The sequence below is a fragment of the Dromaius novaehollandiae genome, chromosome 1 (assembly GCF_036370855.1).
Source record: "Dromaius novaehollandiae isolate bDroNov1 chromosome 1, bDroNov1.hap1, whole genome shotgun sequence".
NCBI lineage: Eukaryota > Metazoa > Chordata > Aves > Casuariiformes > Dromaiidae > Dromaius > Dromaius novaehollandiae.
This window is the reverse complement of record NC_088098.1, coordinates 155,206,721-155,459,663: the sequence shown is the minus strand read 5'-3', so window position 1 is coordinate 155,459,663 and position 252,943 is coordinate 155,206,721. Positions and strand designations below refer to the sequence as shown.

The window sequence follows — 252,943 nt, the reverse complement described above, 5'->3', positions numbered from 1 at the left end:
GGAAGGATGTGGGCCTAGGGTTTTAACACGCCAGGCTTATTCAAAAGCTAGCAGATAGGACGTTAAGTCTCAAAAGCACACACGCGATTTTCAGGCTAGTAGCCGTGCGCTGCGGCGTGGCTCAGATGCGGTGAAAGCCTGGCAGCGAGCAAGCGCTGCGCTGAAGTCCCTGTCATCTTGAAATCAAAGTACGCGTCCTCACCCAAGGCGTAATCCAGCAGCGGGAGCGAGCCGCAGATAAAGCAGGATGTTTGCGTTTAACACCTCTCCGAGAGCACACAGTAGCAAATTTTCTTGAAACAAAACTGTACCTTGTCCAGACACCTATGTGCCAGGGAACTTGCTCACCTGAGCAGACCCACTCAGCTGGAGGGGACCACCCGTGTGTGCAGTGCCTTCCCATGCTTGGCACCGTGACCGAGGTCTAATGCTCTGTTGCCTTGTCTTCAATACACGGTCCTCGGTGCTAACCGCTTTCAGGCTAGCTGCGCTATTCCTGCGCGCTTGAGCTCTCCATGGATTTGTGCTGCAGGACAGATAGCAAATCAAAGGAAAATTTTGTTGACGTCCAGCAAAACGATGATGCCAAATTTCTCACTGTGTGGGGAAATCAGCTCTTGAGTAATGACTTCACAGAAACTTCTGGAAACTTTTGATTGTTGTCCCTAACCTTAACACGATATGGCTACCCATTTATTTAATGGCAGAAGCGAAACTTAGGGTGAAAATGGATGTTGTTTTAAATTTTTGACTGAGGGATGCTTACAGTTTTAATTATATGTCTATAAAAGGTAAATACAACAAATTATTTTCTGTTGAAAATGTTTACTGCTTTTCTGACAGTAGTAAGCTCAAGTAGTAAACATAAATTGATGGTATTCTGTAATGTGCTTGTATAAATCTAAGTATTTAATGAGTCCCAACAGTTCAGGGGATGTTGCTTTTTCAGTGTACACTATTAAGCAATGCAAGCCAGGAATTATGTTCTGGGGCACCGAAGTATAAAGCCATTTCTGTCAAAAGTACCAAGAGATCCAGGCAATTTAAAGGCTTTCCTTTAACATCAAGTGGAACTAGTCATTAAGGTATTGTGAAATACACTTTGGTTCATATAGGAATTCTGATTTCTCAGGCAATACATTGTTTTTATCTCTCATGGAAACAAAAACCAGGAGTTAGGAAAAATAAAGCATTCTTAACTGTTTTTGGATTAGACTTTGTGCATGAGAAATGTATGCTTTGTATTGTGGGGGGAAGAAACTATAAAGAGTGTCTTAGTTTTCCAACATCTTACTTTTTAAAGACAAAATCCAACTAAAAAGGCATGAGGACTTCCTGGTTATTCTTTCTTCTGCCAGTCAGATGCCTCAGCACTGATACATGAACGCTCCTGCTGTAGCTAAGATGAGCGCGTTCTTCAAACAAGAAATGGCAATGTTATTACATTGCTACCTAATTTTTATACCATACAAAGATGTGATCTCTACTCTCCTTTCAAGTAATTATCTACAAGTGAAAACACTACCTGTAAAGCTTTTGAACAGAAAGGAATAAATAGCAGTGTAGTCATCTTTGTTAGGTTCCTTTATTTTCTGGTGACCAATTACTGTTCATGTCATCCAAAAAAAATCAAAAACTGGTACAGAAATTATTTAGTTGGAGTCGGTAATAGCATATGTATTTGTTAATGTTTCTTGTCTACAAGCCACCTTTAGTTGGCTTTCTTGGATTTATAGCTAGAACTGGGTAGGTACAATATCAAATCCTCAGAGATTAGATTCCAACACAAAGACCTAATTGCAGGCAGAAAGAACTGCACCCTGAAATACAGGCTACCATAAAACATTGTCTTGACACTTCTACATATGTTTCCCATGGCAGATAGTCTTTTTGTATGCATGTAATCTTAGAAACAGAAATGTTGCCTATGGGGGGAACTTTTTAGTCTTCAGTGAGGTGATAAGGGAGTTCATTCACTGTAGAAAGGTGCTGAAGTTGAATGGGTTCTTTGCTGGATTGTAGCATTCTCATGCAGAGAAGGTGCTTTCCAGGATGCCGCTGCAACAACAAACTGTAGATTTAGCTTAATATGTTCCTTAAAATATCACAGTGGTGGCTCAAGCAAGAAACAATGAATTTAGATTGCAAATAAAATTATGGGAAAACAAAACACTCTTCTGTTCACAAAGTTTTGTTTTGATTTTGACAGTCAAGTAATAAAAAGTGGCTGTTTCTACTTCAGACAAGCAGCATAAGTCTTAAACCAAGAAATATCATATTTTAACTATAAATCCATACAAATCATTGACTTTATACGTGGTTATATTTTTATAGCAGTATTAAGTTAGTGACTAGAAGGATGGAAGGAAAGCTTGCTGTCTGAAACTTGTATTTTGACCTTAGCACTCTTCTTCATTATGGTCTTATTTGAACTATAGAAGTACTTCATTAGTTTTTTCATCTGTAAAATGAGAATAATAAATTCATGCCCTGAGTGGTGGTGGGAAGCTCAGTTAATCAAGTTTTGCAAAGTGCTTTGAGATGAAAATATAACATTATGATATAAATACACAGATGAGGAATTTCAGCAAGAGTTACTTCAACTAATATTTGTATCCACTGGCTATTATTTTATTTTTATCAAAATAAAATAATGCTTAGCTTTCTACAAGGCTGCCAAGCTATGGATTTCAAAATAATGAAGTATAGAGAAGCCCTCTTATGGCTGGTGACACTGAAGAAGAGAGAAGTTAAATGCTTTGGCCAGGGGACTGAGTATCTTCAGATACAGCAACTACCATTAAGTATCTTATTCATTGGTGGTCTTTGCCTTATAAAAACAATGAACTTCTGTTGGATCTGGCCCTTGTATTCACAGGCCCTAAGAATTTATCATTCAATATGCACATCTGCTTCTGGGTTGTGTGGATTTTTTTTCCGCATTTCAAACTTCTCTAGGCAGATGCTAACACTTTAAATCAGTATGCTTGGGTCTGGTATTAAATAATGAAGATCCCGTATGACAGAACAGTTGAAAGGAAAAGAAAGTTACTGTGTGTTATAAAAATGGTCGTTACCAGAATGTCTGCTATTAAAGAATGCAGTTTCTTAGGTTGAAAACAGGCAAACTGTTTCTTAATGTCTTGTATATACGCACTAACATACATAGTCATTGCATGTTAGTGTTTGTATTGTTTGTAACTATCATAAAAAATAATGATATTAAAAATGTGGGTTATAGTGAAGGTGAACATCAGTTAAATATTCTTGAACTTGAGAAGATTCATGTTCAAAATTTGCATGTGTGTTCCCTCCCTGACTGGGATATACAAACTGCCATACCAGATAAAGGCAGTGGACTATCTCATTTCCTTGTAGACACCCGTCTTTAATTTATTTGCCTTCTAACACTCCCTGCAAGGCAGATAAGTGCTATTCTATTCCTTTTGCAAATAGGGAAGCAGAATACAGAGAAGGGAAGTGGCTTGAAGTGTCATGCAGGAACTTTGCATATGGAACTGAGCCTAGCTATCTTAAGTTTCATGACTAAATTCCTAGGTAGGAGGTCAAGGGTTTTTTTTTATTTCTGTTATAGTAACCTACAATAAATACTCCAAAATTGACAATAACAGTATTCTCCCTTTGATACAGATTCCTTAATCAGTTTGCAGTTGGCATGTAATTTAGAGAGTCACATACCCCTTTCTGTTTTTTTTTAACTGTGAACGATATCGTTATCCAGTTAAATACAAAAAATATATATTTTTAATATTCTGCTTTCCCGTTGGCACATTTGATATGTTTTGGCAATGGGTTTTACAGGTTAATTAATTGAAATTAAACGTAATTTTTTATTAAAAATGTGTTCTCTATCAGTTGTTATATGTTGTGAATTTGGGGCACAGGAATTCTGGGTTTATCCTTTCTTTATAATTCATTACCATTACATTGTAGCTCCTTCTATCGTTATCCTAGTTAGCTTCTGTACTGAACAATACAAGTCTTAAAGATATTTTCCACATTCTTTCTCTCCTAAAGATCAGATACATAGAATATATGTCTGTGTTAGATGGTTCTAGCTTCTTTCTAGATGATATATTTGGTTTCCTAGACAAATATAGTTGCTGTTGTGGTCTATGTGCATATGGTATAAGTCAGGAAACTAAAAGTGATCGGTTAAACTGTAATTTACACCGTTTTATTAAAAAAAGGGAAGCAGTAATATATAATTTAATAACATGTCAGATTCTTTGCATTTTGTGGTTTGTATGAGTTTTTGCAAATTAGCTAAAGACAGATTTTAGCATTTAATATGCTATGCAATGGAATGCAATAGATAGTATGTGTGTACAGTATTATTTACATGAAAAATACATTCCTGATTTCTCACGACTCAGAAGAGTTCACCTAGTAAATGTAGTAGTCCTTATTTTTGTGATTTTGTAAGAAATAGTTACCTGCAGGCTTATTTGCATTAGTTTCATCCTCCATTCTATTCTTGGTCTTTTAAAGGAAGTGAGAGGCTTTGTTTCTGTTTGATTCAGATCAAGGAGATGGACTTTTTGTTTTATTGAGGAGTTTAAAAGAACTAAATTTCCTTTAAGAAAGAAACAGAAAAAGATGCAGAAGAGTTTATAGGCAATGTGGAGACAGAAGAGATAGATTGGTCTTATTTTAGCTAAGTTGGCTTTCATGTTATCTTTTGGCTAAAGGTTGAGAAAGAAAATGGTCTGTAAATGAGGACTTCTTGGATATTCAACAGAGTTGAATAAGCATAAATTTAGGAAGTAAATACATTATTTTAAAATATAAAAGTATTTTGTGAAAAAGGATTTGCTTAATTACATAACTCTATAATGTACTCAGCGTCTTTTCTGTGTGATGCTGATACACATAAATTATATTTTCCCATTTTTCTTTTCAGACTGACTGAACATGCAGTATTTTTGAATAACTGGTACAGAATAATGTCAGATATTTTCATAAAAAAACTTAGAATCGCATCACATACATAATTAATTCAAATGCTTTCTTCTTTGCTAGCTTGGTTAACATCTAGGGCTTTATTTAGTTACACACACGTATATGTCTAGTGCCATTTGAAATGCTCAAGAGTATTCTTCCCTGTCACTGCTGCTGCAGAAAGACATGAGTTTCTGCAGGTCTTCTGTCATACCTGCACCAAGCTAACAGGTATCTTGGATGTCCAAGGGCTTCTTGAACTGCATTATGCATCTATATTTTGACAGAGGAAACCTCCATAAATGTCATTTGCATTGGTATACCCAGTCATCTAAGGAATTTCTCACTTTTTATCTGATCCTGAATTCCATAAAGCATCCTGTCTTCAGAGGAGCATCCTGTTTGAGGAGGATTTCACAAAAGGCTAGTGATAATCTGGACAAACTAATTCAGCTGATATTCATCATTCATTTTGTTTTGAAACTTCCAGTGAACTGTGACAAAAAGGTAACATTACTTTAGGCACCATGAATTTTAGCAATGGTGGGAAACTTTCCATCATTTTGCTAGTGTAAATGGTGTCTGACTCATCATCATCAGGGACTAGGTCACAGATTAGATTGACTTCCTATTTTTGGTTTCACTTGAAACCACAACTGAGTGCTGTGCCACTTAAAATATGTTGTTCTTATGTATGTTTTTTGCTGTCTTCACCTTTCTGCAGGGATGACCAACTGCTCTTTTGTGATTGCTCCTAAAACAGAATAGGAAATAAAGATTATTCTTTCAGGTAGAAGTTATTGGTAGAAACAGTTGAAACATGTTTTAAAAGTTAATTTAATTAACATCAAAGCATTAATGCTCACCTGCTAAAGCTACATTTCTGTAGTGTCTGAGGCTTCTGAAGGCACAAAACCTGGAGAATGAATAGCAACAGTAGTTGCTAACATGGGAATAAAAAAAAGAGTGGAAAAACAGTAAACTGAAAGTCCTTTATCCTCCTTTCCAGTCCTCAATTCTCAGAGTTTTGTCTGGCAAGGAAAGCAAGGAATCTGTCTGACTTTCAAATAATTACTGATGTATTACTCCACTGCAGGCTAGTAGCAAAGAGCAGCTGCTTGTTGTAGCCAGAGCCAACTTTTCCCTCTGCCATCCCCCGTTTCTGACTGCCTTCCCTGGGGAAAAGCTATCACACTATTAAATAAACGAGGATTGGGTTGCAAGACAAACCAAGATTTCATTAGAAAAATATTTACTCATGCATAAAGAAGCCTTTTAAAAAACTCCACTACTTACCAAACAATGTGATTTTGTGGGTAATAAATAAAAATTGATGTGTTACACTACAGTTGTAAAACTGCCATCTTTTACGAGGCTGGGAAGAGTGACTGTATTCATTATGAGGCTTTGTCAATTCTGCCTCCATGCAACTAACCTCTTCTGATATGTGTGATTCATCTGGGCCGTGCTTAACTGAGGAGTCCAGTGCCTAAAAAGTAAAGGAGTTAATTTTACTTGTTTGCTTTTTGACAAACTACCCTTCTTTTTTCTACATGCCTTACCAGTTTTTAGCTGAAAATTAGCTTTTCCTGAGATAAAATACCAACATTCTGGTTAGAAAACATGGTTCTGTGAGAAATCAGTATCAAACCATTTCCATTTATATTGAGCATAGACCACTGCAATAAAAAGGTCCTTCTATGTCCTCCTTTTCAAATTGTGCTGTTTAAAAAAAAAAAATAGGAGTTCTCTGTATAGTTACAGGGATGCCAGAAGCTCACAATGTCTCCATTTATCTTTACATTTAAGATGAATAGAAAACAGAAATCCTGACTACTTGCTGTCAGTAAAAGACTTTTATCTGAAAAAGTGCATGTATGTGTGGAGTCCCGCTCAATTTCCTGTTTAAATAATTCACATTACAACTGCCTGGATTCTTCCTGATAAGTCATTAGAGATCCTGTCGTCTTTAATTGTTATGCAGTGTTAAGTAGTTGTCCTGTTCTACCCCACTGTTCAGTGTTGGGGGAAGTGACTTATGTATGTGTTGTGCAGTGCTCTGAAGTCTTCGGGGATTTAAGGAATAAAAGACTATGTTAAATACCATAAAAATTTTAGCTGTCACATTCAGAGGAAGGGTAACATGGGGCATTGCACATTGTGACTCCTGGAATTTATGGCTGCCTTTATAGAATCTATGTAGCTGAGGAAAATAAACTTTTAACACACCAAACAGACTTTTCATACATTAAATATCACATTACCCATGACTACTGTTTGCACTATTTTGTTTTGCACTTAGATGGAAGTTTGAAATGGAACATTTGTGTCACATTTATTCAGATGTTAAATGAAACAACAATCAAATCTGTAATGATTCCATTTACACAGATACAGAGTTAATATACCATCTAATAATTTTACAGTTCAATAACCCAGAAATCTTTCTATGGAAAAAATGTTTAATAAAGGGAAATTGCCATTTCCTCTTACGAAGACAACAAACAGAAATCTCGAGAAGGGTGTACAGTGTGAAATGTCTTATGCTTGAGTCTGAGTGTTTGCAGAACATTCACCCTGTTAAGCGAGATTAGATGCTTGTATTTGAGGGTTTTTGTTCTTACGCCTTTAAGAGAGCATGCTCCTCTCCAAACAGTAGTTTAATAAAGGAATGGTAGCACCATCTTTTTGTCAGAGGGTGGTGCCTAGGTATTTAAATTGTCCATGAAAGGGAGTGAAAAGACTAAGCAGCCTACATAATCAGGATACGTTTCTATTTTAGCCAAAATAATATGAAAGGAGCCATCTTGTGGTTGTCTCTTTTGTCAATAAAATGTTGCTATACTATAGCCTTGGAAAGCTGGAGTTGAAGCTGCTTTTGCACTTCCATGATAATTTATCTTCTACTTGTTTATAAAAGTTACATTTTGAGTAAAATTTGACATTTTTTATGTTTTTACTCAGAGTAATTTTTCATTTTATCACATCTCTGATTCTACCAAATCTTCAGGATTAGAATGACTCATCCATCTATTCATACCAAATTAGTATATAATGTACGTATAATGTACTCCTCTACTAGTAAATCTGCACCAATATTTGCCTGTCTTCAGATCTCTTGCATTTATCTAATCTGCGTTTAAAGTTCTGATTTTTTTCTTTTGTAATCAACAGAATATTCTCTGAAATGTGACTGTCTTAGACAAACTTTTTTTAATGAATGCTAAGTCTTCTTTTTTAATAATCTTCATTAAGATAGAATCCTTGGGAACTGTGTGCTTTCCAGGCACAAAACTGAAGCCTCCCCATATGTTGCTCCTGGACTTCAATCTTGACTTGGAGAGACAACCTTTGGATGATAGATCAGTCTGACTTTTGGGCGTCTTTGCTGATACACAATCTCACTTACAGTTTTAGAGTTGTGATTAACATGAACCTGAGCAGATAACAGCAAATTTATTTCACATGGACTTAGCTAATGGATGTTTGTATCAGTTTAATAAACACATTAAAAAAAAAAAACAGTTAAACCAAAAGGTATGTGTAAACACAATCCTCAGTCATAATTTTTGGAGTTACATATCCTTAATAATACTGAATAAGGTTACATATGATTCATCTTGGACAGTTGTCTTTCTAGTGCAGTTGTTTACAACTAGATGTGTAACAGCAAGGATTTCAATCATTTGTTGAAAGTATAGAAGAATTTTACAAATTTTGTTTGATCGCTGTCTGGAATATTACACAGAGGATCACAGAATCATTGAGGGTGGAAGGGACTTCTGGAGATCATCTGTTCTAGTCCCCCTGCTGTAGTAGGTCCATGTCTTGTACTGGGGAGCCCAGAGCTGGACACAGCATTCCAGATGTGGCCTCACCAGGGCTGAAGATACGTTCCCTTGACCTGCTGGCAATGGTCCTTCTAATGCTTCTAATGCAGCCCAGGATACCATTGGCCTTCTTGGCCATAAGGGTGCACTGCTCACCCAAGTTCAACTTGTCCACCAGGACCCCCAGATACTTCTCTGCAAAGCTGCTTTCCAGTGAGTTGACCCCCAGTCCCCAGGTGCAGGGCATTTCCCTTTGTTGAACTTCATGAGGTTCATCTCTGCCCATTTCTGTAGCCTGTGGAGGTCCCTCTGAATGGCAGCACAATCATCTGGTGTGTCAGTCACTCCTCCCAGTTTTGTATAATCTGCAAACTTGCTGAAGGTCCATTCAGTCCCATCATGCAGGTTATTAATGAAGATGCGTTGGCCCCAGTATTGACCTATAGGGAACACCACTAGTGACTGGCCTCCAGCTGGACTTTGTACTGCTAATCTCAACCCTCTGTGTCTGGCAGTTCAGCCAGGCTTTGATCCACTTCACTGTCCACTTACCTAACCTGTGCTTCATCAGTTTGTATATGACAATGCTGTGGGAGACTGTCAAAAGCCTTTCTAAGGTTGAGATAATATCCACTGCACTCCCTGCATCCACCAAGCCAGTCATCTCATTGTAGAAGGCTCTCAGGTTGGTTAAGCACGATTTCTCCTTTGTAAGTCCATGCTGACTACTCCCAATAACCACCTTGTTCTTCAGGTATCTGGAAATAGTACCCAGGATACCATTTTCCGGGCTCCATCAATCAAGGTGTAGTTTCCCGGATCTCCTTCTTGCCTTTCTTGAAGATAGGAGTGACTTTTGCTTTCTTCCAGTCTTTAGGAACCTCTCCCAGTCACCATGGCCTTCCCTTTCAAAGATAATGAAGAGTGTCCTCACAATGATATTGGCCAGCTCCATGGGTGCTTCTCATCAGGTCCCATGGACTTGTTTATACTGAAAGTTCCCTAATGTGATCCTCCTCCACCAAGGGTAAGTTTTCATTGCTCCAGACTTTTCCTCTGGTCTCAGGGCCTGAGATTCTTGAAGGCCAATCTTGCCAGTGAAAACTGAGGTGAAGGCATTCAGTGCCTCAGCCTTGTTTGTGTCCTTTGTCACCAAGGCCCCTGCCCCATTTAGCAGTGGGCCCACATTTTTCCTGACCTTCCTTTTTGCTGATGGTGTACTTGTGAAAGCCTTTTTTATTGCTTTTCACATCCCTTGCCAGATTCAACTCCAGGTGGTCTTTAGCTCTCCTAACCCCTTCCCTGCATGCTCGGACAGTGTCTCTATATTCTTCCTGGGTCACCTGTCCCTCCTTCCACCTCTTGTACGCTTCCTTTTTATGTTTGAGTGTAGTCAGGATTTGTTCAGGCCTCCTACTGCCTTTGTTTGATTTCCTCCTTAATTGGGATGAGCTTGGAGGAAGTGGTCCTTCAATATCAGCCAGGTCTTTTGGACCTCTCTTCCCTCCAGGGCCATATCCCATGGGATTCTTCTAGTGAGTGAAGGTAAAATTTATAATAAATCTGTACTTTCTGGTAAACTATTTTACATATTAGGACAAACAGATAACCAAAGTCTTCCTTCAAAATATGCCATTTGAGGTTTATTCTATTCCTTGGAGTTGAAGAAAAGACTGTTCTAAGAAAATGCAATCTTGGAAAAGGGATTCTGAGATGAGACTAACTGCTTATTCCTGCTGGAATGGGAGGTAAAGTTTGAGAAAAGGAGAGACAGGGTTAGTAATAGTTTCTATGTAGCCAATTTGAGAAGAGAATGCAAAAAAATTGAGGGGGGAAAACATTCGCGCCATTGGGTCAAAATTAGATCTTATAGATTTTTCAGCTGGAAAATACCAATTAGCTAGGGGAAAAACCCATCTTTTTGCCTGGAAATGTGATTGAAATATTTTTTAAAAATTCAGAATATGCTTTCTTTGTTTCAGAACTGAAAGTGTAGCATTTTTAGATTAAAATCTGATTTCTTTAAGATGTTTTATTTCACAATCAATAAAATAATTCAAAAGTCAAATTCAAAATGATTTTTAATTATTAAACAAAATACTTAAGTTGATTTTCATTTTTCTACTTTTTAAAAAGTTTTTTTTTTTTTACTGAGATCTTGAATTTTTCTCCCCAGTTAAAGAGAAGACTAAAAAAATACATTTTTATTGAAATGGAAAAATTATTTCCAATGTAAAATCAAAAAAGTCAGGTGGCTTTTCACTAGTTGAAGAAATTGCTTGGCTGAAGGAAACAATATTTTTGTAGAGAACATAAGCAGAGAAATCAAAGGTATCATAATGCTAAGATTTTGACATAAACTTTTTGTAAGATTGTATTTGAACTAGTGTTAGCAATAAGAGTTTTCAGTTGTTTGAGGTATAATCGTAGATCTTTACTTTCTGTTTTAATTATTCTTCTCTGTCTTGCATCTAGTGCACAATCTCTGTAATGAAAGAAATAGGAGAGGGTTCTTGCCTAGGAAACTGGTTAAAAGCAGTATCTTCCCTCCAAAAGTGATAGTGGTATGACAGTGATGATTTTTCTGAGCACTGGAATAACATGGAGACAAAATACTCCAGACATGGGATCATTTTTGGCACAGATGACCTGCTGCTTATATAGGAAAGAAAGTCTTTAAATGTGCAGGGTTCTGAAAGCTAAAGGATTAAATATAATTATTGAAATAACAATTGTTCCATAGTTAGCCTGTCTCATTTCCCTATCTATTATAATGCAAAGTCTCCTTTAATAAATTGAACCTCTGTGCATCTGTGAAGACAACTGCACTAGTTGTCAAGAATCACGGACTGACCTCTGTCTCATATATTTGAGTGGGACTTGAAGTAAAAAGGGTTTTTTTTAATGTATATTTCCACAAAAATGTTGATTCACTTTGGTAAAACCCGAAATCAGACTTAGGTCCCAGGCTGTTTTAATTGTACAATTTCTTTGATATTAAGACGTGTAAAAGTCAAGGATATTGGCAATGGTGGTATATTCTGGGGAAAATAAATATGTGTTGTAAGAAATGTGGAATGTAATGAAGTTTAAAGAAGGTGAAATGTGAGAACGAGCTGCATGGAAGAGAGTACATTTTTAAAGTGTTCCATTCTTTCTAACTAACTTCCTTAAACTATTTGAAAACTGTTGAAAGTTATCAGTATGTAATTACTTAAAAACAGAACTGAATTAAGTCATTTTCTTCCTCATCTAGTTTATTGGAATAACCTGGATTCAGCTCCTAGAGACTTAATGTTGCTAGGTGAATTTACAAACATAGATACATTTGTTACGTAAGTCAGCACTTCTGTATTAATAAAGAAGGAGTAGGGTAAGATTTTCCCTGGGTGTAAATCACTACTCTCCACTGTCAATCAGTTTATGGAAGTTTATAGCAGATCAGACTTCAAGGTACCTTTGTACTTTATACAGACTTTTTTGCTCTTGTTAACTGGGATTACATTAACTCTACAGTCAGAAATTGTTTTATTCAAAACAGTAAGGAAAATATTTAAAATGAATTATGAAACAGTTAAATGGCAGAATCTGGAGGAGAATGTTGTAATACCATCATTTGGAAATTCATCCAAACAAGAGACTTTTTGTCTCCCGGCATCTTTTTCCACTCTGGCGTATTAAATGAATGTCTAATTTGCTTGATTAAGACCTTTTGCTTCAATAGTAAACTACTGGCTTGCTAAAAATAAAATCTTTTTGCTACAGAGAGACATTTCATACATCTGTGCAGAAATACAAGCTCTATTCATACCCTGAAAAGCTTTTAGGTCTCATCTGCATGGTACTGAATATAGAGTGGGAGAGTCTGATGGATGTTAATCAGAGGTCACATGAATTCACATCCTGGTGAGTCTTGTCTTCTTCTGTCATTTATTTGGGTATTCACTTGTTCCTTCCTTTTATAAAACTGTACATTTAATCTTGAGAAGCATAGTATATTTTTGAAGTGTCCAGGAGATGCTAAACCCTTTAAATGGGCTAACCGCTGTTAAAAAATTCTTGAACAGCTATAGTTCTTGTAGACATCATCTTGTTCTTCACCAGTGTCATCTCCTCTGCAATATCTAAATTCCAATTTAATTAGCGTGAATTTTCACTGACCTCCCCAAAATAAACAGCTTTACACTAAAACGCTAGCTTTATTAATTAGATTGGTAATTTTTACTAGATAAATCTGTATCAACTGGTTGGCTGGACTGAAGGAATGGCTACTGCACAAATTCAGCTGTATAATTTGTTACCATGGAGACCTTGCCTTATGTGCAGCTTAAGTACATTTTCCTATATCTGCTAGGTGTATCAGAATACTTTCTTCAATAATACAATTTTGAGCAGAAAGTACCAAGAATAAAAGTTGGCCTGGAAGCAAAAGCTGTAAGCTATGTGAAACTTTAGGTTAAACTGTAAGCATCTCCATGTAATAGTATTTATTCTAGCAGATGCTATCATTCCAGCTGTAGTAGTGACGTGCTGATATCAAAGTATAGGATTCTAACATACAGATATTCTTTTTATTAACTGGACTTCTTATGACAAACACGTTGACATTTGGGGGGCAAAAAGATGTGTTTTATTTTGTTCTGGTGCTGCCATTCTGAAGATGTTTATGAAATTAGACCTAGCAAGCTTTATGGAGCATCTTACAGGGAAGTTTAAACCACAGCCATTATTTATATCAGCATAAAGTAATTGTGTAATCCCAAAGGAATGGCAGTGTGATATTTTAAGCAATCAGACAGGACATAAGAGACTGTCTGACATCACATGTTGGCCTGAAGGTTAATGCTGACATCTTTAGCCATGCCAGGGTTTAAAATGACGGTAGTACCATTCAGTGTCTAAAATGTGTTACCTTTTTGAAATGCACGTAATTTTTTTCCTGTGTGGGGATTAATTGTCTGCCTATCGTGTTATGCAGATGGATTGCCAAGCTTACAAAGCAGGCTTAGCTTTCAAGCAATTGAGAAACTGGTGAATGTTCAAGTAATTAGGATACCAGCCTGGGTTATCAGAGATTACGTTTAGCTCTTCCACTGTCACAGATTTCGTATGTTATCCTCGACAAGACATAGGGACAGATCCACAAAAGCTTCTTGCTCCTGTTGACAGCAACTGAAATCCACTTCAAATAGAAGTTAGTTGCTTAAAAACTTTTGTGGGTCTGGCCTTAGTTCCATATCTACCGGGAAAACAAAGCATAGGAGAACTATTGGGATTCCGTGATTCCCACAAAAAAATATAAGGAGTCCTTTGTATGTTTGAGAAATACCTTGGCTTTCCTCAAGGAAATGCTAGGAAAATAAAGCCCTATCTATGGAGGAGAGACATTTGGCTCAGATAACCCCCAAATTTGGTACTATAAGCAAACTGATATTGAAAGAATTCCAGGGAGTTGTGACAGATATAGTTATACAAAAGGAAGGGGAACAAAAAGAAAGGAAACAATAGTTCATTGCTTTCCATAAGTGTAAAATTATGTAAAATTTTGGCAATATAACATATCATTTATTAACCTGTTTCCAGTTAGTTTTCTTAGCTTGATGCAGTTTATGATTTATATTGAACTTTCAGAGGGCATAACCTAAATGATTTCTTTTTGACCCATATGTCAGATGGAATATTTTTCACTTTTTAAATTCATATTTATAATTTTTTTTGATGAGTGGTATGACCTTGAATTCTTGCTCTCTCACCAGGTGACTATTGTAACTATTCTCCAGAAGAATAGCAGCACTCTCACTCTTTCTCATCCTTTTAGAAAGAGTTTCTGCTGTCTTTTGAAGGGAACAATATAGGTAACTAATTACTAGCATTCACCTCATGGAAGCTCAGAATAAGGCCGATAAATTTCAGAAGTAAGTATGGTGTAAGATGCACTCCTTTCCCCAGGGTCACTATTGGGTATGTTAGGCAGTCTCAATTCAGCATACTGGCTGTTTTGAATTCACATCTAAGCAGCCTTAGACTGCAGATGCTCTTCTTTTCTAGACCTAGTTTGCTTTTATGCAGCTGCCATGACCATGGGCCAAGTGGATCCGTATCTGTAATTGGTGGGGAGGTGGTATGGGGAAGAGTCTGCTATTTAAAACTGCTCATGCTGACTTGGAATTCCCGCCCAAGCTGTGCTATATAGGAGCCAAGACAGTTATTTGGGGTTTAAAACATCTAAAAGTTAGATTTTACAGTGCTCCACATCACAGTTGTTTTCTAGAGCTAGCATATGAAGTTTGTGATGGTACCAGACTGAAGAATCAAATTCATCCTTTATATCACAAAAGAAATGGCAAAGACAGCAGCAGAAATACTGTGTTCATAATCACTGACCTTCCAGTCTGTCTCAGTCTTGACTAAAGACTAAAATCTTTGCAGTTCATTTTCCATGTCTGTTCAACCTTCAGTTTCAGAGTCACAGAACCACAGAATCACAGAATGGTTGAGGTTGGAAGGGGCCTGTGGAGACCATCTAGTCCAACCCCCCCTGCTGAAGCAGGATCACCTAGAGCACGTTGCACAGGATCATGTCCAAGCGGGTTTTGAATATCTGCAGGGAAGGAGACTCCACAGCCTCTCTGGCAACCTATTTCAGTGCTCTGTCACCTTCACAGTAAAGTTGTTTTTCCTCATGTTCTGATGGAACTTCCCGTGTTTCAGTTTGTGCCCGTTGCCTCTTGTCCTGTCGCTGGGCACCACTGAAAAGAGTCTGGCCCCATCCTCTTGACACCCTCCCTGAAGATATTTGTATACATTGGTAAGATCCCCTTTCAGCCTTCTCTTCTCCAGGCTACAGAGGCCCAGCTCTCGCAGCTTTTCTTCATAGGAGAGATGCTTCAGTCCCCTAATTATCTTCGTAGTCCTATGCTGGACTCTCTCCAGTAGTGTCATGTCTCTCTTGTACTGGGGAGCCCAGAGCTGGATACAGTACTCCAGATGTGGCCGCACCAGGGCTGAGTAGAGGGGCAGGATCACCTCCCTCGACCTGCTGGCAACGCTCTTCGTAATGCACCCCAAGATTCCATTGGCCTTCTTGGCCACAAGGGCACCTTGCTGGCTCATGGTTAACTTGTTGCCCACCAGGACTCCCAGGTCCTTCTCCGCAGAGCTGCTTTCCAGCAGGTCAGCCCCCAGTCTGTACTGGTGCATGGGCTTATTCCTCCCTAGGTGCAGGACCCTGCACTTGCCTTTGTTGAACTTCATGAGGTTCCTCTCTGCCCAGCTCTCCAGCCTGTCCATGTGTCTCTGAATGGCAGCACAGCCCTCTGGTGCATCAGCCACTGCTCCCAGTTTTGTATCATCAGCACACTTGCTGAGGAGGCACTCTGTCCCTTCATCCAGGTCACTGATGAATAAGTTGCACAAGACTGGACCCAGTAGTGACACCTGGGGACACTGCTAGCTACAGGCCTCCAACTAGACTGTGCCGCTGACCACAATCCTCTGAGCTCTGCCATTCAGCAAGTTCTCAATCCACCTCACTGTCCACTCATCTAACCCACCTTCCCTGAGCTTACCTGTGAGGACGTTGTGGGAGACAGTGCCAAAAGCCCTGCTGAAGTCAAGGTAGACAACATCCACTGCTCTCCCCTCATCTCCCCAGCCAGTCATTTCATCATTTCCATTAAAAATGCTAGAAAGAAAATGGATGCATGCCACTGTTGATATTTTTAAACATCTTTAGACTAATTGTGTTGAGGTGTATGAACTCAGAAGTTAAAAATATGCATGTACCATGTGTGTTTGGAGCCTTATCTTGGAATTTGCATGTTTTCCCAAAAGGTATAGGGCTTGGGTTAAAGAGAGAGTATATTTAAGCTTTTCAGTTTTGGGGAAAAGCTTTAATAAAATAAGAATTTTAATTCAGAAATTCACTGGGGAATTTTAAAGAGAATCAGGGAATCATGTCCATAGTGAATATAACAACAGAGCTGCTGAAAGTAGATTTGGCTAGAGAGTTTGGGCATGAGACAGTACAAGTCTGGAATGCATGGGATGTACCCTGGAAATGAGCATTGAGATGGAAAATCCTATTGCTTATTTGAGCCTGTCTTTATGTTTCTCACCTCTAGCCACCTTTCTGCAACATTTCATTTACCAAACAGTAAAGAGCTCTGCCAAGGCAGGTGTTTCATAGTAAGTTCCACTATTCAAGTTTAATTCAGCAGTCTCAAGTCTAGATTTCGGACATCCTTAGCCATTTCCTAGAGGTGCTAGCTCAGTTTTATTCAGGATTTCCATGGCTTTACTGCCAGACAGTTTAACTGAGATTAATTCAGTTTTCCCCTGTATCTTATGTGGGAAAGAACCCATGACTATCAGGAGTTTGTATTTTACACTAGTTTTTCTTCAATACTGGTGTAATTCTTGCAAAACATATGTATTATAGTGTTACCTAAACTTTACAATTACTATTAAACATATGCTGCAGGAAATGTAAATGGAAAGCCCTATTGCTCAGAATTATGTATTTATAATGGCAGTATCTTAAGAGTAGGAACAGTGAGGGCTCTGACTCAAGTGGTGATGCTCACCTTGTGATGGCTGTGACACTTCCTGCTCCCAGCTGTCCATTCCCCTCCATGACATGCAGTTTTCCACCCCGACTGCAGAGATTGCTCAGCTGTTCATGTAGCAGCTGCTGAATTTCTGCAATTTGCAGCCAAGCATATTAAGGTAACCCCAAATCATTTTTGGCTTACCTTAAAACGTGGGGCTGCCACCTGTAGTAGTTCAGCAACTGTTCTCCAAGCAACAGAGACATAGTTGCAACAGAATCAAAAATCTCTGAGGGAAGGGAGGCAGGACATTTATCAGTGGTCCCAACAAAGTCAAGATACTAGATGGGAAACAAGTTGTATACTGTGCTGCAAAACTGAGGAGCATTTTCAGGCTCTTGGGTATGGGTGCACTGCCCTAGCCTCAACCCAGCTCCAGGTTGAGATGAAACACCCCTCCATGATAAGTCCTCTCTGATCATGAATCAGAACTTTCAGAGTGGGAATCAGCTCCTGATTCAGAAATCTAGATTTAGATGTCTACAGTGTGGATTCCTAAATGTGAAGTATGTGTTTAGTGTGCAGAAGATTCAGCCAATACAGTCAATGGGGCCTTGAGACTAAATTTATATATTTTTAGAATGTATCTTCTTTCATTGACCATGCCAGGAATAACACTCAGTGAATTGTATTCATCTCTTTATTTCTACAGACACTAATGGCTCTTTGCATGATCCCTGCCTCTTTTCTTCTTTCATCGTGGTTTCATTGCCACTTCTTGGTAGTACTTTTGAAGTCTGTTTGGGAGATATCTGTTAGAAACTTCATGTTGTCTTGTAGGAATCTCATGAATGTTAGTGAATTGAATAGTTTTTGCTCTGTGTTATGGATTCAACTTCTAGATGTACCAGTTTGGCCTAGCACTCTGAGGCTACGGGCAGAAGACAGGCCATCTACATCATTTGGTGTCCCTTCTCCCCCCCTCCCCCCCCGCAGTCCTGTGCCTCATAGAATGATTTTTGAAGAGTACAGAACAGCTTGCTCTTTCTCCTGTCTTTCTTCCATGTGAAAAGGCATTATATACTATCTTGTTAATCATTCAATTTTGTCTTTTACTCCAGTACTCTCTTTGAGAGCACAGCTGTTGTCTTGGGTTCTGTTATAGTGAGTGCTTTGTAGTTCACTTTATCCCTCAGTGTCTTCATCTGCCATAGCTATGTAGCCAGAGTGCATACAATTTTCTTTCAATATTCCCAACATTTTAACACTAAAAGAGTTCTCTGCGGGTCTGTGAAATGTACCCTTAAGCTCACCGTCATCATGTTTTCTTTTCCTTCCAATATTTTCCAGGGTTTTTCATTAGTTTGTCTTTTAAACACTATTCTTAACAAGTGTGCCTGAGATTAAACAGAAACATTGTTTAGAGAGAAAAGGGCTTCTGGTAGAACAGATGTCACTTGCAGGACTATATATCCCCTTCCCTTGGCAACTGACAGAAATTCTGGCTAACATATAAGTGGGCATCATGCCCTCCCAACAGATGGTCAGAAGTGCAGAGAGCCAAGAGCCCATCTATGGACATGAAATATGTTTAAGAGTGTATGTCTAGACGCAAATGTTGAACTAGCTTTTTAGGCTGAACTTCTGTGTCTACAGTCAATCGAGATGAAAGGACATCTTTTTGAAAAGGGAACATACTGCGTCAACATATGGCTGCTTTGGTGTTTAGAGCTGCTGAGAGTTGTGGGAGGGTTGGAGAAAAGGAGATCATGAAGTATTCAGCATGTTAGAAGAGTCACTTCATTTTTGGTTTCTTTCTATTGGGCATATATATTAAAAGACCAAAACAAAGTTCTTCTGGTTTGGCTGACTTTCACAAAAATAATTCAGGAAATCGGAGAAATCTGCAGTACAGTTGCTCAGATAAACATAAGTTGCCTTAGAACAGAATTTCACATGTGTTTTAGTAGACAATTGAAGTTGTTTTTTTATGATTTTGTCATATTCACCATCAACTTTAAGAAGCAGAGCAGTTTTTATTGTCCCAAATGCATTTCACAAAATACAGAAGTTATCACATGGATGAAAGAGAAAAAATTTGGTGTGGCTTTTTGTTACACTTATAATCATGTTTAGGAAACTGGCTTATTGTTAGTTAGTTTTTAGGAGACAGTCAGTGACCTATGCTGCTATGGTTGGGCAAGGAACTGTATATTGCAACAAGAATATGTAACTAGGTCAGGACTTTTGCCCTAAATTTTCTGGAAATGTTCAGTAATACACCGTTTGTACTTTACTCCTGACCTACCTTTGCTTTTACCTTTTGAACTTAAAAATCAAGCAGGCTTAAATCAGTTGTCCAGTGTGTTAGATAAAAGCATAGCAAGCCATGACAAAAACTTGTAAGAATTTTTCTGGGTAATATTAAGACGTTGAGGAGATTTATATGGGTCCAGGCAGAATGCTGCAGAATGCTTTTGTGTGTGTATAAGGGGGGAGCTGACTTCAGCTTTGAAGGAAAAAAGAGCTGGGGATTCACGAACTGAGGAAGGACAGAATATTTTAGTGTGACATGAGAAACTAAAGAAATCGGCTTGTTCATTGCAGTGCCCTGTGAAGAATGTTGCAGGCGCTTGCATGCTCTGGGAAATGAAGCAAAACAGAGGCAACAGTTAAGTCTTCACTCTGCATCATCAATGCATTTAAACAAGTTCTGAAGATAGTGGGTTTTGTGGTGAAAGGGAAAGGTAATCTTTAGGTAGTTCATGCTCTGACTTCCACTGCAATTGGCAGAAGCACTGCCAAATGCAACAGTAATTTGATAGTGTATACGCTTTCCCATAGGAACTTGGCTGAACATTGTTAGGATGTTTCACTTACGAGTAGCAATTAACAGCTATCAGGTAATAATTATTTTCATTCACTATCAAGACCAATGGCTGAAAAATCATGTCATGTCATTCACTTATACTTTTCAGACCCAATTCCATTCTGCTCTATATTGATTCCTCCACTATATTTTTCACTGTAATTCCTGAGTGTTTTGAATTCTGACATCTTTTAGAGTGACCAAAATCATGCACCTTTTTTTTAAACTTCATTCTCTATGGACATGTTATTTACCTGCATGCATGTAAATAGCTGCTGATGATTAAAAGGTCAATCGCTGAGTGAGCTATTAGCAGTTTGCGTTCAGTAGCACTCCTCATTAGCTGGCTCATAAAAGCATCATTTTTTCAGTTCTTTGTACATTGTACCGATATGAAGTGCATTGTGAAGTCAATACCAGCTTTCTAAATGCCTATTTTCTATTCTCATTTAGCCCAGCTAAAAATTGCTTTGACTAAGCACTAGCTAATGCAAAGTCTCATGAGCAACTTGAGATTTGCTTATTAATAGTATTTTATTTAAATAAAGAAATTCGCAACTGTCTTGAATTATAGTGCTCGCTTCTGAAGTGTGCTTAAGCTCATTATCTTTCTAACATTTAAAGTGCTCTCTGCAGAGGGTGTAAGGAAGGGAGGACATAGCCTGATTTGCTGGGTGGAAAAGTACATCTTTGTGTTAGCGCTCTGAAAAAGGCCTTAATCAGGGAATTAATCAAGAGACTACAGAAGCCAAAGACTCTCTAAGATAGACAGGCCTGGTGTGGGGCTATTGTGTACTATATTTGAGCTAAGGCATTGTGTTTGCTATTCTGATTAAGTCCTGCACCGGGTGTGAATGGGAAAATAGCAGCCAATGTCAGTTCCTACTAATTTGCTCCTCTTGGACTCTATGTGATTTGTCCTGCCTATTTCTCCGCCCTTACACTTTCGCCATCCCTTACTCAGCAGTCTCTCCTGGCCGCTCTGCCCCCACCTGCATGCCTGGAACTGCTTTCTGCATCAGGAACAGAGTCTGTCAGATAAGGCAAGTTTTTCTCCTTCGGGAAATCTGTGTTTCCTTACTATATGAAGAAACCTAACTACAGTACCTGCATTCGAGCCTATTTTGAAGTGTGCCTTTACACAGTAAAGTATGTACACACGAATGCTGAAGTAAGCACTAAAGTAAATCTCCAGAATAAATCTATGGGAATTTTACCCGGGTGAGGACTGTGTGACTTATGATCAGGGAATCATATTTCATAGTTCAACAATTACCTAAGTTGGATACAGTGATACCAGTACTGAATCTATCTATTTTTTGGAATGTTTTTGAATTTTATTTCTTTCATGTTATGCAAGAAAGGAGGGGTTTTCATCCTCATTTACTGATATAAATTAAATATTACTGTCACTAATAGACATATTCATGGGGTTAATTTACAGAAAAGTTAATCTGATAGTTATTCCTACTACTCTAAAGTCATTAGAAGGAATTTCACTGCAGTAGTTTGGTAGTTACATCACACACCTAGCAAGCCACAGATCCAGGTTTAATGCACACTTCTGCACAGGAGCATTCAGACAAATGTCTAACACCTATCGGAGCATTTTAGCCATTGGGCTATAGGCCAAGGGGAGGGCAAAAGCTTTCATCATTCTTGTTGAGGGCACTGTGTGGCATGGCAAGCTTGAGGAGAATCTGAAGTGCTATACCATCAAGTTGCAGATAATAGGAAAAATGACAGTATTAACACGTATGTGCAGATTTACACAGGCTTGGCCTAAAAAGTAAAAGCACCATCTTCGAGGTTGAATTCATAATAACAGCATGCACAGGATCCTGCCTGTTTTTGCCCACTTAGAAACTTCTAGTTTATCAAATTATCCTATAGTCATTCCATTGGTAAATTTGTCATGTTAATGAACAAATATTAATTGAATATACTTATGCATATTACCACGCTTAATTCTATGTATTTATTGCAGAACTGCTGGATAAATTAGGAGGCTATTGGCTGTTGGTTAATCTGTATACCACATCTAATGCGTAATACGGAGTTTTGCTTCCTTATTTGTATACGGAACAGTTGAGACTCAGTGTGGGTTTGCGGAAGCCAGCAGGCACTGCCATCTCATGGCAGTCTGGCCTTGAGTTAATGTTCAAATTAGACAGATACAGGGCTGATAACCTGCATGACTCTATTGCAATATTTGGCATTTTCTGTAAAACTTCAGCTCTTATTTGAAAATCTATTTTCTTTTAAATAAAAGTAAGTCTTCAGCTGTAGATATTTGAGGGGGATGCCTGAAAATGTTAACAAGAGTGTAGGAAGAACCTTGGAGGGCAAATACAAAGAGCTGAGAATGAATTATTAGAAAGCTGATCAGCCCTCTTTATATTTGAGGGCTCAATTCAGATTTTGTAAAGGCATTGAGTGTTCAAAATTGCAAAGATATACATAACAAAAAACTCTCTTTTTGCTGCAGTTGGTTGTTACTAATGCCTACTGAGAGGATAAGTCACTGAACTTGTATACCAAATGGCTCACTAAGTAGCGCCCTAAATTTTGGAGTTTATGCTGCTTGGCAACACAGGAAAATTGCCTTAATCTTTGCAAAAATGCTTATGCATTTGCAGACCTTCTGCTGTCAGTTTGGTAATTTTTCCCTCTCTTACATTTCTAATATTACGCAGAATTGCTAATCATATAATTTTAGAAATTTTCTGTAAAACGATGTTTATCTGAAGGCCACGACTTCTGAATTTTTAGGACTATAATTGCATCTCAGCTTTGCTTAGAGATAAAGTTTCTACCCGTTGCAGTTTGTAAAGAAAACCTTGAAAATATGACTGGAGCACACTCTAGAGGCTCAAAAACTCAACGGCAGGTAAATTACTCCAAATTTATTCATATTTCAAATCTCACGATTTTTAAGCCAATCTCATGGTTTCTTTTTATCTTCATGCATTGCTGATGAAGATTTGAAGCAAGATTTGTGAATAATATGCATTTTCTTATTTCTTCCTCTGGAGAACTATCTTTTATTCCTCTTTGTCTGCTGACAGGGAACTAAACATTGAATGGGTTCTGTTCCTGACTGCTAAGTCTTATAATCTAGGTCAGAGGTGGATGAAACTCTGCCAGAAAGGCTGATGTTATTTCTGGAGGGCTTTGGAAAGTTGCAAATTTCATCTTTAGGATGTTTTATAAAAGGACCGTGTCCTGAAAAGGGTGAAGGCTGCAATTCATAAATTTATTTGGAAGACCAAGACATAAGTCTATGTAAATTTAAAAAGTCTGAGCAGATCTGCGGATGTCATAAGACTGTGTAAAGTTTAGTATACCATTTAGAAAGGGTCTATAACCTACACTGGCACTATATGTTCTACGCTATTTTACATCTTGTCACATGACTGAGGAACTTGAATGAAAAAGAGGAAGTGCAAACTTGATAAAAACTCTGGTTTATACGTTGCTTCAAATATTCTGACTTTGGCCATGTGTCTGTCCATTGCCACTTTACAAATAAACTTTATCCGTATTATTTGTATTTCCATTAAAATGTGAAGCTCTTCAAGAGTAGCAAAAGGAGTGGTTAATTTTTGGATTGCTGACACTTTAGGATAATGTTTAGTAATGGGTTCATGTTACTCTCCCGAAGGATCATGGAGATGGGACTAAATGTCTAACTGAGTGACCTAGACAGCTGGATGTTGTCCCTGCATTTGAACAGCAATTTGTAAAACGATTCATGTTTTTTCTAAACTGATCTATCAACAATAGATCAATGACAAATGTCAAATTTTTGTCATTATTTTCAAGTGTGTATTAAACATGCATGTTGCCTGCTTTCACTCTGTTGATCACATTTTATGCTGGCACTCTAGAGCCTAAAGATGAATCAACCTAAGGCATTTGTGTCTGGGTGTGGAGCACACGTCCAGTAGTCACAAGACCTTTCTTTTTTTAAACTGCAGTTGTTGTCTCTATTCCCAGTTCTTTGGCTGGTCATCGCTTCGTTATATGGGATCCTCCAGTCTTAGCTCCTACACTACCGTGCTGACTATTTGAATGTTTCAGGGCAGAATAATGGCTAACCTGTAGCAACCTTTCTGGGTGCAGAGTCCAGGGACCGCGCAGCGTTATCTCCCTGCTGGCACGACCTGGGGCGTCCGCTACCCTCTTGCTGTTGGGACCCTGCACACGCTCAGGGGCTGCAGGCAGCTGAGGGATGTCCTGATTCAGTATGTCTGTGCTGGAGCAGGGATTTCCAAACTCTAATCTCTGCACTTGATATGCTGACCATTTATATTCACAACCGCCTTTCCCCCCCCCCCCCGCCCCTTTTAAGGTGGTAGGAGAGCCTTTAGATTTTGGAAACCATTTGAACTGCTGTTTAGGCTGGTGAACTGCTGTGATTGTAAAGTTACCTGTCTGTTGCAGAAGCTGCCACAGCTGGAAGTCAACGAATAAAACAGTATCACAAGCATAAGAAATACTAATCTGGAGCAAAACCAGAAGCATTTAGTTCCCTTACGTGAAGTATAGCTGAGCACATTCTTGAGCTACTACATCAAAATAAGATTCCCAATAACTATTAAGGTCAGAAAAGGCATGGAAACAAAAGGCATTAGGAACAAAAAGCCTGAGTTTATTTTGAAAAAGAAAGAAACATGCCTCATCTCTATATGAGGCTGGACAATACATCCATTCAGATGTTGTTTTCCCTAAAAGGCGTGGACTTATAAATGGATTAAAAAGTATGGACTTATATTTATAAATCTTTTTATATAAAAATAAAAACTTTTGATTGAAAAATGCCCCTAAATTAGGGACATTCTGGTTTAAAAGTTGGGAAACAGAAGTATTTTCATTTAAAAAATCAAGGAAATTAAAAAAATCTGTTTTAGCGCTTTTTGTAAAAAAAGCAGATTTCAAAGGAAGTTTATAGTTGTTCAATGTCACAGTTTCCTCCCAGAAGATATTTTTGCTAGTCTTATTGTTTAGTTTTCAAGGCAAGACCAAATACCAACAGCTTTTTTCTCCAAGAAAAACATCCCATTCCTTCTAAACATCTTTTGTAAAAGAGGCCAAGGTGTTCATTAGAATTTAATATTTGCCAGAAGAAGTGAAAAGGAGATAAAAAAGGGAAAAAAAAGACATAGGATAAATAAAATAAATATGGAGGAAGGAGAGAGAGAGAGCATCAAGAAAGAAAGAAGGATGAAAAGCCAAATAGCCATTTGGCTGAAATTAAGGAGGGAAAGAACATATTCTGGACTTGATTCTGAGGTTTCTCTTAATTTACTGATTTTGGTGCCTAGCTACTACATTTGCTCATGCTGTGTAAAATGCCTAATATAGAAATAATTTATAGATACCTTTTCACCTTCAAACAAAGTAAGCGTAATTAATAGCTATACATAGATGGGATATTCTTAAGGCAGACATGGTTCATATTTATTTCTTTCAGTGAGTTTGCTACAACTTACTGAAAGGCTTTTATTTTTTCAAAAATTGTCTCTGTGCACATGCAAATAAAGACACGGAGTGAATTCTACTTGTGCTATAGCTTTTTTGTATACAAACAGTATAGCTGTAAGCATAGCTAGAGGCTAGGGAAAAGTCAATGTGAAGTGTTGCTGAAAAGCTTGTTTCTTAACTGATATTTTAAACATAATATTTTTTTAAATACCACGGATTGTAAGTTTTGGCAAAGTTGAGTCTTTTAATTTCACTTATTTTAATGATTAAAAAAATAGCAGTTTTGTTTTAATGTTAGTTACGTTTGGATATTTTGTAAGGCCTTTATATAAACATTTTTCAACTTACTACTTTTTATTTAATCCTAACTGGCCTTCAAATACACTTATTTTTATCTGTTTGTGTAGATACCTCTGTTCTTCACCAAATTTTAGAAATGAAAGTATACTAATGAGGAATGAAAGGAATCCTATAGTGGCTATATTGTTTTTAGCTACTATTACACAGATATGGATTGATGAAAATCACTCTGCCTGAATATAATTCATATGTATGCTATGGTCTGAGTCCTGCAGTTAAAAGTTAGACAGAACCTTTCACTGCTGGGAATGTGACAGGAAGCAGAATCCATTTCTGGCTGAGATATATAATGAACTCCAACTCATGTAGCTCATCTTACTGGTAAGGAGAGACACTGTAAAAGTGATTACAGGGGGACAGAGCTAAGAACATCACTGAGCTCAGCATACTAAGCTTTTGAGCTTTTGTGATTTTATTAGCTACATGGGTGAGGTCACTTCTTCAAATAGCTGACAGGAAGAGAAAGGAAGGTTGCCTGAAAATCGTATTGCTAAAGAAATAATGGAGCCTCTTGCTAAGACCTGGAGATTCAGATTGGGCTGCTAGTTTCTGTGTCTTGAAAGATATGCTAACAAACTGGGATGCTTCTGTTTCATTCTGTTTACCTGAAAATTCTTGAAGAACTGATGGCAATAAGCGGTAAATGCTTGTCTTCAGAACCATTTTTGAAAAGAAACCTTTAATCCTGGAAAAAATATAAATAATCACTGTAGTTGTTTTGGTCTTTCTGGTCGTGGATGGCCAAAGAGAAATTCTGCTTGTTTTCTGCATTTTAAGACCAGAAGTGGGAGTGATGATTATTTAGTTTGACATTCTCCATAACACAGGTCACATCTTAAGTCATAGTCATGGAGGCTCCATTTGATAACTGGCTGCTGTCTCATCTGCTTATTCAGTACTGCGTAATAAAATGCCTTGAGCTTATTCCTATACATTTGTTAATGTCAAGGTGATTACAATGAATTTTTTTAGCAAATAACATCACATTAAATAGTAAAAACGATTAGCTCTTTTTCTCTAAAACTTACTGATCTCTGATCTTGCATTTATGGCTGTAACTCTATTTCAGATTGTATTTTAGACTGTAATTTAGACTCAGTGATATTTTTTTATTCCTATGCTTGAAATGTGAAAGTTTCTTTATGAAATCATTAAGCTTGAAGGGGCACCAAAGTTTGTCTAGTGCATCTTCTTGCTCCCAGCAGGAACATGTGTAGATATATTACTCCTGACAGATATTTGTCTTGCATTTTCTTAAAGATTGCTAATAAGGCTAAGATTACACCTACCTCCCCAGGAAAGCTGTAAAGACATTTTCCCACTGGCTAATCTGAATTTTCCTTGCTACAGTTTAAACCTGTTATTTCTCATTGCATGCTCCATAGACATGGAAAACACATTATTTCCATGATTTTAAAAGTTTTGCAATAGCCTTTTTATGTAGTTGATGATTTGATCCATCTTTTTTCATAGGTCATATGCTTTGTTTACTGTGCTCTTGTTCCTTCCTTGTGTTCTCACTTTTCCCTTACTATTATCAGTAGCTTCATTAGCACATATATCTGTTGTTATTCTTAATGTTCTTTCAGTAATGACTCAAATAATTAAATTTAGAATCTTCACAATGCATAAGTTATTGATAGTGAATCATCAGGACTTATTTTTATATTTTAGGTGGATTATTTTAATTCATACTGGTAAAGGTGCAAGACTTCTAACTCAGTACCTCAAGATTTTTTGCCATATCCTTGGCATTTAAATGCGTTATTTAAATACTGATTTCAGTTTTCAGCTCTGAGATGCAAATAAGCTCTCCAACTGGAAAGAAGTTAGGTATCACTCGCATTTGCATCTGGTTTCAAGATGGCAGATTGGACATTTTTATGCAGGTGTCATTCCTTCCAGTGAAACAGCTTTTGGTAGCATGGCTATATGTCTTGTTTCTCAAGATGATTTAGCTTTGAATTAGCTGGAAGACCAGTGCTACAGGCTGGTGGAGAGTTTGATTAGCCGTCTCCTAGAGTGCAGCAGATGTGCGGTGATACTCTCTTTCCATGCTCCGCTTCCAACAGGGAAACATTGGGGCTCTCTGCAAAGCAAATCTAGATGGTCTCAGCTCACATAATTGTGGAGCAGAATCAGGAATCAATTAGGTCAGAAAGGACTTTGGGAAGTCGCTAGTCCAACCTCCTTCTCAAAGCAGGGCTGACTTCAGAGTTAGATCTGCATGTGCAAGGCTTTCTCTAGTCAAGTTTTGGATTCTACAGGGATGGAGCTTCCACATTCTGGAAACTGCTATTTCTGGGCAACCTGTTGCAGCCCTTAACCACTCTCACTGTGACTTTTTTTTTCTTACATCCATTCAGAATTTCCTTGGAGCAACATTTGCGTGTTGCCTCTTGTCTTTTCACTGTGCACCTCTGAGAAGAGTCTTGTCTTGCCTGTTCTATAACCCCTCATTAGAGAAGGGGAGGCAGCAACTAGATCCCTCCCTTACCTGCTCTTTTCCAGGCTGAACAAACCCAGCTTTCTCATGTCTATCATGTGCTTCAGTTCCTCAACCATCTTTATAGCCTGGTCCTGGTCTTGCTACAGATTGTCAGTAAGTCTTTTGCAGACTTATTCTGGGAGGCCAAAGCAGGGTGCGGTACTCTAGATGTGGCCTCCCTAATGGGAATAATGGCCTTGCAAGAGAGAGGGGAATAACCACTTCCCCTGGCCTGCTGGCTGCACTCTAATACCAAGTACTTTAGGCGGCTAAGAATTAATGTTTCTGTACTAATTTTAAAAGCTTTATTCTTTTTCTCTTTTGCTTCAGACTGTTTCTGTAAGTCTTCTTCAGAACTAATAATATTTTTGTTCACCCACCACGTGTGTAACTTTATTTACAGTTCAGCAGCCCTTTGAACACCTCTCTCAAATAGTCCTTTTCACTCCTTTGTGCTACCAGTGTTATTCACATCCTGTGTTTTTAAACAATTCATGGTAACTAGTGACTATGTTGGAAGTTGATCCATTTGCTGGACTGCATAGTTTAAAGCCTTTAAAGTAATAACTGTCTGCAGATCTCATTTTATTCTGTGATATGTATCAACATTTTTAACTGAATATCCAGATTGTTTGGTTAGGTGAAGGAGTGCAGCACTCCTCCTGTCAGTGCATTAATACATCCCTGCCTGAGTAAAAGGCTGAGGCTTAATGGCATTGTGGTTGGCAAACTCATCTATACTTTATTTTGGGAGCTCAACTGGCTGTTTTAGAGGGGCAGTTTCCGTTTCATCTGAGCACATCCTGTGCTAGTTAAATACCTCAATCAGGAACATATGTTACAGGAAATACAGTTGTAGCACATAGTTTTTTTATTTTTAGACTTATGACTAAAGGGCACTGTCATAGTTCATGGTCTAAAAATGAACATTTCTTGACAGTCGTCTTATTTTTAGGTCCCTAACTTAAAACAATTTTTTTCTGGGCTTTAAACGGTACCCAAACTATATACAACTGTAATTTACAATAAACAATCAAATATCTTTGTTGAAGCTAAATCTGCTTATGAGAGATAGAATCCAGTGTTTACAAACTTCATAAATGAACACTATTTGACTACAAAAAGTTGAATTTTTTCAAGTTTGTTTGTTCTTTTTTGGTTTTTTGTTTTTCTTTTGAGGGAGGAAGCTAAATTACACGCAGCTTTGTACTCCTACAGGCATGATGTGCCATCATTTCTCTTTCTGTTTTTATGAGGTTATTTTGCTGTAAATTATATATATGCATATTTCAGATAAAACTATATTGTTTAATAAATATAGCCCTAAAATGTACTTTATATTAAAGCAAATAATGTCTTGTACTTTGTAAATTACAAGGTACAAAGTGCTAAATAAAAATGCCCTGGGCTCAGATTTTGACATTCTTATTACATGGAATAGTAGCTGTTCCTTGAGGAGTCCTGCTGTGCCTTTTTGAGAAATACTATTCCATGTGAACAAGATTTTCCAACTTTGCCACAGAATATTTAATTATATTAAACTGCTACTGTAGAACTTCTGCTCTTTCAGTTGTTTAGGCAAAGATCCCAATGAATATATAGGCATTGAATAAAAAATGTGGGGTCAGTTTGTAGCTGCTTGGTGTTTAAGTCAAACGCACTGCAGGCTGATCTGTGGAATGCTTAAATAAGCATATATGGTGACAGACTACTGGATTGATACTTCTCACCAGCTGGAGTCCTGCTTAAGCCTTTGAAGAAACTTGGATACTAGCTGAAAGAGCATAAATAGTGACCTCAACTAATTGCAAAATTCATTACTTTGTTACTTATTTTTTATGTATGCAAAATTCTTAGCTCTGGTCCAAACACCATGTTGCATTTGTTAAATTAATAAGTCATTGCAACTTCTGCCTGAAGACCGACCTTTATTTACATCAACTTTCAAAATCCTGAGAGATTCAGAACAACTTTCCCTGGATGTGAATTATTTCTTCATTTATTAAAATCAGTAGGAGAGAACCTGGAAGGAAAATCCCTATCAGGTTTCCCCTCGAGTTCTTGCTGTATATTTTTCATTTGGGAGAACTGAAATTGGTATTCAACAGAATGAGGTCTGGATCCTGGAAGAGAGAAAGTCCTTTTGTGTCAGTATTTCCTGAGCTGCTTTGCCTCTTCCTCTATGCCCAGCTGACTCTCTGGGTCTGCTCTCTGCACGGATCTGACACAAATAGGCAGGACAGTGCAGTGGTGTATGGTGGTATATAGATCGAAAGAGAAACATCTTTCCTGGAAAGAGGCTATGTGCATGTTCTGAGAGATGATCCCTTACAAGAGCTGGTAAATGGTCCAGCTCCACTTTTAAGGAGGTAGCTACAGCTGATGGTTTCTCTGAGTTGTTGTCTGATGTTGCTGTTTCCTATCATTCATAACTTTCTGAAATGTTTGCCTTTTCTCTTGAAATATTCTATGTATGTATGGAAGAGACCCAAGACTTATTTCTACGTTGGTCTGAGCACAAGGAGTGCAGCTTTACAGCATGACAGTGGCTGATTGTATTTTTTCCTTAAATGATATAGAAAATAATGCCAATTTTAAGTTAAACTTTCAAATAGCTTTAATGTCAAGAACAAAAAGTTGAAATTGGAAGGGGGGAGGGAGATCTGCTTTCTGATGGCTGACCTAATCTGTTTCATATTGGTTAAGTTGTCTGAGCTTGAAATCTCAGCTAGAGTAGTCCTGGTGAAAGTCTGTGTCCTGCATGTATACTCATTTTATACTTGTTTCTATGATCAACTCCAGAACCTAAGTTATTGCACCAAAGGAAACAGGGGACTTTTTTTATTTTATATTATTTGGCTACAAGACTGATAAATACGATTATTTCTCTTGTCAATAGAAGTTGCAGCCAGAAGTTCCCACAGGTGAAATTGGTCTGGTATGATGATGTCTTCTGAATAAAAGATAACATGAAATTTCATACTTTGTATTTAAAACAGTCCTTTTTCTCTGTTTTGTACTGAAATTTAGGTGGAAAAAGACTTCAGTGTTTGAGTTCTATATCAACTAATTAAATAATCCTATTTTCAAGAAGTTCCTGAGCAGCAGACACAAATGTATATGCTGGAATGTAATGATGTTAAAATAATTATTACTAGTCTGGACAGTGCTATGAGTTTGGATGGGAGAAAATGATAAAGAAAACTGTGGTTTAGATTTGCAGGGACTGTTCTCAATTTCAGCTTTTTTTTTTAACCCTTCCTTCCCTCCCCCCCCTTTTGCTAGTCTTTGTCACAGTCCTTAGTATATATTTGCAAGGTTAAATAACTAGATCAAGTTATTTCAGTGGTGCTATTTCTTCACAGTGGCATTAAGCAGTGACATTCAATCCATAGCAGTAGAGCCAAAGAGCATTTAAGGATCTTTGTGCACATTAGTTAAGTCAGGCAGCAAATTGGGAAGCCTGCATTTTGGTCTGACCCCACCCATGTGGTTAAATTTAAAGATGATGTCAGTACTGTTGTGAGTTACACATCAAACATAAATTGGCTACAAAACATATCTGAATGTTAAACTACCTCAGATTATCTAAATCGGTGTGATTAGAAGGTAAATGTAATTTACATGTTGAACAGTGGAAAAATTCTTACTTCCCGTGTACTAACAAGGATGCGTTAAACATTATCGCTACGCAGTTTCCTTCCCTTGATGTCCTTTGGTTATTGTTTTATGCACTTCCTAATGAAAAATTGATGCAGAGAGTACTGATTTAGTACCGATCTAGTAATTGCACATTTTTTCTGATGAACATACATGCTAAGAAACTTTTTGCTTCAGAACTGAACAATTATAGACTTGTTTTGCTGTTGAACTGAATATGCAAGTAATTATGAGAAAAATAGGCAATGCTCCTGGGAAAGCTTCTGGTTTCCAAGTCTAGTCCAATTAGTGAAGAAGGAAGCTTTCCTACACAGCTTTCCTCATGGTCTGTTTCACTGGACAGATAGTGATTATTAGTAGAGATGAGCTGAACACTCTCCAGGTTGAAAAGTATCTAGATACAGAACCAATTCATTATATCAGTTACTGAATAATATAAGATAGGCAGATAAATATCACCATACTAAGTCATCACACCTCACACAGTGAAAATACATACAGATCTGCAGCGCTTTGAAGGCAACCTAAAAAATCCGAGACGAACCTTGAAAAATCTACTTTGCTTAATTAAAGAGATTTTATCTTACCTATGCAATGTCTTTCTATTTTGTAGCTATATCTGTTACTGAGCTGATGTATGACTTCTGAAAACCAGCTAAAAGATGTGGAAGCCACGACTGCAGAGTTGTCTTTTAAAATATGCTTTACATAAATACAGAAACTCTCCGCTGGGAGCCTAAGAAACAATCTTCAATCGGCAAAGAAAAAGGAGACAAAAACTTCAGACAGTCTTCAGCCCAGGATTCTTACAATGTTTTGTAATACAGTTCCTGTGTCTAAAGGCAGGAATATCCCATTACTTTGTTGGAAACATGAGGTTTAACACAAGGTTACTGAGTAATGAAGGCCTGAGTATCTCCTCACATGGGTCATTCTTAAATGGGTTAATGACTTCAGTGGGGTTACATCTGAAATATGCCTGCAGAAATGAAATGAGGGCAGGCCTTACGGATGGTTTCTTTGCTGAATGATGATGTTACCTGAGCTTGGGAATTCTAGGAAACCGAGCATGTTAGTGACTCCCCTGTTTCTCCTTCCTAATCAGCTGTGGTGTGATCCTGTGAACATACCTTGGCTTTTATAAACTTGTGTATCTTCAAGGTTCAAGGTCTCTTGAAGATGTTGTTTATTATGTTTCTTAGCATGTGACTATTAATTTATCAGTGCATACTTTGTAGTTTTATTTGGCTGAAATTAAAAGCAATGAAAATGATAATTGCTATAAACAGAACTATAAAAGCAGAGGAAGAATACAAAAGAGTGGGGTTTTTAACACCAGGAGCTTGAAGAGAAAAAGGCAGAGGTCTGAGCTGAATAACCATTGCCATAAAACCTTCAGGTGGTTATAGTTTTAACCAGCAACAAGGACGTGAGGGTTTTTCTCGCAACTGTTCTTTAAAGAGCAGAAAAAAACAAGCCAGAGGTGCACAGATATTCTGAGGAGAGGTGAAAACTTCAGCTACTGTTTTCTCTGCATGTCCTGCTTGATCTCTCAAAATAGAAGGGCAGAGATGAGCTTCCTCAGTTTGCCCTCCATCCTCCTCTTGGTACCTGGGTAGCAACACCAGTGCAAAAGCCCTTTAATCTAGGTAGGCAAAGCTTCAGTAAGCTGCGTAGCTCCTCAGCGGGACTTGCACTGGAGCAATTTGTTCTGTATTCAGTTCCTTTCAAGAAGCGCACTTGGAGAGCACATTACTGCTGACCGTGTCAGAAGTAAGTCTGAAGTGAAGCAGCGATGATCCAAAGATCTATAATCTAAGTGGATATAATGTAATGTGTGGGATCATGAGGGCTGAAAGGGTGCAGACGCTAACTGTAAGGCAAGTGGTGACATTTATTGACTGTAACATTTATTGACTGATCATTAAATGGCTTCTGTCACCTTGGCACTTCAATACCTACTGCATGTGAAATACACATAGTCAATAAATCGTACTGTAGGGCTAAAAATAAAAACTCCATAAACTCATGTGGCCGGCTGCAAAAAATAGTCCTGAGAGCACTTAAAAGCTTGATCAAACAGATAGATGTTACACTGAGCCTTGCTGCATGCCAGACTTGGGCTCTGGCCAGGTGCCAAAGGGAGCAAGTTCCTGATATGCTCCCCTGGGGGCCCTTCTGTCAGCGCTGGGGAATGCAACCCTGGCACCCAGCAAACAGCAGGAGTGACCCAGCAGACCATAACACTTGCGGTGCCACGTGGGCATGGTGATTTCCCAGATAAATGGGGACCATACCAGTACTGGAGTTTTATCAAACAGTCCTAGTGTGTTGACCACTGATACAACTGTAAATGAGATCCCCTTGGAAATCTCACTGACTACCAGCCTCTGCAAATTACCTGTTTAACCCTCTTCCTCTTCACCTGCAATTTGCACTGGGAGCAAAGTGTGGAAATGTCATCATGAAAATAGTGTTTAGAGAGCTGTATGTTTTATTGCTTCTGATCAATGCATAGACCAAGAACTTTTATCACCTCTGTGATCTCTCCCCACCCTCCCCTACATCCTATATGCTGCCCTTTCATCCTCCTGTATTTCAGAAACTCCTGCCTGTCTACAGCCAGGGACTTGGAGCAAGGTGAAGAGGACAGGCTATTCACACCAGTAGCAGGACCCTACTTCACTCGGGTAGTGAGTGCATTTTTAAAAATCAAAAACTGGCATAGATCTGTAGGAAACTTTTATAGGATTGAAAAATATTAATAGAAAAAGACTTTACAAAATACCTGCCGGAGTCACCATGTGTAGCTTCCAGCTCAACGGGTCTGTATCTCAAAGAAGAGGGCTTTCTTCCCTTAACCTAACTCACTAAGTGAATTTACCATGCAGCAGTGAACGAGTGTCCTTAGCGTTCACTTTGAGTGAAAGAACAGCTTTGACTGTGGTTCTGCTTATTTGACTTTTCACACTAAACATCATCTATTATGATGAATGCTTGGCCCACTTTGCTTCTGGTTGGCATAATGGAAATTCTGCTGAGTATATTCTGCTGAGGAACTGGGACTGGTCCAGTCCCTACTACTACTGTTGGTCATATAATCGCTTTAACCCATTCATTATACTCCCTTTAACAAACTGTTGGGTTTCTCACCCCACTATTCCTTTGAAACAGCATTGAAGAATCTTATGGCTAGAAGAATCAAATTTCTTTTAGAAATTTCCAATATAAATTTATTCAGGACCTGTTTATATCTATTTGTTCTTGTATTAGCATTGTCCTTAAGCTTAAATAGCTCTTGTCTATCTGCAATATTTACTCACTCATGTATTTATAGACAGCAATCATATCCCTTTTCTCAGGCTTTGTTTTGCTAGGCTAAACAAGCCAAGCTCTCATACGATCACCTTCAATCTTTGTAATGACTCTGTTTCAATGTGATTTAATTTTTCTTGAACATGGGTGTCCAAGTCTCTCTGCTATATTCAAAATGAGATTTTACTAATGATGCTGTAAAAATGTTTCCCTTACTCTGTCCCAAATTCTTCATCAGATATATACTGGAATCCAATTTGCTCTTTTTATGGATGGTCATATTGATGGTCCAAAATCAGAGTTCATAGCTAAAGTTTTAGAGCACGCTGTTTAAAAAATGTCACAGGTTCCTCAACTTCAAGGGAGCTGTGACAGCTTCTGCCAGCTGGTGATCTGCCTCTGACATTTCAGCTTACAGGACACAGCTTTTTCTGCGACTGGCCTGAAACTATGGGACTCGCTGCCAATTTCCCCTCCCCCCAGACCTTCCCCAGGGGAACCACAGATTTGCTTCCTCCCAGTCTGCAATGTGAAAAAAACATGTCTTCCCTCTCATGCTCTCAAAACACAGTGCAAATTTTAGCAATTACCATCCCTTGAGTATGCACACATTAAAAAAAACTGAAAAGCTTACCACCTCCTTTTGGTTTAAATTCAAAACATTTTCAACCATTTCTAGCCATTCAATTCTTGTCCTTCATTTGTTTCTCAGTCCTCATTAGGCATGAATAAAATCCTACAAAATTGCAATTAAAATCAACCTCTTTCTGTAATAAATCTATATGTGTTGAAAGATAAGATCTGTATAGGTATAAAGGGAGCCAATGTGTGACTGCACTGCTGCAACTACTGTCCTTCTTCATTTTTTCCTTTCTCCAGTCTCTCCTTCACTTTCTATGACATATGATTTAGACTAAGCCTTTCGTTGGCAAGGACCATCTTTTTGTACTCATCTCCACCTAAAGCAGAGATGCTTATTATTGGATTCTGAAAGAATAAAGAATATAACCGATCAATGTCATTATCCTGACTTGCCCGTAGAAGACAAAGGCAATGCAAGCTGTTGAATTGATGCTCTCAGGAGCACAAATGCAGAGCTACATTTTGGACTATCACAGGCTTGCCAGAGGACTCTGCAGATATTTCCATCTTAAGACCATAGGCAGGATAAAAGCTACAAAAGCATGTATGAGTGTGATAAAGCTTACAACACAGAGAATTGTCTTAGTTGCCCTACAAAGTGAAGGAGACATTAACAAGACTTGTGACTGCTAAGACGAAGATTTCTAAGGATCTGGTAGCACCCCAGACTCTGAGTTCAGTCACAACATGATGCTAATGGGCTGCATGATTTAAAATAAAGACCTGTTGAAAGTGTTTCTGCTTTTGCATATACCGTAAGAGCACATGCCCAGGAAGTAGAACAAGCGAGCCAGATGCCCTAGAGGTTTGAAATCATAGTCCAGGGAAAGGTTTGGGTATTCTGGGGGAGATGCTTCATTTTGCCTGTTGAAACTGGCCACGTGGTCAGCCAGGCGTGGGTGCTTCATGGCACCAGAAGTGAGATTTCACCTCTAGTGACTGCCCTACTTTAAAGGGGAGAGCTGGCAAATGCGTATTGGAAATAAAGCAGGAGGTTGGGCTCTGGGGCTTCCCTCTCACAGTGAAAAGCCCTAACCACACTCATACATCCCTGTTTTCCCTCCATCCCTGAGCCAGGTGCCTGTAGCCCCCATAAAAGAGAGATGTGCAGAGGCACTTTTTCCTTTGTATTTTCTTATCTGGGCTGGCTTAGGCATCTCTGCACTCAGCAATGTGTGAACTCCATCGCAGCTGCCTAAGCCTCTCTGTGCTGCTTGGCCACCCATAGCACTGCGCTGGAGCTGAGCACCCAGTTTCCAGGCACCTGAGCCTCATCCTGCCTATGTCCCGTTGTCAAATACCTACTCAGAAAGTCCCGTGTTCATGTTGCTGCATCAGCACTTTAGCTGCACTCTGTAAGGTGCCATTTATTTTTATGTTTATTTATGCTTGGTTGACAAGCTTCTCAGGACCAGAGCTTTTTGCATCTGCCTATTAAAACACTTTGGCACTTTGCAGATAATTAAATAGTTGGCTCACTTGTTCTCTTTTTCCACTCATCTCTCCTATCTGTTTTTCCTTTCATGTTTATTTTATTTGATTGATCCACTTCTTGTATTACTTCCTTCGCCTCTCCCTCTTCCACGCACTCTCTAGAAAACAAGGCACAGCTTGGGCTAGAGGAAAGCGTAATCTTAGCCCCTTGGCTAAATTGGATGTTTTGGGAGAAGAGATGCTCCGGTTGGCTGATTGCATCTGTGCCTGCTGCAGGTTTCTGCGCTCCTTCAGTTACTCAGGGGTCACTTTGGGAGGAGATGCAGAGACAGGCAAAGTGAGGCCTCCCCTCACTTTGTCAGAGGCAGCAGCCTCCTGTTTGCAGTGGGAACCCAGGGAATGTGACCATGTAGCTTTATCCACGTACAACAATGCTCTGCTCCGTATTTCTGCCTCTTAACCTCTGCTGGTAGCATGCTGCTCAGGAGCTGCTTCCTGAGTTCACAAACACCATCTTTAGGCATGGAAATGTATCTCTGAGCTTAACACAAAAGCTTTGTTGGGGTGAGGTTTTTCTCAGAGGGATATAAACGTCCCCAGGCTAAAGCTACGAAGATAACTACATACCGCTTGGGAATCCCGGAACTGTGATTGATCCAGTATGACCCCTGTATGGCTAATTACTGACTGTAAAGGCAATTTCTTTTTAAGCTGGACTGATAGTTAATTAGTCTCCTGCCCATCGAAGTCCTGACCTTGCTTTGGCATGAGGAAAGCAGAGGGTTGCATGTCTGGCCAAAGCATCTCATTGCTGCTCCAAAAGCAGACAGAAGAGGTATTAATAACTGAAAATGAAAAATGGGAAGGGAGAATCCAAAATGAGGCAGAAGCTTTCTTCACCTGCTATTTCCTTTCTCTCTTTCTTTTCTCCCTCCTCTAAAAAAACATTGCTCATGGGCTAAAAGACCAAATAAAAATGCAGAAGTACAATTTCCACTTGATCACTTTCAATTAGTGGCGAATATTGCTGCCAACTCAGTTTATACTGCAAAATACAGGAAATACTGCCAGTATTAATTTTTTGTCAAATTGAGAACTGACAGTTTATTTCTGCTGTACGTCTTGCCTTTCAACCACTTTCTAATCCACAGCAGAATTTACCTTCTACCTCATGACTACCTAGTTTCCTTAGTAACTTCTTGCAAGAATATGACAAAAGCTTTTGAAAGTCCAAAGAGATTGTCACATATTTATTTACTGAAAATGATGTGTTCTAAAATCTACTAGATCTCTGCCAGATCTGGTTCATGTATTTCTTTCTCTCTTGTTCAAAAAGGGACCCAGGTATGATTAACTTCCCCCCCCCCCAATCAAAATACGATGTTCTTGCTTGTGCAAAGCGATTTAAGACCTGCAAGCTTCTTCAACCTACATGTGGTCCATTTCTATCCTGTATGTATGAATTCAATACCAAAATGATTTTTTTCAGTTTTGCACATATTTAAAAGATGGTTTATAGAAAAAGGGTGTTAGAATCATGTGTTTCAATGCCTTCACAAAGTTTTTAGATTGCCTAAATATTATCTTAATGAGTGCTTAAATAAAATTTACTATCAGCTTACAAATTATTTTGAAGCAAAAGTGGGACCAAATTCAGGACATAAAATAATCAGAACAGCTTTAGTGGTGAAACAAAAAGGAAAGGAGCAAAAAAACCTAATAATCAGATGTTTCATCATTTGCATTACCTAAAACCTCCCACTATGATATAGGTTTCCCCTTGCTAGATGATGCAGATGCAAAAGAGCGGTCAGTCCTAGGAGCCTGCAGTGTAAGCAGGCAAGACTGAGGCACGCAGGAGAAAAGAGTAAAACAAGCAAGCGGTGCAAAGAGTATGGAGGATTTGCATTAGATATGTTAGATATGGGGAAAGTTTATATTTTTTTATTAGGTACAGAGAAAGTTTGAGAGGAAAGGAATCCAGGAAGGTATTGGCATGCTCCTAAATCTTTTGGGCACTTTTTTTCCTCTGAAGATTTGAGAACTATTCCTCTGCTGTTGCCAAGTTTGTTTCGAAGTGCTCCACTTAGGCCATCCATATCGCTTATGGACTTCAACGGAGAGCTGTGTTGTTGCCGTCCTTTTACTGGTAGCCAAACAAATAGCCGCCAGGAAGCTTTCGCTCAAAACAGATACTGAAGGGGTGAACAGGAAAGCAAAAATTTCAAATGATTAGTATTAACAAATTTTGGAAGGGCTTTTAGGCATTATGCATCAGAGTTTAGTGAAAGCTGCTAATATTACAGATGAGGAGATTTAATGGTGGAGTCAGATTATCACATCTGAAATCCAAAGGCACCTATGTCTTTTGGAGAAGCAGCTGGAGCTGGCCCGTCGTCAGAGACAGGACGGTGAACCAGGAGAGCTGCCCTGTAAGCCAGTACAGCTATTTCCCGGTGCACATGAAAGCCAAGTTGGAAGCAACCTGCAGCACTATACGACAGGCAGTAAGTAATACGTTGCATACGACTGCAAAACCAGAGAAAATAGTTCTGGGCTGAAAACATACTATCTAGCATTGTTTTAAGCGCAGTTTTGCACCTGGGGCAGGCGGGATGTGGATTGCCCCGAACGGGGGCAGGCGGCAGCGTCCACATCACGTCTCGCAGTGCACGTGCCCCAGCGGCGATGCTCGTGGCGGCAGGGAGGCTCTGCCTCCCCTGGGCAATGCACGGCTGATTTCAACACAGAAAAACACCCCTTTCGAATAGGATCGTGTCTGAGCAAAGTCTTAAGCGATGGGTTGCTCTGGAATAAAACCAGAGAGGATGCTGATGCTTTAACCAGTTCTTTCGGATTAACCTTCCCAATATTCCCAAGTATTTACACTGGCTTCCCAAGTGGTGCCGTAAACCCGGATTGTGGAAGCTCGCAGAAAGTGAGTGCGTGACACACACGGCACGCTGCAGGCACGATGGCTGGAAAGGAGGGCGACGAGGCGGCCAGTTGGCTTTGCCGCTGGTGCCAAGTGCAGGCGGGCAAGGAGGACGCGACAAGGGCTCGGCGGGCCAAGGACACGCTGCCAGCGCTCCTGGAAGGAGGTTTTACCAAAACCCTCGGCCTATGATGGAAACCGCTTTTTTCCTGTGTTTTGTTTTGTTTCTGCCCGGCGAGGGGGGGCCGCTCACTTCTCCCTGATCCTAAAGGGCTGCCGACGTCGACCCCCCCCCCCGGCCCGTTCGGGCGCTGCGGCGGCGCTGGGCGCCCCCGCTAGGGGGCAGCGCCGGCCGCCCCCGGGGGCCACGGGCAGCGGCGGGGGGGGGCTCGGCGCGCGCCCCCCGCCTCCCGCCGCCGCCGGTGATGTCATGGGGCGGCGGCGGGGGGCGGCACTGCGGCTTCGCGGGCGTCTAGCGGCGGCGGCGGCGGGGCGGGCCGCCCGGGCGCGGGGCGTCGTCATCTGCATTCACATGGGGGAGGCGGGGGCAGCGCCGGCCGCCGCGGCATCCGCGTGAAGCCCCGGCCCGGGAAAAAGAGAGCTTTCCTTTTTTTTGGGGGGGGGGGGGGGGACATCCAAAAAATTAACGATCCGAGGGTCTCCTGCGCGGTGCGCTGCCGCCGCTCGCCGGAGCCCGGCTCCTCCTGGCCGCGGCCATGAATTCAGCGGAGCAGACCGTTACGTGGCTGATCACTCTGGGCGTGCTGGAGTCGCCCAAAAAGACCATCTCGGACCCGGAGGGATTTTTGCAGTCGTCTCTGAAAGACGGCGTGGTGCTGTGCAGGCTGCTGGACCGCCTGCTCCCCGGCACCATCGAGAAAGTAAGTGCCGCTGCCGGCCCCGCGGCGCCCTTTGTGCGGCCGCGCCCGGCCCGGCCTCGTCCCCCGCCCGCGGCCGCGCAGCGCCGGTGCCCGAAGCCCCCGCGGGCACGGGGCGCGCCTGGCCCCGCCGCGGCGGCCCCCGCCGGGAGCCCTGCCCGGGGCAGCGAGCGCGGAGCGCCGGCGGGCGGGAGGAGGAGGAGGAGGGCGAGGAAGGCTCAGCCGCGGGCGGCCGCGCAGCGCCGGTGCCCCCCGCGCAGCGCCGGCGCCGAGGGAGGGGACAGCTGGGGGTGCGAGCTGCCTCCCCGAAAGGGGCTTCGCTGCCTTTGGGTTTGCCTTTGGGTTTTTTCACACGGAGGGGAGACAGAGGAGGGGGGAAAAAAGAGAAAAGAAAACAGAAAACAGGCTCTTTCCTACAAAGCCCTCGTTCTTGGATTTGAATGTGCGTTTTTGAGATTGGACCTCTTCTGCCGGTGCCGTAAAGCTGACTGGAAACTTGTCTCTGCGACTGCTGGAGTAAGCCAGCGTCTCACCTCGCCTGGGGTGCAATTCCGCTCGTCCCTCTCAACGTCTGAAGGGGACATGTTTGGTGACACTACGCTTAGTTTTCATGCAGGCTGTTTCAGAATTATTTAGGTCTTTTAGGTCTTAGTAGGGGAAAAATCCCATCTCTTTCGGATTTGGGGAAAAAACCCCAACCCACAGTTCTATTCTGTGTTGTGTTTGAAAAAATGTAGTGCGTCAGCTAACTTTCGTGTATTATATATGCCTACATAATTCTTTTTTTGTAGTTCCGATATAGAGAATTTTGGTTTTTGATACTGTATCTCAAGATTTGGAATGATACAATTGTCCCACCTGGGCTCAGCGTCCCAGCCTGCAGTCTGCCTGCTGGAGGAAGTGTTCAACAGTGTAACATACATACCCGTTATTCTTTTTTTCCGTAATATATACACTTCAACTGTGTATATTGGCAAAACTTTCCTCTTGAACCATACAAGGTAGTGAAGATGAGATGAATGAAGGTCGTCTGCTATGTTGACGGGAAGATTCCTTGCATGAAAATAATACCACATTTTGCAAGTTTTCAGCTTGCAGACCTTGCCACCCCAGTTTAAGCCTGCTGACAGTAGGTTTTCGTTACCTTTGGTGGCTCTTTTTAAAATAGCCCACTGACCCACAAAGTTGAAAACCCGGTACATTGAGCTAAATAGGGCATTGGATGCAGCACTGGCTTTGGCTATCTCGGTTCGGTTCTCGAATTTGCTACGCACTGAAGTGGTTGTTGTTTTGTGTTGTACTGTAGCCCAGAGATCCTGGTCCGGGATGGGAGTCCCGCTGTCCTGGACTGAGTAGGGCATTCCTGCCCCCCAAAATTTGCAAGCTAACTCGGAGACAATGTGGGGCTGGAGAAACCGCTGGGGAGCCCAGGATTTGTCGATGGATCTAGGCGATAGGAGTGGACATGGCGTATTGGCTGCGGTGGGAGCGTGGGTGACTTGGGCTCCGGCACAGTGACAGGTGGAGCCAGCTGGGACGCCCAATGACTTGGGCTCCGGCACAGTGGCAGGTGGAGCCAGCTGGGACGCCCAAAGCCACTGCCGCTCCCTGCTCTGCCCAGGAGTTGCTGTTTCTTAATAGAGCTGGAAGAGGCAGGTACCTGCTCCTGGGGCACTCGCAGCTCAGGTAGGGTAGGTGCAAACCGCTATCCATTTCATTCAGTACCCTGTGAACCACAGCTCCGGAGCGGGTAAATGTCCTTTTCCGCTGCCTGGGATGACGCGTCTGGCAGCAGGGAGGACATGGGGTTGTGGGCAGGGGCCACCTGAGTTGTCTCAGCTACCTACGTGAGCAGGGGTCCCCAGCTGCAAAGGCAAGGTCCCTCGGTGCTTCCTTTCCCCAGGCTCGCTCTTGTCTGGTTAGCACCAAGTCTTAACAGAATTAAGTCTCAGCACAACATCTTATCAGTCGTCTCTGTGTGCAGCTTCTCAAAAGTGCTTTGGACTGCAAACTTTGGGGCAGAAAAAGTCTTTCCCTGCATGTGGATGTCAAGCCTAGTAAAATGGGACCCTGAACCCAACTTGGGAGACAGGCTGTACTGTGCGACAAAATAATTAAGAGAGCCTGATGGAAATAAGTCAATAGAATAGTGCTTTCCAGCTCAATATATGTTCCTGACTGGGGTATAACTAGGAATGGCTTTGTTAATGTAGATGAGTTTGTTAATGGAAATATTGCTTTTTTTTTTTTTTTAATATCAGGGTAGCTGATGTCTTTGATGTTCAGGTAGGGATCCCTTCGTGACACGAACCCGGAAGAGGGTTTGTGCACGAACACAGCTGCCCCCGCCTACCCTACTCCCAGTGTGGTGTGCAAGGAGCTTCAGTGGGTCTGCGCTGGGGGCTTATTGGGGTCTGTCTGTCCGTGCCTTCATGGACCTTGTGGTGCAGAGAGAGGGGATTTGCATATGGGCTGGGGTGGCAGCCAGGGCGGGAAGGCAGCTTGCTTCAGCGATGGGAGGGAGGAAAGCTGGAGCTTCGTGGCCTTTGAGCTCCCTGAATTAGTGCTACCTGGGGACTGCCCATGGGCTGGGCCAGCCTATGTTAGTCCATAGTCCTGTTCCCCTCAGGCTCTGGTTTAGTTAAATTCAGGGGGGAAATCACACTTTTTGTAGGCTGTTTGCTTATTTCTGTGAGGAGAACCGCATTTGTTTTAGTGTGCCTTTCACGCTGCCCTTTCTAATTCTCAGACACATCGAAGGGGACTCGTGAACTCATTTTCCCCTCAAACTTTGTAAAGATTCTCCTTCTGTAGATACAGAACATGTGCCACATAATGATAGGTGAGAGACTGAAAGAAAGATAAGACTGAGCTATTCTCTATACTACTTTCTTTTTTTTTTGTTTTACTAATAAAAACACATAACATTTACATCCCTCCTTGTTTTTCTGTTATTTTTCAGTGCCTTTTTTGTTACTACTTTTCATTTATGCAGTATTTTTTTTATACTGGGTGCATTTTAAATATAAGCCCTTTATTCCTTATTCATCCTGAAAGCCTACAGTTCACACTGGACATTTTTGAAGTCTAAAGGATGCAAAGTTTGGTCCACAGACCGAGGCTGCTTCAGTTCTCAAAATCTCAAAAAAACTTTCTATAAATATCTGACATGAGCAGACTAACTCTTTGAAGACTCACAGAGCTCATTTTCCTGTAAGTGCACTGCAGCAACTAAAACCAAATACGGCATAAATGATACAAATTATAAATAAGAAAGAAAGTTTATTAAGGTTTTTCAAAGATGCTTTCTAGAAAATGCTATAAATTTCTTTCTTTTTAAAACTGTTTAGAAAAAGGATTCTATATGTACAGTAATAAAATAATACATTTTTTGGCATTTTGTCCTTCTAAAGCCTCTGGGCATCCTGAGAGTAATTAGTAGAAGAATTTTAATAAATAAAGGTTGTGTGACCATAAAAGGAATAAAGCACTTGAAGGTCAAAGAACAGATTTACCTTAAGTAGATAAATCAGTGGATTTCAAGGCTGGTTAGTATGTTATTCCTTTAGTTTGCTGTGTATTTGTACGCCATCTTTGCGCAGAATAACACCCAACTTGTCAGGAAGTTTTGACTAAATTTGTTTACATTAAATTCTGTCTTGAAGAACAACAAAAGACAGGTGTTAAATTCACCAGATTCCAAGAACTGTGAATGAAAATAATTTGGAAAGTAATGTTAGTACAGATTTTCTCTCATTTTTTGGCTCCCCTTTGGTATCATTATGATTCCTTTGCGTTTCAAGAGAGAATATGATACGGTAAAACAAAATAGTTGTGTTAGGCAGTGTGATGGCACTACTGGATAACTTTATCCTGAACATGGGAAGGAAAGAAAGAACAATTAGTAAAAAAAGAAAAAAAACAACCCCCTTGCTCCCAAATAAAGCCATGAACCAAAACCAGCTGTGTGTCAGTTTTTTAAAGCACAGAGATTTATACTGAAATGCACTGGTCAGTTGGCCTATGCTATAGGGTAGGGAACTGCACTAAAAGTTGTGTGAATGAAAGGCTCTGATTTCAAGTTACAGCATTTCAGCCCTCTGCTCTGAAATTGATTTACTTTGATGGTAAGGGAGAGGATCACTGCGCAAGCATTGCAGTGTAGTTGTTCACTTCTTAGATGCTTTTCATTGCACAGATCATTTTCCAAGTAAATTCCTCCATCACAGACCAGTTTGACCCACTTTTGACATTGTAAATAGAGATTAAAACTAGAGCGGGAATTTTCCTTGTCATGTTAGACTTCGCGCTCCATTAAGTTCTGTTGTACTTTCATTTTTGGTCAGTCATTCAACAAAAAGCGCTATTTTGAGGACATCTTTATTCATTTAAGAGTCCTGCTAAGGAGAAGGCGCTGGGGGAAGGGGAGGAATCTGGCCTCTGCCCGGCGATTCGGCATGGCGTGGTCCCCGTCCCTCTGGGTGAAGGGGTGCCACAGGGCGTGAGAGCAGCTGGTTTTGCTCTTTGAAGCCCTCTGATGAGGAAGCGCGCCGGGTGTGCAGCTGGAGCCCGGCACGCCGCGGCTGTGCTCTGCGGAACAGACCATCGTCAACTGTTGTGCCGAGTGTAAGATTAAACAATCCAGAAGCTGCTCTACTACATGTGGGAGGCTGATCCAAAACACAGCCGTTTCCTTTGACTGTTCCTGCATCACGAATGCGTGAGAGGAGCGGAGCGAGTCTGGCCTAAGGAAAATAAATAAAACTCTCTTCCTGGCTCAGACTCAAGGGGGAATATGCAGTTGTGACAAAACTGTTCTCTGACTGGAGGTTGGGCAGCAAAGCTGACGTTAATTTGGCTGGTTAAAAATATAGCATCAGGATTGATGGGAGAAAAGATTAGTATATTTAAAAAAAACCCCCACTATATTAATATCATCCTCCTCTTTTAAATGACTGAAGTCTTTGGCCAAAAGACAATTTCTGAATTTTAATTTAGGGAGAAATTAACTGTTCATGGCTCACAAGGCAAATGAGTTGCTGTATATGAGCATAAACACTTAAAAAGACTCATATTCCCCATAAGGAGGGTTCAAGCTGTTAGGTATGGCAGCTATAGGTATGAACACTCGTCGTGTTGACAAAGTAGGAATTATGTTCGCTTGTCCCTGATTTCACATTGACATATTGGGGCTGAATGCTTCTGTCCTGTTGAGGGTGTGACCTGAATGTGGTGTTTCCAGCTTTGCAGAGAAAGAAGGAAGGGAAGGTATCTGGGAGTTAGAAATAATGACAGGCAGTGATTTTTATCACCTCTTGCCTTTGCAGAGAGTGCAGCATTAGCTGTGAGCTGACCGTGGAGCGCAGGCAGAATTCAGAAACAGTGGTGAGCATCTCACTAGCGGTACAGCAGTCTCTCGTAAGGTAGTGTTGCTGAGGCGGGTCGCACCTGAGCAGTCTGAATTTGGGAAGTGCCTCTGGCAGGATGGCTTTGCCCCTGTGATCCTGGCGAGGCTGTTGGGGTATGCCTGGCTGAATCAAAAGACTATCCTGCCTTTGCTCATAGAAATCCATAGGGAAGGTATTGCAGAAACCAGTATTACGGCAGTAGCCGAAGGTCATCACAGGACTAGACCTGCGAGACAGGAAGCAAAATCTGCATTTTAATGCCCATATACTCTCTCCTCCTGGCAACAGTCCTTGCATACAGGCTCCTGAGGAGATTATTTGTGCTTCTGGGAAGAATAATCCGCGCTGGGCAGCTGTGCCTGCCGTGGCTGCTCGGGGAGCCCTGGTGTGCACGCATCCTGTCATTCCTGGGTGGAAGTACTCGGAGGGCTAGTGGAGCACTCTTGGAAAGTTAGCCAGAGCAAAGTTATTTGGCATGTGTTTTCCCAGATTAGATTTTATCCTCATCAGTATTACTGTTGGCTACTTCAAGGGATCATTGGGCCTGTTACGGAGTTACTTGGCACATTAATCCTTTCACCTTATGAGTACAGGAGTGCAGCAAATACACAGAAGGAAAATAGTGTTGCCTTTTTCATTTACTCAGCAGCTTTGTAATTCTGGTGACTGATTTACCCAGAGAAATACAGTATGCCAAGGAAGCAGAGGACTTGTATCTGGGTTTGGTTTCTCTCCTTCCTTGAAAATCAGACCCCGTTAATGCAGAAGGGTCTACACTGAGTTAAATAAGGATATGCCAGAGCCAGAAAGGAGGGGGAAATCAGTACTATTATTGATGATGAAACTGTTTTTGTGAGAAAAATACAGAAAAAAATGTAGTTTTGCTGGTCTCACACTCTAATGCCCTTTCCATAGTTGTTAGATATGTTCTTTTTGCATCAGTGTGTAATAGGGACAGCAGAAAAGGCAATTCCTTAAGTCTCCAGCAGCCCTACTTTTAACCTAGACCATCCTCAGCACGCTGCATCTGTGTATGGAAAGGCAAGAGCTTCGGCGTTGGCATCAGCGGTCTCCCTCTGGTTACCAAAACATGCTAGCGGTGGAGCACACCACATTATTCAATTGGAAATGCTTAAGATTGTAATTCAAGCCTTAGAAAAACTGTAAGTCTGGCTTTAAAATTGAAGTTTACAAATTATATATCTATATAAATGCATGCATTTATACATATATATACATACATGTATTTAAAATCTGGCTTTGAAATGCTGAAGTGAATTCAATACATATATTTCTTAAGTTACATTTTTAATTTATTGTTACCCAATGCCTGTGATTTGAAGAGAAGCAGCCTTAAAAAAGAGCAAACACCACAGAGCTTGTGAAAATATTATAGTTGGCAACATGGAAACCGCGTCAGTCTTGCACGCTGGCTGGACTTTAGCTTGGCTGGCTGAGCTTTACTCCCTGATCCTTAGCCAGTGTGACACTCCTGGACTCTTCATGCTTTTACTCGGTGGAGCAATGCAAGACTCTCTCCGTATCTATTAGTATAAAGTGTTCGCAGTGATTGCCCCTGAATGGCACAGCAAAGTCAAGGTGAGGTGTTTGGCTGCTTCTGAGAGAAGTTCTCGTAGCTCCCTTCCTCACTGCAGACCTTGGATATTCGGTGGGCAGAGTCCCCTCTTGTCCTGTGAAGCTCAGTTCAGGTCTAACGTACGAAGTCTCCGTTTTCCTTCTCTGCAAGGAGTTCCATAGGAAAATCTTGGCATTTTGCCCATAATATGGTCTCCACTGTAGTGCTGTGGTAGTCCAATGGGATATGTTCACACACTTAAAGGGAAAAAGTAGTAAAATCACCCGCCTCAGTTCCCCTCCTCACTGATGCAGCTGTGCTGACAGAAAAGTGCTTTTTGTTGGCTTTGTTAATGTCATTCGGGGAAGTGGTACAGTTAGACTGGCAGAGGAATTCCCTCTCTGGCATATGTTACATCCACACTGAGGAGCTGTGCCAGCATAGCTGTAGCAGCAGAGCTCTTCCAGCGTAAACAAACCCTGAATGATTGGACTCCTGGAGCCCAGGCTCACACTACATCAACACAGTGACATGATGTGTTGCACAGGAAACGCCACAGGATTACATGGGAAGGGGTGCAAAATCCCTGCGTGCCAACCTCCCTTCACAGAGGAATGCCAGGGAATGGGGCTCCCCAAATACCTGTTTAGATAGGTCCTCTCCAACCACTGCCTGAATCTCACACCTGGAGTAGCAATTCATCAGTCTCAGCAGTGTGATTCTGATAATATTGCATGGAGTTTGTGATAGTGGCACATTACCTGATTTCATCTTTTTCTTTAAAATAGCAAGCAAGTAAGCAAAAACATGGGATTTAGAAATACTAGCTCTCAGAATTTAGGAAATGTTAGAAAAAAGATTGCTCATGCAACTGTAACTTGACCCTCCTATGCGTATATGTAAAATACTCTAAATATGCATACTCACATGGTAGTATTTCAATAGGACTCCTGCCTTGTTTGGTTCACAGAGTGGGCCTACAAGAAGATAATGATTACAGTTGCAAAGGCAACTTTCCATCTTGCATTTGCTGAATTTTAAGTGCTTGGCCTTCTCTTAATACAGTTTCTTAACATTGTCTTAATGCAGTTTTTGTATGAAATACAAAAATATAATGGAAACTAATGAAAACAAAAATATCATTATCTAGAATGTCATGACACCCTTAAATTACTGTGTTTGTATCTTTGGCTTGATGAAATACACAACTCTTATGAGTCAGTTTACAGACTTTGATGGGAATTTGATCAGGGTCTGAGGGAAGTAGCAAAAGTACAGCACTTTCAGTGCAAAGTACATAGTGTTTTCCTAAACATTGTTTAATATATGTGCAGATCTGAAATGATGAGTTCAAACTGCTGTATTAGTCTTACAGTTTCATTTTTACAGGGGAGAATAAAGAAAAAATGGCTTGAGTTTTTATATGAGACTGAAAGAACTAGTTTATCAATGCTGTTACAGAGCTGATTGAGATATTAAGTGTAAATTTCCTTCCCAAACTTAGCAGTGTTAGCTTAACTTAGTTTTTGAGGGCTATTTCTAAGAAAGGACTGAAGTGGCTAAAGCAGAGCATCAGTGTATTTGAATGCAGGTTGCTAGTAATGATCCTAAATCAGTGAGGTGGGCTTTTCTGGGAATGTGCAGAAGAAAAGCATTAGAGAAATCTTTAGTGAGTCAAAGTGCTTCTGGTTCCAGATGCTGTAACAGGGTGGAAGTCAAAGGAGCAGGGAGATGTGGCTGATGATGTGGCCCGTTAGCAAATAAAGGAAGGGTGCTAGGTTCCTGATGGGTGAGATAAGGTTATCTGATTTAGCAGGGCTAAATGACAGATTGGAATTTGGGGCTGGAGTTGCTGGCTGCAAGGTGGTGTTGTGTGGTCTGTGGTTGGGCGGATGGAAGGATGGGGCACAGTGACTGGTGGGGTGATGCGGGATGTACAACAGAAGAGATTCAGATGTGTGGCCTTAACCCACTTAAGGCTATGGAATGAGGCAGTGGGATCTATAGATCCATACAGAGCTGCTGCCGTCACTGATAGCGGTGTCTGAGGGCAGGAGACTTGGGAACCCCTATGTTGAGCTATTTTGTAAAAACTGGTCATCTGCCACTTCTTAGAGAGGATAGCTTGTTGGGTTCTTTGAGAGGGCAGCCAAGGGCACTCCTAAGTCTAGGACATAACTGGGGTTTGGGACAATAAGCATATGGAGACTCTCTGTTAAAAGTCCAGGATAGTGTCAAGAACACAGAAGCACCCCTGCTCGTGTCTTTTTCTCTTGTCTTTTTCTGTGTTAACTCTTGGTTAGCTCCGAGCAAGGGGTACCCTTCTTGGCATATGAGAATTTTATGTCTTGTTTAAAGGCACTTACCTTCTCCTTTGTGTTCTACAGGGAGCCAGGGCACCTAGACGAATTCTTTTATGAACATTGGAAGCGTAAAATTTGGGCAGTCTAGTGTCTGACTTCTAAGAGCTGAAGCCTCTTCCTGGATCTAGCTCTTATCTTCTACACTGACTGCCTGATGCTGGGTTTTCGCAGCTTCCTCATGCCAAAATACAGGTGTGTAGCACAGAATAATTTTTGCGTGTGTTACTATTGAAAAGTTTTGGGTAGCAGTTTTTATAGGCTGGGAAAAGTCAATACTAATGAGTGACAGTACTGCAGAGATAGTATCATTGTAAGATCTGGTGCTCTCTATATATGCATAATTTTAAAACAAAATTGCATCTTACTAAGAATCCTGATGTGTGTTTTTAGTTAAATTATAGAATCCTGCTAATGTCATCAGCAAGATGTACAATGCACGAAGTGTTTGGGTTCAAGTGCAGAATGCTCCTCCTTTATAGACATGAAAGATACAACCCTTCAAAAGGCAGCTGCAGCTTCTGTTTTTATTGCTGTGCTGTCCTTGATAAGAGCTTAGGACTCCATATACCATCATTTAAGCCTGTCTCTGTTCATCGATCATGTAGGGAGCTCTGCACCTAAGATAGATGCCTAGCGGTAGACATGATGAATGTCCCTCTACATGTCTCATTCTTTTGTGAATTTCACAGAGAAACACATTTTTTGTCCTCTGTGGCTGTAGAGAATACCAGTTTCATGCCACTCTTTCTTTTACATCCCTGCCTGATAAAATTTATGAGGGCAGGTGCTATAGGAATGAAGATGGAACAGGAGATGAGCGTTGGTGTATTTGTCCCAAGGGACAGGCACTGCTAAACACAGGTAACGGAGCTGGCAGAAGGCTAATACAAACAGGAGAAGGGGTAGTGAGAGAGGCTGCAGTTGTTACTGGATGGTGAACCACATGCTTCTTTACAGCCTGAGTTAGCGAGAGATTTCCTGATTTCCTCCTCCCAGTGAAAGTGTTTATCTCATCCGTAGTCTGAACAAGAACCCTGGTGATAAACCCTGGTCTGTAGCATTTGTGGTGGAGGTGTTCTCCCCAGTGATGCTCCGTACCGCTGTGTTCCAGCAAGAAAATCTGCTGCCATTGCTGCCATTCTGCCTTGGCCCTTCAGAGAGACAGGATGCTGTGTAATTGAAACGTGGCTGCTCTACTGTGGAATATGATAAACAGGACTGTCTCCATAGCTTGCCGTATCATTCATTTATAGTATTTTTGCTGATTAGATTACAATAATACTCTGCGTGGACAAGATGTTTTAAAACGTGGAGAAAAAAAAGTTTCCTGTTGTAAGACAGATCTGGTGTAAAAGACTATAGGCAGAATCAGCAGTATACAAGAGAAATGATCAGGAACATTGTGACAGATGGACAGCACGCTAGTCCACTCTGTCCCTATAACATTCCTTTATGGTGTCATTTTTCTGTAAGGCTCTTTAAAGTGCAGGGTTGCCTCTTTACAGGATTTCCCCCCCAGCATGCCTGCTTGAAGGCTGAGTCTTTGAACTGGTCAGAATCAGGCAGCTGTACTCTTGACCAAAACAGGTTTAAGTGTCTGCTGCACATATCTACTGGTCTGCAGTTACCTGTTGTATTAGTCACTGCCTTCTTGTAATTGAAATGGTCTTCGTACACAATAAAGCATGTTGTACAGATTATATGTCATTCTAGATGACTATATGACTGATTTTTTTTGACTTATGTAGTAACCCTGCTATTATTCAATCTCTTCCTATTGCCTTCATGGTAGATCCCATTTTATATTTCAAAAATGTCATATGCCTCTCAGTTTTCACCCATCTTGTCAACCTGTTCATCAGATAAATATGAGTAAACACCTAGTTTTTCATAGTTATAGCTGAAAAAGCGAGTCTTCTACTTTTTATTCATTTCTGGTGTTTATTCATTACAATCAAAGGACTGTCTTTTTCTCCTTTAAATGTATGTATTGTTTTATATGTTCCTCTCTTATTTTTTTTGTACACTTTCCCTGTCCAGTGAAATAATGGTAGCCTTTTTCATTTTTTCTAAGAAAGCCAGTGTCATACCTTTGTTGATACTGTCTGTCTCTGCAGTGCCCTTTTTATGTATGTGGTGTTGTTGATTAAATCATAGATTTAAACAGATCAAAACAGATGCAATATTTAGCTGGGTTCCATCTATTTGTATCCTGTATCACCTTCCATCTCTTTTTGGTGGCAAAAAATACACCCTGCTTCTTATTAGTTGTGGTGCATCACATAAATGTCCTCATGAACTATCCATAATTTCTAGAGCTACTCCCTGAGAGATTAAATCTTAATCAGAACCGGTCCTCTTAGTGGTTTAAACTGTTGCTGCTCTGTGCATTACCTTCCACTTGTCTCTCTGAATTCCACTGTGGAGCCCCAGTCCCTAATTAAGAATCTGTCAGGTCCCTCTGGAATTCCTGTCTTTTCTAATTACTATTATTCTTTTTTATTTGTATTGCTGTAGCACATAGAGGTTCCAGTTGGATACTGAGGCCTCTTTGTACTACAAGTCATATAGACATGTAATAAGAGGACAGCCTCTATTAATGAACTAACAGTGCTGGCCTTCGCTAGCAGGAGGATGAAACAAACACTGGGGAGGAAAAAATGTAACCTCTTTTTTTCATTAGCTTTATGTGCATACAGTCTACTTTTTATTAAGTTATCTTGGAGCATGGCCCTACTTTATTACTTTTGTTTGTCCTCTCTTTTAAGAAATCAGCGGAATGAAAAATGTACTTGCCATTATTCAGGCAGACTGATACCTGCTTGTGGTCTGCTTGCGTTTATATTCTATTACATTTTAAACAGTCTGTGAGGCTAAAAATGTCACCTATGAGAGTTTCGTGTAACTTAATGTAAAGGATGTCTATTACTATAGGTGTGACTTTAACAGTGGCTTCCTCTACTTAAATAAGTTTGAGATCCTATCTCAGGTTCTGTTTATTACCCAGATCACTATGTTTCTAAGTAGATGGTTGTCAGAGTCATATTAAGATTTCCCAGGTAAATAATTTGGTGGATTTGCTTCTTTTATGGGTCCATTATGCTTTTCTTTAAATTTCTAGCAGGATACACAGATATTTTTAGATTCTTTACCCATATGCCTCTATCTCCTGTTGAATAAAAATGCCACTGTACCCACAAGAGTTGAAAATGTAGCCTGTTCATGTCATCACTCTGATAGAGCCCTATGTTACTGCTGAAATCTGTTTCCTTATTTTGTGAGAGAAAAAAATTACATTTTAAAAGATTTACTGAACCTTATTTTATTTTGTTGAGGGAAGATGATTTTTAACTGGAAAGATGCATTAGAGTTTTGGTAGGGCTGAATTTTCCCTGACATGTATTTTGTGTGTGTTTTAAACTTCCAGATCTGAAAAGGGACTTTTTGTAAGGTTAGGTTTTTTGGTTGTTGTTTCTTTAATCTTTAACTGGAAGTTCTTTTCCTCCTCTAATCAGGTGTCCCTACTTAGCTTTTTTTGTTTTGGCCTATTTCCAGGTACTGTGCAGTCTTTTATGAGATAACATTTCATATATCTGGGTCTCTACAATTACAGAATTCTGTGCTTAACTTGGGAATAAGGACTTTGGGAATAAGAAGTAAATTAATCAATCAGAGCAATCAAAAGGGATAACAAACAATCAGTGCAAAACCAGTGCCAGAGGGATGATGTTCATGTTTCCAGGAGGGTTCTGTTATCACTTATATCCTTTCTAAATTTACTGATACTCCCATTCAGGCTGATCTACTCATGCAGGACTTCCTTGATACTCTTTTTTTTTATATGGTAAAATGGTTATTTTTAACCCACAGCAGTCTATCATCGTACCAAAAAAATTGAGTTTATGGCGTGTGTGCACTTGCTTAAGGGAAGGAAACGCCTTCAGGTGATATTGCTACCAATTCCTTCTATTATGAAACAGTGGCCTTCATTTAAAACTCATTTGCTTGTTTGGCATGGTTGGATCCTGAGCTAAAGATACTGGAGTCTGCTGTTTTCTATGGTACTTTCCAGTTGTGAGACCAGCTTTGATACCTTCTGAATTCTATTTTTAGAAGGTTATGGTGATTTGTGTTCTAAGTTTCATTGCACTGGGTTCACTCAGTCATGCTGTTGTATTTACTAGTTTTTGTGGTATCATGAAGTCAGAAATATCTTTGATATTGTATAAACATTTGGAAAAGCACTCTCTTGGTCTCAGCTTGATGCACTGTTTAAAAGGAGTCAACCTTGTGTTAAGTTAAAAGTGCTATGGAGGTGTATTATGGTTGTGAACACATGTAGTCCTGACATATGTGTGTATTTAACAAAAGATCCTTCCTGCTGTAATGTGTAATCAAAGGACACAATGTCGTGCATTGCCACCTTAACTTCCAGTGACTTCCAGTGCACTTTTGCGCTAGGCTTTCACATTCAAACAGAACTATGTGTTCAGGGCTGCTGGTCTATTTACTCTTGGTTTGAGCAATATTTTGTTTGGTAAACTGCTTCATAGAAGTAAGTGAATTTATTGTGAAATAATGCTTATGCATGCACAGAACTTAAGTTATGGTAAATTAAGCTATTGGCACCCAAGGCAACTTTTTCTGCATAAAGTTCTACATTTTAAGTTTAAGGGTCAAGATAGAACTAAAGTCAGTATGAGTAAGGCTACAGCGACTGCATGGCTGTATTGTCAAATGCTTTTTTCTGTAAGTTCAATCAAGGTTTTCCTCTTTGTGAACTTCCTTGTTCTCAGGGCTAGGGAGAGACTGCAGCAGTCTGTTAAACAACAGATAAGTGAAAATAATTAATACTAGATGTTAGAACTGATAATCATTAACTCTTGAGTACTCATGTTTTTCCACTGAGCTCTTTGGGGAATTTCTGATGTATTTTTTTCCTTTATAAAAGCGATATTAAAGGGCGAAGTGAGGTCAATGAGTGCACGGACAGCACCACAAAAGGCAAGAACCACCTACACCGCTTCTGCTTTTTCCTTTATATGACAAAAGGGCTATATATATAGAGAGAGAGAGTGCATGTGTATATATATATATATAGTATATATATAGTGTATATATATATTTTTCCCCAGTCCAGCTCGGGGCAGGATGCGATCCGGGGGGGAGGCGCCCCCTCCCCCTCAGCACAGAGCTGGCGAGGGCAGCTTCCCTGGCGGGGGCGGCGGCACCAGGCGGGGCTGTGCCCCCGCCTCAGCCCGGGCTCCCCCACCCAAATGGCTGATGCCACGGGCCTCGGTGGCTCTTTAAAATCTCTGTAGGATTTTCCATGAAGACCTGATCCCCCCCCCACCCCCGAGCCGGGGTGCCGCGGCCTCTCCCGGCCGGCCGGCCGCCGTGAGCGGGGCCGCGGAGGGGAGCGGAGCGGGGCGCCGCAGCCCTCCGTGCCCCTGCCCTCGCACGCCATTTCCTGTGCTCCGTGTTTACTTCCCGGTTCAGCCGCCTTCCCAGGGAGCGCTCGGCGCCGCCGCCTGCGGAGGGAGCGGGAGGTGAGGGCAGCGCCGGCGGGCGGCGCGGGGAGGAGCGGCGCGGCGAGGCGAGGCGAGGCCGGGGGCACGGCACGGCACGGCGCTGAGCCCGCCGCCTCTTGTCTTGCAGGTATACCCGGAGCCGCGCACGGAGGGCGAGTGCCTGAGCAACATCCGCGAGTTCCTGCGGGGCTGCGACGCCTCCCTCCGCCTGGAGGTGAGTCGGGGCGGCGGCGGCACGGGGGCAGGGGCACGGGGATGCCGGGGCGGGCGGGCGGCCGCGCCGGGCTTGGACCCCCCGCGCAGGGCGGCGGCGGCGCTGCGCTGCCTTTGTTGCCGGGGCCGTCGGCGGGGCGCGTCGGGCAGCGGCGGCCGGTGGACGGCGGTTAACAAGATGGTGGCAGCCGCCCCTCCCCTGGGTGCGGGCTGGGGGGGTGTCGTTCCCCCGCGTGGGGCTGCGCCGCTCGCCCGTGGGCCGCCGGCGCGGGCGGCCGCGGCTGTGCCGGACCGGGCTGGGCTGGCGGGGGGAGCCCCGTGCGGAGCCGGGCTCGGGGTGGGGGTCTGCGTGGCTGGCAGCGTGAACATAAAATTACTGAGGGCGAGGGCCCCGTTATGCCGTGCCCGATGGCCGGCAGTGTTCAGAGGGGCCTTTCTCGTGCGGAGGAAAAATCTGCCTGGTGTGTTTCTAAAACTGGTCTGTACGGGGTGGAAGGGGCGTTAAGCTCTTGTGTTGCATTTTCTTGCCGAGTATTGGGGGATGCTGCATTCAGCGTCTTCATCGGTAAAGAGCCAGGCGTCGTTGCCAAAAAACGCTGCCAGAACTCGGTTCAGTGGCGTGATTTGTACGCGGCTTTGTTGCCGTGCAATTAAAAACTTCTCTTTTCTGCTGAAATGGGTTCTTAGTAATAAACGTACAATTGTATTCATTTCACTTGTACAACTGCTTCTGAAGCGCTGGAGTTGTCTTACAGAAATCAAGCTGATAGCAGCCAAATGAAGTACTGTTTAAGGAAAATACTAGATGCTGGATCTATTCTTTATGTAATAAAAAGGCCTAGCAAACTGCCATATTTCTCGAATATCCTTTCTCAGTGTTGCGATTACCTAATCATCTACTCTGAGTATATTTAGCTATAGCAAATATACACTGATGTCTAACTTACTGGCAGGAGGGAAGAGCTGGTGTAATTAAAAAAAATTCCAATTTCTCTGCACTGGAAAGTGAGTGGTACTGTAATTTCAGCTAGAGGCTTTTTTTGGGTGGAAGAAATAGTTTCTAGTGCTTCTGTAAGTAAATTAGCCTAGTGTTGCCTTAATTAGTTGTCAGGTCCTTACAGTATCTCTGGTCCTGCTTGTAATTTTGCCAGGTAAGAACAGAATATCATTAAGAAGATTGATGGCTTTCCTTAGGCCCCTAAACAGTGAAATACTATTAATGAAATTAATGATACTTACAGGGCTTGCATTTAGTCTTGGGTTCCATCATGGGGAAAGATAGGAATAAAGGTATCTCCTAGTACTGTTCTTCATGAAATAAGACCTTACACCCATGTCTGCCTTTCTTTTTTCCCCCTACAATGCAATTAAAGAGCACACCAGGATCTTCTGGGATTTGTTGGGGGGGGGGAAGTTTTAAAAGATTCAGAAACCAAATTCTGGGGTGAGCTTTGCATTGTCTCAAGCATTTTGCCTTACAGCAGCTGGCTTTTGTGGCTGCCTAATGTGTTTTCCATTTATCTTTTGTAGGGCTCTGTTAAATTTTTTTTCATGTTCTGAAATCCATGTCTGAAAACTGATGTAAAATCCAAGTAAGAGAGACATATATGAGCTGGGAGGACCCTGAAATCTCAATTCAGAAATAAGTTCAATAGTGCAAATGAGAAAGCAGAAGGAAAAAAAAATACCATGGTATTTCTCCTTTACTCCTTCCCTACAATAGGTCTCTCACTGAGATTGAAGTTTTTTTCAATTATTACAGTCTGGGAATAGTCACACTGTTGCAAAAGCTTCTATTTTGGCCTCTCTTTGGAAGTAGCAGAAAGCTTTTGTGAGCCCTTTTGCTTAGAGTGACAAGAAAGTAAAGAAAAAACAGTGAAAAAGGTATTTTGTGTCTTGCTCTCAGAGCCTGAATATTTTTGGGCATAACCAAATTGTTTACCTGGCCTCAGGAGCTTCTCAGCAAGATTGCCGGAAACTCCTTTCTGATGTGGAGGTAACTGGCTGCAGTAGCTTCCAGCTCAGCATGTTAGAACAGGAATTACTCCCAAGCTACCAGAAGAATTGAGAAGCTGGCAGGAAGGGGGATACAAATGCTTGGGCTTATGGAGCCTGCTGTGTGCGTGTTACGAGCTTTGCTTATGCTTGTATGTTGGCTGTTCCCTGTTGTTTTCTCATTATTTTTCCAACCTCCTAGCTGCGTCCAAAGATGGGAGGAATGGCAACCCAGATTCAACGAGTGAGGATCTGGCAGGGGCCTCTTGGCCTTCCACTTGTTCTGGGCTCTTTCTCCTGTCTCCTTTAGCAAGGTGTGAGTCAGCCCTGGTGGAACTCTGCCTTGCTCACTGTGGGAACTGGGGAGATGCCATAGCTGCTCTGTGCAGCGTCTGTGTAATGCTTCCTTACTTGCGGTCAGGTTTAGAAAGAGCAGATGCTCATTTTGAAGACTACTCACTGTTTTTTTGTCATTGAGCAAGGAGCATCTCGAAAAACAGTGAAGGGATTATCTTCAGAGAAAACAGGTTGGATAATGAAGAGGTAATGGTGAGCATCAATATTGGACAAAGTGGTGGATGTACGTGCGATACCCTAAATAGCAGATGCATTGGAATACTACAGCTATCAGTGGAAGCTATAGAGTGAGGCAGGGGAGACGTGACCTTGTTGTGTGTGTGAATGTGGTGCTTTTCCTAAGCTGAGTAACGGTTCCACAAAGTGGAGGTTTGCATGGCTCTACAAGGAGAGCACTCGAGCCTGGCACTGAGTCTAAGTTATATGTAGTGAGGTCGGGTGGTTCCTCTGTGTGTAATTCTGGGAGTACGGTAAAAACACAATACTGGTTTGGTTAGCCTAGGTTCAGCATTGCACAAATGCTTTTTGCTTCCAGATCTGAGCTGGTCATGAAAATAGTAGAACCATATTTTTACAGTACTGTGTCGGAGCTCCTTGCCTTGCTGGATTCTTTTTGTTCTGTGTGGTTCCAGCTTGGGAGCCCTTGTTACGGCATGTTTGAAAAGCTGATAAACTGCTATGGTTTAATGGAAAGTTGCACAGCAGTCAGTGTTTTCTTTATGGCATCCATTGAAGACTGCTGTCCTCCTACCCTAAAAATAAGGGACAGAGGTGAAGGACTTTGTTGTTTCAGAAGTGTTAGATGTCTGAAAGTTGTTCTTATTTTCCTCCTCTCACTTCCCAATAAATCTGAAGAGTTAGATAACAGATACTCAGAAGGGATATGTCAAATTCTAACTAGAAGGATTACTCTTCCTTAAAGGAAACAGATGGGTCCTTTTTTTTTTTTTTCTTTTCTCCCCACCAGTGCTTTTTTTGACGTGTAACTGTTCCAGAGCAAAAAGAGTGCTTAATTTGGAGCTCACAACAACTCTGTGTAAGCTGAAGTTTGGGATGGTAATGCAAAGGAAGCGTCAAGAATTAACACTTTTTGGAACAATCTTCCGTTCATTTTTATAAAGACTTCCCACAGACAGGTACAAATATTTGAGATCCATCCATAGGAAAATGTTCTGAAGACCTCAACAAGGGACTTAATTTGCCACTCCAAAACAGTTCCCCCCTGTGGACACTGTCAGTGTCTGTTCATAATGATTGTAGTGTAAAATAGATTACTCTACTTTGAAGCTTCAGTGCATGTTTAGAATGTCTATGTGGATAGAAGAGATGGTAAAATAGTGGCCTGCATTGTAAATTCACATCTTACTGCTTTTTTTTTTTTTTTTTTTTAAGGCAGGACATATTTGCTATATGCTACTCTCACCTTTTTTTGCTTTAAAGGCTGTTTTCCCACACAGTGCTAATTAATACAGTTTTATCATTGGGTAGAAAAGCATTTAAATATACTCTCTCGTAGGAAGAATGACCTATTTATCAGAACAGTTCGCTGGAGAAGACCTACAATATAATCATTGCACATGGTGAATTCTGTTCCAGAAGAACATGGATAAACATGTATAGTTGATATGAGACTCACTGCTGGAGTGCAGCATCCTCCACAGAAGTCTAGCAGGAGAGGCAAGAGTCAGAAGATGATGGTCACATAACATTTATTCCTATATGAGCCCTAATAAATTTGTCTGGAAGGATTCTCTTGTACCTATGTCATGTTACTCCAGGTGCAGGCTCTTTAAAAGGCCTCTAAGAGTGTATGCGGTCTTTTCTTATCATTTCACCAGGGCTGCTTGATAGCTTGCAGGACCAAAAAGAAGCATTGAAGAAATCTGTCTTGGTCAACAGCAGAGAATTCTTTTGGGGAGCAGTTAAAAGCGGGGTTAATGAAAGAAGAAAACTCCAGAATAGTGTCAGTTGTCTAAAGGACAGAACACTTACATATGTCCTGCGAACAGTAACTTCAGTCCAACTGGATCAAATTCCATGAGTAATGTCTTGCAGCAGTGCTGTCTTTTATCAAAGACTGGATTATTGCCTGCTCAGCTCAACTGCAAATATCTAATGCTATTGGGTTATATTTTGTATTTTTGACTGTTATACTGGTGGGCGAGGGGCAGCAGTTGGCTAATGGAAAAAGATAGGCAAGCCATAGATTTCAGAGCCTTTTCTGTGCCTGTCAAAGACCTACTTGCCGATGGGATTCAACATGGTCTTACTATTGCAGAGAAAGCAAAACCCAAACCAGGATTTTATTTTTACGGTAAATTAGTGGAAGAAGAAATAAGGTAAACCTAACAGTCTTGTGCTGTCCAAGAAGGTCCTGTGTTTGGTTATCAGTTTCCACTGGTAAATTTCTACTGCAAGAAGGATTTCCCCTTAAGGTTCAGAACACTATGTGCAAATTTGGGGAATGACTTCTGGAGAGCTATGGATTATATCAAGATATTCAAATGTGTCTATAATACAGCTCTAGCCTGGGGGAGGAAGTTCATAAGGGGAAACAGTGTCATTCTGTTAGACCAGCTAATCTTCTGGGAGCTAGCTTGCCTGTCGCTGTCTCCTTCCCTCACCCACTCCAGCCATATCAGTTGATCTGATAGTGCTACTGCTTTTCCTTACAAACGTTGTCTTGCGTATTTCCTTAGTAGGATTGTAGCCATAGTGATCTACCACTGTGGCCTTGAAAAGGTATTCTCCGCAAGTTGGATTTTGAAGATCCTGCTTGTATAAGGAAGGTGTAGAGCTAAGCTGTTAGCATGGATGGACTTAGCTGACATCTGCTAGTTAGGAATTAGGAATGGCTAGGATTCTAGTATTGAAGAGCTTTAGGCCAATATTTTGATGACATGATAGAAATTTAATCACACATCCACACTTTTACGCCTCGTTCAGACCATTGGTTGTTGTTTTTTTTTTTTTTTTTTTTTAGGTTTGCTCCTTGGTGTTATTCCAGTGGAATGTTCCTTTCACACAGAATGTGTGCTGCCAGTTGGCTTGGCTGAGCACCTTTCTGATGCTTTGTCATAAATATCTTTCAGAATTTCCACTTTTTAAAGTTACCACCTACTACTTACAAACCACACATTAGAAAGCTTGCTTTGGAGCCTGAGATCTTATTGGTAAATATTTGAAAGAGAATATTGTACAAAGGATTTATGCATCTTTAATAAAGGTTAATTTTGGGAGGGAGAATACAAAGGTTGCTTGCTGACTTGCACTGTTCTCTTGACCTGTCGGAGGAGTTCTTGCTTTCTAGTTTCTTAAGCCCGCTGCTGCCTTGCAGCTCTTTGGTGTGAAGTTCAATGGGCAAGGGTTTTTTTTAATCTTTTATTAAAGATGCATGCATTCTTTGTACAATTTTTATTTCTTTATTAGTAGAGAAAAATTTAAAGATGGGAAAAATTAAAATTTAATTTTTTTCTGTTTTACCAAAGATAGAAGTCTCACTACTATATTCCCCCCTTCCATTTCTGTCCCCTTCCTGATGGGTTAATCTAAGAGTTCTGAAAGTAAATGTTGCATGCAGTTCTCTGTGGTCTTCTCTTTCTAGCCTCTTTTGCCCATGATAGTGAAGCACAGCCTGGCTTGAGCGATTGGAAAGCTTATGTTAGCACATTTTGGAATAAGGAAGATAGGAAAATCCTATTACTTGAATATTTTACAGAATGGCCTCTTTTTACATGTCATGAAAGAGTCTTACACCCAAATAAGAAATCTAGGTCTGTGATCGTGTTTCATGCTTTTACCAATTCTTTAAATTCTTGTTGAGGAGAAGGCCTTGTATGTTATCTCATCATGGGTGTCTCACAAATAGCACAGTGGAAATTTATTTATTTTTGAAGGTCAGCTTTATTCCTCGTCCAGTATACCATGCATGCCTGGTGTCCTGGTGGCTGAGGAGATGACATGCGGATAGGCAGGAACATATCATGTTGGACAGGGAGGAGTGGTAGTATCATAAGCTGTTACTGCTTTATCTTGTAAAACCACAATCTAAAACAAGGAAATGCATGACAACATTTCAGATCCTAACACTGTTCCCTGCTCACTTAAATTCTCACTGGAAGAGAAGGAAGGTTTACTTTTTGTGGTTCTGCCAAACTCATCGCATCACCAGTAGTGTTTTGTTGTGCTATCACTTCTAAAGTGAGTCTACTAGCTTTCATTGAAGAGGAGGAATGATTCTCCTCATTGGTGTACATGATCAAAAGCACCTGATACTCCATAATGTTAAAAAGACTGAAAAAATTAAACTGTTCCAAAAAAAAAAAAAAAAACAAAACACTCAGCCAAACAAAAAACCCAAATATTTTTGCAATATGTGCTTTCATAAGGAGGACTGTAATAAGAATGGTTGGGGAATGTGCTAGGATTTTTGGCTATTGAAGGGCTCAATTCAGTATTTCCTGAGTAAAAAAAAATTCAGAAGTTTTGAATTGGACCATAAATATTTTTGTGCCTGCCCATTCTTTTGTACTGCACAGTGACATAACACTTCAAACACAAAAATGCTTTTTGTGTGTGTGTGTGTGTGTGTGTGTGTGTGTGTGTGTGTATGTATGTATGTACGTACAGACCCTGTATGGCATGGTGAATCCGCCAAGGGTGTGGAGTCATTAGTTTTCACTGCGTGGACTAGATCTGACTGCCTGTGTGGGGCGAGTCTGGGTTGTCAAAATATATCCAGAATGTTTCAGTTGTGCGTTGGTGAACAGTACATACAAGGAAAGCTATGGTGATACATTAGACTTTTTCACTATAAATATTACTTGGTACAGATCTGTTCAGAGTAGCTTTGCAACTGCTGAAGTAGTTGCTCTGTGGTTTGGGAGAGGTCTCTGTGCAACTGCTTTGTTTATGGCATTTGTTTTATTCTTAAGATCGAAATAAAACTTTGTCTAGCAATTAAATAGTGTATTGTACTGTTAATCTAGAATTCATGGAAGATTTTAGCATTGTATAATCTTGTGCTCAAATATAGCAAATTGTTTTCACAAAAAGGGCTCAGTGCTTCCTTTGACAGAAGAGGAGCTAATCATGTGAGGGAGAAGTATAGAGGCTAACAACAGCAGGAGAAAAGGGTGGGTACTGAGAGCTGGAGGGGAGGTTTTCAGGCAGAGCTTCACAGTCCCCCGGGGAGAGGATACAAAGGTTGCTTGCTGACTTGCGCTGTTCTCCTGACCTGTCAGAGGAGTTCGTGCTTCTAGTTTCTTCAGCCTTCTGCTGCCTTGCAGCTCTCTGGTGTGAAGTTCAGCGGGGCAGGGCTTGCCTGTTGGTTTTCTGAAGTGTGAGAGCAGTAGCCTGCGGGCAGGACCAGAGGGCACTGTGGGCGGAGGGACCTCCTCCTCTTCCGATTCGCCCCGGGCAGCGAGGAGGCTCTGCCAGAGTGCTGGGAACTGCAGGTGTGAGGGAAGCGCTCGGGAGAGAGGTGAGCTGCTCTGTCCTTCTCGGCAAGAGACCTGCAGCAGGTACGGTACCTCGGGTGCTGGGAAAGGAGTACGCAGGTGGCAGCAGGCAGCATTGCACCTGCTGTGAGATGAGCATGGAGCAGTGAAGTGTGTTTTGCTAGGCAGTTCTGCATGCAGGTCAGAGCCTGCCTGCCTTTCTTCCTTCACAGAGAGTGGTTATGACCATGTTCGTTGCTGCTGTGGTTTTTGAAAATGACTTCTGAAGTTTACTTGGACTTCTTTTTTCCCCTTCTGCTAAATACTTGTTATTAGGTGTCAGCTAAATTTCCCAAGCCTGTGTATGTATGACAAAGCAAGGACAAAAAATCTGCTTCCATGTAGAGTGTTAGAAATGGTAGTATTCTGCGCAAAGAAAATGTGTGTACTTGCAGGTCTAATGAGGACATAGCATTGTATGTCTTTAAGGTATGCTTTTGGACTGTGGAATGATCAATAAGGTCTTGATTGCTGTAGTTCATTCTGCAGTATAGCAAGTGGCAGTGCTTGGACTGCATGGGAACTTGAGAAGTTTTTTCCTCTTGTGACAGGAACAACTGACTATGTTATATCTTTTTTGCAAGGGAAGAACTCTAGCAGAACAGTTGCCGTGAAGTTTACGTAAGATCTATGCAGAAGCTAGTTCAGCTCCACAAAGCAGGCTGCTGCTTTTGCTCATTTACTGTGATCTCAGCAGATTCTCCTCATGTTCTTTTGGGACTTAAGTCAACACAAACCACTTTAGTACTGTGAAAATGATGTAATATTAAGCCTAGTTCTTGTATGACCTACTCTGATTTCTTAAATGCTTCTAGCTTTGCAACTGTTCCTGGCTTCTGCTTGCATGCAGATAGCTTGGTATGTGTGGGAAAGGTGCTGTGCACACTATTGTGGAGAGATGGTTTCACAGGCTTGATTTTTATAAGATGGTTTTGATGAGAAGAAAGAAGCACCCTGCTCACTTGTTCTAATTGAAAGGAAAAGGCATATTTAGTGTATGGTGGTGACTTTCTCTTTTTTTCTGTAAGGGGAGTTAGTCTCACCGTACTGTGTTCAGCTGAATGTCCAGATACCTCTAGTTCTTACATGTTTCAGCCTGAGACCTCTTTTTTGTTGTAGTTAACTGCATTTAGACATTTTGCCAGATGCTGGGCTGGTCATGTCAGTGTTATTAAAAGCTGGAACAGTGAGTCTGCATTTGTAAGAAGCATAATAAAGTTTTTTTTTGACATTGCTAGCTTTTTCCAGGTCTTTACAGCTTTAAGGAAACACTGAAGGATCCTAGGTAATAGGAAAAACTGTAGCACTGAAAACCTCAGACTAGTTACTGAAAATAAGCCATCTTCAGCCATATTGCTTCAATCCATCTCCTTGCCTGTATCAAAATGTAAGCAGGATTTATTTGGCTGGGTAACTTGAAGGTGGCTGGGGAAGGGAAACTCAGCTGTGTAGGAAGATCATGTGATACTTCAGTAGGTGGCAGCCTCCTCTCTGGATCTGTGCGGAGCCAGCTGTGGTAGCCTGGTGTTGGAGGGTGGGAGGGAGGAAAAAGGAGACAGCAGTGTCCTTCTGTCTGTGCCGTCTCATGGGCCAAGCGTACAGAGAGGATTGTGAGCACTGCCACGTAAAAGGAAAGGTGTGGGGGGGGAATCTCTCCTTGGGCAGGGAGGATATTTCTAGACTGGATGCTAAGGTAATTGTGTTTTGCTGGCTGCCTTTGCTTCAGGGAAGTGGGGAGGGTCTGTTTGGGCAGCCCAGCAGCCGTTCTATGTTTCATCTGCATGGCTGAGCTCCTGAGGTGCTGCAGCCCTGGGAGGGTAGGAGTGGGTGGGGGGTGCATGGCTGCTGGGGAGGGGAGTGAGGGGTTCGTGGCATGTGCTGTGTTTGGTGGAGAGGCTGCGCTGAAGACTGGTATTTAGCAGATGAAAATATGATCACTGAACCATTCTTCTATGCTGAACTTCAGCTGAAGTCTAAAAATCTCTTTTGGGTTTTTGACTGTTGTATGTTTTGCGCAGCACAGTGTTGCTGTATTTCATCATTGAGTTGGCTGTGCTTCTTTGAATGGAGTATTTAGAAACAATTGGCTAGCAGTTGCTTTTGGGTCTGATTTAGAAAGAAAACACTGAAATCTGAGCCAAGACTCTGCTTCAATACAAATCCTTAGTGTTACTTGCTTCACCAACCCTGTGCAAGGTAGAATGTAATAGTGGAACTGAAATAATAAAGGAAAAAAATAGTGCTGTCAAATATATCTATTACTAGCTGATGCTTTCTGTTTGTGAAGGGACCCTTCACAAATCTTACTGTGGTAGGGTTGAGTCTTTCTTTTTCCTCCTCACTGTCTCATTTCCTGCCCACTTCCTCTCACTAATTTTCCTAAAGGAGAGAGGCATTAGTGTGGTTATCAGAGAGGGGACTGGGGTGGTGGGTGGGAATGTGTGTTTCTTTAAGGGGTATTTGTAGTTTGCAGTGTTGGAGAAATTAGGTTTAATGGTTGTCAATTTTTAGGGTGACCTAAGCATGCTCAGATTTTTCCAGTCAGGAATCTAGTTTCTGTACTGAAGGCACTACCACTGCTTTTTTCTTATTTTTATATATAAATTATAAAAGTTCCTTTCTGAAAATTTTTAGGGACAGGCTCCAGGTGTCCCAAGGCAGAGCTTGAATGTTGGTCAAAGTGCTCTTCCTTCACCTACCTATCTAGCAGCGCTGGCATAAGGGAGCAGAGCTTAGAGTGGCTCTGTGTGTAGCTGCATGCTAGGCAGCTTCCTCTGAAGACAGAAGAACAAAGTTGAATTGAAATAGTGCAAAAATACTTAGTAGTGAGATTATCGGTGGTTCAGTGTAACATTAACTGGTGGTGATTTTACATAAAAGAAAGTGAGCCAATCTAGCAGGTCACTGTTGCCAGAAGAGGAGGTCTGCCCCCGCCTTCTCCTCTGTCCTCTGACCGTTTTATCTTGTGCTAGTTTGGATGTGTGTTGGATAGCTTTTGGAGCCAGTCGACTCAGTAAATCCACAGAAATCCAACCTATTTAAAAATAAAACAGAAAAATCTAAACAAACCTACTACTTCTGGGATAGTGAGCCAGATTACCTCAGTCCAGTGTCTGAGTGCCAGGTTTAGTGCAAGGGAGGAATTAGGGACACCTGTTAGGAGCAGGACTGCCTATCTCAGCAGTTGTCTGGATACAGTTTGAAATCCTGCTCTAATTTTATGGACAACAAAAATTTTTTTTTCATAATCCTGTTGATGGGCAGATTGCTCAAGCATCAGTCTGCGTAAGCAGGAGGTTGGGATGGTCTGGAAGAGGGAGGGAGTGCGCTATGCTGTGACAGCACCCTGGTTTAGATTAGTGTCAGCTGCCATGGAAACACCCCTAGGCAGGCACCAACCGGCTCAGTGTCTGTGTCTGACTTTCCTTACAGCTCTGGCAGCCAACGTGTACTGCCTGAATATTATTTTTACTTCATCTAGATGAATTTCGCCTCTGTATTTCATGCTTATTTCTGATGAAGAATGAGCAGAAACACCCCTTCCTTTATGTGTAGATGAATCGCCAGGCTTGCAGTTCGCTGCTTGCCCCCACCTCCGGTGGGTTAGGTTTTTCGGCCAGTGTGTCCCCCTGAACGGAATCCCAGTGGGTCAGCTGAGTGACTGTGGCACAAAGGATGCAGCAGAGGAGGGAGTGGAGCAGCACCTCCTCTTTTGGCAGCACTTAGCTTTCTGCATTGCTTAGCTGTGTGGTAGATAGCACGCAAAGTGTTTGATGATGCTAGTTCAAGGTATTGCTGCTGCTAGTTCCTCCTTAAATATGCTCCTCTTTACTTGTGCCAGCACAAATTTTTGTGGGCCCCGTTTGTGAAACTGGGAAACCACCCCAACCTAAAATAAATAAAACTTGACTGACTTACTTTTCAGCTGTTCTGCTTACTTACTTTTCAGTCTCTTCTACAAATGTTTTCAGGTCAGTCAGTCAGCACAAAGCAAAGAGACTGGGAATTGGGAGGGGGGGAGAGAATTCATTCCCCCTCTCCACCCCCCCCCAACTTGTTCACTCAATTACTGAATAAAAATGAGATTGGAGGAAAGGACAGCTCCTATTTCTAAAAACTTTTCACAAACAGTGCCTACAAGCAGTTTGGTTCGAATCAGCAGACACAAATATTTTTTCCTTTATTTATTTAATAACTAGTTTTACATGCAAAATGTGTTGGGACTTATGCTTTTTCTTGCATATTCTACGTAGCAAAAACATACAGAATGCCTTTAAAAATGTGCACTTAGCTGATTTCCATGTTCCATCTAAAAGCAGCCTCAGCACAAAAACCTTAAGGTGGTCAAAGGTTTCTATCACTTGCTTAGATTTTTTGTTCTTATGTATGTTAGACTACTTGAGTGTATGGGGATGCTGTAAACTGCTGCTTAGCTATTTGACTATGAGCTTTTGACAAAGATTGACACTCAATGTTTAGGAAAGTGCTTGAATATATATATGAAACAGGATATTAATCTGTTCTAATCTAACCATTATTAGAATAGGCCATTTAAATCCATTTACCCTGCAGGCTTGTTAGCAGAGTAAAGTAAATTACAAGAAAATGCATTTTCACACCCTTTGCCTCAGGCCGGTTCTTCACCCCCCCCCCCCCCCCCCCGGGTCATGTGAACGTTTTACAAAAGATAACGTTCCTGTATAAATAGAGCTCAGGCATTTTAGGTACTTGGCAGTGAAACTGAAAGAGCGCTTCTTTATTGTTAAGATACAAAGTTGTTGTAATTAGCTGACTTTGATACTGTAAACTGCTAATAGTTAAATTGACCACCTCTAGGTATTATTTATGGCTGCAGTTAATTAGTTGGCATAGAGGACTCTGCCATATTGAAGGTGCCTGTCAGCTTGCTGATTTCTTTCTTGCCTGTACTTGCTTATTAAGATGGTTTATCTTCTAATTTTTTGTTAATCTTCTTGCTAGAAGTGAGCATCTCATTTTCAACTGTCAGTAGGATTCAACTGTCATTCAGGATTAAATGAATGATTACAATTTTATTTATAGCTGTCAGTGAGTGAAAAAAATACTGATGTGCCTTTAGAGCAGTCCGAAACTGTTGGATTTCAGGAAAGGATTCTTTGAGACGGAAATGAGAGGCAGTAGTGTAACAAGTTGTTTAAAAACGCAAATGCTGCAGTCTAGTTTTTCTAACCAGGACACTCGAGAGCATGTAGGTTAGGCTTGTCTTGCACAGATGTATATAAATCACTTTTTTCTATTAGTTAGCTTAAAAATAGATAAGTGGGGTGCTTATCCTTGTTAGTATTATACAAGTGTTTTAGAATCAGAACTTTTTGTCACTAATGCTACTGAGGCTTTGACCAAACGGCAAGTGTTATGCTAAAACCAGAAAGGCTATTTGGGCTCCCTGTATATGTGCATTGTGATAATATGTAACTACTCAGAGATTTCTGCAGGAACCTTGCCTGGTATCAGTTGGAAAGCAGTTCGGTACTCTTTCCATTGTTCATTATATGGTCTCATAATTTTATTGGATATAACTTCAATTTTTACCTGATGACATTATGATTAATTCTTGCATGGGTATTCTGTGGTTCTTTCCATAACAGTATCAAATATTCACAAGCATTAACTATTTATTTCTTAAGACTGTTTATGAAGGGCTGGCATTATCCTTATTTTACAGTGCACTGAGCTGCAGGCCAAAGTATTTGTTAGTTTGATACAGCTCCTGTAGACCTCAGTGGCAGCTGTGAGTGCTAACTATACTGCAAAACAGACTGAAGTCCAGCTGTGGTCCCAGGATAGCTTAAACCAATTGCTGCGGTGTAGCAGCAGCCACTTGTGCTGTTGGTTGCATATTTCTTGCCCATTCCTGTTCTAGCACAGGTGCTTGGCAGGCTTGTGAGGTGGTGTTGGGCTGATAGAGCTAGCCCTACTAATTATGTTTTCCACTGAACTATGTCATTGTGGGGTCAGAAGAGAGCCAGGGCTGGCACAGAGAAGGGAAGGGATAGTTGCAGTGTTGCCCTGAATTGATTTTAAACTCTTGCAGAACTGCAGTCTTGATTTCTGAACAGCTAAGGGTACAAGCAATTGATAAAGGCAGAGGAAATGACATGGATTTTTGCTGTGGTGTAGCAGTGTTGTGATGGAGAGGTAGAGGGAATCCAGTTCTCCACTGTAGCAGTTAGCTAGCTTCACTTTGAGACATACAGTTTGCTGGCTCCTTACCATGCCTTCCATATTCTGCAGGAAACACGGGCATATGAAGGAGCAAGTTTTGTGAGCTTTTGGCTCAGTGGCACTGCTAGTTCAGAGTACCTGCCTGTCACTGCAGCAGCCCCCTGCTTTTGCAAATGCAGTTATTTTTGGAGCGAAATGGCAAACTTGAACCCTTTTTTGAAATTGTTTTTAATCCAGGTAAGTGAAATGACTTGCTTCTCAGAGTGACCCTCAGAGAACTCCGAGGGTAGGAGGACATGCTGACTGGGAGAGGCTTGGGGCCTGGGAGCTCCATGAGCAATTACTGATGCTAAAGCCAGCACTTCGGGAAAGTGGCCTTATAGACAAATCCCGATTGATCCCTTCAGAGTCTTGTCCTAGGCACTGAATGGGACAGAGATCTTGAGGGAAACGCTGGTAAGTCATTATTGTATAGTGTATATGCAGACCACCTTTAGGAGATTTCGTAGATTTTAAAAATGTTCCCTGTGACAGCACATTAATGTGATGCATGGGGGTGAGACTGCCAGCTCTCCTACTCTGCCTCTCTACCTGACTTGATAGCGTATCTGCTAGTGGTGTTAAGTTTACCGTTCCTTGTTTGTACTGGGCTGAGAAGAGACACACGTGCTCAACTACTGTGTCTTGTAAGTATTTGTTGATAGTAGGGGAATGGTGTGACTTGGCTTGTACGCCAAGCTCTTGACCATTGCTTCGATTTCTCTCCTCTCATTCTTCCTTCTTGTTGGGTCTGTTTTCCCTCTTCTTCAGGGATTTCAGTCCTGATTTTCAGTTCTACATCTTCTCCCAAACTGTTTGTCATGCTGTTTGATCTATTCTGTTATTTCTAGAAAGGCGTTTCTCCTGCCTAACTTCATCTGCCTAACAGTGATTTCCTAGGTCCTGAGAAAAGTGAGTTAATGTAACTAACTCCTCATGGCTGCTCAAAGGGGAAGGTTCTTCTCCATCTGCTCCTGCTGCTTACTGTAGACTAGATCTGGTGCTGGTCAGGTCCCTAAATCAGCAGAGAACTAGCCCAGCAAAAAGCTGGATTGCTTCGTAGTTTTGATCTGATTAAGTTGCTTAGAGTGAAGGGGGTGATGGGCTCAAACTTGCAAAGGAGAGGAGGGTACAACTTTCTAGCTGAGAGGGTGTTTGAGGAGCAGTGGGATTTCCCTAAGGCTGTAGTTCTCCATAACATCTACATCTTCCTCTCTTCCCTTGCTTTCAGCTCTCTCTCATGGACTGCAGCTTAGGTTAGTCATGGAGGCTGTCTTTTATAGTCAATGAAAGAGGCCTCACCAGAGGGTGACCTATGGTGTATGGGATGCATGTCCCTCTGGGGTACAAAGGGAGCCAACATAGAGCCAGACATCTGAAAATCAGTTTCCTAAAATTAGATGAATCTTAGTCTTGGCTATATCATTCTTCTTCTGACCCCTGACTAATCTGTTGTAGATCTAGCTTTGGTTTCCCAGCATTTGAATTGGACAGTTGCTTTCTCTTAAAGGCTTCCTCTTTCGGTGTTAGTGTCTGAACTGCATCAATACTGCAGTTCCAGGGGGAGTTCTGCTTAGTCCTGTGTAGGTGGAGTCCTCTGGGAGTCTATGACAAGATTAGTCTTTCTTAAGCGTGTCTGTAGACCAGTTTAAAACACAGCAAAATCAAGAATCTGGTTAAAATTGGGTGATTTCTTTTAGGAGACAATTTCTAGTGTGTTTTGGAAAGAAATTTTGACAGAGGGAAAAGAGCCTTTTAAAAATCCTGCTTCGATGCAAGGAGAGCTGAAGTGTTTCGAAGAATGGAGTTTCCAAAGTTAAATTCTAGCAAACATACTATTTCCTTGTTTTCATTTTTGGTAATGGCACAATAGGAAAGTTCCATTCAAAATATTATGAATGTGATAAAGTAAAGCATGAGGCAGATGCACTGCATGAAAAATACTAGCTTAAATATCTGAAGTTTAGGAAAGTTTAAGGTAAGAGAAAATAAAAGGTTAAATAATGGGAAGTGTCAGTATTGACAGGGGCTGTTTGCCACACAAGCAGAAATGGCAGGTTTTTGCTCCCTATGTGGTGCATGTTTTGAAGATTAAACCTTTCTCTTGCCCAGTAAACATGCAAGTTGATCTCAAGTCAGACTTGCACTGAATGAAGCTTTGCTATGATTGTTCAGTCATTGGTACCAGATCCATGCTTCCAGCAGTACAAAATTGACCCAGATAGCCATATGCATTTGTTAAAGTAACCGAAAGAGGTACTGCGATGTATATGCGGACTGCAGAAGGACTGCTAGTCTGTCGTAAATCGTGGCAGTCACCTACTAGTGGTGTGGTGTGGTGGTTTGTTTGTTTGTTTCTTTTAAGGGACCTGAACTCTTGGAGTGACGTTTTGCAAGAGCACTCAGCGTTTCACGCAGGGTTGTGGTGTTTTTGCTTCACTGCTGAGAGTCCTGAAGCTGGACTGAATTTGATCTAATTGCTGCCTGAAATTGCTCTGAAGTTTGTGTTTGTTCTTGGTAGAAGTTAACGCAGGTCTCAATAAGGACTGTCCTCACTGCTTTCTGAGTTTAATAGTTTTCACTAGATAAAACTATTTCACCCAGGTGAAATAACTTTATTTTCATGGCAGTGTCTACCCTCAGGTAACTGTGGCAGTGCTTGAAGTGAGGTATGTTGAGGTTTGTTTGAAATTCTCCTGTTTTTAATATTAAAATTACTTTTTCATCTTTATATGTTTCTTTAACTTCTGTAGAATCTGGAGGCTTTGTAGTCCAAAAGAGGAGTCTTCAGGTGCCCTTCCTATAATTTAATGAAGGACATTAATTTCCCCTCGTAACATGAAACTCTCTCCTTTGTTTTCCTGGCTTTTTAAAACAGTTTTTTTCCAAGGACATTTATGCAAGCAGATGCAGCATGCCTTTTGAGTCAATGAGCTGGCTGCTTTGACAGGTGAAGAACTGCTTGCTCAATCAACTTGCAGAGAATGCAGCTGCTAAACTACTCATCTGACTTGAGATGAGAGGGATTTAGCCAGAAAGCCTTGGCCAGCAGTTAGTGCAACAGGGTGGCACTGGGGAAGAGACGCTCCTGTGTTGGGAGGCCCCGCAGCTACTGGGACTTTATAGGCTAAACTGTTTGGAAAGCACTAACTAGCTGATTGAGGAGTTTAGGGGGATGAATTGTCATGAAGCAGAATTTGTGTTCCTTTGATACAATACAGAAGTTAACGCACAGCTTTGTGTGAAGCATGTTGTAGTAACTCAGTTTCAAAAGATGGTGAAGGTGTAGATGATGTGGAGATCTGTGTCTGGAAGAAACTGCTGTTGTAGCTTTTCTAGTTGGTAAAAGCTTTTGTGGGAGCTACTACTTCATGATCTAAGAGCAACTTTCATAACTGGATTTATTGTCTTGGCAACCTAAAACTAACCATATTGCAAGGCAGTAAATACAAATACTGTATTACTTTATCAGGTGTGTAGTATTGGATAACATGGCAGTCTTTGTATAGAATAAGATAGGCTATTTGAGAAGACTTGCAAAGGTTTGTGTAAAACAGATGTGGCTAGACTGTCTCACTGTGCAAAATGAGTATTTTCAGTCTGTTCACAAAAAGAAATGAGAAGTGCTTTTTAATCAGCAGGATCAGTTTTTTGTAAGCTCTGCATGTTTGCTTTCAGATCCCATGTCACTTTCAGGAGGTTAAAAAGAGTGTGTTCACCTGGAGTTGTTCGCTGGTAGCTGTGAGATGTATTGAAAGAAAACCGAATACTGTCCTAGTTTGTATTTCTTTGGCTTTTTTGATAGCTTTGCGTTCTGTTTCTTGCAATGTATATAAAAGATTTCCTCAGCTGTGAAAGAGCTTAATTAAAAAAAATTTTTTTTTCTGAAGTTGAGTCAACTTCTTGATGTCTCTTCTTGTGGCACTGGCTTTTTTGAAAGAACATTGCTAGAGATATTCAAGCAATTTCATTTTGTTGGAATCACATCTTTATTTACTAAATGTTTCTGGAACATCCTATTGGAATGGCTTGCTTAGCTTTTCAACCTACTTTTAGAACTGCATGTTTTATTCCATTATATTTTCTTGTCATTTCATTTCTTTCTATTTGCAGCATCTGGTGTCATTTCTCTTTCATAAGAGGAAACTGTGGGACTTCCAAAAGCTGTCAGCGTTTTCAAACATTTGTTGCTAATGACCGGGAAAGAAGAAACACAGTGACCTTTCAGGAGAAAAAAAATTGGATTTAGAGATGTATAAGATATGCTACAGAAAATTAGCAATATCATCACTGTCCCAGGTACATGGAACAAACCTGGTATTGCATACAGAAGTTTTGATGCTTCTGAATAATAGGAATTGATAGCTTTTTAGCTACTGTATTTGCTAAGCACAAATTCTTGCTGTAATTGCTTTCTTTGTTGGATTGCAGCAGTGCAGAGCAACATTAGTCTGGATTAAACACTGCCGTTTGAACCCTGCCCAATGGGCAATCCCCTGGTGCACACCAGCTCTCTTCAGTCGCGCCTTTGAGGCTTCAGAGTACTTCCGCTGTTTGCCCGGTCATTTGCAAGGGAGATGCCTTTGCTTGTATTTGATCAGTTTAATTAGAGTTTAAGACACTACGGACACTGAGCCTTTAAAGGTATGACAACGTAATACCTGGTAAACTCTTATCTTTAAGTTGTAGGCTGTACTTCTGGGTGTGTTTAGACATACAGGGAAGTTTCTGCCTCTTTTGTGGTCAAGTTGGATGCTAACAGCCATTACATGCTGTTGCTTTAAGAAGCAAGGGAAGTGAGAGGACATCACCTTGGGCATGGCTGGATGCCATGCCAGTTCTTGCCATGTGCAGAACACCTTGGCTTTTTGTGCTGAACTTCTCTGAGACTGGATCTTTAAAGTCACTGACCTGGTTACTGTTTTTAATGCACAACCTCTTGTTTTTCTATTTATTTTATTCAGTTAGGACCTTTACTCTGGATTGATATTTTCTATGTTAATACAATGATGTATTTTGCAGACTTCATCTCTTGTAGCAGTTCTGTTTCTGGTGCAGTGCGACTCTGATGAGAACGGGTATCTACTCTGACCTCTCAGCTAAAAGGATGAGGTCTCAAGACTCGTTGGTACCAGTCACGTTAGTGACCTCTGCTGGAGTTTCACCTGGGGTTTTTTTTTTTTTGGGTGTTGTAATGGAGATTACGATCTAAAAAGGGTTTATACATGCTCTTACTTCGGCTTGTTCTGAGAGTCACACTGAATGACTGAACTTTTTAGCCACTTATGCTTTCACAGTGGTTTCCATGATGAATTTTGTTTCTGAGGATGCTGTAGTCTCATGTGATTCTGTTAGCATCCTTTCTTTAGTGTTATGTAAATGACAGTTTTCAGTTCTAAGTGCTTCCCCCAGGGGTTTCAGTTGCTCTTGAAGTCTCACCCTTAACTCACTGTATTTAACTTTGATGTGTCTGTGTCTGAGAAAATTTTGAGCCTCCTGCAGAAGTCCCTGTAGTATCAGCTGTCTGTAAAGACAGGGCAGTGTAAAAATGCATGACTTGTTCCTTGAGACTGAGGCTGATTTTACATACATTTAAATAACAAAGATTATTAAATGAAAAAATAACCCCTGTTAATGTACCATATGAAATTTTCACAACAAAACATTATCATTGGTATTCTATACAATAACATATTGGTATAGTGATGTGGAACTGTTTCTCTTTGATTGTTGCCTGGTCATTATTTAAAACTAAAAATAATTACTAGCTAATTTTGAAGTAGTCCAAATTTTAGTCCATGTCAATATTTCTTAAGTGGCTCATATGTATTCAGTAATGTTAGGGTTACTGTACTTGCATCTTTTAATGGTGGATGCAGTTTGTTGCACCGTTTCTGTCGTAACTGTGGGCTGCCTCTGAAAGGGGAAGTGCGTATAGCCTTAACATCTTGGACACAGTCCTGCCGTTTCCCCTGGGTCAAGATATACAGACTGTGCAATTGCACTGAATTGTTTCCATGAGCCTGTCTTACAGAAAATAAACTGAGTAGCTTTCTGTAGCTGAACTAACTCTCATTCTTTGATTACATTGTGGCCAGATCGGACCCAAGGGAAGTGTAGGGGGTTCATGTGTGGAAGGCATTGAGTTAGGATCGTCTCTTGGGGCAGCAGGGTGCAGTTATACTGGACTAGGTAGAATACATTCTCAGACTTGTTGGCAGGTAATTTCAGTACAGTATTCTGTTATTTGTTTTGATACTATTTCTGTACCTTCCAGTATGACTGTATTCAATCATTTAACTCTGCTTTTAAATTCTGTGGTAGTTGCAAAACGACATCTGGTATATAGTTTAAAGAATTTGGGGAATGAAGGCTAATTACTGTGGCTCAAGTAGTACCTTGCTGTGTGTGCGCTTTTTTTTTTTGGTAATGACTAAGTTAGCATGACAAACTTGTTTTGCCTAACTTGGCTTTAGAGAAAAAGAAAGTAGGAATAATTTTGTTGTTTGTAAAGACTGAAGGATGACTGTGCAGGTTCAGATGAAAAGTCTGTTTAGTGTGTTATCCTGTGAGATAATGGTCTGTAATGGATGCTTTGGAGAAAAGCATAAGAAACAGTGTAAAGGCACCTTGATGCTTTTTCTGTTGAATCTTCCCAGCTGCTTACAGAGACCATGGCTGAGGAGCTTCTTGTGGAGTCAGGAATAGCATCTGTATCATTGTATTTTTAATAGCTCTTAGGGGACTTCTATGATTTTTTTTTAAAAAACTTTCTGAAGCTATTTGGGACCTGCACAACATCCTGTGGCAATGAGATCCATAGCTTCTATGAAAACTTACCTCCTTTTGTTTGTTCAGCTGCTGCAGCTGCTGGCAATGGGTGACTGTTCTTTTGTTGTGGGTCTTCTCTGTAGTATACATGACTTCGTGTGCTTCTGTAGTATACTTCCCTTCATCCCATATTCTCTTTCCAAGATGAACACTTTTAGTTCATTTACTCTGTCCTTGTGTGAAAGCCATTGCATTAGTCTAGTCAGTTTAACCAGTGTACATCTTTGTACCCTTTCTTGTTCTATTGTATATTCTTGAGAAAAGTGGACCAGAGCTGTGGAGGTATTATGGGAATAATAAAAGGTTTTTGCTTGCTGTCTCTATCTTCTCTAACTGTTTCTAATATTCTTTTGGATTTCTTGTCTTGGCTGATCTTTGGTCTGAAGTTGTTAGTTGACTATCCTCCTTTATTTGTCAGTAGGAATAACTAATTTAGAGCTCAGTCTTCTGCATGTATAATTAAGAGCCCCCCCCCTCCCCCCTTTTGCCTGAGGGTGGTTTTTGCATCCACTGGCACTGGATTTCACCTGTCATTTTAATGTGCGGTCATTCATAAGCTCTGACTGTAGCTGCTTGCTGTGAGCTCAGTTTTTGACTACCTTGAGCTTTGAGGATACAAAGTTACTCACTTCCCACACCCTCTCTGAAATCACATGTGCATTGTGTTGTATAGTGCCAGTCTTAAGACAGATGAGATATTTCTATTAATCCCTTCATAGTGAAAACCAACTGTTTGTCTCTAAGTGTTGTTTCTTAATTCTTGACCAGTTCTGAATCTTCCAGAGGACTCCTTCATTGCATGATACCTTTGTTTAAAGTAACAACAGCCCTTGGTGACATGCCTTCTCAAAGTATTTTCAGATATGGACTGTCCTATGTTTACTGACAATTGCTTCAAAGAGCATTGATGAATTTTTGAAACATTAGTTCTTTCTATGAAAGCAATGTTAATTCTTTTCCATTTTCATATTTATGCAAAACCTGCCAATTCTTTATTGCATCTTTTATCAATTTACTTGGCTGAGGCATTTGCTTTACTGATCTGTAATTCTCCAGATCCCTTCCGTTCTCTCCTTCCTGGATCTTTAAAAGCTTGATTCATGTTTGCTGCCTACCACTGCTCTGCTACTCAGGCTTTGTCAAGTATTGTGTTGCATACTACAGTTAAAATTTCAGTTTAGTATCTGAATTTTCTTTGAACTGATGCATGTCATGTAGTCCTGATAAGTCGCAAAGTTACTGTGTTTGATTACTCTCTTTGATTTTTTTTGTGTGTTCTAGCATCAAGATGAACCATATTTATGGCAATGGCCAGGAGAAATATTGTATTTAAAGGAAACAGTGTTGTCTGCCATTTAAACACTTGGGCAAACTGGATTGTTGGAACTTAGAATCCTTATGCTTGCTATATTTAAAATAAGAAAGCAAGTTGATTTTATTTTAAATTAGGAAAAGATAATGTCTGTCACAAGAAAGTGAACCATTATGCTTGGTGAACTAGATGATAGGGGTTATAATGGCACTATGAAAATGCTGTTGGCTTCAGTGCTTAGTGACATTGGTTTGTCAGAAATGGAAATCAAATTACTAGGAATGGAATATGGAACAGAAAACATTGTTATGCTACTGTATAATTCTGTTGTGTACATGGTGAACTCTTGGTGTCTCTTTTCCCCTCTTTCCACAGCTCCCCTGGTCTGAAAAAGAATAAAGTAGTTCAGAGAAGGTACAGCAGATGACAAGGATGGTCAAGAAAATGTAAGGAAAGGCGTCCATGGGAGTAACACAATTGTATTGATTCTTTTGTCCAGAAAAGAGTATCTGAGGTCCGTGGGGTCTCAATCATGAGTGACATGGAGAAGGTGGAAAGGTTTGTTTGTTTGTTTGTTTTGTTTCTTCTTGCACAGGATCTAGGGGCTACTCAAAGAAGTGAGGAAGGAAGGAAGTGGTTCACATGTAACTGAGCTGTGGAAATCATTTGTGGAGGCCTTTGTAGCATCTGAAGTTGCATGGACTCCAAAAGCAACTGGAGAAGTTTGGAAAATCCGTCTCAGGCTTATAAGTGCAGGTAGTTCCTGAGCCACAAACTGCTGGGCGAAAAACTTGGAGAAGTATTATTATGTAATAATTGCCCTTTTATAGTCTTCATAATTAGCAACTGTTAGATTCAGGTTAGGTTGCTGATTTCCTTAAATGCTTGTCCTGAATTCCATGGATACATCCCTAGATACTCCTTGGAAGAGTGTTTGGGCCTGTATTAGAAATTCTTGTTGTCATGAGAAGCAGCTTTGAAGCAGTACTGAGTTGTACTACATGAGAAGCAGTTACATCAGCAAAAAACCTCATGCTGAAACAACCTCTGCCAGTCACAGAACTGTTATAAGAGCACATGGTAGCGTGCTTGAGTCTTCATCAGAAGGTCCCAAGTTCTAGTGCCACTGTCCTATGTCAGAGCAGCATGTGGTAGCTGGTGATTCTGCCTGTGGACAGACGCTTTCCTCAGCTGCTAGGGCAGCGCCTCCACACAAGCATTCACTGTTCAGTGTTGACCGGCTATGTGGAGATGATTAGTGTGTTGTGAATCAGATGCTTCCTTACAGTTACCACTGATCAGATGATGGCTGTAGCTTGCTGTGTTCAGTGCCCACTATGGGAACTTGGCACCTGCACCCTGGATCAGGATGCCGGATCAGGGTGCCGGATCAGGGCAGTGTTGGTGAGATGAGATATGTTGTAAGTAAGAAGATGGATTTAGGATTCTGTTTTGTGAAGGCTGGAGCATGAGTGGTTGTGGTTTGGAGAGGGCATTGAGATTAGGGTGTCTGCAAAGAGGGGGAGGATGGCGTGTGGTTAGAAGAACTGGGGAGATAAGAATACATGAATAAGAGGACAGGAGGAATTGAGATGTGCTGCTGGGACTGGCCGCTGATAGTAAAAGCTTTAGCGATCCTTGCCAGTTAGGGTACCTGAGCCCTATTCTGTACTGGGGAGGAATGTATTTGTGCTGAAGGGAACCATCTGCTTGATCCAGTCTGCACAAGGTCATTTTCCATTATTAATCTGTCTTGTGTTATAGAGAGTGGCTATGATTTCTACCTTGATTTTTTTCAAGGCAAGAAAGCTTTCATCAATGGGAGTTTTTTGCTTTGTAAGATAGACTGTCCTCATAGAAAATATTTTGCAATTGCTGAAAATGATGCTATGTCATAAATTATTTGCTCCATTTTACTTCTCAGGAGGAATTGGATGCTGCTTCTACTTTGACACTTCAAAAATAAAAAAAATTGATACCAGTATCACATTTTGTGCTAATTCTTCATTATATGACCTCTTAGGTGATAAATAAGAACTATAAAATTCTTGAAATAGTTGGTTTCTTGGGCAAGGTACCCTTACTTCTCTCAGCCTGTGTCCCCGGCAGTACTGTGAACAAGACACTGTGAACACAGAACTGGTGCGGATTTTATTTTTTGGAGGTGTTTGTAATCTACCAGAAACCGTCATCTATTAATACTTGGATTTTTTCTGTTATTCCAGTAAACCAAGAGTGTGAATTTCGTAGAAAAATTTATTACCAAACATCAGCATGATGTTGGATTACTGTTTTTGAGGGTGTGTATGTGTGGAATTTAGTTGAATTTTTTGCTATTGGGAAATATCTGAACTGCTGTGACATTTCCCTGCACCCAAAATGAAACTTCTTGCTTTGACAGACGAGATGTCTCACTCCCACACATTGGCTCTGGTGACAGTCTGATCCTATATTGAGCTGGTTTAGCTCACTAAACTTGCAGCAAATGTTCTACTTCTTGGTGGATGCGTTTTCTGCCAGTTTAGCTGTTATAACTGGATTGCTGTGTGGGTTAAATGAGCCCCTGAGTTACATGAGCGTAAGGAGGTGTGGGAGTACTTGGCTAGGAGAAGCAGATAAGGGAGGTTCCCCACCTGGATTGTTATGTTAGTTTAGATTTATCCTGAAACCTCGTCCTGGTTTGTGGGCTTGGGAGCCCTGAGCAGGAATGGTTTACCTGAACATGCGTTGTGTTTCTCGCCCCTAGGTGCTTGCCTCACCCTTTTTAGGGGTGACTCTGCTGCTTACCTAGCAGCTGCTGGATGGCCTCAAGTTACAGGTTCTTGTAGTAAATCTGCTTCCGTTTTCAGGGTTCCTTGCCTTAAGGTGCGGGGCTCTGTAGCTGTTCATCTGCTGCTCAGGTGGCTAAACCAGCCCTGCAACAGGAGCGGTTTCCTTGCGGGGCGGAGCAGATGGTGGTGGGACTCGTCACAGCTGTCCCTGCTCCTGAATCCAGCCCTGTGCCTGTGCTTTCAAAAACTCTTTCAAATGTATTTTTATAAACGGTGGATGATCCTGGTGCAGGTGCCTGGAGGACAGGGAGAGATCTAGCTCCTCAGCTCCTTTTTAACAGTATTTGTACTTGCTAAAATCAAAATTGCAAGCTATGAGTAGAAAGGGTCTGCTTTGGAGGAGCTGTAGGTCAGAGACTGTGCATGCAGTTTTCAGCTCTTCAGTGGTTTTAAAAGGAAAGTATTAGGAACAAATTCACTCTGATTTAATTGAAACTTGAATTGTCAGTTTTGGGTGCTTGTTCACTTCTGCTAATTATTCTGGGGTTACTTGTTTCCAGCTGGTGGCTCTAAAATGAAAGCTTCAGCAGGCTGCATAGAAATTCACTAAGCCATTATTCTTGGTTAGTTTTTGGCACTTTTAACAGTATGTTCAGGAAGCAATTAAGATCTCTGATAAACACCCTTTTAGCAGAAGGGTGTAACACTCATTCTTGTTTTGTATTGTGCTTTTGCGTTTCTAAGCTATCTTTATTTCCCCCCCACTCCGAGTTTTTTCCAGGCTTGTGGGTTCTAATCATGCCGAGTCAAATTCTGACCCATAGCAGAAGTCTGAAAATGCTGGTTCCCCTTCACTGTTTTCCTGCTTATGCTTAATTGTACAAGCGTTTTCCTGTTTCCACAGTTCATATAGCTACTAAAGAAAAAAAGCACGCATACGTGCACCAAAATGTGAGTCTCTTCAACATGCTGGTAAACAGTGGCCAAATCCAGTGTGTGTCTGAGGCACTGTCAGTGAGACTGTATGTGGCTCCTGCTTCATCTGTTATTTCCTCTCCACTGATACTGGAGGTATGCATCATCTGATCTGTATCCATTTGTTCCGGATCAAATGTGAGCATGTGATAGCATTTAAGTTGTCGTCGGAGCATGTGATACCACAGTAAAACAGCCAGCAGGAGGCTATTTTAAGAGGGCAGATGATAACTGATACATAGTGCCATGTCTTTGCAGTAAGATTACTTCCCCATCCCCACACACTTTGTGTATGTCTGTCTTTCTGAACACTGCTGTTTAAAAGAATTTCTGTCTCAGCAGCCTTACTATGTGTCTGTGGTACTTTGGTTGCAACTTAGACTGATACTTAGCTTCTGTTATCCCTATTTTATACGCGGAGAACTGAGTTACAGGTAAAACAAATAATGCTGTGCCTATTTTGGTCCCAAAGAAATTAGTTTTCCTACTTTTTTCCCCAGTTGTTTGAGGATGTAATACAAGGACGTATTTTTTAACTTCATTTTTCTCTGTCCTCTTCCCTTCACTCCATACAGCATGGCTTTTTAAGCTAAATTGATACTTCAGAAATTAATTCTGAAATGTTGACAGAACACATCTAGCCTGAAGAAGGCTGAAGTCAGTTATGGCAAACCTTCATTGCTGTGTTTTTAGGTAAGAGTATGAAGAGGTTTGCAGTTTAGCTGATAAGTAGTACTTTATTTCAGAAGATAAATCTAAGTACTCTGAAATGGGGATTCTCACTTCCTAATGTTTGAAATATAGTTGCAAGTTCCCTAAATGTGTCCACTGCCTTGTATCCAGTACTTGGTTTATTCTGGCCCTCTTAAAATTTCTGTGTGTCATTACCGAGTTCAGCCACTGACAAAGAGCAGCTTGCAGAACTGTGCAGAGACAGTGCAGTTGGATGCTGAATATGGCAAATGCAGTCAGCAAGACATGTTCTCTCTGTTCCTCAGTCCGGTTCTGTAATCTTAAGTGACTGTAATTGTTGGTGTCTAGTCCTTTGAATTTCTGTTATGATTGAGTGTGATCTGCTTGAGTTCATTTTCATTCCTCTTGATATTTTCAGTTAGTGGGAATTGTTGGTCCAGTGTTTGAATGTTCAGAGCCATTTTTTTGCTTTGTTCTCTTTTGAAAGCTGGTTTCTAACTCGTTTTTCCTGACATTTTTTTTACAAAAATACATGCCAGGAAAAGATTGTGAATATATCAAAATGTATGTGGTCATAATGTATGGGTTGCTAAATACTGTGGATTTGTTTACTTGTTTACATTTTAAGACAGGAAACAGTTTACAAATTTCTTTGCAATGACTTTGCTTTTAGTTATGACATTATCTATAAATCACAAAGAGGAAGGTGCATCTCTGCCCATGAAATACACCCTGATGTATTAGGTGAAATAGACATCCTCTAAACTGTAACTCCTGTTACAAAGAATTAATTACAGAGAATTTTCTGCCATGCTACTACTCCTTGGTGATGTTAAATGGGATGGGTGGAAAGATAGGTGCCCAAGAGTGGTTTGAATTAGCAGAAGCCCTGGTATGAAGGAATAGCTGCCCCAAAGTATGATCTACTACTGTGATTGAAGGAAGAAAAGAAAAAAAAAAAAAGTGCAGACGTTCAAGTGACCAGCCACTCTCTGATTGCATTCATTCACCTCTGCCAGGGATCACAGTCTTGTTATTGTTACAGGCATCCCATAAACTTAGAAGACAAAAAGCTTCTGTTTCCTTTTTTGAAATTACAAATTGCTTAGAAACTAATTACCGATTATTATCTCGTACCAAGGCCTAAACACTCAACTGTCTTCTGCTACATTGATCTTTAGTAAGCTACTCGTGCAAGAAAAAATTGGTTTCATAAGTATAACTAGTGCTATCTGACTCAAAAGCGCATTGTTAGCATTGTTCTCAGAAAAAGCAACAACTGGAACTGTCTCTTTCTGCTGCCTGATGCTTTTGAGAAGGTCTCCTGTTAGGAGTTGTGGGTTTTGTTGGTTTTGTTTCTGTTTTGAAATTTGGGCATGACCTTTTCATTAACTGTGGCACAGTCTCCAATCCCAGTTACGGTTTTGGCTTCTACCGCACTTGCATCCCTTAGTGCTTAAATTTGCCATTCGTGGTGTCTAAAAGAAACACTATGAAAGCTGGAGCCTTTGTTTAGCAAAAGATTATTGACACATTGCAGTTTGTTTACTGTAAAATCTATGCCAACAAAGACTGTAGAGATAGATATCTGCTTTTTTCCATTACTTGGTCAGATGAAACGGTCATTCTCAGGTTAAAAAAAAAAATACTTTGACTCTTGAGAAGCTTGTTGGTTTCTCGTGAAGCAGCTCTATGAGTGCAGAGACTTCAGCTTTGGCTTCTGGAACATTGTTCTGGAACAGGACTAGCTTAGTGGATAATAGAAGACCCAGTAGAACCCGTTAGCAAATTTAGAAAAATCGTATAACCTTAGTTAACTGAGCATCTGGTCTTGGTCATCAGAATGCATTATTATTGTGGCCTTCATCTAAGCAGATGACCATCACAGCTTCCTTAAGCCTTAGTACCTACTCATTTATGAATATTGTATTTCACTAAGTATCTCCTTATCAATGGCAGCTGCAATTATCACTATGTGGTATTATCTGTAAGGTTCAAAACTTCCAAAGCAATTTGGTAGTGATTTGGGATGGAGCTGTGATATACATAGTTCTTAGTTTGCTGTGCAGATAGAAATTTGCAACAGCCTGATGTTTTCTTAGAGGAAAGTACAAATGCAGATGGTGCTAACCTTTCCATATCTATTTTTAAATTACATCTTCTTTTCCTGCTTGCAAAAGTTCCTGGTTTAAAATACAAAATTGCGTAACATTTATGCTAAAGGAAGTCCTCTGAGAATTCATTTGCCGATGCTAACTTCTCACTGTGTAGCATTCTAGCAAGAGACAGATGGAGAAAGCTTCAGGAGTTGTACAGCCCGTCTCCAAAAGGAAGCTAATATTTCTTTGTGCAGATTGTTTGCCAGAAACATCTTTGCATGAAAAATAAGTTGTGTATGTTTAGTTTTGCTGATGTTTAGATGTTGCCTTTATGACAACGGCTTAGGTAAAATGTTATGTAGTATTTGAAATTAATGCTCTGCAGAATCGTCAGTGCTTTGATGCAGCTGGTTTTGGGGAAAAAATATTGGAGCTAGGGAAGCCTTAACAAATCTTCAGGGACATTAAAACAAGCTTTCTAACTTCTGTTCTCTTCAGATTTTTATTGTAAATGCTTATTCAGATATACATACACACACTAATTACAAAGTTCCCTGTACAGTTTTTCTGTTGGTTAAGCCTGCTTTTGTAAATAGCATGTTAGGTCTTAAAGATGTTACTAATTATAGGAATTAAAGCTTTTATGTGATGTGGTGTCTTAGTACAATTATGTGTTTTACTACTGAGGAGTAGGTTTACATCTGAGCAGTAAAATTTATCCAAGATCTCATCTGAAGTTTTGTGTTCTTCACCATTCACAGTTTTAATTTCTCTTGTGAACTGTTACCAAACCACACAGAAATCCTGCACTGCACATCTATTCTCTGAGTAATTTTCAAACTTTTCCTGTTGTCTTACTCTTAACTTTTGAAACATGATTTTCCTTTTCTTTTTTAGATTTAGCTTTCCCTTGTGCTGTGCATTACTAGATTTGGGAAATAGTATGCCTCATACAGAGTTTCAGAAAACTTGTAATTGTCTTCCCCCCCCCCTTTCCTTCCTCTCTCAGTTGTCATAGTTCCCTGCTTTTCTTATCTTTCCTCTTACAGCCGCAGCTTTCCGATGATTTACTTGCTACTCAAGGAACAGCTGTTACATAATAGCTGAATGAGACTAAGCTCCACTTACAGCTGACCTAAGGTTAGAATAAACAAAAAAAATTATGCTTCATCTGTGGCCTTATCTGTGTAATCTTTTTTTTTTTCTAGCCTAGGCCTTTTAAAGGTAATCACAGGAAGATGGAACATGAATGGCGTTTTGGCTTCACCTTGCTCTCTGGTCAAGGGGTAGAACTGTACTGGGGGGCTGGAAAGGAAGTAAATGTTAGAGGCTCTTAATGCTTTTAAAGAAGGTCCCCAATTTCTAACTGTGAGTTGTTTTTTCTACCACTTGTTTCTTCGTGCTCCTATGGCCAAAAACACTGCAGTATGTCCAGTAGGAGCAGGTGGAATGACACATTATATGGTCATGCTGTTTTTTGCCAAACTCTGCGGGTGAGGCAGAGAGACCCTGTTATCTTTTATTTCCTTTAGGTGAGCCAGCCAATGTTCTTTCAGTCTTTTGCACAAGGGGCCCTAGGCCACCAAGCTGATCTGGAAAGTGTCCTGCATCTTTGGTACAGCCTAGGGTTTGCAGCTTAGTTTGGGGTGGCTGGTGAGGTTAGTGCTGCCGGCCCTATCTGTGCTGCACAGGTGTCTGGACTGCTCATAAGTCAGCTCCTGAGCTGCCGCAGTTTACGCTGCACTGTTTTAAGGAAAGCAGTCAAATGCTTAAGACATTAATATCCTCTGAGAATAGTGTGCACGTGTATATTCAAGGCACTAGTCAAATAAAAAGAAAGTATTTATTGAAAAGAAACTTCTGTTTTGCTCATGACCAATGCATGAAGTTTTTTACTGTGACTGTTAGTCTCACCGAAGCTTTCATGGTTTAAGGATATGTGCAAGATAAAACTGGTGGAAGATGTAATATGTGAAGAAAAGTTTGTGTGTCTGGAAGCTTGTCTGAAACACCTCCCAATTTTTCCTGTCTCCAGTTATAAACCTTTTCTTATCAGGAGAAACAAGCTAATTTAAAAATTTCCTTCCTCCCTAATTGGTTTCTGATTTTATGGGCTAGTAGGGAAGAATGAAATATTATAAGAACATCTGAGGTCTTCAATCTGGGTGGGTTGAACAAATGAATGCTTGCTACAGGCTTATTGGATATCTTAGTTGGCTCTCACCTTGTGTATTCTTGACCTGATTTGCTACTTTCCTTTTCCTTTCACTAATCCCTCAGTTAATGCTTTTGCAGTTTCAGTAGGGACTATCCCTTACAGGGATGAGAGAGATGAATATTGCTGTGTTAGCTTTATTTCCTTAATATTTTTGTTTCAGAAAATAAACACCTTTTGAACAGGAGTCTCCATCATCTGAGGGTTAGTGATTCAGATGACTTAAAATGACCTTGAATGTATTACCCTGGCCATGTTTAATGTGCTGGAGTTTTGAGAGTTGTATGCAGAAGTCAGCTTTACTTTAAAATGAGTATGGATTTGGTATTTGACAACCATTATGTGGAGGAAATGGATCTCTAAGGCATTTAGTTTGCTGTTTAAGAAACATGAGTGATGGAAAAATCAATATGGCTCATATGTATTAAAAATCTGGCTAATTAATAGGCTTTAATGCAGTTATAAATGAGGAATTGCCATTCAGTGTACATCTTTCTGTAGGGTATTTGCTGCCATTGGTACTTGACCATGTGATTTAACATTTCATCAGTGACCTGGAAGAGATCACCTATTCATTACCAATAAAATTTGCAGCCAGTTGAAATGCTAGGGGCCAAAAAAGTACAGGTGCGGTTATAGGGAGATGGACTCATCGCCTGAGGGTAGGTGCCTGGGTGATGGGGAGGGAGGTTGGAGGTCTGTGCGTCATGACAGGGGGATGAGCAGATCTGTGCAGTTGTGGTGCTGTGACCAGATGGGCCGGTGTGCTCTTGGGGGTATGCCCAGGATTATAGATAACGGAAGACCCCTATATATTAGGTAGTCTGGTCTGGCCTGCTTCTAGAATATAGCATCCATCTGTGATATTGATGTGCAAGGTGAAAGATGGGAGAGAACAGAAGAACAGGAGACTGATTTAAAGAGCAGGAAAACAGGCCAGTAACAGGAGATGTAAATGGGTCAGGCTGCTTAGCTTGAAGTTTATTGATTCCCTGCTATAACTATTTATAAGTTGCAAAGTGTTCCTGGTGCAAGGCTCCTAATATAGTTCTCTTTTCTCTATTTATAAGATGTGCTTTATGTTAATGCTTAAATAATGCATATCTGTACGTGGTCAATTCTATGGAATTTGAAAACAAAGGAGTGATATTTATGTATTCTATTTAAATAGTTTGCTCAAGAGATTTGGCTTGTCTGGGTCTTCATCTCATGTGATTTATGTCAGTTTTAAACCACCGGTCAGCATACAAGTATATCTGACTGTCTTGGAGGAAGATACTCATTAGAAAAACAAGGTTCATCATAGGTGGAATCTCTGCAGGCTTCAGAATGTTGTTTGCATGGAAAGTAAGGGTGTGTTGGAAGTATTTTGCCGTGAAGATTCGTTTAGCATCTGTATATGCCTGTCACATACTGCTTAAAACACAAGTCTCAATATTTTCAAGCTAATATCTCTTAGTGTTTGCATTTTTAGGTCTTGGAGCTGTTATAAGTGCAGGCAACTTTGAATTCATGTTATGCTTCTGACATGATTTGAAAAACAGCTATGTTAGTATTACAGAAGCAAAGTTAGCCTGCAGACTGTTCTATTTCATACTAGTGTGCAATATGGAAATAACTTTGCTTGATGCTTGGATCTCTAAATTCAGCCTTGATTCTGGCACTTACAGATTCAGTGTGTGTGTGCGTGTGCGATCCATTAATGTTGAATAGAGAAGGTACTAAATGACTGCCTCTCTTCCATCCAGAAATGGTGTTTTAAAGTATAACTTACTGGAGCAGATCTGCATGTAAAAAACAGAAATGACATGGTAGTGCACAGGCAAGTCTGACTTACGAAAGGCTGGAGAGGACTGCTTTTTCTAGCAGCTCCATTTAAGCTCTTCTTAAAACACCTTGAGATGATTTAACGCATGTCAGAGATACCTTCTGGATCTCTCTGTGAAACTGGGAAACCTACACTAATGTAGAAGATTATTTTTTATTGAAATAAAGTGCACACATTCAAGTAGTTCAGTTCAGTTTTGATGTGCAAATAATGAATTGGCTTCAGAACTGTAGAGAACCTAAACTTTCTCGCTCCACTAGAAGCTTTGTATGCTTCAGTCTCCTAACAAGAGTTTTGAAGGGGGCTTTTGCCTGTTAATGCAGCTGCAGACCACAAAGACACGACAGGTTTCATCACGTTTTATCTCTCTAGGTTAGGTTATTCTTAAACACTTACTTATATAGTGTAAAATTCCTCTGAAAGGTGTTGTTCCCTCCCCCCCACTCTTATCAAATACTGTGAATGAATGTAGTGGCTGTGACACTCGCTGAGGGTGGCTTCCTGGCAAAATTGCGTTACATAAAATTGCAAGGAAGCAAGCGTTTGTCTTATCCTCTCATTGTGTTGCTTCCTGTGAAGTAACATACTAGATGTGTTTCCTGGATACAGGCTTTTTTGTGGCATTGTATATGCTGGGATGATCCAATGAAATCGTTCTTGATATCCCTTATAAGTCTCAGCATAACAGGAAACGAGGCTTTCTCACATCCTGTTGTTCGTGAGTTAGTCTGACTTTGCTGGAGACCTTTTAGCTGTATCAGAATTCAGAATGAAGGTGAGCCTAAAAAATACTTAGTTTTTTTTAAGCAAGTTTAAGCTATAGTTTATAACCTTTTTTTCTTGAACCTTTTTAAAATTTCCCTCTCTCCCCCCCATTAATACTTTTCTGATCCAGTTCTGGTGTCTGCCTTCGCTGATGCTGAGCAGCACTGAGCAAGTGCCTCTCTCTCATGAATTTCTTTTATTTAGGGTCAGGACCATTGTTTCATGACTCTGTTCATCTTTTTAGTTTGCTTGTCTAAAAACTACCACAGTAAGTATATAGCTAATGATGAAAATTTTAAACTCTTGGTCCTTCCTTGTTCCATAATAGCTTATTTTTTTTTCCCAATTTGAGGAGTGGTTAAGCTGATCGCCAGTTTTCCTATCAAGCTAAGTTTATGTACTTTGTTGTCACTTCATAAGTGTCTCTTCTCGGCAGTGTCTTTTCTCATGTCTGTCATGAGTTATGCCATTAATATAACTTCAGTGCATCTCTGTTCTCTTTGTATAAAATCAGATAACTTATTCGCTTATTTTCTTCTTTGTGTATGGAACTTTTCAGTACTTCCTCATGTATCAGAAAAAAAAAAAAAACCTACAGAATTTGCATCTGTGAGACTCCCTCATCCCTTTACTTATTTCTTAAAGCTTCAAATAAATAAGTAGTCTTTAAATTATCTTTAGCCCAGTGATACTTCGTTAAATAATAACTTTTTGACTTATTTTATGCAAGTGCTAACTGCTTGGAGTACATTAGTGTTTACCACTGACTGTGCGATTCTGCTGGCAATTTGCAGCGTTGCGGTTGTGAGCCTTGTATCTGCTACCTACGCTTAAGAGATGTCAGGAACTAGCGCAGCCACGTCAGACTTGTTGCTCAGTAGGACCAAACATGAACTGTGGTTCACAGGCTGAGGAAAAAATGTGTAGGTTCAAAATCCGAGTGTTAACGTACATAAGCACCTCAAGTACTGTGAACGTGAGGTTTTTTTTCTTATGAGTGAGTAATCCGTGCCTCATTAAATGTTTCCCAAATCCGTTCTGCCTTTGTTAGCAGATCACCTAACGAGTCACAACCAGTTTGTTAGTCTGTTGTGTGGTTACTTTAGATAAGGTTTATGATAATAAGGTGCATTTCTGTTGGCTTCAAGCTCCCTTTTCCTCTTCCCAGTCCTCCTTTGTCCCTTTCTGTCTTCCTCTCCTGTGTCTGTATGCTGTTTTCTGGGGGGACAGGTTTTCCGATAATGCCTGCAGAACGGGTCTGTTATCAGGAAAATAAACAGGTTCTTACTGACTTTGTAGGTAAAAGCTACTATACTGCATGAGACTGAATCTCTTTCTGTTTCTTAAATCAGTTGGAACAAGCGTAATAGCTCGGTCTTCATTGTCCTCTTTTTAATCTTGCACAAGGGAATAGTATGACTCCTTTCAACCTATATAGGATCTATTGCAAGAGCTATTTTCATGAGTTTTTGGATGAGTGTTTCCATTACCTCAGGCAAATACTATGGCTCACTTTTTTGCCTGAATATCCAGATGTTTAATGTCATCACCCAGCTCATGAAAGATACTAGTATATTTTCTACAAGACAGTTTGAGGTTTGGATCCCTTTATCATGATTTAAAAATAATAAAAACATAAAATGACCTCTAGCTCCCTCCACCCCTCCACACACTTCCCAAACATAATTCTCCATTTAACCTATCCAGTAACTTTACTCTTTGTAAAATTTATTAATGTTACGGAACACTGCTTTCCTCTGTGCCTCATAGAATTACAGATAGCATGTACGTTAGTTTAGTACTTCTTTAAAAAAAAAAAAAAAAAAAACATTGTGAACAATTAGGTATAGTGCCTGTGAACTATTACAGAAAAAGGAGCGTATGCTAAGAGTAATGTAGTGCTTTCAATGGTACCCAGTAACTTTTTGGCCAAAAAAATCTATGAGGAAAGTTGAATAAAATGTAATTATCAGAAGAGAGCAATTTCCTGTCGTTTCATTGCCACTTGGTATTTTTAGCTCCTGTGTTCTTCGGTTTTTCTCACACGCAGCTGTTTCTGTATTCTGCTTCTGTTTTAAAATGATTAAAAAAAAAAAAAAAAAAAAAAGCCAAACACTCACGGTTTTAGTGGTCCATAACAGTTCCTGAAACGATGGTCACCTATATCAGGAAATAGCTTCTACAGTCATGGTTTGCATGATAGTAATGGTAGAAATGCTTAGTTTAAGGGTTTTTGTGTTTAATGTATGTTTTTTTTGTTTTGTTTTTAGACTTTCGATGCAAATGATCTTTATCAGGGACAGAATTTCAGCAAGGTTCTCAGCTCTCTAGTTGCTTTAAATAAGGTGACTGCAGGTAAGTAGAATCTGCTCTGTTTTGATGCTCTCTTACCTTATACTCAACACACATTAATACATGCTTATACCTGTTGCTGTATCCATGGTAAAATGAACATCAGCAGCCTTTTAGAAGAGTTTCTTGTTGGAGTTAATTCTGTGCTTGCTGTTTTAAGACTTTGACAGCAGCTTCTCAGGATTCTTCAGTCTCTTCTTCTGCAGAAGGATTTTTTGCAGTGAAGCAAAATACAGAGCCTTTTATGTGGCAAGTGTTCTTAGAAGGACCTGTTGGTCTCCCCACCCACACACACTTTGTACTAACTACTGAAAAAGACTTTTGCTCCTCTGTCCTTCACTCCTATAATTGAACATTGTTGCCAACAAACACTTTTGCCTTGTTCTTTATTTTTGCCCTTAAGAAAACACTTTTTTTGGCAGTAGCACAAGGGTGGTGAGCATCTCTGATCCCTTAGGCTCTGCACCATTCGTTTTGGTAGCAGCTACAAGATGTAGTATCTGCCTCATATTCCTTATGAGAGATAGCTGTAGAAACAGCTCACAGGTGTGCAGTGCTCTGTTGTAGGATGAGGCTGTGCTAAGCAGTGGGCAACTGGTCCAAGCACAGTAAAGAAATGTTAATCTTGGTGGCCCTTTTCATCATCTTGGTGCTCCGTGCTGGGGTTTTACATTGTCTGCAGCAAGTTCCACTTTTGTTCATCAGGTTAGAGACTGGAGAGAGAGCAAGTTGTTTAAAAATAAACTATGATTGCCACCTTTAATGTGAGGAGGACGATGAAGTTGATATAAAGAAAAGTCAGTTGTGAATCAGTGTTGTTTGGTTTAATAGTAGTGTTGTATCTTGTTATTTTCATAGTAGCCTGGTGGATTACAATAGGGAATTTATTGTGTTTTTTCTTGTATCAGAAAATGCCCCTTAGGAGTGAGGTTTACAACCAAAATTCTTGGTTCTAATGAATTGATATGGAGTAATTCCATTGATGACGACTTTGAAGTCACTAACACCAGTTAACAACATTGCTTTTCATCTTAGCTGCAGGTGTAAATATGGACTGTTTCAGTACATCTTTAGAGTTGCTACTGTACCCTGACCATAGATGTCTTGGAGGGGAGGAGGAGTAAGGGGCAGGGAAAGTGCGGCTGTGTTTGGTCCAGACATCAATAGAGAAATATCCACATCAAAAAGCCACAGTTGCAGCTGGCATTAGAAAGGACCCTGCTTTATTCCTTTGATGGGGGGAGAGGGAGGAACCAAAAATCAAAACCACATGCAAACTGTGTTGCTGCTTCATTCCTAGTAGCAAGCAGAGCTGCATAAATCTTCCTGACTAACTGTTCTTCCCAAACAATTTTCCTCAATCGGGTGACTATGTAGAAGGCATTTCAGACTCCATCTCCCTGTCTAGTGTTGAAAGACGGCTTTCAGATCTCCGTTTGAGTCTGCAAGAATTTGAAGCATATGCAGATCTTCTGAGATGGATCTTTCCACAACTGAAGGAGTATGAATAATGAGCGCAGAGCTTGACAGAAGGCTTCTATGTATATATGCTCCACCAGACTCTTTGCGTTAAGATGGGATAGGAACAAGGTACCCGTAGCTGGTTGTAGTCAGAAAAGAGGAGAGGAACTGATATAGAGAAGTTGAGGAGGTAACTGGAGAAGAAGAATGGGTGTTATAAACCGTGGAAATATTTGGGTGGATGGAAGTGTGAAGCTTCTGTGAAAACTACCAAACCAGTATTTATCAAACATGCATGTTCCATTGTCAGTCAAGATTTCTGAATTTCTTACAGCAGAGTTGATTTTGTTACTATTTTTATTTTTTCCTGGAAATAATCCCACTAAAAAAAATCCTTTAACATGTTTGCTTTGTATTTGAAATTTTAGTGGATAAATAAGGTCTGCAAGCCTTTTAAGACTATCAAAGCTTTACACTAATTTGGAAGTATTCAGATATTAGTAAAAAATACTTGCAGTTTGTATGTCGTTTGTTTGGAATAGTCTTTGCTTCCTTTCAGCTCTGAGCCATGTTCAGTTTATAATTCAAACTCCAAGAGGTGCTCCTGTGTTGGCATATTAACTCTGCTTTTGTAAAATAGAGAATTTCAGGAATGAGGACACACTTAAACAGAATTATGTATAGTGTTTTGGAAGTTGGAACATACCATAATGAATAAACCTGATCCTATCCCTAGGGTCTAACACTGGATTTGGTGGTGTGTCTGTTCTTCCACTTGACTGCAAATAGAAAACATCTCCTTTGTAGGTAACAAACTCAGCATGGAGATGTTTGAAGTTACTGTTAATTCTTAAGTTCTGTTGGTTTCTGAAGGTTCTCTTACTATGGGCACTTTAAATTTTTGGCAGAGTTAGAATTGGCCATAAAGTTATGATCTACAAATGATGTCCACAATCTAGTCCCATTCTTCTCCCAGCAGTTTGTAAAGATGTAGTAGTGTATTCTTTCTGTAATGGGTTATAATGTGCAGCATTTATACTAACACAATAGCCTTTAAATGCTTTTAAGGAAGCAAGTTCACAAAGAGTGAGTTCTTCTATGACTTTAATGTGTAATGACATTATCCATACAAAATATGTAACTTAATAGAAATAGTTCTAATACTTGACTGGGGAGTCTATATTTTAAAACTTTTTGAAGGATAACGATTTTTGAAGGATAGCAGTGACTCAGTCAAAAAGATACACATTAACAAGATGGTCTGAAGTGGTTGAGGGGGAGTGAGAGCATCTTTATCAACATTTTTCTTCTGTGCTCTTTGTCCATCTCGAATGCTTTCCCTTCTCCTGCATCTCGGCTGCCGTTAGATGCTGTGCTGAAGTTAGAAAGTTTTCTAGTTAACATGAATTGAGTTCTCCCTTCAGATCTTATTTCATGTGGAACAGCAGATATATTCTGTTCATCAGTCTCTTTGTGGAACTAAATCTGCATATGTCATTTCTCTTTGATCAAAAATAACGAGGACTGTGTAATCATGGCTTGCTTTAGTCTGAAAGCAACTGAGTAGGAGAATGTAGTTGTGTCTGTGAACTGCTAATATAGGTGAAGTGTTGGAGGCATAGCAAACTGCTAGGAAGGAGAATACACAGAGACATAAGAAGCAGGAAAGCAGTTGGGAGACTTGCACAGTCTAGTGAAAACGTCCAAGCTTGGGACAGAAAACATTACATTGCTTTGGGGGCTCCTTGGAGCTCAGATGCTTACTAAAGGATTTCCTTGCATTTAGAAAGCAGAAGGAAAAGGAATGACGTGTTTTACTCTTGGGCAAAGGAGCAATGTTTGTGCTCTGTAACGTGTCACTCCTGTAGGGGCCTCGGAGCATTCCCCCTCCCGGGGGTTTGGCTGCTGGGGCTTGGGGTCTGATCCCAACCCCAACCTGTGGGTGACCGCCTGGCCTGGACCCATTCCCATCCCTGTGGCAGTGTCCGATGCTGGGGCTGCTCTGGCTGCCCCCAGTTCCCTGCTCCCTCGTGGGGCAGTGGGACAGGCCCTGGCCATGAGGGCCAGCCCTGCTGCCCTGGGATCTCCCGGCTCTAGAGAGCCCCCAGCCCGCACCCTGCCCTAACAACACGTAACACTGCCCTTTGGATGAACGTCTTGAATGAATGTGGTGTTTCAGAGAGAAATCAAAGAGGGGGAGAAGCTTGGGGAGGTTTATTTTTTTCAAGCAGCCAGCTTTCTTCTCTTCTTTATCCCTTCTTGCTCCCTTTCCTTCCCCCCCCACCCCCCCCAAAAAGGAAAAATAGCTTAGTTGGCAAAAAAGGGATGAGCCAGAGGAATGTTGGAAAAAAGACACAGTGGAAAGAATGTTTTAATTGAGAAGGAGATTGGAGGGAAAGGGGGGAAGAATTAAGAAACAGATGTGGCTGGCTTTGCTTCAAGAAAGTTTTATGCATTCGAATTTCTTGGCAACTAGTTAAAATGATGCTGGTTAATTACCTTTAAATAGACTGGTAGTGGGTAGGAATGGAGAAACACTATTCCAGCCCTCCTTTTCCTAAAATGCTCAGATAATTTTCCTGTCTGCATGTGGAATAAACTGCCAGTGTCTGAGGAGTTCGGACCATTCTGTTACTATTCATCTTTTTCATCTCGAGTTACTGAGCAATGACTGATACCTTGAATCTGCTTTAAGTGCATGAGTTTTACAGATATATGTAGAAATTTATATGCAGATTTCTTGAATTGATGTTTGATTTTTTTTTTTTTTTTTTTTTTCTTTCCCCTCCAGACATAGGGCTGGGAAGTGACTCTGTATGTGCTCGGCCCTCATCTCATCGGATAAAATCTTTTGATTCCCTTGGATCCCAGTCTTTGCACAGTAGAACTTCAAAACTCTTTCAGGGACAGTATCGGAGTTTGGTAAGTTCTAGAAGAACTGAAACAGGCTGAGGAATGATTTTTTTTTTCTTTTAACTAGATCTGTAAGTAAACAATAGCATAGCAGAGTAACTGTTTACTCTGTCTCTCTCTCACCTCTGTAGTTAAAGCCTATGAAGTTCTGTTTTCGCAGTTTTTCTTATGTTCTTCCAAAATACATGCAGCTTTCTATGAACTTGTGATGATTTTTCGTGTCACTTACCACTCCATCTCATACGCATGTGCTGTGTCCCTCTAGTATTCTTCTTAGTTTTCATGGCACGGAGTTGCTTTTTTAAAAGGCAAAATCTTATTTTCTCCATGGGCTGTACTGCCTCTGAGTTTAAGTGATGATGAAGGAAGGATATTCAAACCTCAGCGGAGGTGATGCTTGTAATGTTGGCAGTGTTAGTAGTTATTCCTGTTTTCTGTTTTAAAGGGTGAATCCTTCTTCAGGTAGCCTTCAGGTAACTGCGATGTATGGGCAGTTGTTTGGCAGTACAGGTGATGTGAAGGTGGAGTACCATATTGAAATTAGCTGTCTTGAAAGGTATTTTTGTCAGCTAAAATATTTGGAAAGACAGTTCAGATTCCTGCTGTAAACTTCTAATTTCATGCATGAACAAGACTATTTTGAACAGTGATGGCTGGTGTGTGGCACTTTAACCCAACCCCCTGGTTAAGCTTGCTTAGGTGTGGCTTGATGTGTTTTCTGTGGTAGCAGAGGCAGTGCAAGTTCTTGCCCCAGGCCACTCATTCCAGCTCCCACTCCACTGTTCACCACCCACTCGCCTTCGCTGATGCAACTGTTTGTGGGACTAGCTGCAAGTTGAATCACTGAAGTGATCAGAGTTTTAAGTGCTTGCGTTATTTTGATCTGTGCAGCACTGGCATAACTAAGGGGCAGGGAACTGCAAGATGGAGGAGAAGAGAGCTAGTGGCCGAGACCAGGAAATTCTTAGGTTGGCTTTGCTGCTGAAGACATGCAATTTGCAACTGTTCTCAGCAAATTTGCTACTCAGTTTCTTGTGCTGGAGAGCCACCCTGATAGAGTAAATGGGCTGTAGTTGACATCGCTGTGCAATGCTGTTGCTTATTTTGTGGCTTTTTACTGTTTATTAATGCAAACGTATTCTCCCGTTGAGCAGTCATAACAAGTGAAAGCACATGATGTATGAGTAGAGGACTAAAGCAGAGACACTTGTTTGAAACTACTGCAGTATAATTGTTAAACAGTTTGTCTTATGGTATCTTGGAGCGTTCTGCAAATTCTGAAAATTGCATTTTGTCCTCATTTCATTACAGCTGCTCAGCTACTAAAAGTCTTGCAATAAATTATAAGATGCAATACAGTTTTGTAATTGCTGCGTATTTAAGTTAAGCTGACATGTTGTATGATCCGAGTGGTATTACAGGGTACATCTTTTAATCACCTGGACTGTATAGCAAATGTGCAAGTGAAATTCTACTACGTGAAGAACTGGCTAGGATTCACTTACACAGTCATTTTCTCACTGAGTCACTTTTTCTTAGTTATACAGGTATTGATCCTTATTTGTTGTAGAGATGGACATATTTTTTTAATAATCATGTTCTCTCAATTCCAGTGTAAGAGACTGTTTTGGGGTCATTTAAAGCTGTCCAGATTTTTTAGCTTTTTTCTTTCTCCAGTGTGAGTGTTTGTCCTGACTTATAACATGCTTGAGTGATGCAAACATTCAGAATTGATGTCCAAAACCAAAATACAAAGTTTGAATATGATTATTTTGAAAGACTTTAAAAAAGTAGCTACCAGCATTCAGTTATTACAATAGAGAGAGAATCTTCCTTCATATCTATGATGGGGATGAGCATATATATAGGCAGCTTCAAGTCTGAAGATTTGCACCTTTACTAACCTTGTGGCAAGTGGTTTGTCTTTATTGAAAGTAAATTGCATAATAATGGTTTCTTAGGTTTCATAAAAGAAGACAGGATACGGGCCTTTTCCATTGGTAGGCCATTTTGATTTGCCCATTCCAATGTCGAATCTTTCAACATGACCTATTACAGAAAGTTTTAAGCTGCAAACTCTTTATTTATATCCAACATTGAAGTTTTTGACTTAAACCCAACTCTCCCTCCCCTCCCCCCCACCGCATCTGGAATGTCTTAGAAAAACTCTCTAATATAAAGCTGTTGTTCCTTTGTAGTTGCCAAAGGCAGTTTCAGTTTATACTATGTATAGAAAATAGTATTTGATTTTTGGAGAGTAAGAATTATTCTAATTTTAGCTCTTCTGGTCTCTTCTGATTTGAAGGGGCCATAATAAGATAGTATACTCGCCGGACTGATATAAATCCGTAGATGTAAATGACAGAAATACTAGAATTGGAAAATTGCGCCTTGAAAATGCTTGGAATAAAAATGTATGGGGAGTGTTGTTGGGGGGAGAGGCTGTTTCCATTTTTATGGATGCTTCTGTTTTGGTCATGGAATAATTGTTTAAGTCTCTAAAGTTATCCTTTTGTTGTTTGTATTCTCACTTACTAGGACATGACAGATAACAGCAACCATCAGTTGGTGGTGAGAGCAAAATTTAATTTTCAACAGACAAATGAAGATGAACTTTCTTTTTCAAAAGGAGATATTATTCATGTTACAAGAGTGGAAGAAGGAGGCTGGTGGGAAGGAACTCTAAATGGCAAAACAGGGTGGTTTCCAAGTAACTACGTACGAGAAATAAAATCAAATGGTGAGTTTTGAAGGAGAGCATATTTGTACAACTCTTTGCTTTGGGTAGAGGTGGATAGTTGGTTGATTCATTAAAAGTTATAATGTTGGGTTTTTTTGTTTGTTTTGTTTTTCTTTCTTTTCTTTTCTTTTTTTTTAGTTAGTGTGATTGTATTTACTGAGCTTCATTCATAGAAATCATTAATGCTTAGGAAGTGATACTCCCCCATCCAAGCTGCCTATGTAGAGTTCTCTAGTAGTTTTGAGTTAATGCTGTACATACAGAACACTCTTGCCTGCCTGTCTGTCTGACTCAAGCTGGGCGGCTTTGACTGAATTCCTAGAATGCTAGATTTCATCTCTGATGCTGACATACTCTGATTTGGTGTTTGGGTTTAAATAGTGAGAGATTTCCTGCAGGTTTCTAAATATGCCTGTTATTTAGAAGCAAACAAAAGCAACTCCTAGAGGAAAAATCCTCAACCCTACTAAAGTATATTCAAAATCAGACGAGAGATGTTTTTTGGAAGATGATGTATTTGTAACTTTCTTTTTCTTTATTGTTTACACATCCTCCACTTTTCTGTACAAATTTTAATCTTATATCAATGTTATTCCAAAAATCATATAATGAAAATGCCTTCTTGAAATGTCATCTTCATAACTAAATACTGGAACTAGTGTTGCTTTTTACTCTGCCAGAACCTTGACAAGGGCGACATGATCTATTTCTTGTCTCTTCCTGGTCCCTGCTTGCTTTCAGAGATTGAGAATAAACCTTTGTTCTTCTAACTACCTGAGGAAGCTCTGAGAGGCTTTGCCACTGGTCCCTTTGTCATAGCTCCACTCCAGACATACAGCCACACAGATACGTGGTTGTTACCTAAAGTTTTGGGAGTAAACCCCATTTTTAAAATTGTCCTTTTTCCCCTGGTTGTGTCATCTTGTTTTCTTCCTTGATTTTTCTATCTACAGTCACTGTATGCTGAATGCATAGGTCTTACATCTGTAACTTTGGTGTCATTTTCAATTAGGCCCTCTTAGACATAGTTGAGAACTAAAGACTTAGTTTTAATGTTCTTCAGATACCTCTCAGATAAGGCTTATCCTGAAAAAAAAGATTCCCAAAGCAGTGGTTTAGAATGCTTTTTCTTGTCTGTAGTGCTGCAGCAATCTGTCTCAGCCATGCTGAATGTCCTGTTCCCTCATTTAAAATGCTTTTGCAGAGCTCTCATTCTGATTTAATCAGTTTTGATCTTCTCTGACTCTTCATACTGGACCCTGGGTCCAGCACTGTGGCTCCCAAGTGGAAGTAGCCTTAAAAAGTGAACATATGAGAGCCAAACATTGCTAGCAGCTGAAAATTAAGGTTGTTTTTTTAGAATACAAAATGAACTTGGATGAAGTGTCTCTCCCAAACAGGAAAGCCAAGAAGCTCTGAGGCTACCACGAAATGCAATTTGATTCTTGCCAGTCCTTCCTTTATGTCAGATTTCTGGGCTGAGGTGAACTGCTTGCGGTTCCTGGCTTAACTTTCCCTTCTCACCATTAGAAGAGTTTTCTGCTGAGCATTTCTTTTCCCTTCGCACTATAGGTATGTTCCCTGCGGTCTTGGTCCCTCTGGCTTTTGTGAGACTTACTGCATTCTTGAGCTCTCTCATGTGCTCACTTGCTTCTATAGAAGACAGTTTGTGTCCCCTCTGTCCCCTTTCTCAGGCAGTTCAGAGTTCATTGTTTTATTTTCTGTGCACTTACAAGCTACTATAGAAAGAAAATGACTGGTCTGCAGTGCTCTAGCTTTCTCTGTTCTCCTCCTTCTTTTGCATTGTTTTTGAAACTTTACTTCTCCTCCATGGTTTCAAGCATGGGTGTAGTTATTTCTCTTAGTACCTGCTCTGTTGATTTGGCCATACTTCATTTATCAAAATACTAATTTTAACCTGCCTTTATGCCTTTGTAGGGGTGTGTTTCAACTGTCTGTAATTGACCATAGATGGGGGAGAGGAGGTGTGATGGAAGGAAGCATTACATACTGTGAACTTCTTAGTATCATCTGTTAATAGCTTTTCTTCCTTATGGAATTACGGATCAGCTTTTTCCTATGATTTATGTATATTCTGGAACATTTTTTTGCTACTGCCATTATGCCCTTGCTAGTTGTATTTCATCTGGTGACCTGACTTTTTTTAATAACTTCTGCTTCATTTTGTGTGTCTGAGGTCTCTGAAGTATTTGTGATTATTTTTTTTGACCAAATTAATTTACATTTGCATTTCCTATTCTTCATTTGTCATGCCCCTAATTTTTTTTAGAAGGAAATGTCATTCTTCTGAGCCTTTTTCTCCTAGATTGTCCCTTGTGGGATCTTTTCTGTCAATATTTTAAGTTTACTGAAGTCTTCTCACTTGAAGTTCGTTGTTCTCATTTTGCTGCTGTTTCTCTTTCTTTTCTTGAGATTGGACAGTTCCATCTTTTTTTGGTCGTTTACATTTCTCTTCTCAACTGATCTCTGCTTTGTGGTTATTGCTGGAGGTGCTAGAGAGAGAGGGCTTTTCTAGCATCCTCCTGCTTCTGTATCCTAACGTACTAACATTGTGTTTTGAGGCTGGACTGTCTTTGTTCTACTGTTCCTGTTGAAAAAGCAATGTAACATGTCGTCCCACTTACCACGAAGTGGCTCTGATGGTTCTTACAAGAAGTTTTGTCCAGGTAATCTTTATGGGTTGACAGTCTGTGTTGGACTACTGTCCCCTTGCTCCTTTTTGTGAGACTGGTTGGTGTTTTTTGAGCAGCAATCTTCCCCCTTCCGTTTTTCTTGACTTCCTGGCAGATATATCTCTCTTGTTTAAGATTTTGCTACTTTAGAAATGTTTTAAGTGTATTCATATTCATGCTTTGACTAAGTGATTAAAACACCAAAGTGCTTCGATCCCCATACCCACAGTGTACTTCAAAATGAGTTAGAAGAACTTACTCTCTTGCAGGCTCAGATTAAAAGTCTGTTTACCCCTTAGTGTTCTAATGAATCTATTTAAAAAAAAAAACAGTGTAGGATTGTTGCAGTACTTGCCCTCGATAAAGATTAACTCTTTATAACCAGAGTGTTCATCCTGGACATCTAATCCGTTTCCAAGAGTCTCAGTAAAATGTTCTGGCATTGACAACATTACTCTAACTATACTTCTTCCCTCAAATGTGGCTGAAAGTACTGTAACTACTTCTAATTAGAAATTCTGTGCAGGGAATGTTGTGTGTTATCATTTCTGATGATATGTTATTTCAATAGCCTCTGGGAACTGCTGGGTTTCATTAAATAAATCTCTTCAATGTGTTGTAACCTGACTTTGGGAAACTGGATAACAGAAGAAAGGAAAGTCATTTGTTATGCATGTGTGTTCTGTTTTAATTCTCACAAAATTCATAGTTGTTAGATGTTTAGATAAATGGATTTTTGTTCTAAATTAAAATATTAAAATGTACTCTTAGTATCGGATAATGGTATGTTTGTAATCTTAACTTGTGCAGTTGCCCTGTAGTGGATAGAAAGCCAAGGAGAGAAAGAAAGCCAGGAAGAGAAGGCAAAAAATATCAAATAATCTGAAACTAAGATACAGTAGTTGTTTTTCCTGACAGGTAGTTCAGAATACTGGCTATATGAAGAAGTTGTCATGAAGGAAACAAATGCCATGGGATCTGCTCTGATTCACACTGCTTTCTTACAGATTATAGAAGGAAAGTGAACTGTATTGTGCATTCCCTGCTTGTGCAATAAGCCTATGATCAGTTAGCACAGAGTACCTAAAACATTGCAAAGCTGTACCCTTGTTTGCTATATAGTAGCTTGTTTGTTTAGCTATAGAATAGAATGATTAGTGTTAGCACAGAATAGTAATATGTGTATGGTGCATATTATAAATGGTTGTGGAAAAGCTAAAATGGGATTATTGAGCAAAATGCTGCATTTAATTTTCTTTTTCTTAAGTTGGACAATGACTGTAAATTTTAGGAAAAGAAATTTGTTCAGTTGAGGTGAGAAGTGATTTTTATTCTGTTTTTGGGTGTTATTTTTTGGAAGGGGACAAAAGGGATCTGTTTGAAATTAGGTACTTCTGATAAACTTCTTTTTTCTATTTATAAATTTAAAGTAGCTTCTTTATAAGGTAAGCACATACCTGAAAGGATGAAAAAGATGGTCCATTTCTCTTTCTCACTCCTGCATGCATGTTTTCAATTCCTTCTTTGAATCCTGTAACAACATCTTGCCTTTTTTTAATGTTCTTTGATTGCTAGTCAGGAAGTACTTTGAGAGGGTGTTGTGTGTGGGTTTGGTGGTTTGTTTTTTGTTTTTTGTTTTTTTTTATCCTGCTGTACTGTTGCATGTGACAGAGGGTAGAAGATTTATACTGTATAAGTTTATTAGATATTTGACAGTATGGCCTATTGATTTTTTTTCCTTTAAGGACCTTGGAATATGAAAGTATAGGAATGTGGAGATGGAGTCTTATACTGCTGGTTTGATCTTGCATGGTAAAGAGATTTGGAGACTTAGTTTTGAGAATTACTTTGTGATGAAAAGAATGGCACTTGGCAAGCATGAGAGGTACTTGCCAAACTACTGTTGTTTGTTAATCATATTTAAAAAAAAATCACAGGTCACTTGCTAGTTAAGTTTTTTTTGAAGTGTAATCCATGGCATGACTATGCAAAAATTAATTAAGCTTTGAAAATGGCATTTGATACATCACAAGCTTTTTTTTCCAATCCTTCTCAGAATTTAATGTGTTATTACTGTCTAGCCTCTCTTCTGTTCTGCGGGCTGGGTAGTTCTGTTAGTATAAGGCCCAGTAAAACTTGAAATGTTAATGGTGCTTCTGGTTGGATGCAAAAATGGCAAAATTTGATGGTACAGAAAAAGGCAGTGTATAGTAGGAGAATAAAGAGTATCTGCTATTCCTAACCCTTGGTGCATCAGGGAAAGACAAATAGACTTAGAAAAACTAGTATTACTACCCCCCCCCCCCCCCCAACTCATGCACACCTGGAGGGATATTTTGTATTCTGTCAAGTGGTGTTCTGTAGGCATAAATCAAATTGGAGTTTGGGACAAGTGAATGCTAACAGAGAAGAAGTGCTGGTCATGTCCATATTACTCAGTGGAGCACCTTGTAGTGATGCCTGAGCTAGCTTGAGAACTGGGAACAAATACAACAAACGTAAGCGTGTCGTTATGGTGTTGGCTTGAACTGATTAGCCTTGAGAGAAAGAGCATGCTTGTAGCACATAACTAACAGGGCCACATCACTTTTGGCAGCTGAGTTGGCATCTCTCCTCCAGTACTGTAGGATGAAATAGTCAAGGTCAGATCTTGGTCAGACTTCTTTAGTTGCCTTCAGATTAGTTGCCATTCTCGCATTCTCTCCTCTCTCTCTTCTTTCATGTCTTTAGCTTATGTCATGTTCATTTTCAGGCACCGGTCTACTTCATGCTACCCTACAAAGCACTCCTTCAGAACATGCTTTCTTAAAGCATTTCAACCACAGCTGCCGCAAGAAGAACGCGGTCTAGTAATGACAGGAAGATATCGTGATGTTCATGATGGAGCTCTTTTCAGAGTAGTGTGAAGTAGATTGGTGCATGAAAATAACATAAGCTAAAGAAATGAAAGAAGAGAGAGAGGAGAGAATGTGAAAATGGCAACTAATTTGAAGGCAACTAGAAGAAGTACTTCCATGTTAATGAAAATAAAATAGAACATTAGGAAGAATTGGGTAAGTTGTCCTTTTACAGTTTCTTGGAAAGTTACATGTTTGTAAGGGAAGAGATAACTTTTAATTAACTTTATTTTAGGTAGTTGGTGACATCTTGTATACTACTTAGGGACAGGTTACAGAAGCAGCTGTTCTAAATTGCTGTCCTGTACACGGAGATTGTACCGAGTATGTAGTAATTTAGAATAGTTTAGAATAATTTAGAATTTACAAGAATAATTTAGGAAGCCTGTGCTAGCCTCTGTCTGGGACCAGAGATGATTGATTAATTGAGTTCTACCTCATTAATCATTAGCAGAGTAAAAACTTCAAAATATTAGGATGCAATGGAATGTAATGCTTTGACTGGAAATAGTGGGTACTTACCTTTTTGTGTCAGTCATCTGTTAGATAAAGTTTCTTTCAGTACTTGGAACAGATGCTTGTTTGCTTTGGATGTGATCATATGCCATGTATGTTTGCACTGAGTTTTCAGTGTGAATGAAACAGATTCCCACTAGGATTGAGAGAAAAGTAGGAAGAAGGGAAGAAGCTTCTGTATGGGAAAACCTGGTATCCAGCTCAGGCCACTCTCTAGCAAAGTTACAGCTTTCTAGGCTTTGGAGAATTGTGTTGGAATAGGCAAGATTCTAGGGTTTTGCTAATTTTTCTGAAACCTGTGGACTCATGGCTGTAGACCTTTGTATTTTCCCAGTACACTAGATAGGCCTCTGCTTGAAATGTTTAATGATTTATGCAGTATGTTTGTAAAAGTTCTCTAATGTCCTCTTATGATGGATGATAAATAAGTAATGCTTATGTTTGTTCATGCTAAGAAAGTGATTTCTTATGTGCAAGCTGGAGATTTCCTTCCATGTAACGCACTGTGTAATAAGTGAATTGCAACAGGACTGTTCCTTATTCCTCCTTATGAAGCAAGGCAGTGCTTGGAGGCAGAATACCAGACATGATAGACAGCTGGACTGATTTGCTGTGTCTAATTCTGCATTTTTCTACAATAGAAACAGCCTTTGTGTTTTAAAAGCTGAATGTTGATTATGGCTGTTTAGGCAAAATGATTCTAATGTGTAAATTTTGTGTGTGTATCTTGTTTTAAATCTGAATTTGATCCTGTGTATATGATGGATAACTGATTCACCTGAACAGCCGGTAATACAAATGATTCTCTATATATTCCAGCAAAAATCTAATATCTTCATCAGCTTAGGAAAAATAAAGTTAAGGGAAGAGGTGCATTTTTACATTCTTTAAAATGATAAAGTAGCTGTAAGAAGAGCCAGTGTTCTTTGACCAGCCAGTTTTCTCCAGATTAACAAGGTCAGACATCTGTATAGAATTCAGGGACAAGTATATACCTTTTTCCTTAGGTAATTCAGTTTGTTTGGTTTCTCCTCCCATGTCTCTGGCACGTGATTAATATCTCTTTATGTATTTCATGAAGTTGAAAGTTGCTGTAAAGTGTAGGGATAAGTCAAGAGCTCTGACAAAGAATGAAAGCAAAATACCAAGTTCATTTAAGCTTTGCATCATTTTCATCCTACAGGACAATGAAACAAGTTCTAATTGTCCCATTAAAGAGTAGCATTATAGCTGTAAATACAACATGAATTTAGGCATTTCTTCAGCAGTGTGTTTAATGCCAAATCTCCTTGTGTTTGTAGTTTTGTTACAAGGGAAGGGAAGGAGTCCCATCGTGTGGGATTATTTGGCTGTATAACAGAGCGTGTATGTACTGCAAGGCTGGTGACTGAGCATCAGTGCTCTTGACTGACTGTAACTGCCTGAGTTAATGTTTTCTGTGCTGCATGTCAGCTTATAGCTGATTTCTGAGGGAACAAAAAACCTTAAGCAAAATGATTTAACTGTGCTCTCTGAACATGGTAAGGAGAAATGTTTTTGCCCATGTTTGGCAGTTTTAAGCCCACATTTTTTTTTTAGAATAGCTTCTTTGAGGAGAGTTTGAGCAATACAGGGAAAATCTCCTTAAGGTAAAAAGAGCATGAGTGCTCTTGAACACTAAACTTTTCCGAACAGACTTCTAGCTAAAACTTTTCCGAACAGACTTCTAGCTAAAACTTTTCCGAACAGACTTCTAGCTAAAACTTTTCCGAACAGACTTCTAGCTAAAACTTTTCCGAACAGACTTCTAGCTAAAACTTTTCCGAACAGACTTCTAGCTAAAACTTTTCCGAACAGACTTCTAGCTAAAACTTTTCCGAACAGACTTCTAGCTAAAACTTTTCCGAACAGACTTCTAGCTAAAACTTTTCCGAACAGACTTCTAGCTAAAACTTTTCCGAACAGACTTCTAGCTAAAACTTTTCCGAACAGACTTCTAGCTAAAACTTTTCCGAACAGACTTCTAGCTAAAACTTTTCCGAACAGACTTCTAGCTAAAACTTTTCCGAACAGACTTCTAGCTAAAACTTTTCCGAACAGACTTCTAGCTAAAACTTTTCCGAACAGACTTCTAGCTAAAACTTTGTCCAGCCAGCATATCCTGCACTCCTGGCAGCCAAGGGAAAAAGGTGGCCCACACCTGCAGTCTGCTGGGCTGAGACTGCAACAGGCAGAGTGTGGCATCAAATGAAGTAGCCTCAAGAGCACACTACATTACTTTATGTCCAATAGAGATTGGTAGCATGTTGGATACCTTGTGGTGGTGTCCTTCTGGTCAGCTTCATTAACCGAGGGGATTTCCCGTAGCTGGCCATTCACTTGGCTAACTGGGCTTCTAGCGGAGAGGCCGTACTCTATCTTAGACTTGCATCACTTATTCTTAATGGTCTGAAGTGCCAGGTAAACTAGAGTTAACTTATTCATAAATATTTATTAAAATTTAATTGAAACAGAGGAGTTTGCTTTTAAAATAAGGGTAGAACTCTCAATGGGTGTGTTTCTGATGCTGCTGTTTTTTGTATTGGATGACCTGCTATTTTATTGTTTAGGTACTCAAGTGCTTGGCGTATTAGACAAGCCTGGTGGTGTGTGTGTGTGTGTGGAGTTTTGTTTTTTTTTCTTTTCTTTAGCATAATGTCCTGATACTACAGTCTCACTTGGTTGTGCGTTGTCAAGCATGAGAGGTCAGAAAGATGCTGTAAATCTTGCCTTCTGTTTCTCCAGCATGCAGTTTGATGCTTCTGAGTGCCCCTCTGCTCCTCCTCCTCCTCCCCCTTCCATGGTTGAATTAGAGGCATGGTAGAGGTGGGAGGAGGCTTGGGGAGTGTGTTTTTGGTGCCTCCGTGTTCTGGGTGTCAGCACTCAATAGCTCCTCGAGTGGTTCAGTGCTGCAGCCTCTCTGGCTGTTGTTCAATCTTGTAGACATACGTCGTCCTTTAAGGAAGACCATGTATAGCTGAGGGATAGATACACTATGGCATTGTATTTCCTAAGGGTTGCATTTATTGTTTGGATGGACACTGTACATAAATTGTTCTCAACTGTGTAAAAATTTTTAGATTTCCTTAACAATAAAGAGTAATTTGCTTTTAAAGATATTTTTTCTAAGATAGCATTTGGTAAGTCATTTTACTACTTGTATAGTTTTTTGATTCTGTTTCAAGAAGACTAAGTGTAACGTCCCACCTCTGGTACTTCTACCCTTGGGCAGTTGCTTTTACTGGCTTCACTAAGTTTATAACAGAAGTTATTGTCTACTTTTGTTTAAAAGTGCATGTAGTGTTTGGAAATGCTCTAATTTTTAATTGCAGTCTGTGATGAAGTTTTTGCTCTTAAAAATAATTTTGGAAAAACTAATTTTATTGGCTGACTTTTTGGTTCCAGTAAAGCTAATGGGATTTTTTCTGTTGCCTTCACTGAGGCCAGGATTTTACTCATTATGAACATATGAACCATTTTGATTTTTTTTACCAGTACTTTCAAGCACAGATGTGTACATTTCCCAGTGAAATGTAATTTCACTGTAGCTTGTTACAAACATTTTAAAGCAGTCTGTTTGACCTCTAGTGTTGAGCTATGAAATTGCATCCCATTGACATAAAAATATCTTACATTTCAGAAAAACCGGTCTCCCCCAAATCAGGTACATTGAAGAGTCCTCCTAAAGGCTTTGATACGTCTGCAATTAGCAAAAGCTATTACAATGTGGTGAGTGATTCTTTTTCCTCTATGTGAGCTATTATATACGGTAGAACCTCATTTATCTATGTGCTCTTACCTGTACAAAAAAATTGGCAGCCTTTCCAGAGCCTTAGTGCCAAAACTGGATAGGGGCTTTAGTGAATTCTCATATTAACAAGATCATTATTAGATTTACAAAATTTCACATGTGGCTTCTCAAGTATGATGCAAAATTACAGTCTAAAGTAAGTGAATAATACGTATTTCTGTAATATATTCTGCTCACTTACATGCTTGGCTAGTTGTTAATTTCTCTTTTCTCCACCCAAATATGCAATTAGTCTTTCCCAATCACTATGCATTAATGAAATTCTTCTGTGTTAAAATGATTAAGAATAATTTGTCCTTTTTGTTGAACAAGACACTGAACATTCTGAATTTTCCTTCTTTGTATTCAGGCTTGTGAATCAATTCAGTCATCAACTTCTGGAACGTCTCCCTTTATACTGATGGATTGAGTTCAGGACAAAGTAGTATAGCCAGAATGAGCCTCTAATATATCCCAAGGATTTCTTTGGCCTTATACTCAGTTCTTTAGTAGATAGATTTAAGAAACACATCAAACTCTAAACCCATTGTAACTGTTTTGAGACTTTTATTTACTTGCAGTAGATGCACTGCAAAGCAAAAAGCATCTTACTGTTTTTGTTAACCACTGCTCCCTACTGGTGTAAAAATGAAACACAGGGCTGCTTTCCTTTGCCGCAGCTGTCATTACGTTTTTCTTCTTATTTGTCAGTTCTTAGCAAGGATCATAAAGCAGAGTCTTATGCTTTCATCTTTTGTGGGTGTGGTGTGAATAACATGAGGCACCTGGAGGAGTGCAGCAGTTTTGCAGAGTCCTGGGATTGAAAGCAGTGTAGTTGCCTCCTGCTTTTCCCTCCTCACTTTTGTGGTGCCTCTGTCAATAGCCCTGATGCCATGGTGCATGAAGGGCTGCAATTCTTTCGATGTTATATCCCACACCTGCTAGCCACGATGAAAAATACCTCTGCAGGCGCACATTCCCTCATGTTGCAGGGACTCGTGCTCTTATGGTATTATATCCAAGAACAAACGATCTGCTTGCTTTCCTTTTTATTTTTCTCTCCGTTTGAAATTGCTGAGGTCTGTAGTTCCAAGTGTGGCTTTTCTTTATTAGACATTTTTATCCTTGCTGACTCTTTGATTTGGAAAATCAGTATAAAAGAGTCATTGCAACTAAGTAGGTACGCGTCAGTTGATGAAAACCAGAGTGTCGAACTGGAAAATTGTGTTGATGCTTGTTTTTGCTTAAAAAAAAAAAAAAACTGCATTTTTACCTACAAGTAAACTGAAGTAAATGAAGTGAAGAAAGGATTTATTTTCTGTTTTTACTTAAAATTAAGTGTAATATACAGCTGTGTCGAAATTCTAATTAAAATAAATTGGCAGCTCCCCGGAACATCAGTCCTTTAGGTTTAAAGAAAAAAAGAAACAGTGGTAAATACAAAACTCGGATACAATCTTATCATATTATGGTTTCTGTGACAGGTCTTTAACATTAGAAAAATGCAAGTGGCAGCTATTTAATTTGGGCTCAACTACAACTACAGTTTAACTGTGTCAGTAATCAATTGAATATTTTAGCTTCATGTTTCATGTTGTAAGAGTAATTCAGAGCAGTTTTGAGGGTGGCAATGTACTTCAGTGAAAATGGTAGAAAATAGATGTTTGAATTTGCCTAAAACCATAATTAAGGAGAAAAAAATTAAAAAAGCCATGCAATTTTGATATCATATCTCCATTTGTTTCTCTTTTTTTTTTTTTTTTTTATACCATACCCTGGATACTCTGTTGTAGTCATCATGGATTACTGTATACTTTAGGAAACATCCAGCAGTACCTGGCTTTTAAAGTTATTTGTTCAAAAAACCCCCCGAACCCCCCCCCCCCCCCCCCAAACCCCAGTGAAATTAGTGGCGATCATCACACCTACTTTTGGGTATCAGGTTATTTCATCATTCTGCTCAGTTGCAACTTCGTGGGTGCGCTCGACTGATGCAGTAAGATTTGTACTGTTTTGACTGCTAGCTATTTGTTAACTGTTGAAGACAGCTTGGGTCTTGAGGGAGGAAAAATGACCAGTTCATGGCAATATACATGATAAATTGGAGAGCTGGCCCTAGACTGCTGTTCTTAAAACTGTCTGCATTGGATGCTTGTCTTTTTTTCATGGTTTTCCACAGTATAACATGCACCTCCTGATTTTTATTTGTGTGTGTGTATATGTATATATGTATGTGTGTGTGTATATGTATATATGTATATGTGTGTGTGTGTGTGTGTGTGTGTGTGTGTGTGTGTGTATAGGGAGACGCACTCGCACTTGCACTCTCTCTTCTGTAGCATGCATGCACTTTTCCAGACAGGCAAGACTTTATTGCTCAGCTTAAAATCTAAATTAGGATAATTGGCATCTACTTTTTCTTGAAAAATACGGAGTGCTTGCTATGGCAGTACAACTTTATAAAGTAATTATTTTTCAATAGTTATTACGTATGTAATGATTTTACATATAGATAAGAAAAACAGCAAACAATTTAAATGATAAGTGTAATTTATGTTCCTTCTTTCTATGTAAGCTGCAACTCTTGCTTTTTTATGGGATCATTCTCATAGGTATGGAGTTTCCTTATGCTAGAAATTATCGTTACTCTGCATTGATTACAAAATTGAGCCAAATCTAATGTAAAAACAGAATAGCTCCTGATTAAAGAATGTATCCTGAATTAAAAAGCAAGTGTTAAAATCTGTATTAAAGGCTCTCTTGACAACTAGTGGTGTTGCGAGACTGGCACTCTAGGACTCCTTGGTACTTTTTAGTTGTGACTATCTTCCCCTGTACTGGTGAGTGTTGAGAGCCTGTAAACCTCCTGGTTGTCGCACCTTTCCTAGAGGAGGATTTGCAGTGCGGGCAGTGCCCTTGGGTGTGTGGGGCAGAGGAAAGGAATCAAAGGGCAGTTCAGCGCAAGTTCAAAATGTGGTAGGAGAGGCTTCGCTAATCTCCCCTGCTGGGAAAATAACTGGGATAGGCTAATGGAAAGGTGCATAGTATTAAGATGAGGCTGCTTTCACCACTGGTACTCTGCTTTCCTCTGTTCCTCAGTCCTTTGTAAATATGTTCTTTATTTTTATGGATTCACAGAGCTCCATCTGAAGTTAATAACACAGATCACATACATTCTGATCTCAACGTGTGCTTTATTAGCTGCACCTTGAATGAGGTGTTGTTGAGGCTATGAGGCAAACTCAGTTTATGCTTGCATCTTGTCTGGCTGGGGAACGCAAGCTATGAGAGAGAGGCTGTGCTGTGAGGTCTTGTCCTCCATGAAATGGTGAGAGTCTAAAGTACTATATAATATGAACCAGACTCATGATGGAGCACGAAACGTTTTTCATTTAAAAGTAATTTAGTAACCTGTTACTGAAGAAGTGGGCATATTACTGAAGGTCGTTCCCTGAGGACAGAGCAGGCTTTATTCTTTATTCTTTGTATTTTATTTTTACTTGGTCACCACTGGAGAATTTAACACTTAATGTGTCTGAAAGAAAATTATTAATTCAGCTTATAAGACAATTATCTGAGGATTAAATAAGTGTTTTAAAAAGAAGGTAAGGAAAAGGTACTCCATACTCCATAGCATGACTTCTTTTTTCACTTAAGCATTTGAGAAGTGATGCTGCTTTTGAGGCCACACTTTTGAAGTTGGATGAGGTATTTGTAACAGTTTTTGAGAACCCTTAAGTTATGGAATACCTGTGTGGCAGGTCTCTCTGGTTCTCATGATCCAGAAAAATTAGACATTGATCATTATTTGCTTAAGCATGGGGCATTTTAGTTGAGTGCTATGCTGCTTGAATAAAAAGGGAATGTGCTACAGGATCACGTCCAAGTGTAGCTGTTAAATGTCTTGCCCGCCCCCCCGCCCTGGTTTGGAAGGTGATCTGTTTCATGTAGGTCATTTAAATTCATTTTTGGGTGGTTGTTTTTGCCTTAGGGAGGTTACTGGGGTTTTGTGCAACAGAACTGTTATCTATGCTTAATTTTTCCATGCCTTGTGACTGAGAGAGCTTGTGCTGTATGAGCTCAGTTTTCTGTGCTATTCATCAGTGTTATGGATTGTAAAAGCTGCCATTTCAATGCTGCTCTTTTGGTACCCGGTCTTATCTGTGCAAATGTTGTGGTGGAGTTTTGGAAACAAGGTCTTCGAGGTCTCATGGGATCTTGCAGCAGCCAGAACATGCAGAAAGCAGCAAAGGGAAAAAAGGTGATTATTAGAGCATGTGGGGAGATGTGGAGATGAGGAATGTAAGGGTGTTTTGGTGCCAAAATACTGAGTTACGGTACAGAGCACCTATCTCTTCAAAGCACAGTCCAAGCATATTAACCTGACAGCTTCTTTGTGGTAAATCCTGCTGGAAGGATGCAAGGATTCACAAAACTGACATTTTAAAGCTACTTAAGCAGGACTAGTCCTTTTTGAAAGATATTGAAAGTAAAATAATGTTGTATGCAATGGAAACTGTGCTTGTATAGAAGGGAAAAAAAATTAATGTATTCTGAAAACTATTTAAAAGTATGTGCGTGTCTAAAGCAGTGCATAACACTGGGAACTTCTACAGTAATGTAAAGCAGTATAAGTGAATTTAGTAGCTCGTGTAGGTTTTGTAACATAGTTTTATTTACTGCTGTATTTGTTTTTGTTTCTCTTGTCATTTACCAGGTTGCTGCTTGTAATTTTTAAACTTTACTGGCTTTTTCCTCTTTCAAATCATTTGCTCCAATTGCTTCTTCCCTATATTCTGAAGAAAACCCTCAAATAAAAATCCTAGCAAGCACAGGAAAATAACTGAGCAGTGTCAAACACGAAATTTGTTTCATTTTGAGCTTTTTCAGACAGCTGCTATATCAAAGAATGGAAAATACTCTGAGAAAATGCAGCAGTGGTACAGCTCTTCAAGATCTCTACTAAATTTGTCAATTTTATCTTGGAATGTCTTCTGATATTGTTCAGCGCTTCATCAAGACACTGCATTTTTGTCCTTGGGTCTCAGTCTCCTTTTTCCTGCTAATGGCTGTGTAACAACTTTGGGATGGGAGATTTTGTGGGGAAGACCATATTAGAAAAGATTGGTCTTGCACTTAGTCCTGAACCTTGTGGCTGCTAAATACTTATATCAATAATTTCTATTTTAATAATTGACTTTTGTTTTGTTTTATATGTATGTGAGAACATGGATTCTATTTCTGTGATCAACAGAAATTTAATTTTTTTGTTAGTCTAAGTAGTAAAAGTTCTTAGCTGATTTCTTTTTAGAATTTGTGCACCCATGTTGTACTGTATGTTGCAGTTTCCTAATTAATAGCTATGACTTTCTCTGACGTTCTTCTGTCAGTGTTTAGCAGAGAATGGAGACATTTTAATCTTTGGCTCAGGATTCAGATTTCCAACAAAAGAATGAACTCAAAAGTGGTCTCTCTTTCTCCAAATGAATAGAACCATTCAAGGAATAAGCAGAATCAGTGACACCAATGAACAGTGAATTCTCCATTGACATACTGAACTATTTAAAGTTATTTCATCAGGTTTGCATTTAGGAATGAATGGCTTTTTTATCTCCTTAAAAAAAGTATGGACTACAACAGTGAATAATGCACTTAATGCAGTCCTCACTATAAATGCTGAAATAAGATATTAATGTAGATTTGACAAATATGGTGTATAGCAAAAAGGGAATATTTGCGTTGTGACTTATAAGCAGTGAATTGCAAGAATTTTGAAGCGTAACTGTGTTCTTCTGCTAAATCATGAACTTTTTGGAGCAGCTAGTAGGCCCTCTACTAAAAGCCTAGTAGAATTTGATCTGAATACATTTGAGGATATCCTGAAGCAGGCTCCTTGGAGATGGCCCAGTAAAATGCCTGTCGTACGTATTTCAGGATATTCCAAGTTGCTTGATTTATATGCAAACAAAAAAAAAGTGTGTGCCATATTTTACAAATTACTGGTTTTAGGCTAGAGTCTGTTGGAATTTTTTTTAACATAGTTTATACTATTGCACTTTTGGTCAAAGCTTACACGTCCCCATTTAAAAAGAATGCACTGAAGCTAATCATGTTGCTAAGTAAAGTTGACGATTATTTGATATTTATAAAATCTATTTGATATTTATAAAATCTATTTGATATTTATAAAATCTATTTGCTATTCAGACCTTCCAGATAGAATAAAGTGTGTGGAAAAAGTAAACACTTCCCTAACAAGATTAGACATTGCAGGTTGTAATTGAGACTGAGAAAATAACACTGGTTGTTCATTTCTCTTACAACTTGTAACGTGCTTTACCAAACTTTGATGATCTTTGATTGTTTTGAAGTATACAGGGGGAATAATTACTCTTAGGTCTGGAAGAACACTGTAGAGCTCCCAAATTTTACAGGAAGTGTTTTTGTTAAGGAAAGTGAAACTCCTGTTAGCTTAGCGCTTCTCTTTTTCTGGTATACGGCTAAAGAATAGTCCTGTCATGTTTCCCCCCAGGTTTTGTTGATTCAGTACTTAATGGTTTGTTACTGGTGTGTGTTTTTAATATTTTCAAAGTGCTAAGAACATCTTACTATGTTTTACAACTAGTATTGATTTTAACATTTTGAATTAGCAGCTGTCATTTATTTCAGGTGCTACAAAATATTTTAGAAACAGAAAATGAATATGCTAAGGAGCTACAGACAATGCTTTCAAACTACCTGCGACCATTACAAGCCAGTGAAAAGTATGTGAGTTTATGTGTTTTTTTTTTTATTTTATTTTTTTTTAAATAATAGACTTAAGATCTCGTATGTATTGGGAAGAGGTTGTATGGTCAAAACTTCAATTTCAATGTTAATGTGCATTTTCATCTGTGGACTGTAAGATCCTTGGGGCAGGGCTTGCTTTTATTCTGTTTGTTTGCTGATCAGGACAGGCTGGTCCTGGTTCTTGATACAAGAAAGTGTTTTATTTTAAGGTTGGTTTTATTAAAGCACAGTTAGTCAATAACTGTAAACCTGTAAACCTTTTATTTATCTTGGCTCCAGGTTAAACTCAGCAAACACTTCATACTTAATGGGAAACCTGGAAGAAATAAGTTCTTTCCAGCAAATGCTTGTACAGTCTTTAGAAGAATGTACCAAGTAAGTACTATATATACATGATACCGTAGAATTCTATTGAGCAAATATTTTACCGTTATTTTGCTTGTTGTGTGTGTTAATGTTTGAGATAAAATATTTTTGTTTTCTTCATTTTAAATATAGTTGTTGCAGCAGTAAAGCAGTAGATGTTTGGATAATGCACTCATTGCTTGCTCAGGTAGATATTGACCCTAGGATAAAATGGCAGAGGTAGTAATTTCAAATAGTTTGGAAATAGTTTACAGAATGCCATGATGCAGTTACCTACCAGGGGAGAAGTTGTAAAGGAAGCAGGACTTTCCTTTTGGAGGCATGAATTTTACGTCTACTTCTATTAAAAGAGTAAGAAAAAGACTGAAGGAAACTTGCATGGTGATAGTACAGTGTATGTAGACTTGGAGGACTCTGTGAGAAAGCTTGTGCTTAGGTATTTTTCTGTCTCTGGTCTTCGACATGTGCTGGGAGAGGCATATAGGATAGACCAAAAGAACAGTCTAAATGAAAATTAGTCCCCGTGCCTGTACTGAACTATATAAACAACATAAAGCACAGAAAGAAGAGGGGGGAAGAAAACGTTTGAAGGAGGAAAAAAAAAAAATCACCTCTCTTCCTTACATAGCTCTGGTAGAAAAATATCCAGCAATCATTTCAACTTGTACTCTGTACTCTGAGGTGCAAGTAAGAAGGTGAAGGTGAACATATCACAACTGAATTGTGCTATCAGTTTTCTACTGCTGAAACTCCACTGAAAGTAGAGTTCCTATTTCTCACCTCAGTTGTGTCCTTTTTCTTTGTATATGTTCTGGTCTTGCCTGACTACATGGTGAGCTAATTCAGCTTGCTAATCCAAATTTACTGGTTTTCTGCTAAATTAGTCATTTGAACTGCTACTGGTGGCTTAGACAAGTTTCAGTCTGTGCAGGGGAACTACTGGGAGCACTTGGCGGAGTGATGGGTGTCTTGGATGGAGTTGAAAATACCATTCTGGCAGTAGTGGTCTTTCTAGATCAGCTCCGTATGTTTTGTTTTGACTCGACTCTCTTATCCCCCAAGCCCCTCCATGTTAAGAGGAATCTTTGTGGTGATCAAGTATAAGCTGCATCTGTTCTGGACAGTAGCATATATCTGGGTATATTGCTGAATTTTCGGTCCCTCTTTCCCCTCCCATCCAGGTTCTCTCTGTTCTGTTTCTATACAACTTACACAAGAGCGGATGGAGAGGAGGACTGGGTAGTTTAGATGGCTCTTTAGTGGTGGAATGGAAGTGTTCCTGAAATGGCATTTCTTCTGCACTGTTTCTGAAAAAGTGTATTCTACTTGCTGGCAAGTTAAATTTAGGACTTGATTAGTTAAGTGTATAAACACCTGAGAATGGGTTACTTCACTCACTTAAATGTTTGCTTTCTTTTCTTGTCATTTCACCTTCTGTTGTCTCATTCTCTTGTTACTGTTACATTGTTTCTGTGAATCAGAAAGAAGTTGGAGAAATGGAGTACCTTGCTTAACCAGGCTGTTATCTTTTAACACTGTTTTGATTAAGGTTAACACTGTTTTGATTAAGGTCTACTTAAAAACAAGAGTGGAGGACCACATTTCTTTAAACAAGGAAATCTGTTCAATCTGTTCAAATCTTGCATTAATATTTGTTTTAACTTGATGTGTAGATTAATATGATACCTTAAATCATGCAAAAAATTCTAAATAAGCCTGAGTTTAAAGCTACATTAAACTGTAGTAGAGCACCTTCTCGTAATGTCCTTTATTATTTCTTCCTGGTAAGTGAAATGTTGCTGTGTAATACATTGGGAACATAATGGATGCTAGTAGGTGGGCAGAGGAAGTGATGCCTCAGAGTTACTGAAGACTGCAAATGTTTTGCATTACTTTCTTCTGGTAAATATGTTGGTTATGCCAAGTTGTATTTTCAGTTTAATTTTCATCATAGCATAGTGACTTGAGTGTCCAACATTCTGCTGTTCTGAATCTAATCCATCATAATTCCCATCATGTAGAAGAAAGCTTGCTCTGCTGCCTTGATTTGTCAGTTTGCCATGTTGTTTTGGCTGGTGAACCTGTTTGTAAACTCAGAGTAGCTTCCAGGCTGAAAATAGATTTATCGTTTTATTTTGGTTTTGGCAGATAGCTTATAGTTCCATCATTCAGGCACTTGATATTGCAGCATCCGATGTAGTGTTTTTTCTCACTTCACGTGTCAGAGTGACCAAATGCAGACATTCTGCCAGTTGTAGTGTTGCCAGCCTAAATAGCTTGACATACTCTTGTTTTTTGTGTGTGTCAGTGAGTTGAATATTGTTTAACTTCCACATCCCACTCAGGTCACTTTCTGTCTTCGGAGTTTCATCTTAACAGATCATTGTGCTTCAGTGACAAAAACTTTCTGGTACTCTTTCTCTCTTTACCTGACCACATTGGCTTATTTAATCCTCATGTTTGTAAAAAATCAGTTTATTTCAGAACATGTTTATGCTCTGGTGAGGTTTTTTGGTGCATTTGGGGGATCTGGAGAAGGGGTTACTTTGTATGGTTTTCATTTTGGTTTGAGTTTGGCAGGGGGAGAAGTAGGAGGAGGTGGTTTGAATTAAAACTTTTGGTGCGTTGCTAAAGGATTGTCTTATTTGAACTTGTCCACGTCAGCCTCTACTGCAGTATAACTGTGGTGCTCCTGTGCAGTCCTCCATCTGTCATAGTCCTGGGAACATTTCTTCCCTGGCTGCCTGGATGCTAGCAACCATCAGACAGATTCCTTTGGGGTTACTCTTGCCTTTGACAGGTAACAGAAGAAAAGATATAACCAAGGTAGTGTATGAAACAAGTCTAACTAGAGATAAGTGAGACTCTTTTGACTGATCCACCTCAAAAGCGCTTTCTTTGCTGATCAGCTTCAAATGCACTTCCTGTTTGATGAATGGAAAAGAACCGTAACTTGACAAGGCACGAATACATTTGTGGGATTCTTCAGTTCCAAAAGAGAGCATGATTTCTGATTTTAAAACAGAGCAAAAGTGCTCCAGTCTCTTGAAGGCAGAAAGTGGTCCAGTGCTCTGGATCTCTTCCTGGATCTATGATCCAGTGCCAAATCTCAGTTCTGCTGTTGCTCACGCAGCACAGGAGTGTCCGAGTGAACAAAGTTAGTGTTTGTTAAGTGATCTCTGAGCTGATCTAAGTAATCTGTGCTGTGGAAGTTTTGGATATTTTTGTAACAGGAGTTTGAACTGGAATCTCCTACTTCCCAGGCGAATGAGAGCTGTTGAATAGAGATGGTCAGTCTGTGGCCATACTTTTCAATAAGGGCGCCATGGCACCAGATTGCCTGGACTGCTTAGGTTTAGTCTCCTGTGTAGCTAGTTGAAGATAAGATGCTCGGTGACTCTTTTAGATAGTAGAATAGATGCGTCTTCCTGCTCCATAACAGACATAACTAGGTTTTGCTGGGTATTCGCCTCATGTCCCCACTTTTGCATTCACAGCAACTTTGCTTGTGTTTCTCTCTCTCGTTCTGTGCATAAGCGCATAAGAAACTTAACTTGGTTAGTGTGACTCAAAAGAAGTAAGGCTATCAATGTTATGTGAATTTGAACACAGTGTGCGCAGATTGCCTGAAATAAATATGCAGATTAACTGATACCTGACAGGAAGGCAGATAATAGACAGTGAAAGGGATGATTATGAAGAGAACCTTTAAAAATTTCTGGATGGCTTGTAAATAAGTGGAATAGATCCTCCTTTTGTGAAAGCAGTAGCTCAGAAAGTTATGAAGTAATCCTGTGAATTGTGAAGCCTCAGGAGATCTGATCTAATTTTTTGTTTCTTTGCAAACTGCATCCCTCAAAGCTATTAGTTGTAACTGTCCCTTAATTACTTTTTGAGTCCTTTTCTTGTCCAGGATCTTTTCTCCTGCCAAATTTAAGTTCAGGACAGTCTCTGTACTGAGTTTTCTCCAATGTAGTGAATGTATTATTGTTGATGCTCAAGCCCCTTTGAAGAGGGTGAAGTGGTGGTGGTGGGAATTCTTCTGTTTGTCTTATTCTGGAGGAGAGAGAAGAACAGAGGCTGCTACCCAGATAGCTGAGTGATTCCTCTCTCTGATGTGCAGCTGTATGTAGGTACATACGTTGCTGCGTGACACACTTTATCTGTCAAGTGAAATTTAGGAACCTCTGATCTTTACCTTGCAAAAAGAAAACTTGGAGATAGCATACTATATATATATATATTTTTTAATTGACTTCACTAGTCTGTGTTTTAGTTTGTCTGGATTCATCAATTTCCACAGCCTTTACCAGAGTAGTATACTGTCCGCTGACTTCACAGTAAAGCCAGGGCAAATTTCTACAGAATACGCAGGATATAGTGACATTACAGAACAACTAATTATTTCTCTGTGTTGCCAGTCTAGCTTTAGTCTAGTTGTGATCAGTGGTGCTGATCAGAATCTTACAGTAAGTGTGACTGAACAGCAAGCTAGTTCATCCTTCCTTTCTCCCTCTCAAATTATCATGCAGTGGGGACCCATTTTAAGTCTGGAATAATAGAACTGATTGTTATCGGATATAGTTGCAAAAATGAATAACCGGCTAGTAATTTAGATGTTGTCTTATGATGTGGTCTTTAGCATGTGATATGTACAACAGCCAAGGCTCTGTTATGATTCTCTAGTACTGTGAATGAAATTTAAATACTTCTTTGCCCTTTTTGTACCTGACATTACACTTCACCTTTCTTAACATAACATATATGTAATATATATATCTTGAGGATGAGGGAGAAAATATTTATTGGTCTTGGTTATATGATGAAAACTAAAGTACTTTAAAACTCTGGAAGAACTCTAAAATGTGCTATGCATGATCGATATATTGTCACTTGTAACTAAATTTGCAAGCAGCGGTAAATGTCTTTTCTAAACCAGTTTGTGTATATCCAGTGACTATATCAAGAATTTTAATACTTGTGATTCCTTTTTAATTACAGTATCAAATATGAGAATATTGTTGGAATGTCAGCTTCAGAATAAACTATAAAATAGCTATGCTCTCTATTGAATTTGAACACATTAATTGCCAACAGCTTTATATAATCTGCTGCTAGGTATTAAACTGTTGTTTCCTTAGACAGCTAAGGAGATGTAGATAATTTAGTAATTGTTCCTGTAAAATAGTAGAATACTTGTGAGTAATGCAGGGATTAGAAAAGTCAAAGGTGATGAGTTGCTACCCCCTCCTGAAGTCTATTAATAATTTTAATTCAGCAAAGACTATGTAGTATATAGTTATTATGCATGTACAAAAGAATAATATCGGTCTTTCATTCTGCTAAAAGAACAGCAGTCTGAGGAGAAGCAGACAGCTGATATGAACAACCATCATTCATTTTTTTTTCCCCCCCAGGCACTACAGTATGAAAAGACAATTAACTATTTTCAGCAGCAGTTTCTGGGGCCCTCTTACTATTTAGCATTGAGTTATATGCCCTGAGTATGTCTTCAAGGTTTGAGATTTCTGCTGTATCTGTTACTTGAAGAATATATTATTAGCTCATGCTTAGATGTATTGAAGGGGACTAGCTGCTGGACAGGAAATACTGCTAGGAAAACTATAAGAATAGCATTTCCTCTGTATGTTGAGGAATGTCCCTATTTTTCACTAAATGCTTGCAAAGGAGGCCACTCTGTTGATTTCAGATTTTAAACTTCTTTTTTAAAACAAATAAAGATATGGATCAATAAAATACGGGCTCTAGCCTTTAAAGCAAGGAACTTTGAAAATGTGACCAGAGTGTATCTGACATTGCTAACTAGGTAGGCAGTCGTCATATTCTAGATATCTATAATGAATGCTGCTTTCAAATAAGGAAACATACTTCTCCTGCCTCTCATATTCTGCATGCTCATACAGTCATTTTGACTGTTCGTATTGGGTAGGTCTTCCCATGCCCTGGGAAATGGAGCAGGGGAGTGAACAGTTTAATAGGAAACAGACGTTGTTGTTCTGAATTTTTGGGGAATGTTATTTGGGATGAACTTTGAATTTTAACTCCTGTGAACAAACCCAGAGAGTGGGATGAGAACACTATTTGACTGGGATCAGGATATTCCCTGCCTAGAGGAACATGTGTCCTGGAAAGGTGGCTGTTTTGTTTGTTATGGTCTATGAGGCCTGTGAGAACTATGAGTGCTGAAAATTGTCCCATCTTCAGGTTAACTTACATTGTGGGGAAAATCGGCTACTAGCCATGTAATCTTAGTCTTCTATTAGGGGACTTTTTTTTTTTTTTTTTTTTTTTTTTTTTTTTTTTTTTTTTTTTTTTTTTTTTTTTTTTTTTAGAAAGTATAGGGTTTCATCACTTTGAGCCCCTTTATGATATTGAAGAATTGTTGGTCCAGTTTATCCTTTCTCACAGAGGAGAGGTAATCTAGTATGGATACTTTCATGGATAGTTCTGAGAATGGTGATGTGATAGCAGTAAAGAAAACATGGCTAGTCAGACTATATATTTCTTCCCAACTTCTATTAGTTTGTATTTAACTTAAAGATCACTTTATATTTTTTTAAAAAAATGTTTCCTCCCCTGCTTCTGCATATGAAGTATGCAGATTAAGGAGATATTAGGAATAAGGTTAGAAGAATTGTGGGTCTTTTTGTTTTGTAGTTGCTTATACACATGCATAATCAGAATTTGAACTTTTACTTTCTACCAGTTGTACCACTTCGAAGCTGGTGTCACACAGCTGGCTTCATACGTTTGTACACCAGATGTTTTCTTATGGCAATTTGAGATGACTTCTCAAAGTCAGTTTCTGCTAAAAGCTATGGAAAAACGTAGCGTGTATACTCATATTCTCTCTTTTGCTCTCTTCTCCTCCCTACAGGTACATGAAAAAAAATGCATGTATATCCTTTTGACTCTAGTCAAAGCTGATTAGATTCACCAAGATTGTGTGAAAGTAACCTTTTCTTCTAAATGTGCTTTCACTTGCTGAATCTTCTGTTTTTGCACAGGTCACTGAGACTGCTGTTTCTTAAGTACCATTTTGTACCAAACAGAAACTCTTCTGAATAAAATCGGTTTTAAAACTCCAAAGTGAAATTTCCCTTCAGAGCTTAGCAAACATGGTACATTCTAGCATGAAAAATGAGGAAAGTATGAATGATAGAAAGATCTTATCTATATTTGTTAGAGCAAGACAGTATTTCTGTATTGATGGTGGTGAAGCAGCACTCTTTATCTAGTTACAAGCCCATATGGAAGTGCTTTATGGCCCTTAAAAGGGAAGGTGAGTGACGACGGCATAAAAAAACCCCTGTTGTTGCACTGTAACTAGCCTGTTTTTATGTAACCAGAGCTCAGTATGTGACTTAGATCTTTTCATGAATCCTTTAAGAATACCTGTATTGGTGGAGGATGGAGAGAGAGAATCCTGTTGCTATTCCATCCAGTTTTGTCTAAAGTGCCAAAGTATTGCTTATAAGATTTGGCATGGCATAAAAATGGATAATAACTGTTCTAACCAATAGATACATTGATGAAAACATCAAATTGTACTCCTAAATAGCATACTAACTGCCAGTGTGTTTTTTTTTTTTTTTTTTTTTTTTTTTTAAAAAAAAAAAGGCAGCCAAAATGGCCATCTCAGAGGTATATGCTGTACTCTGTCTACACTGTGGTGGCATATCCAGGTAGTCACAAGCTTGAAACTGTAAAGATGGAAGAGAAAGCTGTTGTCTGCATATCAGTGACCACAGAAATCTTATCCATTGATTTAAAGGGGGGGAGGGAATCAAATGAACTGGGTAGAAGTTGCTCATTAAGAACATACCCTATTTTTCCAGTCTTTTATTTATTTTTGTCTTTTTGGTATTACTGTAATTTCATCTTCCTTGTTATTCCATTTTTAGGTTGCCTGAAGCTCAGCAGAGGGTTGGAGGATGTTTTCTAAATTTGATGCCACAAATGAAAAGCTTATACCTTGCATACTGTGCCAACCATCCATCAGCAGTGAATGTTCTCACAGAACACAGGTATGTTTACTTTGTAGTCTTTTAAATCTAATATAAGAAAAGTGAATAAAATACCCTTGTGCTATAAAGCTCAGATGTCTTTTCTGACGAGCATTCCGTATGGTAGGGCTTGTTTCAAAAAAACAAAAACACCCCCCCCCCCCCCAAATTTCAAAGCCCTTCCATGCAGTCAGGACCAGCTTGTCACTTTTAGCAGTGTGTTATCAACTATGCAAAAGGATTTTCTCATTTAAAGTATGTATGCTGGACTCTGAACCTGTAAAACAAACTGTAGCAATTATCTTCATTTTAAGAACGTGCAGATTAAAAAAAAAAAACTTGTCTGTGATGCTGTAGTGTTACTGACTTAATTACTGGTAGCCTTTTTATGCAGTTGTTTAATTGTAACTTAGCCCTGTAAAATCCAGTAAATTTGTATGCATATGCTTAACTTAACATTGGTATATGGTATACCCTTAGTTTTACTTTCCTGCGCGACAGGAAAGTAACATGAGCTTTTTAAATTTACAGAAGTAGTATTTCCTGTTTGTAAGAGGTAGGATGCTGAATTAATGTGACAGAGGCTGCTCAGCTTCAGGACTGACCTTGAATACATACAGAAGTTGCATGCCCTATATCATATTAAGAGGGGAATGCTGAGGCCAGAAATTAATTAAAAGAAGCCTGCTTTCAGGAAATTTCCCTGTATATACTCCTGATGAGCACATGCTGCAGCAGCTGTTACAGGGTTTGGTGCTGTTTATCTTTCTTGCGGTGCAGGACAGAACCATGACCTTCTCTGGAACCTCAGACAGGACATGCTAGCAGAGGATATCTGTTCTTTCCTCTTTCCCCTTCCCTTTTCTTTTTGTCTTGCTGTGAAGAACCAAAATAGAGGTGGTATTCACTCTCCCTACACAAAGAGCAGCATAATTGACTTGTTTTCTATATAGCCTTAACTTCTTCCAAGAACTTGCATCTTATTTTAACGGTAATGTTGTGAGGCCTAATTGTGACTCTTATGCATAATAGTATAAACCAAAAACCTAGCTATCAAATACTATGAACTATCACTTTTTGTTAATAAGAGTTCTGCTCCCGCACCCCTTTGAAAAAGTAAACTGGTATTCCCATTGCCATTTAGACAGGAAGAAGATGCTCTTTGTCAAAGGCAATGAAAAAAGAAAATTAAACAAGATAAAATATGTTTAAAACTCCCTAATGAAATCTTCGTGTTTGTTTTCTTTCTAATGGCCTACTTCAAATACCATTCTCTGTAAATGGTGAAATATTTAGATGATCCAAGCCTTTTTATTTTTTTTTAAATACTCTTAGGCTAAGATTTTTTATCCTGTTTGTGCCTTTACGCTCTTTCCATGCAGAGGTCTGGGATCTAATCTATAAAAGGGGAATAGGAGGTGATAGAAAAGTAAGCATCTGTATTTCTGAATATTTGGAGATACTTATAAAGGATTATCCTATGTTTCAAAGCTTTTGGAAAACAGAGGAAACAGCCATGTCTGCAAAAGAATGATTAAAATGCAGGGGAGAAAAGATAATTGTTTGGAAACGGAGAAGAGAAACATTTCTTCCCTTTTGTGCTGCTTTGGACATATGTTGTCTAAAAAAGAACAGACTTCTGGTCTGTAAAGTCAACTTGATACCAAAGCCTGATGGAGCCAATATAAGTATCACAGAGCAATTAAATAATTTGGATGCAGAAGTAGGTTCAAAACAATCGTATTGTTCATAAGAGGCAGTGCAAAGGGAGATGAGTCCTGATGAATTTTAATGCCATTTTGTTGGAATGTATGGGTCAGCAAAAATGAACCCTATTCTCTTTTTTTTTTTAATTGCCCTTATTTCAATATTATAAATCTTTCATTTTTGTTTAATGCCATTGCAGTACATAGCAAGTGACTCGACCAGAAATTCTCCTTGTAAAAGCTACCATGAAGGAATTAGAAACTGACTTTAAACAATTCTGAAACTTTTCCTCTTTCATAGAATGCCAGAAACTTTTTAATTATGTGGGTTTAAAGGTAAGCGGAATAACAAACTGATTGAAAGCATGAAGGAAAATACTTAGTTGAAATGCCCCCGCCCCCTGGTAAAAGCATTCCTCATAACCTTAATGTTAAAATACTGTGAGGTTTGAGGATAGTCGTGGCTGTAATAGTAATGAAACAATTATGCTGCAGTTAAAATTCAATTAATATTGAACTGGAATTTTTTGGAATTGTCAAATTCAGAGGTTAACATTTTTAAGAAAGTGTCATGATTTATTCGCTGTTTCTCGTGGTATAATTTTAACAGAGGGACCAAAAACATCATACGTGTTTCAACAACGACAAAAATATAGCAGAGAAGTAGATACGTTTGCCAAATTTTTCAATTTGAATAGCATATTCATGACAGTTACGCTGATTCAGTAGTACTTTGGAGGAAAAAAAAGTGTCTATAGTGATTTTCTTAGAAATGTAGGAAATTCTTACTGTCAGCATCATTAGGTTATTTCTTGCCATTAACTCTATGTAAACATGTTCCATTTATGAAGTGCACAGAGTGTACTTCGGAAATGCTTGCTACAGAAGACCTAGCACATGATTTTAAAAGCCAGCTTCTGATATCACAAAATTAGTATTTCCTGCAGCTTATTAAATTCACTCAGTTTTGGTGGGGACTATATCAACAAAAATGAAACAAAAATCTGGATAATTGCTTTAGGTGAGACTTCAGAAACTTTTTACCTCTTTTAAATTCTATAATACACTAGTTTTATTACTATTTTTATTGTTGTTGAGTGAAAAGAACTTAAAGGAAATTGGTTACCATTTTAAAGCATTTATTATATGATTTCTTTAACTAGTTGGAACATGGCAACATCAAAACAATTATGAACGTTCATGTGGCTTAATGGAATATTGTACTTGTGAAGTTTTTACTATGTTAGTTTCTCAACTATCATGCATGTACTTTGACTAGTGTTGTAGTATCTGTTAAAATGTCATTCTATATATGCACACACTGTTGATGTTAAAAGAGTCATATTTTTCTGGAAAGGTTTTTCAAGCATCAGTTCTAAATAGTAGCTCTTGGGTTAGGGCTGGAGACTTAAAAGGAGCATTCAATGGGAACGTGACTGTCTTTTCATGCCATTCAGTATGAATTCCAGTCTGATTAGCTTCCTGTTTCTCCTCTTTGGGGTTTGCTTCTTGATTGTACATAACTGCAACATGAGAAGAGTCTTATTCAATTAGTATAAAATATAAGGTGTATCTATATATTGAACAAGCTGGGGAGGAAGGGTTAGCTTTTGTTTTCCTTCATGAATGAGAGGTCTTTCAGGCTCAAATCTGCAAAGCCACAAACATTTTTCATTTCCGTAAGTTAAACAGGTATTGAAAACAAACTATTGAAAAGAATACCAGTAAAGAGACCTTGAATGTAGGTAAATAGGCAGAAATGGGAATAAAGCCTAATCCAGCCCTGAAGAGAATTCCGGTGCCAGACTAAATGTTTCTGAGGTGGTGTTTGCCTGTGACAAGAACGAGAAAAATCTTCTGCTTCATCATTTCTACTAAGTTTGGAACATTGTGAGCAAACCCTCTTACTTGGTTCCAGTTGTTGCACTGTAACTTTTATCTGTGTATCAGAGTTGCTACTTGACATCAGTTTTCTGATCTTATACAGTCTTGAAATTAGATTGGTGGGTTTTTTCTTTTTTTGGCCTTTTTTTGTCTTGGGAGCTGCTTAAGAGCCATTGTGTAATTTGCATAATTTTGTTTTCCTGGTTTTGTAGTCTGTGCTGTTGATACTGTTTTTGCCTTGTGGTCAGCTTTGCTGCTTCTCCTCTGTAGTCTGTTATTCATTGACGTTTGGACTGCCATTCTCACTTGTATGCGCACACGATTCCATTGACTGTTCTTACCTGCATGTTTTTTCTGGGCTGCCACCTTGGTTTGTAGATGTCTGGCATTGTGCTTAATTGTGTCTTAAGCCACTGATTACAGCTTAAAGACAGAGCTTGCCAGGTATGGCTGGATGATGCCTCTTGCTGAGGTCAGTGTGTGTTTCCACCACGGGCTCTTTGTTCTCCTTGTTTCCCTTCTCTCGTAGTGGCTGTAGTGCCACTGTATGTACATGCTCCCTATTTTCTTTATTCAATAGCAGTTACATCTATTTGGCTTCTTTATATGAAATTTGAATTTCTAATATCCTGTAGTTTTGCTTGAAAATTCTAGTTCAAGTGCAAGCGTAAGAGGATTGTTTTTATTGTGGTGTTTTTGGAGAGAGTTTTGCTAGCTGGTCAGAGCAGCACTGCCTCAAGGGCACGGTGTCCAGGCAGAGTAGCGTTGGTTGCCATCTGTGCTTGTGATCATAAAAATATGTTTGCCGTCTTGTAAGAGAAGAAGCAGCAGGATAAGCAACCTAAGGCAAAGAAGAAAGTAAAAGAAAGAATTTCCCTCAAATCAATTTGAAAAAAAGCAGTTGGATACAAAGTACAGAAATAAATAATTGCAGAGGAGGAAGGAGTCCCAGCAACATGAGATGTTATGTACCTGGAGAAGATCACAAGCCACAAAGTTTATTGCAAGGGGAAACTCCAGCAGAGGAAAAGAGGAGGAGGAGGCTGGGACTGGAACTGTACTGAGTCTGTGTCTAAAATGACAAGTGAAAAGATTTTTTCCATGTTGAATAGAAAAGTGGATTGCATAATCAAAGAAAGAAAAAAAAAAAAGCTTAAAGAGCCTCACCTATAAGTTGATACGGAATTCTTCTGAAAAAATATGGGGAGAATAGGCCTTCAGTATTAATTCTTAATGTAATCAACATTAAATATGTAATTTTGGGGAGAGAGAGGTTTTAAGCTTTTTGACTTTGTCTTAAACATGGTGTTGTTTAAACAAACAAACTGGAAGAAAAATATTTCTGAAAGAAAACTTAAATTGATACATGTCTGCTTATTCTTTATTCTGCAAAATGACAAATATTGAGCCAATTTTCTGTTGGAGGAAACTTATCATCAAAATCTAAGTCTCGTTCAAACCCTAATTTCACTAGATCCTGCTGAATAACATGTCCCAGGCATGCCCTGTGCTTGCCTGCCTGACCTAGCGCTCTGGATAAACCCAGTGGCACTGCAACCCTACAGTTGTTCCAAGTAACCGGAGCGTGGCCTGGAGCTCAGCTCGAGTCAGAGAGCTCCTTGTGCCTCCCCCACGCGTGTGCGTCCCCAAGCCTGCGGGCGCGCAGGCTGATGTCATACGCTGAGCCCCAGTCCCCGAGCGAGGAGCTGGCCTGGGAAGTTTGGCGCTAGGAAAGGAAAAGCTGCGGTTCAGGGGCCACTGAGCCAAGCTTTGCCACGGCGCGCTCAAAATGCGGTGTCTTTGTGCTGTCCTCAGACCCCTCAGCAGTGATAGCTCGTGCTCCGTCTATTACAAACAGAGACCTACTTCAGAAGTGTAAGTTGCAGTCTTCAACATATATGCCTTACTTCCTGGATGTTTTTTTCCTCAGGTTTAAATGGTGCTCCCCCGCTTCTGTTATGGCAGGCACATCTGAAGTTGTTTTCTTCCCTTCCCGCGCCCCCCCCCCCCCCCCGCTGAACTGCAGCTTTTGAGGCAGCCCTGCAGGTGCACTAAGAGAGAGTTGAGCGTGTTAATAAGGTCTAAGGACACTTTTCATAGAGACTTGTAAAATAATCTCTTGTTGAGTTAACTTTAGTTTGGAGGGAAGGGAGAACTCGAGCTAGAAATTTTGGGATAAATGAAGCAGAGCCCTTTTGTATGCTTTTTTTTTTTTTGAATTTTACTCTGTAAAATAACTCAAGCAGAGCAGTGAATTGAAATAACCTTTGCTGCTTCCTTCTGAAGAAGCTACTTATGATAGGCAGTTGTGACTAAGTTGATAATTAAACTGTTAAATAGATTTTTTTTTTCTTGTTCAGCTAAATAATACCTTTTTTGTGTACTTAGCTGTGGGCCAGAATTTTACTTAGCAAATAGTAGGAGAGTGCAGCACTTACAAGCATCAATAGAAATTTTGACCTGAAAGAGCTATTGTCTTTGTTAAAACAGCTGTGCTCTTAAGCTAACAACACTGGTTTTTAAGCTACTGTTAAATAAAAGCCAGTTGTGAACTGTTGTTATATTCCAAACTGTTTACCCCCCCCCCCCATTTTACTGAAAGTAAACCTTTCTGTTTTGTTGCAATCTTGTATTTGTGTGTTGTGAATAGATGAAGGACATTTACTTTTAGATCTGAGTTAAAGGTATGTCCTTTTCAACAAGGTTATTTTATAGTCATGAAGCTGCAGAGGTAGCAGATTATTTAGCAGACTGGTAACAGAGTCTGCACAGTTAAACCACTCAATTTTTGGTCCTGTTGTATTGAAAGAATACATATGCACATATACATGTACACACGCACCCACACAAATTCTGGAGTTTGAATAAGCTAGCGTGTCAAAACTTGTAAGAGCAATGTATAGAAGTGTATGAAAGAAAACATTGTCCTCTCAGGAATGTTGAGAGGAAAATTGTGTAATTCAGTTTTAATTACACCTATTAACACTGCTCTGTTTAAAAGGCTTCCTGATGATGCCATTGTTGAACATGTTTTTCAGGACATTGCATATATTTCCAGTGAGCTGAGGTTTGAACTTGCTCTGTAAGTTCTTATGCTGTGATTAAGTAAAAATGATGTGATAAACAACAAGGTTTCTTTTGTTGAAGAGCAGTGAATAGCTTGGAAACAGCTGTAACAAATGCAGAACTATAGTGTGTGTTTTGTTAAAGAAAGGAATTGGAAAAAAGTGGACACTGAAAATAAGTTAGTATTGGGTTTTTATTTCAGGCTTCAAAGTAGACTACAGTGGGCTTTTTCCTGTTTTCTGCCAAATCTGTTTTATGATGCCAAAGCTAAGAATAAATGGAACAGTGATATGAAAATTAGAAATGTGAATGTGGGTGGAATGGGTTTGGTAACCACAATGATTGTGGCAACCACTGTAGAGGCATTAAATTAAAAAAAAAAAAAAAAAGCATTATGTTAGTGGGTAGCTCAGCAAATACCATTTCTATAAAGCATTTGTATGCACACAGCAGCATGGAGAAGGCTAAAGTAATTAGGAATGAGGATTTTTTTAATCTTTGCAATCTAAGAGCAAAAGTTAGCATTGTTCAGAACAGTGTTAAATTGAATGGCCTGTGGTGTTCATGATCAGAATGTATTGTACGACATACACATGGTATGTTGGGGAGAAAAGAAAAGCAACATAGAGGTGTGTATAGACAGTGCTGCCTGAAGTGGGGAAGAACAACAGGTAATGTGAAAGGAAGCAATTTAAAAAACGAGACAGCAAGGGCTGTGTATATGAATGAAGCAAACAAAAGGCAAAGGATGGGTCTAAATGTTTGCTTCCTGTTAGTTCTCATGGCAAATGCCTATCACTCAAAGAAAGGAGGAAAAAAAAGTTTTTGATAAAGATGCTTATCAAGTACCATATATGCTCTCACTTCATATTGCTGGCCTGGGTATGGGGTGCATGCAGGTAGAATTAATGATAAAAACAAACGGAAGTAATGGCATAGAAGACCAATGTTATATAACTAGTGAACTGAAATTTAAAACCACTGAGTTCCTGGAGACAGGCAGGCTTTCACAGGTAAGCTTTGGTAAAGCTTCCTGTAGAAATTGAGCACTGTCCTCTCATCTGTCCACCTCTTTCCCCTGCTGGAGCCAAGTGCCCCCCCTACAGCCGAGTTAGTGGGAGAGGATGTGCGAGCACACCGCAGCCATTGCGCCTAAGGTTCCAGTGAATTAGTCGAAATCCTCCATGAACAAGTAGCCAGTAATACTGTAAACCAATATAAATATGAGTCCAAATCCTTTGTCTTGTTTAGGGTGCCACCAGAATCGGTTATGAAGTTCTGAAATAGGTGTGCGGGGTTTTTTGTTTGTTTCTTGTTTTTTGTTTTTTATGCTGAGTAAGAAATGTGCCTGAGAAGGCATAAGATAAAGTAGATCTTGAGCATCAGGATATTCAGAGTTGGGCAGCCTTATTTCTTAAATCTAAATTTAAACCAAAAAAGCATTCAGGTTTTTGTGTTACATTGTCATAACTTTCCATGCAACTTAAGGTAAGAGGTCTTCCATGAGTTTTAGTTAATTTTGACTAAAACCTGATCTTGCCTTGAGCTGATTTTAGGAAAGCTTGGAGTTGCTGATACATGTCACTTGGGAAGGGGATTTGGAAAGTCTGCACTGTGGAGCTGTGGGCTTTCTGAAGTGTGCTGAACTGTTTTCCTTGGATCTTTAAAACGAGAGCAGCTGTTGGAGAACTCTCATCTGCTTTCTCAGCTTTGCAGTTCAGAACAGCAGAAATGGTACAAACAGATGCACTGAGAAGTGCCTGGTCTGGTTAGATTGGATATGACGTGCTCTAAAAGAGGTTGCATAAAGTTATGCTGTGCCTGGCAATTCAGAAACAGTATTGCAAGTATTTGAACAAAGCAGTTAAAGTAAATACAAGATGACTAATCTGAAGACTGTAAAAGCTGCAATAACTGCATGGGAAAGTACATTGTTCTGTGAGTTTAGGGAAGCTTTAAATTTTTAACAGCCAGGAGGAGAGAGCTGGGTGGATGTTGCGTAAGATACTTGGTTTGTAGTCTTGTTTTGTTCTTTTCATCCATTTGGATAGACGACACTGATCAACTGCTAGTTGTTAGCTGTTAGTTCTGGAATGAGCGGCAGGGCTGGGGAGGCAGGGAGGTCTGTTTTGTCTTTAATGTTTCTATATAGCCTGCCTCACTACAGTATTTGAGCATATATATTGGTTTATAATGGCAGTGTCTTATCGATGTTTTTTTTCCTATAGGAATTGATGAGATCACAGTTTGCTTTCACTTCTGAATGAATACACCCTCCCCTAAACTTGGAGATATTTACCCTTCCAAGTTTGTTATCTAGGCATAAATAAAAAGGAGGTTTCTGTAGTGACATTTCTTTATATCGGAGTAATAGGTTTATTTGTTAATGTGGCCATAACATATAAGTGTTCTTTCTCTGTTGCTGTTTGATGTTTAACTCTGGTGTTTTTAAAAATATTGAGTCTGGTAGCTGGCTAAGACTTCTTTTGAAAGATGAAGTTATGCTAATAACTAGAGGGGAAAAATGTGTTAAGTAGTAATTCTAACCTGTGAGGACCTACTGGTGCTAATCAGTTGGAAGTAAGGACTTTCTGAACATGTTAGCGTAGAATTTAGATGAGTGTCATGAGAGTAGCTTTCTTCTGAGAACTACTGAATTTACTATGAAAAAGGGCTCACAAAACATGAGCAATGCCATGTGCAGATGTCTAGAATTGCGCAGCTTGAATGCAAAAAGATCTTATCTTTTTTTAATAAGTGGCCTTTTGAATTTCCTTTATTTAGATTTTTGTCTTCAGAATCTCACGTTCTTCTGGAATAGGAGTTTTCTGAGGTTTGCAGATAAGCCCAAGTGCTGCTGTCCCTTCCTTTCCCCAAGAAAAGCGCTAATTTTGTTCCTGGTCATATAAGCTCTTGAAAATCCTGTCTTTAACCTGTATGTTAGTTTTCTGAAATTTTTGCTTTATTAGGAAGCTAAAAATGTAGATACTGTAAGTTTTCTTTGATAGTAAAGTGTGCTTTAATTCCCATGGTGCTCTGCTGCCTTTTCAGTTGTGTTAATGTAACAAATCGAGGGGCCATGCTGTAGCACAGATCTCTGAAATGATCCAACTTCAAAAAACCCTCTGGGTAGAGGAAATAGCAGTTCATGGTATCTGGAGTATGTGAACTTCTTAAGCCATCTTTGCTGTCAAAACAAGTGTGTTGGGTAACTTTACCCTCAGTGAAGCCATAACTCATATATGAGGATGGACTGCATATTAATTATTTTTTGCTATGGTCTACCATTTGTGTGGCTGTTGGTTCACTGGCCACATTGCAATAAAACCTGTATGTGTGATATGAGGTTATCGAATACATACGTGTGGGGGGGAAAAAGTTCTAAAACATTTCTTGCCTTTCACATTAGTGCCTGAAATAGCAATATCTGGTAACCTGTTGTACTTGACACATGATTAAACATGGAGCCATTGACTATTTTATGCTTGGGCGTTACCTATGTGAATTCCCCTTAGGGTCAGATGTCATTTTACTAGAATAAAAAGCTGAGTAATAAAATGCAGTGCAAATGACTTTACTTTGTAATCTTTGATTGCATGGGGTAGCATTTAGGAGCTGTCTCTGAGCATCTGTTGCCTAAAATGATGGGTTTGATGCCATGTCTATTGCTCCCATTGGATTAATGATGGAACCCAAATCTGCAGATGTCTTTCTTCCTTTTATGTAACGCAGAACTGGACGTCAGTGTTTATATTAAAAAGTAATTGAAGTACACCTTCTTTGACCTCTTATTTTCTTGGCAATATTCATTGCAGATGAAAGACTAGAGTAAAAAATTTGATATAATATTAATTGTCTTGGCAATTTGGTCTTAATTTGTATAAATATTTTGTGTGCACAGTGAGGAGCTAGGAGAATTCATGGAGATGAAAGGTGCCAACAGCCCTGGGATCCTTGTATTGACCACAGGCCTCAGCAAACCTTTTATGCGTCTGGATAAATACCCCACGTTACTCAAAGAACTTGAAAGGCACATGGAGGTATATCTTATCAGCATTTATGTTCCAGCTTAATGATGATTTGACAACAATTATTTTAAAGGTACATGTCAAACATGATGGGACCCAAAATAAAATTTGTTTGCTCTTCCTTCAGCCTTCTAAAAAATGGGCTTCACTAGTTTAAAACTTAGTGCAGTAAAACTTCCACCAAAAGCTAAATATTTACAGTAAAACTAGCCAGAGAGGCTCACTTTCACTCCTAGGTCAGTCTTGCCTGGTCATTGGTTGACTTGATGTTGAATGTGTCTCCTGCACACTACTTGAGGCTACTTTATCCTGTAGAAGGAATTCTGCTTCTCATCTTAACAATTCAACCTGTTGGACACATCACCAAGATAGTCCCCTTGACTTATACTGAACACTGTCCAAAGATGATCATTGTAATGTGGGAAGGTGTTTGAGGAACTGCTTCGGCATTTGCATTTTATAGGTTGGATTTTTGGGGTGTGATGGAGGGAGAGAAACAAAAAGCATATGGGTCTTTGTCTTGTCACACATTTTAATTTCAGTCTATCAGTGACAGCATGCCATCTTAATCTGGAAGGAATACAGGTTGTGACAAAGACAGCTAACATAAAAAATTGGAAAGCAGTCTTTGGTCTACTAGGTCTTGCAAAATTTGCTTGGCTCTCTTTTAAGCATAAGTAGAAATGTTGTAAGTGATTCTTAATTTTTACTGCAAGCAAGACTACCAGAATTTGATATAAAAATAAGAAGGCTGTGAAAAGAGAGCAAATAGGTCTAAAAACTTTTTTTTATTTTACAAGATTGTTTGTTTACAGTTAAGCCTCTACAAAGAGTTTCATTACTTTTACTAGAACTAAAAGTACTATTGTATCTTTTTCCCTTTGTTTTTAGGATTATCATCCGGATCGGACAGATATACAGAAATCCATGACTGCCTTCAAAAATCTTTCTGTAAGAGTGATGAAAAATAGATATATATTTTAAGGAGAATGTTTTCTAATTTCACCTCCCTTTAGTTGTTTAAAAAAAGAAAAGCTCTTCATATATCTTTTGTGTAAGAAATTTTCATGTAGGAGAATTTTGAAAGCCTGGAAATTGATGCTCTGTGTGTGGACAGAGCTAAGGATGGCAATTTGTTGGGGACCTGTAGCAAATAGACTGTCAACATAACAGAGCTACACATGCATTCCTCGCCTGTCAGTCTGCCCTCTTGCTCATGCTTCATCTCCACTTTATATTAGTGCTAGCATAACTAGTGGCTTGGGGAAGGGCTTCTTTACAACACTTAGAGTATATTTTCTGATTTTTCCTTCTAGAGAAATGGTGTTGTTGTTGCGATGTAGGAGGAAAGGGAAAGTGCTGATAAAACTTAAAGATGTGGAATTCTTAGTGATAATCAGGAGGGACAAGTCTGATTTGAGCGGATGAGCTGTCTGCTGAGAGATGCAACTAGCTTATGTTTTAACACAATCTCTATTACAAAATACTTAGTTTTAAGAAGTGAGGGGTGGTAGCCGTGTGGGGGGGGGGTTTGTTTGTTTGTTTGTTTGGGTTTTTTTAGCGCAAATTTGCTGTTATCTGTGTTCCAAAGAAGGTTAGGGATCCCATTCTGTTGGGTGGCCTACAAATAGGAGGAAGCAGTTCTTGTTCTGAAGAATTCAAATGAATTAAGTGGGAGTATAGCTAGTAAATAGGTTATAAAAACAGGTGCATGAGGTCATACACATAGTTTGCACAGTTGACACAACTCTTCTTACTACGGAAAGATACTTTATGTATGGTCATGGATATACATGACAGCTGTATTACTGTTTTGTGCTTAGTCATACACTGTTGGCTTAAAATTCATAGGAAAAAGAAATTTGAGAAACATGGCTTTGACTGTGGAGTAGTTGAGGTCAGTATATTGAAAGGAAAAGTCCTAATATTGAAATTAACAAAACTGATTTTATAAGAAATACTGCTAAAAATCATCTGAATGAAATGCTTTAGATTAGATACTCTTTTGTGTACTACAAGCACAACAGTAAATACAACTGTAGTGCTATTTATACCCTTAACCTACGATAAATTAGTTGAATTGATAGACATGATATTTTTCCCTATGTACTAGGCACAATGTCAAGAAGTACGGAAACGGAAAGAACTTGAACTGCAAATACTGACAGAAGCTATCCGTTGTTGGGAGGGAGAGGACATTAAAACTCTTGGCAGTGTAATTTACATGTCCCAGGTCATGATTCAGTGTGCTGGAAGTGAGGTAATGTAGTTTCAATCTTCGTTGTCAGTCTTTCTTTCCCTTTTGCAAATAAATTATTAATAATCATCGTGTAGCAGAAGTAAACAGAATGCCTCAGAGACACTAAACGCTACAGTCTTTCTGTACTGATTTAAGGCTTTTGTCATGAAAAATCTTTCCTCAAAGGTAGATGGTCTCAGCTGTAAAATTGACTGAAGCATAGCCAGATATAGCAGTTAGAAACATGTAAAGATGATTTTAAGGGACTGTTTCCAAAAATACATGATACATAAAGAGGATCTTCCATGCATAGTTCTGTTACAGAATCATTTGGCAAAGCAATTACTGCGTGTTTAAACAACGAAAACTTTCAAATGTCATGCTGTATGGTGTCTGAGGCCCACTCCTCCCTCATGGTTTTGGCCACTTCACACAGTTTTAAAATACATATTTTAAAATACAAGCTTGAGAACCAAGTGGTTTTGGAGAATTAGGATAAGAGGAAACATATGCATTTTGGAGGCTACCAGTTGATTATAGACCTATTTTACAGTGCCTGAAAATCTCTGCTATTTAATTAGGAAACTTACCAGTGGTCTATTCACTAGCTAGTAGAGAAGCATCTAATTCACAGCAGACATTGCCACAGCTGGCATTGAAAGGAAAACTGGCAGACTCCGCAGAAAGACCAGAAGACTGGTCGCAGGGTGCTGTGAATGTCCGTAACCAGAATCAAGAATGGAGTATCTTCATTGTAAATATAAGCATTATTGCTTTTCTTTTATATTCCTTTTCCACTTCAGAATAATGGTAATATCCCACTTCATATAAAAATCTGATCTTTCCAATTTGAAACATCAAGGCCTTGACATTCTTAAGTGTGTCCATCTAAATTGTATTAAGAAATATATCAAATATATAATTTTGGTTTTGCTGAAATCAGTGAAACACTTGTTATCGAATGAAACACAGACAAGACTTCACCCAGAATGTAAAATTTCTTTAGGCTGTACTCTCTGAGGAGTAGTATAGGCATGTGTTGCTCACACTTTTCAAGTAGAAAATGAAATAATTCTTGCTCTTTCTTTTTATTATTTTTATGTAGTGTTAATTTTGCCAATGGCAAACATTTGTGGAGTAACTATGGAATTATAACACTGGAGATGGTTTTAATTTAAAACAAAAAAAGAGGGGGGGGCTTGTGATGTTGTATTTACCCCCATCTTTTTTTTTCTTTAATAAGGAAAAAAATGAAAGATACCTTCTTCTCTTCCCTAACATTTTGCTAATGTTGTCTGCCAGCCCGAGAATGAGTGGGTTCATCTATCAGGTAAAGTAATATTTGTATGTATGTGTATAAATGTGTTGGGGGTGGTGTTTTTTCTCCAAATGGTGATTCATAGAAAACTTGAAAAGGATTATTAAACTTCTGCATGTACAAAGAAAGAGAGAAGGTGATTTCTACAATAAGAACTAGTGATCTGGTTTATATAAATACTGGGCTAGAAGGTGAAGCCTGGGTTCAGTTTTTGCAGCTGGTGCACTGAGTGACTATGAACAAGTTATTTAACCTCTGTACTTGTTAGTACTAGTTCATGAAAGGAAATATCAGTAGCTTTTTAGATCTATTTAGGGAAGTGACATTGTTAGTACTCTTCTGGCTGCTGCGTGAGTCTTACCAAAATTGCGCAGCGCTCTTAAGCTTGCATTGGTGTGAGTTAGGCTGTCCTACCATCTAGTCCTGTAGGTGTATCTACATTAGTGTGTTATTTTTGAATCAGGAGAGCATTTTTGAAATTAGTCTTCTAGTTGTCCCTCTTTACTGTTCTTTGGGTCACGCTGTGGAAGTAGTCTCAGAGCTCAGAACTGGATTTTCTTTGAATGAAGCTGAACTGGAAGATGTGGACCTGATCTGCTCCAAGTTACTGATTGGCACTCAGTCTGTGGCACCAGCCTAGAGTTAGCCCAGTATAAAAGCACTTGAAATGCACATACAATCTGGACCCTAGCACCAGATGTTTCACTTTACAAATCCACTACTTATTGCTGCTAGAGACACTCTTTGAGCTTTCTAAGAGCTGAACTTGAAGCAAATGCACAGTCCTCGACCTTTTGAAGTCTTTATAAATGTTCCTCAGCAAGTATTGCTCTATGGCTTTCAGACATCACAGTCAAACATCAAAAGCAAAGAAAAAGCTGAAACAAAAGTTCTTGAAGGAGCACAAGATTTCACCAGCTATAAGTACTTCTGTAAACCATAAGTACTTCTGTAAACCATGTTCTTGAACAGTTTGTTTTTTTTGTAAGTTTTCCTCTGTTGAAAGCAAAACTGTTGATTTCATTATAAGTTCTCAATTGATTTTCCCAGCACTGAGAACTTCTCAAATTCTAATGACTGCATTTTCACAGCAAGGCAAAATTATTTCATCATATTATTTCATTGTTATGTCTTTGAGGCAGTGGCTAAGAGCTATGTATAGTTTGCATATTGGGTGCATTCCGGATTTGTTCTGGGTTCCTTGTCTCAGACCTGGGATATGGACAGAAGATGATGCAACTCCTTCAGCCTTTCCCAGAGAAACTGTGCCATTGAAGGCAGTATGTTTACACACCTCTGTCCCTGGTTGGTGTGTGTCTACTTGCAGGGACCACTTTTGTCAGTATGTGCTGAACAGTGTTTTTGTACAGGAGAATAAAAGATCCATCTTAAAGAACTTTAATAGAAGTTGCATTTTTGGTAAAGCCTTTCATTCTGACAGTATTCAGTGTTCATCTCTTCTTCAGTGTTTCTAGAGGAGTAACATGTTACCCTAAATTTACTTTTTTTTCCAGCTTTACTGGGTTTAAAATGAGAGAAGGTTATCTTCTGCAAAGTTAATATGTTCTTCTGAAACTTTACAGACTTCTTTGAAGGTGTAAACTGCTTTTGTTTTCTTTCTCCCAAAATTTCTGTGAGTGAATTTAGCAGTGGGGATGTTAGACCTAAATCTTCACTTTAAAAAAGGCATTTATCTACTGAAATCTTCCTCTATAAACATACTTTTACCACAGGTCTTGTTTTAAGAGCTAACCAGGCAGTTCATAAACAAATGTGTTTGAAGATCAGTCACTATTAGAGGGAGTACACACCCTCTAAGTGTGTAACATGGATGCATGTCCCTGAGGGTCTTAACTCCAGGAAGCTGAGGCTATAATGAATGACTGCTGATGTGTTTCTATGGATTTGTAGCCTGTTCAGATTTCAGGTTGACTCCTTAGTCATAGATGTCATCTGCAAAAGTTGAGCATATGAAAACTTCTATTATAAGCTGTGTGGATTTTTAAATATTTTATACTCATCAGTATACTTGCATTTGCTGAATTACTCTATGTGCCTTTGTTCAGAGCTTTAAATGTTTATATCCTGGTAACGTGTTAGTATGTTTTGGATTTAACTTCAATGTTACTGCTTTTATAGGGGAAACTACCAATGACAGGAATGACAATCACAAAGCTAGAAGACAGTGAAAATCATAAAAATGCATTTGAAATATCAGGTAATGGCCACAGATATTTTTATTTACTCCAGTGTATGCTCTTTCAAATATCAGACTATGCAAACTTTGTAAGGCAGGTACCCAGAGCTTCACTTGAAAGTTGTTTTACCACCTGTTTTTAGCAGTTAGCAGGCTAATTCATCTTTCCATGGGATTCATCCTCAAATTTCTGTATTTTAATGGATGGAGGGAGTAGCATTGAAGGATATCCTATATAGTCAACCAGTTCAGACTATGCTATGGAAAGATGGGAATTCCAGAGGCTCTGAAAGAGCTTTTATCAAGAGCTTTCTTCTAGAAATGGTCGGTCTGCTCCCTGAGACATCAATGTGTCTGATCATGATTGCAGTTGCACTTGCTTTGGGAATTTTCTGTCTGTTAGGTACTTTGTTTCAGCATGTACTTTAATTCCATGGTGGGTTTAAAGACCTGCAGACCCATTACTGAAGTCAGAATCTTGGGAAGATAAACTGCAGAGCAGGATCCACACTGTGAAGTCTTGTACCTTCTTTCAGTTCCTGGATCACTTCTGTCTTCAGGCAGGTTTGTTAGGGTAACTTTGACTCTCTCAAGTGGCAGGCAGTGTCACACATCTGTACTGTGATATGGAAGGAAACAGCTGTTGATGGTGCTTGTTTTCTGAAATAATAGCTATGAAGCTGACCTCAGATAACTCCACTGTATACTCATCACATACCTTAACTGCAGCAATTAAAGTTGCTTTCTCAAGTGCCTTTCACCTCAGTTTAATATTAGGTGCAGACTGAGATTATGGCTTTTTCTGAGGGAACATCAGCGAAATGCACTTTTCCAGTATTGCAGCTGACAGGCTGAAGAAGAACATGTTAGGCTATGTACTGGCTTTTTTGAGGGGTTGTAGAAGCAATAAGGCTACTATTGTCCTCCTGGAGCTTAGGACGAGCCTGTCTCCTACATCTATTTACCATAAAGATTATTTTTTCATTATTAAAGGGAGGGGGGAAAAAAAAGGTAGAATTCGTAGGCTTGGCCCAGGAGCAAATGCATGGAGGAAGTATCATGACATGGAAAAATGAGATGCTGTGGTACTGAAAATACGGGTTAAAATCTTCACATAGTACTTAAGGGATTTAACATTTTAGGAAATGTATGTTTTTATAATCATGTCAGACTGACTACATCATTTTTCTGTGACTTCTGACATCTTACGTCTTCTCTCACCTAGGAAATATGATTGAAAGGATACTAGTGTCTTGTAACAACCAACAGGATTTGCATGAATGGGTGGACCACCTGCAGAAGCAAACCAAAGTCACAACTGTTGGGAATCCCACCATTAAACCTCACTCTGTGCCATCTCACACAGTAAGAAATATCTTATGGGCTAAAGTGAATGAGCAGTGTATAGTGTGTTAGGTTATCTGGCAAATATACTACTATGTAAAGCATTTCCTTTAGCTATTAGTAACAGTGATATGAATGTTTTTATGACCCCAGTTTGGATCATAGGATCATTCTGTTGTTAATTGTTTGAACTAAGAGTAAAATAATTATTTTTTAGTTTAATAGTTTAGCCTAGGAAAGGCACAAGAAAATTCTTTGTCGTTACTTTCTAATTTTTTGACTAATACACGTATCATTTTTAAGTGTCCTTAAAACAGTAGGTTTTAACTGATGATATACCTGACAGTCTGTGGAGAAGCAGTTTCATGTACCTTCTTTTGGGTTCTGAATTTGAGTTGTTCAGTCTGAATGGATCTAAATTTAGCTCCATCCTTAGTGGTGAGAGAAGTGGGAGCAAGGCCGCTTGTAGCTGTTCTTCCTTTAGTGTATGCTCTTTCTGTGGCAGACACTAAAAATTTCTTTAAGCTCCATTTTTCCAAATCATAATTCAGTGTTAGAGTTTCTGAAGGCCAGCTGTGATAAACATAAGTGCTAGACCAGCTGGTGGAGTTATTTGACTGCTCTTGGATATTTTATCTTCATTATAGTAATACACTTTCTTTCCCTTCTTGTAACCATTGTCTTTGACAGCTTCCCTCCCATCCGGTAACACCCTCCAGCAAGCATTCAGACAGCAAGCCAATACCACTGACTCCTGCTTACCACACTCTTCCACATCCATCCCATCATGGGACTCCACATACCGTGATAAACTGGGGACCTCTGGAACCTCCTAAAACTCCCAAGCCTTGGAGTCTGAGCTGTTTAAGGCCTGCACCTCCGTTACGGCCTTCAGCAGCTCTTTGTTATAAAGAGGTGAGATGCTGTAGCTGAGAAATATTCCTGTGCAGCAGGCCTACTGTGAGAAGTTTAACTCTTCTTTTCATACCATTGTTTTACCGTTTTGTGCATGTGTTCTATATAGAAGATGCTTCAACAGCTACTGCTGAAATGGACTAGTGATGCTAGTAATGGACTAGTGAATGGTGTTGATGATGATTATTTGAGGCAGGGATTTAGTCTTGCAGCTCAGATAAGAAGGCTTGATAGGAGAGGATTTTTCTGTTTCCCTTCCCCCTACTCCCCATTTTTTCTTCTTATTTCCATTCTTTGTCCAGTCAATGGGAAACCCCCCCCTTTTTTTTTCCTTCCTCTATTTTGTAAACGAATGATTCCATTCTTAAGTTGGTGATCTGGGCTTATTGTAAAGTAAGTTATTTGCTAAACATGTAAAAGCGTGTAGTATCAGAGATCATAAGGTGCTTGAAAGTGGTGGATCAAATTGTTCTAAAGAAGTGTGATGGTATAACTGACTCTTGGTCTTGGCTTCTCAGTATTTACCACTGCTACTAGGTGGCCTAGTAATAGCAACTAACAGTAGCCTATTAACAACAACAACAAAGTGGTTACTGTCAAAATCCATGTAACTTTTTTATATTCAGATGAAACTGGTGGTTAATGTCACCATTGACCAAAAAAAAAAAAGTTTAGAATTTGAGATGCTGTCATAGTTTTTAATTAGCATATGATATGAAACAGGAGTCAGTCTGTTCCAAGAGAAATACAAAATGTTGTCTTCACCCACAAAAGAGTAGCAATTTTAGGTTAATTTGGTGTTGCTGCTACTTTTTGCAGTCCTGTGAACATTAAGAAAACATTCAATTTATGTTGGAATTGTGTGTGCGTGTGTGTGTAAAGATTTTTTTTTTTTTTTTAATTTACACACACATGCACATGCGCACAGGAGAATATTGGCATGGTGATATGTTTTGTTTTGGTATCTTTCTGTGTCATGCATTCTCATGGTTCTAATTTAGCATGAAAAAACAGGGCCCAGAAAGAGGCATACAGATATGCCTGTGAATGTTTTATTATACAAGCATGAGATGTTGAGTGAGCAATGTTATTTTATAGGCATGTGCTTTGCAATTTCTTAAAAATTGACTATGAGGTGACGTCTTTCTTAAAATGGACTTCTTAAAAAAAGAAAAAGGGGGGGGAGGGGACGTAGTACAGCTTGGTTGTGTGTTTTCTTGATTTGTTTGTGGTGGGTTGTTTTTTTGTAAATCCTCTGCATGACAGGGAAAAAGCGATAGGTGGTCTCCGATTGGAAGGTTAATATTTAGGCTTATTTGCTATAAGAGGTTCTCTTGTTCAGCTGTAGTATGTGCTGCTCATCTCATCATTAGTTAAATTCCTTTCATGCCTTTGTGTATATGGCACTAAACTCTCAAATGTAGTAAAATTTCACTCATCTTTACAGTGTTTAGCGTATGATGATGTTCAAAACCTATCTTCATCCTCTTTCGTCTGTGTCCTGCTCATTCACCTTTTCACTTTCTTGTTCTGTACTTTTATAGAGGATGTCTTGTATCCTTAAGGTAAGGGGTAGACCAGTATATTCCTTTGTGTTCCTGTAAATTAGCATGACTCCTTTTTCAGCAGAAATGCTGTACTTGTTGCTGCATTTTTTTGCTGTAGGTCTGTTCTTACAAAGCTCTAAATACTTAAAAATTCTGCCTTTAAAGAAGATAGGTATACTATCTGCCAAGCTTCCTCGTTAGGTCCTTTTTTACCTGCTTCTAAATAGACAAGTCAAATGGGTTGTCCCTTCAAAAGTTAAGAAAAATACTGTGTTAATATATGCCTGCCTGTTTCCTTTGCTGTAGTTCCCAGACAGCCTGCATGCTTTTGCAGCAGCTTTTCTATGTATTTCTGTTAGTAGGATCAGAAAAAATATGTAACTTTGTATGTATATAGTTGGAGGAGGTATAGAGAGGAAATGAGCCAGTTCAGGCAAACCTGATGTGCCAAAAATATCAGTGAATTGAATTTTGGTGCTGTTAAAATATATTCAATTAGTAAATACTGTGTGCATCTTAAAAGTTAAACTTCTGAAATATTGTAAAAAAGCTTTACTCTCTTATTTTTATTCTCCTCTCACAGGATCTCAGTAAAAGCCCTAAAACCATGAAAAAGCTGCTTCCCAAACGCAAGCCGGAACGGAAGCCATCAGATGAAGAGTTTGCACTGAGAAAAAGTAAGAGAGACTGAACAAATGTCTGCATAGTACATAGGCTGAAATTAATGTCAGTTTAAACTCTGTGGAAGTTAGATGTGCAGTCAAAGCAAGTCATGTGGTCTCCTCTCTCCTGTCAGTGGGGAGAGGTAGGTATCTTCAGAGGGCAGTTTGTTTTATTCATCTTAGACACTTACCTGGATGGGATGAGTTGCTTTCTAGAGCCTTAACTATTGGCTACAGAATGCAGAAAAATGTCCAAGGTTTGATGAGAGACATCCCACTTTCTAATATTGGCCTACATGTGTAGATACTAAAAAAAAAAAAAAAAAAAAAGGGGGGGGTGGGGGGAGGGAAGGGCAGAAATCTTTGAGGAATACCTAGAGATTTATTTATTTATGTTTAGAATTTCTAATTTGCAATTTGTCAGCAGTTCTCCCAGTCTGTTGCTGTTTCTAATTAGCAGGGTAGCAAGTATAGCATTAGTCACCTTAGTATGTTGCGAAACTCTTGTTTAATTTCTACCATGTTAGATAATACTCTTCCTCCTGCAAGGAAGTAACTATTTTTGATATTATTGGTCTTGGTGGGACTCATATCCTCTGTTCGCAGATTGTCTGTATGTGAGCTAGTCATTTCAGGCGCTTTTGTAGTCAGTGGAGAGAAACAGGTGCTTCTATGGCTCAATTTTTAGCCAGAAGTAGACAACTCAATTAGGTCAGGTTCTGTATGCTTGTGAAGTGCCTTTTTCTATCTGCTTACTACAGAACGAAGCAAGATTGACTATAGAGCCATTTAAAGCTCACTGAGGTAAAACTATCTGTAACTACTGTAAACAGCAAGTTGGAAGTTAAAAAATACTATCCCGTTCTATAGAATATTTAATAGCTATGTTCTTGAATTGATTCTGGTAGGAGCTTCCACTGAGCTGGGTATTGGAAATCTGGGTATAGCTGCTGATTCGAAGACTAGTTGCTTCCAAGGTCAGTCTTTTAAGATCCAACAACCTGGTCTACTTTCCTAGAAATAAGGTCATTTGCTGGCATCTGCATCAGAAAAAGCTGCAGAGCTTTAGGCTGCCCGAAGTCTTTAAAAACATTAAGCCAAGAGAGATTGATGGAAGTATAGAAAACATATATATGGGTCCAAATCTGGATGTTGGGCAATTTGAGGTGGAGAGAGTGTTAACATTATCCAGCAAACACTGTTTATTTCATTGTTAGTTTTGCTCTAATTTTGCCTTGTAAGTCTCTGAGAGTGAATAATCCAAATACTTATGTCAGTAAAAGGTAGGGTCTTAATAACTTTTTTGACTGTACTTGTATCTGAAGGTCACAGTCTTTTACTGCAACTTTTGCCTCTACATGTCTGTCCTTTGCTCATGAGCCTCTTCAGATAGAGACTGTGCTTCTTGCGTGTTCAGAATGCATGAAGCATGTTATCATGAACATTGGCTCTGATCAGTTTATGCAGTGTTGGGGAGAGAAAGCTTTTCCTTGGGGCGCTGTTGCTTAACCTGAGGTGGAGATCCCTCCACTGTGCTGTGAATTTCATATGGCAAAGAGTTGAGGTAGTGAACAGAATGATCCTGTGTTCATGGATGTGCAGGTGGAAGTTCTAGTTCAGGATGTAGGCAGGTGAGCTATATTTTCATGATGCTTGTTACATGGCTGATGCTTAGGTAAGGATCTCATGGTCATAAAGGTTGAAAGACATGAACCTGTGTAGTAGGTCAGACAGCCTTTCAGAGCTCTCCTCTTTTTTCCTGTTTTCCTAATTGGCATGAGGAAGATGATCCCAAACTTAACTTTGAAACAGTATCAAATAGGTTGTCTATTGTCCTATACTGTAGTAGTCCATCCTAATAATCTCCTTACTACACAATATTTAGTAATTTAAGGCTGCCTTGTTGTGTTCTGTGTGCAGTATCTGTGCAGCCTTAAGTAATAATTACGTGGACTAGCTGTTGTTTGCTTGCTGAAATTAAACTAAAAGTATATTCAGAATCTAGAAACTAAAGTTCTGTTACTGCTACTTAAAAATGTCAGTGGGAGCTTAGACAGTAACAAGAGCTCCAATATTCAGTGTCATGTAGTTACTAATTGTCTATATGTGGATTTGGACAGTACCTGTAAATGAGTTATGGCACTCATTAACAGGGTGAATTTCAGAGTGGGTTGTTTTTTATCAGTGACAAAGTTTTACAAATATTTAAGAAGCCTCTTGCAGGCAGTGAATGTCATCTGGCTAGCACTTTATTTTGGTTACGAGTGATTCTTTTCATATTTTGAGAATGCATTTTAAAAAAAAAGGTGATTCTCTTCCGCATCCTCAAAAGATTCACTGTGGACTGAAAGAGTAAGAAGTTTCCTTATTTAAATTTAACCAGCCTCTTAAAAATCTTTATAGCCAAGGGAGGTAATGGTTCCCCATAATATGAAGGAAGATGTTTTTTCTAGTCTCGTCTCGCTCCTGACCATAGAAGACAGCATTTGGAGAAGTGGTGTTTTCATCAGTCTCCTGCATAATAGGTAAATATGACAGCAGCTTTGCCTGTAAAATGACAGTAGTATTCTCTTATGGGAAAAATGGCTGTGTCATTTTTACCTAAGAAAATTTTAGATCCATACTGATTTTTTTTTTAAACATCCTTTTGGAAAGTTGTGTATAACATCACAGGCCACTTTTCTTGATATGCTTTAAAATTTGCAATTAAGACTTCTAAAATACTTTAATTTTTAAGAAATAGAAAGCCTAAATACCACTCTGTGGTTAATAAACACCCCAGTGTTAAAGTATTTTTAATAACTGTTTCTCTCTAACTAGTTAGGCACACAAGTGATGGAACAATTTAAAATATGTTTACAAAAATTCATTTTGAGTATGTGATGTATCAGTTATAGGAGGATTTATGGAAGAATGAACTTTGTATTTTAATACTCATTTTTATTTCTACTTTTATGCAATTCAGGAAATTAGCTTGTAAATAACAGCCATATCATCTGAATGCAAGTAACATAACCAAAAAAATAGGAAAAAACCTTAACACTTTCAGAGTAACCACTAATCTGAGTTGCCAATTTAGTTCTATGTTACTAGAAATCCTTACAGTGTAGCTCTACCACTTCATTTCTATCCCTAATAATAGTAGCTGTAATGTTGAAAAATGCTATTGAATTTGTTTTGTTCTTACTAACAGGGATCTCTTTAGGAATAATGAAAGTACTGCAATACAGTTTCACGTCAAATATTGGAAGATGGGTGTTCAATAGTTGCAACATGTAGCTGACAGCTTTACAGGGCTTCTGCACTTGTACACTTTGGAGCAATTAAAGCATGGTTTAAGAGAGGAGATACGAGTTCTTTTTTGGCAGAAGGAAAATACATTGGCAACTACATTGTTTCTCTTCTGTTTAAATTAACACCTTTCAATATTTTGTATGTATGAAATGACTTTCCATGAAAGGGATTTTTTGTGACTTTAAGGTGAAGAATTTTATTTATCTGAAATACTTAAATGATTCTTGACATATGCCTTTTTTCTACTGTGTCAGTAATTAGAAGCCTTTGTTCTATGCTAGTGTTTTTTCAGTATTTTCCAATTTTTGGACCCGCAAAAATTTTCCACTGAGTAACTACTATGAGACTTCAAGCTCATTGGTAATAGTTTTGTTTTTTTGTTATATCTCTTATATTTTATTTTATCTCTGGATCCCCAGGAATTCATGGGGGATTCTGTTAATCAACGTTGTAACAGACAAACCTAAATAAGCATGGTATTTCATCTGAGTGCCCTTACAAAGTTGATTTCATAAATGAAATATTTGTCTTGGTTAATGTAATCATACCACAACAAAGAACAAACACAACAAAATCTGATTATTTTTGCTGCCTTGAAAGAGAAATAACCTGTGTTTTGAAGTATCAGAGTCTCTTAAACCAGAGGGAAAAATTATACCCGGTGAAGATAGTTTCTTCAACAGTCAGTTTGGCAGTCAGTGCTGACACGTTTTTGGAGATTTGGCTTTGCTGTGTTGGTAATAAATCGTTGAAAATAAAACTGGATGCTTTGGCTCCTAAAGTGTACTACTGTTGGTATTGGAGGCACTTTAGATTCATGCAACAGAAAATCTGCAAGACTAGTGTTTTCCTGAAGCTTTGGGGTGAGGAAAATGGAATAATGCTTTTGAAACAAAAAACCATCTTGTCCTATATAGAATCCTAGGTCCATCTAAATTAATGGTAAAAGATATCCTCTAGATTTCACTTTGACTGGAATTTCACTCTTTGCTCTAAATGAAAAATTCAACAGCATTCTTACTGAAGTTCTCTAAGGAATAGAATTGCAATGGAGCAGAATCTTTAGAAAAACTATGCCATGTGAAGCTTGACTAGTTAGGGGTTTTTGTTTTTCCCATAATGCTGTTTCCACTTTAAAGTTTGAGGAATTTAATCTACTCCAGTTGTGACAAAAATTCTTACATGGTAGTGGCATCTTTCCTGCAGCACACTGGACTGAAATTGTACAAATGCACATATTATAATGTTAAGTCTGATTTTCAATAGAACACCATTGAAAGTGGTAAATCTGATATATTTGGAAAACCACAAAGTTTTCAAGATTTATTTTCTGTGAGTTAGTATCTTGTTCCTTATTTCTTTGATGAAACTGAAATGAGGTGTGTACAATAAGTGGGGTATACAATTTTTCAGTTTAATGGCTGTTTTGTGTAGTATGACAGTAACCACGTTTCAAAACGTGTTCTTTGCTACTTCAAATGCTTGTAAAATTTCTTGAATGTGTGGGTAATTACTCTGAATTGTTTCTTTTCTTTTCCATTTTTTAAATTTTGTAATAGTATTTTGTCTTTTGAAACTTAATATTGGCCCTTTGCTCACCGAAAGTTGATTTAAAAGGAGAAGACAGAATTTTTAAGGGTTATTTTAGGCTGAACTTTGATCTTAAGTGTAATATGTAGCATTTAGCCTTAAATGGAAGTGACTTACAAAGGCATGTCTTAATTAAAAAAAAGTAACTGTGCTTAAAACTTTATTTTTCCCATTGGTTCTAGGTACAGCTGCTTTAGAAGAAGACGCACAAATTCTTAAAGTCATTGAAGCGTATTGCACAAGTGCCAAAACACGTCAAACACTAAATTCAAGTAAGTTAGAAAATACTTAAATAGCTAACTGAAACACAAATTAGGCTCTTTGCAAAAAAGAGAAGATTAGTGTTTGTGGTTCCTGGCCTTTGCAAATAGCAAGGTGGACCTGGAAGAAGTAATAATCTGTTTCTGGTTTCATATCAGTGTTGAATGTTTAAGTATTGGAAGCCAAGTTCCACTGTTAAAGACTATAATTCTGTCAGTGGAGGGGTTTTTTGTTTTTGTTTTTTTTAAAACACAAACCTATATGACTAGTCATGATTTAAAATTGCACAAAGCCTTCATCAGGGAACGAGAGGTGTCTGGACTGAATGTGACAGTTGCTCGGTATGTTTTTTGATAAACTTTGAGAAGCTGGTAAGTAGAGAGGAGAAATGAAGAGTAATTCATAACTTTGGAGGAGTATATATTTGTCGTCTTTGTTTCTGTTCAACAAAGACTTCTGTTATGGAAGAGTAACCTATACACACAAATATTTCTTTTCTTTTATTATCACTAGCTGTTTTTAGTATTAATGATAAATTTTATAATGTAATTTCAGGAGAAACTTTTCCCCTGGGTCTCTGTGTTGGTTAAAGCCATTTTTAGTTTCTCAGATCGATATCTAGCTTATTGAAAACCTGTAATATGCCTCTGGGGTCCTACTTCATTTAATCCGAAGCAAGTTTGCTATGTGGAGCTCCTCTGGCTTGTAAGTAAAACATTGCACAAAGCAGGGGAGTCTGCCAGCATGTGTTCCATTTACACAAGGAAGGAGAAAACGCTGTTGGGCTTGTTCAAATTTGCACAGTTTTGACATTGTTGAATATGGATTTAGTTCAGATATCCTTGGAACACAATATAATGATATTGAAGTACTTGGCTGGTTTTGCCTTTAGCAGGGATTAGAAGATTGGACATTATAACTTGTCCACAAAAACTGTTTAAATTTTGCTATATTAATCACTGTTATTGCTAGCCACAGAGTTCTGTGCCTGTTTTGCTTCCAAGCAAAAGCACTTTATGCTGACAGTTGGGAAGTCTCAAAATATGGCTGCAGACTTAGTTCATAGATTTTCCTAATATGTGTTCACTTACTGTTATCACCTTGAAAACCCCACTACTTTGTATTCATATGTGCTTTAAAATGGGAATACAGCCCCTTGTATGAAGGGATATATTGCATGGCTGTGACTTTTTTTTTTTCTTTTTTTTAAATGTTTAGATTTCAGAAACATTTGAGGTAACAGCCAAAACCTTCATTTTAATTTTTCTTCTTGACCTGTCTTGACAAACTATAGGTCTCCAAGGTGATAAAACTCAGTTTCGTAAATTGGCTAGTATTAGATCATTTTTGATTAATCGTAATTTTTTTTAACACTACAACCATTACTGTAGTGTGCTTAATTTAATAAAAGGAAATGAATACGTATTCAAAATTCCAAAGATACACTGTTGCTTCAAACAAAATTCAGTGAGATGTTTAAGTGTTGCAACTGTGCTCTGTTCATTATTTTCAAGGGTAATGTGACAAGAAATGGTTGGGGAAACATTTGCACTTGCACAATTTGCGTGTGTGCAGACATGTAATGGATTTCTTCTGCTTTTTTGCCTATTCTTCCTTTCTATGTATATTTAAGAAATATACATAGTGCAATAGACATCATTACGTACATCAGAAGTCAACAGCTTTTATTTGCAATTAACTGCAGCAAGGAACAATGATTTTATTGGTTAAGCGCACGGCTGCTTTCTTTGGGAAGAATAGTGTTGTCACCTAAGACTTCAAGTATCAGCAGATCCATTTGTAGGCTGCAATTGGAAGTGGAAAGAATAACTTTCATGCTGGGATTGCTTCTGTGGAAGCAGTAGTTGGTACAAAAGAATAGAACAAAAAAATTTCCGGACATCTATGGAAAAATGTCAGTTTTTTTACATTCCCCTTCCTTACCTCTGTTTTCATATTCTGCCTGTTTCTCACAGCACTGATTTGGCAAATCTACTAGCTGCATCTGAAGCTAAAGCCCAAGTCATGCTGCTTTTGGAAATGCCAATTCAGAACAGTTAGGGTGCAGCAGTGCAGACTGGAAGACAGCAGCATTAGAGGCAGTAGGGTGACTTTTTTCAGTGTTTGGGTGGGAAGAGCTCATGTTTAATTTGGGAAGACAGATGTGAATAAAAGAGAGGAGAGCTTCCCCTCCTTCTGCTTCTTGTAAACTCAGTGTATTTGTATGCATTTCCTCTCCAAATGAAGGCTTAAAATCTTTTGCAGTGTAGTGTGTATGGTAGCTCATAACGTGGCCACTTACACAGTCCTCCAATGTTGCCAGGCCTTCGGAGGGAGGAACAGGGATGAAAGTAGAAGAGAAAAAGTGTCCTTTGATACTTTTGTCCACTACCCTAGACATCTTGAAGTACTTAGTTGGGAAGACAGATTTAGATAGAGTCCTGTGGGAGGAGGTGAGTGTGGGCATAGAAGGGAGTCTGACTAGGTTGACTTTAGTCTCTTGGCCCTGTTTTCTATGAATTCAGTTACTACTTGGTTAAACAAATAACTATGGGCACAGGTACAGATGAGTTGTAGTTTGACAGCCCCTTTGAATGGATGAAGGTGATGTTGCTGATTTAAAAAATGAGCAGCCCTGCTCTGTGTTGAGAATGCCTCTAAACCTTTGTTTTTTCCCCTGTATTTCTCCCTCTATAATGCTGACACCAACACTTATGTGGCTCTATTGTGAGCTGGTGGGGAAATTACCTGCATTTTTGCAGGGTTAATCTTCATTTGAAACTGTTCCCTGATCTGGTTCACCAAGCAGCTGTAGAAATGGCTGTTTCTTTGCAAGGGAGGGAAAGAATGGCGGTGCAGAAACAAACAGTGAGATTTGGGGAGGGAAAAGGGCTTTTGCTTTTCATGTCAGTGCCGGATTGTGCTGGCTTAATGTGCTTATTGCTCTGTCTCAATTCAGATTCCCCCAGATGAGAGTTGACTCCATATTTGAAAAGAGCCAAACTCCCCTTCTGAAAAATCTATCCTCAAACAAGATTTTCGTTATTCAGAATTCTCAACTGAGGCTGCTTAGGAGCTTAAAAGTAACTTCAAAAATTGTGTTGTAACAATTCAAAAGTTATTACATGATGAGTGTAACTTATACCTAAAACCCAACCAAAAAAAAAAAAAGCTTTGGTGCCTTTTTAACAATATTTTCTCTTTTCCTTCTCTTCCCATCACCTTTTGCTTTTGTTTCATGTGTTTGGTTGTGGCTATTCCTTACGTTCTCCTCCTCATTCCACCTCTGCCTATCCACATCCACCATTTCATTTCACCTATACATCCTTAGCATGGCAAGGCACTGACCTGATGCATAATCACGTCTTGGCTGATGATGACCAATCAAGTCTAGACTCCTTGGGTCGTCGCAGTAGTCTTTCTCGTTTGGAGCCTTCAGACCTCTCAGAAGACTCTGACTATGACAGTATATGGACAGCCCATAGTTACAGAATGGGGTCTACATCTCGTAAGAGCTGTTGCTCATATATCTCTCACCAGAACTAATGCACTTCTGAGCTTTTTCTTAACAAATGCTTGTTGTATCACAGCCTGCTTTTCTTAGATGTTTTCTTGCTGTTCCTTGTCTCTTTAATGTGATATTTTAACAACTTCTGAGGGAGCTTCTGATACTTCATTTATACCTGGTGGGAAGGCTCTATTGCCAATTTAATACACATACAAATAAGTGATTTTAAAGAGTGTATATCCTGTTAAGGATGATATTTCTTGAGGTTTTTTTAAGTGACTGACATTAATATGTAGCTCTGAATGTTCTGTTTTTTTGACTTGGTCAGTGTAGCAACAGGTCCTTTCTTCTTTGCTTTTATTTCTTTTGGATACAGCATGTTTTTGTATTTTGTACTGAAACCATACTGGTCTAAGAGCCAAGTGCCAGCAATATGGAAATACTTTAGCCTTAGTGGTTGAATTTTCTGTATATTATTAACAAATTACAAAGCTGGTAGAGTAAGAGAAATATAGTTTAAAAATAAGCAGTACAAGAACTGTAAAATCATTCAGATATTCACATATCTGCCCCACTTGTTTGGAAGAGCATTTGCTAATCTATGAAAATTTCTGTTTTTATACTTCTGTCTTTTCCTCATTGCTTAGACGTTTATATGAAGGATCACACTGCTTCCCCCCACCCCTAGTCTGGCAGTTATCATGAAAACCTGGCAGTCCATGCTCATTACATGCAGTGTTTTGATAATCTCATATTACCTATGGTCATACTGTCACTTTACTGTATGCAGTAGTGTGGTAGAAAACAGGTTTAGATGTCTACTTGCCTGTTAAAATACACAACTGTCAACTATAAATCGACCATTCTTCTTGAAAAGACAAGATACAAATGGTTCCCATGATGAAAGCTCGAGTGGTCAGCATCTGAAGCTGTAGGTACAAGTGTGATCAAATTGGCTCATGTGAAGTTCTTAAAAAATAGTGCTTGGCTTTTGGCTTTTCCTGTTTGGAGCATAGCATGTCTGTGACAGATTTTGTCTTGTGACTTCTCTCATGAGCAGGTTTGTTTTCAGCAACAACTCTTCACTTACAATAATGTTGGTTTTACAGAGAACTGTGACACCTTATACACAGCCGAAGGTCTTGAACCTGCACCTGGGGCATTGCTGGGGCAAATTTGTGGTCTGTCTTGTGGATAACATAATTGGAACTGAAACAAAAATGAAATATCTTCTGAATCTTCGTTAGCATTAGGGAAGAGCATATGCTAAAAGGACAGTAACAGTTCATATTTTTTCACCAGGATCCCTGGTGCCATTCCCTTACCCCCTTTCAAATAGGTACGTTATTCATGTTCAAGTATTACTACTTGAACAAGTTCAGAATAATCTTGGTGCAATTAACTGCTGCCTGGGAACTTGATCACACTGTTTAAAAGTTTATAGGTAATTAATATCTTTCTGCAGGTTACATGAGCAGAAAGTTAATAATTGCTAGACATGAATGATTCCAGAAGGTTATCAGCATGGAGGAAGCTATTTCAAAGTAGTTCATGTCTGTAGATTTACATTCAGTCTTGCATTGTTTGATCACCCATTTTATCCTCTCTCACTGTTGTTTGTATTTGAAATTTGACTAGCAAGCAGCAATGATTACTGAAGAGAATTTTCAGGGGTATATGAAAAAAACCTAGTGGTTGTCGGTTAACTTAATGGCCAGGAACTTACGTATGTTGAACTTTAACCAATACTCCTCCAGTTCAAATAGAGAGAGGAAATAAGTATGTGTGCTCCATACCATTCCACAGTGCATCTGTAAGCCACTTCACTCTTCCTTTGAGTTGAGAGTGGTTGTTTTTAATTATATGAAAAGTATGGATTGCTTTTTCCCATTTCTTAAGCTGTGGTGTTCTAGTTAAATAATGTGTTCTGCATTGGATAAATGATAATTCTTTTATGACTGTTTCATGTTATAAAGTGTAAATGAGTTTGAAATGCAGCTGCTGCACTTGAACTTTCCTTATCACACAGAATGCTTTGTTATCCAGATCTGAAGATTTTATTGACTTTCTATGCACCAAAGCTTTGACAGTTTACCACCGTTAATTATTGTAGCATTTGAGTCACTAATTATTATCATAATTATGATCTTTCATATTAACATCACTGCGCAGTTAAAATCATTTGCTGTCTTCAGTGTTACAGGCCGTTAGCTATTGTGAATTGATTAGGAGTATTAATGCAACATACTTTTTTTTTTTTTTTTTTTAAAAAAAAAAAAAAAAAAAGCAAACGTGGAGATGGTGGTATTCAGTCCAAAGGTTCAGTGTTTCTATTTTTGTGGAACTTTAGTCATGGTAACAATAGTACCTTAAGTTTATGCAATTCTGTAAAATATATGTGTACAGTTAACATACTGGAAGGATGAAGAATCTGAATTAGAAGGTAGGTTCAAGCCATTGTCAGCCCCTCTTCACATGGCTTATCCAGTGTTTCCATAAAATTAGTATTTACCATAAATTGAAACCAACCTATATTGTGTTTTGAATAATCTTGCCAAAACACAGTCATGTGTATATAGTGACGTAAAACATAAAAGAAAATTATATATATTGTGAACTTCATTTGTGAATGGGAGAAGCCATCTTTAGTAGGTGACTGCCTTTTGAAAACACAAAATGGATGTATATCTGAATGTTGCATTGTACTGTACAGTATGCATATTGTTCGTGATTGCATATATAAATTCAGTGTTTTGTTTTATATACAAAGGACATCTGTTATGTACAGTTGAAATAAATTTTGCATTTGTTAGACTGTGACTTTAATATTTAATTAATATATAGGGGGAAAGGATGGCATAACTTGGAACTTTACATTTAACTCCCTCTTCTCCCCTTGCCTCCTTTCTCTCTCTCCCTTCTCTCCTGAGGAATCAAATCCTGAAGCAAAAGAGCTTCTCCCCTGCCCCCCCCCCCCCAAGTGTGTAATCTGTGTTTAATATAATTGACAACTGCAGGCAATTCCTTGTAACATGAACTGTGTATCCTTCTGTATCCTCTCCCCCCCCCCCTTTTTTTAATAACTATCTGGAAATTTTGCCATCTATAAAATGTTTCTCTGCTTTTACTGCCTCTGATTTTAACTGATCTTAATTTTTAACTGATTATATTTGCTTTTTCATTGTTTGTACTGGTATGTTCTCAGTAAAAGCACAGGCTGAATAACTGGAACAATTGAAAACCAATTTCTGTAGGTCCTGTTACCAGAGATAATTTGTTTCTACACCCTTACATATTTTCAAGATTTAGTATTATAACATTTTGGTTTTGAAAACAAGAGCTATCTTAAGTGCTTCTACTAAAAGTTGCTTAAATTTGAGTGAATTTAAATAAAATAATGGACTAATATACATACTAAAATGTTCGCATCAGAATATATATCTCCTAGTAGCAGATAGTAGATATAATCTCCTAGTACTACTAAAATGTCTTAAAGACTTTTTTGCTGTGATTGTAGCAACTCTGGTTTTAGACGTACAGCCCTCTGGTTGGATATTTTTGTATTGGTTGATGAGATACAGCAAATTTTGTGGGGTAACTCTTTCAAAATGTTGTCTTAGAAATCTCCTATTTTTTTCAGGTGATTTATATGTCTTTCAAAGTATTTATTCTGTTCTTAAATGACAAACACTTTTGCATATTGAGTTGTATGTTGACTTCAGTCCATTTCAATGATTAAAACATTTTGTTGTAAACTATACAAATCTGTCATCTGAGTCATGTGGGGTTCTTTCCTACTTATGTATCGCTGCTAGTTTAAAAACAAACAAACAAACAAACCTTCGTGCCAAAACCTGTTTGCTACTCCCAAGAGATTGCGAAGGGTAGACTTTAGTTTGGCCCTATGTTTGGATTCTGATCAATTGTTACTTGCATGAGATACTGAAGAGCTCCCTCTTGACTTTGGCAGATCTGTAGCATGAATGATTTTTTTAGTACTTTAACCTGAATAGAGTTTGGAAGCACTATTTTTAGGATTCTTCATTTTGGGAATTCACTGAAGAGTCATTGAGAAAAAGATGGTTAATGTGGCAGGTCTGCTCATCCACTTTAACATTTTGAATGTGACTAATGCAATGAGAAGCTGAATGCTTTAAATGACGAGTAGTTCTTATTTTTTTTGTTCAATATTTGCTTCCACAGGAAAATGCCATGTCTTGTGTCTACCAGTGGCTAATCATGCATTTAACCAGTTGTGTGTGCGCACGTATTTGTCTTTCAGTAGCAAGTCGACTTCTGTCTTTGAAACTCAAGCAAATAAGTTTGAAGAGTTTGTTAGCTTATGAAGAGATCCTAGTAAAGTTGGTAGAAAACAGAATTGTGTATTTACAACTGCTGTTTCTAAGTTTTGACCTTTATTGTGCCTTGTTCCCCTCCTTGCCTCTCCCAATGCAAAAAATATGAAAAACGAAAAAAACCTGCGATACTTGGAAGCTGTTCAGTAGAGTCATTACTGATGGTATCAAATTATGCCATGAGTTTTTGGAAGTTAACCACCATATAGGGGGAATAGTTACATGGGCAAATTGAGGACTTGAACTTCCGTTGCTTAAATTAGGAACCTCATAGTCGTGGGAGGAAGGCAAATTTGATTATCACTGTTGAGACTACCTAGGTTGAGCCTTATAAAGAGGGCTATCTGGAGGAGCCCCATTCTTGATGGACTGCAAGGAGAGGCCCTGATGTTAGCTACTCAAAGCAGGTGGTGTGAATCCTCACCTCCACTTTACTGTTGGCTTAAAAGGTTCCTAAACAAACAAGGTCTCTGAGCATAGGCAGAGAGTTAATATCTGGTTAAAGCGAAGTTATCTAAATATCAGCCGCTTCTCCTCTTGCTTCCCTTCTGCCTGAGGTAATAAGGTCTGAGCAGAACTTCTGGACTCTCTCCATGTGTGCCTCCTAAAAGATTCAAAATGAAGGATCAGAGTGATTACCAGCACTCCTCCTTTTGAAGCCTGACTTCTGTAAGGATCCAGTATCATCCCTTATGAACCTTTTTTTTAAGGTGTCTCATACTCCCCTTGGGGAAAAAATAAATAAAAAGCTGGGGTTGTGCGGTTATGCTTGCAACCAGACATCACTGAGAACCTCTGTGGAATTCAGTCTGCACGCTTATTCCTTTTCATTTTGTGTTAAGACTGTACTCCAGGGCTATGAGTGATCTAGAAGTTTCAGACAAAGTGAACTTTTTTTGACATGAAGTCTCTCAGTCATATAAATATCCTTCAATTTTCCTTTTTTTTCCAGCTATGCCGAGAGTGGCTTGCCAGTGTTGCTGATTAGGCCAGGGAGGGGATCAGATACTGGTAACTAAAAGCAATGGGCTCTCACTCACAGGCTTGGTCTGTGTGTCAGGTGTTTTGCCACATTACACAGTGGCTGTTGCTAAGGTTTCTGGCCCAGATCTCTAGGTCAGAATGTCAATGCTATATGGTTAGAATGCCAAAGTTATGCCGTTTGGAGTATGGTGTTGGCAAAAAGCATTGTAATTTTTTATCTTCCAATCTAGGTGGAAAATACAAATAGTAGATAGACTCCTTTATTTTGTTGATGGCATTTAATTGATGGAAATTTGGTTGAATCTTGATTCTAGTGGTCAGTCATGCATTTTGCCCTTAACTTTGCCCTTATGCAACAGACTTAGAGTGGCATATCTCATTCTTCTGAGACATGATTTATGAGGTTGATTTCTGAGGCTTCCCATTGAAAAGTTAGGGCAGCTTCCTTGGCCTTAAAGTTTGTTCACTAATCTGAAGTAATTGTCTGGGTTTGCCAAACACCCTTTCTTTTTCCCTACCACCCTTCTTCCCCCAGGGCCCCTGTTCTCCCCCAAATGAGAACAAAACCAAACCCTGTAAAGTTCGGCGTGTTTTTTTTTTCCATCTTTATTTTAAACTAGCACGTTTGGTTGTATTGTCTCAAAGTGGTGTAGGACTAGCTTTGTTAGAAGTCAATTTAAACATTGTCTTTTTGCATGTCTGAGGCAGAATGAGATTGAGTAGTGTCTGAGAAATTCAGCACTAAACTTGCAAACTTAGGATTGAAGAATGGTGGATATGGCAGCCTGAAGTAACTTTTGATTCTTCTGTGCTGCTTCATGGAGCTTGAATGTGTCTTGGACAGGTGCTTAGGGTAATCTAAGTTGTAGCAACTTTCTGGACTGTCTTATTAATTTGACTGTGTATGTAATATCCACTGTGCTATAATGCAACCCCTGTCTTCCTGTCCTGAAGCTGTAGCTTGTAAAAGTTTTCTGGAGAGAAATAGTTGCATAGAAAACGGCCATAGAGAACCTGGCAGAGGCACAAGGTACAATTTAGGGAATATTACTTAGTGCCAATAATGAGGTGATACTTTATTTGAAATTCATTTTAGATGCACATTTACAAGTAAATGCACCAAAAAAATGCAAAGCTTTTGGCATAAATGATATGGAAAAGCAGGACAAGGAAGTATCTTAGTTTTGCCATTTGAATTTGGCACAGAAAGTCTGATACTATTGTGTGAATATTCATTTGATTACAGTTTTGTTGCAGGATGGATGTGTGTTTATACCTTTTGATACTTAGCAAATGTTGTGAGATTAAAAAGATAAAGGAAAAATACAATTTCTTTTTTTCAGTATAAAGATGAACAATAAAAGCAGAGAGGGTTCTGTGATATGAGTGAAAAAGTTACAACGTGATTGAGGGTATCAGAACAATGAAAACGAGGTTAAAATTTGTGATATCCTGAATTCCACGGTAGTTAATATATTGTGGCACAAAAAGATCACTGTTTACAGCAACAGTTTACATCACGTAAGTGTGTATGTGTGTAGTATGCTGTCCTTATGTGTATGTTGGTGGAAAATTTTGTTTTTATGAAACTGTACATTCTGTGTCTCAGTAGTATTAAGTGCATTCTGTGCTGTGCGGTCCACAAACATATGCTGATGTGTCTACATCTGTTTTACATGCATGCGTATATATAACTGTACAGTTACTTTATTTTTTTAAGCTGTCTCCTCCATGCTATTTCTACCTTTCAAAGGACCCATGTTACTCTGACCAGGCAAAGACAATTGAATGGAGCTCCATATAGATGTAACCATAATGTACTGCTCCCTTTGGTTGAAGGGAATCATGGGGGAGAAACACAAGGCAATTCTCCCTCTTGGCTCAGTTTCTTTCTCAGCATGTGCTGTGCTGAGGTGCTCAGAATTGATACTGGGACCGAAAATTTAGTGATCCAGTAGCAGCAGGCGTAAACTAACTTTCTAAAATAACATTGAGCTCAATGTTCTGTGTTATGTCTTGAGCTAATGAAACAGAGCAGTAACCAATTAACTGAAATAAAGATGAGACAAATTTTTGCAGTTAATGGTTGATAGCACAAATAGGGAAATGCCCTTGAGACCCTTACAGAGCTTTGCTATGCTTATTTTTCAAGTCATTCCTTCCCTGAGAAGGTTGTTTTTTGTTTTTTCCCCCTAAGTTAACCCATTAAAGATTTGTCCACTGACTGTCATATACTGTTAATTCTTTACTGTCAGCTTAAAGAAACCCTTTCCTCCATTAAAGGATATTTGCCCTTGTTTACTAAAGTAACGTAACTAGCTTAGCACCTACTGTGGAGCTATGTTCTTTTTTCTCCTACAAGCTCATGTTTAGAACCCAACACTGCAGTTGTTAAGGGGAGTAGATATTTTTCTTTTGATTTTGTGCATTTAGATTATGTATTTTATTATGAATCCTAGAAGAAAGGCACTGTTACCACAAAGCAGCTGTTTGGCAAGAGCTAACTAATTTCTCCTAACAGGCATGCACCCTGTAGTACACAATTATCAGTTCAAACTGTGCTTAAAATTAAGCTATTCCTGGTTAGTCAAAATCTGTTACAATGAATTGGTAAACAAGCGCATATTGTTTGTTAAAACTGACATCTTGGTTAAATATGCAAGAACTTTAATGCCTTGTCTACTCTGTTTGAATTCTGAACAAATTCTTAGCTATTTATTTACATTATAGTGTATATATACACACACATATATACATACACACACACACAAAAATGGTTTTATTATTGAAAAACTGCTAGTAATTTGTTGCAGCTTAATTAAATAGCATTTCTAGAATATATGTGTTTTTGGATGGATACATCTGAGCAGTAGATTTTTCTATTTAGAACTACTTTTTTAGAAATTATATGAACGATCTTGATGTTAAAAATTGTAATGATTGTGAAAAAGTGTTCTGAAGATGTTATCGAATGTTTTGAGTTTTGTCATCAAACCATTTTAACTGCTTTAAAAATATGTATTAAATATGAACTATATTTCATTTGGTAGCAATTTGTTATGGGACTAAAGGCCTGTGTTTATGTGTATGTGTATATATGTCTATGCACATACACGTGCAGTTGTGGTGTTTATAGTTTTCTTTCTGGGAAAAGGGATTTTAAATTTCTTTTCTCCTTCCATCCTTCTATCATTTGGTATCACTATTCCGCTTCTTACTGATAGCGTAATTGATTTAGAGTGGAATTATTTCTTGGATGCATATCAGTGTGAGATCAGAATCTGTCCTTGAGGCTTAAATTGCTGTTGCTTAAACATATTATTCGTTCTCTGATGCAGCTATGATGAACTTGTATAGATTTTACTGATAGTTGAATAGCTTACTGTTCCTCAAACTGGGTGTAATATCCCCCTCGATAGCACAGAGGGGTTCTGTCATCAGCAGGATAGGAATGGGTCAGACAATTTTTTGTTGTAGTGTAAGGCTGTGGGTTCAAATGTGAAAAGATACGTCAGTAACTGTGTGTGCGGAGGAGAGGACAAAATTGAAAGTGATACACCTTGGTCATGCAGGTGTATCATATAATAAATGAAAAAATAATCTTTAAGATGTCCCAGCATTGTTTGCAAGTTGCTCATTTTGTCATTTATTTTTACAACAGGTTCCCGTAAAGAATCAGCTCCTCAAGTCCTGCTTCCGGAAGAAGAGAAAATTATTGTAGAAGAAACTAAAAGTAATGGTCAGACTGTTATAGAAGAGAAGTAAGAAAACTTTAAATGAATGATGGATTGAAACAGTAAACTTTGCACTCTTCTTCATCTCCCACCTCCTGTTGTAGTAGTAGTAGTACGAGGGGTGTGTGTGTGGTATATTACTAGTGGGGGAGACAGCTGCTTGGAGTATGCTGCCAGGCCTTGCAGGTGCAGTGGGCCTTCCTTTAAATGCTTGTAGTCTGGCTGCTCTGTATATGCTACTCCGTTTCTTTCTTCTGTACCAAGAATTGATACGTTTCACTTGTAAATGGTTTTTGTGAGTGCTGTAGAATTTTGGTATTAAATTGGTATCATCTTCCCATTTTGTGTGGGGTATCAGTCTGGTTTTTTTGGTGAGATGTATGTTGAAAGTGAAATACAATTCTGTTACAGAAACATAATACACAGAATGGACTTATACTGGTTTCTGTATTATGTTTCTGTAACAGAATTGTATTTCAAGAACACTTTTGTTTGAGGGGTCTGTCCTGTCATAGAAGCTAGTGAAAGGTCCTTGCCTAACTGAACGTAAGTCAGGATTAAGAGACGATTTTTAACACTAAGTTTTTTGTGAAAATGGCTGTTAGATATTTTTTGTTTTTGATATACTTCATATATCAGTTTAATAATAGATTTAGACATGTTTTCTGAAAACTGTTATAACAGATATTCTTTTTCTTTTATTTTAGAAGCCTTGTTGACACGGTATATGCATTAAAGGATGAAGTACAGGAATTAAGACAGGTTGGTAACGTGCTATATTTATACCAAGATAGAGAATGGAAGGATGGAAAGCTCATTATAAAAATAAATATAGCTTTTAAATTGATACAGTTTGACAGGGATGATTTTAAATTTTGGACTAAAGTCAAGACCCTGAGATTTGATTTTAGAAATAAATCTTGACAGCTTGACAAAAGGCACTCTGTTTTGTGGCTGTCATCTGTCCTCGGCGTGCCAACCTATGCGAATTGCGTTAAGTATCCTGAGGTGACTTACTAAGCTGTGTTTCATTTATTTACAAATGTTACAACTTGCGAAGTGCTGAAAGCACTAAATAAATTCGGTTCTGCTATATCAGCAGCAAAATAAGGGTATAGAGACTGTGGAATAGTATTTGCTCTTAGAGTGTATAATTTTAGTAGTATAAATATGTGTATCTGTTTAGGCCTTTTTTAAACAGTTTTTCAGTAATCTGAACACCTCTTACAACTCAGTTCTTAAAACCTCTCATTTCAGGAGACAAGAGAGTCCTTTTCACTGCTTATCACGTGGCCTTTTTTTAATGAGGGCTACAGGTTAGCTTAGCCAGCTGATTTGTCACTTGAGGGAATTGTACAAGATCTCACCTGCATAGCTGGTATGGAGGATGCAGCCAATGTTTTCAGCATGTTTTAAGTATCCATTTTTGAGTTGTTTAAAAATAAGCCTTCTTGTCAGGACACAGTCTGTTTAAACCTTGTTTATGCTGCTGCACATACTCATTGCTTAATGTGTAGGCAAAAAGACATTAAATTATCTTTGCTCTCCAATGTGTGAACTAGCTAACTGATCTTAACAGATCTATGACTCAAGAAGTCTGATAAAATCTCCTGTGTTTTATATAAAATGGATTTATGTTCAAGTTACTGCAGTTTTGGGGCCATAAACATGAATCCAGATTCTTTGCCCATCTTTAATAAGTATGCTCAATATTTTTAAAGATAAGATAGTTTATGTATTTAATTTTTGGTGGTTTCAGCCTATAAAGCATGTGTATCCCAGGTCTGAAGTCAACTTGACAGTCTTTTTAAAAAGACAGTTCACTTAATATGGGCAGCAGTGATAACCTGTTAGCCTTTCTGTGGCCTGACTGCTTCAGTATCAAGGATAAAAGTGCTTCCACTGCTCTGTGCATGACCCTAAACAAAAAGTCACCTTTTCCTCAACTTCAAGTAACAGCTCTCTTGCCTTGTTCCACTCCAAATAGACATCTTCAGAATCTCATAGCTTCTGAAACAAAGAGCTATTAAAGCCTAACTTCATTGTCTTGTATATTTGAGATCTTAGCTTAGAAGCTTTTACTGGTCCTTTGCTGTGATGTTGCCAATTCTTGAAATGGCAGAGAGAATCTCTAGGATGGGAATGTCCCAAGTGACCCAAGGCTTCATGGATAAGAGCCGTCTGGGAGTACGTGGTGGTTGGTGTCAGTCCCAGACCACCAGTTCGTGACAGTTACCACAAAAAATGGGTCCCTTGCAGCTTCCATCAGTTATTTATAACTATTGTTCCACAGAGATTACACTGTAATAGTACAATCCTAAAGGGGGAAAGGGGGGAACAGAAGGAAAAGTAAAGAAAAGAACTATGTATCTACAAGAAAAAAGTTGAAATTTTTCAGTTTCTCAATGGACTTGGAGAGATAATGGAGGTAAGGAGGAGGCAGCTGTTGATCCCTTCCTGTTTCTAGAAACTTCTGTAAGTGAGAGCTGATGGGAATCCAGTGGGACCCCTGGATTACAGACCTATGTGTTAAACACCAGGAGATCCTTGATCCTGGGGTCCTAATATAATTGTTGCCTTAATTTCTGGTTGCCTCCCCACTTTTGCCAGTATCACCCTGGTCTCTACTGGAATAAACAATATAAGCTGTGGTTCAGTCAGTAATATTGTTACAGTCCTGCCAATAATGGCATTTCAGTGCATGGTGCAAAATACTGAAACCTGACTCATTCATTAACACATGTGCACGGTGGTGGTGTTTCTTTAAATTCAGACTCTTCTTAGATTGTCAGTAGTTGTCTGGCTGGCTTAAGACTTAGTCACAAAACACTTTTCTGAGAACATAGATAGTTTTCAGGATGCCCCTTTCAACTATTTACTTTCCTAATTAAGCAAGTTAACTTGCATTAAGTTTTAAGAAGCTTTTCTGAGATTGCAAAACTAGTGATAATCACAGGAGGCTCTTACAGGGATATTTATTCTACTGTTATTGTTCTGTTTCCCTTCTCACTAACACCAAGTACATTCAACTGTTCCTTGATCAGCTTTGAGCAAAAGAATTCAAAATTGTTGGCCATCTCTTGCTAGCACTTGCATTATGAAGCACTTCTAAGTGTAAATAGGAAATACCCCAGTTTCCATTTGGTGGTTTTGTTTCATTGTGTCAAGTATTGTGTGTAACTTGTGAAATTTTAATAGAAGGCAGAATAGCTGCTCTGCTTGTGAACAGCTAGTAACAGTCTTACTGAGAAGAGCCTTCAGAATTTGTGGTTGATGGTGTACGTTTGGTTGGAAGAGATCAGTTTGTTGTTGTAAAAAGATTTGCTAATACTTCTGTCTCTATTAAACAGGATAACAAAAAGATGAAGAAATCATTGGAAGAAGAACAAAGAGCTCGCAAGGACTTGGAGAAGCTAGTTAGAAAAGTTCTAAAGAACATGAATGACCCATCTTGGGATGAAACCAACTTATAACTAATTTTTTTTTTCTTTCTATTGAAAGACCAGTTGTAAAACTGAGCTGGGAAGCCTTCTGACATTAGTCAGTGTTGCATCAAGAGCACTACAAAACAGGATTTAACTGGATCTAGTGTTTTTTTTTCTTGCTCTGAACGCATAGAAACAGCCAAGCCATTCACTGAAGCAATCTATACTTTAAATGGGGAGACCATGGATCCTGAACTCTACTAAACTTAATTTGTTTGCATCTAAATTACCTCATTTTGCAGAAAGTGCAGCACCTGACTAAAAGTCCATGTTTTTCAGTGGCTTTTTAATTAAATATATATTTTTCTTGTAAATATCTGTAATTTTGAATGCATATGTGATTGATGTATCAGGGCTGATATGTTATTTTTTCCTCCTGTTATTATAATGGTCACAAGTGTTAGAAATGTTGGCAGTACTGTCTCACCTATGGAAGGTCAGAGTTCTTTGTGGATAATTACGGATTTGTTCCAAATTACCCATTCATCACACAAACAAATTTTAAAAGGTGTTTTTTCTATCGGCCACTGTATTTAAAACCTTTTATTTATGCTTGTGCATACATTTTTAAACAGTTTACAATTCTTTAAAAACAGTATGAAAGCAAAATGCAGAAAATTGTTTATTGACAATAGAAGTAATTTTTAACAAAACAAATGCCCATGATTTACATCTATTTACATTTATTTGGTGAATTAATTTGCTGTGCTTTGGCCACCAAAAGACTGATGTACTTGCCTGCTTTTTATGACTGTGATTTTTAGGTGTTTATGTACTACATTTTCTATTGTTGGGCTTAAATATACAGCTGGCTGATAATTTAACGGATCATACAGTTTGTTAAAGCAAAAAAATCAATCAGATTCATTTTTTGTGAATAAATTGTTGCTATTTATTTTTTATGGTCACAACAATTAAATTCTAGGTAACCTTTGTGCATAAGGCACATGGCCTAGGCCAAACTTCATTCAGAGCTCTCTTCTTATACCACTATATGATATTCTTTTTTGTTTAGAATTTCCAGACTGTGGAAGCAGAGTCAGTCATTCCTTTCCCATCCTGTTTTCTCAGTATATTACTGGTTTCCATCCCACTAGAATTTAAACAAACAAATCTGGAAGTAAAGTTTTGTTCATCATATTGAAATTCTTAATTTGCACCTCTGACAGATATGACAATACATACAGTGAATATCATTGAAAACCTTTCTTCCTTAGTCTGGTAGGTGCAATTACTGCAATCCTTTCCTGTATTTAAATTAGGAGGAGATGCCATGTTACTGCAAAGGGTGAGCTTCAGTTGGAGCACTTAACATACTAAATCCCTTAAAGCTCATTGTAGAAGTTTCATTGATTTCAGTAGGCTTTGGGTCAAGCTCTAACAGTCCAGTTTTCTGTGGTGTTTTTCTGCAGTTAACAGCCAAAAGTGCAAGTATAGCACAGACGAAGTTGCACCTTTGGTAGTCCTGATTTTCTAATGCCCTTTAACTGGTGTTAAATTTAATGCTTGGACTTGAACAAATATTTATAAACTTTGTGAAGTTGGAGCCTGGATGATTATGATGATAACAATTTTCATGTGCAGTTTGAATCTGATGAAAAATGTATTTTTAAAGCTGTTCTTGGCTGAGAAAAGTGGATAGTTTTTTTTTTTCCTCTGCAATAGGAAACAGTATCAAAGATTATGTATTTGAGAAACTTCTGTGGGAACAAATGCTTAATAATATGCATGGACAATTAATTGTCTGATTTTAGAGAACTGAATATATCTGTAGGTATTTAAATCTGTGTTCCTACAATTCAACATGTTTTCCTTTAATTCTGGAAGAACAGACTGTGTAAGAAAGAATTAAAAATGTCTACTATAGCTCAGTTCCACATATTCACAAACCTTTAAGTTAATGACAATTCCTGATACAAAAATCCTTTTCTGTTGTTTGCAGTTGCACAAAAATGTGAACTGACATATATAATTATCCTTGTATTTAGAAAATACTCTTGCTCAAAGCTAAGTGATACTAAACACTGCAAATTCATTGCATATTGGCTAAATTTAGATTTGAGAATGCCAGTATAATTAGAATTTGGTAACACATTTTTACTTTCTATATTTCAGTGTGAATTTTAATTTTCCATTGAGAAAGGACATTCCAGAGGAGGAAGTACCAAAAAAAAAAAAAAAAAAAAAGAAAACATTAAGTTTAGCAGTATTTAGCAAATTTTAACTCAGGAACAACTTCCATTGTAACATGAATTTATTTTACGTTGTGTTGTAAAGGGTAGCACTGCTGTGTAAAGTTACTGACACTTCAGTACCTGTGATTCTTACTTCTGACAGTACCCTTCTACTGATATCTAATGAACATGCCTTAAACATTGGGATTAAGCAGTTGTTAAATATGACCAGGACCTAGGGACTGATTTTGGTCAAGGTGGATTGGGATGATGAAGCTTTTTTTTAAAAAAAAAAAAAAAAAAAAAAAAAAAAAAAAAAAAATTAAAATTAATACTGTATGTAGCTTTTGTCCTTAGCTCTAGTGCAGAGAACGAGATTCAGGCTTTTGGGAACCAAGGAATATCTGATCTTTTTTCTTTTACAATTTGTTATACTGTATATAGATTGTAAATTTCACCATGTGACTTTCTGAATTGTTGGGAACTTTATATAAGCATGGATAAATGGGGCACTGTTTATTTAACCTATTAAAGGGTTATTTTCTTTGCTCTCATCATTTAGGGATGAGGAGATGAAGCCATTTCTTATCCTGTAGATGTGAAGCACTTTCAGTTCTAAACTGTCCAAAATGTAGCATAACATTTCTCTGTACTTATTGATGTATGCTTGTTTGTCTCACCATGTCATGACATCTTAAAGATTAAACAACTGACTGCCTTTGTATAAATCTTCTTAATGCCAGTCACTTAGGGAATATAGGGTATCTGTTTACAGTAACTGTGGAGAACTCAAGTTTAGTTTAGATGTCACAATAATATCCTGATATGGACTACGAAAGTGTTTATGCTACATTGTTGTAATTAAACCATTATTTCCCCCCTACCCAATGAAGTGTTACATTTCATCTAATGTGTGGATTATGAGATTAAGAAGGAAAATGTCTTGATTTTTCTGCCATTCATACAAATAACCTGTGCCTTTTAATAGTTGATACACTATTTTGAAAGGGCCTTTTCATGGTCTTTTATAACAACAAATTGATACTTAGAAAACAAAAAAACAAAACAAAAAACAAACAAACAAAAAAAAAGGAGCAGGAAGTACGATCTTAGCTGTCTTGCCTTTAGGAATTTTTACTGCAAATTCTTCGGCAACCGGAACCTGCTGGGGCATTGCAAGAGATGCAGGAGATCAAAGATGGAAGCTGATGAGAGGGAGAAAAATAAAAAACATCAGAAAATTAAATCGCTACATAGATAAAATATTTGTCTACATGCATGATCTGTCAGAATAAACTGGAGATTTGTGATCAGAGTGCATCCTAGGGACATTACTTGCACATGACTGCATGGGAATGCTTTTAGTGGTAGGAACCACGGTGTAGCTTTGTGCAGAATGGCAGGACACGTAATGGGAAGTGTAGGGAGTCGTTTGTTCGAAAACGTAGCTTCAGCCTTTGGGCAAAGCATTTGAAGAGGTTAATAACTGAGCCTTAGATGTGTAAAATAATACCTCTATTTCCATTCAGCTTATCAGTGTCCTGTGATGAAAAAGAACAGAGGACTTTAAGTGTAGCATTTGTCACTTTTGTCAGAAATCTTTCATTTTCTAACTTTTCCTTTGTTTCATCATTGCAAAGACAGCTTTTTTTTCCCACAATTTGAAGCCCTCATTTACTTTTGAGCTTAAAAGTGTTTTAGGATTCCCTTCCCCTCCCCCCTTCCCCCCCCACCTCCCAGGAGTGAGTGGGTTAGTTGAGTTAATAAAAGCTTTCCCCCCAGTCACGTATATATAACATTAAATCTACCAGCATTGCCATAATAGCACTGTTTGCCTGAGATAAACTGGTCTGCCTGCAAGGTTAGGATGTAGAGTAGGAATGGAAATGGTTAGGAGGACAGATGTTTGCTGTGGAAGATGTGAGAGACATGGAGCTGTTCTGATGGGAACAAAAAATGTTTTCCCTTATCTTTTAGCATGGTTGGTTTCTGATTTCTCACCTTAAGTGACTCTTGGTTTTTCAGTCACCATCAGAATTTCTCTTCAAATCATCATTTGTGTCCAACAGGTAAGTAGAAGTTCATGTTTAATTTATTCTTGCTTCTGAAAGGCATTTTTACCATTTCATTAATACTTCACTAAGTAGTTTCTGTTCTAAAATTGTTGCGAGATTTTTGCCATGTGCCTGCCCAGAAGCACAGGGAATGTTTTGCAAGGGTGTAATATGTTTTGATAGTTGGAAGAAGATATGTGGTCTGTCGGTGGAGGGTCTACAGTGTTTCTGGGGAGGTGGAGGAAAAGCAGGGGGAGGATTGGTAGATCAGCAACGTAGGGGTGTGGGGAGAGCTACAGAAGTGCTTTGAAACTTGGAATGAAAAGCAAATGAATGGCTATACTGGCCACCCTTGATTCAGTTAGGGCTGGAGTTAAGGAAGTTAATGATACTACAGGCTGGGCTGGTAGAAGCAGCAGATCAGAGGTGTGGTTTGCATCCTGCTACCAGCACAGCACAAAGAGCTATTTCTGCTCAGGCTGTGATGGTTTTCTGAGAAAAGAGCAGTCACAATTGATCTTGAGATGCTTTTCGCTATAAGTGACTGTAGTCACTAGTATTTTCCATATAATGTTCTGCCTCTAAAGCTCTTGCTGCTTGTCCCAGTGGTATCTAATTTATACTGCACTGGAGCTACTAAACCTAGTACGCCGTGAAGTGTAGATGCAGAACCTGCTGGCTTTGGACTCTTCTGCTGGCTGTGGGGCAGAAGGTGGGAAAGGAGGGAGCATGTAACAGCTATTGATTATGGGAGCATTTGAGAGGCCTAAAATAATCAGAGGAGATGTGTGTGGAACATATACATATTTGTATGTATACTGCAAGTTCCACAGTACTGATGTTGAAGGATCCCAGAAATAGGGAGTCTGCAGTTTGGAGAAACACTGAGAGAAAATTTGAGTTGAGTTGAGAAATTTGCCCTGTCAGGCATGCTTCATAATCTGGAAAAGGAGTATTGACTTGCCATGTGCCTCATGTACTCTTCAGTGCTCCTGCAATGTTTAGGGCTGATTGTGAACTAGCATCTTTTCCTTCTGTGTGCTGAAGCAGTTGGGCTTAGTTTCTCTTATTGCAACTGCTACATTTTTACAATTCCAAAATCAGCTTTTCTGAAGAATACTAGAAGTATTGGATGGTATCATATTCTGTGCTACCAAAAATATATCATTTTATTTGTGTAAGCCCAGATCACACTTTTTTTTTCTTTTTTTTCTTTTTAACTTTTTTTCCCCCCCTTATGTGGACCAAATGCCGTCTTGGAAGGGGAGGTGAGCCTGGATTTGGAACTAAATTAGCCTGAGCTTTTTATGAATTTGAGGGGCTGTCCTCAAGTCCCAGTTCAGGCCCAAATCTAATTCTCGTGTTGTTGCAAGGAAATGAGAACTACAGTTTAATGAGTTACTGTGAACAGTTATATATTATTGCTATTTAAATAGTGAAAATATTAGCAGTCCAAAACTTGCTCAGATAGTCCCTGATTCCCCCCCACGCCGCCCTCTTTTGAACATGCACAGGCTCTCTTTTATGTGAGCATGGCAGAGGTCATAAGCTGTACTTGTTGCCCAAGGACAGTCTGAGAGGCCACGAATTTGTCATGTCCTTCATTTGCCTGGCTGTCCCATGTACACTTGCAGGCCTGTCTGCTGGCTTGCTAAGTTACGCAGCAGCACTAACAAGCTTGGGCATATAAGGCCCTGTGCACATCTCATTGTATCCTCCTGACTTTCCTGTATGTAAGCAGCAAGTCTTATCCTCAGGTTGGCATTTAAAAGGCAATGGAACATTTCACAGCGGGGAAAACTTTTACCTACTGCTAAAAATTAATTCCAGGAATCTGACAAGCCATATGTGGCATCCAGACTATAATGTTACGGGTAGGCGTGGTGAGATTCTGCAAACAATCTTTTTAGCCAATATGTTCCTTATTTTTATTAGAGATCTCTTGCTTGTCAAACAGCTTGTAATAGCTCTGTGTTTTGCTGTGGACAGTAGATGAGGATACAGAAATAGCATGTTTTAACAGTATTTTCCCAGCAGGGGACCATGTTAGCTTCTGCTTTGTCAGAAATGGCTCACAGTTTCCCTGAATTTGAGGCCATTGTGTGCAGTTAATATTTGTACTTTTGTATTGTTGTGTAACTGGCTGGAGTTAGCTTGTTATAAATTTAAAGCTACTTTTCAAGATCCAGGAAATGTAGTCTATTGATAGTTTGTCCTGTAAGAGTAATAGCTCTTTCTGTGGCACTGACTGTGGCCTGCAGCTTGATAGGGGCTTGAAAATGCTCATGCCGCATTTGGCTTAGCACCTGTATGGGTATGGGAGATTTTGTTTTGTTTTCCACATTCCCCCAGCATGTGTGACTTATTGTAGCATCTGTGTGTTAAGCATCACAAGGGTTCTTTCAACAAAGTAAAACGTTGAGGTGGCAAAGGATCCGGTTTGTTGTGAGCAAGGAATTTGGCTGTGATCACTAGCTCATTTAATCTCAGGCCTTACTAAAGCAGGCAGAATTCCAAGGAACTGAGGAACAACCGCTGCTGTAGGACTGGTCTTTTGGTTTCCTCAATAAACCTGCAAGAACTTTCCTTTCTGAGCTTCTCCAGTTGAGAAAATGCTGGGACAGTGCAATGCATGCTCCATCCACTACACCTGCTAATTACTATTGACTTTGGCAAGAGAGAGATTTCTACTGTTGCTCGAAGCCATGGAACTGTTTAACCTATGCTGGGAAGGAGAGCACGAAAAGGAGAGAGCACTGTGCCCTTTCCTAGTAGCAGAGAGGGAGCTTGATGACTACCTGGGACATGAAGCTAAGCATTTGAAAACACGGATTCTGGAGAGTGATGCAACCTTACTGGAGCACCAGATCTTCAGAAGGATTTCTGTGTCAGCACTGAGACCTGGTTCCATGTATCTGCTGGCTGTCTCACGGAGCATCTTTCCTTCACAGTCATTACCAGAAAAAAAGACAGGTCCTAATAGACTTTCCAGAGCATCAGGATGTTTCAAAACTCTGAAAAGGAGGGGTAGCCTAAGATGCTTTCTCTGTCCCTTACCTATGTCTTGGATCCTTTGACAGAAAATTTTCTTTCTTTTCTCTACAGTCACATTTTTGTGCTGTGGTATCCTTTAGGTTAAGTAAGAAATGTAATGCCTCAGTCCAGTGCAATCCCAAGAGCTTATTGAGATGTCGGTGAATTCCTCATTGAAACTGTAGCTCGTTAAAACTGTAGGTTTAACAAAGCCTTTCTTTCATGGTCAGCTGTAATTCCATGAAGTCTCACAGCACAGTTAGGATCTCATCTCACTACTGCAATGAATCCAGACGCTTGGATTATGCAGTAGGATGTGCTCCCTTGTGCTCATGAGACTGGTTTCAGAATGCATGTTTAATGGTCAACAGCAAGTCTTTGTTCTCATATTGCTGTTGAGTGGCCAAGAGGAGGTCCAAGTTCACATCCTGAATGCCATGAACTCAGATACCAACAAGAAGCACTGGACTTCTTGCTGAGTAACTCAGTTCCTGTCCAGTGTTTTCCCTGCCTGTGTTCCTGATTTGCTTGTTTCCAGGGGGCCTACTGGAAGTGTCACCACTGTAGTTATGCTACTGACCTCTTTTATCTGTAAGTGAAGAGACCTAATCCTCTTTTCCGAACCATGAATGAAGATTTCCAGGGCCCTGTGCTATCCCAGTCTTGTTTCAGGACTTAAATGATGAATGGCTCTTGTTAGAGCACACGTGCTCTTCATGTATTCCTTTGTTAACAGCAGAAATGGTTCCAAAATGGAGACTTTTCTGGCTTAATGAACCCGTTTATCAGCCTGATGGACTGTTACCGCTGTCTCTTCAGTAGAGGCCTTAGTCTTAGTGATCCTGAACTATGTGCTGGAAATAAAGAAGCCTATGGTTTTATGAAACCATTTCTACTCAATCCCTGCTGCTTTATGCTGTCTTCATGTTTTCACACCTAACTGTCCTCCAGGTCCTTAAAGGATTGTTTCCATTTGTAAAGAACTGTGTTCCCAAGCAAAGCATGAACCTGTTGTGTGTGACCCATTGAAGATGTTTTTCCTGGTTACAGCAAGTAAGTGAGATTTGGGTATTTATAGTTAGCCCTCATATGTAGTCTTGTTTTCTGATCATTTCTTCTGATAGTGTGTTTAAACCAGGGCATTTAGTGATTTAGCCAGAAACTCCTATCCCTAGGGCTGAAACTTCCTCATGTGTTTTGAGCGTCAAGGGAACCTTTCTTTTCTTAAACTTTGTGGGCCTGATCCCTACAACTTCAGCTGGCTCTAAGGCTAAAAGATCAAAAGCCTTAGCTACTTCTGCACTGAAATTGTCCAGTTGGATAATGGATTGGATCATGGTGTGTAATGAGATAGCTATGGTAGAACCACCCTTTGCAGTCAGAGAATGACAAGAGTTTCCAGCTACATCAGTAGGCGTGTTGAGGAATCTCGCCCTTCTGCAGATGGCATGAATGGATGCATAGGAATTAGCTGGACTGTCAGAGAAGCATCTGGCAATGACACAATGCTTAATTACAGGTCAGTTGTAGTCAATGTTAATGTAAAGAATTCCCTGACTCCCATGCAATAGTAGTGTTGGTGAGGGGCTACTGGTGTGGATGGTTGGACAGATGACTTGAGGAAAGGAAACAAATCAAGTATTATCCAAAAATGGAGTTTTCTGTGTGCTGTTGCTTCCCACTCTCTTCTGAGATTTGACAGTTCAAAGACAACTGAGATACAAAGAATATGTCCCAACTTACATCTCATCTGCTGAATCAGAGGGAGGGTTGGAGGTAAGCTTTCCCTACAATTGTTGCAAGGGAAGAACATTCTTCAGTTTTGAGTGGCGGGGTGTGTGTGCATGCACAATACATCCTGAAGAACTCTAGGTTAAGGAGAGTCCTTTTTCCTACTTGTAAAAAAGATGACAAAGGCTAGGTGACTGTAACAATCAGATTAATTTGTTGTTTTTTGGGGAACAGTAGCGAAGAAATGGAATTAAACTTGAATTACTCTCACTTAATAGACTTAGTTTCTGGTTTAATGGAGAAATTCACTTCTGAGGGCTTGATGTATAGAAATATTTCCATGCATAGTTTAATACATTCATAAATAACCCAATTTATGAATCCAGCATACTTGAGTACTTCCTATGGGTAGCTGCACAAATCAACACTGCATAATTTGCTTGCTGAAGACTGTAGAATGGGAAAACTGTTCTGTAAGTGACATAGCACATAACACCTTGTACAAATTGTAGTGGAAGTTCAGTCTAGTCCCTTGAAACGGTTAATTGTGTTTGCCTGTTATTCTGAAGATGATGAAGACTGACAGCATAAAAATCCATTCCAGTTATTTTTGCTTTTGTCAACTTGTGGTTTATTGGACTTGTTTTAGAAGTGCCTTTAAAACAATTTAGATTAACTGAGTTTTATTAAGAAGCAAATGGAAATAACATTTCAATATAAGAAGTTACTGTTAGGGAAACATTTGACTAAAAGAAGCATACTGTTTTCTGACTGTTCTGAATGGCTTCCTGCTCTTTAAGAGAGTCAGGTTTTATCAGTATCCACAATGCAATACTTAATATGATCAGTTATGCTTTCCACAAGGCTGAGGATAAAGAGCTCAGATGCATCTGTGTAACTTGAGAAGCACTGAAATATGGCAGGGGGGAAAGTCATTTCTAGATAAATGATTATACAGATATGCGAGGCTGGATTCATCTGCATCGCCAGATTTGACCAAGATGCTTTTTGGGTGTGTCAAGCATTCTCCCTGGCAATTCAAAGAAAGCAAAGACATTTTGAGGCTAGTTCAACCAGAGTGTAGCAACAGTCATCCTTTGGGCTGTGCTCCTAACCAAAAGAATGGCCAACAGCTGGTCTGCACACAGATAAATTAGCCAGCCTTGTGTCAGAGATGTGCTGTGGGGCAGGCATGACAAGCAATGAACAACCACATGTGGCAGAGCTCTAGGGTGAGGAAAGCATAGTGAAAATAGCCCTTTCTCTTTATACTGATAGGGGAAATGCTGACATGATCCTTTGGCAAGGCAGCATGTACTGTGCGCTATGTATATAGTGAAGAACATGAGCTTGAAAACTCGAAGCAACAGACAAGTAGCAGGTTTTTTTAGAGTTGCTCAAAACCTTGGTAAATGGAAGAGTTTTGAACCATGAGCTGTACTTGACAGAAAGGGGCAAAAAGGACTGAAAGTATTCTACCCGAGCATTATCTCATTTGAGGTAGAAGTTGGCGGGGGAGCTTTGTCTACACAGCATCGAGCTCCCCATTCGCTGCTGGAGAGCTGGCTGTGTCCTGGCAGCTGGGGAATGCGACGGAATGAAGAATTGTGTGTGAGGTCACAGAGCACCGGCTGGGCACAGTGAGGCAGCTTCTGAGCACTTGGGAAGCCACTGCCGTACACGAAGTTACTCGTCTGAGCTGTACCTGAATGCTTTGCTTTTTTCATATGCAAGTGCATCAGATTCCCTCTCCCCTCTTTACCCTTTATTTTCGGGATCTGCGGCTTTCCAGAAACTTTTGGTCTTAGTGCTGTCAACAGAAAAATGGTCATAACTGCCATGAATAATCGCTTTCTTGTAGTGTGTTTCCTTATAGCATGGCTTCTTCCAGACGTGCATGCAAACTTCTCTACTGAGCCAGACAACAACACCTTTGTTAGCTTTTTGAGGAGAAGATATCCAGACTCTGTGCAGGGCGGGTTTGCAGGTAAGAAGAGAAAGCAGTGAACTAGTTTATTCAGTGTGTGTGAGAATTTTGCAAGTGGTGACTATACACATAGTAATATATTAAACTGCTCAGCAAGTCATTACTTGATTTCTAGTCCAAAAGATGCTGATGTGAGGCTGCTCCACCTTGTTGCCTTTACTGTATCTTGCAGTATTTGGACCAGTCATAATGAGCTGGCATCTGTTTTTATCTTGGTTTAAGGAGAATCCTGTACAGAGCCTCTCAGATCTAACTGGCTGTTGGCTCATATGAAATTCAAGAGCTCAGCCACTTTGCCAAGTGTGGCTCAAGTTCACCAAGAGGTTTAAAAATTTTTCATGTTGGGGGGACAGTATGGGAAGCAGATGAGCTGGTCATGTGATTTCATAATTCTTGTTGCTTTCGGAAAGTGAAGTAAAAACTTTCTATACAGACTTGTAGTGAAACACGTAATTGTTCATCATTCCTGAAACAAATGACAATAATATGACAGATAAGGGCTCTTTTATGGAGCAGGAAGCAAGTGTATGTATATGAGAGATGCCATTTTTATTGATCGGCATTTTATTCTGGAGCATCGTTTTTCACTCAGGAATGATGTTGGCAGGACTTGTACACGTACCAAGGTGGTGTTGAACTTCTAATTTACAGGACCCTGTTGATCCATGAGGTATCAGTAAACAACCCATGAAATGACTGATAACAGCCTACAACACACACTTCTAAGGTGTTCAGGGGAAAAAAACCCTGGATATCGGGTCTCTTGCTTAGCCCCCTTAGTTTTGCGTGGGATTGATCTCTAGAAGTGCTACCTATATCGGTGAGAAAAGCAAAGGAGGGAATACTTGAGGGACAGAAATCAATTGGCTGAACATAGCAATTTGCTGGAGGTGAGTGTGTCAGACAAGTGGATCTTTGGCTCTCACAACCCCACTCCCACCCCCCCCAAATGGTTGGGGTTGTGACACTGAGGGCAACTTGTTAAAGCATGGCCAGAATCAAATGTCTGACATCCTTGTGAACTTTTTTTTCCTGCCAGGGTTTGGAAGCCAGCTCAGCATGCTTTTATTTCACAGTATTCACCTTTGGTATAGCAAGCTGTTGTTTCATAAGTTATTATATAGAAAGCAAAATGCTTCTAATGAAAACACTTGCTTTGGTTTTACATATGATATGAAGAGGGAATGATGTGCTTCTATGTGAGGTCACAGGGGAATAAATGACTGGTCTTCAGGGTTAGGGGAAAAGCGTGTTTGTTTAGAGATAATTCTGAAATGAAAGCAGTCAATACTGTAGCACTTCACCACAAACTGTGCATATTGTAAAAGAGTCATGACACTACTTTAAACTGTGCTAAATCACTTCTGACCCCTGTTTCTTGTAGTAGTACAGTTCAGTGCTGTGCTTGTCAGAGAAATATAAAATAGGGAAAGAGTTTCGGTGAAGCTGACCACTTCTGATATCCAGTGTAATTTATTAGATTTTGGAACAATATGAACAAATAAGGTCTACAGAACAGCTCACCCAACTAATTTATCATGGTTCATTATATGAGACCTTGTATTGTAAGGAGATTGTATGGTTTAATGAATAATCATGTGTAATGCATTTTTCAGCACAGATAAATCCATGGAAAAATAAAGCTAGATCCAGAAGAGAGCATCATAAATATGATGCTCTGTCTGGATCAAGCACAATCCTGACAAAAGCCGTGTGTAATCACAGTGTAGGAGTATCAGCTGGGGGAGATGGAGATCTGTTAGCTCCTCTCCTCCCATTTATACCAGTCCTGAAGTCATGTCCTTTGTGCCCAAATCGGGGCAACAAAACCTGGGTGTTGTACTGATGCCCAAGAGAACTGAGCCTGGATGAACTCTGAAGAGAAGTGAATTTATTCTTAGATGTGTGCATCCTTTGAAGCATTGATGAAGGTCATTTAGCAATGGCTCCGTAAATGTGACTCCAAGTGTGGAATATCGCTAACCATTACAATAATTCATTCATTTTATTACAGAGCGTGCAAGAGCAGTGGCCCATTGTCACTGTGCAGGTAGATGTTTGTGTGTGTAGTGACAGGTGGGAAGAGAAGAAATGTTGAAGGAGGTGCAACTTTAAGAATACTGACGGTGTGAAAGTAAAATGAGGAAACTCCTTGTAATGTGAATCCCTGAGGGAGGGAGAACAAACTGCTGCTAGCATGATTTCCTGTGCTTTCAGTGGGGGCAAGTAGATACACAGAGCAGATGCGACTTACTCGACAGTGGCAGAGCAGCATCACTTGTGCAGAATCTGTAATGGTGCCCCCGATACCTCTGCAGAGGCCATTAAGAAACTCTGAACTCCAGGGAGGTGCCTTTCCATCTTTCTCCCCCAAATCTGGTAAAATCACATCTACTGTGTAACGGAGTTTCTCTGATAAGGTTGCTTAAGAAAATCACATGTTCTGGTTTTGTTGTAGTTCCTTGTGGTGTTTTACTCCCTCATCAAAAAGAGATTTGCAAAAAGAATAAAGTGTGCGGTGTGCTATGGGTCTTTTGCAGGTGTTTTCCACGGAATGCAATGTGTGGCTACTAGTGCCTTTGCATGGCCTTAATGAAATGCTGCCGGAGCTGCAGGGCTGATATAAATAGTTGAAGAGCTCCTCCTGGTGGTAGTTGGCCCCAGGGCCACGGTGTCGGGTGAGGCAGAGCTCAGCAGCGGGAAGTAAAACGGCCCGAATCAGCAGTTATGGCAAAAAAACGGCGCGAGGAGGGACGAGTTCCCCGGCCAAACGTAGTGAAAATAGAGTACTGAAATAATTCAGCCCTGTGACCACTGCTTGTTCTGGTTTCCTCTGTCATCTTGGTGTGTAGGTTGTTTTTTCATAAGCTTTTATTCTTGCATCCTCATTTTTTTTCTTTCCAGGTAAATTATGTGTAACTATGCAGGCAGGGATTCCCTTACTATTTGTTTGTACAGCCCTGAGCTTCATGAATCTTGATGCTTGTTTGGGTATTTCAGTGTTAGAGTTAGCAGTAGGATTTAGCACAGTTATGTGAGGAGGGGGAGTATAATTATGCGAGAGGTGGAGGTCTGTTTTGGTCTAGCTAGGTAAATCCTGGTTCCGGTGCACTGACAGATGTACGCATCTGTTGGTACTCTGAGAAGTTACCCTGAGATCTGGGATCCTGTGGGTTCTTTGGATCCCATCCTAGGTATGTACCCGCAAGGTTTTTTTTCTGTATTTCAGAATTTCAGGAGTCAAGGAAAGTCAATTTCAGAATTTCAGGAGTCAAGTTTTGAAAGAGGACTCTGCCTAAAATCCTTCCAAATTCTCCATTTCCCTCTGTCTGCCTCCACATACTTCCCCAGCATGCAGACACCTGTATCATGCCAGATCTGGCCCCCTGCATGTTTGCAGTCACTTTTCAGCGGAAACTTCTTTCCTTGTACCTCAGCCCTTGGTAGGTCCCTGCCTTTGTGTGGTGGCTTCTGTCATCACAGCTGTCACTTTATAAAAAGAAGGCTTAATCAATCCCCCCTTTTAAAGTTTTAATTATTTGAATTAAGGGCAAATAACATGTTCAGGAGAAGCTATGTATGTTAATCTTTGAGAAATCAGCTTATCTGGAGACAGCTAAAGACTGACTAGTGTTTCAGCTCTATCTAGAACTTTGGCTCGCACTCATAAGCATTTGCACTTGCATTTCAGAGGGTTGTTTTCAGCTCCCTGTGATAGAGCCACAGGACAAGCAAGAGACATTAGAGAAAAGAACAGGATCTTTATGAATAAGGGGTAGAAATTAATATTCTCAGAAAAGTTGCGAGAGACGGTTTGTGAACATGTAGCACAAACATGTTTTCTCCATGGGGGGAGAGAAATTTGCAGATGAGCAACTTCAAAGAGAGGAGATGAGATGGACAATTTTCCTTTGACTCCTTCTGTATGTGTGCGGAACACACACGGCTTAATCTGTATTTATGCAATTCTATGACACTTGGAATGCTGTCCTCTTAAAAATCTTAGGATTGAAAACATCCAGAGAAGAGTTATTCATCTGAAAAAGCCTAGCTGGGCTGATTAAGCAGGAGAAAATTAAACTAGATCAACCTGAAAAGCTTGGATGAATAATAGCCAGGAAGAATAAAAACTGGTGTAATGCCATAGATGGAAAAGTATTAAAGAAAATTGCATTAAAATGAAGACAATATCTATATGGTAGTGGTCAATAGGATAAAATGAAACTCAGAAAATGGAAAAGGTATGACCTATGTTTCTTCAGCCTAAAGGACTATGCAAGTGAGGGACTTTGCTTGACAGCTTTTAATTCCAGCAATACCAGACAGAGGGAACTGCATGGTTTGTTTTCATCTTCAGATTGTTGCAGCATAAACTTCCCTGCCAGCTTGCCCCTCATTTCTTTTTCTCCTTGTAATTCCTTTTCCTTTGTGAAACAAGCACACATATGCATGTGTGTTTGCTTTGGTGCCCTTTTCTGAGAACTGGGTTATTTCACGTTGTGTAGAAATTCCTTCCCTATGTTTCCCCACTTATTTTCCTGTACTCACTGTAGTCCTAGTGGGTTCATTCCAAGTGCAGAGAAGGCTCGTGGTATTGCTTCTGCTGGCACAAGGCAGCTTTAACTCGGGCTCAGTAAGAGTTTTGCTGAAAGAAGTATCCTGCTGAGAAATGGGTATTGTTTTTCGTACAACATGTATTTGCCAAAAAAGTGTTGCTTCGCCAGGGTTGCTGGAAGCTTCAAATCGCAATCAGATCGGGTTAACAGTTTTGGGCAAAACAGATAAAAATGCGTAACATCTTGGAGTGCTTCCTTCAAATGACCCCATAATAAAACATCAGCGTGTTTCAGGTTGGGATCACAGACCTGTGCAAGTGCTGTCCATGCAGCAAGGACGCGGTGGCAATGGCTGCAGCGTCTCCTTGCCTCCCTTCCTGCGTGACAGCCCAGAGACTGGGAATTTGCCTACCGATGTGGGGCACAGGCTTTAAAACTTCCTTGTCCTAATGCGAGTAGGTCTGTAAAGCAGGGACAGGAATCCTGGGATATTTCTCCTTGAGTGTGTGTGTGTAGATGCAGAACATTTAAATGCTTCATATTTTATTTAAACACTAGTACAAAGGTATTTAGGCCCTTAATTGCCTTTGGGGTAAATGAAACCTGTTTCCTGGTGGCTTTGTGACTGACTGTTATCCAGCAATCAACCTCCAGCATTTTAAAAATTGGGCTTGTTTTAAGGGTCATGGTAGTTACGAAAACAGCAATATTACCACTAAAAATGGTACCTTTAGGGCTGTTTCTATCTGAATTTGTAGTTTTTAGTATACACTTTTCATGCTTTTCTCCCCAATGAGGAAGGCTAAAAATGTGTGATGTGGGAAAGGGTTTGAGAGTAAAATTATCACTCAAATTATAAGAAAAATGAAAAATCTTACAAGAGCTGAAAGCATGATTTCTCTCTGTCTCTGCGTATATCTCAAAGAGATCACAGTGCCTTTTTAAGAGTCAAAGATGGAGAGCAAACTCTTCCTCTAATGAAAACTAAGGGCCTGCACTACCCATATCTGTTCCAAACAGTATCCTATGAATGTCTCTGACTTTCCAAAAGATGGCATGTGTTGGCAGAGAAAAGCTGCTCCTATGATATCTAATATTAATCATGTCATTAAGCATGTGCTATCTGTACCACACCTGCATGTCATCTACAGGTTACTTCCATCATTATTTAAAGGATGAAAAGCACTGTTCAGGATTGTAGATGACAAAGTGCAATTGTTTTTCAGCCCATGTTTGCCTATGGATCATTGTGGCATTGCTTCTCCTGATAGCCTCCACTTTACAGTTCTGCAGGTGAGTGTCTTTTACTCTGTAAAAATGTCTATTGACTGGCAAAATCAAATTAATATTGTCTATAACCTGATTTCAAGTTTATGGGGGCTTTCACAGATACTGAACTTTTTTTTCCCCCCTGAACACCTCTGTGCTACCTGCCTGAGGAATACAAAATGAATGTAGGCAAAGAGAATTATCTATGTGGTGAGCCACAGCAAAGCTATTCTGAACCTCCTGCCCTGTAAGCTTGGATGGTGATCGGATGTGACAAAGTCCTTTCAGCCATGGAAAACTGATGACAGGCTGATTAAAACTCTATCCCACTGAAAAGAGGGATTGAGAAAAGTGCTATGTACTTCACTATGTTTAGAACAGCACTGGCATTAAGGAGAACTGTATTAGATTGCTTTTTAATGGTTACTATAAAAGCCTTGAAAAAGTGAACCAAAGATCTTAGTAGAACCAACATAATGAAGATGGTGAGCTGAGTAGCTCCATGTAAATACTTGAGTCTTAAGAAATACAGGAAGCCTAAGGAAAGGCACCTGTCTGAGAACTGTTCTGGCTTTAAGTGACTGCAAACAAATATTATAGCCATATACAGAAGTGTTTCTCTTGGTGGGTGTTTGTAGGCAAACAGATCTTTTCCCAGCAAGCTGAATTGGCCTCAGTTGAAATAGTACAGGTAGTTCTCCTACTATTTTGTCCTCTTGGGTACCATGGCAATTTTGCATCCCTCAAAACCTATTGCTGAGAGCCCAGGGAGCAGCCCTGAAGGGCACTGCAGCTCAGTGCTTTGCTTCCCCCCTCAGCAGGCGGCTGCAGGGTCAGTTGGTGAGTTACTACTGTCTGAGGTACATCATGCACTGCGTTTTACTCAGGAGGAGGAAGTGGGGTCAGTTCTCCTATGAAGGTGGAGGTATGATACAGGAAATGAAGCCCTAGTGGGGGAAAATGTGTTTTCTGGCCAAATGAAGAAAAGTCCGGAGAAGAGACTTAGCCAGGTATCTCTAGTGTTTCTGATGATCTCCATGTAGCGAGATTTTGATTCAGTCTAGTAGAGGTGTACGTTTCTACAGAGGGGTGGCATGTCCATGTGTTTAGCAGCCAAACCTGTTTGGATGGAAAAGATTAATCATCTAGAGCCTGCGTAGGAGAGATGGAGGTTTAGGCTCTGACCCAACCTTGCTGGTAACCTTAAACAGGCAACTTCATTTCTCTTACTCCATTTTGCCATTTATTAATTACCTAACGAGGAGACATTTATGAAAATCTCAAGAATGCTTGTGGGGATTAAGATTTTTGTTACGATGTGACACATGCAATCACCTGGACGGAACGAGTGAGAGAAGAGCTGTAATGCATGGAGGATTAATGTTAATTCATGGAAGCTTGTACTCCTCACACTTGTATAACACCAGACCTAAAACTCTGGGAGTCTGTTGGCTGGCTTCAGTTACCTAGGCATATATTGCTCTTTGGTTATATAGTAAAGAACATTTTTTTTGTTTTCCTCTCCATACTATCAACGGCTTTCCTGTCATCAAGAAGCTTTCACTGAAATTGTTTATCAAAACTTAGGACTTGCATGATTTGACTCCTGTAATTAGCTATGGTTAATTGGCTGTTGCATAACCAGTTGCTCTAACACCAACTTGACATCAACTCCATTCAACTCAGTTCTGAGAGAGCGCAAACAGTTTTGTTACTGTATTAAATAACAATAGGAGCCTTACACTAACAAGGTATATAAAACTGCAGAAGAGCAACTTTTACTTTACGCCCATGGTTAGATGTTTGGAGGAGGTCCCCATTTTCATTGTGCCAGGACACCACATGGGCACAGTGGGGAGCCTAGATGTCAACCACAGTTTTAAAGTTTCAACACTCAGTTGGCTTGGAGTGAGATTCTTCCAGAAGCTTTCTTCATTGTCTTTCACACCTGGTACCTGGTGAAGTCCTGCTGTACAACCTTACTTGCGATTCATTAACTCCGCCTGGGATGTGACTAAGTAAGGTTGAAACCTTTAGAACAGCCAAGCCTGCGGTGTTCAGTGTATGACTTTTTTTTCATTTCCAATAAAACTAAATCCTAGTCATGGACCAGGCTGAGTTTGGACAATGTTCTTGATGCAAACCAAGCACTTCTGTACATCTTGCAGTACAATATAGGTGGTAAGGCCAGCTTTCCAGGGATGGCAAGTAGACAGTAAGCACTTAAGTATGACAACTACAAAGTGAATTTGCAAATGCAAAATGTGGGTTATTTTTCTGCAATGATAGTTTCCTGTTAAACTTGTGTAGAAACAGAGATTCAAATCTTCTGAACACTGGAGTGTCCTAGCAGAGCCAGATAACAAAACATGCACATCTTCCTATCCTGCAAAATTATTAGAAAATAAAAATGATGAGTCTTAGCTCTTCTGCCATTGTTCATCTGAAAGACCTGTACAAACACGTTTTCTGCCAGCTCTCACTTGTTCACAGTGGTAGAAACAATGACTTATCTTGGGCTTTATCCATGGACATTGAATGTATAAAATATCAGTCAAGAAAGAGAGATTTCCAAGGAACTGTAAAGGAGCTGAGATGCTTTGTGTTCCTAATGAAGGTGACTTAGTTGCCTAATTTAGGTCACTTAGATGCCTAAGAGATGAGTTGAACCTTGGCCTCACTTTTCTGCTAGGGTTAATCTGGAATGTTCTTAAGAACTGAGAATTAGTTTAAGAATACTAGAGCATTTAAATTGGTTATAATTCATTTAATTTAGCTCTGTTGTAGAGAAGAACGGAAGGAACACTGCGAGACAACTGAAAAATGGATCAGAATCGAGTCTTGATGTCTGCGATTCTAATGAAAAACGTAAGGAGAACCAAGAGGGAATACGTATTAGCTTTAATGGCTCAGAAAGAAAGCTCATGTTTTACTACACTAAGTATACCTTGGCTGACCTGAAAGGAGTGCTGGTTTTAATATAAACTTAATGAACAGGAGAGTTTTAAAATAGATGGAAGAGAAGAAACAAAATCTAACATGAAATGTTCCTCTAAGAGGATTGCTTTAAAGTTAAGATCACTTTCCCTGAAGCATGTAAGTGTTGACTGGTCTGGAAGTAAACAAAATACCAGTACAGGAAATTGATCTGTATGGTTGGATGAAGCTATATGGGATAACCTGAGCCCATCTAACAGCTTGAAATTGCTGAAAGGATAAAATACCATTATTCTTGTCTGTCTTTTTTTGATCCCAGCTTCGTCTGTCTTTTTTTGATCCCAGCTTCATCTTTCCCCCTCCAGCCATTCGTCCTTACTTGGAAGAGCAGAAAGCTTACCCAGAAAAAATAATAGTTTTTTTGAGGTTGAGTAAAACTGGCTTGGGTCTGATGAAATGCTGGAGTGAACACAAGGAGGGAGGAAGGGGGGGAGAGAGAGAGGAGAGAGAGAGGTGAGTGTTGGGACCTTGTGTCTGAAGTGGGAGGAAGAGAGGAGGAGAAAGGAGTGAGTGAATGCAGGCAATGGTAACCTGCCTGTGTTAGACCAGCACAACCACCTCCCTGAAATTTAATCCTTTGCACGCTAATAACTCAAGCCTGTCTGACTTTTCTACCCTGAGCCTTCCTTTCCTGTGACAGACCTGACTATGTGCAAGTCGTGGCAGCTGTGGCTTCTCTGTAGCTCTTCCAAAGCCAGAGTGAAATTGCAGAGCTGTGGGATTGGATGCTCACATATAAGCTTCTAGCGAGACTGCCTAGGGTACTCCAGGTGTCCACACGAGGCTGGCAGAAATCCTATAAGGTCTGTGGGAGATTCATGCCATTTGGGATGGGCCAGACAGGATCCCTGTTTAGGTGACTGAATACTGCCCCGATTGTGTGGTTCAGCTGCCATTAGGACACCTAAATGTGGGCATCTTTGTGTGTTCTAGGGGTCTAAGCTCTCCTGATAGCAAGTCAATATGGTCTGTGAAGCCTAGAGAGCTGCCCAGCCCTTTGATCTCTTTATGGGTGAGCTGAACCTTGCTCTGGGCTCCAGTTATGCTGCTGATGACTGGAACTTGATCCAGTTGCCTAAGTGTAAACACATCTTGCCAAATCTGATGCCTTATGGTATTAAGACATCTGTCAGCCTCATGCAGATGTCTTATAAGATCTGTGAGAAATCTTTGCCCTGCTGGAGGTCAGTCAGGAAACTCAGCTTGTCTCAAATGACACTAGATAACTGTGTTTAAGGAACTGAACCAAGCTGTGTCTCTCTGTTAACTGCAAAGGGAGCTTAGGCACCAAGCTCGTGTCAGTACCTAAATTTAGGTGTTTGATTCTCATACTGAATCCCATGCTAAACCTCCCTTTCTTGGAGCCTTCTTGTTGCTCGCTGATAGTATAGCTGCTGTGGCTTGCCTTGATGCTATTCATGCAATTTGTAATAGGCTAAAGTTGTTCATGTTTATCTAAGCTATGAGTGACTTCAAAGATGACCCAGAGCAAGGGCAGTCCAATACACCCCTGTGAGACTGCAGGAGTTGAGCACAAAATTCCCAGCTTTCATTTCCAGGCTTTGATGGTAGAAGGTGTAAGTGCTGCCCTACCTCTCATGTGGATATGGAGGCATCTTCTCTGCCTACTTCAGCTTTTAACTCTGGCTGGTGGAGGGTCAGGTGCAATCAATCTTCAACCCAGATCTTGCCTTTGGCTTACTCAGATGCTAAAGTATTAGAAGTAAAGGTTAATAGCGATGTTCTTATGGCTCTAATAATTCTGTCTTTTTTTGCAGAAGGCAAAAATATGGAGCACAAGAATAAAACTGGTCCACTGATGGTGTAAACCTGAATCTCCGTATAGTACAAAACTGCATACTCCAGTGTTTTGAATCTTTCTACTGTTACACTGAATGCCATCTGCATAGCTCCTAAAATATTTCTAACATCAATACAATTTATTAAAAATATTCTGCTTTTACCTTACTCAGTCATAAAAGGTGTTTGTCTGTAAGGTATTGGTCACCACTTTAAAGTTACCCTATTAAACAGAATTTTCTGGGATATATGTCAAGGGAGTTGTGTTAGTGATTCTGGGCTAGTGGTAGCACAAATCATCCTTATGGACCTTCTCTTAATACACACAAATGGAGAAAATCATGTTTTTGTTTGTGAAAATATGGAGGGAGATGGATATTGATTTCAGAAAAGAATTTTCCCCTCTCGAAGAGAAGGGGAAAAAGTTGTGGAATTGGTTATAATGTCTCCTGTTGGTATTAAAACTGCTTGGGGTTGTGAGCTGTAGAGCTGTGAAAAGATCAGGTGTTCTGCTGTTTGGTTTTCATTCAACAGTGATTGAAGTTATTCATTCTGTTGTGCTACCTAGATCAAATATTACAACAGTATTGGGTTTATCCACACTGTAATTTTTGCTGTACTGTACAACTGTTATGGTACTCTTTACTCTTTTTTCCCCCAATGCCTCAGGCTTCTGCTTTTGTTAGCAGCCTCTCTCTGCTCTACAGATACTGATTAAATGTTTCTCTCTATCTAAGTAACATAATTAATTTGATGTCACTGTTGTTGGTGCTCATTCTGTCCTTAGCCTGAAGTGTGCTGCTTCTTTAGACCTGAAGAAGAGTATGTATGCCCAAAAGCTCTTGTGTTTCTTTTCTAAGTCCATCAGATGGTCTTATAAAAGATATTCTCTCCCCACAAGCCTTACCTTGACTGTGAATGTCAGATAAATAGAGGAAAAAAGAGACGACAACCCACATTTGATGTTATCTCTAATGCCTTCAGGTCAGATGCATAATTTCAGTATTGCGTCTCATTTCTGGGAGAGCATTTGAAGAACTCTGAAAAAGCTTTGCTCTTCAAGCCTGCTTAAGCTGTCTTTTTTGTTGTGCAGATCAAGATGGTGATCTTACAATGTTGAATGTATTCCAGGGTTTGTTAGGAAAAAAGTGTCAAGGATAGAGGGTTTAGATGTGCTTCAGTCCCCTTTCCTGCCTGTCCAAGTTCACTTTTTGAATGCTAGACCAGATACTCCTATTTTGAATTGGGTTTTTGTGGTCCTTGCACACTTGGACATGGTTTTAGGCTATGGAGAATTATTTAGTGCCTTCTCCCATGCTGCCTTCTGTGTTGGAACTCTTTCTTTCTTTTTCAAAACAAACAAGCAAGCAAACTCCTAACATCATCTTTTTGTCTCTTTTCCCAATAAGCCTAAAATATTTTTTTTAAATTAATGACATTAACATCAGTATCAAAATAAGAGGCTGTCAGCCTTCCCATCTTTTATCTTGGTGGGCACTGGAGGCAGGTAGAAGCACTTTTTCCTCCTTTGTGCTCACGTAAAATCATTTCAACAAGCACAGGCTAACTTAAATGTCTGTAAATTGCTGTCATAACAGGGCTGCTTATATCTTCCTTTATGTTCATACTCTCATTTTCTATATTCCTATTTATTGTACACAGGACACTCTTTAAGTAAATATCAGCAGTTCAAGGTGTGTTTTTCTCCAGTGTGTTTTTCTTTGTTCTATGAACCACTGCAGAAGCTGACTTTTCACATTTCTGATTTGTAAATCACTTTTCATGTGAGATACCTCTCCATTCCTGGCAAGGCTGTTAAAGAGAGATTAGGTTAAAGTGTGTACTTCAAAGACCAAAATCCTCCTAGAAAAAGTAATTTGTGCTATTTCTGGGGCTCCAGTACTATCCTTGCCTTGTACATCATCTTTGCTGCCAATAACAAAAACTTTATCTATGACCCCAAGCTTCTCTCCTTAAGCTGATCCTGTGTCTGTAAATTTGCTGATTGTCTATTGCTATAAAGCTTGAATTGTCCTTACACTGTCTCCCTAATGCTCTCATTCTTGCTTTTGTACCTTTGCAGTCTAGTCCAGGATGCTCCTTCTCTTCTGATTTGTGTAAATACTTGTGCTGACATTAAGGAAAAAATGAAGTCATAAATGAGATTCAAAAATCCCAGTCTGTGGTCTGAAGGGATCCTTCTCCCCCAAGATCTCAGATATTTCCATGTAAGTGAAAGGGAGGTTTAGTGCTTGGCATTCTTGAAAATCAGGCCATGCATGAGTTGAAACGATGGTTCTAGAGGTTAGCTTTAGGCTTTGCTTCCTAAAAATTCTGGCCTTATCACATTTCAGAGAATATAAAAACTCTATCGTGACTGTTTTCTTGCAGTAGAAAGCTGGAATCTGTGTCTCTTGATATCTTCCATCTTAAGTATGAGCCTGCCATCAGAGAATTCAGTCCTTTACTTGCTCTTCTGGCATGCTGAGTCTCTGCAGACTGCATCTCCTGAGCTGAGGCTCGAGGCTCGAGCTGAGGCTCCGTTCAGACATACAGATTTCTCCACATACATCTAAATTCCCAGTAGAGTTGCTGATGCTTGATTCAGTTGCCTCCACATCCTTCCTGCCCACCAGTTCAGAATCAGGCAGAAGGACATGCATTTTGTGCTGGTCACATCATATCTGCCACCTCTGTGGCAGATGCCTCAGTCACAAATGCTGCTATGTTCCTATGGGTGAATTCCTATGAGCGAACAATGTAATCTAATAGTGGGTATCCCTGAGTAGAGTCCTCCCAGACATGTTCTTAGACGTATTGCTGTGAAGCCACAAAGGTTATAGATGTACCGATCTAGCCAATCTTCCTGGGTCACAGCATGTTGTGTTTGTAAAGATGACCATTCCAGGGCCACCACTTCCACTAGTCTGCTAAAAGTAGACACCCATGTTTGGTCAGCTCAACACCACCTAAGGTTCACTTTGTGCCTGAGTCAGTTACCCGTACTTTAGCTTTAGGGTAAACTTTATTTATGCTAAATATCCTTTACTTTTAGCCTTTACTTTAGGGTAAATAGTTATCATTGTCTTGACTAGATCTCCATTAACTACAATGGAATTTTAAAGCCCCAGCATATGCAAACACTTGAATTTACCCTTTTGAATCTGAAAGTAAATCTCTCTCAGTCTGATTTCTTCCAGTGGCTACAGTTAGTGCAACATTAGTAGAAGCTGATCTGAAAGGCTGGGTGTCCATGCCTGAGCTCTGTACAGTGCTGTTTGATTCTGAATGTCCAGAGCAGCAGTAGACAGGCTCTGTAGACAGAATGACAGGTCATGGTTGATATTGACCTAAAAAAGCCCTCTTCTCAAATGTTGCAAGCTACTAATGCTTGTAAAATGACTGCAAGAGTTGACGGTTGAATGAGGTCATTAGAGGACAAATGCAAGGTAGCATAAACTCAATTCAAGCATTTCTAGCAAGGACTTCTTGTCCCTCCAGTAGGAGTCCGAAGAAGCTACTTTACCTGTGTCAATTGTCCACATGTTTGTCCTTCCTGGCAAAGGTTTTATTTTGGAAATCTTCTTCCTTTTAGTTTCAGCCCAAAGGTATCTATGTACTCTTGCTTGCTATGTCTATGTGTAAAGGACTTCTGTGGAAAATGAAAAATTTTGGTAAAACAAACAAAATTTTCCTGGGAATTAAATTACTGATATTTCTTTTGTGGCTGACCACAAATTCACAATCAATATATATTTCATAAAGGCAGGCTTCAGCAATCACTGTCATGATATCCTTTTACCAAACATATTTTTGACATTGAAATAATCAAATGATCCAGACAAACTTAGAGCAGTATCACATCAAAGTCAAACTAATATGGGAATATTGGCAGCATGAAATACTCTCATTATAAACTGGTCATTAATGCCTGATTAAATAATGGATAGAGACTTTGAACATTTATCCAAATAAATTGTTGTTTTTAAAGTCAGTTAAACGATGCCTGGAAAGGAAATAATGTGACTGCTGTTCCAACACTGACTTGTATTCATGAGCTAACAACCCTGTCAATCACACTGACTGCCTGGTGAATTCCAGCATTTCTTTGTTTTATTTTTTAAGGAAACTCATGTTCCTAAAAGAGTTGCTGATATAACATCAGAGAGATCCTTGTTAATATGTCCAAAGTCACAAATATTTACTTGTGTATTGTGACCAGAAATCAGAGAGAGTTTTTCAACTTTGTGCATTCCTAAATTGTTCCAGTGTTTGTTTGCCCAGTAGCTCAATGCTTATCTGTAGAAGTCTGGGTGAGGCAACTCGTTGTCTAGACAAATAACCTTAAGTAGACCACTGCAAGATGGTAAGGGTGGAATCAGTATTGGCATGGAAAGGGAGAGCATACATTTCTTCTCTCTAACACAGACAGAATCCACAAAAGATGGGAGATCTTTACTAACAGGCCTGAAAAGAAGATTAGGGGCTATTGGGCATTGCTGATTTCCTTAAAAGCAGGAACCATCTCATACCTAGCCATTTTTGAATCTCCCAGTTCTGCAGCTGATTTCAACAACAGGGATTTGTTTTCTATGACCATGGGACCCTTTCTGGGGACTGCTAAGAAGAGATGGGATCCAACTGACCAAGCTGGACAGAAGCATCCTTGCCAACAGGCTGGCCAGCCTGGTGAGGAGAGCTTTAAACTAGGCACAATGGGGGGAAGGAGATGACCTACACTCAAGTGAGGAAGCAGTGGAGTAGGTTGGCAGGCAAAGGGTGCAGGGTGATGCGGACGAGGAAGATCTTGTAATCAACAAAATAGGGCTGAAAGGGGTCCACATGAAGTGTATGCACACAAATAAGGAAGTGCCTACAGGACAGCGCAGCAGAGGAAGCTTTCATGCTGCTTCTGAGCAATCGGCCCAACTGGGTGCCTCTGTGAAGAGCCTGTGCACTAATGCATGCAGCATGGGAAACAAACAGGAGGAATGAGAAGTCTGCGTGTGGTTACAGGGCTGCAATCTCATTGGGATTACAGAGATGTGGTGGGATAGCTCCCACAACTGGAGTGGAGGATGGAGGTGGAGGAAATGGAGGAATGCAGGCTCTTTAGGCAGGACAAGCTAGAGAGAGTTGCCCTTCATGTGAGAGAGCAGCAGGAATGCATGAAGCTCTGCCTAGGAATGGGTGATAAGCCAGCTGAGAGCTTTGTGGATCAGGATTAATGGGCAGACCAACATGGATGATGTTGGGGTGTCTGCTATAGACGGCCTGATCAGGAAGAAGTACATGAGGCCTCATTCAGACAACTGGAAGAAATCTCACATTCACAGGTCCTGGCTATTGTGGAGGACTTGAGCCACCTTGATCTCTGCTGGAGAGACAACACAGCAGGGCAAAAGCTGTGCAGGAGGTTTCTGGAGTGCACTGATGGCAACTTCGTAATGCAGATGATCAAGCTGACAAGGAGGGGGGGGTCACTCTGATGGACCTCAGACTTACAAACAAGGAAGAACGGGTTGGAGATGTGTAGGTCGGGGTAGCCTTGGCTGTAGTGACTATGAGATGGTGGAGTTCAGGATGTTGAGAGGTGGGAACAAGTCAAAAACCAGGTTCCTAGCCCTGGATTTCAGGAGAGCAGCATTTGACCTGTACAGGAACCTGCTTGGAAGACTCCCATGGGATACGGTCCTAAAGAGAAAAAGAGTCTGGGAGAGCTGGTTGATTTTCAAGGATCACCCCTTCAAAACTCAAGAAAGGTCCATCCTAATGAGCAGAAAATCAAGCAGAGATGGCAGGAGGCCTGCACAGATGAACAAGTTGGTCTTGACAAACTCAGATGTAAAAAGGAAGTGTGCAAGAAGTCGAAGCAGGGTCAGGTGATCTGTGAGGAATATTGAGACACTGTCTGAGAGTGCGAAGATAGGATAAGGAAAGTCAAAGTCTACCTGGAGTTGAATCTGGCAAGGGATGTGAAGGGCACCAAGAAAGACTTCACGTGCGCTAACACCAAAAGGAAGATGAGGGAAAATGTGGGCATGCTACTCAATGGATTGGGGGATCTGGTGGCAAAGGACACAGAAAAGGCAGAGATACTTGATGCTTTCTTTGCCTCAGTCTTTACTGGTTAGACCAGCTTTCAGGAATCCCAGGCCCCTGAGACCAGTATGAAAGTCTGGATTAAGAAAGATTTACCCCCAGTGCAAGTCTTCCTAGAAGCCATTTCCAAACATACGAAGGACAAGATGATGATTGGGAGTAGTCAGAATGGATTTACAGAAAGGTCCTGGGGATCAGCAAGTTGAACATGAGCTAGCAATGTACCCTTGTGGCAAAGAAGGCCAACAACCTCCTGGGCTGTATTAGGAAAAGCATAGCCAGCAGGTCAAAGGAGGTGATCCTTCTCCTCTGCTCAGCCCTAGTGAGGCCACATCTGGAGTGCTGGGCCCAGTTTTGGGCTTCCCAGTACAAGAGCAGCATGGACATACTGGAGCATGTTCAGTGAAGGGCCAGAAAGATGATTAAGGGCTTGAAACATCTGTCGTATAAGGAGAGGCTGAGAGAGCTGGGAATGTTCAGCCTGGAGAAGAGAAGGTTTGGGGGGGGATCTTATCAATGTGTATAAATACCTGATGGAGGGAGTAAAGAAGACAGAGCCAGACTCTTCTCAGTTGTACCCATTGACAAGACAAGACAATGGGCACAAACACGGGAAATTCCATTTAAACCTAAGAAAAACATTTTTACCATGAGGGTGATCAAACAGTGGAACAAGTTGTACAGAGAGGTTGTGGAGTCTCCGAACATGGAGATATTCAAAACCTGACTGGACAATGCCCCGAGCAACCTGCTGTAGGTGACCCTACTTTGATCAGGTGGTTAGACTAGACGATCTCCAAAGGTCCCTTCCAATCTCAACCATTCTGTGATTCTATGCAGTAGTTTGTTAATGACAATTCTTTGTGAAGTGCCAGTTTTAGTTAGGACATGAAATAGCAGTCTTTCAATTGGCTTAGAAAAGTGGAGTTTTCAAAAACAGAAGGACTAGTCTCTAATTTTTTAAATCAGTGTAAGCTTTATGCTCTTTGAAAGTTAGAGCCACTAGATCTCCAATGGTGCTAAAATTTTACATGCTCTGATAAAAATAAATGCTTGCTTTTGAAACAAAATATTCATAGACCATGTGCTACATCTCTTGTATGCTCTTGGCGTGCTTCATTTTCATATTGATCCACTCCTGCAGAACGCTGTGGCTCCAGTTCTGGCCTGAGATATATACCTTGGATACAGTTTAAGCAGTTGGGCACTAGTGTGGTGCAGAGCTAGTGAAAACTGGACCTGGTAGGTCTGTATGAAACCTTGTAATTCTGTGCTATGCAGATTCACTGGAACACAAAAGCAGAAAAAATGTGTTTGCATGGACTCCGTGTGAGTTAATAAGATCTTCTTATGATACAGAGATTATCCATTTTGATGCAGCCAAAAGTGCACACAGCTATACTGCTTCCAGTATGGCCTGGTTCATATATAGCCATCAAGCATGTCTGCACAGAGCTCACCAGCATTTCCAGTTCTCAGGAGTAGGGCAGAAGCAGTTGAGGTGTTCCTGAATCCAGCTCAAAAAGATGTTGTTAAATGCTGACAAGTAATGCACTGCAAGATCCAGCTGTAGCTTCCAGATGCTGGTCACCAAGATGGAAAGTGGAACTTTAGGAAACTAGGGTAGATTATATCTCAGTTTAATGCAAGGCAGATAAATAGCTTTCTGCATATACCTGTCTCTCTCCTTTGGCTATAAAGGAAGCTGAAGGTCACAAATGGAGATTTGGGCATGGAATTGCCAGGCATCCAAAACTGAGTGAGACGAATCTCCTTCTGGGCTGCCTGTCTCATGGCCTACCAAGAGGACATCCAAACCAAACAGTATCCTGAGAAATGCCCAAAATTTAAACACAAGGAAGAGTTTAACTGACTTACAGAGATGAGCCTTTGCCCTCCCCCAGGCTCTGAGACATCCTCCAGAAGGTGAGCTTCTAAGCTGTATATTATGCTGTATATTATTAACAATAAGGAGAGAGTCACACTTTTGCTTTTAAGATTTGGCTGAAAATCTTTTAAAATTAAGCAACAAGTCACTTAGTATTTGGCACTACTGTGTTGGGGGTTGTTAGACATGTCCTGGGCCTCTCAGGTTACTAAGGGAGGGACGTCTGCCTCTGGGCATTATATGGCATTGGGCTGCAATATCTTGCCATGGCAAGGGCTGTTCTGAGCACAGGCAGGTTCATCATGTTATGCCTCTGGGGAACTCCACCATGAAAAATGGGATGTCCATGGTGTTTGTCCAGGGTGAAGCAGCATGTAAGAGAATTTTTAAGAGTTTGTAGGTGGTTGTAGCTTTATAATTGTAATTTTGGGTTTAAATATCAAGTCTTATGTTCAGGAATGGGTGCTTTGAACTTTTCCAGTCCTTAGATATTCTGTGGTGGTCACACCTGCAGCCTTACTTAAGCAGGTAGGCTGAAACATTTCCAGTCCTAGTTTATAAGTCTAGTTGCAGATAATGTTTAAAATTGTGGCATTTCTTTTAATTGTTTATTTTTCAGGTGTGCTCTGGGAAAGGCAAGAGACAATGAGCGGGGGAGGCAGAGGTTCCTATTAGCTGTCCCCACGTGCTTGCTGGGCTCTTTTTCTGAATGACTCAGTACAGCGGAGATGATGAAGTAGTTTATAAGAAAAAAATTGATCTATTGTGCACTAATGTATTTTTCAAGGAAAATCCCTTCTGAGTCATCATAAATGTTCTGTAATAGTTACTAGAGGACCTATTTTCCACCCATGAATAGTTTCTTTTATACTTAATTTTCAAAAGCCAGTATCTTTCTGGCTTGGAATTAAACTCAGTGTTGCTTTATCAAACCATTTGTTGTTGCTTTAGCTGGTTGATTACAGATGTACATCATTTTTTTTTCTGGTCTTTTTAGAGGGCCAATCGCTATGGTAACCACATTACAGAAAATTGCTTGGTTTCCTTAAAGTACCCTTCAGAAAAAGGTCATTTGTTATTAATGTTTTCTGACTAAACTCAAAATGTTAACAGCATCAAGAATATTGTCACTGTTTTTATACTTACATGGGTTTTTCTTTACCAGGTACCTTTCAGTTATCTATCAAAACAGGGAAAAATACTGAGACTCCAAAACAATTGTAAAGTTACAGCTTTTTGAATATATTTTGGAATATGAAGATTCACTTGCGTTCCTGTGTTTCGACTATTAGCACACACAGCTTTGTTTCATTGTTTTCATTTCTCCAATATGGAGAAAAATCCAGGCTGAAGTTACTCTATCAATCTCTGCACACTAGCATACATTTGAAAGGAAGGGGCAGGCAAGTTACTATTATAGATAGCTGTCTACTGTTGAATTATGAAATAGCTTTTCTGGATAGTCATTTAAAAGCCTGGAAATGGCTGCTTAAAGGTTTCTGCTCTCAGGGTAAAACACATCCAAGGAGTGTTAGATGGGAAAAATCAGGTCTGATTATAATAATAGGGTCCTAGCCTGTGAAGTGAGAATACACAAAGTTCTTCCCTTTCTGGCTCATGCCACTTGTGTTCTGCTTGATTGGACATGTTGTTTCTTTGCCATTTTACATTATCTACATTGCCGGCAAAGGATTCTCATATTTATATAGTGTTCTTGTTTTGCAGATAGCTATTTCCATGCAGTTTTTATCCAGGCACAGTAAACAATTAAAAAAAAATCCCTTTTCTTGGAGTTCCATCATTTTGGAATTGACAAACAAGTTAAAAATGCTGCCAAAAGAAAGCACTAGCTGAAGGAAGTTAATTCGCATTGATGTGTGCATGCCACTGATAGCAAGTTATGCCTATGACATTCTGACATCGCCTCTCAAAAAAGAGAAAGAGTGGAGTGGAGTGAAAGTCTAAGAGGATGTTCATTTAATTGGAAAGCCTACTGAGATCTGAGGCAGCTGAGGCAAAGGATGCACCCTTTTTCTGCACAATGGCATTGGTTGAAGGTTGTATATAAGGTGGCCTTATTAAAGTGACAAGGCAATTTAATTCTTTTGTGCACAATGATTCTACTTCATTGATTTACAATGGGAAGGATATAATTTTGCTAGTGTTGGCAAAAAGCTCAAATGTCAGGCTTTTCAAATTGCCATACTTGCCTTGTTCAGGATGAATAATGAATAAGTCACCTTTTGTCTACAGTTAAATATTCTTGAATAAATACAAAGAACATAAAAGACATAAATGATTGCCTGATTTATATTTAAAATAAAGATCAACATTGTGATAAATGGTTGAAAATGCTTAGTGTGAAGTAATATGACTATGCTGATAATTACATTATCAATTAAGGGGCAGCCCAGGTGTAGAGTGTTAAAGACTGGATGGCAGAGAGAAACCCCTAGTGTGGAACATGCCAAACTTGGCTGTCTGTAGAGGGGCAGCAGGAGAGAGAGAAGAGGCCCTTAGCTATGCAGGGGATCTCATGTTTAAAACTGGTCCATTTGAAATACTAAAGCATCTGTTCTTTTAGGAGGCTGTAGCTGTTGCTTCTCCCTTTGTCACTAGCAGGATGCATTGGTCTCCTCTCCAGAAACAGATCTTGCTCCATTTATCCCTAGGAGTTTGGGTAGACAGAGAAGGCTGCTCATCATTTCTCAGGAACTGTCTTTATTCAGAGAGGAAGACTTAAAAATATACGAAATACTCAGCACCTGATTCCTAGACCATAAGCACAGGCCTTGCCTCTGTATGCACAAGCATACAACCTCCAGTTGGATCAAAATAGTTGTGTTAAAACCATTCATACTCCTGATTTGCTGTTCTTCCTCTTATAGACAGTTTTGCTTTTCTTTGTTAATATCTTAATGTCTTAAGCAAGATGATCAGAAATGTTATGGGTTAGCTGCTTAGACACATCTGCTAGATTAGATATATACTTGGAATGTGTAGTAGGGCAGCAGGCCATCACAGGAGTAGCTGGATGGCATGGGAGGTTGGTATGGTGAGATACACCTTGAGATGCTGTATGTGGAAATGCAAGACTGCACAACAGAGTAGGTACAATGTACACCTGGGCCCTGTGATATTTAACTCATGATGATTAAATGAAGGATCATAGGACACATGCAAGGAGGCCTTGCAAAGGTGTTGCAGGCAACTTCAACACCCCCATAGTTTAACATGTGCAACTTTACTCCTAATCACATAATTTAATTCTGTGTGTGTATGTCTGAGAAAGGGAGATTTCTGGGACTTAAAAAAACAAACAAAAAACTTCCAGAAATATGCCATGTGACATTAAGTTGTCATCAGCAGAGGTCATCAGCAGGAACACTTGCATCCACCACGCAAACATGTTCTATTGAACTAACCAAATATTATTCAATACTAGCAAATTATAGTTCTCTAATTGAACCAAGGCACAGAGTATGGGGACAGCTGGAGGGTTTTACTGGTGTTCCTGACAGCAAAGAAATGCTGAGATTCCTCAGTTTCTGGGAGGGGGCAGCATGTTCTCTTCTATTTACTCTCTCCTGTGACATCTTCAGTCTATCCTTGTCCCTCCCCAGGCTCTGTATCCCAGTCCTGCTGTCCTCTTCTCATTCTCCCACTCATTTCCTTGTTCAATGGGTCCATATCACCTTCCTGAGGCCTCTGACCACAGATCCAAAAATTTGAGGAACGGTCTTGTTTTCCATGCCTGTATGTTCCATTTCTCCCTGCAACTTTTTTCCCAATCTCACTTCTCAGTCCCATGAGGTGTATTACAATGCAAATTGAGAAGTATTTATTTCATGCTCTTTCATCCCTATGTGTTCCAAAAGCCCAACAAAAAACAGTAGCCCAAAAAAGAGTGCTCTTGCCTTATCTGCCAGCAGTGTGCTGCTTGCTTATGTGCCCGCAGGATGATGGTAATGTCCAGTAATGTTGCACAGGAGGAGAAACTGTCTTCTTCCACTCTTTCTTGTTGTGTTAGGCCAGATGTTGAGAATTACTATTTTTTTCCTTGATGCTAACAAGTTCTTGTGGGTATCCCTCTAACCTTTCTAACAGGTTCATCCCTACTGTTTCATGAAGGCGTTTGTGTGCTGGCAGCTGGTCTGTGAAAACTTTGGGTGCATCTGAAGTTTTCTATTTTTTTTCTGAAGAAGAATTGCTGGCTGATGTTTTCTGGTAGTACTTATTTCTGATATGTATCTCTTATTCTATAGAGCTAAGTAATATGTTAAATGTGACGTCAAGTGACTCCTTTGCAGAGGGTTGTTGTTGGAAAATACAGTTTAATATCTTATGGCATTAGCTGAAAATCTATATGTATATATAGGGGCTTACCATTCTGAAGTTGCAAAACTTCTTCCTTTCTTTTTATTTTTCCTCACATACCATTGAATAGGAAGTGAAGTTCTGACAGTAGGTTATGAAGAAAGAAGTACGTGAGAAGAACATTAACGCTGCATGCTACGTATAGAGATTCTGCATAATTTTATGCTACACGTGGCTTAAACTTCTATTTGGCAAAAATGCCTTCAGTGTGCACTTCCATCTACCTGTGTTGCATGGAATATCATAGCCTTGACCATGCCTTTCTTTCAAGTTACTAATATGAATCTAATTTACCAATAAATGGCTGTATTTCATGGTCTGTGGAAACAAACCGGCTTATGATTTCTTTGAGTTCCCAGAAAATAGCGCAGTCACTATAGCTTTACTTGCAAAAGGAGACTGTTGTAGGAGCAAGTGTGATGAGCTCCAAGGGGCAATAAAGGTAGATAAGAAAATACAATTTATAATATTATTCCTTTCTGACCTTGTGCAGAGTCTTTGCTGACCCCTGTTTTCACACCTGTAGCAAATTTCTTCTGTTAGGAGCAAAACTGATGATGAAGCAAGATACTCTTTGATGCAACTGTGTTTATTTCCAAAGAACACACAAATCAAGCAGGACAGTCTACTCAATTGTAGGGTATGTTCAGACAACTTCTTGTGTGAAGGCTATCAGCCTGTTTTCAAAGGATCTGTCCATGAGGATTTCTGTGTTTGAACATCTTTGTGTTCCCGTCATGCCTTTCTTTGTGAGTGTCCTGTTTTTCTCTGACAGGCAGCTTTGTCTATCAATGCTCTAGTTACAGCAATTCTAGCAAATTCTGGCTATAGCATCATCCTCTGGGCAAGGCTGTGCAGGTTAGCTCATATTCAGACCAGTGCCTGTTCCATTTCTGTTTCAGGGTCTATTCTTCGGTTCTTCCTGAATGAAGAGTGGAGACTTTGATCAATCTTTCTTTTTCTTTTTCTTTTTTTTTTTTTTTTTTGGCCCAACTTCACAATATGACTGTGAAATAAAGGAGTGGGTTTTGCTGCCAGTATAATAAAAATATCAGACACCTTATGGAAAACTTGCGAGAGACTGACAAAAATGTGTTCCTGTTAGATGTAGTTAGTAAGAAACCCACCGGCAGTTGGTCTTTATTATATTTCTGTTTGCTGGGCCACTTGCTGTCATGCAAAGCAAGTGTAAAAGACTGGAATGGTACTCCTTAGGGATTACTTCTGTTTTGCTCAGTATCTTGTTATGGACAAAGGGGAACACACTGCATTAGGGAGCCAAGGTTTCAATGTTAGTCTAAATAATGTTTGAGAACACAAGAAGCACACATATCCTGTGCTGGTCAATACAAAGCTTATGACCTTTACCTTGTAATAGCAAAAAGACCAACCCCCCCGTCCCCCCCCCCCCCCCCAAAAAAAAAAAAAAAAAGTATCTACTGGGCTTAGGCAAGCCGATTTCTAGAAAATCTTGTGATGTGGTTCTGGACTAACTTGCTAGGTTTTTTTTACAAGATTACACACAAAAATCTCTTTTAGTATTGTGGACTGTTGGTCCACACTAAGGGCCCAAACCTGCGCAATGGAGCTTTGCCAGTTGCATCAGTTTCTACCATCCTTGCCTTTGCCTTTTAAATAGAAGAATTTATTATGCTGGTATATTTTTCAAACCTAAAGATCGAGGAAACTGGAAATATAAAGATGAATACTACTTTTTACTCACTGATGTAATTCTAGCATCTCTTTTTGTTTTGATGTTAAAATAAGTCTCCTGAGTAAAACCTGAATGTTATACTAGCAAGACATGATCTTTAAGAAGGATTTATAAAGCATTGTTCAAGTAACCAGCTCTCCAAGCACCCTGTGTGTGAGCACTGTGTGATACAGCACTGGAATAGCAAGTAGAGAGTGGAGTAATTCTTTTCCATCCTTTAAAATAAAAGCTCTGAGAACTATGTGAACTCACATAGACTTAGACTTAGACTTATATGAACTGCATTTTGCAGGTTATTCAGTTACCGTGATCTGTCAGCATAGAGATCAGTGTTCAGAGACCATCTTGTGTTTGTGAGAGGATTTCTTTATACTTAGAAACCTTAGGTTAAAAATTAAAATTGCTGAATTATATTTTTGTTCTAGACAGAATTAAGTTGTTTTCTTTGCATTTTGTTATTTATTTAAGCAGTCTGCGGTCTGTGATGAGTTCTGCACAAACAAGTTACTAAACAATTGAGCTAGACCTCTTCCTTAGTGCATGATCAAATGCTACATACCTGCTGTGCAGACCTTGTATCTCCTCATGCTAAGCTTTTCCTAGAAAGCAGCCAATGTTATAAAGCCAGCAAGCTGCTTTCTCTCTCCTTTCTATTTCTGTGATTGACTACAGATCATTTTTTTTCAATGTTTTTTTGGGCAAGAGAGAATGAAAATATGCAAGTATTTCAGAACAGTATGCCCCTAGGGAAAAAAACCTCTGAAACCTCATTGCAGAATGTGTTTTTGGTTGACGTGAAATGGTACTATTTGTACTCATAAAAAAGAAAAAGTGGGCTAGCACAGAATAGCTGGGAGGGGGGTTATTTGCAAGTCTGTTCCCTCACTGTCTCTTGTACTTCCCTTCTGGACTTCACATGGACAGGGGCGTGAGGATAGGTAGAAGCAACAGAGGGGTGATTGGTCTCTGCAAGAACTTGACTTTCAGCACCTGGGTTGCTATTGGGCTCATGGTAAAGGAGGCACAGGTGGGAATGATATTTGCTAAGCACTTTAACTCACTGGCTGTGAAAAAGAAAATGGCTGTGGCTGCTTTTTGTGTGAACACCAGATGATCTGAAAAGGTACTTGATGAGGGACTCAGCTTATATCTCTACAGACTTTGTGCATGGCCACAGCCTCCAGCCAGGAGTGGTGATCTGAGATGCCTGGGGAAACACAGCTCAAGTTCTGGATTCCTCTCTTCAGGGAGCTTGAGAATTTTGCATGTGGAGAAAAGTCACTTGAAAGCACTGTTTGAAGGTTGCCTTTGGCTTGTATGGTACAATGTGCTAAAGTGCACGTCAGCTCCCTGACTTGTAAGACCAACATTCATGCTATTTGCCTTAAAGAACTGAAGGAACATTTAATCAAGAAAGACCTATCTTGCCAGCCAAATAAAGACTAATGAGAGTAGATGCACAATAGACACAAAGGAAAAGAATGCTTAATGAGCAGTTGCTCCTTCTTTGGTTGAGAGTCATTCGTAAATTCTGGCCATGATGCAATTTTCCATGCGCTTCTTTTTAAACCTTGAAGTACAGGTTAAAGAATGATACTTTCACCCTTTGACTCTTCAAAGATTGTTGAAAGAGCTTATTATTGACTATAAATTAATTACAGCTTTTCCTCACAGTTTAGACTGTAAAGACAAGCTGTGATTCTGTTTTCTGAGACTGGTTGCTAAAGTAGACTATCAATAGACTAGACTAAAAGATGATCACTTAGGAATGAATTCTCTTCACTCTTTTTCACTACTTTCCTTGGCTTTTTCCTTTTGTTGGATTTAAATGTTTGTGATTTTCATCTCTTTATCCATCATAGCATACCATTGACTGAATAGTACACTTTTATTAAGCTGCCCTCTTTCTGTGAAATAAATGCTGGTAATAATCAGTCAATCATTCAATCCGTCTGAATGTGGAATTTAGATGTGGCTGTTTGAATCAGGTTTATAATATACCATTTCTTGGTACAGCATGTTCTTTGATAATATTCTTTTAAATGACTGTTTCCAACTGCACTTGAAAGCACCTATGAAAGAAATTGTTTGTGACGCTATGCTTAGTTTAAATCTCCTTCTCTTTGCTTCAGCATTTTTGTCTGAATTTCATTTCTATGCAAATTATATCTCTGTGAGTTAGTAAAATTTTACAAACCATTAGAAATGTAGCTGTAGAATGAATTACCGTAGCAAATTTGGAAAATATGCTCATGAAAGGAAAACTGCGGAAAACATTTAAATCTAATTGTGTATTATTCAAAGAGAATTTCAGAATAACTCTTAGGCAAATATTACATAAATGTATACATATATTAAATGATTAATTTACCACAGGTAATATACTTGAAGGCTCAGGGACTATTTTCCCATTAGCATGTGTATGTAGCACTTCAGCTGAAATACAGCCTAGGTACACAAATGTGCTTAACTCCCTCATGGGGAATTGCAGAGGAGGAATTGCGAATGTAATGCTTGTAAACAGCTAGACAGCAATGGTAGTCATTACCAACTGTCCCTGTGCCTCATTTCCATTAGAGCAAGAGTGGCTAGGTTTAATCTAGTGGGGAGAGAAACCTTGATGACCAAGAGTAATTTCTTAATATCTCAAGTATAAAGCATCCACTCCCCCTAAATTCACTAGCAGCAGCTGGCAGATCTATTGTGGACACTCTGAATAACCACTAGATTCTCAACAATTGATCTCCAGAGTGGGACACTTGATAGCTGTGCATTTGTTAGTTAAGAATAATTTCTGTGATTTATGTTTCCTTGAGATATCTGCTTCCTCTCCTGAGACAGAGACAGGCAATAGTTTCATCACTTGTTCTATCATTTATCAGGGAAGGACGTGGGCCCAAATGCAGAGATAGGGGGACTAAAGGGACTTCAATATTTTCAGAGCCTCTGGGAAAGAGAGAAGCTGAAATCCAATCCAAAGGTTGTGCAGGTGTCTCCAGAATACAGGAGATATCATAGCAAAGCTCAGTGTGAACTTAACTTTTCCTTAAAAAAAAAAAGTTTCAAAATTCCACTCGCACTTCCATATCACAAGTACCAAGTTGCATGTCCATAGGGCCTGGCCAGGACAGAGAACAAGGGATGCCTCCTTCCCATATCTCCGGGGTTCTTCAGCACATGGTCACCAAGTCCAGGTTTCGGATGTGCCTTTTGTATGTTTTAGGAGCTGACAGTGGTTGTGGTCTTTTGTGTCTTCATCCTGTCCCACCTATGTAAGTCATTAAGATGCATTCTCTGTCTTATATCTCCTTATCTGTCTTACCTCTCCACTTCTTCATTATCTTCCTGCCATGATCTCATAATGGCTTGAGTATGTAGTCTGCCTTTGGTTTAGTCTGGCTTTAGGCAGTCCTGTGCTTTCCGTGTCTGGGTGTTCTGGGCAGCTGTGTGTCCATGTGCTGGAGACATGAAGATCTGCTCGGTGCTATCAAAACTTGCCATTTCTATAGCCCTTCTGCTTTTCTTTCTGGTGCTTCCACACCCACACATGCACATTTGACCATTCATACTAAACTTAAGGTTTCTATTATAAACCTCTGTTTTCATGGCTGGGTTAAATCAGATTGGGTTTCTGCATCCAGCTGAATGTGTCCTCACTCAGTTTAGATTGTCAGGGACAGCCCTTTGTTTCTGTGAAGCAAATAGACCCAAGTAATAAATAATATTATCCAAAGTACACATGTAACTAAGGGCCTGATCCAATAGAGCATATATAGACACATATACCAAAATATATAGGCAGATCTAAGGCATTCAAGTCTAATGTTGCAACCCAAGCTCCCCCTTCCCAAGTGGAAGCTAAGCCCAGTGGTATAGCTGGTGCCTCCCAGTTTGAATCCTGATTTCCACGTGAAGTTCCCCAGTTTGAGCACAGAGGTGATTAGCTGGTGCCTAATATAGCTGAAGGTCTATCAGCTCCTGCATGTGCCCTTGAAGGGCCTAGTCTTCTAGGAGCCTGTGCAGTGCATGTTGAGGGAACCGAACATGAAACCCCACAGCAAGAAATTCTGCCTTGAGCGGCTGGTTTGGAGCTTTTTAGATTGCTGCTTTGAAGCACCCAACTCTGCCTCTGCTCTCTGAACGGAGCCTGGGTGCTGAACAAAGCAGCCTGGCTCGTACCTCCTATGCTAGGCTTTCTCATGAAGCAAAAATGACATATGCAATACTCTCATGGAAAAAACTGTGCCTTTGTGCTGCAGGAAAATCTGTCTATTTTTGGATTGTTCTTGACTGTGGGAATGCTTATCTTGAGTAAAGATGGCATGAAGTTTATGCACTCCTTATTTCAGCAGACACTGTAGTATTTATCATCTGTTGTTCTAACATGGTATTTTATATGTTTCTAAATGAATGACAAGGAAATTTAATTTTAAATTTGAATTTCCATCAAGGATATCTTACATTATAATCTAGCTACAAAGTTTTTGTAATGAAGGATTGAGGGCTAGACTGGTGTGCGTATGTATTTTTTCTATAATTTTTTGGCACTGTGGTAACAAAAAAGCTAAACAAAGTTAATGAAAATGGCATAGAGAAGTTAATGGATTGGCCCATCAGCGAGTTACTGAATGTAGTTATTTGACTTCATTTCTGGCCTTGGGAAATCCTTGTACCCTTTGTTACCAGGATGATATACTGGAGACAAATAGCTGCTAGTGGATAACTTCAGAAACAGGATGTGGTTCCGAATGGACTTTTGTCCTGATCCATTTTGGAGTTTCATTTTCCTGCTATCTCTTTAGGACTAATGAGCATTAATGAGGTAATATTGCAGTAATATTGGGTAGGTTCAGCACATTATTTTCCCTTGTCAAGATTTTTGCAAGCATTATGTGACAGGAGCATTTTCTCAGAATAGTTTGAAGGGACCAGTAAGACAGTTCTGGGTTTGTGTTTCTAAGGTATGACGGGAGGAGCAGAAACTAACTTCTTCAAGCACAATGGTACCCATCCCGAGAAATTAAGGAAGACTTGGAGGTTATGTTGGAAAAAATAATAATGAAACTTATTCTTGATCTTAAGACAGTGTGCCTAAAAGTCTGGTTTTAAGGATAAGGAATGTTTCTTTCACTGCAGGTGATATATATTCGTGTATACAGAATATATTTGTGTAGTAAGAATGGCAGTGAAGGGAAAAATGCTGCTCTTCTGAGTTACATTTCTTGGAGGAGAGAGACCTCTCCTGGACTTCTCAATGGGAACGTCTACTCGAGAGTGCTTCCAAGGGGACCAAACTCCTTCAAAGATGAGGAAGGCCTGGAAGCTGCACCTCTTATGACTTGGCAAGAGCTCTAAGTATAGGGCTTTTGTCCAGAAGAAGGTCATTTCTTCTTCTTGCACTAGGCTTAAGCAATTCCACTTAGAAGGACTTGGCATTTCAAAACCAGAATGTCACTAGTTGGTGATCTTACTCTGGGTTGCTTGCTTGTTCCCAGTGACTCTGTTCCTGTGTAGCTAGGACTGAAGCATCTATTTTTGTTGCATCTTTTGCTTTCCATCTTTCATATTCTTTCATGTTACCTTTCTGCATGGAATATCTTCAGCTTGACCTAGACCAGGCTAAGACTTTTTCTCCTGGGACTAGCTAAGGCTTGTGGGTTGTACACTGTGGTGCAAATTGTATTTTACTGCTTGTCTGTCCTGAGCAAAGCTATGTATTCTTACCCTGGCAACTTCATGAAGCAAAAGCCCTTCTGGCCTGATGTTCTCCTGCAACCAGTGACAAGGCACCGAACCAAGCTGGGAGCTGTTTCAGTCATTGCTTTTAGTGTGTGTGAATATGTAACCTAGCAAGGGTCATTCTGCAAGTGTCTATCAAACAGAAAGACAAGGTTTGTGGGGGTTAGTCAGTAGGAAAACCTCCAGGAGGGTGCCTTACACTAAGCCTCTGGAATACTGATTTTCATATTTGGATAAAAGCATTCTTTGTTTTCACTTAATATGCACGACAGTCTGTCTGCTGTTAATTTGGGACATATAGCCTTTTTTGGTCTGCATGGGTTTATGAAGTGAGAATATATGGCAGAAAAAGCTGTAATTGCACATTGGGCATGTGACTAGAACTTTGCTTAGCTGACTAAAAGGAAGATCATACAGGCCGTGCCATTTTAAAACCATTGTATTTTCTTTCACACTATTAATTCTTGAACAAGATATGCAGGTGAGTGAGGAACAATTTCATGAAGAGTAGACTGGTGCCTATTCTGGTTTACAAGCTGAAAGATCATTCTTTGAGAGGGACACCTTGTGTGCGTAGTCCTTGGTTTCTTGCTTTGGAATGGGAAATATTGAAGGGGAAGTAACTCATCCATTTCCTGTGCTGCACATTCCAAAGCATAAACTGGAGATCTTACTTCTTTTTCTTTCTTGTTCTTAAATGTTTACACAGAAATGGATTAGCCTGCGGAACAGCACATAAAGTCAACTGTGTTCTGGCTACATAACCTGAGTAGTTTGCTCTGCTATTGCCTTCCTTCCAGCTTCAGGAGCTGGTCTAAACTGCTGACAAGGTCTGTATCTTCACATTTCTCTCCTGAGACACTCTGGGCCTTAACTGTGAGAGACAATGCTAGTAGATACTTTATGTGCATTTGGGGGAATAATCCAGAATGGAGTGACAGTGTATACCGCTTTTCTATGCAGTGGGGGAAAAAAAGGGAGGGGAGTTTTTTAACTTTATGCATTGCAGCAAAGGAAGTTGCAACTCTTGGACTATGTAACTGTCTACCTACCCTTTCTGTGGCTGCAGTGTCCCCAGTTTCTTTTCACGATACCTTTGTAAGGACTCTAGGTATTATAGGGCATGCTGTGTATGTACAGTGGGACAGGTCAGGAAGATTTTGTTAGTGATACAATTACAAAGACTGTTGAAACTGGCATATGTCAACATGCTGGAATCTCAGAATGGAAATGAAAACTCTTGCTCCAGGCTTCCAACAGAACGTGATTCATCCATGAAGCTCTTTTTTCCCCCAATAATAGATATGGAGTAATCAGAAATCCCTGATAAATATTCCTAGGAAGATACTAGAACTTTGTTCTTTTTAGAAGCATCATAGTCTGTTTAGTGTTCCTGGGACATGGAAATGTAGAGTGTCTTGCATTACTCCACAGAAGAGGATTAACAGACAAAGCAAGAGAAAGAGCAAGGCTGTTTGGAGAATCCTTTCCTGTGTTATCTCCATGAAGATAACTTTGCAAAAGTGTAAATTTCCTTATCTCTTCTCAAAGTTATCTTACTGGTATCACACCACACTTCCACCAGAATATCTGAGGTCTACATCTGGCAGCATCTGGGAGGATAAGTGACTGGATAAGTGACTGGCATTTCTGTTCACGTGTGTTAGGGATATGTGTAGCATGGACAAAAAGAATGACAGTGGCACTGTTAGTTCAGATGAATCTGTCCCCAGGTTAAAACCAAAACCAGGGCACATTCTTGCTAAGAAGACTTGAGAGAGTCTCTCTCTCCAAATTGGCTGAAAGACAAATTCAGACTAGAGGTATGGGCATGATGAAGATGACTCTAATAATGCAGGAAATTAACCTTTGTTGTAATTTATGAAGGGATGCAATGTCCTTCGTTGCACAAATTTAAACTCCAGACTAGGCATGTGCTCTAGTTCCAAAAAAGCTTTTCAGCTTGAAATAAGAATACATAAAGGGAAAATCTTACAGTACACGAAACGCAGGAGGTTAGACTAGAGGATTATTTCTTTCCTTCAAGTCTGTGAATTTTGTGTAGTTCTTGCTTGCAAGAAAAAGGAGCCTTGCTAATATATGCTAAAAGTGTAGGGTAGCCAAAGCAAGTGCATGTGTAAATGGGAAGTCTGTGACAGAAAATGGGAAGACTCTTTTCTATAATGGTTATTGGGTTGTAAACTAATGTCTTCATCTTTTCTGTGCTAAGACATTAAAATGCATCAAAAATGCACTTTTCTCCACTAGCAAAGATAAAGCTATAGAAGTTGCATAATGAGTAAGCTAATGCAAAGCTGCCATGAGCAAATGTCAAGTGGAGAGAGGTATAGAAAATCAATAGAAAAGAAGTATATAGAGCAGAAAGGATGGATGATGGAAAGGGGTAGGAGGGAAGAAGAGGTGGTTGCACTTGTAAAAGGTGAAGTGTCTCTGATACAGTGTTAGATTTGTTTGTGCAGAGTCTCACCTCACTGAGGAGAATTGGATTGCCTTTAAAATTTCTTTTTCCTTTTTCTTGTACTTCAGAGCATCATTTAAGATTCACATGCCTGATACGTCACACATGCCTACCCAAGTGCCTTTCTCCAAGAGAAAAATTGTATCTTTCATCAAGGTAATGTATTTTTTTTAAACTGTCAGAATCATTCAGATGAAATGCATGAAGAAATCAATAGCAGAATTGTATTAAAGAAAAAACACAGCTTTGCTCACAGTTAAAGGTTTCAAGTTCAATAACGTTGGACTTTAAAGAGAAGGAAAGAGATCCCCTTCATTTTTACTACAATGCACTTAATGCACCGTACAGAGAAGAATAGAAGCGCTGTCCAATAGACCCTTTGTGTTTTTCTTCAACCTTTGCTTCCTTTTTCATTTCTTTTTAATTCTCCTTGTTCATTTTCAAAAAAGAACCTCCCCCCACAACCAAGCTAGCTCCTTCCAGTGGCACTGCAGCAGATATAACTATATCCTGTCATGCACAGTATCCCTGACGTTTTGAGAACTATCTTTTATTTTGAAATATCAGTAGAAAAGATATTCTTGGTTCTTTCTCTGAGATAATGCAGAGAAGGATAAAAGTGTGCTAGTGCCGTAATGAATACATTTTCTCAGACATATTTGTTCTCAGCATGTTAATATACAGTGGGAAGAAGAACCAGATAGGCAAGACATAACTACCTGCCTTATATCACAAATAGGACTAGTTATTGAGAAATATTTTCTTTAGAGAACCTTTCCTGTCAGTAACGCAGGGCTGGCCCAAAACAACTATTTCAGTTTGGAACTCTTCTTAGCTATAGCTACTGTTCATAGCTATAGCTTAGCTATGTTGGTCTCACTTAGCAGTCTTTTTTGGCTTCTCTAAGTTATCTTCAATTTAAATCTACTTCAAGCAATCATTTACCACAACCTTCCTTTGAACTGAACTTTATTTTTTTCCCTTGCTATCTTAGAATATTCCCCCAATAACAGCTAGTCTTTATATCATGAAGTGACTTTGCATGGGTTTTTCTGCCATCTCACTCTCACAGAAAGTTTTGCTTTACCATTTTAAGCAATATTTCTAATAAATAGTATTTACTTACTTTTCTGGTTAGGGATACAGGGTTTCAGCCAAGAAGCAGTTACCTGTACCCATACAAAGATTTAAACTGGATTTAGGTTAAGGTAGCCTGGCCACATTTATGTTAACAAAAAGGCACAGTGGATAACATGCTTTCCTGTCCCACTGCAAATGAAGAGCTGTCCTTCTATCTGTGACAAACTGTGATCCAGTTTCCACCTGAAAATCAGAGTCTCTAGGAATACTTAGAAAAACATGAATGTGATTAAGGATCTGACGTCTTGAGAGACCAGTGCCAATAGCACCGACTGAAAATAAAGCCTTATCTTCTGCTCCCATGTCTGTCTGTATCTGCTTTGGGCTGGTTGCTCCCCTCTCCAGAGTGGTTCCTATTTGATGGCTGTGTGGCATAATTGGCTCCAAGTCCATCAGCAGTTTTCCTACCTCCTGTGGTAATGCAAACAGCAACGATGAGCTACCTTGTAGTTCTTTCAAAGATCCCATCAAATGCCCCTCCTCTCAGGGGAAAAAATCATGCCTGATGCACACTGATTTATTCTTTCTACATCGCAGTTTTAAATACATTACAATGGGACTTCTACAGATTCCCCTGTTCAGTCCCGGTATAGTATAATCCCTAAAGTTAAGTTTTCCCTGGGTGCATCTACAACACAACTGGTGAGGTGAAAAGAGTGAAGGAGGATTTGCTGTGGTCTCCTATGGTCCCAGGAGCATAACACTTTGCACTGCTGCTGGCAGTGAAGTTTGTGCCATCTGATGGGGCTAGGCATGCACCGTGCATGTAGGCAGCACTAACTGCTGGTGGACCTTGGGGCTTCAGTGTATGTGGGGGGCTTTTGACGGCTTCAACCTTGGCTCTGTTAGGAAGGAGGGAAGCCACTGTGAGCACACAAGCGGTGCATCTGAGTGTGTACTGAAAGACTGCAAGCACAGAGGGGGACCTGTTCACACCAAAAAGTATCACTTCTGCACAGTAATATGCTAATGTAGAGGCACACTTTGTGTCTTTGTAAGGGTGTTGCTTTTTCTGTTTTTTTAGTGTTGATACAGGAATGTCTGGACAAACTGTAACACTGTCTGGATTTTGTGTGTGGATATTGATGAAGGCACTTCTCTTTAAGAAAACTTCAGATGATGACTGTCAAATGCACATATATGTACTTACATGTCATTTATCCTCTGGTTTTGCACTCATAAAGTTTCTTTATTCCCTTTTTTCCCCTCTCATTCTTCTCTTTCACCTTGTAGTTCTGCATTTTTCCTCCTCACATGCACTATCATAGTGTTTTAGCTGGTCTACACCAATCTCTAACTATTTCTCCTGTCTTCTTCATGGCCTAGGCTGGGCAGACGAATGATCTCTGAAAGTCCATTCTCTGCAAAACCTACTGTATTTAACTAGTGACTTGGCAGATTCTCTTGCTTGCCCCATGCAAATACCCCATGGTGGAGTGAAGAACTGACTCCAGAGACCTGCTGCATCTGCCAGAAGCATTGTGGGGCGTCCCTGGGAGGGCAGATGTTGTTTAATGCATGGTAGGATGAGAGGCCTTCCAGCAAGGCTGTTCGGTTGGGACCTTCTGGCCAAATGGCATTGACAAGTTTTTGGGTTATTTCCCTACTTCTTGCGCTCCTGAAAGACATTTTAATGCAAACTTGTGACTGTCATATTCAGGTACAGCTGCCTGCTCCACACTGTCAATGTTGCGTGTATGTTGAGGGATTGAAGTCAGTCATGGGTTTCCACCTCCGGTAGCTATTTTGCACAAACAAACTGTCTGCCAGTTCAGTGCTGTCTTAAACATTGCCATATTCCTGCGATGTGAGCTTTACAACAGGTGGCAATAGGCTATGCGCGCTTAGTTTGCATGGTGCCTTGTGTAAAACGGCTTCTCCTACCTGTGCTGAATGCTGACAGTAAAAATTAACAAGTGGGAGAAGCCATTACCAGGAGGGTCCCCTCTGACAGCTCCTTTCAGAGCACGGTAAAGTATTAAAATACAGTCTATTTGTAAGGCTTTCCTAGGCTGACAGCTCCTCTATGTTTAAAAAATGTGGGATTAGTGATAAAAGATATTTTCAGAAAGCATCTGCTGTAAACAATGTGCACATGCACATGACTGTATGATAGATGCATGCAAACATACAGAGACAAATTACGGGAGCACTGCAAAACTGGCTAGATTTTGTGTGTGGGTATATATGGAGACCACTTTCATAGTCTGTATGTGTTCACGTACATTAAAATACTTTATACAGTGGTATGAAATCCCTTCTAATGGCTATTTCACACAGAAATGGTGCCAAGAATATGGGAATTTGTGGTTTAATTGTGTCCCATGGTGTTGGTGAGGTACATATGCTCCTAATGCCCTGGTTTTCAATAAGCCACATGAGCATGATTTGGAATTGCTGTATCTGAACAAATATTTTTGGTTAGTTACAGTATACTTCCTTAAATATTACTGCTCTTCAGAATGCAACTGTCTGTAGCCTTCCTCTTTTCAGGCATACTTACATGAGCATGCAACATTCTAAATATTTTAATGGATATTAAAACACTGCAGAATTAGAACTTTTTGAATTTGAAAATTATTTGAGTAATTTTTCATGATCTATGCCATTCTTTTTTTCACTTGGTTTGGACACAAAATTTTCTTGGGCTTCGCACATCAGTTTGCCCATATATGGTTTTGCCTCAGGGGAATGTGTAGCCAGTGTCACCACCTCTTCCGAGAAGCTTCAAATATAGTAAAAATTAAAATGAAATAATGAAAACACTTGAAGGTATGACTGGGAATAGACTGTGTAACAAATGTCTCTGTATACCTGAATTATTTTAAAATATCTTTTTGCACTCAGTTTCCTTGAGTTGACAGTGGACTCTTTGTGTATTGAATTTTGTAGGTAGCTACTTGACTTTGAGAAACAGCTCAGTCATTACTGAACTGTAATATTTTACTCAAAATATATTTCTTTTGTTGTATACACTGTCTCTTTCTGATGCCTAAGCAGATGTTTATGGGCTTGTTTTGGTTTTGAAGATATTTTCCAGTGAAAGTACTCCAACTCAAAATTTACAATACAGGCTTTTTTCTTAGCTGCCTTTTGCAAATTACTTTAACAGTCTAATTATCCCAGACAGAGCACCTCTGATGCACTGAAGTGAGCACCAAGAGCCAAACCCCTCTAATCTTCCGTAGATTTGAGTCTAGATATGAACCTCAGGAGTAGCATCTGCCTCTAGAAAGAGCTCAGCTACTATCTGTGCCTATCCTGAAAGAGAACCAGAAAGGAAGGGTTATTCTGTAATTCCTGGCTTGGACCCCTCTAGAATTTTCAGTGACCAACATCCAAACACAACTTTCCTGCCCATTAGATTTATATGCAATAGTAGGTAAAGTGGTCTTTAATTCTTCCAAAAAGAGCACTTTTAGAGAAATGCCTTAAATGTGAGCCTCTGCTCAAGTCCTGTAACATTAAAAAAAAAGAAAAATGAACTATTTAAAGGTAAGAATATAGCATGAACTGAGAGCTGTTGGTTTATTTATAAAAATAATCCAGGTCTCAACATTTCAGTGTTAGTCAAATGCACTAACACAACCCCAAACTGGACTTATGGTAGTAGTTGTACTTTATTTTCTTATTTTGCTTTACAAAAGTTGGTGTCGAGCTGTTAAAAGATAAAAATGAATTAGTTGTATTTTTACTGTAGCCCTGTAAAAAAAGGGAGATTGTCGAATAATCAGTAGTCTTAAATGTGCTGCATTTGAATCATTCTGATCTACTGTATGCAAATTTCTTTGGAGACTTCTTAATTTAGTGACTGAACCAATTCAGATCATAGTGGCACAGAGGCTGCTTTCATAATACAGCATTCAGGTGTCTTTGGTAAAGCCCATGTCCTAACAGTTCAGTTCCACTCTTCTATCATACATGTTTTATAGCCTATTCAAAAAGAATCAATAATTTTTAAACCTTTTTTGTCTAACACAGAAAAAAAACGATTAGTTCCCATTATGGTCTGACAGCTTAATTTTTATTTCTTAAAGAAAAAAATTCATACCCTAAAACCAGTCTTGAGTTATACAGTTGTTAAAAAGCATCAGAAATTAGCAAGCTGCTTTTACAAATGTTTAACTTAAAAACAGCCAGGAAGAGGGTTTTTTTTCTTTTTACATTTGTTTAAAAAAATTATATTCCCTTAAAATGAGACCTTTGTGCCAAGTTTTATTCTGGAGCACAGCTTCACAGCTGAGCTAAAACCCCCTATAATAGGAGAAAAGTGACAGACCCTTAACTATAGTAGCATGAACAGCACTGCTATAATTCCTGGGTGAACTTTGTCCCTGGATGTGTGTTTTTGGAGTGTGCCGGGGTGACATTCAGCCTCTACATTCATTTTTATGATAATTCAGAGTAAATTGTGGTGCAATAAACTCTTCAAGCCTGTCTTTCTTGTGAAAGCCATGAATCAATCAGCTGCAGGCTTTTTTGGGTCTTTTCAATGTATAGTGATCATTTAGATTTGACATGCATTGTGAGACCTTGGCTTAGCTCCTCTCTATGGTCTGTCATTAATTCCAGCCTTTACTGTTCTGAAGTACAGTGAAGGATGACTGAGAAATCATTGCCCCTCTTCAGCTCTGTTATTGCACAAAATAGCAGCGCAATAATTTTTTGTCAATGTTTTACTCTAAAAGCTTTCTACATCAGTTTTGAAAAGGAAGCAATAAAGCCCATTCAATGGTATGAATAAAAATCCTTTGAGGTTTAGGCGCAGGGCTGCTTTTCTTCAGCTGGTAATCAAATTGGAGCTAAAATGAAATTGAGTTTTCTTATGAAAATAGCCTTTGTTGCTGGGAAGGCTGGTAATTCATAAACAATAACCTGCTCTTTTGTGTGGATAATAATATATTCATGTTCTTTCAATAGGGTAAAAGCCAGACCTAGTGCATTATGGTACAGTAAAAATAGCAGAAGGAGCTTGCTGGAATAATCTTGAAGAAGAAATGTAGCATTCGGTGACTTAAGCTTTCAGCTTCCATCAGAAATTGTACTTTGCTTTTATTTGCGAGCTGGGTTTTAGTTGTTGATTTGTTGCTGCTATACAATATTTGGTTAATTGTGGAAGATCTCAAGCTGTGCTCATCACTGCTACTGCGAAGGCTGCTGCCAGCTGCTAGAAGCAGAGCCTGCTGCTACAGGATGTACACTATTCACGGGAGCAGCCTCTCAGCGCTGATTATCGCTGAAGAGTTCCCTGCTCTCCATCACTGTGCACCGCGCACGCAACTGGACTGCAGGGAGGTAGGCGCCTGTGCCTCTCCTGAAGGGTAAGCTTGGAGGCATGCAGTGGGGCTCGGGGAAGCGGTGTGGGCGAACTTGGCCGCGAATTTTCCAGGCGCTGGTGGGGAACTGGTCTCTCGGCTCCCGGGAGGACAGTGTGTGCTCAGTTAGTTGGAAGCTGGGCAGAGAGGCTGGAGGAGGATATGAGGGGGGAAGAGTGAACGATTCCAAGTGTGCAGCGAGGGGATTTTGGAAATGTTGCCTCGGGCTTTTTTTGATGTAGCTGGGAGATCCTTTTGTAGTTTTGATCTGGCGCCGGTGCCTGTTAGTGGTTTAGGATGCACCTTGTTGTGACATCTGTGGTCTGTGATTTAACGCTCGTTTGGAGGGAAGCTACATCCCAAATGTGTGGTGTGAGCAAAGGCAAGAGGCGAGCAAAAAACTCTGGGAGCGTGTCCTGTCTGTGGTGACTCCTTTTCTTTGCCTCAGCTTGCGGGGAGTAGAGGGTAAAGTTTAGTCTGAGTTCCTGAAATTACCACCCTCCTCCTCCTCTGTATCAGTGCATGTTTTATATTGTTAATAGCTTTGATAGTCTTGACCTCTGAGTGACGATAAAAAAAAAAATTATTCAGACACATGCCTTTAAATACAGGCATGTAAAAATGCTTTTTGGGGGTCTGTTTACCTGTACGACTGACTTTGTCAGCCTTACCAGCAGTATACGTTGAGGTGAAAGATTGCCTTAAGGTTTTGTTCCGTTTTGATTAGTCTCCCTGCCTGGGTGACATAGTATTAGAAACATTGTCAGAGGGTCTGGGGAGATGTAACGTGAGAGACGATAACAGGTCAAAACTGTGGCATTACTTGTGGATTTCAGCTGCAGTAGAAGACGAGAGGACAGACAGTATCTTGGTGGCAAATCAGAAGAAGCTCCACACAAGGCTTTCTTCTAATGAAAGGTTTTTGTAGTCCAGAGCAGAGACTCTGCAAACTCCACTCTTATGAGTGGAAATGAAAAACATATATATATTAATACAAAGCGTATTGTTCTCCCGATAAACTTTCATAAGGGTTCCGAAAAGTTTAAAAAGCAGAACATACCCTAGGCAGATATGAAGTGAATGAGAATGTAAAGTGCAAAGACTTATAATGGAGATTATTTTCTAAGTAACACTGAAGTTAAATTTATACCATATGCAAGGCTGTCTTGAGGTAGTTGCATAGGTTTTTATTCATTTTTAACAGTGAAATTACATGCTTAACAAAGGGAACTTTTAAAGGCACAGTGGTAACTGACAGTCAAAGCAATATATGTCATTATCCAATTAGTACACACAAGTGTGTTTTTATTATTCACTTAACATACCTCTGTGTTTGGCGCTCAGAAATATGATGTTTTATTTCTCAAAGTGTTTTAACATTGGTATGTGTTTTACTGCTATAATTAGAGGTAATATTTTTGCACATTACATTTATTAATATCTTTATTACTGATTGGATTAGTTCTGTTTAGAAGGAGACTTCTAAAATGAAAAATTATTTTTGTGGGTAAATACTAGACAAAACATATCATGCACTGACTTCCAGTTTTCTTCACAACTGGAAAAATCTGCTTTATACTGTTTCCAAAGTCTAACTGAGATAAATGGTATTGCTTGTGTTTAAAAGAGTGATAATATACTAAATTTTTCAAGCATGCAATTGAGAGAAATATATGTTAGCATATAGCAGAGCATTTTCAGTTGTTACTTGCCAATATGAAAACAGATAATTTATTCAATATAGCCATCGTTTTTTTTTTGTTGAAAAAAAAAAACCATTTAGTAATGTGCTATTAGCATTTATTTCATTGGTATGCTAGTTAATTGACTGATGTGGTGACTTCTTTTTTATTTTTATTTACAGGTTTAGGAGGGTTGCACCATGTTTTATTATCAGGGTTCTTTAGGAACAAACATGTCAGTTGTAGTTTGACAGTACTGTTATCCTAACACAAATAGGTAGAACAAGTTTTCCAAAGAATCCATGTTGCCCACAGCTTTAAAAAGAACAATTTTTCTTTTCCTGCTTTAGTTAACACGTTTGAAGTGGGATATGTTTGCTAATGTTTCTTATGCTGGATTCACCTTTGTCACGGAAATGTATGCTTTGTTCTGGCATTCATACAGAAATGATGCCTTCACTTATACAGTGCTCTAAGGTAGCTTTGGTATGTGCATAAGCCTCAATAAAAGCAAAATGTCAGTCTTTGAAATCTCACTAATATTAAATATTTCTCATAGTAATAGCACCACAGTGGGACAACTGTGTAGTGAAGTATAAGCTTTCCATGAGAGATCTGCTAGTGCATCTCATGACCAAATACTACTCTGTTATTTGGCAGTATTATGAATAATTACCAGCAGTGAATCAGTCTAAGACTTCCAAACTCATTTCTTAGGGCCCATATCAGACTATAATGTAAGCATATATAACGTTCACAAATATTAACCTTATGTACCAATGTAACTTACAATGATACATATTTTCTTTTGCAATTAGCTTTTGTAAGTTCACAAAGGAGCACATTTCCAATGGAAACTTACACCAAACACAGTACTGATTACAACACACAAATTAAAGTTGTCCATTGTTGACAAAGTTGGTCGAATGCTAAACTGTATACATTTGCCTTGAAATTTTAAGTATCTGCTGCTGCTGGAGCATAATTTCTTTGCTAAGTACAGATTACCCAGTAGTGTCTTGCCAAAGATATAAGGCAAACAAGTTGATTATGATTATTTTGTAATAAAAAGTAAGCTCCAACCATTGCAGACAACGAGGTAATCAAAAGCCCTCAGAGCCTCTAGTCAAAGAAATGTTGATACATTCAGTTCTGGCATATCTAACTTAGTGAACGTAGCTTACCACTGGAAAGAGTTGATCATTCAGATAAGAAGGTAAATAAGGTGAATTAAGATTAGTGTAAATGGGAGAACTTTTCAGTGTATTTTTATACATCTGCTTTGTCTGTGTTGACTGTATTAAAATTTTTCAGCCTTCATTTTCAAGTGGTTTTGTGATCCCCTTGCCTGAATCGAGTTTGCATCTGAAAAAAAGAGCATTCAGTAAAGGCATATCAGTACAGGCATTTATTTATTCTTACTAAAATTCTAGTGTCAGAAAAGATCTGATGATTTTTGACTTTACAAAAAAAAAGTCTAAGAAAAATATTTTACAGAATCCTTATCAAAAATGATGATAATGAAGGTCACAAATTGCATCACAAATTGTGTAGATAAATACATGTAAAGTGCTGTTTCATGGACATTCTACTTTTACTCTTCTGATTCTTATGCTTGTTTAAACTTTGTAGATTACAGTTAAATGGCATACTTCTGTATGGAAATTACACAGTAAAAGTTCAAAGGTGCAGCACACAGCTTCAGTACTTTGATGTTGTCTTTACTTCTGTCCTTGAAAAGTAAGAGCTTGTTTACAGGTGACTTTTTATTTTCTCCTAAGATACAAGATTTGTAGATTTCGATTTTTATTGCATTCTCAGCTTTCCATTCACTGTGCCTTATCAGTGTGCTTGAATCCACGTGGTACATATAAAGTGAAATGCTTCAAGTATTTTTATTAAGACATTCAGAAGGAGCTCTGTAAACAAGGCTTTGCTTTCCAAAGCTTAAGCTTCAAATTGTCAGCTGTTATAAACACACTATTACTTTTTCATTCTGAAATGCAACCAGACAAAAAACCAAATCTCTAATATGTTTTGTGCCTTTTTAATCTAGATACTTGAATACCAATATTTTGCTTTGAAATATGAGTCTTTTACATTAAGAGTCCCTCAAGTTTTCTCGGGGCTTGTGATGATCTAAAAGGAAACGTTATTTTTCAGTGCAATTCAGCTTATTTTACCAAGACTTTTCTTAAAGACTGCTGAAACAACATCTTTCTCCTTTGAGGCTCTCAGGTATAGTACAAATTCAATAAAAGTAAAATCTTTTGCTGGCAGTAGGGTTACTTAAGGGGATTTAGAGGCTCAAAGAAAGTAGGTATTCTAGTTTAGCAGTCTTTAGGGGCTCAAAATGGGCTAGAAATAAGCAGAGGAAATCAACTAAGCAGTAGGCTGAAGCAAAATTCCTCATGCTGCTGTTACAAATGGGAAACCAAGGTCCTAATTCTCCCCCATCTTATACTTTGTACTTTCTTTGGTTATTTCAGAAAGTAGGTAGAAAACGGTGGATGACGTTGACCTGCATTGGCATTCAGAGGGCAGGGAATCCTCTGTATTAGACTATGAAACCAGGGCGGCAGTTGGTGGCTGGATGCGGAGAGGAACTGGGGCCCAGGCCAGCCACATTACACTAGCCATGTAAATGTGCCTGCTGGGGCTGTGGGGTTCCTTAAATGACCTTGCATGGATGTGAAGAATCAGGCTCAGATATTTGAGGAAGCAAAATCTCGATCAAATGCTCTCTCAAAATATTTTTGACATCATCTCTGACGCCACCAACCAGACAGGATACATTTTACAAAATCAGACCAATAGTTATGGGATGTGTTGAATATGTGCAGCGCTGAGGGGAGGATTTAGAAGCTGATAATTCCTTGGAATCTGGAAAAGACTCCCACGCACAGTAAAATGGTCCATATTTAACAAATGTTATTTGTGACATTATGATAGACAGTATCTTTTTATTATTTTTCTTCTTCCATGGATTTTTTCCTTACTCATTTTCTTACCTATCAACGAAATAATTTCATTTACTCTTAATTTTAGTTTATCACTACTAAAAAGACCAGTTCTGATTTCCCTAGAGCTTTCCATCACTTACGAATTGCTGTAACTACTTTGAAATCCGGAGCTACACCAGTGTGATTGTGATGGAAAGCATGGGGGTGTCTTGGAGTAAAATGCTAGGTTTTAAAAAAATTTTCTGCTCACTTTTTCAATTGTTAAATGTAACAGCATCAAAGCTGAATAACTTTACTGTTTCATTCTGTAAGCTAGCATTTGCTAGCATTAAGGTAGTCTGTAAAAAGTAGTCCCACTGCCACACTGAACTCAATGAAGTAGCATCCCTCTCAGAATAACTAGAGAAAGAAGCAACTGGTGCATGCATGGCACAATGGGGTAACCAAAGGAAAACTTTTAAAGTTGGTCATTATTCAAAGTGGGATGGGGAACCAGCCTCCTGCTTTAGGCTTGATAGTAAGTCTAAAGTATTAAGTAGTGACTCTCAGATATTCATGCAGCATTTTTTTACACACTGAAGCATGAACACAGTTTATACTTCTACCAATCAGCAAAGATACAAAAATTATATGGAATCATATAAATGTATTTTCAGTCACCTCGTGAAATGGAACACCAGACTACACAGCATTTATAAAATATGTCAAATACTTCATATCAAATATGGGCTAGTAAAACATGCCTTAATTTATCTGCCTGAGAACAGATCTGCAATGTATGTTTGGAGCTGGTCTTAATCTTTCATCAAGGCCTTTCACAGAATTTTTTAACCTTACTGGAAAGAGCTAAAAGTGTCCATGGCCCGTGCCTTTAAATTAATAGCTCTTGTACATTAATAGCCCTTGGACATTATATTGCTTTAATTCAGATATTTTAACAAAATCAATACAAACATGCTAATAAGCGTCAAAGGATAAAATGGCTTTTGACTCTACACTTGCTTTATTAGGTTATGCTGCAAATATATGAAAAGGGCAATGGAATATCGGTTAACAGTTGGTGTCATAAACTGACATAACTGTACAGAAAACCTTACAAGCATTTTGAAAGTTCACAGGAAGACTCACTGTGATGAGTTTTAAAGAACTGAATAATTTTAACAGGTCTCCAAACAAGAACATTGATTTTAATGAGATAGTACAGTCTGGTGTCTTAAACAAAACATTGTGGCACTTACAATCATCTAATACTCTTATTAGCTGAAGAAGAGAATAAGAATCTGAAAGTTGAGCTAATCAGAATTAGAGGTGTGCATCAGAGACCTCGATATTGCAGGTCAACACCATTGTCAGTCTTCAGGTTTGAGTACAGATGTCCTGGATTGACTGACAGTTAGGATAAAATCCTGGGGGACTGATTTTTGTCATGTATGTGCTATTAAAGCAAATTTTGCTTCCGATTCTGCTTTGATATCTTAACATTAACCTAATCAGGAGCTGACCAACATTTCTGTGATACTAAGTAGAAAAAACATAGAATTTTATAAATGGCTGAATTCTTTCCCGCCCAAAAAACTGTGCTTGGGAATCAACTTTTTGATGTCAGCCCATTCCAAAGCAGCCTCAGTATATCACCTTATAGAAATTCTGTCTGGATGCATATTTGTAGTGAGACTCGTATGAATAGGAGAAAGGGGGCATTGATCCTCTTTCAGTACGCTTCTCAATGTTGAATGCAGAGCTTAGAAAGATGAACTTTGCAGTTATTTTTAAAGCTAAAAACAAAGTATTTAATTTAGTAAGGGAACTTGTTTTTTGGAACATTGAATTCACATTGTCCCTAGAGATCTAGCTTTTGTATGCATAAAGTGTGTCTTGGATGGCAGAATGGCAAAAGGAAAAATATTGTTCAAAGCAGCAGAGTCTCTGAGCTGTGGGTATCTGTGACTTCAAAGTAATGGGTTGTCTGAAAATGGGGTTCTAGTTATACAGCAACAAACTGAACCAAAAGAAACGAGATGATGAAAGGCTGCTGACAGTTTCATCCAGAAGCCAGTGTGGAAATTGGCAATGCTCTACAGTCTGTGAACTTTTACAAACTTCCTGTCACATTTTTGAAGAACATGTCTGTCTTTGGGCATTATACATCATTTTCTGAATGTGTTGTGTATTTCTAAGGCTGCACCTACCTGTCATGGTCAAATATGTTCAAGCAGAGTACTTACTCTTCATTATTTTATTCATCACACAAACAACGTGTGGTAGTTCAGACTTGGGCAGATACAGTTAGTGACATCTTACCATTGCACAGTTTGTGACTTGGAGCTGCGACTGAAAGGGAGGAGGAAATTCCAAAATGCCACTGAATAGGTGATGGAAGATGGTTCAAGCTTTATAATACAGGGAGTGGATGTTTCTACTGTTTGTAGAAAGATTAACTATAAGTGTAGTAAAGATTAGCTATAGTCATTCACAATATAACTGGAAGAGGGCGCTAGCTGCTGTACAAAACTGACAGAGAATGAAGTCCTTCCATTGGCGGATTTATATTTGAAGAGAGCACTAGTTTTGTTGTTTGCAAAGATGAATCTAATTGTGTCTTTTGTGTTGTAAAAATATATGTGGATCTAAAGCTTAAGAGCTCTTCTCTTTTTTCAGTTTGAGAAAGTCGCCAATGACTATTTACCTGGGTAATGCTGACAAACAGAAATGCTTTGAGACTAACTGTTCATAAGGGATAGCCCATAGCCCAACCACATATGGTAATAATTTAGAGCTACGCTCATTCTGGCCTGGATATGACTTAGAAACCTAAAGATAGAAAGATATTTGTTCTGTTACTAAGCTCTAGCACCAGTCACATGCTCTAGTAATTCTGTTATCTGGAAACTACATTTCTATTCTGAATGTTCAGGGGACATTATGTTTCCCATGATTTTCATTTTGGGAGAGGATGAAATATCTGCTAGCTTTAAACAACAATGCTTCTCTCAGTAGATGAGGGGCTAATGTCCAAGGCTCTATTGAAGCTAATTGTCAAAAGCAGCAATGAGAGTTTGCCAGCTCTTTTTGGTAATGTGTCACGTGGATGCTGACCTTGTGTAGTAGTGACATTGCATCATCTTTTGTGATAGGGCTGGATACAGGAGACTGCCTGGCTGAATGGGAATGAGCACTCCCTAGGAAGCTGATGCATGCATGGGTTGTGCAGAACACTACGGTGGGTTCCTCCGCTTGCTGACACACTCCCTGCACAGGAGCTGCCTTGTGGCATATTGAGGGAAATTGCTGCCCTTTTAGTTTATGTTGCATCCTAAAATAAAGAGAAGAAAATGCTGTCAGGGTTTACCTGTTTTTTATATTGAGAAAGAAGAAAAGAAAGTACAGACTTTCTCTTTTTCCACCTGATTTGCACCCTGGGGAAAGGAAAAGCCAGAAAACATTCAGAACTTGGTCAAAAAGGAAGCAATTGGCTCTCTAAACCAGGACAATCTCTTTACTCTTTTCCCTTGCTCCCCCTCTCCTGTTGCTGGTTTTACTCTATCTGCTGGCAAGGAATTCTTGGGATCCCTTAAGCTCCACACACACAGGCTTCTTGTGGTGCTCTAGCTTCTTGCTTTTGGCAAAGGAAAAGGATAGACCTCCACACTGTTTGTCTCTTCTTTAAATCTTGCTAAGTCTTTCTAGACCCTTAGGTTCTTGAAGTCATGTGCCTCTCTGAACTCTTGATGAGTCGTCTCTAATCTACTAGGATGATGCTGTGATTTGGGGCTCTGCAGTCACACAGGCATAGCTACCTTAGAGCTTCACCTATGAGCATCTGCAATGTCTTCAGCTGATTTTTCATAGCAAGAAGAAAGATTTACATATTACTGACTCACCACTCTAATGGAGAATGGAGCTGTGCAAAAATTTGTTCCTGACTTGCACAGAATCTGGGGGGTGTCCAATTCGGCGTCTTTAGCTTTCTGATCTGATACAAAGGACCTCATTTCAATGTAGTTATAGGTTAAGCACTTCTTATTTGGGCTCATATTAAGACACTGAAGCACAGTTTAGTACCTCAAATAAACACTGAGCATGTTTCAGCTGATATATCTGCTAGATCTGCATGCAGGCAGTGATTTGAAATAGGTCAAATATGAAAGGTGATATATTAAATTAACTAATACTCCTCTGGATGAACAAGGCAACTGAATGGGTTACCTGCAGAAACTTTAGCAGAAATCCTTTGTAAAGTGATAACACCATTCTGATGAGAAATAGAGCTGTTAAGAAATCTAAATCACATCTAAATCACTAGTACCACAATATGTTCTTTAAGCATGCATCCTTTAAGCATGGGAAAATGCAAAAGATGTATCTAAGCATCAGAAGCATGTTTGGATTTTTGTCAAATTGCCTAGTAGGCATGCCACATGTCCCATAGAAACAATGGGAGTGTTATCTTTTCCCCATCTCCCTATTTTTACTTTTTAGTAAAAGATTTGTATTATTCCCTAAACATGGTGAAGAATTAAATACAGATGACAACAGACTTAGTGTCAAGGGGGAACTTGCAGGTTATGCCAGTAAAAAAGGCTGTGTTCATCTGGAGCATAGGAGGGATTTTGAATGAGAGAGACTATGTATATTGCTGCGTTCCAGGACCTGGGTACAAGCATGGTCTCCAATATTATGTTGCCAGTCAGAGAGTCGTCTTGGTTTCTACTAGTTGTTGGTAGACACTTCTTCCTCTTCTGGCTCTGGGATACCCTGTTACTACATGGTGTGAAGTTTCTATGGATACTTACTCTGTAACTAGCCTCAAGAATGTGCTGAGTGCTGAGAAACTTGTTTAAGATGCTTATCCAAGAGAGACAAGATTAAGTCTTCAAACTAGTTTTTTAGGTCATAGTCTTGCCATTTCTCTTAATTGAAATAAGCATAGTATCTTATCTTTGGAGATGTTTCATTTTATATAATAACTCTCTTTTGCTTCAATAAGGCGTAAAACCTACTCTACTCTCTTTGGTGACTAGTGTGCATTTGTCAATGAAAACCGTTTTCCCCAGTGGACCTTACATCATACTGTAAGCAAAAATACCTGATATAAACAGCTAAATGGGATAAAAGAGATAATCTCATTGCTTGCTTTTCACTGAGGCTAGACACTATGATGATGTATTTGGGGAAGAAAATGGATTTGTGGCAGTTGGCCCCCATCAGGTTTGTTCTGAGGACACTCTTACAATATGTAAGAGTACCATTGCCATGTTTTCACATGTATTAGTTTGAAGGGCTAACTTTTTAATTGTTTCTCTATGAAATGTGCATAATGAAACCCAGCAGTATTTAGAAACAATTACCCATGGCTTGTAAGTGGAGGTTTGTTACAACTGACATTAAAAATAATCCTGAACTATTATTTTCATCACTAAGATTAAATAAAACAAACAAGCCTCATGATCCAGTAAGGATAGTTTTACAGCTATTCTAATTCACGATGGCAAGTTTATTAAAAGAATTATCAATTATAATACGTTACTAACAAAGCTATATGGAGAAATATAGGTATCCCACAATCTGTTGTAGTTATTAGAGCAAGATAATATTCACACTATCTGAAAAGTGACGCTATAGAAAGAGCATTCAGCAATATATGAAACTCTTTACTCAACATCTTAATATTTATTGGTCTGTCTTTATAGTCTGCTCCTTTTGATTACAGGTGGATTTGCAAATTGAAAACAACATGGAATTTCATTTCTTATGCCTGAATGTTTCAGCAGATATGGTGCTTTGATTTTCGTGAACATTTGCAAATGTGATGTGAACATGTTCTGGACATGGATGGCTGACAGTCTTTTCTCAAATCTGAGTACTTGTACAGCATGCCATTACTGTGCTGATCTAGAATTATTAGAAAGCTCATATGTTTATGGTTGTAGGTGAATTTTAAAATAATTTCTCATACACAGTACAGTTTCTATACAGCTTATCTTTGCTTATAAATATGGCTTTACCCTTATTTACATCAGAAAATTACTACTTGTAACATCTACTCTGTACCTTAGCACGGTAGCTCAGTTATTTTTGGTTTTGACTTACATGAACAGCAGTTGTTAAAATTCAGAAAATGACTTGTGAAAACCATCCATTTACAGAGTCAGTACTAATTTTAAAATGGGGACGGCTTAATTGTTTGTCTTAATTATTTTTTCAGTAGAAAAGGGAATTAATTCATTCAGCAGATTAGACTTCAGTTCTGCAAACACTTTGCTTAGTTTTCAGCACATGAAGAGTCCTGATGAATGATGACTCCACATTGTGCAGCATGCAAGTCTGCAAGCCTAAAAGCCTGCTCAAATGTCTCAGTTGAAGGTAGCAGAAAGTTTGCTTACTCGGGACTGCTGAAATGATCTTTTCCATCATAAGTTTTTAATTTTTCTGTAAATGCAGTACATTTTAAAGATTAATAAGCCATTCATTGTTTTCTCTCAGGTACTGGTCATTCCCTTACAAGAATCATTTTCTATCAGGCATTCCTATGTAGAGGTCTCCTTGTCATTACAGGGCAGCACACTACCTGGTCCTAGGTAAGATTTCTACTACAGAAACGCTGCACTTGGTATTTGAGGAAATGTCCCATATAGTGCTGTGATATGGGGCTTTCAAATGTATTTTGTCACAGAATCACAGAACGTTTGAAGTTGGAAGGGACCTCTGAAGATCAGCTAGTTTAAACCCCCTACTCAAAGCAGGGTCACCTACAGCAGGTTGCCTGGGGCCTTGTCCAGTCAGGTTTTGAATGTCTCTAAGCATGGAGACTTCACAATATCCCTGGGCAACCTGTTCCACTGTTTGAACACCCTTACAATCTTCCTACAGTCGTGTTTACATTCTCCCTCTCCAAACCGTTTGTACACATTGATGAGATCCTCCCTGAGCCTTCTCTTCTCTAGGCTGAACAGTCTCAGTTCCCTTGGCTTCATGTCGTGTGTCAGATGCTCCAATTCCTTAATCATTTTAATCTCTGGACTTTCTCCAGTATGCCCATGTCTCTCTTGTACTGGGGAGCCCAGAGCTGGACACAGCACTCCAGATGTGACCTCACCAGGGCTGAGCAAAGGCGAAGGATCACCTCCCTCAACCTTCTGGCACCACTTTTCCTAATGCAGCCCACCGTACCATTGACCTTTGTCATGAGGGCACATTGCTGGCCCATGTTCAACTTGTTGTCCACTAGGACCTCGGGTAGTTTTCTGCAAAGCCACTCTCCAGCCAGTCAGCCCCCAGCCTGTACTGGTACATGGGGTTATTCCTTCTCCAGGTGCAGGACTTTGCATTTCCATTTGGTAAACTCCATGAGATTCCTGTCACTCCATTTCTCCTGCTTGTTGAGGTCCCTCTGAATGGCAGCACAATCATCTGCTGTATCAACCACTCTTCCAAATTCTGTATCATCTGAAAACTTGATGAGGGTGTAGTCTGTCCCATCATCCAGGTCATTAATGGGGATGTTAAAGAGTACCGGATCCAGTACCAACCGTGATGGCACACTGCTGGTGACTGGCATCTAGCTGGACTTTGTGCCACAGATCACAACCTTTTGAACCTGGCAGTTCAGCCAGGTTTCAATCTGCCTCACAGTCTACTTATTTAGTCTGTTCTTCAGCAGTTTGTCTATGATGATGTTACAGAAGACTGTGTCAAAAGCCTCACTGAAGTTGAGATAAACAACATCCACTGCTTTCCCCTCATCCACCAAGCCAGCCATCTCTTCATAGAAGGCTATCGGGTTGATCAAGTGTGATTTCCCCTTCATAAATCCATGCTGACTGTTCCTAGGCACCTTCTTGTCCTTCACATGTTTGGAAATGGGTACCAAGAGTATTTAGTCTATCACCTTCCCAGGGATTCAGGTGAGTCTGACTGGGCTGTAGTTCCCCAGGTGCTCCTTCTTGCCCTTCTTGAAGACAGAGACATTTGGTTTCTTCCAGTCATCAAGAATCTCCCCTGCTCTCCATTAGCTTTCAAAGATGATTGAGAGTGGCCTTGCAATGGTGTCAGCCAGCTCCCTCAGCACTCATGGGTGCATCCTGTCAGGTCACATAGACTTGTGTATGTTCAACTGTCAAAGCCATGGCTTCAACGAAGGATATTAATTGAAATATCAGAAAGTGAGTAACATCATTCCCATTTTGCAAAATCTATTCAGATGCAAAGTGTTTACTTTTCAGAATTTGGCGTGTTCAGGTCTGGCAGAGCACAAACAGGTAAGTGGTTACTACAGCAAGGCAAAGAGCACTGCAGCATGATGATGGAGAGAGAGAGCAGAGAGTCAGGCAGATTTTCTGAGCAGGCTAGAGTCTGGGTAAGTGAGTTTGGCTGAAGCAAGTAAGCTTGAAATGCTCACAGGGGCACTGATTCCACACAGATTTTCCCCCCATGAACAATGGTTGGGGCTGGGAGGGAGAAGAGACCACAGGAAGACCATTAACTTCCACTTACTGTAGTGGAAATGTCCACAGTCAGGGGTTCATATATGCACTGACATTCCAATATCTTCCTCTCATTTGGTGCCTGTCATAAGCCATAGTTCATTACTGGTCTGCTGTTTTGGGGGGGTGGGGTGGTAAAAAAAGGGGGAAAAAAAGATCTATGAAGCCTCCTAAGAATATGGAGAGTTGTGTGTTGGAGGCTGTGTTCTTGTTCTTGGCTTTCTTTCAAAAGGATATTGGGATTCTGCTTTGCATATGACACAGTAAGTTATCCTAGTGGTTCACTGGCAGCGTCAAAGAAAAAAACCACAAAGCTTTACTATGGCCTTGTCTCCAGGCCAGTGCTGCCAGTGCTGAAATATTTTTCATCACTATGGTGAAGTAATGCTGTAAAAGCTCTCTGTTCTGGTGTTGCTTCCAGGTGCATATAGGACATGGCTGTGCAATAGAAATTTCATTAGGAAGGTGAATATCAAGGAGCAGTTATCTTACTTGGCAAAGGCAATACAGAATGGGAACTGCAGGACAGTTAAATTAATGGCAATCAGTGATACAGATGCTTATCAGTGTTAGGTGGTGTTAGGTTGCAATAAATGGGTAGTGAACTCGTACTGGGGAACACATTAAATGTAGAAAGCCAGTTATCTTTCTGTGTTGAGAGTAAGGCATGAATGTAGGCCATGCGGATATATAGCAGCTGCCCCTAGTGTGTTATCTTAGGTTCCCCTGTGTGATAGAGAAACCAGTGATTTTGATTTTCACTTTGCTGTGCTGATTACATGATAGTGAAACTTCCAGGAAATCAATGGAGTTATATGGGCACAAACCACAGCATAGCAGATTATCGAATTGAACCCTTAGCTCACATCCTCAAAGACTTAGTGCTGTCATCAGTGTAGGACTGAGGGGCTATAGTCAGTCTACCTCAATTTGTTAAATTGAGTCTAAGCACTTGTAGTTACATGTAAAGCTATCTCTAACAGAGGGACATCAAAGACGGTTTCGGATTCACCATGAGATATACATATACATACATACATACATATGTATATATATATCAGTCTGTCTGCAATAACTAGGCCAGGTGTCAGAAGAAAAATGGCTTCCAGGTAGATGGATCTTAGGACTGTCCTGCTGGAAGAGTGTGAAACCAGTGCAGTGTCTATATGTTTTGATTCTGTTGGCAGTGCTTTGCCGCTTCTGTTACAAAACTGGAATGTACAGTTAACATAATTTACAATTGTATGATGAAAAACAATATTGTGAAAGCAATTTGTAGTGCTTTGAACTCTGAAAACGCATAGAAAAAAACAACTGTTGAAAAAAATCCAGGCAGGACTTTTTGTTGTTGCCATCATTAGGACGTGTTTGAATCAATTTCAGCCTTACTTCTCAAGCATTACAGGCTTTTAAATTTAGCTACAGATCTGAAGGTTTTTGAAAAGCTTTGTGTTTTATGAAAATAAAATATACACCACAATCATAGGCACATAACAATAACCAAGAGACACTGAAGAATAACCTGCTGATGTTTCTCAGTGTCTATAAAATATTGAACCCTGAGACTGCCAGATAGCAGCATTTCCTTAAAATACAGCGCAGGTAACTGCTGGCTTTCTGGCAACATATAACAAAGGGCACCTACCTGGGGAAAAACAAAGTAGAGAGGGGAGAAGCAAGTGGCCTGGACCAGAGCATAGTAATTGTGGTTGACTTTTGAGACCTTTAGGAATGCCAGCTGCACTTTGGAGATCCATTGTGGATGTTGCTATAGTGATGAGAAACCAAGAAGACAGATTTTTAGCTCACATAAGAAGTGAACTGTATGTAAGGGAAGGACATGGCAAAACAGGAAAATTGAGTGGGGGTGAATGAGGACATACAAGAACAATTAGTTTCACAGAAAAGTAAAGTCTTCAGCTCATATTTTGCTTAGTCAATGTGAGAAGGGAGAGCAGGGATTTTTCAGAGGTAGGAAAAGGTTAAAAACGCAATAAATGCAGACTTCAGTGAACTGTGAGAGAAAAATTTACCTGTGAATTTAGGACAGCTTAAAAAAGGGGGGAAACACTTGAGAGAAGCAAGAAAACTGTGTGGACATTTGCATTATTGGCAGGGATAAGGCAAGGAGCAAAAGTGCACTGGGTTACCCTATGGTGTGTTTGGTCTTAAAAGTAAAAGCATTTTACTGAAGTGATGGAAGAGAGGGAGCTGAAGGAGCAGGTTATATAAATCAGGATCATGGTTCTGAAGGATCACCCTAGTAACAGGGATTTGAATAGGTTTAAAGAGGTCTGAGGTGAATGGGATCAAGAACAGAAAGCGGGAAGATCCAGGAACCAAGACATGATAGGGCAGGAGAGAGACTAAATTGGTGGTGCAGATAGTCACAAGATGCCAAACTGTAGGGACATGAGGAAGGTAGACTTGGTCCAACTTTAAAATGGTGCTGTGTTCACGAAGAGAGGCAAACCCTTTGAATAAAATCTCAGAGGAGGATGCCAATGGGTTATACACAGCAGCAGAGGGACTGCTGCAGAATTCAGATGAATTCACCAAACACTGGTAGGGTGGGAAAGGAGTTCAATTGTACTGCTCTAATAATAACTTCAGTATCACTAACTTGAAAGGGAGAAAGAGGTGCTCAGCATTGCTTAAAACCAGGAGACATTATGTTAGTAAAATGGTAATAGTAAAACTATGTTAAAAAAGTAAGCATGTTAAAGACTATGGAACATCAGCATTTCATGGGGTTAGAGCTGTTATCAGTTCATCAGAAAGACAGATGAGAAACCTCACAAGACCACTGTGACATGGGTAAATATTGCTTCCATTTTATAAATGAAAAAAAAAATAACAGGAGGCCAGCACCTCAACTCGGCAAAGCACTTAGAAAATGCATGAATGGTGAAGTAGACTCATTGAGTTCAATGACACTGCTTCTTAAAAAAGTTGCATACCAACATAAGTGCTTTGCTGAATTGAGAGCCCAAGGGTAGGGATTAGAACTTGTGTTTTCTTGGCTTTCAGCCTGAGCAAGATTGGTTATGCCACACCGATCCTGAAACACAACTTCTGTTTATATTGTTTGCAGAGTGCTGTGGGGAAATGAAAGCTGGTAAGGCATAATTTTATTTGTGTGCTTTGAAATTTTATATTATTATGTATTTCTTGTTGCACTGTAATGAAGCTCTAATTTCCATATTAAAATTAATAAAATGAAAATAACATGAATGCAATATTCCTGCTGAATACACAATGACTATAAAATGATTTCATATTATTGCACAAACATACTTATGACAGCCTATTACTGTATCCTGAGACGAATGCAAATGCAATAGAACTTTAATCATTCATATTTTGCTTACCGATTACAACAGAATTCACACACAAGCCATATTTGAACAACACTTTTAAGATAAGCAGTAATAGAATAAATTCCATTGTAATGATGTATAAGCATTTTTAGACTGTTGACAGCCTATAATAGTGTGTTTATGAAAGAAATGACACTTACTAGAGAGAATTAATCCGCTAAAGTAGAGCCCGTATTTTAGAGCTAACAGTCCTTTGGTTTATCATGGGTATTGGGCAGTCAACAAGAGCATCACAGCTTCAATCTGGATTCAGATAAGTATACCAAGGTCATATAGGTCTTCACGTGTGCCTATGCTACTTGGATGTCTCAACTTAACAATGACTAAATAGTTTGCAATAATATCAGTGGTCTGTAGGACTTGACAAACATGCATTGTGCATTCAAAACAGTGATAACTTCTGTCCAATTTGTAAGTTAAGGTAGCCTATGATAACTGGTAGCCTGAAGAGCTCCTGATGAACGCAGAGACCATGGATGGTCAAAATATTTAGGGCTCTATTTACAGAGTAGAGCATGATCCCAGCAATACTAGCCTTCCCTTACACCCATGCAGAGGTATCATAACCTATATTAAGCTAGAAATACAGTATATTAGAGAGAGCCCTCTGCTCAGTGTTCAGTCATGTAGAAAGCTAGCCAGCATTCAGGCTTCATGAGGAACGCCAGTGTCTGTACAGAACAGGCTGCACCTGTCCCATGTCGCACCCCTTGGCATTCTCTGCTCTTTCCCCAGCTCCATTTTCCATCAAAAAAAAAAAAAAAAAAAAAAGTTCGTGGTGTTGCCAGAGGGGAGAGCATTTCACTGTGGGAAAGGGAGAGAAAAGATTGGACGAAATTTTTCTAGGCTTCCTTGCTTGCTACCAGCCCACTTTCTCAGGGCATGCACCTTATGTGTCCCCAGATAACTGGATTTTAGGATGGGGAAATAATCTAGCGGGTCCACGCACATAAAACATTTCTCAAGACATCATGTTTACCAATTCCCCCTGCCATCTTGATTATACCTCTACCGATGGGATGGAGAAGTAGGCACCAAATGTGCAATGGTGTTTTGTAAAAGCATTCTCCTTTGTTACACTTACCCAGCTACAGCCTGTGTGATTTATGACTTTCAAAGCCTTATGACAAATAAATCATTTTTTCAGTAAATTTAATATCAGGATGCTAAAAGAGAGTCATTTACTTCAACATTTTGTTTTTTTCGTAGCTCTCCACCATGCGAGGTGAAAAAAGCAAACATTAATTGGGAACAATTTTAATATTTTCTTAAATGATATAACACTCTTCATTGAAAGCTGTTACCACTTAAATTTGCAGCATGGATAGTGTGATGGTATGTGGTGATGTTTCCTGACTAAGCTATTGTGAAAACTCTTACTGAAGTTGGGAGATGTTATTCCCGCTCTGGTTTTGTGAATCAAGAAAACATTAGATGAGCAAAGGAATTGGTGGTACTTTGTGTCATCTGATAAAATTGCATCACTTTTCTCCAACCTGTCTGTAGTCTTTCATCTTGTCTTTCCTGTCAGAAGAAGCTGTTGCTGTAGGAAATAGTTTTACAAACAGACTTTCTGGAAAAGAGGCTATATTTTGGAGTATATTACTTAAAAATAGAACACTATATGCTCTTAAAGAAGTACATGTGTACTATTTATAATACAATAAAATCTGATACTGTAATGCTGTACTATAACATCATTTTATGGTTTTCATTGTTTTAGTAGTAGGACTAGACTGTTTAGAGTAGTAGGAAATGATTTTCTGATGAAGATACTTCTATATCTCATCCATAATAGCTCCAAAAGCATGTGCATAAATTCACTTCTAGACTCTCCCCCCAAAAGATCTTACTGATCAGAAAACATAGTAATGCTTCTATTTGCATTCCTTTGCCTTTTAGTATTTTGTGGTCAAGAATACTTTCAGTAATGAAATCTGTGCAGTTCTAGTCCATTTTGGAATCCCAAACAAACTTGAATTTTAATTGTGTGAAATCAAGGAGGACTTAGTTATTTGTTCAGAATAATTAAAGTAGATTAAATAATTTTAAATTTAAATCTTATTTCTAAAGCAAGTGTTTTACTGTTAACTGTGAAGATAGCACAACAGAATATAGTTTAACTAATCAGCTATACTGAGCTCTCTATTTCTCACATTACTTAGGCTTATAGCAGTGAAGAAAGCACGTGGGAGATCGCACCAAGCCATCGAAACTCTAAAAGGATACCTTGGCTGCTTTTCTGAACTGCCTGCGTGTGTATAAAAATGCTATAACTTTCCAGTAGAGCAGTGTGTTTACTGCTGATTTATGGCAGAGCGAAAAATATCCAGTCTAAAAACCATTGCCAGAAATTACCCCATTTGTCTTTAGAGTCAAACTTTACCTTTTAGTGGACTACCAGAGAAGGATATGTATGTGACTGATTTCTTGTCCGTATCACCAGGATAAAATTCTGATTTCACTTGGATGAAAAACATATATTTTGATATTTCAGCAATAATAAGTATATGGAGCCATAGAAAGGCCTTTGATGACATTTTCTGTGAAGACTGTCCTGATATTGATGATTTTTTTGTTGTTGTCTTCTCAATACAGAAAATGAGGCAAGCTGGTTTTCTTTCACTACCTGTTATTTGGGAGGAGAAGTTAGTGCAAGTGCACTGTCCTGTTTTACAGTTAATTGAAGGGGAAAATACATTAGCAGAGCACTGACACTGAGGTGATGCAGAACCAGAAATGTTCCGCTTGCTTCCATGCACTCTTACTGCTCTTATAATGCACAGCTCTCAAAAGCAATGTCAGTCTCTACAGGAAACTCTGAAAGGCAATAGCAACATCATAAGAAAAATGTTTTTTAACAGAGGTTTCGCAGGAGCTTTTTGTTCCCCTTACTTTGGCTGTTGAGTTCCACAGAAACAAGACTCCAAGGTTAGTGATTTTTTGATGGTGTTTCACAGCACAGATTAATGTTTTCCACTTTATCTGCATATATTTTGCAGCAAACGTAGCATTACACAGCTCTTTCAACATCATAGTGCTGAATTAAATACTTATTTTGGGGGATGGCCTGCTGATCTAAATACTATCTATTAGCCATTTGGGGATTAGAATAAATACAGTACATTTTCTTTTACAAAAAAAAGTAAGAATTAGTTACAGTTATGTAATGATGGATTATTGGTAGTTACAAGCAGCACTGTCTTTGTAGGTAATTATGGGTGGAATTCAGCTCACTGCACTTCAGAGATCTACCTCAGAGCTAGCCATCCCAGAACTCCGTACAATTGTTGCAGAGAAATGGGCAGCTTAAGAAAAAAGTTCATTCAACCTATTAGTTTTGTGATGAAGTGAATTGTTTTCTAGAGATGCTTGTTTTTCACCATTGACTATAGAAGAAGCTGAGGGGATTACCTGAAGAATGTCTGTCTTCTGGTTGCCTACATTAGGGCATGCTAATTCTGTGTAATAGTGGTACTCTTTAAGTTGATTATCTCAGGAACAGAGAACCAGCTTTTATGAGGTTACATGGCTTTCTTATAGAAGACGTCTTGTATCTGGCTAATTAGGAATACAGCAAGCAAAGAATGATCTTGTATCTGTCTCTATATCCATACTTCAATCCCACCTGTCTCTGGGAGTTGTGTCTTTCTCAGCACTGCTGGGGAACATCTCAATTAAGACCAGATTCCTGCCATAGTCTTTTCTCAGATTAGAGCCCAGGGCTCCCATTGCCATCTTGTCACAAGGAGCCCTCCCCAACTGGCTGCCAAATTATGCTCATTTTTGCACTCTCCTTCTCTACATCTGCAAATCTTTAGTGCTTTCATGCAAGAGCTTCCTCAGCACCCTCAGGAACAGCACCCTCGGGAGGTGGGGGTGAGTGACAGACCAAGTTCCTGCCTCGGGGTGATTGCTCTCACTGGAAAACTGTTGTACAAAACGTGTCGACTGGTAAGGCACAGCATCCTCCTGCATCTAGGTTTGCCATGGGACTCCTGGTATGTAAGTACCAAGTTGTTCAACCCTCCAACGCGGTGTTCTCTTCTAGAGGTGGAGTTTTAGGCACCTGTAGCATGTTGTGTTTGAAAAATGGGCCGTCTCCAGCATTCAGGTGTTCCGGAACAAGGAAGATCTTGGATGCACATACCTACGTTTCTATTTAACTCCTCTTTTAAGCACTCAAGCTCCTTTTTGCACATGCTTTGTACTGAGTGCTCTTCTTCATTTACAAATACAGCAGGACCACTTCATTTAAAAATGTGATGTCTAGTAAGTGTGAAAATCATAATAATGATAACCTACTTGGCATTCAAATCTTTGGATTCAAAATCTCTGATAAAGAGGATCTTTTGAACAGGGAAGAGGCCAGAAAGGTCTAAATGAAACTAGGTATGTGTATAGAAATAGTCAGTCCGGGTAAAAGACACACAAAAAACATTTTGGTCTGACAATAGGGAATATTTTGGTGGTGCTTAACTTTGTTTTGGGAACTATGTTTGGCTGTTCATGAAGACATACAGGAAACATATAAATCTTTCTGAATATCTCTACATAGTAGGAGCGTTAAATCTCTCTGATCACTGTAAGTGTTACAGATGTAGCATTAAGAAATCAGAATGTAGCAAAGTTTAACTAGTATTGCATTCTATAAATATTCTGAAATAGGCCATTAAACATTATTTTGCATCACAGTTATTTCATCACAAAGCAGAATGTGCCTGAGAGTTATCTGAAAGGAAATATCCTGAATGATGGGTTGCCTGTACAAAGATTCTTAAGTCACTTTAGAATCAAAGTCTCATTTAAATTTAAATGGTACAATTCTAAGTCATAAGGGGCTTAAAATTTAGTCATGCTGCTATCTTTTTTGTCCAATGGACTGCATTCTGAGAAAAAACCCAGGATGCCCATCTCTTTTATGATTTCTACTTTTAGGTCAATGTGCAACTTCACACCATTACTTTTTCCAGGTGTTTATTTTCTTTGTTTCTTTATCAAAGTTATACTGAACTGGGTTAATTTAATTAGGCTTTGTAGAGAAGCACATACACATCTTGCTAAGGCAGATTCTTCTTTTTGTTGTTGAAACTTGTGTAGGGTTCAATAATTTCTCATTGTTGTACACCAGAGCCTTGTATGAATTTTTGTTTTTGCTGAAAAAAGAAAAATACCATATTCAATGATACCATGCTAGAAGATGCTTTCAAACAAATGGTTATTTTCTTGTAAACAGCCAGTTAAAGCCATGTGTTGTGCTACATCTAAAATATGTTTGTTTTAAAATATATGTTTTTTATAGCAAACTGCCCAACTACGTGTCATCTGTTTTAACAGCTCTGCAGGCTTAGGTCTGATGCCTTCATTTCAAACCCTGCTAAATGTTGTGAAAGCTTATCTTATCTCACTGATCAAAAAAAACCTATAGGAAAAAAACATTTTGCTTTTAAGAGGATCATTCTTTGCCTTTTTTCTTTCAGAAGGAATGCAGAGGTGGAGATAGCTACAGCAGTGTTTCAAAATCCTTATTGTCTTCCCCTCTAAGGTTTTTAGTATGATTTTTTTTAGACTTTTATTAAAATGATATTTCCTGACTGACGCAGGAAAAAAAGCTTTTGTTTCCTTAGCATGTATTAAAATAAACTAAACAAAAAAGAAAACAGTACAACTAAGTAACTGGAAAATTTTGAAAGTATGAAACTGTGGATTGAGATTCTGTGATGTCAACTAATAACTGTAATATCTGGTTTCCAGGTAGTGCTTTCCTCTCTGAAAATTCAGCCTTTTTAAGATTACTCTGCAAAACAAGGGCTGTATGGTTTTAATCTGTCATTAATTTCCTGCAGTTTCTCTAAAGATAATATCTACTGGCTTTACCTAAAAGTATGATCCGTGGAAGAGGAGATGCCCGTTTAACCTTTTTCCTGTGGCGTGCAGTAACGTCCTTCTGTTTCCATGACTGTGGTCTGCAGTGACACTGGAAGATTGTGAACTGGGGATGTCAGCAGTGATGGGTAACACGAGTAAATCTCAAATAGCAGAGATGACATGCAACTTCAATAAATGTCACAAAATCAGAATTAGCTAGAAATACACAGTGGAAAAGTAGCCTTCTTTTTCTGTGTGTGTGTTGGGGGTATAATGGATTTTTGTGACACTAAGCTGCTGTCAGAGTTAAAATCACATAAGTCTTTTTGAATCCAAAAGAAGCTGACCAACAATATGTAATGGCCATCTTTGACATGACCCAGCGTGCAGTTCATGATACTGGCAGCACTTAAAAAGATCATCTTAACCAGTCTGCATCAGAAAGAACTTGGGACTAAAGAGTGCACTTCTGCATTAGAGTAGATGGTAACAGTAATATGAATGGTTGATAAAGAAAGAATTAGGAAGCGAGAATGGACTTTTTTGGTGGGGAGAACTCTTAGCAGCAATGGCATTAGCTGCACTCCCAGCTTTTACTATTCTTGAGAATAAAGCGGTTGCTAAGCAATCACAGGATTGGACAACCAGACTCAGAAGTTGTTACTTCTGTCTGAGATAAGTACACAGCTCAAGTTATACAACCCAACAATCCAAGTTATACCTCTGCTACAAGGAAAGGATAAGCAGATGAATGAAAGCAGTGGTTAACCACTCAGTACTACAGCCGGGAGGAATACAAGGAACCCTTTGAAGCTCAGAGCTTTCCTCATGACATGTCCTTTCCAAATAATGACAATATGCTCCACAAACATTAAATTGCAGTCAGTCGCACAAGTTGTGGTACAGAACATGTCTTTGTTGGATTATGTCTTTTTCTGTTCCTGCATCAGTTTGTTATTGCAGATCAGGAAAAATAATAAGGAAACTTTGCAACACTTATCATTTACTAAGCTTTGATGAAGATTGTTTCAAGCAGGATTCATCTTGTCTGACTTCATTTATCTGAAAGCTAGATGTTCATGTGTTAGTTCTCAGTTTTGTCCGTAATCAGTGAACACACTCCTCTAAAGTTCCATTCTTTGCAGCTCAATAAAGATGGCTGTACGAATCAGATGATTTGTGTAAGTGTTATTCATGAACCTGTCACCTTCCATCTCACCAAAGAACACATTTACAGCTTCTGCAAACCAAAATTCAGGAAAACCCTTAAAGCACTGGTAGTCCTTTACTACAGCTCTGCAAAAATAATAAAACACTTAGTGTTTGGAAATATGTAAGTAGCTATGGCTGGAAAAACATCTTCTGAAGCAAGGTTTGTGACAGTAGTGTGAATTAGTGTGGCACAAGATAGGGGAAAGAAAAATTACTTCCTACCAGTAAAGCAAATGAACATCCCTGGGTTTCTCAAGAGCTCAGTCTAGAGAAAGATAAAACCAAATCCAAGAGAGCTAAATATACTCAGATGACGGAAGGATGAGCTCAAAGAAGAAACAAGTTTACTCCAAAAGTTTTTGGAGTAAGCCTGTGAAAAACAAGTAAGCACAAAAGGGTGTTATGTAGAGAAAGTTGGAGCAAAAGAGAAACAGTCAAGACATGGTGACTAACAAAGTCAGATAAAACTCAATGGCTTACATAAAAGACTAAAAGATAGATAGTCATAGTGGGCAGAGACTGAATGTCAAAAAAGACGAAGATTCAGTGGAAAACACAGGTAGCAAAAACTGACCTCTAAAGTATAGAAGGGGACATATAGTACAGGTTAGCTAACTCTCATTTCAAAGGAAAGTATAAAAAGATAGCAGAAGCAGGTAAAGATAACATCAGGAATGCCAAAGGAACAAAATGAGATGTAGCTAGGAAGACATCGGAAATAGGCCAGTAGCAACGGGGAGGCACCAATAAAAGAATTGGTCTACTAAGTGGAAAGAGAAAGCTATTCATTGACAATGCTGAAGTGTCAGAAGTGTTACATATCATTTTTGTTTATCTTTGCTGAAAGTGTCAGATATGATCAGGCAGAACCAAACAGTGGGAATCCAGAGCAATTAGTCTGGTTGCACATAGCATGCAGTTGCAGGCACATTAGTGCTATTTCATGCCACTCATGAAAATCTAAATGATGTAATAATGAAATTGTGTGGTATAGTAAGTTGACATCTAGCATATAACACACACGGTAAGATGTTTACAGGAACCTGAATGCTCTGAATTGGTCAATAAGTACACAGCCCTTGGAAATATGCAAGTAGCTATGGCTGGAAAAACATCTTCTGAAGCAAGGTTTGTGACAGTAGTGTGAATTAGTGTGGCAAAGGATAGGGGAAAGAAAAATTACTTCCTACCAGTAAAGCAAATGAACTGAATTATCTTAATAAAGACTTTAGAGAGCTGAAGGGGCAGCCTTTCTTTTACTCAGGTTAAACATGTTTCTTATTTCATATATTGGAAAGATGAGTATCTATGAAAATAAAGTTCAGCTGTGTTTACCTGGACCTGCTGTATAATTGCCATACAGCTTATTGTGTACTCAGTTGGACTACATAATATTTTACTGCTGACAATTTTGTGTCTAGTTGTTATGCAAAATGTTGTATTAAGCCCAGGCACTCAGGGGTCTCTGTTGTAGAACATGAAAAAAAATCTCTGCAGCTATTTAATTCCATCAGCTTTCCCAATCACTTCAGGCAATTAGTTCTGAAGACTTTTGCTAAAATTTACATAAAACACATCCTTCCCTTCAATCCATGTTACAAATGGTAGATTATTTCTTGTACTGAACTGCCAAAGGTGTATGATTAGAAGCAGAATGTACTAAGGTTCTGAGAATGTCTCCAAGAAGAGAAAGCTCCCAGTTTTCCAGTTACTCTTGGTTGATTTACATGCCATGGTAATGGGAATAAGAGATTAGCAGATCTCTGTTAATGAAAGATGTTCATCCAGAGAGAAAACATTTTAAAAATGGATAGTAGTTATGTTTCTATTACTGGAATTGGTAGACAAGGAGAAAATACTTGTCAGAAGATGAGGTAGCCTAAGAAGCATCAGCAGAACTCTGGGAGTGTTTGGGTGGACAAAGTAGTTAAGAGAATTAGAATAGCGCTTGTTTGCGTGCACTTAGTTTCCGCGACCAAATTTCACATCAATGTGGAACAAGCAGGCTATAACACTTCTCACAGCTTGGGTTCTGGCTGTTTTCTAGTACTGGATGGAGTATCAAAGCCTAGCCTTGAAGGACCTCAAGATCCGAAACTGGGGCCTTAAATGATCTAGGGTATTATTCTTTTTATGTGTGGACAAGAGACATATTAGAGAGCAATTCTTAGAGTGTGAGCAGCGCTTATTGTGATTCCATGGATGTTATCACCCTTGTGTCAAAGATAAAAGTATTTATTTAATTTTATGTTGGGGGTATGGAGTAACAGGAATCCCACTGTGAGATAGACTAGATTGCCTCTTTGAGTTTTATAATTTCCAGGAAAGTTAGTGGTACAGTGAGGAGAATCATTTAGGCTAAAAGTTATCTTATGTAAGTCTTTAATGAATAGATTTGCTTATGCTTTGAACTCTAATGGTGATTATTTATGGATGTACTAGATAATTCTCTTGTGATATGTCAGCAGATTTGGGGTTGCCACATATGTTTTAAAACCAAATAAATACTCTCCGGTATTCCAAAAGTCTGTCAACCCAGTTATATATTTTAACATAAAATAGAGCAATTGATTTTATTTGTGTTTCACCATACTTACTTAATTAGGACCAGAAAAATTTTGTTATAGTTTGAAAAACACAGGCTAATTTTTGGTGCCCACTGAGTTTAGATTTGTTCTTGTTTCGGTGATTCACTGTTTTATTTTTTTGGAATATTGCCTCAGTGTTGCAGTGTCTGTGCACTTGAAAGTGAACCTATGAAAAGCAGTAAGAAGGGAAGAGGGGAAGGAGGGAACACCGCCATGATCTGAACAAGAGACATAGGAGATGCACAGGACAGCCCTACCACCTTGACTGTGGTACATAACACCGGAATGCATGTAGAGTCATCCGATGGTGAAATAGGGCATTAAAATCTCCTTTACCCTTCCCAGGAATTACATACTAGACAGTGACTGATGTAACAGCAGTTACCCTACTTTACACTGGAGTGAATTCAAAATTAGGCCTTGCTCTGTAATATCCCAGACAGCAGGGTGATCCCGGGGCTACACCTAGGAGCTGGAAGACTTGGGTTCACCTTTGTGTTATTCCACAGCATCCTATGTGATCAGGTGAGAATTTCTTAATGCCAGATTCCCAGAAGCCATTTAGGAATGTAAGTCCTCTGGGTTTCAGTTTTATTGGACCTGAAAAGAAGATAGCCCTTAGCTTTTGTGCTGTGGTCCTGCAAAAATGGGGCTAATCAGCTCCCATTCTCTGCTAGAGCCTGGAGAGCTCTGGATGGGCATGTGAATGATAGTAATGCATTCCAGTATTATAGAAAACATAAATAATGGAGATAGGTTAAAGCTGTGCTTTCAAACATGCATGGTTAAAGCACATTACCTTTCTGCTACACTACTTGTATTGCTTAGAAATGCTTTGGTGTGACAAGTTATGTTTTAGAAATTTTGAATGTGTTTCTGGAGAAACATGATGTACCTGCATTGTGGAAAGTCATTCTGATTTGTCATCTATTTTCCTGCATCTTCTAGCATAGCCTGAAAGAATTGAGTGCCCTGTGTCACACATGTGCTTCATTACCTGTTAACCCGGACTTGCATCTCTGATACTTAAATGTGGGTATGTCTACAGGCTAGGTCCATCTCAATATGCTGGTGTAGGCATTTAGGGAGTGAAATGAACAAATGTGACAATTATATTCTTCTGTTAACAGTTTTATAATTATATACTTATGGAAGTATTAAGTGCTCCAAACATAACATAATTCAAAAAACAAATAAGGCAAATTGGCCTGTTTTTTTTATTTCTGATACATTTGACCAGTACAACATTTTAAAAACAAGGATATAGTATATGACTACAGGCTTATGCATAGATGCAAAGCACCTAAAAAAAACTGAGTTAGAATTAATTATGAAGCCTTTGAACTTCTCTGTTGTCTGTATTCTAAGGCTGAATGCTGAATGAGTAACTGGGGGCAAAATATAGTGTCACTTTTAGCTACTATGGCTTTATAAGATTTGATGTTCCATAAATGAAAAAGGCTTTAAGAGTTCTCAGTCTAATCAAATGTTGAAAGTGATGGAGACTGCCTAACTTTGTTTAGAACCATCAATTCTCCTCATTCTTTTTTCTTTATTTTTTATTGTACTTTACCAAAGAAAAGAACTAAAAACACAGCTTATACTACTGCCCAAAGCAGCTTTTGGCCGAGGTCCCATTTCCTGTTAAAGTAGTAGGTTTTTTCCGTTCATGTTATGAGCTACGCCTGATATCTTTAACTATCTGAAATAGTCTACCACTCGTTAAAGTTTTGGAATAAGTCACTGTGGGCTACAAGATATGGGTTGTCAGAGTCCTCTTTGGGAAACTATGCAAGCAATTATATGCAGAGGGATTGAATGTTTCCAGATGGGAGACAGTGAGAAATTATCTATTTTTGTTTTAACTTCATGTATCCTGAGTTTTTTGGTGTCTCCCAGTGTTATGATGACACCAGGAGGAAATAACAACCTTGAATTTGCATTAGCACCAGAAGAATTTAACCAAAACAAATATTAATTTTGTTCAAGTGAATTTTGGGACACAGGGAGGGCAGGAGGAGGATATTTTCAATGAGAAAGGTTTCAATTAAAAGCTGAAAATCTTTGGTTCAAAAATCCTTGCTATGCTTCACAGAGTTGTAGTTCAGATAGATAGCTCCTGTTTTCACTTTTTTCCCACAGGCTGGGATACCCACATATTCTCCTTCTAGAAAGCTGAGCCATAAATCATGAAAGGTTGTAATGTACTGTGGAAGATGCAGTTACCATTGGGAGACTAAAACCACACAGCCACTTTCACTGGTCACTGAATAATACATGCAAAGATTAATGTTTCAGTTTTCTGCAAAAAGCTTGGAAAGCAGCTACATTGAATCAAATTTTTTGTTTACAGTGTTCTGCTTTTCCATCAGTATAGTTTAGGTACACTTTTTTTTAACAGTCCCTAGGCTTAAGTCTTGAAAGTTCTGATGTTCACCCAAAAAACTGTATTGCTGAAAACAAATGTAAATTTCCTATGAAACAGAACTGACAAATATATAGGTAATACTGTAACTTAAGCTCAGGAAAACTTAATTTTAAGAGCAATGATAATTATGGCTTGATATATTTGAGTAATTAGAACCTGAGATATTGGGACTATCTGAGGGAAAATAATGCCCAGTGAGATAAAGTCAAGAAAGAAGCTTTTGCAAAAGGATTTACTGTTTTTTTTTTTCGCTTTTTGCTAACATTCTTACTTGCAAACTGAATATTCAGTTTGTTTTGTTTTCCCAAGAAAAGGTATGTGAAATTACGTACATGAAGAAGGAGGGTAGTAGTGGTGAAGACTTTTACCCAACAGCTGGTTTCAAAAGCAGTGGGAATAAACTCTTGCAGAAGAGTTTTCCATCTCCCACTTTGCCATTTGATTTTGATTTGACTGGACAGTTTGCTTTTCTTAAAAGCTTTAGAGTTACTGTGCATTTGACTTAATCATTTGAGTCATCACTTTTACCTCCATGGGCACAGCATCTTTTTATTATTTATGAAACAGCACTAGCAATCTGACCATTGTCATCCTTGATTGAGGCTGATGTTACAATCAGACCTTTGTAAACCTGTGGGCTGTGTTAATGCAGTGATTTATGACTGGTTTATGGGTTCTTCAGGATGTTGCTTTCAGAATTTTAACTGTGTGAGGAAATCAGAGAAACTTTGAAGTCTATACTTTGGTCCAATAAGATAGAGTTTGGTAACTTCTTCTGGATGTATGACAGCTTTTAATTTTAGGGTTTAAAATAGTGCTAGAATACCTACAAGTACTTTTTTCCTTTCTGTTTTATTCAACATTTGGCATAAAAAGTGTCCTTTTATAGCACATACATCAACACAGCGCGTGCGTTGGAGGTGGAGGAGGGTTAGCACGGACCTGGAACCTCAGACAAATGCGGTCTTCCCTCCTGGGTACCTTATTACGGTGACTCTTCCTACCTCCAGACCAATTCTTTCGTCTCTCTTTTGACCCAGAGTAGAAGTGATTTACCTTTCTTCATTCCTTACCTTCATTTGACTTATAACCAACCTCCCTTTCCCCTCAGTCCCAGATTGTGGTGTTGCAAATGAGCCATGTTGCTCGATGCATGACACTTCCTGTGATTAAACAGTACCACCCAATTAGCTATAAAACATTCAGTCAGTGCAAGGTACATTAAATTTAGGCAGGAATATTTGTGTGATGCAAAATTTACTGATAGTGTTAGGTTTAGTTTCTCCCTCCCTTACCTGTTCCCCCAAACTTCTATTCTGCTGGCTGTCTCTCAGCTAGGATTATACGGGAACTGCATCTTAGATATAAGCTTCATAGTGGGGGGTGCAGGACTTTGTTTGCCCTTCACTATTGGATCAGTGATAGGGGGAAAAAAAGCCCATGCTCACCTTAACAAACCTTCCAGACCAGCTGGTGCTACTCAGTGCTGTGATCTCTTTTCCTGTGTGAATGAATCAGTGATTCAGGAGAAAGGTGAGCCAACAGAACAGAAAATGCAGAAACTGGCACGGTATTCAAGAATAATTATGCATATATCCATATTCTTCCTTAGGGCTGGAAAGTGAGAGGTGGAAAGCTTACTCACAGTGTCAATGCAGAGACCTTATAAAATGGAAGGACCAAAAAGATGAGACAGAAAAGCTATGTGGTGTTCTTAAACAATGCTATATACAATTCTGGTTTAAGACCATTAAGGAAAATAGTGAATTCAAACTGGAATTGACACAGGAGGAGGCTATGAAGTTGGCTGAGAAATTGGAGAGCTTATCCTTTGTGAGGAGATGAAAATAACACATCTCGGGTACCTGCAAAATGAATTTTGAGAGAAGTGACTGATTTCAATATATCCATAAAAGACGTAAATAAAGGGGGAGAAGAGTAATTTAAGCTAGACTGTGGCTTTAAAAATTGTCATCTGTCCTTCCACCCACCTCCTTCCATGGAGGTAAGAAAAATGCCACAAAACTGCTTGAATAAGTTCTTCCGTTGAGTTTGCTCCACTTGTTTTCAGACCACGTGTTTAATATTTGTCTTAAAAAATAAGCAAAAACAGTCTTTGTTTAAGGGAGCAGACAGTAATCCAGCTTTAATCATAGGAGTTGTTTGAGAATTATATCATGTTATAAAATAATAAATGTAACTATAAATATTTGGGGACTATAAGATATACAAACCGGCACAGCTATTTTGGATACTTCTGAGGGAGAAAGAGAATACTTGGTTTTGGAGATGGTTTATTCCATGGGGATTCTTTCAAATGAACAGAGAAATTATAGAGTGACAAGGAAGGGTATGAGAATAAATACTGAATAAAATTGAGTGACAGTCACAAAATAATTACATCATGATGCTTATAATATTGCATCAAAGAACAAATATTGCATGTAACCTCACGTCATTTACAGACCAAAGTCTGGAATGGATGTCCTCTAACTTGCAACCATCTCCTTGACTCCGTTCAACAACAGAGACTTTCTAGCTCTTTGGTTCTGAGTTACATTGTGATAGAGAAAATAACCTTAAATCACAAATCTGGACTGAAAACACTGAGAAACTACTGGTTTTTGATGAATTTCAGGTAACAGAGCAAGAAGCTCAGTCTTATAGTTACAATCTGTATATTTCTTTTAACACTGAAGCCCAAATGATAAATATCTTTGTTTCTCAGAAACTACCACCTAGAAGAAGTGGAGCAAAGTGCTAGAAGTATGTAGGAAAGGTTCATGACAAATATATGTCAGAAGCTGTAATGCTCAGTCCTGAAAGACTCCATGTTCCTTTTGTGTACATGCGCTATATATTCATTTCCTGCCCAGGGAATGCCCAGGTTTTGACTTCTAGCTCATTGTTTAGAAATTAGCTTAACTTTCCTTCTGTGAAGGGATGGTATGCAACATAAATGTGTTAAAGTTTATCATAATGTCTAAATATTTCACACTGTAGGTCATATTCATATCTGTTTCTTAGTGGATATGAGTTTTGAATCAACATCTATTACTCTACACGGTCTCCCTGGCATGCACAAAAGCAAGAGGGGAGGCTATAGCTACAGTATAAAAAGGGACCACTATGAATATTGATATAGCAGCCACCTTCTTATCTGACATGGGACAAGATATGCCCTATATTGGCACGTGCAAACAGTGACACTAAAGCTCCTGCCATTCCTCAGTAAATTTGTGTGCGTGGTGCTTGATAATACCTGCTAAATTTAAATATGCTCAGATTATGCCTAGTTGTAAGCAGTGTTGAAAAGCTCAACAAGCATGGCAGTACTTTTTTTCTGAGCGTGTTTGTGAGCAAAACTTTGAATGTTTGAGGATGCAGATCCTCCAATGTGCCTGGACAGGATTTTTGCAGATCTTCTTCAAAGTTTAGGTACCAAAGTGAAGTGAGACACCGAGATACGTTGGTGGGTCTGAGTCTTGTGTTCTAATTTAATCCTTATTGCCTCAAATTTTTGAAAGTATGTTTGTGACACACAAGCACAGTGATTTGATCTGCACCCTACCGGATGATCAAACAGCCAGTGTGGCAAAAATGAGTTTCTTCTATGACACGTTAGGCAATTTCTTGCTACCTCAGGTTCTCCTGTACAGCCCCCACTGCATTGCTCTGTATAAACATAGACCCCGGTCTTCAGTCAAACTATTAATTCTGGAAATTATAAAATAGATTTTGAACTTTTCATCAAAACCAAGCAAAATAGTGGGTGAACACTAGGTTTTGAGCATGGAAAACTTTTTTTTTTAAACAAATTATTTTTTTTTCAGTTATGAAAAGTGCGTGCGTGTGTGTGTAAGTTTAAAAACATTCTTCAGTCTAGAGTGCTATATGAATTAGATCAAACCAGAAGGAAGATTGCCCCACACTTGCTGATCATCACAATACATAATATTTCAGTTCTTCTGAAACAAGGAGATTCATTGTGATTGGGATTGGTTCGTAAGTGACGGAAGCAAATCTTCAGAGTCCCAAGGAGTTGAATGTGGCTGATGGGATTCCATTTTGATTTTATGATAGCCTGAATAATTAGAGTAGTTCTCTTTTAATAAACTCACACCTATTAACTTTTGGCCATTCCTGGCAAAAGTAACTCATATAAGTACTATGCAAGTAATAGCAATGTAATACTGGACAGGGGACTTGCAGATAGTATTCCTATCTTTGTTCCTGCTTTGAGTAAGCAAATATTTGCCCTTGAATTTTTTTTTTTTTTTGGCTTTACAATTTGAGAAAGTACTTCAATTATCTATGTTTCTTCACAGAGATTGAAGGCAAAGTGCGTTAGCAGAAAGGGTTTTAGCACAAATAGGCTCAACCAACTGTGGGCTCCTCAGAGAGGTGCCCATGTGAAGACTGGAGTCACCCTGAGCACTCTCTGTAGTCAGTGAAAAAAGAGAAAGAGGCTTCTCACAGGGAGATTTATCTCACCTGTAAACTAGCTAATCGTGTTGCCAGCCTAGGCAGTCTGTCAGATGCATACAATTGAGTGGGGAGCGAGAAAGGCCTCATGAGTAGAGACTGAAATCAGATCCACCCCAGCAGACTGTTGCGCCCATGTTCACTCTCATTCACATGTTTCATTTTTAATATGTAATGTGGTAATGCACATATATATTACAGAAGTGCTCGTTAGGTATATACATAATACATGTGCAGCACAAATGTGTGTGTGTTTGTGTATAAGGCCAAAAAAAGCCATTGTGCATTTGTTTATGATATGAAATGCTGTATCATTACACTGCACTGATTATGTAAGCTCCCAGTAACTGAAATCTTAGAAAGACGTTGGTTAGTTTTCCCTCTCATCAAATGTGTTCATGGCCTTTCAGTTGCACATGTCTATGTTACTGCAGCTGATGGAAGCTGAAAGAGGAACACTTTATGTCTTCTATATCCTTTTTTTCTGTGCTCTTTACTGCATGTGTTCCTGGCCTGCTTTGGCATTAGTTCATCAGCTGTACACAGATGGGCCTGTCCTCTAACTTGCAACTGTCGTTCTTATGTATGTAAATGTTTACAACTGATCTTTACATAAATATAATTTAAATTGGTGAGGATTCTTCAAATGACAAAAACTTTGAGGAAAAGCCCCAGCCTTCAGCTAAAAAATTGACACTTTTGTCATAAATGCCACTGAAATAAATCTACCTTTATAGTGCATTATAATATTAAGCTGTTTTTATTATTATAGCAAAAAAGATTAGCTTCATTATACTATTAGTTTTCAAGTACTGGTTTGGTTTTCAAATGCTGTCTTTCAATTAAGCATGTTTTTGACTACCATTTAAACCAAACGTGGGGTGGCTGTGACATTAAAAGATTGTGTAAAAGTCTGGTGAAAAGATTTACTGGCTGTGTATGTTCATTTGTTCATTTTTAGTCTTATTATATGTACTTAGCATAATAATATGCTAAAAAATTCCCAGAAGTGCAACAAATGTTTATTTTAACAAACACTCTATTCAGGATCTCATTCAGTTTGCTAGTCTTGCATGTAAATCCTACCATATATTTATGATGTCTGCCTAATACCCAGCACTGTGAAATCTGTTCTTAAATGACATGCAGATTTAGGTGGATTTTCTTCTAGTCAAGCATTGTTTTTGCTCTGAGCTTCAAGAGGATCACGGTATAGGACTTTTACACCCTTGCTGATGCCATTAAGGTGGTATACAGGATTAAACTTGGAATCAGCTCTAGATGTGATGAAATGTATGCTGCACTTAAAGGGAAGAAATAAGCTCAGTATTGTGGTTGAATCTTATGGGCTACTTAACCCCTTGGTTGTTGTGGAGAATTGTTGTGTGGCACCTTGCCTCATCTTTAGAATGGCAAAGGAAAGGATAAAATGTCCAGGAAAAGTTGTTACCAGATTCATGAGGCTCTATGCAGTGGTTTATTTGAGAGCTTCTCCATGAAGACAACGTACCTTCTCCAAGTTAGGTCAGGTGATGAGACGGACGGGCTGTGGCAAACACCTGTGATTGGGATGTGTACGTCTTCCAGCTGGGTCCTTTGAGCCTGCGTCCCTGCTGAGAGGCACAAAAGAATCACAAAATGCTGGGCTCCTGCCGTGCCACAGCCTCTCCTCAGCCCAGGTGCCTCTGCAGGATGCACCACTGACACATGCGTGAAATGGCAGTGGCAGTGTGGGGGCCTAGTGCAGAAGTGACAGTCCTGCACGCAGAGTGTATGTGTTTCCAGGGCTGTGGAGAGAGGGAGGGAGGGAGGGAATGTGAAGCAGGGGCCGAGTGGGTGAATCTTGCGCATGGAGCATGACACAGGGCTGCAAGAGAGGGCCAAAGGACCTCCTGAGGAGATGTGAGAGACTTGTTAATGCAGATGAGCTCCCTTTGTGTGTCTTGGTCCTATTTTTCTACAAATTTAGTGAGCCGCCTTTTGAAAATGTCTAGAAAAATTCATGGAAACTTGAAAGGAAAGAGATGACTTTACAGAATTATCCCTGATGGAATAGTCCTATGAAAGCAGCAGGGGTGACATACATGTGGGATCTGTATTAACTCTGCACACACTCTATCCACATACGCTTGAATATAGAAATAGATGTCTACTAAAGAAATCACATATAAACAGAACAGGATGATCGTCCTCTGCTTAGTCAGATAGGGCTTTTTCAAAGACATGATGCAGCTGTAGCAAAACGTGCCTTTTTTCAGAATGCCTCTACTGAAAAATAATCTACTTTGTTATTTGCAACTATGTTAGGCATTCTGCAGAAAAGTCTGTAAAACAGAAAGGAAAGACATGCTAGGTGATTTTAAGGAGAGAAAGGCAAGGGCTTGGCAAGCACTTTTGAGAATTAAAGCTTGCATTGATTAGAAATTTGTGAAGGTCGCCGCCATCTAGTGATGAGATGTTGAAGATGTTGCTTAGAACCAAACAGTACCAACGTACAAAGTGTCCTTTCCTATGTCCATATTCACTCAGCACTACTAGATGCATCCCGAACTAGTGCTTTTTCTTCGTTTGTCTTATAGCAAATAAGTTAATTGACAAAGCAGAAACTTAGAGAGGCTCAAAGGATTTATTCATGTGGGCAGGTATTTCATTACAATCCTAGAGCAGGGAACTGATGTATCTGATAGATTTGAATGCAGAATAAAATATTTGTAGCAGTTACAAGGAAAGATGGATGA

At 39.3% G+C, this 252,943-nt stretch overlaps 1 protein-coding gene across 6 annotated transcripts; it reads left to right on the top strand.

Annotated features, from left to right (window-relative positions):
• The first annotated feature begins 40,989 nt into the window (after positions 1-40,989).
• On the top strand, positions 40,990-169,818 carry ARHGEF7 (Rho guanine nucleotide exchange factor 7). Of its 6 annotated transcripts, none has more exons than XM_064503906.1 (22): positions 40,993-41,412; positions 56,415-56,501; positions 92,353-92,437; positions 96,687-96,817; positions 99,347-99,548; positions 109,313-109,401; positions 116,132-116,226; positions 116,531-116,626; positions 124,543-124,665; positions 135,202-135,340; positions 136,220-136,279; positions 137,442-137,588; positions 138,811-138,897; positions 141,025-141,103; positions 142,308-142,447; positions 143,117-143,341; positions 145,472-145,565; positions 146,459-146,527; positions 150,617-150,706; positions 163,204-163,303; positions 163,984-164,038; positions 166,627-169,818. In XM_064503906.1, exons 1-22 carry the CDS (start codon positions 41,248-41,250, stop codon positions 166,747-166,749), a joined length of 2,481 nt encoding a protein of 826 aa, XP_064359976.1. In that variant the 5' UTR covers positions 40,993-41,247; the 3' UTR covers positions 166,750-169,818. The 6 variants fall into 6 exon arrangements, with proteins under 6 accessions (XP_064359977.1, XP_064359979.1, XP_064359976.1 ...); XM_064503916.1 differs by lacking the exon at positions 40,993-41,412 and adding an exon at positions 56,223-56,305; XM_064503908.1 differs by lacking the exon at positions 146,459-146,527 and having other exon boundaries at positions 40,994-41,412.
• Positions 169,819-252,943: the final 83,125 nt, after the last annotated feature.

What these genes read in the sequence shown, in the direction of transcription:
- ARHGEF7 (XM_064503906.1), top strand. Translation starts at nt 41,248, where the DNA reads ATGAATTCAGCGGAGCAGACCGTTACGTGGCTGATCACTCTGGGCGTG. An exon ending in TCTTTAGAAGAATGTACCAA is followed by an intron (nt 116,627 to 124,542) that starts GTAAGTACTATA and finishes TTCCATTTTTAG; the next exon opens with GTTGCCTGAAGCTCAGCAGA. An exon ending in CAGCTCTTTGTTATAAAGAG is followed by an intron (nt 143,342 to 145,471) that starts GTGAGATGCTGT and finishes CTCCTCTCACAG; the next exon opens with GATCTCAGTAAAAGCCCTAA.